At 39.0% G+C, this 238,367-nt stretch overlaps 2 protein-coding genes, 1 long non-coding RNA gene and 1 pseudogene across 3 annotated transcripts; 2 read left to right on the forward strand and 2 right to left on the reverse strand.

The window, feature by feature from the left end:
* The first annotated feature begins 48,978 nt into the window (after positions 1-48,978).
* LOC131835660 (myocyte-specific enhancer factor 2A-like) lies at positions 48,979-192,498 on the forward strand. The gene is given in 9 exon segments (XM_059180093.1): positions 48,979-49,149; positions 84,280-84,483; positions 163,487-163,606; positions 163,609-163,620; positions 166,023-166,242; positions 166,934-166,993; positions 190,278-190,404; positions 191,407-191,560; positions 191,563-192,498. Coding segments are annotated over 9 exon segments (1,161 nt in total). The 5' UTR covers positions 48,979-49,095; the 3' UTR covers positions 191,773-192,498.
* Positions 123,436-151,229, forward strand: LOC131835411 (uncharacterized; annotated as a pseudogene).
* Positions 182,717-187,862, reverse strand: LOC131835662 (uncharacterized). The gene is made up of 4 exons (XR_009355305.1): positions 186,962-187,862; positions 186,201-186,378; positions 185,324-185,498; positions 182,717-182,819 (listed from the first exon to the last, which is right to left on the reverse strand). It is a non-coding gene; the product is annotated as an uncharacterized LOC131835662 (long non-coding RNA).
* Positions 192,499-211,993: 19,495 nt separating the features above from the next.
* LOC131835454 (lysM and putative peptidoglycan-binding domain-containing protein 4-like) lies at positions 211,994-238,150 on the reverse strand. The gene is made up of 3 exons (XM_059179747.1): positions 238,013-238,150; positions 218,760-219,020; positions 211,994-214,669 (listed from the first exon to the last, which is right to left on the reverse strand). Exons 1-3 carry the CDS (start codon positions 238,148-238,150, stop codon positions 214,058-214,060), a joined length of 1,011 nt encoding a protein of 336 aa, XP_059035730.1. The 3' UTR covers positions 211,994-214,057.
* Between the last annotated feature and the right edge of the window lie 217 nt (positions 238,151-238,367).

Consider the following 238,367-nt stretch of genomic DNA (forward strand, 5'->3'; position numbering starts at 1 on the left):
TTTCTAAGTCCCCCAGAGAGTCATTCTGCCAGCCACCCAAACCTGCAGTTTAGGTATTTTTTTTTAAATCTAGTTTTATTTTTTATTTTTTTAATGGAAAGTAATGTCCTTTTTTGGTTAGTTTTCCCTACAGTTTTATATGAATAGCCCATTTTAGAAAACAAACAAACAAAACCCTCCAGAGACTCAGTGAATCTAAACAACCTTCCCAGCTAATTATGATACTAATTACTACCAAAGATAGAACTGGAACTGAACGTCAAGGTTGTGGGTGCCAAGTCCCATTATTTTCCCATTTGCTTCATGGTCTGTAGAAAGACGTCAGCTTTGGGCCAGCTGATGTTCACGGATAGTGCTCAATAGGCTTCACCGGGCAAATAGTGGTGCTGAGAGAATCCTGGCATATGGACACTGTGGGGACATTGGGATGGGCTTTAGGGGCTGCCTGGGTTTTTCTAGGAGATATGATGAGAGCAAGCCTTGAGTGAGTCCAAAGTATCAGCCACCTTGGATGTGGCTGTTCCCCTCTCTCCCTCCCCTGAATCTGCAGTATGTAAGGAAATGCAGGGATGCTCAGGGGGACTGCACTATGCCTTATAGCTTAATGGCCTAGTGGCACTCATAGCTAAACTTTGCCACAAGGAAACACTCATTTCAATAACTCACTGCAAAGAAATGTGTCTAAGGAAAGTTGAGCCCGAAACCCATTTTCAAAAGGAACCTGAGAAAGGAACAAAATGAAAAGCAAACAATCTTTCCAGTATTTTCAAGACTCTGATATTTGGCACAAGTAGTAAAAGAAAAAAGAAAAAAAAAATTAGATTGAAGTACTTGGGACACATAACGAAAGCGAGTGAGCCAGGATGAAATTCCAGCTGCTTTTATTAAAAGATTTTGTAGAAATCCACAGGGACACTCTTGAGACCATTTTACTTTTAGTTCTCCTCAAATGGCCTCTCCTCTCACTCATTTTGTGAGTTGTGGAAATGATTTTCCCCTCATGGACCCAGTGCACAAGGGATGCCACCCTCAAGGGACAGAGCAAGGGATGTATAGTTCCTTTTGTGAATGACACAGCAGAGCATGTGAGAATTCCCCCTTGATAAATGCTCTCTGATGAAGACAACCAGGCATATTGAGACACATAGGTTTTCTAAGACCCTAAAATAATGAGAACATTGTTTTTTGTTTTGTGTACGTATGCATGTAATTTCTGCCTGATTTTTCTCCTCCTTCTAAAACTGTAATTCCCTTATGTCTTCTGTAATGCGGGGTTTTCCTTTGGGTGATCTGTGACTGTTGGAGTTATCCCTAATGGGAAAGGAAGAGGGTTGGGTTGTGGAATCCCGTAGCCGTAGCCCATCATGGAAATGGTCTCTTTAGTTACTTCACTAAATTACTTAGTAATTTACATTGATAAGGGTAAGAGTGACATATGTTTTAGTTTTTCTCACTTACAATTGATTTATATCTGTGGACTTGATGTAATTTATAATAAAACATTTCTTAATTTCTAAAGTATTCCAGGAGATGATATATTACATGGTCTTCTCTCAGGAACAGTGGTTTTGTGGCTCCTTCTGAAAGGTTCTGGGAAGCTGTTTCCTTGGCCATTTCCCCTTCTTCAGGTTCTGGGCTCCCATCGTGAAGGGCCCTGGAAGAGCAGAATCAGGCTATCCAAGAGGTTGCTGTGATGGATGGGAATGTACAGGACACCTGAAGCCAGAAGGGTCAGAAAACAAAGGTCCAGTATTGCAGGATGCACCAATGTTAACAGTTCCACTGCTAACTAGTTAAAGATCAGCCTTGTGAAAAATGACTTACCATTTCCAAGCCATAATGGGAGTATAAGTCTGCAAAGACGAAGGAGACCATGCTCTGAGTAATCCTTGATGGAGCTGGTTTGAGAAATACAACCATTTGTCTCTCTTTTGTCTGGCTCTTGTTATACAAAATAGCTGTGTAATCATCTTAAGCCAGAATGGACGGATGGGGCCAAGGGACTGAAACTTCTGAGTTTTATATTTCTGTCAACCACAGCTGCCCATCAATAAGAGAGAAGCAAATGTTCCAACCAGCACTTTCTCATGACAATACTGGGCATTCAAGCATAACTTGAAGAAAAGCAAAAAACAAAAGCAAAAAAACCAAATCTGCCATTTCATGAGCACTTGTGCACTGAATTTGGCTGAGTAGTTTGCCTTGATCCTAAAGATCAGGAAGCTAGTCTTTGCCAGGAGCATGTTGTTACCCTGAATGGGTTAACCCTGGTGCCCAGCTCATTTCCAACCGTTTGATTATTTACCCTTCAAATCCTTAGTGGTTGCAACATCTGGCATCTATCCTGCCTTCCACTGAATTTGCCATGTTGCTAATCCAATCAGTGACTAACAGTCTACACCATAGAAGAGTCTTGGGGAAGAAAGTGTGGTCTGTTGGAGAAAACCCTGGAAAAGGAGTCTGGTGACATAATTTTCTAGCTCTCGCTGTAACCTTGAAAGTATCACCTTGCTTCCAGGTGACCTCCTTTTATCACCTGTAAATAGGACTCAACTTGCTCAGAAAAGTGCTGTGATCCCAAACATCACGGGGTCCTTGTCTATACGCTGCTTGTATATATCCTCCTCACTCACTTGACTGGACTCCTGGACTCTTGGACTCTCCTCCCTGCTGCTTTTTATTCAAAAATTAACAATATGTACATTTTAAAACTTATTTATTTATTTTGGGGAGGGAGGTTGGTGGAGAGGGAGAGACAGAATTCCGAAGAAGACTCTGTGCTGAGTGCGGGGCCCAGCGTGGGGCTCCATCTCATGACCCTGAGATCATGACCTGAGCTGAAACCAGGAGGCAGTCTGTCAACTGACTGTTCCCCGCTCCCCCGGCATCTGAACAATATTTTGAGATGCAGCACCCATGCCAGTGTTAATATGGAGCAGGTCCTGTTCTCCTAGGTCCTATAAAGGAAATGATGTCAGTCTCCTCTGAGATCATTAGTGGGTTATTTCTACTATTTCATAGCTCTATCACTGTTATCACATTCTCTGGTTTACTATTACTTTCAGAAGCATGTTGGAGTCCTGGCGGGCTGGACCTGCTGCAGCTCCATTTACCTGGAGTCTACACCCCCAGTGCAATCAGGATAGTAGTTCCCCGTTCCTTCATTTCCTCTTGGACAGTGTCCGCACCTCTCCAACCCTGCGGCCACTGGTTGTTTTGTTCAGGCCCTCCTCTTCCTCTTGCACTGCTGGTGCACCTTTCTTCCAAGCGATTTCCCCAGACCTTCTGCCAACAGTTGCCTCCACTACATCTGTAGTGATCCTGCTTAAAGATCTTTCTTAAATGCGTCTCTCAAGGACCCTTGATCACCTTTATTGGGGTTGGTGTCACAGGTCTGTGACCGTGCAGGGGCACAGAGCCCCCTGATGGGTTTAATGCTCTGTGGTCACAATCTTGAACTTCTTACAAATCTTTATTTTCTTCTACTATTTATTTATTTATTTATACTGATTTATTCGAGAGAGAGAGAGAGAGAGCAAGTGCATACATGTGTACATGAGTTAGGGGTGGGGGAAAAAGGGAGAAAGCGGTGGGTAAGAGAGAGGAACTAGCAGGCTCTCTGCTGGGCGAGGAGCCCTGGGTGGGACTCCATCTCATGATCCTGAAATCATGACCTGAGCCAAAATCAAGAGTCAGACACTTAACTGACTGAGCCACCCAGGACCCCCTTTAATAATTATTTAAGCGAGAGGCCCTGAAATTTTATTTTGCACTGGGCTCCACAAACTACATCAGTAGGTTATGTCTTTGGTGCAGAATCCAAGTCCATAGAGTCTTCAAGTTTCATGTGCCTGCCTCTCCCAGGAAATACCTTGGCTACAGTTCTCTGACCTCAACTCTTGTGCTTTTCTACTTGTTTCCAAGCATCCTCTACCAACTATGCTGTTTGATCTATCTGGTGTCATTTATGCAACAATAGTTCATCTCATGCCTAATGCATACCAGAGACTGTCCTAGGGCACCAGGAATGCACAGCTGAGAGCAGAAACCTGGTCTCAAGAAAGAGGTTAACTAAACATGGTAAAACCACCACCATGTGGGACGTGCAAAAAAAAGAGAACTGAAAGTCTTATAAGCCAGTTACACACACACACACACACACACACACACGGCTTCTATTTGATTTTACTGACACTGGATCTGTATTTAACATATTATCATGAAGTGGTACCTAACTTTTGAAATTTTTGTCCATATTTATATAAGAGTTTTCTCAATATTTGCTTTTCAAAAATTCACATTATACATGTTTCCCTTCTTCGTTTTCTTGCTCAATAATTCCATGTGTAAATCTTCCCTAAATCAATAATTCAAAGTTTGGATTATTTTAGGAATCCCCTTTTAATCAGTCCTTTTGTTTCCATCATTAAAATAGCTAGCTTAAAGTTCATTTTAATTCTGCTACATTGGAAAGGGACATTGAGTAGTAGCTCTTTTCCAACTTGAGCTATTTGCTTATTAAAATCAGACACGTGATTCCACACTTGTATTTATTCCTTCAATTAGGCAACCTAGCATAGTATTTGGAAATTTTGTTTTAAATGCTGGCTTTCCCTTACAATTTTGTTCTTGAAGCATCTGTTTAAGGAGGAAGCATGTAAGTCATAAAAGAATTCCATAAATAATATTCAGATGAAAACTGCCAGCTCAGCCTAATTTTAGAGCCACATTACAAATATTCTGCTTAATGATTTTCACTTGCATCTTGGCCTCCTGTAACTTTCCTCTTTTTGAGGGAATCTGAGTTTTCCGAATGCTCCCCTTCCTCCCTCCAAGGGGCTCTAAGTCACTGCTGACTCGGCGATTCCCTATGTACGTTCGCCAAGAGCCACCAGCACAGTGGCGCAAACTTGGCCTTTCTTGCTCAGCTTGGATGGGGGGCAGTGCAAACTGGGCCTGACTTTTTCCACCAGGTGTGCAAAGGGTGGGAATTTTAATATGCATTTTAGGAATTGAAAGTTCTTATCTTGTTTTTAGGCTGAGGTACCTTGGGTAGAACCTAATTTTGATTGGGAGCCTGGTGATAGAGAAGGAAACAGAATAAATCAGAGCGCAGCATCTCTATGGGCTTGGAAACAAAACAAATGCAGGGAAACCAGAGACGTTCTGGGATCTGTTCCTCCTCTGGCTCTCTCCCCTTGTCTGTCTCTGTAGGGTGAACACCTTTACACCTGCTCCAACCTCTATGCCATATGTACACACTCACGTCCGTGGATTCTTCATTTCTCCACTGAAACTTCACTTCTCAAAGTGATGGCTTGAAGTGAAGTCTGGGGCGCTCCCGGAAGGTCTTGGACCACACACTGCCCTCTCTCCAAGCCCCCAGCACCTTCCCTCATATCCTATCACCAACTGGGACCGCTGATTCATTTGCAAGAATACTGGCTTTTGTCTGTTTCCTTAGTGGGTCCCATGCTCTTTGAAGGCAGAGCATAGAAGAAAACATAGAAAGATGGGTATGCAAGGACTTGTGAGGGTATGCAAGGACTATGTGAGATTCATAGAACTTCTGTAATCGTGGAAATGTTCTAAATCTGTGCTCTCTGTTATGGTGGACACAAACTGTTGAGTATTTGAAATGTGGCCAGAGGAATAGAGTTTTTAATTCTATTTAATTTTAATTCCTTTGAATGTAAGTTTCAATAGCCTCATGTGGCTTTTGTGCTGGACAGTGTGGCCTGGGAACTCAGTTAGAGGGGTATGGATGGAACACCACCGTCACGGAGTGGAGGTGGGGAGGTGAGTGCTTGGGTGTGGAAGCAAAGGAAAGTCAAAGCCATCAAAGGGGATATTTTTGCATTTTTCATACTCAAGATATACACTGATCGACACGCATCCACACAACGTTGGTGTCTTCCAGCCGAACTAGTCTGAATGCAGGAGGAGGATGGTTGTCGCCTGTCAAATGGGCTCTGCTGTCTTCTCTGACACAAGGTGATGCCTATTGCAGCTGAACAGGGAAAGCTCAGCCTCAGCTCTGTTTCCCCCTTGCACAGGGTCCCGCTCACCTCTGGCTCAAGGAGACTGTCCTCAGTCCAAGTATGCTGTTGTGGTCCCCTGAGTCACCAGGAAGTGGCAGATCCTCACCGGGTGAGTTCCCTACACAGGGAGGAGATCCTAATGTGCTATAACCTGAAAGAGTGTGTGTTTATCTTGCAGCATAAAAAGATCTGTGTTGGCCATACAGTACTTGCTAATCCTGGCCCCTCTCTGAGCCTAACTCAGTAGGTGGTAAGTCAAGAAGAATATTCACCCTCTACTTTCCTGCAACCCCTTGGCTGCGCAAGCCCGGGCTGGAGGCTGGGCTTTGCTTTCCCGAGGGGTCTTTTTCCCAGGGCACATTGTTCTGCGTCTGTCAAAGAGCCCAGTACCTCGGATCATATAGGAGGCTGCAACCCGGTTGGCTCAGTTCTCTGTTTAGAAGAGCTGAATCTGAAAGTTTTGGCTGGGAATATTCCCACTTGGAAAAACTGTATTATCAGGAGAGCCTCAGCACGCTCTTGTAAGAGCCCACTTCAGCCAGCACCTGCAGACCCAGAAGGAAAAGGGGGGCGTGCACCTTCAGATGAGTTGCCTGGCTCCGGGCTGCTTGAGTGAGAAGCAGCTTTCTGACCTTACTGAACCCCACACAAATATCTCAACAGCCTTTTAGTTACCTGTGGACCTGTTTCTCCTCTGCTGACTCCATCAGGGGGGCTTAGGTGGTTGGGACGCCACAGCTGAATTGTCTCCAGGAAATCTGCCTTCTCTATGGCTGGTCGAAGTTATTTAAAGGACATTTCATTGACTTAGAGGAAACAGAAAATTCCAGGAGATGAAGTAGATATTATTGTTGTTTTAATAATATGGTAGAATAAAGTAATTGCTACATGCCGTTTTTATTCCACCGAATTTCTGTGCCCTTTCAAATTTCTCCAGGGCTCACAAGAGGGCTGATAAACCCATATGTCTATGGGAATTCGATGTATAAGAAGAATTTGTGCATTTGTGCCTTAGGAGGAAAAATCCTGAATTGATATAAATATTTTGGGGACAATTCGTTATCCATCTGACAAAAAATACCCCACGCCATATGAAAACATAATCTAGCTCATTTTCAAATACAATCTTTAAAAAAAAAAAAATAAGCAAACAGCAGTAGCAATCCTAGAAGGAGGAAAAAAAATGATTTTTCTTGAAACAGTTTCGAGTAGGAAAAGCTTTCCTAAGAAAAAAATAAAAATGAAATTGTATAGAGAAAAAGATAAAAAGATTTTACCACCACGAAAACTCAAAAACATTTATATGATGAAAAAAACCTCATTGATGAGAGATAAACTGATGGCTGAGATATTTTTATCAGCACCAAAAATGACAAACAAAGATTCACATTCGGAGTAAAGAATTCCTATAGATCAACGAGAAAAAGACAAACAGCTGCATGAGAAAAGGAGCAAATACCATGGGCAAGCTGAGAAAATAAGAATGGCCAAGAAACCTGCAAAAAATATATATATATTCACCTCTGCTATCAATCGCACAAATGCAACTTAAGTGATACTGCTTGTTATACCAGCAAAATATTTTAAAACAAGGTACAGGGCTGGTGAGGATGTGGAGAATGGGCAGTCTCCTGTGGCCTATGGAAATCTGATTTGGCCCATTGACTGGGACAGAATAACACTCTATTCAGATTCTAAATGTACTTGACCTTGGATCTGGCAATTTGCTTCTAATAATTAATCCTATAGGAATACCTGCCCATGTAGGAATAGATACAAGTATCTGTTCTTTATTGATGTGAAAATTTCAAACCAGGAAAAACTCTATGTACCAGGAAAGACCAGCTTTATGCTGTTCTGTGCTGCTGCTTTAATTTCATGTAGGTTATCCTCTCTTTTTAAAAAAATTATTTTATTTACTTATTTGACAGAGAGAGAGAGAGAGCCAGAGAGCACAAGCTGGGGTTGGGTGGGGCAGAGAAGCAGCAGAGGGAGCCAGAGAAGCGGGCTCCCCACAGAGCAGGGAGTCCTTTGCAGGGCTCGATCCCAGGGTCCTGGGATCATGACTTGAGCTGAAGGCAGATGCTTCACTGACTGAGCCACCCAGTAACCCCATAGTTCCCCCCTTTTCTATTGTGAGATGGCGAGGCTAATAGCATCTGACCACAGAGCAAACTTAAGTCTACCTGATCACGATCCCACTGGGTTCTCAGCACTCTCCTCTCCTGCACTTGAAATGAAGCATATCATAATTCTGCAGCGTTGTGTGTTTCTTTTAGCTGGTACCTTTGTCTACATTTTATTTCTATGAACGTACCTTGACGCATACTGCCCCCTCCTTTTCCACAGATGCCCCTCCTTCTGAACAGTCCTGCTAGCTCAATACTGTATATTTGCATCGACTAAAGTTTTTGGCGCTCTTACGTGCAGAACACATGGAGAGACCCAGGGAATGGACTGAGGGTAACGACAAGGAGCAAGGTTCTTGGATCCAGTTGGTGTCCTGCTTCTGCCAGGCTTGTTTCTCTTCCCATGACCTTCCCTTCCTCTGGGCTTGCAGGAAAATCAAGCCAGGGGTGATATAAGGGCAGGACTGAAAAAAAGCAAAGGGAGAAATGACATTTTATAGTTAAGGTCATTTTTGGTTTTGGATCACAGGAATCAGTGCTGGAAAGGGCCTTATGGATTACCTAGTCCCACTCCCACAAGTGACCCTCTCAATGGCATATCCCTAAAGTTGAGACTCAAGTGAAATCAACAGAAGTCCCTTCCAGAAAGTTCAAATGAGGTGTATGCGGCATCTCTGGAATCAAGAATAAAATAAACTTCCTAACCGAAGTTTGAAATGAAGGCAGGGCTTTGTGCTTCTTTGCGTTGTTTATTATGTAAAGTAACAAAATTAATTTATGCAAAATAATACTGTTACTTTAATTTTATAAGCTGATTTATAATTATTCAAGCATTTTGGTATAAATCCCCATTTAATATTCATGACAACTTTGTGAAGTCTGAATTATTATTCTGATTTTGCAGTTTAATTATTATAGGTTCACTGAGGTTAACTGGCTTTCACATTAACCCAGAGCTGCTAAATGGTGGAACAGGCATTCAGATACGAATCCCGTCACTCCCAGGATAGCACCCACCACAGCCCAAGCGGTAAAGACACTTCTAATACCAAAAATGCCTCACCTAATGCTTCCAGCAGAATTAAATCAATGATTTCCTTTCCCTCTCTGGTGAGTCTCATTTCGGGGTCCACCAGCCCTCATTATTGGTGTGATCCCAGTAATTAAAGAGGCCAGAGAGGATCATGACACAGCACATTTCCTTCAACAGTCACAGCTTTGAACGTCACAAATGACAACAGAAGCCAGGAATGAAGTCATACTAGATTTTTTTTTTTAAGTAAAAGCTCCTCTTTCTGGCATTTTTATTTATAGTATAATTAAATTTGAAGCAGGTTTGACAGTTCAGCCAAAGTTATAGAATCTATTATGCATTTGAAAAGAGAAAATGTAAATAAAACAAAAATTATTTTATGTTTAATTACAGGCAATTGACAAGATTTCGGGAGAAGTATTGAAGGCTCTTTACTCAGCATCCAACTCCTTTTTAATCCTCTTGGTATATTCCTATAATCTAACTCCCCATACTGGAATGATTCAATTTCACACATATTTTGCCCCTGCTGTATCCAGGATAGTGCCAACCGTTCATGTCAGAGACAGAAAGAAACACACTTTCTTTGCTGGGATTTTAGAAGCTGTTCCATGCGAAGTGAGATTCCTGCAGAATCGGAAACTTAAGGGTGATATGCGGTGGTTTATAGGTTTAAGTGATCAAGGAGGCCGTCCAGTTGCACTGTTTTACATTGTAGTAGATGAATGAACACTCCAAGGGGTTATCTAAGACAGTCTGTGTCTTCCTGGCAATTTCCTTGAGAAATAATGATACCCAGTGGCAGAAAGAAGTCTAAAATACATTTGTGCTGGTCCAAATCACGTCCTCACTGCCTCTAGTTCCAAGTTTCAGTTTATTTTGCATTTCTGACATGTCATGATACCAGGGAAAAGTTCATTATTCTGCTTCTTTCCTTCTCCATGAATTCCAACACATGACTTCTCTTCGTAAGACTGCCAATGAGGAAAGTTTTCTTCCCGGATCATATTTTGTATACTTATTTTTAAGATGGCACTTTTTCTATTTAATTCCTCTTGCAAATAGTTACCTCTTAGGAGGGCAGGCTTGGCAGTTGTTCCTCTCAATGATCAACTGATCATTGACTGACACATTTTCCCCTCTTCTAGACCACATGCCATGTGGTATCATTGTTGACGATTTTCTGTTCTCTGTCCTTGACCTTGCTGTGTCCACACACACAAGGGCCTGTTGGAATATCTGCTGAATCTTCCTTTGTCTGAATCTGCAAAGTAGATGAACTGTGCTGTGTCCCAGTGTCACATTCATTCTCAATAATAGCAGCAGCAAATGCCATTAGGGTCTGACTGTGCTCCGGATAAACATGGGACATTTATCATCTCGTTAAAGAAGCTCACAACCTATGAGATAGGGCTATCATTGTTCCATCCACAGTGGAGGAAACTAGGCTGAAAGTACTTAAGGACATTTCTCCAGGTCCCAGGTTGAGTGGGAGAAGCTGGAACAAGCCCATTTCACTCACCGTGGTATTTTTGCCTCCGACATGAAGTCGTGGGATCCCAGGAGGAGTGAGAGATGCCTTGGAATCTAACTTTTCTTCCATGTTTCAATTGCTTCTCCAACATTCCCACCAGGTGGCCATTTTACCTGTGAATATCTGTTTTATTTATGCTGGTTCACCTTCACCTGTTGGAAGGGCCATCCTTATGTCAAAGCCAAGCCTGCCGCCTTTGGAAATGCTAGTTCTGCCCTCGTGGATCATGGAGGATCATCTAACTTTTCTTCCTGGGCATGGACTTCAAAACCTCTGAGACTTATTTTTTTTTTAACCCTAATTGATCTCCAGTTAGTGAATCTAGTCTGTGTATATCTGAATGTCAAAGGCCTTTACAAAGCTGCACTTCTGCATTGGACCCCCTCAGTTTGCTTGTGTGCCTCATAATCAAGCATTAACACCACTTCCCTAGCGGTTGGTTGTGAACTCTTCCAAAAGCTAAGCATGCCTCCCTCATTAGAGCACGTAACTCCCTTTAGTTCAAAGACAAGTTGAGCTAAGGGAGGTCAGGCATTGGTTTTCTGGAAAAGGAGAAGAACATGTAGTTTCTTGTCAGGTGAGTGTTGTCTGCATTTCCAGGTTCCCTTTCTGTCTCCTCTGGTGTATCAGCTGCCCCCACCCACTGCCCCACCCCACAAGACCTCTCCTGCTCTCTAGTATCATCCAGTTTCTCCTCTGACTCTGACTGGTCCCTAACTACTGATGTATGTCCAACTCCCCCCGTGTGTTTCTGGGGTTACTTAAACATAGGCAAACCATAAGAAACTCTTAACTCTAGGAAACAAACTGAGGGTTCCTGGAAGGGAGGTGAGTAGGAGGATGGAGTAACTGGGTAATGGACATTAAGGAGGGAACTTGATGTAATCAGCACTGGATGTTTATACAACTGATGAGTCACCAAATTCTACCCCTGAAACTAGTAATACACTATATGTTAAGTTGAATTTAAAAAAAAAAAATTTTTTTAAATTGCCATTCTTTCCATTTTGGTGTTTGTTTTCATGATAATGCCAGTGGTTGAGAATTTTCCAGAAATATCCAGGGAGTATTTTCCTTCCTTCCTCCTTTTTCTGTTCCCTCCCCTCTCCTTTCCTTCCACCTCTCTCCTCCCTTTCCTTCCTTCCTCCCTTCTTCCCTCTTATTCTTCCTTCATTCCTTCCTTGCTACCCCACCCCTGCTTTATTTATCTCAAAACATACATGTCAACTTCTTCAACCACCTCAAATTATATTTCCTTCATGGTAGTGGAGATAGGGAGCAATTTTCCAGAAATATCCAGGGAGTATTTTCCTTCCTTCCTCCTTTTTCTGTTCCCTCCCCTCTCCTTTCCTTCCACCTCTCTCCTCCCTTTCCTTCCTTCCTCCCTTCTTCCCTCTTATTCTTCCTTCATTCCTTCCTTGCTACCCCACCCCTGCTTTATTTATCTCAAAACATACATGTCAACTTCTTCAACCACCTCAAATTATATTTCCTTCATGGTAGTGGAGATAGGGAACACATTGATAGAAAAATGTCTCCACGTACTTGTGCTATATAACACTCCATGTCATTTTCTTATTTCTACTCACTGTTTTTCACTTGAAGGAAGTCTGGAAGTCTCTTAATACTGTTCAGTGCAATGTGCTCATATTCTTCTACAGAAAAAAATGTCTAAGATTTGATACTACTTCAAACAATCAAAACTTTACTGAACACTAAGCTAATGGATTTGGTTGGGAATGTCATATAAAAATTGCCAATATTTAAAAATCTTTGATGTGAGTACTTCACTACAAAAATTAAAAATTTCCTTTTGGATGGTCTTGGCATGATTGGGCAAATGTTGTGAAAAGGTTTTAGATCAAGTGAATCAGAGCCATGGAAAGTCAAAGGGAAAAGGAGGTTCTGGTAAGGTCCCTTTTCGAGGAAAAGGATACATAGTGTATAAGTGGTGTCTCTTTAGGGTTCTACCTTTATTGGATAATGAAGGTACTAGTCCAAAATAAAGAACTTACTGAAACAAAATAGCCTTTAACAATAAGAAAAACAGGGGCCTCTAGGTGGTTGAGTTGGTTGGGCAACTGCCTTTGGCTCAGATGATCCTGGAGTCCTGGGATCAAGCCCTATGTTGGGGTCCCTGCTCAATGGAGAGTCTGCTTCTCCCTCTGCCTGTCACCTAGATCATGCTTTCACATACTCTCTCAAATAAATAAGTAAAATCTTTAAAAAACAGAATAAGAAAAACAAAAGAGGGGGGAAAAGCCCTGTTATTTACTATAGCAACAGAATATGGAAATTTTGACTTCTAAATAATGACAATACTTATGCTTCCTTTCCCTGGAAGAGAGAAAAGTGTCTCTCCACATGGAATTTCTTGCTATTGTGAATCGGGGGGAAATTCAATACTATTAATTACAATAACAAATAAGAAGTCAATACCTGTGCAATATTGTTATAAGAAGAAAACATAAATTAATACCAAAAACCTTGGCAGATGAAGATACTGAAAAAAAGTCATGAAATGAGGAACTTTGCAACAAAACACTCTATTGTGAGTTAAATATCATTAAAAGAGCCACTGCACATATGAAGGGGTATGAGGCACAGAATAGAAAAGATGAAAAACGGAAGCTATGAAACAGGAGTTGATAGAACTCAGAAAAGAAACAAAAGAAAAATATAACATCCATCTCAGATTTAAAGAGTAAATTAAAAGGTGTTCAAGGAAAAGCAGATATAATGGGAAGGACAACAGTGAGAGATGAATATAAACTGTAAATGTAGAAAAGGCAAAAACATTAGAGAAACTTCTTATTCTGGCTTTGATGGAGGGAGAGTTAAAAGACTTGTGCTTCCACCATAAGCTGTTATAGAACTAGATGAAATATATAAAGCAAATGGTTCAGATACTGAACAAGCAGCAATGCAGGACTTGACTCTTTGAAAGAATGAAATCACTCAAGGAAACACCACATTGACTCTGGATTTCTGCCTGGGGCATGTTCCAAACTACCACACAGGGAATTGGAACTGAAACAGAGTTAGAAGTTTTTTCTGGGTAGAATTAACCAAGATCAGAGTTGAGGGCAGCTACGAGGCTGGAATGTAAAGAGTGTGGTACCAGAGCAGAGATATTCTCAGAGAAGGGATTTCATAAATCTTCATGAGGACTCCTTCAAGTTTTGTCCAAATACTGAGCTGCACATGCTATTTCTTGAATCCTGGTGGAGAAAAGCTGAGCCAAGATTTTAGAGATCACACCACAGTATTGAGAGATGTTAAGTTTCTGAATAGCTGGACATCTCAGCCAGGTCATTAGCTGAGATGTCACCACCACAAAACCTGCCTTTGAGTATGGTTACACGTTGCCTAGGAAATCGGTTTCTCTGGATCCTACCAAGAAGGCCTAAAAAGAAACCATGACTGGATCAAGCTTATCTTTGAAGAAAACTGCCTCTCTGCCAGAATTAAACTCAACATTCTTTTAGAAGATGTCAAATCCAGAATCTCAATGTCTTCACATACACAATGTCCAGTATACAAAGAAAAATTACTAGACATGAGAAGAAACAAGAAAATGTGACCCAAAACCAAAAGAAAAGTCAGGTGAGTGGAAATAGGCTCAAATACAAGACATAGGTTGGCATTAGTAGGCAAAGGCTTTAGGACAATTACAATATGCTTGAAATTTAAGGGAAAATACAATGAATGAACATATGGGGAGTAATGTCAGAAAAAATGAATCCATAAAAAAGAACCAAACAGAAATATAACTGATATATACAATATCCATTTTTAGATGGAATCAACACAGATTGGCTACTATAGATCAAAAACCAATTAATTTGAATAAAGAACAGCAAAAACCATACAAAGTATAGTAAAGAGAGAAACAAATGCTGAAAATATATCAGAGGATATACTGGTGACCTGGAGGAAGAGAAGGTAAATTGGGGCAGAAATAATATTTGAAGAGATAGGAGCATATTTTCCCACCAAACTTGATTTAAAAAAGAATATCCACCTACAAATCCAAGAAAATCAACAAACACCAAGAAGGACAGACTCCAAGAAACAATTTGTAGCTAAAATATAGTCAAGTTGCCTTAACTACAAATAAAGAGAAATTTTTAAAAGCAGTCTGGGAGTGGGGAGTAAGGGGGTATGGAAGAGATTAATATATGGGAAAGTCAATAAAAATTCTAAAGACTTCATTTAAAACATAATGGAGTCTCTAAAGTAATGATTCCTTAATGTTGTGGGAGTGAGTGGGAATGGTCAACCTATAATAAAAAAATATGAAGGAAAGATATTTTGAGACATAAAAACTGAGACTTTATCACCAGTAGGCTTGCGCTATAAAGAATGCTGAAGGAAGTTCCAAATAATGTCAAGTATAAGTTCATATCTACATGAAAAATGAAGAGTGTGAGAAATTGTTAATATGTGGGTAAAGATGTTAAAAAACTCTTTTTGTTAATTTATTTAAGAGGCATTTTGCTATTTCAAGTGAAAATGATTATCGAGTATTATGGTGTTTATAACCTATGTAAAGAAAAATTATGGAACAAAAATAGCACAAAAGACAGAAGGTGGTAAATGAAAGTATGTTAGGAGAGTCTCATATTATATATGAAGGGATGTAACATTAATCCTGTGTGGAATAAGATAAGTTAATGATACAGCTGTAATCCCCTGAGTAACTGCAAAAAAAGGAAGCAAATAAACAAATTAAAAAAAAAAAAAAAGAAACCCACATTGATATAGGTAGAAACCAGTAGAAGAAGTGAAATGGAATTGTACATAAACATTCAATTTTAAAGATTCAAAATGCAAAGAATTTAAGGGACAGAGCTGAAGGGAAGAACAGACAAATCCATAATTTTGAATGGCCATTTTAACAATCTTTTCCCTATAATGGATCTAGAGATTCAATATGCTCCTAATCAAAATTTCAGCAAGCTTTTCTGTAGAAATTGACAAACTGATTAAAATATTTATATGGAGAGGTGCTTGGGTGGCTCAGTTGGCTAAGCATCTGACTCGATTTTAGTTCCGGTCATGATCTTAGGGTCGTGAGATCTAGCCCCATGTGGGGCTCTGCACTCAGTGGGGACCCCACTTCAGATTCTCTCCCTCTTTCTTTGCCCCCTCCCCCCTCTCATTCTCTCCCTCAAATAAATTAACCTTTAAAAAATGAAAAAAAAAATTATGTTAATATACAAGAAACAATAATAGTCCAAATAACCCCCCAAAAGAAGAATGTTCAGGACTTACAATACTGATTTTCAAGACTTACCTAAAACTATATTAATCGAAGCAGGTTAGTATTGGCATTAAGATAGACAAATAGATCAGTGGAACAGATTCCACAGTTCAGAGATAGAACCACACTGATATGAGCAAAATATTTTTGGCAACAATGATAATGTGGCTGATGAAGATCAGCAAAGTAAAACCTTTGAACATGTGTTGCTATAACAACTAGATATTTATATAAAAAAGAAATCAACCTCAACTCATTTCTTATAGCATTGGTATATGTTAATTTGGGATGGGTCAGACACTGAAAGGTAAAACTTAGGACTACAAAGTTTCTAGATGAAAACACAGGACAATATCTTTACCACTTCAATGTGAGCAAAACTTTCTTAAGACACCCTTAGGCACTCACAATAATTTATTTTAATTGGTAAATTGGACTTTATCAACCTTAGAACATTTTTCTTTATCAAAAGGCATTACTAAGAACATGAATTGGCCAGGAGAAATTATTCACCACTGCACATTTGACAAAGGATTTGTATCTGGAATAGATAAATAACACTTACAACTCAATAATAAAGACAAATAACCCAATTAAAAATGGCCAAAAGGCTTAAGAAGAAGACAAAGACTGAAAGGCATGTGAAAATGGGCTTAATATCTTTAGGAATCAGGGAGATACAAACTAACCACAAGATACTCTTAATTCAACCCCTGGAATGATTAAAGACTTAAACTCAAACTATTGATAAGATTTCACAGAACTGTAACTTTCATGAAGTTCTGTTGAGAATAGAAAACACTACTACTTTAAAAAAGTTTTGATAGTAATGGGGGAATGGTGAACCCAGTGATGGATATTAAGGAGGGCATGGATTGCATGGAGCACTGGGCGTAATATGCAAACAATGAATCATGGAACACTACATCAAAAACTAATAATATCTTGGGGTGCCTGGGTGGCTCAGTGGGTTAAGCGGCTGCCTTTGGCTCAGGTCATGATCTCAGGGTCCTGGGCTCGAGTCCTGCATCGGGCTCTCTGCTCAGCAGGGAGCCTGCTTCCCTCTATCTCTCTCTCTGCCTGCCTCTCCGTCTACTTGTGATCTCTCTCTGTCAAATAAATAAATAAAATCTTAAAAAAAAAAACACTAACGGTATCTCTATGGTGATTAACATAACACAATAAATTTTTTTTAATTAAAAAATAAAGCTAAAAACGAAGGGGAAAAAAAGTTTTGGTAGTTCAAACTTAAACATGCCCTTACCTAATGACTCCACTATTAGGTATTTTTTTTTTTTAAGATTTTATGTATTTATTTGATAGACAGAGATCTCAAGTGGGCAGAGAGGCAGGCAGAGACAGAGAGAGGGGGAAGCAGGCTTCCTGCTGAGCAGACAGACTGATGCAAGGCTCGATCCCAGGACCCAAGCTGAAGGCAGAGGCTTTAACCCGCTGAACCACCCAGGTGCCCCTCCACTACTAGGTATTTACCTAGGAGAAATAAAATGTGCATATTCCCAAAAAGACTTAGAATAATTATAGAAGCTTTATTTTCCTCCCATTTCTTGCTCTCCTCTTTGCTTTATGACTTTTTCCCCTTGTTCACCCAAAAACTAAAGGGATAGGTCTCAGGAATCCCAAATTTATGCAGACATTTTGTAATTGACGGCCAATATTTGGGAAAACCTGGGCTTATTCTCCTGTTGTCCATGTTGCATATAAGTGTGGAGATGACAGCTATGATTCATCAACCTTGCATCAGAAGAACTAAATTCAGAAGTTATTTGCCTTTTTTGGATTTCTGCCTTTTTGGATTTCTGCCTTTCCTACATGTTTGGTTTTGAAGAATTGTTTTGTTATTGTTGTTGTTTGCTTGTTTATTTTGTTTTGTTTTGTTTGCCTTCTTGTGAATAAAGTGATTTGTTTAAATATGAGTGTATGCTGGTGCGTATGTATGTTATATACACATGCATGTCTCCATATTTTTTGGTTATTTTCCCACCACATTTGTAAAAAGTTTTAAACTTTTATTTTTTTTTTAATTTTTGATACAAAGATTTATTTATTTTAGAGAGAGGGTGCACAGGTTGGGGGAGGGTTAGAGGGAGAGGGAGAGAGTGATTCTCAAACAGATGCCCCACTGAGTGAGGAACCCAACACAGGGCTTCATCTCAAGACCCTGATACCATGACCTGTGCTGAAATCAAGAGTCCGTCTCCTGGCCAACTGATCCTCTCACAGTGGTTTTTTCTAGAAACTGGAGGCTATCATTCTGCCTTCTTACTTTAATTTCAATCACATATCAAATTTTAATGTGTGTATGGATTTGTTTTAATACTGTCTATTTTTTCCATATTTAATTCATTGATGGCACATACTTTAATCATCATATTTTGTAGTGTCAATTAAGATTGGGCTATCAGATTCCTACACATTGTATTTCTTCTGTAAAATTATATTAGTGATATTTGGCCTTTGTTTTTTCATATCAATTTAAGTATCAGTTTGTCAAGCCTCACAAAAATTTTGTTGTTATTTGATCAGTTTATATATCAATTTGTATATTCTATATCAATTGCATACTGATCTTACCCACTATAATTGTTCTAATATTTTGCCAGTAGATTGTCTAATAATTTGGTATTAGATTTATAGATAATATTTATTATTTATATATGCATGATTTTCCAAATATAAGATTTATACACATAAGAGATTTATATATAAAAATATACATATAATCAAAACAAGATATATATATAAAAGAGTATATATATATAATCAAAAACCTCTAAATAAGGAGAGTAAATCTCAATCTTTTAACTTTTTTCAAATTTTTCAAATTCTTCAAATTTCAAATTTTTCAAATTTATTTCTTTGTCTTATTGTACTTTTATGGCTGGTAACAATATCTGTTTGTGTTTGTATTCATTATGGATTCGGAGGTGAGACTTTTAGATATTCTAACTTCTTCTTGGACCATATCCCAAATGTGAAAACATGCGCGCACAGACACACACAAATACAAACTCAAAAGCCATAATAGGCCTAAAGAAATAATTTGGAATTACCAAACACCTGAAAACATGGGGTTGTCTAATTTTGTTTTTCATGTTATTAAAGAAAATTCTGAAGTCTGATCCTTCTGTTTGATGATATCTGTAGTTTTGTTTTTTGTTTTTGTTTTTGTTTTGTTTTCTTGATAGAAACATGTAATCAGGCTGCTTTTGAGATTTTCTCTTTGTCTTTGGTTTGAGAGCTCTTACAACAAAGTTCCTAGGTTTGGTTGTCTTTTTGAATTCATCCCCCTTTGTTTTATGAAGTTTCTTGAATCTATGACTTGATGTCTTATGTCTATTTTAGAATTTTCTTAGCTGTTATCTATTTAAATCCTACCTCATTATCCTCCGTTTTCTTGGCTTCTCTAATTACATGTACATTAGAATTTTTTACTATGTCCCATACATTTTTTAATACTATATTTTAAATATCCCACTTTCACGTTCTCTGTGCTTCAATCTAATTTATCTACTGATTTGTTTTCCAATTCACTAGTTTTCTGTTCTGCTGTTAAACTCACCTTCTGAGCTCTTAATTTCAAGAAATCATTTTCTCAGTTCTGAAATTTCTTTTGGATTCTTTTTAATAGATTTCAGTTGCCTGATAAAATTCTGCATCTGTTTCTTCATTTTCTTAATATATTCATTATAGTTTCTTTTTTCTTTTCTTCTTCTTTTTTTTTAATCACCTTGTCTGATGAGTATAATCACCCCATCATTTGTAAGTCTGTTTTTATTGTCTGTTTTTGTCAGTTGTTCCTGTCATGCTTAGTAATTTTTGATTGAATGCTAGGAATTGCTTATGAACTATTTTGTAGGCCTTGGACGATGTAAACTTCTTACAGAATTTAAGCTTTCTGTTGGTCAGTTAGGACATTGGACAATTATCATGATCCAATTATGGTCTATTATGATCCAGGCCTAGTCCATTTTTGGTTTGACCTTAATTCTGGATGATGCCCTGAGATTTTATTTTCACTCTAAGACTTGCCAGAAGTTGGTAAGCTAGTCTTAGAATGATAGTCTAGTAATTCTCCCCAGAATTACAAAGTCTGGTCATATTTGTATGATTGTGGTCTCTGAGGCTACGATTCTTAGTCATTTTACAGCGTCTCATAACTTCATGGACCACAAACCTAATATGAAAAGAAAAAAAAAAAATCAGGAAGCCCATAACGACCATGAAGAAATGACTTTAAATTCTGAATACTTGGAATTTATGGACTAACAATGTAATAATTTTGATGTTGAGGAAACAACCCGTGACTACTCCTTATGTCCAGATTCACTAATTTTATGTTGCCTCGGCTAGTGGGTCTAGGGAAAATGTAAATTACATATATTAGTGTAACAGTAATTTAAAATAAATGAACTATGTATCAAAAAGCTTTTTCTTTTAAAAAAAGATTTTATTTGTGTATTTGACAGACAGAGGTCACAATTAGGCAGAGAGGCAGGCAGAGGTGGGGGGGGGAAAGCAGGCTCCCTGCTGAGCAGAGAGCCCGATGCCGGGCTGGATCCCAGGATCGAGATCTTGACCCGAGCCAAAGGCAGAGGCTTAACCCACTGAGCCACCCAGGCACACGTCAAAAAGCTTTAAGAGAAGATAGATGTTCAGTTTAATGGTTTTCCTCTGGCAAGATTTAGAATGCTCTCACTTGACACATATTTGCACATTTCTAAAGTTAGTGGTTCACTTCTTGGCCCTCACAGAGAGCTTTTGGTGAAGATCCACTTCAGAGTTTCTCCGTGGCATATAATCTGGATGTGACCCTCCACCAGCTGACTATTCAGAGGGATATAAAGCACATTTGTGTTTGCCTTTTCTGTTTGTTTGTCTCTTATGTGTTTTAATGGTTTTGCCACAGGCGTGATTGAGAAAATCTTTTTCAGCCACAAAATTGCTGTTGTGTTTCCCCTATATATGAATAATTTGACTTCAGGCATGCATGCAGCCTGGTTATGGTTAATTTCAGACTCTGACTATGGAGAAACCTCTGCCCCAGTGTGGCACAGAGTCTCTTCTCATGAATTCTCAGACACTTGTTTCACAGAAGGCAAAACTTCCAAGGTTTAGAACAAACCCCCAGCCAGATGGCCACAGAATAATGGGGAAGTTTAGATGATAGAGACCAACATGTATTCCAGGGAACAGCTATGGCTGGGCTAGTGTGTTAAGGTGGTGAGATACCTAGAAAATGAAATACATCAGATCCCTGATTTCAACCAGCTGCTCACCATCTCCAGATGGACAGAAAGAGTTCAATTTCCCCCTTGTCTTCTGTGACAAACAATACCTTATTATAAATTAACGTTTATTCAGAAATGTGCATAACAGCTGCAGGTTGCCTGTAATAGAATAAGCATACTAAAAAAAAAAAAAAAAAAAAAAAAAGATAAGCATCCAAAAAATAAAAGTGCCTAATGTGAAGTGCTCAAAAAAGATGAAATTCTCAGGCTCCATAAAGTAGACACAATTCACTTTGGCTGTGTCTTGTGAGCTGCTTGCTTGTTTTGTCTCTGTGCCTTTTCAAAATATGATGCTAAATCCTTGTGTCTGTAGAGGGATTTTTGTTCTTGCTGTTAGCTTATGATCTTACTCTCAAAGAAATTTTATTCAATCTGTTTTGGAGGGCATAGTTTGCAACAAGCCATAAGGAGAAACTCACAGAGTTTTGTTTTGTTCTGTTATCTGTTTTTTTGTTTTTTGTTTTTTTAATGAATGATCACGTTTTGTTCGTTTCCAAACTCCTTCACTATCTGTATTTGAAAAATCAGTCTCGTGAACAAACGAGTTAGAGCAAATTTTCTTGTTCTCAGAAAAACAACTTACCTATTATGCTATGAATCAAGTTTCAGTTTTCGATTTTAAACCCTTCTGGAATGAGGCTGTATTGGGAAGAAACTGAAAGCTTAATTTCTATTTCAAATTTGCATGTACTGTGTAGAGAATAGAGTTATCCTTTTGAAATCACTTGCCTCTTGGAACTGTCTGGAATAAATGGACATGATTTAGAGAGCCCAAGGCACTTGATGACTTTCAGATGCCCTGCTTGACTTTCCAAGGCAATTGCACTGGCTAAAGAGAACTCATGGATTCTCTTTTCCATGGGTTCTCAATCCAAGGTAATTGTCTGCTTCCTTTTAGCTCTTTATTTAAATTCCAGAGAAGCTACAGATGAGAAACTCAATGCATGTAATGGCTCCGAAAGAGGTCACCCTGCCCATTTTGTTTTTAAAATAAATAGATGTAGGGGCGCCTGGGTGGCTCAGTGGGTTAAAGCCTCTGCTTTCAGCTCAGGTCATGATCCTAGGGTCCTGGGATCGAGCCCCGCGTCGGGCTCTCTGTTTGGCAGGGAGCCTGCTTCCTCCTCTCTCTCTGCCTGCCTCTCTGCCTACTTGTGATCTCTCTCTGTCAAATAAATAAAATCTTTAAAATAAATAGATGTCCTCTCTCCACCTTAATGTGAGACTGACACATCCCTGGTTTAAGGAGACAATTCCTTTAGGGCTAAGATTTTTAACTTATCTTGCTGGTTCGCCTACCTACCCATGGAGGATCTGATGCATTTTCTTCTCTCTCCCCACAGATACACATATATCCAAAATTTAGCATACAGTTTGCAGGGGTTAAAAATCTTCTTGAAGTTATTTTGATGCACACCAAGTGCAGAATCCCTGCTTCAGAGGCATTTGAAGTAGAAGTTCAAAGCCCAGGCTTTGCAGTTAGACAACTTGACTCTGAAACTCAGTTCTGTCACTTAATAACTGTGGGAATTTAGACAAAATACTTAAAATCATAGCACATCACTTTTCTCATTGATAAAATGAATATTATAGCACATACCTAATGGATTAGTTATGGAGGATATCAAAATGCTATATAAACCATGAGAAATGAAAATAGAAAAATCACAACTCCTAATCTTGTTCTATAACTCACAAACAGATAAAATATCTCAAACGGTGATGTGCAACAAAACTATTAAAATTTAAGTCGTTCAAATACCAGCTCCTTTGGAGCAGTGTGTTCTGAGATTAGACCGTAAGAAAGTACTTTCCCAGGACTCAGTATGGACCCATGTGTTCCAAAGATAAGACCACCGACTGTGCCAGAAATTGGTTTAGTTTACAGGTTCTGATCAGTCCCTGCCCAGGTTTCTTTAATAACTGTCCTAAAGCCCGTCTATAACTTTCTTTTCCTAATTTCTCTTCCTAATTTTTTGTGATTCATGGATTTTCCTAGTAGTCTTTGTGTGTTTGCTTCAATAACTCTGAAGGACCCCCAGAATAGCAATATTGTCTTTTCTACTTCCCTTTTGAAGCATTTTTCTTCCAAAGCTCAGTTTTATTATTTATTTCTTTATTTATTCACTTAGTTTTTAAGTTAAATTCAATTAGCCAACACAGAGTATTTTTTAAAAGATTTCATTTATTTATTTGACAGAGAACAAGAGAGCACAAGCAGGGGGGATGGCAGAGGAGGAGGGAGAAGCAGGTTCTCCCCTGAGCAGGGAGCCTGATGTGGGTCTTGATCCTAGGACCCTGGGATCATGACCTGAGCAGAAGGCACACACTTAACTGGCTGAGCCACCCAGGAGACCCCAAAGCTTGGTTTTAATTTGGGGACAAGTGTTCCTCCAAAGGGTGTTGAATTTGTTTACTCTGCTCACTTACAGGGCCACTTCCAGGTAAGAAAGAGAGAGTAGGACTGAGTGGCTTGTCAACAGCCCTTTCCCATGAATTATTGATATATTTTGCCTGTGTCTCTTGAGACGTTGGTCTTTTTATTTCTAGGAACTTCTTGTACATTAGAAAGATTAACCCATTATCTATGACATGAGTTGCAAATATGTGTTCCCCAGTTGGTCATTTATCTTTTGTGTCCCCTTACAGATTTTTCTTTTTTTTAGTTTTGTGATTCAGAAGAACTTGTTATCATGTCGACAAATGCGCCAATCTTTTAATTGTTTCTGCAGTTTGAGTTGGATTTATAAAGGTCTTTCCTACCAAAGATAAAGTTTGTTGGGAAAGAACAGGCAATCAAAAATGGCAAGGAATTTTTTTCAAAAAAGAAGAGCAAACTGTAGAGACCATCTCCTGTCAGAGAGGAAAGTAATTTTAAAGGTGTGCTCATGGCATAGGAAGTCATAGGTGGAATGGGAAAAGCTAGAATACAATAAGAAACTAAAAGCAAGACCTCGTAAGAATTTACTATGTAATACAGGTAGCATCTCACAAGAGTGGGCGAAGTGTGGGCTCTTTACAGCCTGGGATCGAAACAACGCAGTCACTATCTGGGAAAAAGAAAAAAATGAAACTTTACTCTGGATAAATTTTAAAATGGACCCAAGATTTAAGTATGAAAAATGAAATCCATAACAACTCGAGGAGAAAAGAAAGGAGAAATCTTTAATAAGTTTGATTTTTCTGTACCTGGCACTCGCTGAATATTTGTCCGCTGCTTCCCTTCCTGGCATGATTGTGTTTGTATAAAATGTCACATAAATATGTAGACACATGAATCATTGCCTGGTGCTAGGAAGTGGGCTGGGGAATGGGATCAACTACCTCAAATGGACATAGGGGACTGTTGGGGGCCAATGGAAATGTCCTCGACTCTGTGGTGGTGATGTTACCATGACAGAATGTACAATTTAAAGTGAATGAATGCTAAAATTATGCAAATTATACTTAAAGGAAGCCCTTATGATCTGGCTTAGTGATCTCCATCCCTGAGCAGAATAAAGTCCATCTGTCAAAATGTCAATTCTTCCCCCAAGAATAGGACTAGGTAAGAACGGAGGTGATGCTGATGAATAAAGGGGACAGGACTACGAGAAAGGGAAGATTTTCTTCTGAAGGTGTAATTTCTTTCCACCTGTTATCTTGCTTCCAGCAGGTTCCGACAACCTTTATTGAAAACGGTGTCCTAACTTGCTTCCACAGATGGTGACCAGCACGGCCTGCCTCATTGCTGAACAATAGCCAACATCCTTTATTGACCTCGGCCCAGTTGTTGCTTCTCTTGTTTAATTGGCTTTACATGGAAACGCTTCAGCTGAAAGCAAGTCTTTTTTTTTTTTTTTTAAACGGAATTGTTCCAGAAAACAATTAATTGCAAATACGCAGCTTTTATATTTGCTGCTGCAGTTCCTGTCTGAGGCAACATTTATTTATGTTCCTGTCTGAGGAAGATAACACACCAGCTGAAGGAACAAGCAAGTACGGACCCTGGGGAATAGCATTGTTGTGGGTCGGACTCTCCTCCTGGCATTTGCATCCTGCAGCTGGGGCCACCTTTGCAAAATGGTAGCCAACAACAGGACCCGGCGACTAGGGTGCTTTTTCTTTTTTCAAAATGTAACTTATTAGCTCATTCCTAATCTGGCTAGAACTCTAACAACTGTGGGAATGTTCCCGTGAAATCCTACATGCAAAGGGATATTATTTGAATTCCATGGGGGTTTTCATGCCCATCTCAACCCCAGCTCTGTGGGAAAGAAAAAAAAAAAAAAGTAGAAGAAAAAGAAAAGTATGCTATTTATTCTGTTTATGTCCCTCAGGAGCCTACTAATGTCTCATTTACCCTAATATGTTTCTAAATCTATGTTTTAGTATGCTCTACTCTAGTTCGGTTGCTTTTATTTAAACTTGTGAGGACATTGTGGAGGATTGGCCAGAAGGACAAGCTCTTGGCAGGGTGGGAGCGAGGCACCCAGGATAACCCCTGTGTGGGGGGTGCAGGCAGCTTCAAGATGTCCCCTACATGGTAGCCTGGTCTGTTGCTGTCTCACTCTCCATGGCTTGTGTGTGAGCTGGTAGCTTGAGAATTAAGAATGAGTGAAAGTGTTTTTTTGTTTCCATAACTTGTCTCTCAAGCATGCCAAATGAAGAGCTTCATAGTTACTTCTACTTAAAACTGAATAACTCATCTGTCTCTTTAGCCATGGTCCCCTGTCCTGGTCATCTAATTTAAAATTTCCTCTTTGGTATGGGTGAAGCCCTCTGTTACCATTTGATGAAAACAAGCCGTGTAGCTTGTGCTGAGAACTTCTTCCTACTTTTAAAAAAGAGTTTGTTTATTTGACAGACAGCACAAGGAGGGGGTAGTGGCAGGCAGAGGGAGAGGTGGAAACAGTGTCCTCACTGAGCAAGTAGCCCAATGTGGGGCTCGATCCCAGGACTCTGGAATCATGACCTGATCCAGATACCCCAGGAATCCTTCCAATTTTCTTACCAAATTTCTTTGTTTACCAGTGTTGTCAAGTGGGGGAATAAGACACACTGATTATTCTTGTTTCCTTAAGCAGTATAATCCCATTTCAACAAATGAATTGCCTCCCTCTCCCCAGCCTCTTATCTCCTTTCCTTCCTTAGAAACATAGGAATAAAAAAAAAAAATCACAACCAATGAAAAGACAAATTACAAGAGCAATATATAAGATCCCAAAAGAGGAAACCTCACTGATGCTTATATTGTTAAAGTTGAACTGAAAATTTGGCTTTGAGCTTCCCAGTGGTCAAAGCAAAAAAACAAACAAACAAAACAGAACAAAACTTCAGTTGTATGCATCCCTTTGACCACAAAGAGAACATGTACCAGTTTCATAGAAAAATAAAATATTCCTGGCATTTGTTCTGAAAGCTACCATCTCTTGCTCTACATGGTATAGGAGCCAAGTATCATGAAGTGTGTGAAGCAATGGCTTTATAATAAAGATGATACTGGCTTTAATAACCCCACTTTTGTGGCATTCTCAGGGAACACTGAAGCATAATACAAGTGTCTGATTTAGTAAAAGGGGTCCTGAGAGCCTGGGCAGTTTTCTGCAAACTAACGTAGATTTCTGATTCTCTCTCTTACTTAACCTACAAATGAAGCATGAGCTATACTGAGGAATGGATACTCTGATTTTCAAGCCATCCAGTGTAAGTATCAGTTATCTTGGCAAGGTTTTTGATCTGAGGTGGGCAGCAGATAGCTCAAAGCTATGTCCTCTGTCAAATAGCATCATGGCATAGGTTCTTTTCTCCTCAAACTCCTACCGGTTTCCAAGGAATCAAAGTCATAAGACTGAAATCAGAGAAAGTGCTAGAGAATTCTTGAATGGTAAGGACTGAGCACATTGAAGAGTTGGCTTCATCTTAAAAAAAAATGGGGAGGTGATGAAACCTCTGGATATCTTCAGTGAATGCTGATTGCCTCTTTTTGACAAATGAAGTAGTCCAGCTCTGCAGTGCTGTCCATAAATCCCGTTGGGGGCTATTGCTTTTTGCCATTTCAGCCTCTGGGTGAACCATCTACATTCATTAAATTTGCCAGGATGTTCTCATTTCATAAAGATCAGATATCATGACTTCAGTGTATCTAGAAAACCCAGGTTAATATGTGCTTTTATTGTCTTCTGTAATGAAAGTCCAAGATGGGCCCATCCAGCCTTTTTGCTGAGAGTGGATCTTCTAGCTTTCCATCAACAACAAATGTTGACAAATGCTGAAGGAGTTTACTTGTAGAATTATCATGAAGAATTAGTTTTCAGGAAGCTAAGAAGTTTCTAAATATGGTCATAAATTAAGACTCATGTTCCTTTGTCTTACTATGAACTTTACTCCACAAATGAAAACTGCTCTCCAATTTCTTGGTACATCGTAGAGGTCCTCTTATCCCCAGCTTCTGAGCATGGAGTCAATGGTGGTTGAGACAGATTAATGAGGGTCAAAAGTGAAGACTCTTACTCAATGTGAGGTAGCAGAGCAGGGGAGTAAAGATGAAGTGAGAAGTCCTAGAGGCAAAAGGGTATAGAGTTAAAAGTACTTACTTTGTACTGTCAAATAATTTCAGACTTACAGAAAAATTACAAGAATAGTACTATGAACTCATGATTAACCTTTACATTCCTCAGTTGTTAATTGAAACATATTTGCTTTTTCATTTTTTGTTAATATGTATTTGTGTCTCCTTCCTCCCCACTACTCCCCTCTCCTACTTTTCCCTCCCCTCCTCTCACCTCCCTCTCGTCCTTCCCTCCTTCCTTCCTTTCTTTTTCCTCCTCCCTCACCCTCCTCCTCTTCCTTCTTCTTATTTTGTGAAGACTTAATTTTTTTCAGAACATTTTTATGTTCACAGTAAATTTGAGGGAAAGGTACAGAAATTTCCACTTAACTTCTCTCATTTCTCACAAGGGTGGTACATTTATTTCAACTGGTGAGCCTACATGACCCATCATATGTCCCCAAAGTCCATAGTTTACATTACGGTTCACTCTTGGTGTTGGACATTATATGGGTTTGGATAAATGCATGTGCTCATTATTGTGGTATCAAACAGTGTCCTTTGACTGCTGTAGAAATCCTCTGTGCTCTGCTTACTCATTACTCCCAAACTTCACTGATCTTTTCATAGTTTCCATAGTTAACTTTTTCCAGAATGTCATGTAGTTGGTATTATACAATATAGAGACTTATCAGATTGACTTCTTTCTTTTTAATAGTGCAGTTAAGATTCCTCCATATCTTTTTATGACTTGATGGCTTATTTCTTTTTAGCACCAAACAATACTCCATTGTCTGGATGTACCACAGTTCATTCACTTATCTGCAGAAGAAGATCTTGGTTGCTTCCAAGTTTTGGCAATTATGATAATGCTGCTATAAACATCTCTGTGCAAGTTTTTGCGTGGACATAAGTTTTCAGCTCCTTTGGGTAAATACCAGAGTGAGATTCCTGGATAGTATGATAAGAATATATTTAATTCTGTGAGAAACCACCAAAATGTCTTCCAAAGCAGCTGTTCCATTTTGCATTCCCACCAGCAATGAATAAGAGTTCTTGCTGTTTTACACCCCCAGCAGCACTTGGTATTGTCAGTGTGCCAGATTTTGGCCATTATACTGATATCTCATATTGTTTTTATTTGCTTTTCCCTAATGAAATGTGACGTCAAGATCTTTTCAGATGCTTATTTGTCCTCTGCATCTTCTTTGGTGAGATATTTGTTAAGATCTTTGGTCTATATTTTAATCAGGTTGTTTATTTTCTTATTGAGTTTTAAGTGTTCTTTAGATACCGGTTGAGTCCTGATTTAGGACCGAGGATGTGATCTATTCTGGAGAATGTTCCATGTGCACTAGAGAAGAATGTGCATTCTGTTGCTTTGCAATGAAATGTTCTGAATATATCTGTGATGTCCATCTGGTCCAGTGTGTCGTTTGAGGCCTTTATTTCCTTGCTGATCTTTTGCTTGGATGATCTGTCCATTTCAGTGAGGGGAGTGTTAAAGTCCCCTACTATTATTGTATTATTGTTGATGTGTTTCTTTGATTTTGTTATTAATTGGTTTATATAGTTGGCTGCTCCCACGTTGGGGGCATAGATATTTAAAATTGTTAAATCTTCTTGTTGGACAGACCCTTTGAGTATGATATAGTGTCCTTCCTCATCTCTTATTATAATCTTTGGCTTAAAATCTAATTGATCTGATATAAGGATTGCCACTCCTGCTTTCTTCTGATGTCCATTAGCATGGTACATTCTTTTCCACCCCCTCACTTTAAATCTGGAGGTGTCTTCAGGCTTAAAATGAGTTTCTTGGAGGCAACATATAGATGGGTTTTGTTTTTTTATTCATTCTGATACCCTGTGTCTTTTGACAGGGGCATTTAGCCCATTAACATTCAGGGTAACTATTGAGAGATATGAATTTAGGGCCATTGTATTATTGCCTGTAAGGTGACTGTTACTGTATATGGTCTCTGTTCCTTTCTGATCTACCACTTGTAGGCTCTCTCTTTGCTTAGAGGACCCCTTTCAAGATTTCCTGTAGAGCTGGTTTGGCGTTTGCAAATTCTTTCAGTTTTTGTTTGTCCTGGAAGCTTTCAATCTCTCCTTCTATTTTCAATGATAGCCTAGCTGGATATAGTATTCTTGGCTGCATGTTTTTCTCATTTAGTGCTCTGAAAATATCATGCCAGCTCTTTCTGGCCTGCCAGGTCTCTGTGGATAAGTCAGCTGCCAATCTAATATTTTTACCATTGTATGTTACAGACTTCTTTTCCCGGGCTGCTTTCAGGATTTTCTCTTTGTTACTGAGACTTGTAAATTTTACTATTAGGTGACGGGGTGTGGGCCTATTCTTATTGATTTTGAGGGGCGTTCTCTGAACCTCCTGAATTTTGATGCTCGTTCCCTTTGCCATATTGGGGAAATTCTCCCCAATAATTCTCTCCAGTATACCTTCTGCTCCCCTCTCTCTTTCTTCTTCTTCTGGAATCCCAATTATTCTAATGTTGTTTCATCTTATGGTGTCACTTATCTCTCGAATTCTCCCCTCGTGGTCCAGTAGCTGTTTGTCCCTCTTTTGCTCAGCTTCTTTATTCTCTGTCATTTGGTCTTCTATATCACTAATTCTTTCTTCTGCCTCATTTATCCTAGCAGTGAGAGCCTCCATTTTTGATTGCACCTCATTAATAGCTTTTTTGATTTCACCTTGGTTAGATTTTAGTTCTTTTATTTCTCCAGAAAGGGCTTTTATATCTCTCGAGAGGGTTTCTCTAATATCTTCCATGCCTTTTTCGAGCCTGGCTAGAACCTTGAGAATTGTCATTCTGAACTCTAGATCTGACATATTACCAATGTCTGTATTGATTAGGTCCCTAGCCTTCGTACTGCCTCTTGTTCTTTTTTTTGTGTTGAATTTTCCGTCGTGTCATTTTGTCCAGATAAAAGTATATGAAGGAGCAAGTAAAATACTAAAAGGGTGGCAACAACCCCAGGAAAATATGCTTTATCCAAATTAGAAGAGATCCCAAATCGTGAGGGGGGAGAAAAGGGATAAAAAGAGGTTCAAAAAGGAAGAAAGAAAAAAAAAGAGAAAAGAAAAAAAAAAGAAAAGAATTTAAAAAAAAGAAAACAAATAAGAAAAATATAAAAAAGAAAAAATATATATATTGGATAAACTAGTTAAAAAACGTCAAAAAAGAAAAAGGTAAAAGTTAAAAAATAAATTTACCAGAAGGCGAGAAAAAAAACAAAAAATGAAAAAGAAACAAATTAAATTAACTGCAAGATTAAAAAAATCACAGGAAAAAAGCCGAGTTCCGTGCTTTGCTTTCTCCTCCTCTGGAATTCTGCTGCTCTCCTTGGTATTGAAACCGCACTCCTTGGTTGGTGAACTTGGTCTCCACAGGATTTCTTGTTGATCTTCTGGGGGAGGGGCCTGTTGTAGTGATTCTCAAGTGTCTTTGCCCCAGGTGGAATTGCACCGCCCTTACCAGGAGCCAGGGTGAGTAATCCGCTCAGGGTTGCTTTCCGGAGCTTTTGTTCCCTGAGTGCTTTCCATAAAGTTCCGGAGGACGGGAATACAAATGGCGGCCTCCTGGTCTCCGGCCCGGAGGAGCCGAGAGCCCAGGGCCCACTCCTCAGTGCGCCCTCAGAGAGCAGCGCCCAGTTACTCCCGTCTGCCTGACCTCCGGCCACGCTCTGAGATCACCGAGCCTGCGACCGGTTCAAGGTCACCCCGAGCTGTGAGCTTACTGTCGGCTCTGTCTCTGTAGCCGGCTTTCCTGTTCCAATACCCGCAAGCTCTGCGACACTCAGACACTCCCTATCCTTCTGTGACCCAGCGGGACTTGAGGCCACGCTGAGCCAGCGTGGGCTTCGCCCCGGTTTAGCCCCTGGAGTGATATCCCTCAGGGGAACAGACTTTTAAAAGTCCTGGTTTTGTGTGCCCGTTGCTCCGCCGCTTGCCGAGAGCCAGCCCCTCCCCCCGGGGTCTATCTTCCCGTCGCTTTGGATTCACTTCTCCGCCAGTCCTACCTTTCAGAAAGTGGTTGTTTTTCTGTTTCCAGAATTGCTGTTCTTCTCTTCGATCTGCCGATGGATTTTCAGGTGTTTGCAATCTTTAGATAAGCTATCTAGCTGATCTCCGGCTAGCTGAAGTAGTCTCAGCCTGCTACTTCTCTTCCATCTTGAATCCTCCCCCCCTGTTACTGTATTGTTAATGTGTGGAGAGGACAGTACATAATACATAATACTGTTTCAAGTAGCGTTTGAGTTTAAACTTCATCTTAATTTCCTTCCCTTGAGTTGGAAAACATTTACCATAAATACTGTGAGAAAGAAAAACATCAGAGAGGTACATTATAGAGTGATCACACTTGATTTGAAAGGATTTGTAAAAATAGATGTAGGATTTTCTAAAACCCTTTGCAGTGCTCCGTTGTTTCCCTAGAAGATTGAAAGAAATTTTGTGTAGAAGAAAATAGTATCTTAATTGTCTGTTGAAGTCAAGTTTGTGAACCGTAACATTTTTTTTTCTTAATAATTATGTCTTTAATAACTCTTTGGATGTTCTTCCACTTTCCTCACTATCATTTCAGTGATGATTTATGTTTACGTAGTATTCACAAAGATACAATCAGTCTTTGTCAAGCAGAGATGATATTCTTCAGATGATACTGTCGATTTCATTTTTAGAAGTGTTTTATAGATATTCATTAGAATTGTGTAATGTTAGAGCTGAAATACATTTATAGAACACTTTATATGTGCTTGGCACTCTAGTAAGGATTGTATGGATATCACTGCATTTATTCTTATGAATACAATTAATAATACATATGTTATTATCGTTGGTTTATTTAGTTTGGAATAGAGAAGTCAAAAGACATTTCCAGGGTCACACAATTAATAGCAACACCAGAATAAAACTATTGATGTCTTCTCATCATATTTAACATAAAGTCCATATATCTCCTACTGGCTTTTCCACTATCATCTTTTCTCATTTTCCTCAAATGCCTTCCTTGTGCCCTAGCTCAGGCACTCTAACTCTTTAGGGTTTTGTGTTTTTTTTTTTAATTCCATAATCTTTTATTTGATACTGTGTGTCCTCTATCCCAGTAAATATATGAACAAACCTGAAATCAAACAAACCAATAAAACAAACACTTAACTGCTCCCTCGTCTACTGTTTGTAAATGATGTACATTTGACCCTTGAACATCACAGGTTTGAAATGTGTGGGTCCACTTAATACATAGATTTATTTTTCTTTTTAAAATAAAGATTGCAGTTCTGTAAATCTATTTTCTTTTCCTTATGTTTTCTTTAATGACCTTTTCTCTAGCTTACTTAATTGTAAGAATTATAAAATATGTGTTAACATTATATTATTGGTTAAGGCTTTAGGTAAGCAGTAGGCTATTTAGTAAAGTTTTGAGGAAACAAAAGTTCTTTAGGTATTTTTGACTGCATGATGAAGGGAGGGATAGGCTTTCTTAAGCCCTATGTTGTTCAGGGGTCAACTTATCTTGAACTTAATCATGTAGGTGTTCTAAGTTCAGGGCAAAAGTTTGAGAAGTGGGATATTTACAGGGTTTTAACATCTTTTCCCATAGATAGCTTGGTATTTGCAAGAGGGAAATAGATGTATACAGCAGAGAAATTAGGTGACATTTTGGTCAGATGATCAAAATAAACATCGGTAAAAAGGGGTAGGTGGATATCAGATGCCTCTAGGTATGTGATACCCTGAGAAGGACACAAGATCACTGATACAGTATTTTGGCTGGGAATTATGGGAGAACATCAGACAAACCCAAATTGAGAAATATTTATAGAAAAATGGCTCGTATTTTTCAAAATGTCGTGTCATGATAGGCAAAGGCCCAGAAACGCTTCCAGATTAAAGGAGACTGAGGAGACTGACAGCTGCATGTGATCTGTGATCTGCATAGATCCTGTAATGAAGAGGGGGACAAGCCCTAAAGAACATTATTAGAACAATGATAAAAGTAGACTATGGCTTGCCCTTGGAAGTATTGTGTCAGTGAGGTGTATCCTAAAGTTGACTCACTGTACTTTGGTTATATAAGAAATATTCTTGTTCTTAGGAAATTCTGTAAGTATGGAGGGTTACAGGGCATGATATATGCAACTTATCCCCAAGTGGTTCAGAACAATAATGTTTAGATGTTTATATATGGATTATAGCACACATGCACTCTCACACCATGAGGAATGAAGGAGAGAGTGAATGCTGTTCTTATACCTTTCAGTAAGTTTGGACTTATTTTTAAATAAGTTGAAAAAATTAGAAGTTAAAAAACATTTTTCTAAATGGTTATAAACATTAATATATGTGCTGAAGACTTTTAAAATATTTTCTTCTGTGGCATATGCAGATTTTAAATTTTGGAAGAATGATACTGTCGGTTAAGGAAGATCTGTGTCCCATTGTGTGAGCAAAGCAGGAGGAGGAGGCAGCAGCTACAGTGCCCTTGACATGGCCCATTAAGGATGAGAGGGAGAAGGAAGGAGGGAAGGAACCAGGCTATGGAATTGGTGGCAGAGTTTCTTTATGCTCTTAGGATTGGTGGTCTTTGTCTTCTCCATTCTCCCCCATCCTGCTTTTTGCCAGTAGTGAAACAAAGGGTTTTCATGGCCAGGCTTTTGACCTGGGGCAGCCCTGGACTCAGAGTCCACTGGTCAAGTCTGGTATTAGGCACCTGACACTAGCTGCTCTGGGAAAAGTGATGCAGGGCTTTTAGATTCTTGATCCTCTTATTCAGGCAGCAGAATCTAACCAGGAGAGCACTCTTCTGGGGATACCTAGACCTGCATTGAGTCTTGGCTCTGCTGTTTAGCCACTGTGACCTTGGGGAAAAGATACTTATGGCCTTCGTTTCTATTTTCTCAGATTTAAAAGAGAATAATAGTCATATCTCATAAAAAAAGTTGTGAGAATGTAAGAAGATAAATGTGTGTAAGGTGCAATACAAGGTTTCTAAGATAAATTGGTGATTTCTAAGATAAACTGGAAATTACAGGATTCTGTTGTTTTTCAAGCACCTTGATTGAAGTTTGCTAAAGAAAAATGTATAGATTAAAATGGGTCCTGGAACAGTATTCACTCAGCAGTTCCCCTTCTTGTTGTTGATGAATATTTAAAGAAAAGGGAAGAAATCAGAGTATCTACTAAGCTTAAGGAAAAGAATTTAAACTATGTAGAAACTACGTATATAATATATGTATTATATACTCTTATGTTTTAGTTTGCTTTATTATATGGTATAACCGTAGATACCAATTTGACATTTAATTATTGAAAATTAATTATAAGACAATATTTTACGTTGGATTTTTTCTCCTGATTTCTAGTGTATGTACAAAAAAAGGTATTAATATGTTTCAAAGAAAGTAAATATGTGAAATAGCATGAATGCAGTAAATACTCATTTTTTTATGATCATAAATACTTATATCATGCTTGGAAATACATTTGTTAGTAGTAATAATGATTCACTCCTCCGCAAATATTTACAATTGTGTAGCTTTTTGTTCTAGCCCCATGTGGTACATATAATATGTATAATTTCAATTTTCCTCTTATAAAAAGTTAGTTTTAGAAATTGTGAGATACTGAAGGTTATGCAGCTTAAACAGTGAAATGTTTGTGGCTAGGATCCACCTTTCTTACTCAAATAGTAATGGATCTTCTCAGTCAGATAGTGCTTTGAAATTCTAAGCAAGTTGTGAAGAAGGAGTAATTGGAAATGGCGCAAAATGCTAAAGCAGAAGGAAGATTTCAGCAATGTTTAAAGTTCATGATTTTTGGTCTTCAGGATTTGTCTTTCTTCTTTAATTTAAAGGCAGCCATTGTGGTGTTGTTTATAGGAACTTTCTTCCTTTTCTACTACTTCAAAGTAGAATGCATTTTTTCAAGGGAAGCTGAAAGATTTCTTTTTGGAAAATATTTAAAAAATTATTTTTCTTTAGAGGTGCCTGGGTGGCTCAGTTGGTTAAATATCTGCCTTCAATTCAGGGCTTGATCCCAGAGTCCCTGGATCAAGCCCCACATCGGGCTCCCTGCTCAGTGGGGAGTCTCTCCCTCTCTCTGTCCAGACTCAGATTTACCCTGCTCGTGCTCATACTCTCTTGCTCTCTTTCTTTCAAATAAGTCGATAAAATCTTAAAATTCTTTTTATTCTTTACTGTTGACCACATTGTTTAAAAAACCTCATGTCTAGATGATAGTTCTGGAATATTCATTTGCAACAGTAATATATATTGTGTTCCTTGGGACTTTGGTGCTGATTTCATTTTATGTTATCCCTAGATGAGCACATTGTTTCCCACAACATTAATAATTATATGCTCAAGATTCCCAAAGGCATATTTTTAGCTCTAATCTCTGAGTCTTGTGTCTAGGTTCCTGTTTGACATTTTCAATTGTATGATCCTTGACCATCTCAGGTTTAATATGTCCCAAATTGAATTAAGTACCCTCCTCCTCCTCCTCCTTCTCTTCCTCCTTCTTCTTCTCCTTCTTTCCTTCCTTCCTTCCTTCCTTCTTCCTTCTAACAATTTATTTATTTGAGAGAGAACGTGCCTGCCAACACAAGCTGGGGTAGTAACAGAGGGAGAGAATCTTCAAGTGGACTCCCTGCTGAGCACGGAGCTCAACAGAGGCTCAATCCTAGGACCCTGAGATCCAGACCTGAGCTGAAATCAAGAGCCAGTGCTTAACTAACTGAACCACCCAGGTGTCCTCTAAGTTCCCTTCTTTTAAAACAGTAATGAATCATTAAAGATTTTCTCTTGTTAAGTACTTGTTTATTTGTTTAAAAAGCTCAGTTGTTGATTGTACACAGTTACTTCTATTACAAAGGTACTTTTTACTAAAAAGTTAGTACTTTTTACTAAAAGCTTTTGAAAAAAATTAATAATTGATATACCAGGATCATCAGAATGAGATGTTCTGATGAACTCAGAGATTGATGTTTATTTAATAAGAGCAAACCTTAGAAAGTAAAGTTCAACTTGTGTTTAAAGTTCATGCTCTTAAAATATTTAGTTACTTAAGTAACAGAGTTCTTTAAAACAGTAAACAAAATTGATTTGAAAAGACTGAAATTCTGTGATCAGTATTAGTATGATTTTGAGTGTTAGATGATCTTATTTCTCTTTCCTTTTTTTTTTTTTATAAATTAAGTGAACTGTACCCCCCATCGTGGAGATTGAACTCATAACCTGAGATCTAGAGTCACAAGCTCTACTGACTGAACCACAGGTGCCCTGGTATTTCTTAAATTAAGACAGCAGAACCCATATTGGAAGTCTTTCTAAAAATGTAGTTTCTGATTTTATGAAAATGACCCACTAAAAAGAATTTCAGTTAACTGAGAGTTCAGTTTAAACTGATTTTTGACTTTAATGTTGCCTGAACACAGATATAGGCCTTGGAGTTATGAGATTCCTTCCCCTCTCCCCGAAGGATAAGATATATTACTTTGTGGGGAAAATGCCATCTGTGTTTGCTAAAGATAACTATTAGTCTCAAAGGTTAGTTTTAAATGTTTCCATTTCTTACAATTCCTTTAGTTTTATCATATAGAAGAATTAGCACTCCGTTGACCTAATATGTTAGTGGTTATCTTAATTTAATAAAATCATAATCCTGCAATTGTTTTAAAGGTGTGTACATACTTTTGTTTAGCATTTATATTTTTTGAAAGTGTGGTAGAATGTATATAACACAGTGTTTATCATTTTAATCATTTTTAAATGTATAGTATGGTGGTATTAAACAAACTTCTGTCGCTGTGCAATAATCACCACCATCTCCAGAACTTTTTCATCATCCTATTTTAAAACTGTTGCCTCATTAAGCAATAATTTTCCATTTGTCCCTCTCTGTCATCCCTGGGAACTATTTTACTTTCTCTATGAATTTTGACTACTTTTTGTACCTTATATAAATGGAATTATCTAATATGTGTCTTTTTTGAACTCTTTCTCTTATCATATATTTTTAAGGTTTATTCATGTTATAACAAGTGTTAGGATTCTTTTTTTTTATAACAGTTTCATCAGTGAAGGTATCTTTTTTTTTTTTTTTTTTAAGGTTTTATTTGTTGATTGATGGGGCACCTGGGTGGCTCAGTGGGTTAAGCCTCTGCTTTCGGTGCGGGTCATGATCCCAGGGTACTGGGATCGAGCCCCACATCGGGCTCTCTGCTGGACAGGAAGCTTGCTTCCTCCTCTCTGCCTGCCTCTCTGCCTACTTGTGATCTTTCTGTGTCAAATAAATACATAAAATCTTAAAAAAAAAAGATTTTATTTGTTGATTGAGAAGAGCACATGTGTGCATGCACTCATGAGTGGTGCAGGGGGCAGAGGGAGGGGGAAGCAGGCTGTCCACTGAGCAGGAGGCCTGACAGGACACTGAGATCACACCCTGAGCTGAAGGGAGATGCTTAACTGGCAGAGTTACTCAGGTACCCTAAGTGATAGGATTTTCTGTAAAGCTGAAAAATACTCCATTGTATGTAGATAACACGTTTTGTTTTTCTGTTCATCTGCCAATGACATTGGGATTTTTCTACCTTTTAAGTGTGGATAACGCTCCTATGAACATAGATGTACAAAAATATTATTCAAGTCCCTGCTTACGGTTCTCTTGTATATAGACCTAGAAGTGGAATTTTTGGATCAAATGATTATTTGCTGTTTAATCTTTTGAGTAACCAGCATACTGTTTTTCACAGCAACAGTACCATTTTACATTCCCCGAAGCAATGCACAAGGTTTCACATTTACCCCCATTCACAATATGACTTTTCTTTTGTTTTTTTTCACTGGTTTTAATTAATGATAGTTGTCCAAATTGTGTGAAGTGGTATGTCATTGTGGTTTTGATTTGCATTTGCCTAATGATTAGTGATGTTGAGTATCATTTCACTTGCTTATTGACCATTTGTATATCATCTTTGGAGAAATGTCTATTCAAGTCTTCTGCCTATTTTTGGTTTTGAGTTTTAGGGGTTCTTTTCTCTGGATATTAATCTCAGATAATATGATATAGAATTATTTTCTTCTATTTGGTGGGTTGCTCATTTACTCTGTTGATAGTGTCCATGGACACTTTTTGGCATTTGGCCATGTATTCCTGGATTTGTCTGTGCTCTTTATTATGTTCCATTGATCTGTGTGTCTGTCTTTATGCCAATGCCATATTGTATTGATTACTATAGTTTTATAGAAAATTTCAACATTTGTGTCCTCCAAATTTGTTCTTTTTCAAAATTGTTTTGGCTATTTGGAGACCTTTGAGATTCAATATTAATTTAGGGTGGCTTTTCAAAATTTGGATCTTGATAGGGATTGCATTGAATTTGTGGTTCACTTTGGGTAATATTGGTATGGTAACAACAATAAGTCTTACAGTCTGTGAACATAGGGTGTCTTTTTATTTATTCTGTATTCTTTACTTTCTTTTATCAGTGTTGAGTTTACAGTGTGCAAGTTTTTCACATTGACTAAGTTAATTCCTGAGCATTTAAAAAATTTGATGCTATTGTAGAGGCGCCTAAGGTGGCTCAAGTCAGTTAAGCCAAATTTTGGCTTTGGCTCTTGCATCTTGATTTTGGTTCAGATTATTATCCTGAGATTGAGCCCCACATTGGGCTCTGTGCTGTGCGGGGAGCATGCTTGAGGTTTCTCTTCCCTTCCCTCTGTTCCTCCCCACTCTTGCACGCACACATGCTCTCTAAAATATTAAAAAAAAAAAGTTTTGATGCTATGGCAAATGGAATTATTTTTTTCTTTCAAACTGTTTATTGTTAGTGTAGAAATGCAACTGATTTTATTGTGTTCATTTGTATCCTACTATTTTGATGAATTTATTAGTTCAACAGGTTTTTGTGGAATCTTTTTAGTGGATTCTATGTATAAGATCACATCATCTGCAAACAGAGGTACTTACACTTTTTCCTTTCCAGTTTGGATACCTTTTATTCATTTTTCTTGCTTAATTGCTTTGACTAGAACTTCCACTGTTGAATTTATGGGGCGAAATCAGTCATTCTAGTCTTATTCCTGATCTTAGAGGAAAAGCTTTTAGTCTTTCACCACTTGAACATGCTGTGAGCTGTGGGGTTTTCCTATATGATTTTTATTTGGTTGAGTTAGTGTCCTTATATTTCTGGTTGATTTTTTTTTTATCATAGAAGAATATTGTACTTTGTCACATGCTGCTTTTGCATCAGTTTAGAGGGTCATGTGGTTTTTTCCCTTATTCTCTTAATGTGGTTTATCACATTGATTAATTTTATTAGTGTGTTGAATCATCCTTACATTCCAGGAATAAGCCCCACTTTGTCATGGTATATAGTCCTTTCAACATGCAAAACACACAACTGCAAAATCACACCATCTCAATTATTATTCATTTTATAATATGTCTATTAAATAACTGTATGAGTCTTTTCTTCAAGGTAGTTTTGACTCTTCTTTATATTTGCAAATGGATTTTAAAATAATCTTGTTATTTTCTGCACGTAATAAAAGTAAATCTGGTATTTTGATTAGGATTGCATTGAATCTCTAGATTAATTTGGGGGAGAATGACATCTTTATGAAATTGAAAATTCTCAGAATCTGCAAAGATGGATTTTTCTTGTAGTATATTTTAAGTTTCAGGATCGAGACATTTTTTCTTTTCTGTGTTTTGTTTTGGATAACTGAGATAATAGCATCTTTTATTTAATTTTTTGCCAGTGGGAGTGCTTGCTTCAGTATAGAAGAAAATTTTGACTTTGAAGGAAAGAAAGGAGGAATTGCTGTAGCCAAGACCTAAAGAGGAAAGAAGGCATGTATAGTGGGACAGATGCCGATGGATTGATAGATATGGTGGCAGGAACTTGAGGAGATTCTCTTCTGATTACTGTTTTTTTCCATAAGTAGAATAGGTAGCAAAGTCATCAACTGAAAATGAGGATGAGTGATGAGTGTTAGAATAGGGCATCAAATAATCAAGCACATCACTGGGAAATGGAAAATTACTAAACTTAAGGAAAGATTAATTAGCCTGGTTAGTACGGTTGTTTATGCTCAGCCTATTCAGCTACATGGAAGTAAGCAGGTAGTCAAGAGCGGGTTCTTTCCCAGGAAATGACTGGAGGGAGGAGAGAAGAGGGAGAGCAAGAGCCGAGGGAGTGAGGGTGCATGAAAATTTAATTAGATAAAGAGACATAAACTGGCTGAGGAACAGTGAAAAGGTGGTAGGTATAATTAAATTATAGCACCTAATGGGATCTAAAGAGTGTTAAAATTATGTTACTAGAGCATTTGAGCCAGAAATATGGGAAGTAGTAGTTAAAGAGTTATACTTATGAGTTTAGTTTGATATAATTTGCTTTCAGATTTTTGTTGGTTATTTGTATTAATCTTCATGTGGTAAATGCAGCATATGTTATAAAAAACAGGTTCATATTTTTTAATCTAAAACCTTTGGGGACAGATACTTGTTTTATTTTCAGCCCCTCTATTATTTTTTCCAGGAACTTGCCAGTTTTATTATTTTCTCCAAAGAACTAACTTTTAGTTTTGTTGATCTCTGTTGTATATTTTTTATTTCATTATGGTATGCTCTTTTATTTCTTCATCTGTAGTGTCTTGGGTTTAATTCGTTCTTTTTATAACACTTTCAGATGGTTGCTTAGAACATTGGCTTTTGGCCTTTCCTCCATATATGTGTTCTAAAGCTATAAATTTCCCTCTTAAGCATGGTGTTACCTGCATCCCATAACTTTTGATGTTATGTGAATTTAATAGTGTTCAATTCTTTTCTGATTGTGGCTGTGATTTCTTCTTTGACCCATGAGTTGATTAGAAGTTTGTTGCTTAATTTCACTCTATAAGCATTTCTAATCATATTGTTGTTACTTCATAGCTTAATTCATTGGAGGTCAGAGAAACATGTCTGTCCTTTGGAATTTGTTAGCAGTTTATGATCCAGCATGTGGTCACTTTTGGCAAATGTTTTTATTCACTTACAAGGAATGTGTCTTCTGCTCTTGGTAGGTATACTGTTCTGTATGTCAGGCTGGTAATTGTAAAATTCAAATCTTTTTGTTTCTTCTAATCTATTCCTTGTTTTGGTGTGCTTGTTCCATTAGTTTCTGAGAAAGCTTTGTTAAAATCAACTTGCTAGATTTGTCGTCTTACTTACTAGTTCCCTTGGTACTGACTGAAGTTTATTTGGAGAAAGTATGTTTTGGGGATGCCTTGGTGGCTCAGTCGTTAAGTGTCTGACTCTTGATTTTTGCTCAGGTCATGATCTCAGGGTGGTGAGATTGAGCCCGACATCAGTCTCTGTGCTCAGCAGGGTCTGGTTGAGATTCCTTCTGCCTCTGCCTTCTCCCAACCTTGCTTTCTCTCTCAAATAAATTTTGAAAACAAAAGTGTTTTTCCATCTGCACAGTTCAGTACAATATTTTAACAAACTGATATGTGGGCAAAGTCACAAATTAAATTTCAAATCAATTTGTAGAACATTAGAATCACATGTAGACATTTTTGAGTCATGTTCTGTCAACAGAGGGAATGTGCATCTCTGTTGCTACTGGCAAAAAGAAAGAGGTTTCCATATTATAAGCCTTTGAGCTGTTATCTGCTGTATGTGTTTGTCTTGCATAAATTTCTAATTGCTGTTGTATTTGTCACTTAATTTTGCTTAGTTTTGTAGAAAGCACAAAAAGTGTTTAACACCGAAAGTGTTAAATCATGGAAAAGGAAATAAAGCCAGTGAGAAAGCTATTGCATCTGAAGGCATGTAGTATTTTACATCCTAACCATGATAATTTTCTATTATAAATGGACATTTTCTGTATTTCAGTTAAGTATTAAAAGAGAAACGATTGGGGATTATGAGTTTATATGTAATATAATTTTTCCTATTTAAAAAATTGGAAAATAAGGTCCTAGTTAGGATTTTGTACAGGATATCTGATTTTAAGGAACAGATTCCTGACTTTAAGTGTTATTAGGTATATTCAGATTTAGAATTGCTAGGTCTTTCCAGTGAATTGAGCTTTTAATGTGTCCTGGGATTGAGTCCTACATCGGGCTACCTGCTTTGTGGGAAGCATGCTTCTCTCTCTCCCACTCCCACTGTTTATGTTCCTCTCTCACGGTGTCTCTCTCTCTCTCTGTCAAATAAATAAATAAAATCTTCAAAAAAATAAAAAAATGTACTGTGATAAAGTATAGCTACAGATCTTTTTTTTTGATTTGGGTTCTACACAGTGTGTTCTCCATGCTTTTACTTCCCTTCTATCTCATAATTAAGATGTACTTTTGTAGTCATCAGATCTTTTTTTAATACAATTCAGGTATTAATTCATTTTCCCCTTCCATTAGCTTGTTAGCTTTCTGTACTTTTACTGCTCTTACATGCATCTTTAACTCAAGTCCAAAAAGTAAAAAAGTACTTTTTTTATTTCCCATTAAATGAAAGGGTTTTAGAACACCTTAACTTTATTTACTCCTGTACTGTACTGTTGGTGTGTATTATTAATATTTTAAATTCTACAGTGTATTATTATCTTCTTTAGTCTATATTTACTTAGAGTTACATATTTACGCTCTTCCTTATTCTTATTGTTTGTTTATGTACGTACTTTTTGGTGCAATATCCAAACTGTGTCTGGTATCCTTTTTTCTTTCTTTCTTTCTTTCTTTTTATTTAAATTTTTTATTTTTTTTATAAACATAGAATATATTTTTATCCCCAGGGGTACAGGTCTGTGAATCGCCAGGTTTACACACTTCACAGGACTCATCAAAGCACATACCCTCCCCAATGTCTATAACCTCACCTTCCTTCTCCCACCCCCCCTCTCCCTAGCAACCCTAAGTTTGTTTTGTGAGATTAAGAGTCACTTATGGTTTGTCTCCCTCCCAGTCCCATCTTGTTTCATTTATTCTTCTCCTACCCCCTTAACACCCATGTTGCATCTCCACTTCCTCATATCAGGGAGACTGTATTATAGTTGTCTTTCTCCACTTGACTTATTTTGCTAAGCATGATACCCTCTAGTTCCATCCACGTCGTTGCAAGTGGCAAGATTTCATTTCTTTTGATGGCTGCATAGTATTCCATTGTGTATATATACCACATCTTCTTTATCCATTCATCTATTGATGGACATTTAGGTTCTTTCCATAGTTTGGCTATTATAGACATTGCTGCTATAAACATTTGGGTGCACGTGCCCCTTTGGATCACTAGGTTTGTATCTTTAGGGTAAATACCCAGTAGTGCTATTGCTGGGTCATAGGGTAGTTCTATTTTCAACATTTTGAAGAACCTCCATGTTGTTTTCCAGAGTGGTTGAACCAGCTTGCATTCCCACCAACATTGTAGGAGGGTTTCCCCTTTCTCCGCATCCTCTCCAGCATCTGTCATTTCCTGACTTGTTAATATTAGCCATTCTGACTGGTGTGAGGTGATATCTCATTGTGGTTTTGATTTGTATTTCCCTGATGCCGAGTGATATGGAGCACTTTTTCATGTGTCTGTTGGCCATCTGGATGTCTTCTTTGCAGAAATGTTCCATGCTCCTGGATTAGAAGAATAAATATTGTGAAAATGTCTATTCTACCTAAAGCAATCTACACATTTAATGCAATTCCTATCAAAGTACCATCCATCTTTTTCAAAGAGATGGAACAAATAATCCTATAATTTACATGGAACAAGAAAAGACCTCCAATACACAAAGGAATATTGAAAAAGAAAGCTAGAGTTGGTGGCATCACAATTCCGGACTTCAAACTCTATTACAAAGCTGTCATCATCAAGACAGCATGGTACTGGCACAAAAACACACACATAGATCAATGGAATAGAATAGAAAGCCCAGAAATAGACCCTCAAGTCTATGGTCAACTAATCTTTGGCAGAGCAGGAAAGAATGTCCAATGGAAAAAAGACAGCCTCTTCAATAAATGGTGTTGGGAAACTTGGACAGCCACATGCATAAAAATGAAATTGGACCATTTCCTTAAACCACAGATGAAAATAGACTCCAAATAGGTGAAGGACCTCAATGTGAGAAAGGAATCCATCAAAATCCTTGAGGAGAACACAGGCAGCAACCTCTTCGACCTCAGCTGCAGCAACATCTTCCATTGCCAAAGGCAAGGGAAGCAAGGGCATAAATGAACTATTGGGATTTTATCAAGATCCAAAGCTTTTATACAGCAAAGGAAACAGTTAACAAAACCAAAAGACAACTGACAGAATGGGAGAAGATATTTGCAAATGACACATCAGATAAAGGGCTAGTGTCCAAAATCTATAAAGAACTTAGCAAACTCAACACCCTAAGAGCAAATAATCCAATCAAGAAATGGGCAGAAGACATGAACAGACATTGCTGCAAAGAAAACATCCTTTTTTCTTTCTACTTGAAGAAGTCCCTTCATTGTTTTTGGTGTTAAATTCTTTGTTTCTATTTGATTACAGATGTCTGTGTTTTGCCTCCCCCCCACCCTTCAGGAGTATTACTTGCCCGATAGACTATTCTAGTTTGGCATTTCTCCTACTCTTGACACTTTGCGAATATCATTCCATGTCTTCTGACTTCCATTACTACTGTGAAAAAGTCCACTGTAAATCTCCTTTTTTGACTACTTTTAAGATCTCTCTGTCTGTGGCTGTGTCTCTTTGTGTGTGTCTCTCTCTTTCCCTCCATCCACCCTTTTTACTTTGAAAGGTTTTTTGTTGTGGTTTTCTTTGTATTTGTTTTGCTTGGGAGTTTGTAGATCTTGGTTCTGTGGCATGATGTCACTGGTAAGTTTTTAAAAGTTTTCAACTATATGTCTTAAACAATTTTCTCTTTTCTTTCAAGGACAGCAGTTACATGCATTTTGGATCCATGTGTCATAAGTTTTTCACACTCTTTTCTGTATTTCCCAATTTATGTCTTCTTGGGCATGAGTATAAGTATTTTCCTCTTTCTTAGCTTGTGGATCATTGATCGTTCAGCTGTATTCTAACCTATTATGATTTATTTTTTTATTTTCTGTTTCCAGAATTGAATTTTCAGTTGTTTTCCATACTTTTAGCATTATCTGCTAATAGTCGTTATTAATTCTTTGAACACATTAACATATTTTAAAGTTCTTTTCTGATAACACCATTACTTGGATCTACTATAGGTCTGATTTCTTGCCATTTTAAAATCTTAGTTTTCAAGTCAGGTCTTGACTGGTTATTTTTTATTTTTAGACATTTTGTATAAGAATGATAAGATCATTTAAATTTCTAGATGATGTTAAGTTTTGCTGGTAAGATATACTTTTGCTAAAATCTTTACAGAAGTTTTTATTGGCCTGCAGCTAGGCTAATGACACTAGGTAGCCCAGATTCCTTAACCTAATCAGGGATTGAGATGATATGAAGCTATACTTTCCTCCTTGTTGGTCTGGTCCATTTCTAGTTTACGTTTATACCTAGGGTATAGTCTTTTGGATTCCCTCCCTACTCCCGGTGTGTTTACTGGGGCTGGGCTATTCCTTGGCAGACCTTGCATCTATTTTTGTGTCCTACTGAAGATCTGTTGAAAGCTCTGTTTAGCTTCTCAGCCTCTCAGCCAGCGTTTTTGGGTCTAAAAATAAACACACACACACACACACACACACACACACACACACACACACACTCTTATTTATTTGAGAAAAAGTGAGAGAGAGAGCACGAGTGGATGGGGGGTACATGGAGAGGAAGAGGGAGAAGCAGACTCCCTGCTGAGCAGGGAACCTGACATGGGGCACAGGCAATATTTTAAGAATCTACTAATGACTAGGGGGAGAATGAATCTGAAGTGCGATCTCATCTATTTCTTCCAGATTTCAGCCCTTCAATTCTGTCTTGGAAGTTCTCCAGTGGTTTTGAATAGACTACTTTTCTTGTTGTTTTCTCATTATTAGAAGGTTGGTTTGGGGCTCCTGGGTGACTTAGTTAAGCATCTGACTTACTTTTGGCTCAGGTTGTGATCTCATTGTTTGTGGGATTGAGCGCTCGGTCAGGCTTCGCGCTCAGTTCGGAGTCTCCTTGAAGATTTTCTACCTCTGTCCCCTCACCCCCACACCATTTGTGCTTGCTTATGTTCTCTCACCCTCCCTCTGAAATAAATAAATCTTAAGAGAGAAAGTTGAAGTAACCTATTCAACTATTGTCAAAAGCAAAATGCTTAGATATGGTCTAATAGAATTCAGAATTTTTCAGATTCTAAAAGAGAGTAGAGTACATACACCTTAGAGGCATTAGAGGCATTAGAATTGAAATGCACGAATATTTATCTTGTCTACTACAGTTCAAATTTTTATAATGGGAATTGAATGCAGTGTGATCTGTTAAGGAACATGATTTGAATAAACTGACTTTTATTGGTTTATATTGCAGTCTCATGAGGAAGCAAAAACATTTTACAGCACAGTTGTTTGTTTGGTTCCCACCAGTTGACTAGCCATCCTTCAGTTTTTCTAATGTTTCCTGTTTCCATGCACATGGTATTCTCTCTGCTTAGAATGTATACCTTCATACTCAGGTTTGAGGCACATTCCAAAGGAAGCCTTACCTAACTTGTGAATTTAGGTCAAATAAACTAACATCCTAATTTTAATTTCTGGACTCATTTATATGGTAGTTTGATTAATGTCTGTTTTCCCCTCTAAACTATGAACTCAGTGAGATCAGAAACCATGCCTTTTTTCTTTTTAAATATTTTACTCTATGTGCCTACTTCAGTTTTTGGAAGTACAATACTTTTGCAAGTTGGTGATCAGTTAATAGGTTATCAATTGTTAATAGATGTTCAGTTAATGTTTGTATGAATGAAGAAATGAAAGAATACAAGGGAAGATACGTAAGACATGCCATGCTTATAGTTATGATGGTAGTGTTAAGAAATGAAAAATTCACTGCTTTTGAGCAAAAGCCAGATTTAATCAAACATGGATTTGCACAGTACTTTTAAAGTTTTATGGCTGTATATGCACAATATTAGAAATAATTGAATAAAATTACCCTGAGAATTTATTATTGTATTTTAGTATTTGTCTTTTATTCCCTTGTAAATATTTTATTATGTAAGTTTTGAAAACACTAGGTCTTTGACACAACTGTCATTCGGAACATGACAGATTATATCATTGCCAGTCATTGAATTACAGAGATAAATGGAATAAAAAAAAAATCCTGTTCTTGAAGGATTCACGGTCTCAGGAATACGGACTTAGAATTTATTATACAAATAGCCACAGAGTATAAGGTGCTATGGTTTACTCTATCCGGGGGAACTGAATCTTGATAAATTAGGAGGATTTTATTAAATGGCTAAAAGGAACAGTCTTTCATTTAATAAGTGGACATTATTATGAAATCATATGGTGCCTTTATGGATTGACAGTAATTTGGGTGGTAGCTAGGGCAGTTTGTAAGAATCATTTGTAAGGGCAGATTGGGGCTACCCAGATTATTATTAGTTCATCCTTTGACATGGAGGACATCAGAAACTTTCCAAGGATATTTCCAAGGATATTTTCCAAGAAGAGAAATTCTGGAGCCAGAGTCCCTGAGTTCATATTCCAAGCCCTGCCCTTTACTGTGTGTGTTACCTTGGACATATTATTTAGGATCTCTCTGCCTCAGTATCCTTATTTATAAAATGGTGATGATAATTATAACCAAAAAGATTGCTGTTTGGATTGAATGAGTTAAGATATATCAGGTACATGGAAAAATACTTGGCACATAGAAAAATCCCAATAAGTATTGGCTCTTGTTGCTTTTACTATATGCATTGAGAAAAACTGAAAGCTTATAATTGTATTCTTTCAGCCAGAGCTAGAAGCACAAAAAGATTCAAGGGAATTTTTAGGGGTGAAGTTAACAAAGCTTCTACTTAACTACCAATATGTAATCAGGAATTTCAACTAATATGTGCCTATGTGCAGCGTAGAGGTAAGTTTGAAATTTGTATAATAGTTCCATGATTTACAAACTTACAGAACTTAAATATTCTAATTTGTGTTTTCTTTTAGATCTTATAGAAAATTTCAGCTGTAGCCCTTGCACCAGAAGCTGAAATAATAGAAGCTGTGTACACTGCATTAGGGTATTGAAGAAAATACATTTTGAATTAAATATTTGGAATATAAGGAAGGAAAGGTGATTGAAAATGGGGTGGAAGAAAATTCAAATCACACGCATAGTGGACGAAAGGAACCGACAGGTAAATGAAAATTTTAACTTATTTATTCTTGATGTAAATATTTTTTTTAAAAGAGGAGCATAGGATAGAATGGTTGAGTTTTTCTTAAATTTAATTCCAAGTCTATTTTTATTTTCAAACTAAATAAAAAATTTAAACACTTTTAGCTTGTCATCATGTGCTTTAAAGAAACTTTTTCTTATTACAAAAATCATAGATGTTGGTTCTAGAAAATATAGGGGAAAAGAAGAGATCACTGTAGTCCCACCATTACTGTCCATTGTGTAGATTTATTGTAATATACTTAGTCTTTTGTTCATTTGATTATGTTTGTTTTTAATAGGTTAATTATTATTATAAATTATCACCTCTATTTTCATAATTAGGGAATACCTAAGTTAACTATGATTATCAGTGAATGTACTTTAGTCACTTAAATTTTCTGGTTAACCAACAAATAAAGAGAATTTTTTTATAACTCATATTATCACAAATATTCCCAGAACAGTTACTATATTGATCTCAGTTTTAATTGATAAAATATATTGAACTTAATTTTTAGCACCAGTGTCAATAAACCCTTATAAGTTCAAGATAATTATAATACTGATATATGAAGACCAGAAATTGTAAGAGTTTAGAGCAGGGATTGGCAAACTGTGGTTCATGGGCACGCTGGCTCTTTTGACAAACAAATCATTGTTAGAAAACTGCCATGTGCATTTGTTTACATATTGTCTGTGCCTGATTTCACATTGTAACAGCATAATTGTGTAGTTGCCCATAGGCCTAAAATCTTTACTCCTGGCCTTCTAAGAAGAAGTTTGCCATGCTCTTGGTTTACAGGAAAGAAGGAAAAATAGTTTCATAGAATATTGTAAATAATCTAGTAGTCACAGCATATGCAGGAGGGGTAGATTCTACTCTGGAAAGTATGTCTCTCAGGAGAAGTTTCCAGAAAAGCTGGTTTCTGGAAGCTTACCAGGAACAGAACAGCACTAAAGATAAAATCTGCAGAGTCTGAGTGGTCATTCATCTGGTAATATGGATATAATTGGAGACAAAACTCAGCTGAATAGCTGATAGAGAAGTTAGTGGAAGTGATTAGAGTTGTCACTGGACCTAAATGAAGAGAACTCCTGTTTCATCTCGTGAAAATTCTTCTGATAAAATGTAAGGCTCACACAGTATGATTCTTTATGAAGGTTGATAAAACAGGGGAGAGTGATAAAATAACTATTCCATCATGATTCTAAGCAAGCTTGCAAGTAAATGTCCCTTCATAAATCTGAGGATTGTGTCACATAGAGGGAACATGGGGGACCTGCTTCATGAACACATGCAATATTAATGTAAAATAGGGTTTATTCGGGGAATAACATAAAAGCAGAGAACTGGCAGAGGATGTAACATTCCCTGAACTCTCATTATCCCATAGAGAGTCATGTTTAAATTCAGCATAGATACACTGGGTCTACCAGTGGAAAAGACGTCCCATCTTCAGAGAGAAAAAGGAGCTAGGCATATGTAAGTGACTGTGTAATGGAGCTTTTAAGCTAAGGAAATGATATTATTAAAAGATGAAGCTTGCCACTATACTCAGCAACTAGAATTAGCCTGAATTAATAATTAATATGTTGAGTTTACCTAAGTCATTTTCTTACTAAGCTGCCGGATGAGGCAAGGGTAAGGGTGTCTGAATTTCTTCTCAGGAGATTTTGGCAAAGAATGCAGAAACCATACTGTGGAAGTAGTTAGACAATTTGGTTTTCAGGTTTGATTAGGCACAGACGTAATTTGTCATTTTTAACTTGTGGATTTTAAGTTAAAAGTTTCATTATTCTTGCATTAAAATGGGGGGAAAAGGTTTCTGTGCTGAAGAGAATATGTGTCACTTATTCATCCAAATTTGAATATTTACCATATCAGAGAGAGACTGTTAAGCACTGGAGACTCATTAAAAACATATAAAAACATATAGCCTAACATATAACATATAACATTAAAAACATTAAAAACATATAAAAACATATAGCCTAGAAGAAATTTAACTATGTGGCAGATAGATGCTAAGCTTAGGTGCTGGGAGGGTTTATGGAAGGAACTACCAACCTCTGGGGTTGTTTAGCGAGCAGTACTGATGGAGGTAATAGCGAATAGAGTTTTTAATGATGGATTTTTGGAGCTACTAAGATAAAATCACACTTCAAGTCATTAGAACAGTGAGTTAAAACTTGTGGGGTTGACACTACCATGCATTTAAGAGCTGCTTCACCTCACTTCACTTCTACTTGGAAGCTTTCACTTGACTTCCATTTGGGAGCTTCTGGTGAAACCTTGTGTTGGTCCTTCTTGGCATAATGTGTTTCTATTTAAAAAGTAAATTTTGTATTAAAGTATAACATAAAAGAAAAGCACACAAATCCTAAGTGTGGCTAAGAGAGTTATTGCAAAAAGTACATGGCCATGTAACCAGCATATCCCAGTGCACCACCCCAGAAACTCTCTGTCTTGTCTCCCAGGCATTATTTCCCTGCCCCAAGGAAGGAAAGTCATTAACTGAACTTTCTAACACATAGGTAAATTACCCCTGGTTTTGAATTTATGTGAACAGCATGTGTTCGTTTGGGCAACATTATGTTTGTGAAATTAATGTTAGTGTTGCATGTGGGTATATATGTAGATGTATTTTATAAATCTACATATTCATATATGTTTTCATTGATGTATGATATCCCATTGAGTGGATAGAACACAATGTGTACACTTATTTTTTCTACTGTAAATAGAATTTTGGGTTGTTTTCTACTTTGAGACTATTATAAAGAGTGCTATTTTGAATACTCCCATGTGTGTCTTTGGTACCTATGAATGCTTGGGTGTATACCGAGGGGTACAGTTGCTAAGTCAGAGAATATGCCTGTGATAGCTTTAATAACAATAGTTTTCTAAAGTGGTTGTACTGATTTATAATTTTTGCTCTGCTAACAGGGTGTGAAATTTCCAGCTGCTCAGCTGCTCTAAATATTCACCATTACTAGTTTTTATCCCTTTCATTTTAGCTGTTCTGGTGGGTGAGCAAAAGTAACATTTTAATTTTAAGTTTCTGTGATGTTTGATGAAGTTGATCACCTTTTCATATCTTTCTTGGCCCTTTAGATACCTTCTTTTATGTCCTACCTGTTAAGTCGTACCTGACTACCTTTTCTTAGGCAGTCTCCTTGACTGCTTTTTTCTTAGTAATTATTAGTATACATTCTGTATATAATATATTCTGAGTGTTTTGTTTATTATGTGCATTTCAAATAACTTCCCTCATATCATGGCTTGCCTTTTCACTTTTTCAATCCTTTTTTTTTTTTTTTAATGTTGTCCAGTTTCTCTTCTTTTTTTTCCTTTATGGCTAATGCTCTGTATTGTGTTGGAGAAATACTTTCCTATCATAAGTCCATAAAGATTGTTTTTATGCTTTCTTCTGCTTTTTACCTTTCATGTTTTAGATCTCTTATCCATTTTGAATTTAGTTTTGTGTATGGTTTGAGGTGTTGGGGTTAAGATTTGTTTTCCTGATAAATATTAAGTTCACCCAGTACAGTTTGTTTTAAGAACCATCCTTCCTCCATTGCATGACAGGGGTTACCTTTGCTGTGAATCAAGGAATCATACACATGTGGGGCTGTTTCTGAACTCTGTTTTGTTCCATTTGTGTATTTTATATCCTGGCTCAATTCTGTACTATTTTAATTACTGTAGTTTAATACTTGGTAGTAGAAATTCTCTACCATGGTATTCTGCATGACTGAGTGGTTGTTCTTGTCATTTTTCTTTCCAAGTGAAACCAAGTGTCAATATTCACTTAGGAGATGGGCGCCTGGGTGGCTCAGTGGGTTAAAGCCTCTGCCTTCAGTCCAGGTCATGATCTCAGGGTCCTGGGATCGAGCCCCACATCTCCATCCCCTTTTTTCTTTAATGTAGTATCCTATGTTGGTTGATTTTCAAATGTTAAAGCATTTGAATGCTTTAAAAATGTATTTCTTGAAATACACCTTTATATATATCAATTGATTTGATTGTTCTTACCCCATTTTTTATTTTTGTGAGTATGTGTGTGTGTGTGTGTGTTAGTTTAGTTGAAATTATTTTTTCTTGTAATGTCATTCTTAGGTTATGACAAGTTATGCTGGCCTTATAAAATGAGTTGGGAAGTGTTGTTTCTTGTTCTCTGGAGAAGTTTGTGTAATAGTAATATATTTCTTCTTTGAATACTTGGAAAAGTTTACCAGTAAATCTGTTTGTACTTGGAGTTTACTGTGTGAGAGTTTTTTAAAGTAAATATTTAATTTCTGTAAGAGATAGAATGATTCCTACTCTTCTACTTTTTCTGCCAGTTGGGTAAGTTGGGTTTTTCAAGAAATTCTCTATTTTATTAAATTGTTAATATTATTGATATTCAATGGTCATATGCTCTAATTTTCTTCATATTGCTCATATTCTCTTTTATATTTTGTCTTCCATTCCTTATATTGTTACTTCATGTCTTTTTTTTCCTTGATCCCTGAGATTATGTCAGTTTTATTAACCTTTCTTTTCTTCTTTTTTTATTGTGTTATGTTAGTCACCATAATTATTAACCCTTTCTAAGAATGAACATTTTAGCTCACGGGTTCTGAGCTGTGTCTGCCAGAGAGATGCCTGGGGAGTGAGACAGGGTTTAATGAAATAAAAGGTGAGCCCAAAAAAGGACCTGCCCTCTCCCCACAGGTCCGCTTCTGGAAATGAACCACATGGACCACTGCAGTCACCCCTAGAACAGAGTTAATCCCTTCCAAATATTCTTGGACATGCTGGCTCCACAGAAAATTCATGAATTCATGAGACTCTGCCAGCTCCAGCTGATTCTTCTGACTTGCTAGAGCTAGAATCCATTGTCTTAATTAATACCTTTGGGGAGACCCTTTCACTCCTGGGAAGCTGCCTGCCCAGAGTAGCTGAGGGGACCTCAAAGGAGGCAGATCCCTGAGACCTTGGAGGACAGTGCCAGGCTTCTCTGAAGCAGAAGGAAGATTTAAATCAGGAGAATGAACCTCACTTACAGGTGGGAGTCCTGAGAGAATGGACAAGGTCTGGCCCTGCTTTGACCCGTAGGTTTCCTGTCAGGTCACGTGGGCCTTCAGTGGCTGGACACCTGGCTACAATCAGTCTTTCCACCTCCCCCCATGCCTGTAGAAGTGAGATCACTTTTTATTTCAAGGCAAAGTTAGAGCAACTGTGTTCTAGAATCTGGCTGGCCTCCCCATTCCCCAATGCAACTGCTGTGCTCTGGTTGTCAGGCAACTGTTTACCTTAGAAGTAGAGCACCCCCCAAGGTTCTGAGCCTTCAGTTGAGACCCAGAGAACACTGGCCTTTGGAGGCAGAGCTGGGGAGCTCTCCACAGCCCTGGATGGCCTCCTGCCTACCATAGATCCACTTTCCACTTGGTCCTAGACCACCTGTGCGGTCCTCTGCTGGTGATTTCTGAAAGCTGGAGATATGTTTCAGGTCTCCGTGGATTTCCCTGGGAGATCCTGGTATAAACTGTGATACTGGTTTTGCCAGTGAAGAAACAACACATTTTAGAGAAGTGTGAAGGTGTCAGGCAAAAGGTGTTTTGCCCACGCTGAAGTCTCTGGAAAAGGCAGTAAGAATATGGAACCGCTGACACAAGCTGATGATGCCCGAGGTCTGCCCGGGGAGGAGGCCAGTCTTCCCAACTTAAAATCCTCCTGCTTATCAGCAATAAATACAAACCACTGTAGGCTGTCTCTTCAGAATACTCTTAACTTTCTGAAAAAGTTACTGAAGGGCCAGCCTTCTAAACTGTCTCAAGAGACTGGTGACAGACCCATCTTCAAAGCCTCAGAAGAGAATGAAGACCTTGGGGAGAAAACCCTGGGTGATGTGAATAAAAACCCTCCTGATCTCCAGAGTCCAGAACGGCTCGCCCAAGAAACTGCGACATGGAAGCAGAGACTCCAAGAAATCGAGCAGGAGAAAGAAAGGCTTGAACAGTCAAACGCAGGATTCCAACAGGCCCTGAACGAGAAAGTCAGCCAGTTAGTACCCGTGAGTGAAAACCTGCTGAAGACCTTCCCCGGGCCCACACACCTTGGAGATCATTTGGGTCATGTCAACTGTGAGGTCGAGGAAAAGAGGGAAACAGAAAATGACGATGGCCCCATCCACATGTCAGAGGGTGATCTGAAGGGTGTCACTGATGATGCTGATTCCAAGGTTTCCCTTCAAAGTGCTGAAGCAGAAAAGCAGGAACTAGCCAGACAATTGCAGGAAGGAAAGCAAATGAATGAGGAGCTTATGGGACAAATAACAGATCTTCAAGCCAAGGAGGCCTCTTTGCAGCGTGAAAATTCACAGCTTGAAGAGGAGATTCAGCAGCTGAAACAGAAGCTTCAAACTCTGCCTAAATTATATCAAGAATGCATCAGCCCCGTTGAGAGAAAATGGTCTGAGGCAGAAGAGCAGTGTGCAGACATTAAGTGGAATCTTTCCTGCACACGTAGAAACATCAAGGCCATGTCTCAGACTCGAGACTTCTACAAGGAGATCGCTGAAGACACCAGGAGACAATTGGAGGAAAATGCCATACACTATCAAAAGGGGATCCTCTTCCATGCAAAGAGAGCTCAGGAAAGCTGGATGGCAGCTGTGCTGACCGAGAGAAGCCTCAAGGAGCTAAAGAAAGAAAGTGATTACAACAGGCAAATGTTGGCCAAAGCAGAGTCCAACTTCCAGCTTTTCCCAAGTGGCCCTTTTACTCCTGCTCCTCCACCAGCTGCCCACAGAGGCCCCGTAGTGTGAGAGAACCCCTGGATCATCAGCACCCCCAAGAAGGAGAAGAGCCAGGACTTGAGGGCCCAGGCAGCTGGGCCACACCACCAGAGACCCCTGTGGATTTGACTGAGCTCACCGCAGGCCGGTCCTGAACTCCCACAACCACAGCATAACATCTGCATGTGTTTTCTGTCTTTAAAGTTATTTTGAATTATCTCTTGTTAGTTTAGGTATTATTTAGATAGATAGTTAGATAGTTATTTAATTGATAGTACAATTGCTTTTATTCAAGTAGATTTAGCATTATAGTTTTCAGATAGTATTTTTCCATTAAAGTGTCATTTCCTATAATTCTTACAGATGTATTATTTTCACCCTCTAGAACTAGAAAATATTAAGTTTAAGATTTAAGTTAAAGATTTCCAGTTACTTTAACAATTATCAAAATTTGGCATGGACACAAACATTTAAAATAATCAACATTTTTTTTAAGAACATTTTTCTATGGCATGAACATTTTTGTGTGTTGTTTTCTTACTCATAAGCTTGTATTAGACATCTCCACAAGTCAATTAATATGTATCTGAATAAATTTTGATTTGAAAAACTGGAGAAAAGAAAACCCTAAAACAATTTCCTATTCCAACTTCATAAAATTTTGATTATCTTAGCAGAGTTTAAAGTTACAATTTTTTCACCCTTTGTTAACTTTTTAAAACTTTTTTCCTTTTGTTTACGATATTGTTTGCTAAATGTTTAGACATATCTCAATTTTATGTAGCGAAAATAAAAGTTTTTCAGAGATGGCAAGCAAACAGACCTTCCCCATGGGAGGCACTTTTAGTCAGTTTGGCGGTAACAGAGAGTAATAGAACAGTAAAGAAAGCTGCCAATTTTTAAAACAATTTTAAAGAGAGAAAGAAATGATGTTCACACAATTTGTATAATATGCAAAATATACCTAGCTCGTATATACACAAAAGGAGAATTGCCCAATCTATCAGATAGATGCTTGCTCTCTGTTCCTTGGAGCTGTGGAAGCAGAAAGCAAGGCTAAAAGCAGAGGGAGACTCCCAGATGCTAACAACAGGGGGAGCTGTTCGCACTCTTGGGCCTGCCTGGAGGGAGGAGGGGGAAAGTGGTGCCATCAGGGCCCAGGGCAGGCCGATTTAGTTCCAGGCCACCACAATAATGCAAATGTCAACATAAAGCACATAATTCATTCATTAATATTTTTTCTGGAAATCATTTTTTTCACGTTTCCCAGTGCATATAAAAGGTGTTTTATCCCACGACACTGCAGTCTTGTGAGTGTGCAATAGCATTTACTCTAAACAAATAAAAATTAAGCCTTGTTTAAAAAATATGTCTTGTTAAGATTATATTTATTTATTTGAGAGAGAGAGTGAGAGTGAGAGAGAGCATGAGAGGGAAGAACAGAGGGAGAGGCAGACTGCTCGTGGATCGGGGAGCCCCATGTGGGACTCGATCCCAGGACTCTGGGATCATAACCCGAGCTGAAGGCCATTGTTTTGCCAACAGAGTCCCCCAGGCACCCAAATTAAAAAATATTTTCTTGCTGAAAACTGCTAACCGTCATCTGTGCATTTAGCAAGCTGTAATCTTTTAGCTGGGAGGAAGGTCTCGTTTCAGTATTGATGCACGTTGATCAGGGTGGTGGTTGATACAAAACTGTGGCAATTTCTTCAAAGACGACGACTACCAAGCTTGCCGCATCAGCCTACCCTTCCTGTCACGAAGACTTCTGGTAGCGGGCAGGGCTGTGGAGGGACGTGAACAAATTGGAGCGCAGATGGGTGGGAATGTGAAACAGTGCAGCTGCTGTGGAACATGGTGTGAAGTTTCCTCCAAAAATTAAAAAATACTCTATGATCCAGTAATCCCACTTCTGTATTGCGGAAAACTGAAATCACGATCTGAACGGGGTTTCTGCATTTCTAGGTTCATAGGGCACTATTGACAGGAGTCCATGGATGGATGGATGGGCTGAGGGAATGTGGTGTGAATGAGTAAAGAAAATGTAATATTATTCTTTAAAAAGAAGGAAATTCTGTCACACGTTACAATATGAATGAAACTTAAGGATATTGCGTTACGCAAAATAAGCCAGTCACATACACACACACACTGACACACACACCAGATTTTCTGAGTCCCCTTATATGAGATCTCTAAAGGGGTTGAAAATAATATAAAATAGGGGCACCTGGGTGGCTCAGTAGGTTAAAGCCTCTGCCTTTGGCTCAGGTCATGATCCCAGGGTCCTGGAATCGAACCCCGCACTGGGCTCTCTGCACCGCAGGGAGCCTGCTTCCTCCTCTCTGCCTACGTGTGATCTCTGTCTATCAAATAAATGAATAAAATCTTAAAATAATAATAAAAATAAAATTAAAAAATAAAGTAGTCAAATTCCTACAAACAGAAAGTGGAACCATGGCTCCCAGTGCTGAGGGGTGGAAGGAAAGGGGTTGTTCTTCCCTGAGCATAGAGTTTCAGATTTGTAAGATTAAAATTTCTAGCAATCTCTTGCACATTTATGTGAATTTAGTTAGTAATACAAAACAGCAAACTCGCGTGAGAACAAATGTGTCCTTCCTATTCCCCCAGAATCAAATCAGAAGTTAGGGAGTTAGCCAATGAGAAGGAAGCTGGTGTCTTATTTTCATATTAGTCTATGATGTTTGGGTGCCCTGATTATATACCTCTGGAGAATATCCTAGATATAACCTCAAGATAGAGATTATTCTAAAGGTGCCTGGGTGGCTCAGTGCCTGAGGCATCCAGTTCTTGCTTTGGGTTCAGGTCATGATCTCAAGGTCCGGGATTGAGCCCTGCATCTGAGCTAGTCCCTTGCATTCCTCCTCCCCCACGTGCGCGCTCTCTCTCTCTCTCTCTTAAATAAATAAATAAATAAATAAAATCTTTTAAAAAGATAAAGATGATTCTACCTAGAAAACATTTCCAGGTAGGTCTTCCTATCTCAAATGTAGCTGATGATTAAACCCAGTCATATCACTCCCTTCTTTTTTTTTTTTTAAACAGAGAAAGCAACAAGCAGGAGGAACAAAGGAACAACAGGCAGAGAAAGAGGAAGAAACAGCCTTCCTACTGAGCAAGGAGTCCTATGTGGGGCTCCATCCCAGGACCCTGGGATCATGACTTGAGCCTAAGACAGACACTTAACTGATTGAACTACCCAGGAGCCCCGTCCTCCTGGAATCTCAAAACACTTCCCCATTTTGTAATCAAAACAGTTTTACCAGCAAAACAGGTTGTACCAGGCCATGCTGTAATTTCATTACAAAATGAAATTAATATTTGAGCAAACATGCACCACTTATTATGTTTATAGACTTATTTTTGGTTATTGCCTGTTTAATTTTCCCCTTAATCTGGATTGATTTTAAAAGCTGTTTGCATATACAAACCTCTTTTCTTTCACACTGCATTATACTCAGGGCAGAGGTATCCAGTGAAATTTGGTAAGTTCAAACATAAAGCAGAAATTTTCTTCATAATTAGGTTGAGGTTTTTTTTTTATCAAGACTTGAGGAGATGCTTAGAATTTTAGGCTCTTAAGACTTGATACAGGGAATGTTAATACTATGTCAGGAGCACTTTGTTTCATTTTGCATTCTAATTTGTTGGCATTCACTGATTAAGCACATAATTAACAAGCTAGTATAGCAGGAGAAGGCATTAGGGAGTGGTTTTTCTTGGGTCAATCAGGTCTTCAGTTATCATCAGCAATTGTATTAAGTGTTATCTATTTGCTTTGTAAAATGTAGTTGAGATATTTGAAAAGAGGAGTTTGAATCAGTCATTTCATTTAACCCTTCTTGTTAATATGGAAAATTGGAAGTTGTAGTAACTTGTTTTACATTATAAACTGTGATATATGACATTCAACTATTATTGGAATGATAGTGTCTACACTGTTTTTATTTGTTTCAGATTACTTCTTTACAAGATGTATCCATGTGATTTTGTGATATTGTCTTGTGTAATTTCTGCTCTGGTAATTATCATACAGAAACTTAAAACTTATTTTAAGAATAAGTTTGAGAAGTTGTCAGTGTTTATCATTTTTTTTAAAGATTTTATTTATTTATTTGACAGACAGAGATAACAGGTAGGCAGAGAGGCAAGCAGAGAGAGAGGAGGAAGCAGGCTCCCCGCTGAGCAGAGAGCCCGACGCAGGGCTCGATCCCAGGACCCCGGGATCATGACCTGAGCCGAAGGCAGAGGCTTTAACCCACTGAGCCACCCAGGCGCCTCAGTGTTTATCATTTTTGTTCACAGCAAGCACTCACCTGTTGTCATGGTATCTCATGACATGAGTGGCTCGGTTGGTTTGCCATCTGCCTTTGGTTCAGGGCTCAGGTCATGTTCTCAGAGTCCTGGGATTGAGCTCCAGCAGAGTTGGGCTCCCTGCTCAGCAAGGAGTCTGCTTCATCCTCTCCTTCCTCTCCCCCTGCTCGTACTCGCTCTCTCTCTCACAAATAAATACATAAAACCTTAAAAAAAAAGTGAGCTGAACTGTGGTTGTGCATAACTGTTAAAAGCATGCCCGGGTTAGACAACTTGACTGACTTTGCTATGTGACCTTGGTAGGTACCTTCTTAGTCTTTCAGTTTCCTTTTGAGGATAATAATGAGATTATTGTTGGCTTGCCTTTGTTGCTGTTCCTAACTGCATATAAAGCAGTTAGGATATTGGTTAGCATATGATAAATACTGCTGTTGCAGTTGCTGTTATTGTCATCATCTCATTAAGTCTTTCTCAAATCTTAATCCCATATGATAGTACTTACTTCCTTGCTTTCTCTCTCTCTCTCACTCTCTTTTTTTTTTATTAAGGACTTCATATAACTGCTGTATATTACATATTCCTCATTCATTGTGTGATGTAGGCTTCCCCAACTAGAATGCAAGCTCCGTGAGACCAGTCGTAGAGATGTAGAGATTTTTCACTAGAACCTAGAAAGTTGTCTGGAGTATATTTGATACTCAGTAAATATTTTCTGAATGGACTATATTGAATTCTATTCCAAATAGTAACTAGATATTGGGGATATAAAAATGCATGAAGGTCTTTCTCTAAAAAAAACATAAAGTATAGACTAGAAGAGGCTCATACTTAAACAAAACTCAGTATGATTTTACTCCCTCCCAACTCCCAGTAGTGATTGTGATGGTAAGAGTATTCCTGAGGTTGCTGTCACAGAAGGTGCCATTAAACTGGGGAAGATTGTTTAAGAGATGGGGGCACACTGTTTTCTAGCAGAGGTGAAAATTTGAGCGGAATTACAGAGCTTGAAGTCCAGGTTAACAACAATGTAGGCTGATTAGAAATGGAGGGACTGGGTGACTCAGTTGGGTGTCTGACTGGATTTGGCTCAGGTCATGATCTCAGGGTTCTGCAGTTGGCCCAGGTTTGGTTCCATGCTTGCTATGGAGCCTGCTTAGGAGTCTCTGTCTCCCTTTCCCTTTGCTAAACCCCTTCTCCCCAACCTGCTTGCTTATATGAATGCAAGCCGCTCCCTCGCAAAAAAAAAAAAAAAAAACGGTAGAGGGTATAGCTAGGAGGTTGGTGGGGATCACGGAATCAGATTTGGGAGTAATAGCAATTGGAGATGCAGGTTGTCTAGCCCTTGCCTGGACAGAAGCAATGAGATTTGGAGATTTAATATATGAAATTTAATGATAACTGGATGTAGCACTAACATTTTAGTTCAGGTTTTATTTTGAAGGTAAGAGTATGTTTCATTATAGAATAGTATAAAAGAATTTGATTTTTTAAAATATTTCCTTTTAGAAATTGAGAACTATGTACAAAACACAAATTTCAGATAACAATTCATTATTTATTTATTTATTTTTAAAGATTTTGTTTATTTGTCAGAGAAAGAGAGAGAGAGAGAGAGAGACCACAAGAGTGTGCACATAAGCTGGGGAAGTAGCACGCATAGGGAAATGTAGGCTGGCTCCCTGCTGAGCAAGGAGCTGGATATGGGACTCAATCCTAGGATCCTAGAATCATGATCTGAGCCCAAGGCAGATGCTTAAACCGACTGAGCCAATCAGGTGCTGCTCAGATTTGTGTTTAATTGGTTATTTAATATGGGCCAAATTGCTAAACTTTAATTTGAGAACCCATAAAAAAAGAGCTCCACTTTGAATTACTTGGTTTTAGAAATTGGTGATGAAACTTTTTAAGGAGCTTTTTTTCATTTCAGTGTAATTAGATTAAAAGCTAAAATTGGCTTTTTAATGCAAGCTCTTTATAACCTTGCCAAAAAAAGCTTATTTGTGTGTGTATATGTCTTAAAAGTTCAGGCTTTTAATATTTAATTTATTAATACAAAAAGAATATTTGGCAATTTGTATTTTGTCCCCTCTAGAGAAGGGTATGATTTGAAATGGAAATAAAATTATAGTATCACAGTAATTAATATTGCTGAATCAGATTCTAAAGACTGGTATTTCTTTCCATGGAGAAATTACCATTTTTATTTGATGTAGCAGATTTACTTGGGAGTTGGTAGAGTCATCCAGTCATGCATTTCGAAATTATTGGATGAACAACATCATAATTGGTCCTGGCCAATCTGGGTGAGCAAGGTGGGGACTGAGGGAAGGGGCTTTTACCATCTTTCCTTTATACCTAAATGCCTTACTGTTATTCAAAGCAAACTGGATTATTCTTTATGTACTGATCCTTGCTTAGTATTCACCAATGTTCCTTTTTTAAATATGAATTATCGACGTCAGTTTTATGCTCACTTTGACAATCTTATGTTCATTATTTTCATTTCATTATTACCTTTAAAAGACAGTGAAAGCTACAAGCATACATGTATTTGAATACAAACATATTTTACGGCAACGCAGATCACTGACCCTCTGACAATTTTCTTTTATAAATGAGAACATAATACAGTGAATACTTCCAATTATTTTAGCAAAGCGCACATTCAGTAGTCTGTGTGTACACGGTAAATAGAAAGCATATCATGGGATCTAGAGTGTAGGAAAATGGGACCTAGGAAACCCAATTTGTGAATCTAGGGAGTTACAGAATATTACTGAACACAGCCTCAGAGTGACCACCTCAGTTTCTGCTCCTCCCTTCTCACTAGTTTATCAACCCCTGGAGTTTTCAGTGTTCAGCTCCCAGGACAAGAGCTATTTATTAGCAGCAACCTATTGCCCAGACAAAGGTTAGATTCTTCATCTCCCTATACAGAGATCCTGTAAAGAGCTACAAGGGAAAAAACAGCTGCAGAAGACCATTTCACATCTGTCAGGTTCTCACCCCTCTAGAGTCTTGGCAACTCAAGTCCTTTTTCCTGCAGGAACTTTCCAGTGTCTTTTGTTGTATTTTATCTTGTTTTTCTGGTTGATGTCAGTGGGTTATTTAGTCTTCCATCAGTTACTTCATCTTACCTAGAAGCAGGTTTGTCAATTTCTTTCAACATTTTATTAATATAATACATGCTATTTTATATATTTTGAGACTACATACCATTAGGCTCATACATATATAGAATTATTTTACCTTCTTGATGAATATATATTGATCTTCTCTGTTTTCAGTGAGACTTCCAATTTTAAGTCTACTTCATCTTACTTTAACATAGCTATACCTTTCTTACAGCTAGTGTTTTCTCAGTAGGTCTAGCTCTCTACATTTACTTTCAACCTTACTATGTACTTAATGCTTTAAGTATATGTTTTATAAATAGTATATGGCTGGATTTTTCTTTTTAATGTAATCTGATAGTATCTCTTGACTTGCCAGTTTACTTGGATTTTATTCTTTATTTTGTTTGTATATTTGCACTATTTTATAACATCTTATTGATTTCAATTTGTTTAAGGGCCTCAGGCATTAAAAAATGACATAATCATATCACTCCTTGTGTCCTTAAAGGGGATATCAGAGGGGGAAGCACACCATGAGAGACTGTGAACTCTGAGAAACAAACTGAGGGTTTTGGAGGGCAGGAGGGTGGGGGGATGGGGGATGGGGATGGGTGGTGGGTATTAAGGAGGGCATGTACTGCACAGAGCATGGGGTGTGGTGCATAAACAATGAATTTTGGAACACTGAAAAGAAATAAAATAAAATGGGGGGGGGAAGAACTCTTCAGATTCAGCTTTACACAGAGTCCCCTACAGAAAAGAGCACTGGAAAAAGATACTCTATCTAGATGGAAATCTACCAATGGCGGGGGTTGGTTTGTATTTTGTTTTGTTTTGTTTTTGGATTTGTTTGTTTGTTTTGTTTTGTTTTAAGATTTATTTAGAGAGAAGGCTTGAGTCGGGGAAGGGGCAGAGGGAGAGAATCTTTCAAGCAGACTCCTCTCTGAGTGAGGAGCCCAATGCAGGGCTCGATCCCACAACCCTTGAGATCAGGACCTGAACCAAAACCATGAGTCAGATGCTCAACCAGCTGAGCCACCCAGGTGCCCCAACCTTGGAGGTTTTGATTAAGAATGGTTAGGTAGCCAAGGACAGAGGTTAGTCAGTCCCTACCCATGTTTTTCAGACTCTTATACAAACCATTGCTTCTGTGATGCTCTGATATTAATCCCTCTTATGAGGTGGCAGGTATTAGGTGTCCCAGAAATGAAGATGAGAGGCATAAGCTGAACTGAAACTGCTCTTTTTATTTTATATTATATTATTTTATTTTGTTTCATTTTATTTTTTAAGTAGACTTCCGTGTCCCGTAGGGATCCCAATGTGGGACTTGAATTCATGACCTGAGCTCAAGACATCCCTCACATTCAGAGTTAGATGCTTAACCAACTGAGTCACACAGGCACCCCAAAACTGCTTTTTATCTTTTTTAAATTTTTAATTTTTTAAAAGATCTTATTTATTTGCCAGAGAGAAAGAGAGAGCAAGCGAGTGAGCACACACAAGCAAGGGGAACAGCAGGCCATGGGTGAAGTAAGCTCTCCACTGAGCAAGGACCCAGATGCAAGACTCTATCCAGGACCTGGGCTGACAGCAGATGCTAAACCAACTGAGCCACCCAGGTGCCCCACCACTGGTTTAATTCTAACGGAGGTAGATCCTGTGTCAACATCTTGTCAGAAATCTCAATTTGCTATTTTTTGATTTTGTTAAAATTAATAGTCCTATTCTATTCTGTGATCTAAATTTCCAGTATTTTAGTCATAGTTCTCAATTGAAAGGATTCATTGGTTATCAGTTATTCTTTACTGTGGTTCTTGCTTCCTTTTGTTGTTGTAATCTGTTTCGTGCTTTATGGATTAATTTAGAGAATTCTTTAGCACCACTGAGTGCCATGTGGCATTTTAGAAGCTGACTGAATATGCAGCATTGAACAAAACTGAAAAAAATCCCAGTCTTTCCCAATTTATATTTTACTTAGATGACTAGGTTTTTTTCAGCTAGTAGTTTTGTTTTGTTTTTCTTCCAAGAAGAGTTTGTGGGTGCTATATTTCCTTAGTATTTTTTTTAAAAGATTTTATTTATTTATTAATTTGTCAGAGTCACAGGTAGGCAGAGAGGCAGGCAGAGAGAGAGAGGGGGAAGCAGGCTCCCCGCCAAGCAGAGAGCCTGACATGGGGCTTGATTCCAGGACCCTGAGACCATGACCCAAGCCGAAGGCAGAGGCTTTAACCCACTGGGCCACCCAGGTGACCCTCCTTAGTATTTTTATGTTTGAAAATGTTTGTTACTTTGTACTTGCACTATGGCTTGGCTAGGTGTAACGGTCTAGGACCCCATTCCTTTTCCCTAGAGCATTGCAAAGGTTAGTTCAAGGCGTTCTGGCTTTCAGTTTTGCCAGCATCAGACTGAGTATATTTTTCTTTTCACAAACATGTGACATTCAGTAACTTATGCAGAATATGACATGAGTTTGATTACATAATGTGTGTGTGTGTGTGTGAAGTTTGTGACCTTTCAGTATTGTTTTGTTTTTTTAATTTTTAATTTTTTTCATTTGGTATGGCTATACTTTTCTTTCTTTCTTTCTTTCTTTTTATTTTAATTCCAGTGCAGTTAACATGTTGTATTAGTTTCAGGTGTACAGTAGAGTGATTCAGAGTCCCATATATTACTCAGAATGCATCAAGGTAAGTGTACTCTTAATCCCCTTCACCTATTTCACGCATCCCCCACTCCAACTCCCCTCTGGTAATCTACTGTTCTCTAAGTTGAGAATCTGTTTTTTTGGTTTCTCTTTTTTTCTTTATTCATTTGTTTTGTTTCTTAATATTCCACACATGAGTGAAAGCATATGGTATTTGTCTTTGCCTGACTGGCTTATTTTGTTTAGCAGTATACTCTCTAGATCCATCCACGTTGGAGCAAATGGCAAGATTCCATTCTTTTTTATGGTTGAATAATATTCTAATTATATACAATACATCTCCTTTATTCTGCAATCTGTAGACACTTGGAGTGCTTCCATATCTTGTAACGAATGCTGCAGTAAATATAAGGGTACATATATCCCTTTGAATTAGTGTTTTTGTATTCTTTGGGTAAATACCCGGTATTGTGATTACTGGATTGTAGGGTAGTTCTATTTTTAGTTTTTTGAGGACTCTCCATCGTGTTCCACAGTGGCTGCACCAGTTTGCATTCCCACTAAGAGTGCACAAGGGTTCTTTTTTTTCCATATCTTCTCCAATGCTTGTTGTTTCTTGCATTTTTTATTGTAGCCATTCTGATAGGTGTGACATGATTATCTTATTGTTGTTTTGATTCATATTCCTTTGATGATGAGTGTTTTCATGTGTCTGTCAGCCGTCTGAAAGTGTTTTATGTAGAAATGTCTGTTCATATCGTCTTCCTATTTTTTATTTGGGTTATTTGTTTTTTTTGGGTATTGAGTTGTATAAGTTCTTTATATACTTTAGATAATTCCCCTCGATTGGGTATGTCATTTGCAAATATCTTTTCCCATTCCCTAGCTTGTTTTTTAGTTTTGTTACTTGTTTCCTTTGCTGTTTTCAATGTAGTCACAAGAGTTTGCATTTTGCTTTTATTTCTCTTGCCTCAGAAGACATGTCTCGAAGAATATTGCTATGACCAGTGTCAGCAAAGGCTACATGCAAAAGAATGAAACTAGACCACTTTCTTAGACTATACACAAGAATAAACTCAAATGGATTATGGATCTAAAATGTGAGATGTGAAACCAAAAAAAATCCCAGAGAAGAACACAGCCAGAAATTTCTCTGATGTTTTATTTTTAAACAAATATTTTTTCTTTCCAGTTGTGTGCTTTTTAAATATACTTTCTTTTGACTATACCTGATGTCTTTATTCATACTAATTTTTTTTGTTTGTTTTGATCCTTTGAATTTCCTTATTGTGGCTTTAATCTCTGTTACGATTTCTTTTCTTCCTGGTTCTTCTCTGTGTGATACTAGCTCACTTTTTAGGTCATTATATTATGTTTTTGGTAATGGCATTAGGTACAAGTTAACAAGGGATGATTTTTTTCCCAGCCTAAAGATTTTATTTATTTATTTGAGAGAAAAAGAGCAAGAGCCAGAGGGATGGGAGAAAGACAAGCCAACTCCCTACTGAGGTATTCTCTAGCCTAATTTTATGTTATGTTATCTGCTTCACATGAAATACATGAGCTGAAATGTAGCTGGATTGCAACATTACTAATTAACAGTATACCAATTAGGAGACTGACTAATACACACTTTTAGATGGAAAACTGATGTCTAGAAGGAAATCTCTATATGCCATCCAAAAAATTCTTATCTGCAAACTCTGAAGTAGAGGCAAAATGTAGAGACTCTGAAGGCTTATTTTCTTCCTTTGTATCTTATTATTTTGTTACAATCTAGTATCTTGAGCAGAATGCTTTTTACCTTAAACTGTAATCATTATCTTTTCATTCTCTCTGTTGTTGTCCCACCCACCTGAATTCCATTTCCTTAGAAACGAAAACAAATATTTCAGCAGATGTTGAGGTTTTTTTTTGTTTTTTGTTTTGTTTTGTTTTCTTGTCTTTTTTTAACGTAACTTGTAATTTGTGTTTCATACTGAGAATTAAAATATCATCTATAGGCCAGTATTCAAAAGTACTTCATAAAAAGTATTTTGGATGTGTGGCCAAAATAGGCCAAAATAGCCTGCCATAAGCAGGCTGCATTGCTTTGGCTCATTAAATTTTCTCGTCATGTGAAAGTTTAATTAAAAAAAAAAAAACTTTTAACCCTATTATCAGTCAGTCCACAAAAATGTGGCTTATTTTTCTGGTCATATAATATGTGGCACTTTATACTTGGTGTACTGTGAAATATAAAGAAAATACAAGGCCTTAAGAACTTAAGGAGATTGATCTCTATAAAGTTAGGAGAATAAAGTAATCAAGTGCTAAGAGGTATAGATGTTAAATGCATCTGATGTTACCAAAAGGAAGAACACATACATCTTGCCTAAATTTACTGAAAACTATTAAAACATGTTACATTTTAATTTTATCATGCTACATAGGAAATTTATTGAAAAATAAGGAATATCTTTCATTTGTACAGTGAAATGCATTTTAATTGTTGCTTCTCTTTTACATGTATAGATTATATTTGTAATATAATAGTATAGTCAATTTTATACCTGTGGGAAAAACTTTGTAGTAGAAACAATTACTTTTAATTATATTAAAGATCCTCAGCTTCTTCAATAACTACTGTAATGATTGATTATAAATGTAGGTCAGTAATGAGACAAAGTTCATAGAAGGAAAAGCATATCGTAGTTGTTGGTGAGGAGAGAAAATACCACAGTTAACATTGTTTCCAGTTCTAAAGACTATTTAAAGATACATTTATGGACTTTTTTTTTTAACCCATTTTTTTTTAAAGATTTTATTTATTTATTTGACAGAAAGAGAGATCACAAGTAGATGGAGAGGCAGGCAGAGAGAGAGGAGGAGGAAGCAGGCTCCCCGCTGAGCAGAGAGCTCAATGCAGGGCTCGATCCCAGGACCTTGAGATGATGACCTGAGCGGAAGGCAGAGGCTCAACCCACTGGGCCACCCAGGCACCCCCCCTTTTTTTTAACCCATTTTTTTTTTTTTTTTTTTTTTTTTTTTTTTTTTTTAAGATTTTATTTATTTGACAGAGAGAAATCACAAGTAGATGGAGAGGCAGGCAGAGAGAGCGAGGGAAGCGGGCTCCCCGCTGAGCAGAGAGCCCGATGCGGGACTCGATCCCAGGACCCTGAGATCATGACCTGAGCCGAAGGCAGCGGCTCAACCCACTGAGCCACCCAGGCGCCCCTTTTTAACCCATTTTTAAAAACAGACTTTATTTTTAGAACAGTTTTAGATTCACAGCAATATCAAGGAGAAAGTTTCCATATACTTTGTCCTCCCACAGATGCACAGTTCCCTGACTACCATATCCCACATCAGAGTATGGTACATTTTTTTAAACTGTTAAAGCTACATTGAACAACATCATCGCCCAAGGTCCATGGTTTACTTCGGGGTTCATCCTCAGTGTTGTACAGTCTCTGTGGTTTTGACAGTTGTATAATGACATGTAGTCATCATTATAATATCATGCAGAATAGTTTCACTGCCCTAAAAATCCTCCCTCCTGCTAACCCCTGAAAACCACTTACCTCTTTATTGACCATAGTTTTGCCTTTTTCTGAATTTCCCAGGATTTTTGCGAATTAAATTTTCCCATATTAAATCGTATAGTATGTAGCCTTTTCAAATCGTTTTCTTCCATTAGTAATAATACATTTAAGGTTCCTACATGTCACTTCATGGCGTGATCGTTTATGGCTTCTTAGAGTTGAATAATATTCCATTGTCTGGATGTACCACAGTTTGTTTATCCACTCACCTACTGAAGGTACATACATATTTATTGAGTTCTGTTAATATTATGTTGAGTGTTTTTACATCTATGTTCATAAGAAATATTGGCCTGTAGTTTTATTTTCTTGTTCGTCTATATGGTTTTGGTATTTAGGGTAGTCTTAGTCCCTTATAGGTACCATTGGATAAGTTATATCCTCATAGGATAAGTTAGGAAGTATTCCCTCCACTTCTGTCTTCTAGAAGAGGTTGTAAAATATTGATATAATTCCTTAAATGTTTGGTATAATTCACCAGTGAATCCATCTGGGGCTGATGCTTTCAGTTTTCAAAGGTTGTTTACTATTGATTAATAGATGATCTGAATAGGCTTGTATTGATTTCTCCTTGTTTGAGATTTGGCATATTGTGGCTTCCAAGGTACTGGCCTATTTTATCTAGTTCATCAAATTTGTAGAGTTGTTCATATTCCTCTGTTATCTTTTTAATGTCAGTGGGATTTGTAGTTGAGTTGTAATGTCAGTTTTTCATTTCTAGTATTAGTAATGTCTGTCTTTGTTCTTAGTTAGCCTGGCTAGAGGTTTATGAATCACCCCCTGCCCCAGAGAATCAGTATTTGGTCTTAACATTTTCCCCTTTTGATTCCCTATTTTCAACTTAAGTGTTTGCTGTTCTAATTCTTATTGTTTCTTCTCCTTCCTTTGGATTTAATTTTAATCCAATTTCTTAAGCTTAGATTTTTTATTTTAGATCTTTCTTCTTTCTTAGTTTATGCATCTAATACTATTTTCCCTCTAAGCATTGCTTTCACTCTCAGTACCTGAGTACTTTGATTTAGTTCAAAATAGTTTTTCATTTCTCTTGAGATTTCTTCTCTGACCTCTATGTTATTTAGAAGTATGCTGCTGGGTGTTATATTCAACTAATGATGTACTGATAGCTGGCTCATTGAATTTAAATGAAAAATAAATTAAAAAATAAAAGCACACACAAAAATAAAAGTATGTTGTTTAAGTATTTTGATATGTTCAAGCCAATTTTCTGTTACTGATTTATTTAATTTCATTGTCATCTGAAAACCTATACTTTCTTATTGAATATTTCATGTGAGCTTGACAGTAATGTATATTCTTCTGTTATTTGGTGAATTTGATATCAGTTATATTAAATTGCTTGATGATGCTGTTGAGTTCAGTTATGCCCTTACTGATTTTTCTGCCTGTTGGAACCAATATTCAACATTTCTGATAGAAATGTAGTAAATAAAATGCAGTCTAATTTAATAGCTTTCACTAAATTTACTCAAGATGTCTGTTTTCTTCTTTTTGGTAACATCAAATCCCTTTAATATCTATTTGTTCTATGTTGAAGTCTCCTCCTATAATAGTAAATTTCTCTGTATTTCCTTTAAGTTTTAACACTTTGTCTCATATATTATGATGCTTTGTTATTAGGTTCATATGCTTTAAGGACTATTATGTCTTCACAAGGATTGACTCCTTTATCAATTTTTTTTAAAGATTTTATTTATTTATTTGACAGAGAGAGATCACAGTAGGAGAGAGGAAGGGAAGAGATCACAGAGAGAGGAAGGGAAGCAGGCCCCCTGCTGAGCATAGAGCCCGATGTGGGACTCGATCCCAGGACCCTGAGATCATGACCTGAGCCGAAGGCAGCGGCTTAACCACCTGAGCCACCCAGGCGCCCTCCTTTATCAATTTTTAATGCCCTTCTTCATTTGTGATAATTCTCCTTGCTCTGAAGATTGCTCTGCTGGAAATTAATGTAGCTATGTTAGTTTTGATTGGTGTTATAGCAAAGTATATCTTTCTCTACTTTTAATCTTTTATGTGTCCTTTAAGTGGTTTTTTTTTTTTTTTTTTGTAGACAGAATATAATTGAGTATTGGTTTTGATATATGGACAATCTGGATTTTAATTGGTGTATTTAGACCATAGACTTTTACAGTGATTGGTGATACAGTTAGATTAATAACTGCCATATTTGCGTTCTAATGGTTGCTCTAATTCTTTGTTCCTCTTTTTGTTTATGGTCTTTTTCTGCTTTCTGTGGGTTTAATTGAGTATATGATTCCATTTTCTCTCCTTCCTTAGCAGATCAGTTATACTTCACTTTTTATTTTTATTTTTTTAGTGTTTGCCCTAGAGTTTGCAGTATAAATCTACATTCAGATAAACACTTCACAGTTTTAGATTTACAGGTAGTACAATAACCGTATAATAAGTATTCCCAATTCCTCCCTTCTATCCATTCCATGTCATTACTGTAATTCATTCCATTAGTATTTTGTTGCTATTATTATTTGAATAGACTGTTATCTGTTATGTCAATTAAGAAAAAAAGAAAAGCTTTTATCTTCCCTTATTACTTTTTTGATATTCTTTATCTACATGAGTTTTTGTTCTGTAGGAGTTTCCTTCTTTTTGAATAATTTCTTTTGACATTTCTTGCAAGGCAGATCTATAGACCATGAAGTCCCGCAATTTTGTTTGTCTGAGAGGGTCTTTGTTTCTTTTAAAGTGTAATTTCTCAAGATACAGAATTTTGGATTGGTGGATTTTCCCCCCTTAATACTGTATATATCACTCCACTGTCTTATTTCTTATATTGTTTCTGAGGAGAAATTGCTTATAATTCTTATATTTGTACTTCTGTAGGTAAGGTGTTTCCTCCACTCTCCCAGCTTCTTTCAAGATTTTTTATTTTCTATACTTTATATCGACTATACTTAGATGTAGTTTTTTGTTTTTTGCAGGGGGCGGGGCAGGGTTGTTGCATTTCTTCCTTGATCTGTGGTTTGCTGTCTGACATTAATTTGGGGAAAATTCTCAGATGTTATTGCTTCAAATGTTTCTTACTTTCATTTTCTTCCCCTTCTGGTATTCATGTTATGCTTATGTTATACTTTTTTAGTTGTCCCACAGTTCTTGGATATTTCATTCTATTTTTTTCAGTCTTTGATCTTTTTGATTTTCAATTTTGGAACTTTCTGTTGACATATACCTTAGCTTAGAGGTCCTTATCAGTTTGCAGCCTGCTAATGATCCCATCAAAGACTTTCTTCATTTCTCTTAGAGTATTTTTTATCATGAGCATTAAATTAAAAAAAAAAAAAAGTTTTTTAGAAGTTCTGTCTTTTTAGTTATGTTACTCACATATATTGTCTGCTTTTCCTCCATTAGACTCCCTTAGCATGTTAATTAGCATGTATTGCTGGTCTGATCAACATTTTTGCTAAATATGAGTAGTTTTGATGCTTCCCTTTTCTCTTCAAACTGTGTTTTTTTGCCATGAATTTTGCCTTGTAAATTTTTTTGAACCAGGCATGATGTCCTGGGAAAAGGAACTTCAATAAAAAGACCTTTAGTAATGTGGTGGTATGGTATGGGGAGAGGGGAAGTGTTCTGTAGTCTTCTGATTAGTTCTCAGTCTTTTAGTGAACCTGTGCCTGTGGCCTGTAAACTTTATACCTGTTTCTCAATCCCTGCCCCCCATCTTTAGGTGGGACAGAATGGATAGAGGGGTTTAAAGGTGAATATTTCCCTTTGCTCATGTTAAAGGCTTGAGGGAGCTGGAGCTGGATATTTCCTTTTCCCTAGGTTACTTGGGCTCTGCTGTCATAGAATAGTTTGTCTTGAAGGCAGGCCTTGTAAAGAACAGAATGTTCTGGTGTATTTCAAAATGACCACTTTTCCCATATTCCCTGCTTAGAAGCACAGAGGGATTTTTCACTGATCTTTACTGTGAGAACGTGAGAGGCATAAAACTCACAAAAGTGTATACATGCACCCCAAAGCTAAAACCCTCCCCCCACACCCCAGGAGTTTTTAACTTTCAATTTCATTGCTAATAATCATTCTGAGACTTCAGGAATTCCTCAATTACAGTTTAGGTTTTTTTACCTTGGTATTTCTTTTTGTGATAGTTTCTGCTGTGGCTCTGGTAATTTATGATTTTCTCTATCTGCCCATCTGTGTCCAATTTGGAGAGCAGAAATTACTCCGCGACCTCAGTACTGCGGGATCTAAAAGAGTTGTTGATGTTCAGATTGCTCAGTTTGTTTACACAAATAACATGGAGGGTAAATAACATGCTGGGTCAACCAGGAAATCAAAGAGGAAATGAAAATACATGGAAATAAATGAAAATGAAAGCACAATGGTCCAAAATCTTTAGGATTCAGCGAAAGCTGTTCTGAGAGGGAAGTTTGTAGCAGTGCAGGACTACCTGAAGAAACAAGAAAAATGCCAAATAAACAACCTAACCTTACCTCTACAAGAGGTAGGGGGGAAATAAAAGAACAAAGACAGTAGAAGGAAGGAAATAATCTAGCACAGAGAGAAATAAAATAGAGACTTCAAAAAACAACAACAACAACAACAACCAAGAAAGATTAATGAAACTAAGAGCTGGCTCTTTGAAGAGAGCAACAAAATTGATAACCCTTTAGCCAGACTCATGAAGAAAAAAGAATAATCAAATAAATGAAATCATAAATGAAGGAAGAGAAATAACAACTGACACCTCAAAAATGTAAAAGATTATAAGAGAATATTATGAAAAATGGTATGCCAACAAAATTGGCCAACCCATAAGAAATAGTTAAATTTCTAGAAACATACAACCTACCCTAACTGGAACAGGAAGAAATTAAAAAAAAAAAAAAAAAAATCTGAACAGAATGATTATTAGCAATGAAATTAAATCAGTAATCAGAAACTCCCGACAAATAAAAACACAGGATCAGATGGCTTCACAGGTGAATTCTACAAAAGATTTAAAGAGTTAATACTTATTATTTTCAGAGTATTTTTTAAGACTAGAAGAGGAGAGAAGGCTTCCAAATTCATGCTATGAAGTCGACATTACCCTGATAACCAAAACCAAATAAAGGCACTACAAAGAAAGAAAAATAACAGGCCAGTATCTCTGAATGAACATCGATGCCAAAATTCCTCAACAAGAAGATATTAGCAAACTGAATCCAACAATACATTTTAAAAAATCATTTACCATGATGAAGTGAGATTTATTTCAGGGATTCAAGAGGGTTTTGTATGGGTCATTATTCACAAATCAATTACTGTGACATACCACATTAATAAGAGAAATGTGGAAACCATCTGATTATCTCAATAGATGCAGAAAAAGCATTCGGCAAAGTACAACATCCATTCATGATACAAACTCTCAACAGACTAGGTCTAGAGGGATCATACCTCAACATAATAAAAGCAGTATATGAAAAACTCATACCTAACCTCTTACTCAATGGTGAAAACCAGAGTTTTTCCTCTAAGACCAGGAATAAGACAGGAATGTCCATTCTCATTACTTTTATTCAAAAAGACATCTAAATTGGTAAGGAAGAGGTAAAGCTGTCACTCTTTGCAGATGGCATGGTGTACTGTATGTAAAAAACCCTAAAGACTCCACTAAAGAAACTCCAAGAACTGATAAATTCAGTCAGTCCTAGGATACAAGATTAATATACAGAAACCTGTTATATTTGTATACACAATAATGAAGCAGTAGAAAGATAAAGAAAACAGTCACACTTAAAACTACACCAAAAATAATAAAATATTTAGGAATAAATTCAACCAAGGAAGGGAAAGATTTCTACTTTGAAAACCATAAAACACTGATGAAAGAAATTTAAAAGTTACCCAAACACATGTAAAGATACTTCTTGTTTATGGATTGGAAGAACAAAAATTTTTCAAATGTCCATACTACCAAAAGTAATCTAGAGATTTAATGCAATCCTTTTCAAAATACCAACATTTTTCACAGACCAGAACAAATAATCTTGTAATTTGTATGGAGCCACAAAATTCTCCAAATAGCCAAAGCAGTCTTGAGAAAAAACAGCAAAGCTGGAGATATCCCAGTTTCAGATTTCAAGATATACTGCAAAGCTGTAGTAATAAAAAACTGTGCTATTGGCACTAAAATAGACGTATAGATAATGGAACAGAATAGAGAGTCCAGAAAGAAACCCATGCTTATATGGTCAATCTGCAATAAGAGAGGCAAGAATCGACGATGGGGAGAAGACAGTCTCTTCAACAGATGGTGCTGGGAAAACTGGACAGCTACATGCAAAAGAATAAAGCTGGGCCACTGTCTGAAAACATACACAAAATTTAAATGGATTAAAGATCTAAATGTGAGACTCAAAACCATAAAATTCCTAAAAGAAAACACAGGCACTAATTTCTTTGAAATCAATTGTAGAAACAGTTTTCTAGATGTCTCCTAAGGGAAGGGAAACAAAAGTAAAAATAAACGATTGGGACTGTATCAGAATAAAAAGCTTTTGCATAGCAAAGGAAACTATGAACAAAACAAGGCAACCCACTGAATGGGACTTCTCCCATTTATTTACAAATAAATATTTAAATAAATATTCATATACTTACAAATGAATATATTTGTAAATGATATATCCAACAGGGGGTTCATATCCAAAATATATAAAGAACTTAGATCAATACTATAAAAAAAAACAAACAATCTGATTAGAACATGAGGCAAAGGACCTGAATAGACATTTTTCCAAAGAAGACCTCCAGATGGCCAGCAGACACATGAACAACATCGCTAATTATCAGGATAATGCAAATCAAAACCACAATGAGAGATCACCTTAATAATCTGTCAGAATGGCTAGAATCAAAGAGACAAGAAATAACAAGTGTTAGTGAGGATGTGAAGAAAAAGGAACCCTTGTGCACTATTGGTGGGAATGTAGATTGGTGCAGCCACTATGGAAAATAGTGTGGAAACTTCTCAAAAAATTAAAAATGAACTACTTTATGATCCAGGAATCACACTGCTGGGTAATTTACCCAAGGAAAACAAAACCACTAATTCACACAAAAAATTTATATATCCCTATGTTTATTGCAGCATTATTTATAGTAGCCAAGATAAGGAAGCAAATCAAGTGTCCACTGACTGAAGAGTGGATGAAGAAGGTAAAGATAAAGAAGATATTGAGATTAATATAAAGAAGATATTTAAAAATTATATATAGTATATATATACACACATACATACATGCAGTGGAATATTATTCAGCCATAAAAAAGAATGTAGATGGAGCTAAAGGGAAAAATGCTAAGTGAAATAAGGTAGACAGAAACATAAATATTATATGATTTCGCTCATATGTCGAATTTGAAAAACAAAACAAATGAATAAGAGACAAAATAGACAAATACAGAGAACAAACTGGTGGATGCCAGGAGGCAGGTGAGGTGGGTGGGAAATAGATGAAAGGGATTGAGAGTATACTTATACTGATGAACACAGAGTAATATTTAGGATTGTTGAATTAAAAAAAAAAAAATTCAACAGTAAAGATAGACCGAAATACATAGCATGTAAGAATCTTTGCAGGCACTTGGAATCTTAAATATAGATAGTCTTTGAGATATGGTGTGCCACCCTTGTTAAATTCAGAGAATTATATGAGTCCCAGATTTGATAACAAAATCCAGAAAACTATTTAGGGTAAAACAGATTTCTCTCAATATATAAAGGTAATGAGGTTTTTTTTAGGTTAGGCTTTTAGTCCTATTTTTTTTTTCTTTATAGTGATGGTAGTACAGGAGTAAAATGATGATTTAAAATTTGTGTTTATTTTGGCTACATATCACAGAAATAGTGATACTTTAAGGATTATTAAAATTTGACAATAGTTAGAATAAAATATCTAATGTGTTTGATGTAATTTATAAACCCATTTCATGATGTATTCAAAATACTGAAGGGGAAGAATCTACAGCCAAGAATTCTCTATCCATCAAGACTATCATTCAAGGGCACCTGGGTGGCTCAGGGGGTTAAGCCTCTGCCTTCGTCTCAGGTCATGATCTCAGGGTCCTGAGATTGAGTCCCGCATCGGGCTCTCTGCTCAGCAGAGAGCCTGCTTCCTCCTCTCTTGCTCTGTCTGCCTCTCTGCCTCCTTGTGATCTCTGTCTGTCAAATAAATAAATAAAATTTTAAAAGAAAAAGATTATCATTCAAAATACCATTTTACCTTTAAGTGGGAAGAGTTTCCCAGACAAAAGTGAAGATTCATGACCCCCCTAAACCAGCCCTGCAAGAAATATTAAAAGGTACTCTTAAGTGCAAAAGAGAGACCAAAAGTGAGAGAGGACAGGAAAGGATGGGGGGAATTCTTAGTAATCAAGGTAATGAGGACTGCATAAATCCTGATTCACTCAACATAATTTCCAAAAATAATCCACACAGAAAAGCATGAAGAACAAATACAATTGTATGAAACCTACAACCTTGGCGCAACTAGAAAGCAAATGATGTCCAAATTTGTTTTAGCTTTAGGGAAATATTACCAACTTACAGTGTGTTATTTTTTCTTTAACTTCTGCAGGTCTTTCACATGAGCAAGCATACTTAAGGAAAAACAGTGTGGAAGGGAGAAGAGACTTTGTGACTATCTAAAGTTGATTTGAAATCATTACTAAAAAAGGGAAGTCTATCCTAATAAGTACAAAAATTCTGAAAAATACTACTTGTAGGTCAAACAGACCAGCGGTAAAGGACTTAAAATTTATGTGATATTTAAGGAAGTGGTCTTGGGAGGGTAACTGTTTGGGGGAGAAGAGGGCTTTTATAAAGGAAGACAGAGGTAATCATTTGGAAAATGTTTTTTTTTTTTTTTTAAAGATTTTTTTTTATTTATTTATTTGACAGACAGAGATCACAAGTAGGCAGAGAGGCAGGCAGAGAGAGAGAGAGGGAAGCAGGCCCCCTGCAGAGCAGAGAGCCCAATGTGGGGCTCGATCCCAGATCCCTGGGATCATGACCCGAGCCGAAGGCAGTGGCTTAAGCCACTGAGCCACCCAGGCGCCCCTGGAAAATGTTTTTTGAATGGAAAAGAAGGGAAGAGATACAGTAATCCTTCAAGATAAATTAAAAAAAAAGTACAAAAAAGATATTGAATGATATCAGAACTCCTCTCCCTCCTGCTGATCCCTTAAAAAAAAGCTTCCATTAAAGAGACCATACTGAATGATCCATCCTCCCACTGCCAGTTCTTTCCACTGCAATTCATTGAGGCCAGTAATTTTCACGTATACAAACTACTATAAAGAAGAAAACGAAAAGATGATTTATAGCTGTTCAGGTGATGAAGTTGTTGTCCACAAACAATGGAAAAGTGGAAAAAAACCTGTAAAATGATAACTCCAAGCTGAAACCATTCTCCATAAATAAGTGTTTAGAAATGTGACAGATGAAAAAAATCATTATTCAGAATTTGGAAATACTAAGAATAGAGTTGGATTTTTTCCAAAGGTATAGATAAAACAAAGTGATTAAACTGCAGAAAGAAAAATAAAAAGATAACATTATATCAAAACAAAGATTAAATTACACAGTGACCATAGAAGACTAGATTCAAGTGAAATCTTAAAAAGATTACTGAAGGAGGGGCGCCTGGGTGGCTCAGTGGGTTAAAGCCTCTGCCTTCGGCTCGGGTCATGATCCCAGCGTCCTGGGATCAAGCCCCACATCGAGCTCTCTGCTCAGCAGGGAGCCTGCTTCCTCCTCTCTCTCTGCCTGCCTCTCTGCTTACTTGTGGTCTCTGTCAAATAAATAAATAAAATCTTTAAAAAAAAAAAAGATTACTGAAGGAAAGCAGGAGATAACTAAGTGAATGGAAATGAGATAAGATTGTTCAGGGGGTTAGGGAGAAGGTGTTTGAAAAGGGAGGTATATTAGAGAGGTCCAGTTTACATATAATTCCTTGGAGCATCTCACTGTGCCTGCAAGTTCAGAGAATATTGGGAACATGTCAGATGGACACAGAAGATAGCATAGTGGATCTCTCATTGGTAAAATCAAAAACAATTTAAACATCAAAAGAAAAAAGGTAATGATTATAATGCATTGAATAAGGTAGCCTATAAGTTGATATGGACATGAATGAGTAAATGCATACATGGAGGAAAAGCAACCTGTCTTATAAAATGCAATTAGTAGTAAATGTAGATATAATGTATTATGAAATTAGAAAATCCCTATTTGACAACCACCATAGTAATTTTTAGGCAAGAATCGTGAATGGATTAATGGATCAGTTAAAGTTTGATAAGTAGGATATTTACATAGAAATTTTAAGAAAACACTTACTAATTACAAGGGGGGAAATTGTGACTTTATAAGGGAAAAATCTTGACAGACTCTATCTTAACCAAGTTAACATTACCAGTTGGGACAGATAGATGTCATGTGGATTTTCATGGGAGAGATTGTGGACAGAACATCACTTCTAAGTTGTTCCTGCCAAAAACGTAGTCTAAAGGTAATCAGAAAGAAACATTAGACAAAGTCAAATTGAGAGATATGACAATATAAATATAGCCTGTATTCTGCACAAGTACGAAGGTCCTGAAAGACAAAGACTGAGGAAATATTTCAGATTAAAGAGGTTGCAGTTTTCAGAAAGCAACAGCTAATTCTGGATTGGATCCTGCACTAGCAGGGGGGAAAAGGAAATTAGGAATAATTGAGAAATTTGAATAAGGTTTGTAGATTATAGTGCTATATCCTTGTTTTCTGATTTTGATAATTGTGTTTTTCTTTGTTTTTAAGAAAATATTTAGGGGCAAAGGGACCGTATAACCTCTACTTTAGTTTGTCCAAAGGATTCAGGAAAAAAAGTGTGTGTGTGTGTGTGTGTGTGTGTGTGTGTGTGTGTGTTTTATTTAGGGAAGGCAGTCATGGTAAAATGTTAACAGTTGGGGAGTTTGGTTGAAGAGAAATGAAAAATGTGGAATATAAAGTTAATTTTATGTTACTAATTTCATATAAGCTGCTAGCAGTAAACCAGTGTTTTAGACTAAATGCTATAGATAAAATGAAAAAATACTTTATTTATGAAAGTTGAAAGTGAAATATTAATATTTCTAGTTTTCAATGTTATGTCTTTGGGGTCATCCTTGAAATATAAGTGTGTTCTTGTACACATTTTTCTAATTACTGGGAAAGCTCTTTTAGACCTGTAGTAAGTTGGAGTAATAGAGAGGACATTGTTATAAATCGAGTCCCTTCCTCTACTAACTCCTTCCTTCACCTTGAACTCCTTCTTATTGTTAACTTAGAAGAAATATTTTTGAATAAGTATTTTTGGAAAGGATAATAGGGACTGGCATACTCTTTTTACTGATAGTGAACTATAGTTTGTTGTTGTTGTTATTTTACTGATAGTGAACTATAGTTTTTTCTTTTGTTTTAAGATTTTCTTTATTTGAGAGAAAGAGAGAGAACACGAGCAGGGGGAGGGGCAAAGGGAGAAGCAGACTCCTGGCTGAGCAGGGAGCCTGATGTGGGGCTCGATCCCAGGATCCTGGGATCAAGACCTAAGCCAAAGGCAGATTGAGACACACAGGCACCCCTATAGTTTTTATTTTAACAAATTTTCTCTAATCATGCTTAATGGATATTGTGAAGCCGCATTATTTGTCTCAATTTTCATGCTTTTTCATAGCTCACTTAATTTGCAAGCCTTAATTTAGAGTAAGAATTGTTCTTGGAATAAATACTTTGTTGATTGTCATTTTCTTTCTCTTCTTCAGTATTAGAAGTATGGGAAAACATTTCTGACTAAACCTTTGCTAAACTCAGAATTTTAGTACAGCAGGTACATCTAGGTGCATCTCAAAACATAACTGATTTCAAGTTCAGTGCTTAAATAAGGGTATTCTTATATTCATTATATTCATAAAGTGGTATGATACAAGGCCAGGATTCTAAGAAACAGTGTCACAATCATTAATGAAAGCTTAAAACTTTCTAATGACAAATATTATGTAAACAAAGTTGGTATATAAGTGGGAAATTTTGGAAAGTATTTGTAAAACATAGTTAATATAGCTAAGGAGCTTTTACTTAGATAAGTAAAAAAAAAAAAAAAAAAATCACAAAGTATGAAATGGCCAAAAGATGGGCAATATAGAGAAAGCAAATCCCAAATGACAACAAATATAAGAAAAATATATCTAACAATTACTAGTTAGGAAATGCATATTAAAGAAATGAGATTTTTATTTTACATCTATCATACTAACAAAACAGTTGTAACATTTATATGAAAAAATTATGAAAGAGTCCATTAGTATACCATTTGACATAGAGGCATATCCACAAGGTGTGGTTGAATGACTAAAATAAAATAAAGAGTATTGATAGAGTCCCTGTTTTATCAAATGCTGACAAAATCCCTTATTATGTATACATGTATATATGAATATGGTTATATGATCTTGCATAAAAATGTGGAATGAAAAATACTAAGTGAAAAACACTGGTTAAGGGGTTTATTTTGGTTCAGGGGAAAGTAGGGAGGCAAGTATAAAACACTATTTCCATATATATATGCACTTATATAAAATATATATTTGTGTATTTATATTGTAAGGCTTTTTTTTAAAGATTAATTAATAATAGATTTATTTTCACAAGGTGAGAAAAGGAACCATTAGGCACATGTAGTGTTAAGAGTGTTCCACAAGGAGGGAAAATAGAAAAGTTCCCAGGGAGGAAAGTAGCTGGTGGTTAAGGAAGACACACACACATGCACAAAAGCACACACACAGACACATGAATGAGGCTTACTATGTAAAGGAGAGTGATGGGAAATAACTTCAGAGAGATAGTTTGAAGCCAGATAATTTATTTTGTTTACTTAATGAGTTTGGATATTACTTCCAGTGCAGAAAAAAAGCTCTAAACTTCTACTTAAATAATTTGATGTATGTTTTAAAAATATCACTTGGTTATCCAAAGGATACGGGCATAGTCATTTGAAGGGCACATGCATGTCAGTGAGGGAAGAAAAGACCTGAGAATAGACTGTAACAAAGGGGTGAGGTAAGTGGACTGCAGGACTGGATGCAGGTTAAAAAATTTCTGGAGAGAGGATACAAAGCAGGAGAGCTAGATAGGAGGCAAAGTGGAATACATGAAATTGAGATTTTGGAGGTGATGTTGATGAAGTTCTAGAACCTAGATGAGGTTCGGTGGGCTGAGGTCTGGAGCCGATGACCAAGAAAGAATTCTTGAGACATCATTGGTGCAGAATGGTGGTTTATTAAAGCACGGGGACAGGACCTGTGGGCAGGAAGAGCTGCTGCCCCGGGTTGTGGGGATGGCAGGGTATATATACCCTGCGGTTGGGGGAAGGTGAGGGGGAGGAAGGTTTCAATGGAGTTTTCATATGCTAAGGAGGGCCTATAAGGTGCCAGGATGTCCCAGGCCTACCTGAGGCCTTGCCCTGGTGACTTGATCAATGTTGTCTTTAGACCAGCCATTAACATTAAGATAGTTGGGAGACTTTTTGGTGGGGTGTCACAATCCTGCTCTCAATCGTCTTTGTTAGTGAGATTTAGGACATTTGTAAGCCAAGGGAGACTCCTGTCTAGCAGGATTGTGCTCTGCAAGTTAACCATTTGCTTATTGTTCATGGCAGTCAGGGCTGCCTGAGGGATGCTACACATATACTGAGCGGGAGCAGATGGAGAGGGGGGTGCAAGGCGCCAGGTTTTGCTTTGTCTTCAGCCAGCCTCATGCTCCCTCATCAATGTGATTATTGGTGGTGGCAGAGTTAAAGGTGTGACAGTAGGAGTGGGTGTTTAACATAGGGTGGATGTGGATCATTTGGAGGTTGGGGATGTTTTTGCAACGATTTTTTTTTTTTTTTAAACTGGGATACTGAAGTCACCAGTTATAAGAGTAGGGCTGGAAAGGGAAGTACCAGGTGAAAGATATCAGTATATGAGGGGGTCACATGGTGCCCTTCACGAGGACAGTTATTGAGTGGTTTAAGTTTCATGGTGTGAGCTTCAAAATACCTGGGGCTTTTGAAGGGGAAGGAAGGAAAAATAACTTGTAAGATAGAATACGGAGCAAAAAGGACTTACTTATCTTTCCCGCTCTTGAGCATAATAGATGTAATATTTAAAATAGACCAACAAATATTAGTCTCTGTTTGAGAGGACTTCAGGTGACAGGTTTCAGTTGGAAACTGGGAGAATATTCAAAGAAAAATTTGAGGACACTGGGGAATTTGTTGACCCTAGACTGTGAATTTTACACTGGATGATAAGGGCCCAGTGGTCAACTGTGTCCTCTTGTTTTCTGCGTTCTGCAGCAGACTGGCAGCCAGGGATAAAGGAAAACTTCCTCAGGAGAGTGCTTTCTGAGGAATTAGAAGTTAAACGTGGAACACTAGTCTTGTGGCAGATGGGGGAGTAAGAGGCTCATGTGGAACGTGAGGCTACGAACCTTTTTCAGCTGTGGAATCTGACTCAGGATTAAAAGAGGCCTCATCTTTAGGTAGCCTGTATTCAAGTACTGCTAATGCTTTTACTAAAAATATACCTTTTTTTTCTTTGATCGTCTAGGTTACTTTTACAAAGAGAAAGTTTGGATTAATGAAGAAAGCCTATGAACTTAGTGTGCTCTGTGATTGTGAAATAGCACTCATCATTTTCAACAGCTCTAACAAACTGTTTCAGTATGCCAGCACTGACATGGACAAAGTTCTTCTCAAGTATACAGAGTATAATGAACCTCATGAAAGCAGAACCAACTCGGATATTGTTGAGGTAACACATATATCTAGTAATGCCTGAGTTGCAGACATGATTATTTCTTCCCTTTAGTAACTTTTAACTGTCAGATTGCTTCACATCCACATTTCAAATCCATTGTATATATATATAAAATACATAAAAATATTTAAAAACATATATTTTATTATATAAATATAAATATAAATATAAATATATATATATATAATTTATTTTTTTCTCCAACTCATTTCCTGGGGTGATCTGATTATTGTATAATAATGTATATATATTTTTTATCCAAATCATTTGTTACAAGGATCTGATTATTGCTCTGTCATGACCCACTTAGGCTATAAACATATCCTGTTTACTGAGACAAAATTAGGCTATTGTACTGTGTAGAGCAGTATAATACAGCATGTTATCTATGATTATTTTGTATGCATTTTAAATTAATATTATAAGAAACTATATCACTTGGGATAGTATGAAGTTACAGTGTTAATATGCCTTAATCATTTCGTTGCATCAGTGACTACCCACAATTTTAAACACTAATGAAATGGAAGAAAATGACAAAAATAATACTTCTATTTTGTGAATATTATTTTAGTTGTGGGGTGGGGAGAGATTCTTCACTTTTTTTTTTTCCCTCCTTATCTGTTGTCCTTCAGTATTTCTAATAATTCTGCCAACCTAATTAAAGTGAAAATAAAAGGAATTTTTTGGAATTATTTCCATCTTACTCAGAAATAGGTTTTAAAGCAAAACCTTCAAAAAGGAGAATCTGTATGCCTTCCCCTATAATTCTTTTCTGCTGTAAAATATTTTTATAAAAGATAATTTTCCATTTATATTTCTAATGACATTTTAAATTAGCTTAATACTTTTGTCTTTTTTGTTTACATTTAGAGATTCTGTTTCATTTTTATTCAAAAAAGGAAATTTTTTCCCCCACTACTTCAAAAGTTACATACTTTGGCTTAGTTTTTATATTAGAAGACTATTTCAGTAAATTAGGGATTTCCTTGTGAAAATACTAAAACCATGTGAAACGATGCGGAATTAACCACAAAGGAAGAAATTAAATCCTAATGTAGATTTTATTTGAGTAATTAAAATTAAGATAAAGATTCTTTAACTATTGTAGTGTACAGGAAGCTAATTTACCTGCCTCCACTGATGAAATGCATTTTAAATTTCCTCTATACCCTATTACTCTACTGCAACTGAAAGACCCACGGATCGGTCTTTCACAACCATTCATTTTTGGACAGTAATTGATTTAGTTTGTTACTGCGGGGGAAAAAAAATCTGCTACTTATAGTTAAAAAAAACCTCTGTTACTTTTTAGCAGTTAATCAGTTGTTTGCAGTGAGAAGTAAAAGCATCTTCTATTACAGCTACAACTCATCTCTGTTGCTTGTTCCCCACAGTTTTATTTAAATGGCTCTTTGCTATGAACATCCCCTGAAATGTGTATGAAGTGTTCGATTTTGCTTTTGTGGTTCACTTCAGTTAAACAACATGGTTATGTAGCCAAACCCCTTAATGCAGTTGTGATTGTATCAATTTTAAGTTACTTTATATTAGCATTTATGGTATATCTTAATCACTTATGTGCGGTATAAAAATTAGACCCTTTCCCTATTAAACCATAATTCACTTTGAATTATGATTTTGTAAATTATGAGATCATTATTCAGGTAATCTTTTATCAGAGACTTCATAACTGGATTCCCTTGAAATGGAGAATGTCCCTGGTGCGTTTAATTTAAAATGACATCTTATTTTAAAAATCTTTGTATCTTATCAAACGCTCCACTGCCTAAGTCAAAGAAATAGAGTTGACTTTAATAATGCCAACAAATAGATAATTCAAGCTAGTTTCATTGTAGAAGGCAACCACCTCCTTAACCCTAACTACTCTGCTCTTTCATTGCAGCAGTTGTTGTTCTTGGCCCCCGGAAGTTGAGGGTACTTCGCACAGCCTAAAGTTTACTTCCTTAGAGAATATGAAGAATATAGTCTGATTTAATCCTCACAGAATTTTCAAACTACCTCAGTCTTCATCTCTGTTGTGGTCAGCAATCAAAGTGTAAGAGAGTAAATCCCAAACATGTTTTAGCAGTCTCCTATATTACAGTTTACTTTAGTGTGAAGGGAAACTTCGCAGGTCAATTATCAATTGGGAGTTGAATGTTTTCTTTTTAAGTGAATTTCTTAGATACAAGTGAACATGAATATTATGTGGAGTTCTGAATTATATAAATACAGTGGGTAGAAGACATATTGGCTTATAAGGGATAAATTTGTTGGTAGGATAAATTATAAGGCTGAATTTACTTTGTATGTGAAGCTGACTGAATTAACCTTCATTATAAAAGGATGGTGGTTATCCTAGATACTCTTTCTTCCACATATAAATGTAATGGAACTGCAGCTGAAGGAGCAGGAGGCTGGCTGAGGACAAAGCAAAGGCTGGCACCTTGCACCCCCCCCTTCACCCGCTCCCCTCCATATGTGTAACATTCCTCAGGCACCCCTGACTGCCATAAAACGATAAATAGTTAACTTGCAGAGATCACAGTCTCTGGTGGTCTTTTAAGGTGGGGGTAATATTCAATTGGCATTTCACAGCCTCACTAGTGGTGTGCATGTGTCTGAGTTCCTTTTATCAGTGGTGGTGATGGCTTATACTAAGGGAGCTATGAAGATTATTGTGAACCAAACTAAAATTATAGGATAAGAGTAATGACAGATACATATAGAACTTCCTATGGGCCAGGCATTTCCAAGTGCTTTACAAATATCTCATTTAAAGATACTTTTAGAATACCATTGTAAGTACTTTTTTCATATAGTGTTTCATATAGTTTCCTTTCAAACAGTTGTAGTCATTGGAAGCACATTTTTGTCCATTTAACAGAAATATTCGAGGGGTTCCTGTGTGCCATGGAGTCTGCAGAGTGATGTTATTTAATGATTTCTGACTCAGGCGCCAAGACTATTCTTTCTACGCATAGTTTTGTAAACCAGTGATGATGAAGTTCTAGAACCTAGGTGAGGTTTGGTGGGCTGAGGTCCGGAGCCGATGACCAAGAAAGAATTCTTGAGACATCTTTGGTGCAAAATGGTGGTTTATTAAAGCACGGGGACAGGACCCATGGGCAGGAAGAGCTGCTGCTCCGGGTTGTGAGGGATGGCAGGTTATGTACCCTGCTGTTGGGGGAAGGTGAGGGGAAGGGAGGGGTCAGTGGAGTTTTCATATGCTAAAGAGGGCCTACAAGGTGCCAGGATGTTCCAGGCCTGCCTGAGGCCTTGCCCTTGCTGCTGGATCAATGTTGTCTTTAGACCAGCCATTAACATTAAGATCTTTGGGAGACTTTTTGGTGGGGTGTCACAATCCTGCTCTCAATCGTCTTTGTTAGTGAGATTTAGGACATTTGTAAGCCAAGGGAGACTCCTGTCTAGCAGGATTGTGAGCTCTGCAAGTTAACTATTTGCTTATTGTTCATGGCAGTCAGGGCTGCCTGAGGGATGCTACACTTATGGAGGGGAAAGGGTGAAGAGGGGAGGGGGTGCAAGGTGCCAGCTCTTGCTTTGTCCTCAGCCAGCCTCCTGCTCCCTCATCAGTGAGATACACTTGTACCAACTGAAGATTTTTTATCTGTGAACGTCTAACAAATTGGTGTAATGTTCTGGGTGGCTGAAAAGCCATCTCCTGTGACTGAGTCCATCAGCTACAGTAAATGGAAGCATAAGTGACTCACTTTAGAGTGTTTCCTAATGCAATATGGTTGTCAGTGAGACTAACTGAAAACTTTGAGAATAACCTTCATAAGGCCTCTAACATGAATTCATTTATTTCCTATTGCATGTAAGTTGATGAAGTTCCAGAACCTAAGTCAGGTTCGGTGGGGTGAGGTTCGGAGCTGACGACTAAGGAAAGAATTCTTAAGACATCTTTGGTGCATAATGGTGGTTTATTAAAGCACGGGGACAGGACCCGTGGGCAGGAAGAGCTGCTGCCCCGGGTTGTGAGGAGTGGCTGGTTATATACACAGGAGTTGGGTAGGTGAGGACAAAGGGGTGTTCAGAAGGGCTATTGGGGCAAAGAATACTATCAGGATATTGAAGGCTTAGTTGCTATCAAGTAAAGACAATTGGGAGTCTCCTGGTGGAATGTTACATTCCTGCTATCAAGCATCCCTGTTAATGAGGTTTAGGTTTAGAAAAAATTTAACTTTATTTACTTTTCCTTCTACCTCTGCCTCCTTTGGTTTTTTATGGAGGGGAGGGTGACCTTAGGGATTGAGGAACTGAGTTCTGTGTCTTTGGAAATTGGGCAATTGATAAGGTAACTTCTTTGTTGTAAATCTCAAGGACATTTGCAAACCAAGGGAGACTCCTGCCTTGCAGGACTGTGATCTCTGCAAGTTAACTATTTATCATTTTGGGCAGTCAGGGGTGCCTGAGGAATGCTACACATATGGAGGGGAGCGGGTGAAGAGGGGGTGCAAGGCGCCAGCTTTTGCTTTGTCCTCAGCCAGCCTCCTGCTCCCTCATCAAGTTACTCTTTAAGATCAGTAGGATTTTACTTTCTCCCATATTGCTAAAAAGCGATACCTGCAAGGATGTACATGTATTAGGCCTATGGAATTAGATCTAGTATGTTTTTTGGGAACACAGTGAAAAAAATATATTAAAAGTAGTTGGTATTGAAATATTATGATGATAAACAGATATAAAGAAAGATATGGTTCTCACATTTTATCTATCTTTTGATTTTAACCTCAAATTTAAGAAACCCATATACAGAATGGTGTTCTATCTTTGCTGTCCCTTGTTTCACATTACTTATATTTTGAAACTAGTTTCTTAAAATTTTAACAATTATAATTGATAAAAAATAATTTCTCTATGGCTTTTAAAAAAAATCAACAGCATTTACATATTTTAAATTGCATTTAGATATTTTAAAGTCTGTAGTGTCTTGTAGGATGTAAATACCCCCTACATTCAGAAAGCTTAAATAAATGAAAATGGAAACTTACACATTAGTCAATTAGATAGTGTCATTAAGATAAACTTTATAAGAGACTTCATAACTGGATTTCTTTATAATGGAGAGTATTGCTGCTGTGTTAATGGGATCTTATTTGAAAATGCGTATACACTGCTTTTTAGGAGCTTATTCCTTTAAAAAATGAGTTTTACTATATTTACTATATTTCATTAGGAGACATTCTGTAAAGAATGTCATCAAAAATATACATTGTACCTCTCCATGTTATTAAGCATTGATAACAAAAATATGTGGCTTTTTGTTTGGTAATTTAGTTGAAATGTACAAAGGCAATGTTATAATCCCCCATCTTTCACTTTTCAATAAATTAAGATTTAAAAGCTCATGAACTGTAGTATGCAATTTGATAAGAACATTGGATTTGTTTTAGAGTATTAGAGAAACTAGCAATGAAAATCAGTTGGTTACCATTATTCATACACGTGTGTGTACATTGTGTTTACACTAAACAAAAGCCTAGGACCAATAAAACAGTTCTGCATCAAAATAAAAATGATGCTAAAGCCACAAAGCGAGGATTTTAGCAGCTGCTAGTAAATGCCTGAGAATAGTTTTGTATCTACTTTTCTCTTTCTTTCGCTTTGCAGGAATATTTGAAATATGATATATTCCAGTGTATAAATATTTTAAAAATAGTTATGACTTGGTGATATTGGAGAATATTCAGCAAATAGCTTATGTGGTGATTCTTATCACTGTGCTGTTATTTAAGAATGTAAGAGACCATGGCCATTTACCTCTTTAGTTAGTATCTTGTAAACTGTTCCCAGATAGAGGTATCTTCCTCATGACAGGAATACTGTAGTACTTAAAAGAAAAATTTCTCTTGTACTATCTTATTTGATCTTCATATCCAAGGTATGCTTTTTCAGAAGTGGGGATTGAGACTCCATTTGCCCAGAGTCATGTAGCAATTTAACAGCAGAAATAGGATTAGAATCTGGCATTGACATTATAGCCTCCCTTTGCTCCCCAGTTTATTGAATCCATTGGAGCTTTGGAATATTTCGCCATAAATGGATGAAGGTTTTTTTATATAAGTCAGTGATGTATACATAACATGTAGCAAACATTAATGAGTTTTCCTCAAAAATAACAGAAAATGAGTGGGGATAATTGTAGTAAGAATAGTAGATAACTTTTATCTAGTTGCTAATTTAGCCTGGTACCTTCTGGGGCTTTTACTTATTTCATCTGATTGAACCCTCTTACTGTCCTTATTTCACAGATGAGGAATTTGAGACACAGTGATAAAATAGGATGACAATAATTCGGATTCTAAAGAAAGAGAAAATCTGCTTTTTCAGAGTCTTACTCATTCCTCCGAATTTCAGATCACAAAGGAATTTAGAAATTACCAATATCTTAAAAAAGAGGAAGATAGGGAATCAATATAAGGTGCATCTACCAATTATTAAATAAAAAGAGCTGGTAGTGAAAGTTGACCATGGCAGGGATACATTATTTGAAAATCCGTGGCTCTCAGAGTATAGTACCTTGACCACCAGGAGCAGCATCATAAGAGAACTTTTAGAGATCTGAGGCTACTGAAGCAGAAACGCTGAGGGGAGGTCTGAGCAATCTTGTATGAACTCGAATTAACTTGTCCTAAGTGGTGTGAGCCCAAAAGCTTCAAGTTAACATGCAGTCCCTGGGCAGTGGTTATCCAGCTTCTTAAACATTTTTATTCCCAAGAATATCCCTGAAATCATTTTAAGCAATGAGCAAGAACAAAGTGTAACTTGTAAGACCTTCTAAGGAAGCAATCCAAAATAGCATGCCAATTTCGGTGTGAATTACAAACTAGGGGACACGTTTCCAGTGGGTTACCTTCTAACGGGTTACTTTCAATTCACTTCTGCATGGTTATAAGTGCTTCTTTGAATGTATATAGAGGGCCTGGTGCGGATGTGTGGGCCATGGACTACAGTTCCTCAGTTGAACAAAACAGAAAGATAAAAATGATTTTTGTCTCCTGAGATCATCTAGTACTGACCTTATAGAATCAGAAGCATCATTATACTTCGGTTTTCTGACAGTATTACAATGTTCTCAGAGAATCTTTCTGAGCCAATCAGTTTTTTTTTTTTTTTTTTCTCCCCATGTTACAGATGAGGAATGGAACAGACAGGGAGTGTTTAAGAGGCTTGCCTAATGTTTTACAGCGCTGCAGTGGAGCGGCAGGGAAAGGGGAAAAATAATGAGACAACTGAAGACAAGACAAAGCTTCCCTCCACCTCCAGCCCCCTGCCCTGCTCTTTTATTCCTAACAGAGCCTGATGCAGCAGGATGGTGATTCACAGGGCGAGGCACGAAATCCTCATGGCCCTCCTCCTCTTCTCACTTGTCCTGCACCATCACCTCACGCAGCAGTCACCGTAGCTCTCGCAATTTCAGTTTGACTCTTTTTATTTTTACTATGTATTTGAATATTATTATTTATCATACAATTATTGGTTCTCACGTATGTGCTTTTTAAGGAACTGTGCATCTCTGCTTGTGATTTTTATTTTCTTGAGGTCAGATTTTTCTCCCATCGAAGATTGATGTTGCTGATATATGAACAGGAGTTCATGTGGGAAAGGGATGAGGGATCACTTTATAATACAGCTTACATTTCTCTACTGCATTTCTTGTGTTCATCGATGAATACCTATGTATCTTTTTCATGTCTCTTTGGGTCACAGATTGAGTGTTTTAGTAGTTACCATCAGTAAGTTGTTCTTTTTCCTCTGAAGTTCTTTGCTACATTAGCCACATTTTTGGCCAGTGAGAAAAAGGGTACAGAGGATTGGGGGAGTGATCAGAGCAAACTTCCTCTCGAGGTAACACCATCATCTTAGTTCTTTAAAGGACAGGGTTGGAGAGCAAAAAGGGTAGAAGAATGGTGTTCTAGCTCAAAGGGGCAGCTTATGTGGAAATTGGGAAATGAAACCTAGCACAGTTATTTTATGGAGTTAAAGTCAGCCAAGCATAGCTGTAGTAGTATAGTGTGAAGAGTGGAAATGGCCAAGACCTGGAAAGGAAACCAGATCCCAGGGAGGTGTATAAGGCCCTTGACTTTCTCCTGAAGGCTTGGGTAGCTATTGAAAGAGCTGTGTCTAGGTTTTATGGACTCCCTTCACTTCCCAAGCAGTACCTTGTGTTCAAATCACACTGTAATTTTGTTTGTTTGTTTGTTTTTGAAAGGGGTTGAAAAGGGAGGAGGAAAAGGGTAAAAATGTTGACTATAGTGCATTATTTTTACATTTTTAATTTATTGTACTGATACTTACCATACCATGTGCAAGGCATTGTGCCAGACACTGGGAATAAGTGGCCATATTTCTGTTTTCCTAAAAGCTATTTTATTATCTTTCTACAGAAGTTCTTTTGTTAGATACATTTCAGTATAGATTCAAGACACTTAGAATCTCAAGGTTTTGATGTTTCCCATCAAAGAGTAATCATTCAGCATATAAATACTATCTTACTATTAGAGTTATAAGCTTATTTAGTGCAAAAGATGCAGGGTACTTACCATGTTTAAGGATGTTCTGTGTATGCCTATAGAGTGAGAGATAGATAGAGTGTAAGTGATATTTCTCTTATAAAGTTGTAGCAAGTGCAGACATGCTTTTTTAATGGCCATTGAAACACATAGCTCTTCTTAAAATTAAGGAGACAATTTGTATAGTTTTTATATTTATTCTGATGTTATTTTTGTAGCTCAGCTTTGAGAGAAGCTCTAGAGATCTAGAGTCTAAAGAAAGGTATCTTTGTTTTTTTTAAGATTTTCTTTGTTTATTTGAGAGAGAAAGAGAGAGAATGTGTGCATAAGCAGGGGGAGCAGCAAAGGGAGAGGGAGAGAAGCAGGCTTCCCGCTGAGTAGGGAGCCTGATGCAGGGCTTGATCCCAGGACCCCAGGATCGTGACCTAAGCCAAAAGTAGACACAACCAACTGAGCTGACCAGGGACCCTGAGAGGTATCTTCTTGTCATAGATTAGTCATAATCCTACTTTTTAAATTTACAATTACACATTCAGTGCTTGACCTAATAAATGCTTCCAAATAGTAGTATGAACTTCCTTTATTTTGGAAAAGTAAGCATACCTTATAATTTTGTAGGTTTTGTTTGGTGTGTTGATTTGTGAATCAAATCAATTTTGGATATGTGCTTTGATACTTGTGTGTCCTAGGGATATTCTGTGAAGAATCTTATTGTATGTGTAGGCACACTGATATGTGATTTTATTTCTTACTCAAAGAATAGTTCCTAAAATTTTGATTTTAATTGATGGGCAGTAAAAGATCAGAAGTACGCTTTTAAGATTGTTTTTGAAATGTTAATGATTCTTGCAACTTGTTATGTAAACTACAAGTCTGAGTCTTAGAGAATAAACCAAAGCTTGAATTCATATTGGAATTTACCTCTTGTAATTTGACAGGGAGTATTGTTCTGTGCTGCTTTGTTTTTAGAGAAATTTTCATTCCATATAACTGCTTTGTTATTTTGTGGTAATTTCTGGGCTTGAGTTGTTATTTCCAAAGTCTCTTGAAAATCTCAAAAAGCTTATGTTCTGCAAAAAACCCTTAGAAATAGTAACTAGTATTTGTAAAGGAATTTTTAAAAAAACAGTTTGCTTTTTCATGCTACCAGTGGTCTTATAGGATTGTTCCATTGTATGATACAATTAAAATATTTTTAGTGCTATTTTCCATATGTGTTATAGTTGGATTAAGTTTTTAAAAATTGTTCTGTTAGTTTAAGGTATAAACAATCTATCAGTTATGTTCTGTACGACAACAGAAAGGAAGGGTTTTAGATGAAGATTTAGGCATTTTGTGAAAGGTGGTAATAATTCTCAAATTCTGTTATTTGAGACTTCACTGATTATGATCTAAAGTAAGTTTCTATATTTAGTATTTATAATTAGCATTTCTTTGCTATACTGATCTGTTATTTATTGAATATTTATGGTACCTATTTAATAGGAACAGAAAGTAGAATTAAAGTTCTAAATCCTGGGGCGCCTAGGTGGCTCAGTGGGTTAAAGCCTCTGCCTTCAGCTTGGATCATGAGCCTAGAGCCCTGGGATTGAGCCCCACATCTGGCTCTCTGCTCAGTGGGGAGCCTGCTTCCTCCTCTCTCTCTGCCTGCCTCTCTGCCTACTTGTGATCTCTCTCTATCAAATAGATAAATAAATCTTTAAAAAAAAAGTTCTAAATCTTGTGGGTATTCAGTATCAATTAAAATAATATATGCATACGCATTTTTTAAAAAAGATTTTTTATTTTTAAGTAATCTCTACATGCAACATGGGGCTCATACTCACAAGCCCAAGATCAAGAGTTGTATGCTCTACCGACTAACTCAGCCAGGCACCCCATGAAAGCACTTTGAAAACTCTTTTGTATTAGGTTGTTTCTGATTACAAGCAACAAAGACCTGACTGAAACTCACCTTTAAAATAAGGGTACTTGTTGGGGTGCCTGGGTGGCTCAATGGGTTAAAGCCTCTGCCTTTGGCTCAGGTCATGATTCCAGGGTCCTAGGATTGAGCCCCACATTGGGCTCTGTGCTCAGCAGGGAGCCTGCTTTCTCCTCTCTAGGTCTGCCTCTCTGCCTGCTCATGTCTGTCAAATAAATAAATTTATTAGCAAAGTCTTTGCTAAAGAACATCAATATTCTTCCCACTGGATTCCCAAAATCTTTTAAAATCTTTTTAGAAAATTAAAAATAAATAAAATAGGGGTACTTGTTATATCACATAACAAAAAATGCAGCAGTGTGGTAGAGATAAGGCTCTGCTCTGTTGAAGTAGGCACCAGGTTTCTGCCTTCTCTCAGGCATCAGCTTTGTCCTTATGCTGGCTGGTGCATATTGACAGTAGCAGCTCCCGATCTTACCTCTGCACATGGCATCATCTATAGCAGCATTACCCAATAGAACTTCTTGTGGTGATGGAAATGTTCTCTATTTGTGCTGTCCAGTAGTGGTAGGCATTAGTCATATGTAGCTGTTGAGCACTTGAAATAGAAATAGTGCCATTGAGAAACTGTATTTTTAACTTGTCTACCATATTGTTAAGCACCAATATAAAGCATCAGAGATCTGTTGTGTCCTAGAGTTTTCACCAAATGTTCTGAAATTAACTCTGTTATGCTGGCTTGGATAACATGCTTCCACACTCCTCCCTGCAGTACACTAACATGGTAGCGAGGAGAAAATGGAAAGTGCTGATTGGCTTATTCTTGCTAGATACTCCACCTCTGAGAGGTACTATGAAGCTACATTGATCCAGAAAGTTTCTATTTTCATAGGTGGGGATAGACCTGTAGCTCAGTGGAACAGGGCACAGAGCTCAGAAACAGACCCATACATTCATGGTCAGTGGACGTTTGACAAAAGTGCTAAGGTTAATCAATGAGAAAAGGAAAGTCTTTTCAATAAATGATGCTAGAAAAGCTGGATATACATAAAGAATAAATAAACCTTAATATTACTACACATCATACACATGTCTGTGGAGTAAAGTGTTTGTATGGGTGAATAATAAAGGTGAGGAACAGACAGACTGGGTGTAGCTGATACAGTGCCTTGAATATCAGGCTGTGGTGTTTGACATTTGTCTTACAAGCATTGGGTAGCCTTTAGAGGTGTTTAAAAGTTTAGGTAGTCAAATAATTGTTACAAGAATACTAATCTGGCAGCAGATTACCAGCATTTTAAAGAGGTTTATAGCTTTTAAAAATAGACTACAGATCTCATCTTTTAATTATGATAGTCTTTAGTAATGTTGAGATTTTATGAAGAAGAATGCTGTTCCACTTAGTTTGAATGAGGAATGGTGATTAAAATGGTGGTTTAGACTGTGTCCTAAAGATTATGGAATATTGACATGTCATGCTTTTTCTTAATTGATCTATAAAAAAATTGAAGAGAGCATCATTTGTAGAAAAGGAAATGTTTAGAATTTACCCATAATGTGAATGTGATCAAGTATAAGTATAAATAAGCTTTGTAATGTGATCTCCCTTAATGTAACAATTTACAATATTTTTATTTAAAGTCATTATTTATTATGAAAAAGTGACCAAAGTTACTGTAAAAGGGAGTTTATTATGAGAAGGTTTGGAACCCTGATCTAGTTCTGTACTTCATTTAAATGATAAGAAAGCAGGAGTCCAAACAAAGCAAAGGACTGGTCCAAGATCTTACGAGTTTGCAGTGACAAAACCAAGACTTAAATAATGTTTTCTTGAAGACCCTGGGTCTATCTCAGAAAGTCTTTGCTAAAGAACATCAATATTCTTCCCACTGGATTCCCAAAAATCAGCACACAGCTTAATATTAACCTGTAAGGTTGAACTAAAAGCAGTGTTGCTTCCTTCAGTTAATTTATACTCTTAAAACTTTATCAGGGACACCTGGGTGGCGCAGTTGGTTGGGTGTCCAACTTGATTTTAAGTCAGGTCATGGTCTCAGGGTGACAGAATCAAGCCCCATGTTAGGCCCTGCACAGTGTGGAATCTTGCTTGAGATTCTCTGCTCCCCTGCCCCATACACACACTGTCTCTCTGTCTCAAATAAATCTTTAAATTAAAAAACAAAAAACAAATATCAGACGTTACCCAAAAGTGTTAAGGACAAAAAGCATGAAGTATGTTTAAATGGAAATAAAGTTCAAGAATGAAAGAATGTGATTCTCTTCACACTGTAATACTGGAAATACTGCCTTTATTGCTGTATTGCCCCCATCTTCCACATTGACTCCCACGATATATTATTTCCAACCTTTAGAAAAGTAAACAGACTTAAAAAGAAAAACATACAAGTGCTTCTGCTGTAATGCATTCCTGAAAAATCTCATAAACTCCAAAACCTGTGCAACGTTGTGTTTTGATCAACACAAACTAAAAAATAATTAGTAATTGAAAAGAGAATTTGAAGTGCTCAGTGAGACAGCTTAGTATGTAGTTAGTGGCTACCACAGTAGGTGTTATAAATGCACAGAATTGATTACTTGAGTAGAAGTGTTGGCAACATTTAATTAGAATGGAGATAGTGGATCTTAGGACAGTGCAGATGTCTGTGTAGCAATGAGCAATGGAAGGTGGGGGGGCTTGCCATTAAAGTGAGCATGGGAAATATTACAACCTTCATCAAGGCTGGGAATAGTCCTCTGAAGCCCTCATTTTCAATTTCTTTTTTTCTTTTTTTAAAAAGCTCTGGCTCTCAGGAGGCCTTTCTCCTTTCCTGCTAAAAGTTGCCACTTTCCTGGCTCCCCTTTCCTAGGAAAAATCCCCAGTGAACCAGAGTGACTTCTTTATACTGACACCATTCCCTATTTGTCAGTTTCATGGCACCTAATTTACATTCCAAAACACATTATAGTAGAGCAGACTGTATTGTTTAATCATAGAAAGAGTTTTGCTTTTTTTTTTTTAAAGCAAATTTATCAGCTAATATTCATCTGAATAAGCGGCTGCTGTGTAAAAGAAGATTTTTCTGGGTGTGGGGGGAGTTGTATTATTACTGGTTTCTTTTAAGGTACAAAAAATAGCTGTTTTCATAGATTCTATTGGCTTTTGTTTCATATAGTTCTGTTCAGTGCTAATCTTAATATACCTGGGTATAAGACTCAATAGGTGTGAATTCCAGTGTGATTATTCGTAATAATGGTAAAGATTTCTAGTGTTTTCTGCAACCTGCATAAAGTGCTTTCACACTACCTGATATCTTTATAAATTGTTGCCCCCCAAATCCTTCACTGTCATGTGAAATTGAATGATTGAATGTTCAGCAAGGCAACGTAGTTTAGCTAGTGGCTACCACAACGTAGACACATTTGAGATTAACTTTTTCTCTTTTTATTGAGATATAATTTTCAGACCATAAAGTTCACCATTTAAAATTATAGTTTTTAATGTATTCAAAAGTTTGTGCAACTGTGCACGCTAATTCCAGAACATTTTCATCAACCGTTCACAGTCATTTCCCAGCTCCCCTTACCTCCTCATCCTGGCAAACACTAATCTTTTTTGTGTGTCTATGAATTTGCCTATTCTGGATATTTCATATAAATGTTCTGTCTTGTGTCTAGCTTCTTCCATTCAGGATAATACTTCCAAGGTTCATTTATATTGTAGTATGTATCAATATATTATTCCATGGTTAAATGATATTCCATTGTATGGATAAACCATATTTTGTTTATCTAGTCATTCATTGATGGACATTGGGTTATTTCTACTTTTTGATTGCTACAAAAATGTGGCTCTGAATTTGTGTACAAGTTTGTATGGACATGTTTTCATTTTTCTTAGGTATCTACCTAAGAGTGGCATTGGCCAGTTTGTATGATAGCTCTGTGTTGAACTTTTTGAGGAACTTGACAGTGGAATTCTATGGAAAATGTGGGACTCCTTTCCACAATTCAAGGAAAAGCAGAAACATCATCAAAAAACTTTGTGGATGTCATTAGAAAATATTTTGTTAATTTTCTCCTAAAAGATTGATTTTTTTTATTATTTCTGTAATGTTGGATCAGATTATCTGGACCAACCCTTCAGCTGAAGACAACTAAAAATACTAGATAAATTGTACAAAAACTTCCTTATAGTATCAAAGAGCTGTTAAGGAACATGCCAGACCAAAATCTAAGAAAAGGTAAGATCCTAAGACGTAAAGAAGTATTTAAAATTCTGGCTACCCTGAGTCATTTGCCCACCAGGATAAAACAGTTAAAAACTGAGCTTCAGGTTTTATTGGATCCAGAGGCAAAGAACAACTCATTACATCTAGGTTTCCAAGTCCAACAGATCGCCTCCCATATCAAACTGGGATCTCAGGAAGAGGAAAAAGTGCAACTAAGCAATGAAGATCCAAATTCTAGATGTTAGAACTATTATCCAGGACAGTAAGATAGGGAGAGGACCTCCAGGAATTCAACTATAGTGTGTGCATGTCTGTGTCTGTTTTCTTAAGAGGTCATTCTTTCTTTCTTTTTTAAGAGGTCTTTCTGATAGAAAGATCTTTGAACCTATACTTCTCTATTTAAATTTTGTTGGAGAACGGGTGTGGATGGTATTTATTTGGGAAACAGAGGAAATATTCCCAAGTTTGGAATAGTCAGCTTTTCAGAAGATGCAAAACCACCGTTCCGTTCCTAAAACAATCATCAAACCTCTTTCTTTGGGGAATGGCCAGCAAGCGTCTTCAGGAATTATACCAGTCAGAGGACAAATTCCCATGAGACGTCCATGAGCCATAAAGAATCTGATCCTGTTGGCAAACTGGAAGGCGTTTCCAGCAAAGGTGGCTTCACATACAGAAGCACCAGCACTGAGGTTCACAGCACGTGGCAAACACCAGGTCCTTCTGTTTCCCACTCTGCTCAGTGAAGCTCATTCACCCGCAATACTAACCCTTATTCTCAGATCCAAGCTGTGGGGCAAAGAAGGCACCAGGAGGGGATGTCCTGTGAACACACATTGCACCAGCAAACAGGGGAAAGAGCCTGAAAAGGCTTTGGTGTTTTGTTGTTGCTGTTGTTGTTGTTTTGTTTTGTTTTAAAGTCTTTAAGTAATGAGAAAGCTTATCAAGACAGGGAGGAATCGCTAATCCAATATGGCAAAGAAACTACTTATGCAGGTAGGTACATCAACTGGGAAGAAAGGCTTGCCCTGAGGGTATTTGTGAAGCCCAGAAAATTTTAGATTTCCTTCTGACACCTAATGGGCCAAAGGGGATAGAAATGACAGGCTCGTCAAGGTCTTTTTTTTTTTTTTTTTACAGTAATGGAAATGTTCTAAGCTCATCATGATGGTTGTATAATTCTATATATGCTGAAATTCATGGAATTGTACACTTAAAATGGATAAATTGTGTGATAGGTAAATTGTATCTCAATAAAGTGGGGGTTATTCAAATGCTGGGTTTTACACCAATACAACACAGGTTGAGTTTCAGAGAAAGTTTACTACAACATGCATACTCTCTACTCTTTTTGCTCAATTTTTCTGTAAATCTAAGATCGCTCTTAAGAAATGGTCAAATGAGAAGAAGAAAAGAACCCAGTGTCTCTGTAGGCATTTGGCCATTTCCTGCCCGCACCACCAGCAGGGCCAGAGCCTCTGTCCTCTCCCATGCAGCCCCTGTGGGCTGAATGTTAAAAGTCTTTAGGAGTCCCAGCCTGGCCTCAGCTGGCAGTTCTCTTGTTTCTCCATCAGATAAAGGGACAAAGGACAAGTTGCTCCTGAGGGAGTCCCAGCGGATGGACAAGGAGTTTGTGAGCTGTGTCTGCCAGAGAGATGCCTGGGGAGTGAGACAGGGTTTAATGAAATAAAAGGTGAGCCCAAAAAAGGACCTGCCCTCTCCCCACAGGTCTGCTTCTGGAAATGACTTTGTGGACCAGAGATCCTCCTGGGGGCCATCTTGGGGGTGATGGGCTAAAGATGGAGAACCACATGGACCACTGCAGTCACCCCTAGAACAGAGTTAATCCCTTCCAAATATTCTTGGACATGCTGGCTCCACAGAAAATTCATGAATTCATGAGTCTCTGCCAGCTCCAGCTGATTTCTTCTGACTTGCTAGAGCTAGAATCCATTGTCTTAATTAATACCTTTGGGGAGACCCTTTCACTCCTGGGAAGCTGCCTGCCCAGAGTGGCTGAGGGGACCTCAAAGGAGACAGATCCCTGAGACCTTGGAGGACAGTGCCAGGCTTCTCTGAAGCAGAAGGAAGATTTAAATCAGGAGAATGAACCTCACTTACAGGTGGGAGTCCTGAGAGAATGGACAAGGTCTGGCCCTGCTTTGACCCGTAGGTTTCCTGTCAGGTCACGTGGGCCTTCAGTGGCTGGACACCTGGCTACAATCAGTCTTTCCACCTCCCCCCATGCCTGTAGAAGTGAGATCACTTTTTATTTCAAGGCAAAGTTAGAGCAACTGTGTTCTAGAATCTGGCTGGCCTCCCCATTCCCCAATGCAACTGCTGTGCTCTGGTTGTCAGGCAACTGTTTACCTTAGAGGTAGAGCACCCCCCAAGGTTCTGAGCCTTCAGTTGAGACCCAGAGAACACTGGCCTTTGGAGGCAGAGCTGGGGAGCTCTCCACAGCCCTGGATGGCCTCCTGCCTACCATAGATCCACTTTCCACTTGGTCCTAGACCACCTGTGCGGTCCTCTGCTGGTGATTTCTGAAAGCTGGAGATATGTTTCAGGTCTCCGTGGATTTCCCTGGGAGATCCTGGTATAAACTGTGATACTGGTTTTGCCAGTGAAGAAACAACACATTTTAGAGAAGTGTGAAGGTGTCAGGCAAAAGGTGTTTCGCCCACGCTGAAGTCTGTGGAAAAGGCAGTGAGAATATGGAACCGCTGACACAAGCTGATGATGCCCGAGGTCTGCCCGGGGCGGAGGCCAGTCTTCCCAACTTAAAATGCTCGTGCTTATCAGCAATAAATATAAACCACTGTAGGCTGTCTCTTCAGAATACTCTTGACTTTCTGAAAAAGTTACTGAAGGGCCAGCCTCCTAAATCATCTTAAGAGACTGGCGACAGACCCATCTTCAAAGCCTCAGAAGAGAATGAAGACCTTGGGGAGAAAACCCTGGGTGATGTGAATAAAAACCCTCCTGATCTCCAGAGTCCAGAACGGCTCGCCCAAGAAACTGAGAGATGGAAGCAGAGACTCCAAGAAATGGAGCAGTTGAAAGAAAGGCTTGAACAGTCAAACGCAGGATTCCAACAGGCCCTGAACGAGAAAGTCAGCCAGTTAGTACCCGTGGGTGAAAACCTGCTGAAGACCTTCCACAGGCCCACACACCTTGGAGATCAGTTGGGTCATGTCAACTGTGAGGTCGAGGAAAAGAGGGAAACAGAAAATGACGATGGCCCCATCCACGGGTCAGAAGGTGATCTGAAGGATGTCACTGATGATGCTGATTCCAAGGTTTCCCTTCAAAGTGCTGAAGCGAAAAAGCAGGAACTAGCCAGACAATTGCAGGAAGGAAAGCAAATGAATGAGGAGCTTATGGGACAAATAACAGATCTTCAAGCCAAGGAGGCCTCTTGGCAGCGTGAAAATTCACAGCTTGAAGAGGAGATTCAGCAGCTGAAACAGAAGCTTCAAACTCTGCCTCAATTATATCAAGAATGCATCAGCCCCGTTGAGAGAAAATGGTCTGAGGCAGAAGAGCAGCGTGCAGACATTAAGTGGAATCTTTCCTGCACACGTAGAAACATCAAGGCCATGTCTCAGACTCGAGACTTCTACAAGGAGATCGCTGAAGACACCAGGAGACAATTGGAGGAAAATGCCATACACTATCAAAAGGGGATCCTCGTCCATGCAAAGAGAGCTCAGGAAAGCTGGATGGCAGCTGTGCTGACCGAGAGAAGCCTCAAGGAGCTAAAGAAAGAAAGTGATTACAACAGGCAAATGTTGGCCAAAGCAGAGTCCAACTTCCAGCTTTTCCCAAGTGGCCCTTTTACTCCTGCTCCTCCACCAGCTGCCCACAGAGGCCCCGTAGTGTGAGAGAACCCCTGGATCATCAGCACCCCCAGGAAGGAGAAGAGCCAGGACTTGAGGGCCCAGGCAGCTGGGCCACACCATCAGAGACCCCTGTGGATTTGACTGAGCTCACCGCAGGCCGGTCCTGAACTCCCACAACCACAGCATAACATCTGCATGTGTTTTCTGTCTTTAAAGTTATTTTGAATTATCTCTTGTTAGTTTAGGTATTATTTAGATAGATAGTTAGATAGTTATTTAATTGATAGTACAATTGCTTTTATTCAAGTAGATTTAGTATTATAGTTTTCAGATAGTATTTTTCCATTAAAGTGTCATTTCCTATAATTCTTACAGATGTATTATTTTCACCAGACCCTCTAGAACTAGAAAATATTAAGTTAAAGATTTAAGTTAAAGATCTCCAGTTACTTTAACAGTTATCAAAATTTGGTATGGATACAAACATTTAAAATAATCAACATTTTTTTAAGAACATTTTTCTATGGCATGAACATTTTTGTGTGCTGTTTTCTTACTCATAAGCTTGTATTAGACATCTGCACAAGTCAATTAATATGTATCTGAATAAATTTTTTTTTTAAAACTGGGGAAAAGAAAACCCTAAAACAACAATTTCCTATTCCAACTTCATAAAATTTTGATTATCTTACAGAGTTTAAAGTTACAATTTTTTCTCTCTGTTAACTTTTAAAACTTTTTTCCTTTTGTTTAAGATATTGTTTGCTAAATGTTTAGACAGTTCTCAATTTTATGTAGCGAAAATAAAAGTTTTTCAGAGATGGCAAGCAAACAGACCTCCCCCATGCGGTTTACAAGGCACTTTTAGTCAGTTTGGCGGTAACAGAGAGTAGTAGAACAGTAAACAAAGCTGCCAATTTTTAAAACAGTTTTAAAGAGAGAAAGAAATGATGTTCACACAATTTGTATAATATGCAAAATATACCTAGCTCGTATATACACAAAAGGAGAATTGCCCAATCTATCAGATAGATGCTTGCTCTCTGTTCCTTGGAGCTGTGGAAGCAGAAAGCAAGGCTAAAAGCAGAGGGAGACTCCCAGATGCTAACAACAGGGGGAGCTGTTCGCACTCTTGGGCCTGCCTGGAGGGAGGAGGGGGAAAGTGGTGCCATCAGGGCCCAGGGCAGGCCGATTTAGTTCCAGGCCACCACAATAATGCAAATGTCAACATAAAGCACATAATTCATTCATTAATATTTTTTCTGGAAATCATTTTTTTCACGTTTCCCAGTGCATATAAAAGGTGTTTTATCCCACGACACTGCAGTCTTGTGAGTGTGCAATAGCATTTACTCTAAACAAATAAAAATTAAGCCTTGTTTAAAAAATATGTTTTGTTAAGATTTTATTTATTTATTTGAGAGAGAGAGTGAGAGTGAGAGAAAGCATGAGAGGGGAGAAGAACAGAGGGAGAGGCGGACTGCTCATGGATCGGGGAGCCCCATGTGGGACTCGATCCCAGGACTCTGGGATCATGACCCGAGCTGAAGGCCGTTGCTTTGCCAACGGAGTCCCCCAGGCACCCAAACTAAAAAATATTTTCTTACTGAAAATTGCTAACCGTCATGTGAGCTTTTAGCAAGCTGTAATCTTTTTGCTGGGAGGAGGGTTTCGTTTCAGTATTGATGCACGTTGATCAGGGTGGTGGTTGATACAAAACTGTGGCAATTTCTTCAACGACGACGACTACCAAGGTTGCCGCATCAGCCTACCCTTCCTGTCACGAAGACTTCTGGTAGCGGGCAGGGCTGTGGAGGGACGTGAACAAATTGGAGCGCAGATGGGTGGGAATGTGAAACAGTGCAGCTGCTGTGGAACATGGTGTGAAGTTTCCTCCAAAAATTAAAAAATACTCTATGATCCGGTAATCCCACTTCTGTATTGCAGAAAACTGAAATCAGGATCTGAACGGGGTTTCTGCATTTCTAGGTTCATAGGGCACTATTCCCAGGAGCCCATGGATGGATGGATGGGCTGAGAGAATGTGGTGTGAATGAGTAAAGAAAATGTAACATTATTCTTTAAAAAGAAGGAAATTCTGTCACACGTTACAATATGAATGAAACTTAAGGATATTGCGTTACGCAAAATAAGCCAGTCACATACACACACACACACACACACACACACAAGATTTTCTCAGTCCCCTTATATGAGATGTCTAAAGGGGTTGAAAATAATATAAAATAGGGGCACCTGGGTGGCTCAGTAGGTTAAAGCCTCTGCCTTTGGCTCAGGTCATGATCCCAGGGTCCTGGGATCGAGCCCTGCACTGGGCTTTCTGCTCCGCGGGGAGCCTGCTTCCTCCTCTCTGCCTACTTGTGATCTCTGTCTGTCAAATAAATGAATAAAATCTTAAAATAATAATAAAAATAAAAAAATAAAGCAGTCAAATTCCTACAAACAGAAAGTGGAACCATGGCTCCCAGGGCTGAGGGGTGGAAGGAATGGGGTTGTCCTTCTTATTTCAAAGAGCAAAGCACTAAGATGAGCAAGATTTCCCCAAAGGAGAGAGATGGAAGAAAGTCCCTTATCAGTAAGTAAGATTTCATAAAGTAAATGCATCATTTATGCAGGAGTCAGTGGAAAATAGCCTTAAAATATACACAGGCACACATACCAGTATCTGATGTATGACACAGTGGAACTAGAAGTCACTGGGGAAAGATAGGTTATTTAATAGATGGTGCTAGGGCAACTAATTTTTCCATATGAAGATATAAAATTGGGCTGCTGTTTTATACCATACATAATTAAGATTTTAGTCAGATTTCTAGCACATAGTATATATTAACTCATTTTAAACTTAGAGCTACAATGTAATATGAGGATTATTTTTTTTCAAATTACCCTTACTAAAAGAAATTGATAAAATAAAATAATCCTTACCTTACATATGATGAACTAAGACACAGAGAGGTCAAAGAACTTGTCCAGGATGAAATTTGCTCAGGTTGAAATTTGCACATACTGAAATTTACCAAGGGATAAGAGCTGTGATTCAAAGCTCAAATGGACTGATTTTAAAATCCCTATTCTTAAATACTACTCAAAATGTGTTTTCTCAATTCCAGAGGAAAATCTAACTTGATACCTAGTAGGGGAATATATATATATATATAGAGAGAGAGAGAGAGAGAGAGAGAGAGAGAGATCGATCCTGAGGTAGTAAGGAATTTCTAAAGAAGAATCAAAAAGTACAGATCACCAAAGAAAAGGCAGCGAATTCAACAGCAATAAACTTCAGTCCATCACAGATACTTTAAGGGGATAAAAATAAGCCGTATACCCTGGGGAGATGATGTATGTACCATTTATAATCAACAAAGGATTGGTATTTTGAATTTTTAAAAAAACCTTTATGAGATAACAATGAAACAATGAAATTCCATTTCAATGGACAAAAGACATAAAAATCATTTCTTGTATAAGGATTTCATAAAAGAACCAAAAATTGTCAAAATACTCAAACTCCATATACTTCAACCCATGAGTAGATCAGATTTGAACCCATACCCACCAGCTTGGCAAAAATAAAAAACATCTATCATATCAAGTGTTGACAAGGATGTAGAGTGAAAGAAACTGACCAGAGTACATCTTTGACCAACTATTTTAGAAGCAAGTTGCACTGTCCAAAAAGAGAGTGAATACACATACCTGTCTACACAGCAATTTTCCTCCTAAGCCACATACAAAAATGTTCTCGGCATCATTTTCTTGTGATATTCAATACTTTACAACACACACACACACACACACACACACACACACACACACGTTTTTCAATAATGGAGCAGATGTATAAATTTAGATGTATTCATGTAATTAAATATAATCTGAGGTGGAAATAAATAAAATCAGATAAAGTTCTGATATATCAATATGGGTCTCAAACATTCAGATTTAGTGGAAGAGAAAATATAAAAGAACACATCTGGCAGGATTCCTGTTACTATAGATCAAAAACAGACAAAACTAAGTAATGCATTGCTTAGGTATATAAATGTGTGTACATATGCGGTGAAATTATAAAGGAACTATAAAGGGAATGATGAACACCAAGATAAAACAGTGGTCATGCCTGTGGGGAAGGCAGAAAATTGGTCTTGGAAAGACAAGGACTCCCAGAACTAGAGAGGTCTTGGATTGGTCTTTTTTAACCCCCGTGATGAGCTCCACCATGATCATCTTATCACTATTCTCCATATCTGTGGTATAACTGTGCCATATCTGTGATTATATCACAGATATTTTAAAAATATATAATATACATTTAAAGTGCAGGCTTGATATTTAAGAGAGCTTATGAAAAAAAAGCATAGAAAAAGGAACAAGTGTGGAAGGAGGCAGAGAAGACTGCTGAGAGCTTCTCATCACCTTCATGTGTACTTGGGGTGAGGAAAGAGCATCCACATTTGGTTTCTTAACTTTGACATCATTTGGGCTTTTCTTTTCTTTTTAATTTCTTTCTTTCTTTCTTTCTTTTTAACAATCAAACACTAGTTCTGAATTTAAAAGTAAGGACAATAATAATGCTTCGATGGAAATCTTTGCCTATGGTCAGCTTAAGCTCCTAAGATTTTCAAGATAGAGTGAATAAAATAAAACTGATGTTCAGAGATACAATCAAGGGAATACTACCCAGCAGTGAAAAGGAATGGGTGGACTCTCACCACTCTTGTTCAACATAGTATTAGAAGTCCTAGCACCAGCAATCAGACAACAAAGAGAAATAAAAGGTATCCAAATTGGCAATGAAGAAGTCAAACTCTCTCTCTCTTTGCAGATGACATGATTCTTTATATGGAAAACCCAAAAGACTCCACCCCCATACTACTAGAACTCATACAGCAATTCAGCAACGTGGCAGGATACAAAGTCAATGTACAGAAATCTGTACATTGGCTTTCTTATACACTAACAATGAAAATACAGAAAGGGAAATTAGAGAATCTGTTTCATCTACTATGGCACCAAAAACCATAAGATACATGGGAATAAACCCAACCAAAGAGGTAAAGAAACTGTACTCGAGGAACTACAGAACACTCATGAAAGACATTGAAGAAGACACAAAAAGATGGAAGACCATTCCATGCTCTTGGATCAGAAGAATAAACATTGTTAAAATGTCTATACTGCCTAGAGAAATCTATATTTTTAATGCCATTCTGATCAAAATACCACCGGTATTTTTCAAAGAGCTGGAACAAATAATCCTAAAATTTATATGGAAACAGAAGAGACCCCGAATCACTAAGGAAATGTTGAGAAACAAAAATAAAACTGGGGGCATCACGTTACCTGATTTCAAGCTTTACTACAAAGCTGTGATCACCAAGACAGCATGGTACTGGCATAAAAACAGACACATAGACCAGTGGAACAGAGGAGAGAGCCCAGATATGGACCCTCAACTCTACGGTCAAATGATCTTCCACAAAACAGGAAAAAATATACAGTGGAAAAAAGACAGTCTCTTCAATAAATGGTGCTGGGAAAACTGGACAGCTATATGTAGAAGAATGAAACTGGACCATTCTCTTACACCATACACAAAGATAAACTCAAAATGGATAAAAGACCTCAACATGAGACAGGGATCCATCAGAATCCTAGAGGAGAACATAGGCAGTAACCTCTTTGATATCAACCACAGCAACTTTTTTCAAGATATGTCTCCAAAGGCAAAGGAAACAAAAGCAAAAATAAATTTTGGGGACTTCATCAGGATCAAAAGCTTCTGCACAGCAAAGGAGACAGTTAACAAACAAAGAGGCAACCCATGGAATGGGAGAAGATATATGCAAATGACAGTACAGACAAAAGGTTGATATCCAGGATCTATAAAGAACTCCTTAAACTCAACACACACAAAACAGACAATCATATTAAAAAATGGGCAAAAGATATGAACAGACACTTCTCCAATGAAGACATACAAATGGCTATCAGACACATGAAAAAATGTTCATCATCACTAACCATCAGGGAGATTCAAATTAAAACCACATTGAGATACCACCTTACACCAGTTAAAATGGCCAAAATTAGCAAGACAGGAAACAATAGGTGTTGGAGGGGATGTGGAGAAAGGGGAACCCTCTTACACTGTTGGTGGGAATGCAAGTTGGTGCAGCCACTTTGGAGAACAGTGTGGAGATTCCTCAAGAAATTAAAAATAGAACTTTCCTATGACCCTGCCATTGCACTATTGGGTATTTACCTCAAAGATACAGATGTAGTGAAAAGAAGGGCCATCTGTACCCCAATGTTTATAGCAGCAATGGCCACAGTTGCCAAACTGTGGAAAGAGCAAAGATGCCCTTCAAAGGACGAATGGATAAGGAAGATGTGGTCCATATACACTATGGAGTATTATGCCTCCATCAGAAAGGATGAATACCCAACTTTTGTAGCAACATGGACAGGATTGGAAGAGATTATGCTGAGTGAAATAAGTCAAGCAGAGAGAGTCAATTATCATATAGCTTCACTTATTTGTGGAGCATAACAAATAGCATGGAGGACAAGGGGAGATGGAGAGGAGAAGGGAGTAGAGGGAAATTGGAAGGGGAGGTGAACCATAAGAGACTATGGACTTTGAAAAACAATCTGAGGGTTTTGAAGGGGCGGGGGGTAGGAGGTTGGGGAAACCAGGTGGCGGGTATTAGAGAGGGCATGGATTGCATGGAGCACTGGGTGCAGTGCAAAAACAATGAATACTGTTATGCTGAAAAGAAATCAAAAATCAAAAAAAAAAAAAAGGAATGGGTGGGTTTTGGTACATGCTGTATGTCATGGACATAATGCTGAGTAAAAGAAATCAGTCTCAAAAGGATTACAAGCTTCATGACTGCAGTTTGATGACATCCTGAAAAAGACAAAATTAGAGTAAACTCCAGTGAGGGACATCAGAACAGTGGTTGCCAGGGGGAAAGATTAAGAAAAGGAGGTAGATTCTCAGGGAGATGTAACTGCTCTGTCTGCTCACCATGGTGGTGGTTTCCCAAAACATGCGCTAAAATCCATACCTTCATTTGTCCCTCCAACACCCATTACACCAAAGTTAATTTTACTATATAAGTAGAAGAAAGAGAGAGAAGGAAAGACAGAGAGACATAGAGTGAAGGAAGAATAGGGAGAGAGGGAGGGAGGAAGGAAAGAAAAAAGGAGGAAAGGGAAGGAGGAAGGAAGGGAGGAAAGGAAGGAAGGTAGGAAGAAAGAATACATCCTTAAATTTGATGCAGTCTGGGCACCTGGGTGGCTCAGTTCATTGAACATCTGCCTTCGGCTAAGTACATGATCTTGGAGTCCTGGGATAGAGCCCCACGTTGGGCACCCTGCTCAGTGGAGAGTCTGCTTCTCCCTTCCTCTCTCCAGCTCCCTCTGCCCCTCCCCCACTCCCATTCATGTACTCTCTCTCTCTCAAACAAATAAATAAAATCTTTAAAAATAAAAAAAAAAAATGTGATGCGCTCTACGCTGGATTTCAATACTGAAACAGAAAATAAACAGTGAAAATACTGATGAAGTCCAAATAAAGTTTGTAGTTTCACTAATTATTTGCATTGAGTTTAACTTGTTAGCTTTGACAAATGTGCTAGGTCAATATAAGATGAAACTAGGTAAAGTGTATATAAAACTTTCTGTGTTAATTTCATAACTTTTTCTGTAAATCTAAAATTATTCCCCTAAAATTTATCTAAAAAAAATCCAAGCAAAATTGGTATAATTTTTATTTTAAAAATGTAGGGAGAAACCTATATGTGGATTTGTTTGTATAATCCATATATACCACTAGAAGAAAATACAAGACACATAGACCAATGCAACAGAGTAGAGAGCCCAGATATAGACCCTCAACTCTATGGTCAAATAATCTTCGACAAAGCAGTGGAGAAAAGATAGTCTCCTCAATAAATGGTCCTGGGAAAATTGGACAGCTATGCGTAGAAGAATGAAACTCAACCATTCTCTTACCACCATACACAAAGACAAACTTGAAATGGGTGAAAGACCTCAACATGAGACAGGAATCCAGCATAATCCTAGAGGAGAACATAGGCAGTAGCCTCTTTAACAGCAGTATCTCTCAAGACTTGTCTCCAGGGCCTCTGGGTGGATCAGTGGGTTAAGGTCTCTGTTTTCGACTCAGGTCATGATCCCAGGGTACTGGGATCTAGTCCTGCATTGGGTCTCTGCTCAGCAGGGAGCCTGCTTCCTCCTCTTGCTCTCTTCCTACTTTTGATCTCTGTCTGTCAAATAAATAAATAAATAAATAATCTTCAAAAAAAAAAAAAAAAAAGAAAAAAAAGAAAAAAGACATGTCTCCAAAGGCAAAGGAAACAAAAGTGAAAATGTACTTTTGGGACTTCATCAAGATCAAAAGCTTCTGCACAGCACAGGAAATGGTCAACAAAACAAAGAGGCAACCCATACAATGGGAGAAGAATATTTGCAAGTGACACTACAGACAAAGGGCTCATATCCAAGATCCATAAAGAACTTCTCAAACTCAACATGCAAAAAACAGATAAGCATGTACAAAAAATGGGCAAAAGACATCAACAGACACTTCTCTATTGAAAACATACAAATGGCTAGCAGACATATGAAAAAAATGTTCATCATCATTAGCCATCAGGGAAATTTAAATCAAAATGACATTGAGATACCATTTTACACCAGTTAGAATGGCAAAGATTAACAAGACAGGAAACAGCACATGTTGGGAGGATGTGGAGAAAGGGAAACCCTCTTACACTGTTGGTGCAAATGCAAGTTGGTACAGCCACTTTGGAAAACAGTGTGGAGATTTCTCAAAAGATTAAAAATGGAGGTACCCTATCACCTGGCAAATGCACTACTGGGTAGTTACCCCAAAGATACAGATGTAGTCAAAATAAGGGCCATATGTACCCCAATGTTCATAGCAGCAATGTCCACAATAACCAAACTGTGGAAAGAGCTGACCTACCCTTCAACAGATGAATGGATAAAGAAGATGTGGCTCATACACACAACGGAATATTACTCAGCCATCAGAAAGGATGAATAACCAACTTTTACATCAACATAGATGGGACTGGAGGAGATTATGCTGAGCGAAAGAAGTCAGGCAGAGAGTCAATTATCATATGGTTTCACTTACTTGTGGAACATAAGGAATAACATGGAAGACATTAGGAGAAGGAAAGGAAATGTGAATTAGAGGAAATCAGAGGGCGATATGAACCATGAGATCCGGTGGACTCCGAGAAACAAAACTGAAGGTTTTAGAGGGGAGGGGGTGGAGGATGGGTGAGCCTGGAGTTGGGTATTAAGGAGGGCATGTACTGCATGGAGCACTGGGTGTTGTACATGAACAATGAATTTTGGAACACGGCATCAAAAACTAATGATGTGTTGTACGGTCACTAACAACATAACACAATTAGAAAAAAAAAAAGAAAATATAAGAAACTTAATACCAGTTGCTTACATAGAGGGATTCTGGGTCCTTAGAAGTCAGGAGTGTGAGATATTTTTTAATTGCATACTTCAAAATTTTTTTCAGTTTTGAATCATGTGAAAATACTATTTTAAAAATTAAGGTATTTTTTTTTTTTAAATCCTAGCTATTGAAACAGTTGGCCAAAAGCAATGTATCTTTTACCCTTTGATACACACAGCCAGATTGCTTGGGGAGAAAGAAGTCTCATGAATTGATTTAAAAAAAAAAAATAGCCCCAAGTTTGTGTCCACTAAGTTTCCTTAGTTCACAGTAGCAGTTGTGCAATTCATTATTAATCTTCAGTTGCTTCGATGGTTCTAGCAGCTTCTAATCTGTGGTATCGGTAGCCTATCCAGCCCAGGACAGCCCTCTCAGGGCACTCAGGATGCAGGAATGGAATTCACCTCGGATGGTCTCAGTGAGTTATGACTTGAGGACCCCACTGAGGCTCTGTGAGTAGAGGCTCAAAATCGTCTGCCTATTTGGATGGTGTTTGTCATTGACTAGCAACACCCACAGAGGAAAAAAAAAAAAAAAATCATGAATCTGAGCCTCCTTCTGTAGAAACAACGGACTCTTCTTGCAGAAGCTCCAAACAGCAGGGAGGAACCCAGTACATAGATCCGGTCTTAGAATCAGCAAGTGTGTTCTTCAGGCTCTGGGAGCCAGGAAGCTTTATCCCCACTTGGCAAATCATTTGGTATCTTTTCTGTGTCTGTTGATACCAATTTGTATTTCACATTCACCTTAGAAAAAGGAGAGGGAATAAAAAATACTGGCATAAAAAATAATATCTTCTACAGTGGTTTTATTATTCATTTTTTAAATCTTCACTTTTAACAGAGGTATCCATAAGTTTCAAGTACCAGAGAGTGACTAAGGAGCCTTGAAATACCTTTTTCTTATCTCTGAAAGTGGAATATAAATGAGACATTTCTTGCAGCTTATAAACCTGCCCAGACTTTGGTACTTTGGCTGGGAATTAATTGCACACCCGCTGGGGGTTTCATCAAAGGAACCAGGGAATCATTCCTTCATTTCTAATAATATGTGTTTTTCTTTAAGTGTCTCACTCCAAGGGCGACTGTCCCTGGCTGTGCTGGTCCTGCATTGGCAAAACTGGGAGAAAAAGCCTTGGCAAACACTAGGCTATGAATAGCGCCCCCTAGAGTTGGGGGAAGGCAGCCAGGCTACCTGTGTACATTGCCTGAGAACAATGAAAGGATTATTAAAAACAAAGGAACAAACAAACACGCAAACCCGCCATAGATGTCTGGTTTTGTAATCTGTGGATGACATTAAGGAACCCGACATCCTAATACAGAAAGCTATTCCAAAGGCCAAAGCTGTTGGAGCAAGTGCCTCAGAACTCTTGCTTCATTGATCAGATGGAATGGTGAGGCACAGCATGAGTCAGGGTAAGTATATTCTTCGTACCCTGGACTTCTTTCAAAGATTACATATATTTCAAAAGCATTTCCTCACTCCGCTTTCAGAATGCCTTTGTAGAAGCTTTAGAAAACAACTATTTCTCCTGTTAATTCAACATTACTGGATAAAAGAGAATTGACTAGTCTGCCACAAAAGTTTTCCAGTGATTGTGATTAAACAGACTTTGCTCAGATCATCTGGGATTCAAAAAACCCCCCACAGAAGAGGAATAGATGTGACCGAGAGTGAATATGGAAGGTGGGCTACAACCTGCTCATGGGACCAGCACTCCTTGGGCTGCGCTTGGAGGAGAATATAAAGGAGCTCTTGAAAGGATGTATAGCATTCAAAGGGATACAGAGAGAAAGAGGCCATTTTGACAGAGGCTAGAAGATCATTGTAGAGGAATCCCAGAAGAGAAGTTAACTCATAATTGGCTAACGGAGAACCAGGCTATGTGTAATGATATGAATTTAACCTGCAGCTGAAAAGGGTCTTCAAGGGTGGATAAAAAGACTCTGTGTTTGTTTGTTTGTTTGTTTGTTTGTTTTGTCACAAGCCACAGAGACAGGTTCTGGCCAATGCAGGCTGCAAAGGAATTAGTAAGAGATTGTAAGGCAGACAGGGAGGCTGCTAGACCAGATTTGGAAGATGAGCGTGGGGAATTGGACATGAGGAACAGAGTCGTGGTCATGTGGCAGAAGCATGGCCCTCTGACAGGTGGCTACACCACCACCAGCACCACTGACCTGGTCACTCCATGCTATTGGGGTCACATTCTCCCTGTTTTTGTGTCAGTTGCTCAAGAATCACTTTCTCAGATGGAAGTATCCTGTTAGCTAAGCCCGGACTATATGCCCATGTTCTAGCCACCAGGGGACAGCCAAAGAAATGGGGGGGGGGGATCCTTATTAGGTCATCTTTAGGGAAAAATGGGTTCTGCCTCCCACCAAGACTCTAAGTCTAGAAACCCCCTGAATAGGAGAGATGGTTTCTGGATAGGGCAGACCAACAATTCAGCAAGCAAACCAATGTCCATGAAGTCCTTAATCACTTTGTAGCAGAATGGGAGACTTGGACATAGAGGATGGGGAGAGAATAGAAGGCAAAGAGATGGAGAGAATGGATATGAGGAACCTAGATCAGAGGAGGGAACTGGAAAGACAACCCATAGAAGTATCACTTGCTATTTAAAAGAGACACGAACAATGAATCATGGAACACTACATCAAAAATTAATGATGTACTGCATGATGACTAACATAACATAATTAAAAAATAAATAAAAAAGTAAAAAAGACATAAAATCAAATCATAAACAAAGGATGTCTTAGCTTAGACTCCTGCTGGTCTCCAAAGCAGAGTTCAGAATAGGACTTGTGTGTTTTTAGTTCAGTTGAAGAAGCTATCAGAGAAGTAGAGTGAGAACCAGGGAGGAATAAAAGAAAGAGGGAGAGGGGGAAAGGGAGTAGTCCTGATGGGTCTACACAGTGGGGCAATGGGCTCAATCTCTTACACTTTTTGGGTTGCTCTCTGGAATGCACCTTAGAATTGTTCACCTAAATGATGGAAGACAGTGGTGATCATCCACCTGCTCTAGTCTCCTGTTGGCCCATATTGCTCTCTGGGCATTGATTCCCTTACATTTGTGAATTCCGGGCAGCTTCCTGCAGGAAGCACATACTACAGAGAGCAAGACATACGAAGTGAAGCTGAGGATGTGGCCACGAGGCAGATCTGGTTATTATAGCAATGTTTTGAGTATAAGGGAAGTAGGGGATGTGAAGCTAAGCATAAGAACTGTCCAAATACAATTGGAGACATGCAGTTTCCTACTATCAAAATGTGTTTATTGAAACCATGATTTTGAGTGCCTACAAGCTCTGTATATCAGGATAGGGTTAAGCATGGGACAATGAACAGTGTTCTGTTAATAGTATAGATCTTATGCTTCTTTACAGAAAGTTTGTGTCCTTCATCTCACGGTGCCATAGGGGACACAAAGAGGAAAGATGTTGCCTAAGGAGATAATTAGAAAAGCTGGGGATGCTGGGATGAGAATATTTTATTCTTCATGAACGTGACAAAGAGAAGTTACCCAGAGAAGCAGCAGTGACTACCAGGTTGGGCTGGTCCTTTGTTGGCTGCTTTTGTTCATCAGAACCCATTCAATCATAATCATGGTCAGAGAGGTGAGTAGGGGTTCATAGTTTCTAGAACTTTCCAACATGGCCTTGTGGTCATCATGAACACCAGACACATTTTTTTTTAATCTAAGATAATACCTTTCTAACCTCACATAATCTAACAATGGGGAGAAATAAAGCCAATATCTATGTATTCCATCCTCCAAGGAAGGATATAAGGAATCCATTTCAAGAGCCTACCATGGAGGCTAAAGCCCTATTTATGAGCAAACCTAAGCCACAATCAGATTCATAAATGGTTCTTGTGGTGCACATGTCCAGTCCACTTAGGAAGGACATTAAAGAGGGAGGTAGTTAACAAGTCCTTAAAGGAGACTATGTAGAAAGGATCAGGGCTGTGGGTAGACACCCAAGAGAAGTGAGTCCTAGAACCCAGCAAGGAAGGGTCTCAAAAGCCAGGCAAGTGTTAGATGCTTCTGGTTCCTGGGATATATTAAACTCTGTGTTTCCAAAGGAGTCCGTCCCTCTGTCCATCCAGTGCCAGTGCCATCAGGTGCATGAAGCCCCTCCCCCTACCAGTGAGGCCTTAACACTGTCCTTTGTTCATAGACACTTACATGACAAAGATGACACACGGCAGATGGCTCCACATCTCCAAGAAACCAGCCAGCATCTGACAAGCAACATGCTTTTGAAAAAGATATTTCCTTCTTTTTTCCCCAAATTTCTCATCACCCTTTCTCTCTAAGACATGGGTAAGAGTCTTTCCAGAGTGGGCTATATAGGATAATTGAAATGATCTGTACCAGGGAGCTCCCAAAACTGACCTTTTCCCATGATTGACTGTGTTTTTTTGGAGGAAGACTGGGTATCTCCAATTTCTCCATGCCCAGAAAATTCTTCCCCATGCGTCTCTGCAAGCTGACAGATCTTGCCAAATAGATCCCCAGACAAATCTTGAAAACTGTATGTATCTAGAAAGGATACACAGTAAAGAGCCACCCATAGGACTGATGGTGTACAAACAGTACTTAGTCCTGTGAATATACTTAACTTCATATAAGCCTTACTTTTGAAAGGAGACTGGAAAGGAACTGTGGTTAGGACTTAAATGGAAATGCAGGGATGCCTCTAGGCAAGGATTAAGTGGCAGAAATGATGTGTACAGCTGCAGCTGGACCTTATAGGTTCATGCACCTGTAGGCTGTGTTACCACAAAGTGCACGGGGATGGAAAAGGTGAAGGGAAGGAAGGAAAAAGGAAATATCTGAAAGACACTGAACTGGACAAGTTTACCTTTTTCTCTGCTTTTGCCCAAATGAACAAAGCTCACGAAGAATAACTTTTTCCTCCCCATACAAAATGCAATTATTCCTTCAAATCATTCAGATCTTGGAAATTGAACAGCACACTCTTCAGTGACACTTTTCCTCCAAGAGCCCTGTAGTGGATGGTAAATGCACTGCCTGGCAGCAGGCATTATTCATCAGGCCTGGAAAGAGCCTAATCATCCATTCTATTGTTAATGGCCTATAAATAGTCGCTTTTGACAAGAACATTTAACACCAAGAAGGAGCGTTTTTGGAGGGAGCAGGGCACATAACTTGACATCACAGGGGTGAGACACTGTTTGGATCTTACTACAGTGACTGGAAGCTGGTGCTGGGAAGGCAGCCTCTCGGTCAAGGCAGCTCATGGCAGATCAGGTAAATGATATCATTGAAGAACTGGGAGAGAGTTCCCCCAACCACATAGTAGAAAACTAGATGTCTGTAGTATTGCCTCATGGGGGAGTAGGTGCAAAGACCGCATGTGGCCCTGGATAGAGACACTCTGGGCTTCATCTCACAATCTCTCCCAGCACCCCTCCCTCTCTTGGGTCTTTGCAGCTCTTCAAGAGCAACTGTCTTTCCTTTTTGAGATTCGCCTTAAGGGCCAGCACTCCGCTGTGTTCAGGAGAATGCAGAGGAAAGAGCTGGCTTTGCTCTAGAGCCATTGCTCTTTCTGGGTTTCAGTTTCCACTTTCCGTCATGGTAACAAATAATACCTACCTCCCAAGGTGGTCGTGATACTTGAATGGGAAAAGCAGATAAAATTACTGCTGTGGTACCTAAAACACATTTGGGTCTTAGTAACTGTTAATATTCTTGCCCTTTTCCTTCATCTGTAAGCCGAAAATTACAAACCTGTCATGGAGGCATGCCGTGAAGGTCAGTGGACATGATATTTGAGAGAGCAACACTGGGTTTTGTCTTGATGGAGTTAGTTATTTCTTTTATAAGTCTAGACATTTGGTAAAAATAAAGTTCCCTATATTTATTTCTCTTGAAAAGGAAAAAGCCCATCACTGGAAATTTGAAATAAAGTCCTGGTGAAAAACAGAAGCAGCCAGCATTCCCCAAACATCACCCCTTCGTAGACAGGTTTAATGGAGTCATTCATACTTCCTGGGAGTGTGGCTGCTGCCTGCAAGTTACAGGTCATCAGCTCCTAACAATCTCTCCTCTTCATTTCCTGGAGGTTCTCAGATTGTTCCACATGTACGCAACTCATTCTTCAATGTTCTTCTGCCCCACCCCTATCCATGTTGCTGAAGTCCCTTCCTCAGAACCTAAGGTCTTTCTTAAGAAAACTGACTTTCATGCTGCAAGTTCCATCCCCTCAGGCCTCCCAAAGTCACCAACCTAAATAAAATTTCTTTTTTTGGTTTTGGCCAAACCAGAGACAAGATGTTTCCAAGAAGAAGGGAGAGGGGTGCCTGAGTGGCCGTCGGTTAAGTGTCCAACTCTTGGCTTTTGCTCAGGTCGTGATCTCACAGTCTTGGAGATCGAGGTCCATGTGGGGTTCCACTCTCAGTGCAGAGTCTGCTTGGGATTGCCTTTCCTCCCTCTGCCCCTCCTGCTAGTGCACTCTCACTCTCTCTCAAATAAATAAATCTTAAAAGAAGGAGGGAAGGAGAAGGGAAGGGAATGGGAAGGGAAGGAAAGGAAAGGAGGAAAGGGGGAGAGAGGGAGGACGGGAGGGAGGAATATTTCCTCCCTAATTCCTTTTCACATTTTGTTTCCTGGACACAGAGCGGGGCTGCTTATGTTCCAAGCCTCACAGAGTCCCTGGGAATAGTGTTTCACCTTAGTCTCCAGTCTGTTTTGCTTCCCTCTAAAGGGCGCAACCTCAGCCAATGAGATCTTCCTGAAAACAGAGAGCCTACAGGGCTCTCCACTCCCAGTCCTGCCTCACTCCACTCTCTAGTCTTTGTCTTCAAGCCCATTTGAAGACAGCTGCTTGCAGGACCTCCTCCTTCCACACTATGCAAACAAAGCCATGCAAATAGTGCCTGCAGATTAACAATGCCACCAGCCCACAAGTGTCTGAATGTTATTTCCACAAAACCATGACGCATACACACACCCTCGACAGAAACCCATGAGATGAAAACTGATTCCCATTCACATGGAAGATTCCTTCTCTGTTGCTCATTTTCACTTTCTTTAATCTTAAAATGTAATTCAAGTGAACGCTCTCCTTCCTTGCAATGAAGTCTGGGAGATTTTAAATAAAACAAAATTAATCCTATATGTAACTTAGTTTCAAGCAACAGCTACTCAGACCTCCTTATTGACTGTTGGCTTCCACGGATGCCATTTACTTAAATGCCTTAAAGCTATTCCATTCAGTGACTCCACTGTAGAGAGCTGTCTTAACATGTGTAATGGGGGACAGTCCATATCTGCAGTGTAGACAGTAAATCTGCTCCTTCAATTTTTTTTTTTTTTCAGCTAAACCAAGCAAAAGCAGGTTTGGCACCAACTTGACTCAAAAGACTTCTATATCATGGACCTAGCAACTGAAGTTAATTGGAGCTGACTGGCCCCCTATGGAGATGAAACCAAGGGAAAGTCAGAAAGCAGAAATTACAAGCTTTATATCCATTTGCTTAATCACCACTCCTCATTCTTTGGTGCATGAAGGTAATAGATAGACAAAGCATTGTATTCATGCCTCTATTTATATTCATGGCTTTATTTCCGCTCTTCACCTGGGTTACATTTTGGTTAACCATTTCTTCTTTTCTTGGAGTACCTACACAGTGAGAAGGCCTTGTTCCTGCCATCTCCTTTCAAGGTTGCTTCAGATCATTTAAATGACAAATGCTCCAAGATAGGAAGCTAGGGGATGTGTTCTGCGCATTTGTTTTCCTCCAAACAATTTACATTTTCTCTTTACAACACCTTCAGTTTTGGTCATGGGAGGATAAATGTTTCATTTTTTTAAAGGAGAGCCTTCATCAGCCTTTCAAAGGGAAAAACTGCCTCTGGTAAACTTTTACAATAAAAATAATAGAATAACAGAAATCTGAGATGAGGAAAATAAATGTGCTTATTTGGCCCTCTCTCTGAGGCAAAAATACTACTTAATCCCTTCTGACTGTGAACTGTTGGGGCCTGTGTCCTTGGCCTCCCTGAGCAATTTTCTCAGTTAGTGAACTAATGCAGAAAATCCCATTTTTTTATTGTGGTAAAATATACGTCACAGAAAGTCTACCAGTTTAAGCAGTCTCACATGTAGAGGTTGGTGACATCAAGTACCTTCCTGTTGTCTGCAACCCTTATCACCACCACCTGCTTCTAGAATATTCTCATCTTCCTCCACGTCCTCCACATCATACACCTGGCTCCTCATTCTCCTTCTCCTCCAGCCCCTGGCAACCGCCGATCTATGCATTAATTCCAGGACTACTCTGCCTGCCTCCTGCAAGTAGAGTCATATAGTCTTTGCCTTTTTGTGCCTTTGTGTCTGGCTTATTTCAAGGTAGAAGGAGACAGTTGACTTTTTTTTTTTTTTTTTTTAATGATTCAACCCTGGGTTTAGAACCTCACCTTTGCCCCATCATCCCACTGTATTTTCAGAGAAATTCCTCTAAATGCGTTTCTTTCCCAGCCCCACGTGATGGTACAAATGATGCTGGGTGGTATGGTTGTCAAGACCGGTGTGTCCGTAGCACGATATAGGACAAAGAGCTAATACTCAGTAGATATTATTTCTTTTTCCAGCTACTAAGACTAAGGAATTCGAAATAAATCCGGATACCTAAACTTCAACAAGCTAAAACACCACTCCTGGGCCTGTCAGGTAGATGCTGAAACTGACCCTCTCTAACGTGAGAATGAATATGAATATCATCCTCAATGGTTTATTGTAGTAATAAAATGAGATTAAAAATGAGATCTTTATCTACAAAATCCCACAACGGTTGGTCCAGTCTCAGTCAGAGGGATTCTGGAATGGCCTCAGATGATCTGCAACCTATATGACAAAGGCGATACAGTTGTCGGCATCCCCAAGACAGAGAGAAGAAAAGATGATGTGGTTTTTGTAGCTTAAAAGGAGAGGGGCATCGACTCATAAAAAGCCTTGGATTTCCTGCCATAAAAATACCATTGATCTGAAACATATGTTTGATAGAATCTTTTTATTTTATCGTTAGAATAAAATCTAAAGGTCATCTACACCAATATTATTATTTCACATACCTGGTAAGGGATCTTGCTCCTATGACTCTAACCTTTGTCTCACCCATGGATGGCTATTTGTTTCACTATAACCCTGAAAGATGAGCCTCATTCTTGCCTTTCAATCAATATGATGAAACGTTGGCTAGTGCTAGCCAAATATACTGTCATTATTGAGTTCAATCTTATGCCATTTCTCAGAGGGCTTGATCTCTAAGAAACTGGACTGAGTTGGACAGTCAGCAGAGCCTAACTCCTAACCCGTGGAGTCAAAAGATTCTGGACCTGCTCCCAATGACAGGGGAAAGGCAAGATAGCTGAGCTTTTGGCTTGTGTACTTGTGGAAACTTATACACAACAAAGTTAGCATTGACTTCATTGAAGCAAAATATTATTTTCACATACATTTAAAAGTTTAAAATGAGTTGGTCCACAAAAATCACAGAATATATCCACAAATATACATACGTATCTAACTGAGAATGGAAGACAGAACTGGGAATTCAGCATTGTGATAGGCTCCATAACAGGCCCCCCAGTTTTTAGGTCCTGATCTCTTCTGATGGTTGTTGGTTTGGAGAAAGAGTTTCACATGTGATTGCATCAAGAATATTGAGATGGGGAGATTATTCTGGGTTATTTGGCTGTATCCTAAATGCATTGCACATGTCCTTACAAGAAAGAGGGGAAGAGAGATCTGACATGCACAGAGAAGGTGGAAATGTAAAAAGGAACCAAAAGGTTTGGAGATGCTGGCCTTCAGGATTGGAATGATGCAGCCATGAAACAATCCTGGCAGGCACCAGTAACCAGTAAAGGGAAGAGGCAAGATACGTATTCTCTCCTTGAGCTTCTGGTGGAAGTGCAGTCCCCTGATAATACCCTGATTTAGGCCTAGTGATACTGATTTGAGACTTCCAGAGTTGAGAAGTCAGCAAGAATCGGTTTCCTTTGATGAAGCCACCAAGTTCATGACAATCATTCTAGCAGCAATAGGAAACAAATACAAGCAGTATCATAAGGGCAGTGCCATCTCTTCTCCTATGGATCTTACCATTGAGGAGAGAAGATAGAAAATTGATCAAATAAAACTGAAGGCAACATAGGATGGGGGGCATGATAGGGAAGAGCAGGGTGTTATGAGAACAAAATGGCAGAGGGGCCCTGGCTGTCATTGAAGATCAGGAAAGGCCAAGCTGAGAGTGTTTAAAAGGAGATATAAGGATCTAGAATGAGTGGCAGTTATATGGAAAGGTGCAGCTCACATATGGAAGTGGGTTCTACCCCGTGCAAGAGCCAAGAGGTCATGGAGATAGTTCTACATTCAAGCCCTGAAACAATCCAGTAGGTCAGAGTATGGAGGACATCGAACAGTAGGAGATGAGGCAGATAGGCAGGTAAAAAACATACTACACAGGGATTTACAACCATGGTGAGAAGAGAGATTATTTAAAAAACAGTGGGAGGTTCTCAAGTCAGGGGATGGTGTAATAGATTTCATTTTGAATGGGTAAGTTTGGTGTCACAATGAAGAATATATAAAATCAGACCAAATCAAGGGCCATTGAGGGGGACTGGGTTGTGGTCCAAGCAAGAGATGACTGTAACTTGCACCAAGGCCAAGGACAATGGCAAGGAGGCTAAACAGGAGGGTTGAACACTTGCAAGAGAGAGTATTAACCTGGTAGGTAGAACAGAACTGTTCAGTTGACTAGACATGATGTATGTGAGAAAGCAAAGCATGAAGATGGGTCCATCTGCTAAGACATGGAGCATGACATTTTAGGAGGTGATTATGAGCTTGGTTTCAGATGTGTTGAGTTTGACATGCTGGTGGAAAATATAAATGGAAATATTGATTTGGCAACTGGGAATACAGATGGGAAACTCAGAGTGCTGGTCTGGCCTGGAGAGGCATACATGGGATTTCCTTTCTAGAAAGAGGGGAAACAGGAGATGGGTTCAAGAGGGAGGAGGAGAGGAAGGTTCAGTAATCATCACAGCAAGTGTAAGTCCCTGAAAAGCATCAGCACAGTGAAGGGCTCTAACCACTGGATAACCATCTGTTACTCAAAACTTCCCCCCCACCCAACTTTTACTCTTCAATTGCTTGATTTGAAAGTTCACTTCCTTTTCACATGACCACACTTCTGCAGACTCTTTTTTGAACCATCAAAGAATATAGTTACATCCCACTTGGATAACACCTGTTATTAAAGCAAGAGCTAAACGTTTCTAGGTTCGAGTACAGGGGAGAAGAAGTAGGGTGAAGGGGAAGAAGGGAAGCAGAATGAGATTACACAGGAAGGTGATAATGCAATTATATCATATTAGAAAAATACTGTAATTCATGGCAATTAACCTTGACACCCATATTTTTGTAATATAGCACTTCTAAATAGAAAATTGGATTATTTAATATGCCTCCAGGATATTTCAGGTTACAAGAACAACAATGTCACCTCCACAATATAGAATATTGACCCAAAGATTAATTTGGATCAAGTGTTATATAGACAAGGCTAAATATAAATGAGGCTAAATTTTCCACTTCTTTTCTTTCTTTAAATCCTTATTGGTCAGAAGGAAGAGTATTTTCCTTAAATAATATGCTTCTATAGTGCTTCACAAATCAATTTTTCATTCATGTTCTCATTCAGTGATGAGAAGATGGGCATTGTAAAAAAATAAGATGGACAGGAATGATAACTGTCTTCATTGTTTATAATATTAAAATTAAATATGCTAGATGTTGTACATTGGTGCAATAATATATCCCATGCCCACCAATGGGGCTAATATTTGCTGTGTGCCTATCATGTGTTAAATGTTTTGTTTGACCTTCTGATTGTAGCAGTAAACAAGATAGACAGGGATCCTAGACTCAAAAGGTTTACCTTCTAAACAGAGAGCTTTGAGGGCAGAGAGAAGAGGAGAGAGAAGTGAGTAGATGCTTGTTCATTTGCATTGAAAAGTAAAGGGAGATGTGTTCTGTTGGACCAAGGAAATGGTTGGAGAAATCGGAGAAAACTGGTTAGCCAAGGCAACATGTGCTTTGAAGTTTGACTGCTAAAAAGGAATTCACCAACTAATGCGAGAGGAAGGCATGGAAACCAGGATGCAGAATGAAACAACAATGCAGAGATGAGAAAGTACCTAACTTGTCTTCAGAGAATGGGGAATCAGCTGACACAGCTAAGCCACTGGAGACTGAGACCAGGTTCTCAATAATATTGAGTGCCTTGTAGATGGATTTAGAAGACTCCAAGTATTTCTAACCAACCAGAAAATAATTTTTAAAAAATCTGTTAATAGCAATAGATAACAGAACATTCAGCATTTCATGAATTATATTCAATTTCGATAACAAGCAATTAAAATAAGTAAAATGGGGTTGTACTGTGGAATAAGATTTATTCTTTAAAAAGTTCTGGCTCATAATCAATTATACCAAGGGATGAAGTAGATTCTCCATTCCCAGAGTTCTAAGACCTGGAGATAGGCTGGTGTTGTCTACACCTATAAGGTCAGCCTGGATGACCATATTAGTCTCTCAAGGACTCAGGATTTTTATGATTGTGAGACCTTGCAACACATTAAAATGAAAAGCTAAAAATAGATTGCTGCAGTAAAATTGAAACAATAAAAGGATTTAATTTCATAATCATGTCCACAATCATAGCTCTTTTAAAAACTGTGGCTTTTGAAGAACTTTGGAAAGAGAAGAAATAAGTCCTCTTTTATGGTTCCCCAACTAATTGGTTCATCAGCCATCCAACAACACAGCCTCAAGTTTCTATAATATACTTGCTAAACTTTAATTAATATAAGCCCTTTACCATTATTCTCATAATGAAAGATAAAACCATTGTTTTATCTTTGTATTTCCAATTTCCATGTCAGACCTTAGCAATTCAAATTCTAAAATTAGTTGTTGTTGTTCCTGGGAAAGTATAAAATCATAGAGCAAACCCTTAGCTTTTAGGATAGCAGCCTGCAGAAATTACTAGGCATTTAAGAAAAGAAAGAAAGAAAAAAAAACAAACAAACAAATAAACAAACTCTCCTGAGAAGGAAAGCTGGGGTCCAGAGAGCACCTGCTTTTACCCAGTGATGTCATCCTTCATGAATCTGTCTTACAGAAGGAAAGAGATGTGGCAACTCATTGGTGATAAGTACATGAGGAACTCATCTTCAGAACCGGAAAGCCTGGAGAATCCGCTGTAGACAGTGAAGGGAAAAGCAAAGAGAAATATAGGGGTAGAGCTGGCCTGCTAGCAGCCAGCAGGTCCCCTGGGACCTGGGTGGGCACCCATGGTCCCTTAGTGGTAGAGATGAAGAGCAACAGTGGAATAGCAATTTGCCCATACTGTTGCCAGATATATCAAACAACAGAAAATTAATTACTATTTGTCACTTTCTGTAAGAGCAAATATCCTATTTCTTTCCAAGTAGAATATTTATTTGGCAGTCATTTTACAGCTACAGATAGCAATAATCTTTCTTCAAAATGATGAATTTCAAAGGCCAAGACTCATATGATAAAATCCCACTATATAATTTAATGATCTGGAAGAAGTTCGACCGTCATTGAATTTATAGACTCTTTGTGTATTAAGAAGCAGACATGAGCTCAGACTTTGCCAGTGATGAATGGGTACAGGGGCATGAAGCGTAACTATTCACTTAAGGCCAGAGTCTACTCAACTCATTCCATCTTTGGGTCAAGATGTTCACAGTTGATCGCAAATCTCTCATCACTTATTAAAAAAGTAAACACTGTAAGGTGGCAAAGTCCATAGCTGAAAAGAAAGAAAGTTTCATGGCTTCTAGCCTTTAGCCACCAGACCTCTCAGGGGATGACATCAGCCCAGGCATGAACTGGTTTTTAATGTGATGTAGGTCACACTCCAAGCAGAGTATAGAGAGGTCCAAGGGCACAGGTTATGGGACAGCTTTCACTGCCAAAGCTCAGTTTGGGGCTGATGCTAGGACCAGTGTGACTCGGGCTTCAAGAAAGAACAGTACTGGGACATAACCAACAGCACCTGAGGTTTGTTTGACATCCGGAGATACTGTGCTTAGTGTTTAGAAAGCAATAATTCTACCTTTTTGTTGTTGTTGTTGTTCCATGATATTTGTTTGCTTATTTGTTTCATTCTGAAAACAGATCTAGGCACAAGGTGAAAACAAAGAAATGTAACACTGCATCAAGACAAGCAGCTTATAAAAGGAAAAAAAAAAAAAAAATGAAACAAAACTCAATGAATCCGTAAACTGACTGGATCTACACAGAGTCAAGTTGCAAAGCACTTTGACTTTGCCTGCATACAGTGGCCAGCTGGGACCTCATAGTGGTCTAGTCCTGGGGAAAACAATGACTTTAAATCTCTACAAGGAAAGTGATCAGCATAAAAATGAAATGATCAAAGACCGAAAACCAAATGGTGCACCACTTCCAAAAAATGATATTTAAAATTGCATTTGCCATCTTACTTTTGTACCTGAACAAAAGAACCCACCAGGAGGGCTAAAAAGGTAAGGAAAGCTTGGAACAAAACAGAAGGAAAAACACAGCGAAGAGAAGGGAATATAAAATAATGCATAAATGGCTCAGCAAGTGTGTGTCAGTAAATTAATCTTTGTATCACAAATCAAAATTTGGGGGACCATGGAGTGATGTCATTTACACAGGGCTGGGGTCGGGATTCAAATGCAGGTGTGTCTGAGGGGCGTCTTGATCCTTTCTCAGTGCGTCCCAAGGCCTCCCCCATCACGGGTTATTCCCGCTGAAGATGGGGATCCATGGGGAGAGAAGGTCTACCAAATGCAATCTCCAATTCTCACCTGTGAAAGTCCAGCTCATGCTGCATTTCCCCCCAGGTTCTTCTTTTTGGTGTTTCCGGAACTGTCTCTAAACTCCTCCCAGAAGCCCTTGCTGTTCAGTGATGTGTCTTCAGAGCACAGTTCAAGAGGTAAGTTACGATGAGGTGAGTTAAGTACGGAAGGAATTTGCCAGCATTTAAAACACCCCAAAGGGGGCTCCTCGGTGGTTCAGTGGGTTAAATCCTCTGCCTTAGGCTCAGGTCATGATCCCAGAGTCCTGGGATTGGGCTCTCTGCTCAGCAGGGAGCCTGCTTCCTCTTTTCTCTCTGCCTGCGTCTCTGCCTACTTGTGATTTCCCTCTGTCAAATAAATAGATAAAATATTTAAAAATAAAATAAAATAAATAAAACACCCCAAAGAGGCTATAATTTAAAACGTGTTTTCTTGCTTCCAAAAGAGAAAAAAGCAGCTCCACCTTTTCCAAGTTTGATAAGAACTTGCCATTTGCGACAACATAGATGCATCTAGAGAGTATAAAGCCAAGTGAAGTCAGTCAGTCAGAGACAGACAAATTCCATATGATTTCACTCATAAGTGGAATTTAAGAAACAGAACAAATGAGCAAAGTGAAAATGAGAGAGAAGCAAACCAAGAAACATTCTTCACTATAGAGAACAAGCTGGTGGTTACCAGAAGGGAGGGGAATGGGGGATGGGGGAAACAGGTGATGGCGATGAAGGATGGCACTTAGGACCAGCATTCCGGGTGTTGTATGGGTATGTTGAGTCACTATACTATTCACCCCAAACTAATATTACACTGCATATTAACTAACTATAACTTAAATAAAAACTTTAAAAAATAAAAGAAACTTGAAGGAAGACAGAATCCTTGTTTTTATAATCCTTGGAGTTTTTTTTTTTTTAATAAAATAATCTATTTTTAGAAAAAAATCTTAGAAAAACCATTTAAAAATATATATAGATATATTTTTAAAGATATTATTTATTTATTTGACAGAGAGATGACAAGTAGACAGAGAGGCAGGCAGAGACAGAGGGGGAAGCAGGCTCCCCGCTGAGCAGAAAGCCTGATGTGGGGCTCCATCCCAGGATCCTGAGATCATGACCTGAGCCAAAGGTAGAGGCTTTAACCCACTGAGCCACCCAGGTGCCCTAGAAAAAGCTTTTTAAAAAAGTGTTAGCCACACTTACTCAAACTGGAAGAAATACACCGACACATCGGTAGATTTTTTTCCCCCTCTGGGTGGGAAAAAAATGAATTTTTTTTTCAAATTTATTTAATATTTCATTTTCTAAAATAAACTTTTATTACTTTTACATGGAAAAATAAAAACAAACTTCAGTTTAAAAAGCAATAGGAAATAAGTTTCTGATAAGAAAGAAGTTTTGTTTTGTTTTGTTTTTTTCTGACAAGCTTCATCCTCAAAAGTACTCATTGGGGATTTTGTGATGGACCTTCCATGTGATATGACTTTTAATATCATCTCTGATATAGATTGAGTTACCGTAGTCAATAAATTTCAGTTAGGAAGGAATTCTCCTCAAGGCTTCTTGGCAGGAATTTTGCATACTTTTCACCTTTCCCTGGAGTCACGGACAGGACTCTTCCCTGTCTGTTCCTATCTACCACTTTCTCATTTTTGACAGAGATGACTCACAGACAAAAATCCAGCTGCTTCTCACCCAAGCTCTTGCAAACCATCTAAGACAGCTCTTTCTCTTTCACAGAAACATGTCTGAAGGAAGTCCAGAAGAATTCAAATTAAGGAGCAGGGAGGGAATTATCCAGGTAGAAATTAAAGAGCTCTGATGGAAATCATGTTCAAATTCTTCTGAATTTTGGAATACTTTTAGATTTATAGAAAAATTACAGAGGGGACAGAGAATTCTCCCACAGCTTACATCCAGTTTCCCATGTTTTTAGCCTCTTACATCAGTGTGGTATATTGTCATAATAAATGAATCAATGTTGATTCATTCTTATTAACTAAAGTCCATACTTGATTCAGATTTCCTCAGTTTTTACTTAATGTTCTTTTCCATTCCAGGATCTCATCCAGGGTCCATATTATGTTAGTCATCATATCTCTTTAGGTTCAGCTTGGCTGTGACAGTCTTTCAATTACATTTCAATTCTTTGAAAACTGGAAGAGATGAAGGGATGTTGTAGTCGTTCTAACTCCTTACACATGCATCAATAGCTAAATACTCCCAGGAAGGGATTGGGAACTCTAAGATGTATATAAGCTACCAATAGTCATTCAAAGTGTTAAGTGTTGAGCAAAATAGAAAATAAAGGAAATTTGCCAGCTTATTTACAGAAGAATGAGTGTCCTATATTTCACGCAGCTGGCTGATCAATTTTAGTGGGGGGTTGGAGGGGAGCCCATTTGGTTCACATCCAGTTCTTTTTAACAAGTAGAATTCAGACAGGGTCCACCCCACAGGGAAAAAACAGAAATCGGCCAAATGATCAATGTGGTAAAATAAATAAATAAATAAACTGCACACAGTTTCATCTGGAACACAGCGCCTAGCACAGTGCCTTGCTCACATGTTGAGTGAATGTTTATAAATGAATGAATGAAGTGTTGGAAGTACTGGGAATAGGGTTTCCCTAGAGTAGAACTTAATTTCAGAGGGTAAGACAATTCATGTGCAACATGAAATCTACCATCAATGTTAGACCATAAACTGAATTCTGTGAGCACTGTGACTGTGACTCTTTTATTCAAGTTTATGATTTTAAAAAGACACAAGTAAGTGAAACCATATGATAATGGACACTCTCTATTTGACTTATTTCACTCAGCATAATCTCTTCCAGTCCCATCCATGTTGATACAAAAGTTGGGTATTCATCCTTTCTGATGGAAGCATAAAACTGCATTGTATATACGGGCCATATCTTCTTTATCCATTTGTCTGTTGAAGGGCATCTTGGTTCTTTCCACAGTTTGGTGACTGTGGCCATTGCTGCTATGAACATTGGGGTGCATGTAGCCTTTCTTTTCACTACATCTGTGTCTTTGGGGTAAATACCCAGTAGAGCAATTGCAGGGTCTATTCTTAATTTCTTAAGGAATCTTCACACTGTTCTCCAAAGTGGCTGCACCAACTTGCATTCCTACCAACAGTGTAAGAGGGTTCCCCTTTCTCTACATCCTCTCCAACACTTGCTGTTTACTGTCTTGTTGATTTTGGCCATTCTATAAGGGCCTACTTAGCCAGAGCAATTCCATCTCAGTAAAACAGCCATTTTGTTGTTTGTGCAGTAAACTTAAACTGACCTTGCCCCCCCCAACCCCCCTCAGAGGAACTTATTTAGAAGCAAGCCTGGGAAACCAGTAAAATATGGTCAAACAGTCCCTGATAACAGAGCCCCAATACAAGGATGGGTCAGGTCAGATGGAGATAACAGAGCCCAGAATGCAAGGACGAGTCAGGTCAGGTGGAGACATCCAATCAGTAAAGCACACATACTATCTCCCTAACCACCAAAGAATGTAAACCCCGACTTTTGGGCTCCGATTCTGACCAGAGTGATAGGCTAGTTCAAACAGCTACTATAGGGCAAATTGTAATTCAATTGGCCACCTGCATGTGACCTAACATGACTATGCAGCTTTCATTGGCCAGGCTCAACCACATGGCTTTTGCTCTATAAAAGCTAGTCTGTGAGGCTGGGGGTCGTCACTTTCTCCGTAAGAGACGGCCCCGGGCCACTCAGTTTGATTCTCCATGCTGGCTCGAAATAAAGCTTTGCTTGACCTTCACTTTGTATCAGTCTCGCTCCTTTGATCACGGACCCCATCAATTCTACCTGGTGCAAGGTGGTATCTCAATGCGGTTTTGATTTGACTCTCCCTGATCGCTAATGCTGATGAACATTGTTTCATGAGTCTGTTAGCCATTTGTATGTCGGGTAAGCCTAATGATGGGTATTATGGAGGGCATGTATTGCATGGAGCACTGGGTGTGGTGCATAAACAATAAATTTTGGAACACACACAAAAAAATTAAATTAGATTCACACAAACATACACACACACATATGCGATAGAGTACAAAGGGCATATCAAGAATTGCTTCTATTAGTTAATTGTGGGGCCTTTATGGCAGTTACCTAAGCTCTTTGAGAGCTAGCTTTTTCATTGGTATAATGCAGATGGTCATAGTTCCTACATAAATCTGCTGAGAGAATTAAATAAGACAGTATCTGATATAAGATCTAAGAGTAGCTGGCCTAACAGAAACTCAGCAAATGGTGATACATTATCATCTTCATTGTCATCTTCATCAACATCATCATCAAAGATGAGAAACATGCTCATTTTTGCTGCTACCCAAGGGTATTGCATGCGAGATAGTGATTCCTTTTCTAATTACCTGCTCCTCCCACCAGTTCTCTCCAGCATGATATTTTCTGAAGTGAGGACATTATATCCTATGATCCATCTGGCAAATCTCTAACCATCTTTCCTAACCATGCATCTTGAGAAACGTTTCCCTGAAAACCTTTCTCATGCTCCTCCCTGGTGCCTCGCTAGTACCAATTTGTATCTTGATGTAGCTCTCATCTCAGATATGGAAATCTTGGTTCCTATCCCAGCCACTTGGCTGGGAGTTCCTGAAGAAGGGGTTGGAAATGTGTTCATTCCAGTCTGCCCAGCACCCTGCATACTGTGTAGTATATTAGTTTTCTAGGGCCGCTCTAACAAAGGAGCACAAACTTGATGACTTGAAACAAGTTACCATGTCACAGTTTTAGAAGCTAGAAGTCTAACATCGTGGTGTCATATGGGCCATGCTTCCTCTGAAGGCTCTAGAAAAGTCTTCCCAAGATTCTACAGGGTTTCTGATGTTGACGGTGCTCCTTGGCATTCACTGGCTTGTGGCTGCGTCACTCTGATTTTTGTGTCCATCTTCATGAGGCACTCTTCGCTCTGAGTGTCCGTGTCTGTCTCTCTTTTCCTTTTCTTATAAGGTCACCAGTCAGGTTGGATTAGCTGCTAACCCCATTTCACTATGACCTACACCTTAATGGCATCTACAAAGACTCTATTTCCAAATAAGGTCACATTCACAGATACCAGGGGTTAGGACTTCCACTTATTTATTTAGGGGACACACTTCAACCTGAAAAACTAACACGCAGTAGGTGCTCTCTGAGGTCCTGAAGAGGGCCTGGATGGATCAATGATTAAAAAAAAAATCCTACTCTCCTGATAACCAGGTGCAGACATAGAGGTGGTAGCTCATTCTTCTGTAACCACAACTATGCTTTACAATCCTGTGGTTTCTTGGCACCCACAGAATTCTGCCTTTTTAAATCCATGATTAAATAATCCCATGCTAAATCTCACAGTAATTCCCTTCCAGGGCTTCGTAATTGTATCCAATTATGAAAAACCCAAGTCAGAGCCTCAAAGGCATAATTTTAAAACCACTTCTTTTTTTTTCCTTCTGACTTAGCTGCCACAGCAGCGAGCATACTAATTGCATGAATCTCCTATCACCTGTATAATGTTAATGACTTGGAGGCAAACAGTCCTTTGCAACCACATCCGATTTACAGGGCCAAAGAAACTGACAATGTTTTAGACAGAGCTTGCTGCTAGTTTTTTCTCAATCCTTGTCTTTTTTTTTTTTTTAGATTTTTATTTATTTATTTGACACAGAGAGAGAGACACACACAGTGAGAGAGGAAAACAAGTGGAGGAGTGAGAGAAGGAAAAGCAGACTCCCCTGCTGAGCAGAGAGCCCGATTTGGGGCTCGATCCCAGGACCCCAGATCATGACTTGACCATGAGCCAAGGCAGATGCTTAATAGCTGAGCCACCCAGGTACCAAATCCTTGCCTTTTTAACATATGTAATCAGCAACTTCATTTTATTGCCTTGCTTTCATATTAGAACAAAGGACAGGAAGTACCACAGAATATACAAAACTCTAAGCCTGCTGGTATCCTGGGTGCTGACCTGCATATTTCCGTTTTCCTTGTCTTACTTCCAAACCATAGAGAAGTGTCAGTAGTTTCCAAAGTACTGAGCTCCCATTTAGCTGTTTTACCTTCTTTGCTGGCATTGGTCTTTTTTCAACCCTTATTGACCTGCCTCTCCACAAAAAAAAAAAAAAAAAAAAAAAAAAGTAACTAACTTTTCTTTGAAGCAGTAAATGAAGAACACAGGGGGCCTACTCACTAACACTCCTGGTTCTTCATCCTACTTAGCTGTCCTGTGATGCTAAATTAGCTTATCTGCTTCTGCCTGGGGAGACATGAATAAAAAAGGGAAAAGACACTGTCCTGGGGATTAAAGAAATGATAAAGCCACAGGCAATGTCATGCACATTTACTCATACTTACGAAAATAGCAATGGGACATCCTTGGAAGAGTTTGTCACCCTTCTCCTACTGAGGTTGAGAAAGTGTGGGAGAAGTAATAACCAGAATTTGGAAAATGAAAACATACTTCCAATGGACTCCTTCTCCAGAGTGTTAAATGCTAATATCTCTTGGGAGGTTCTTGGTTGTGGTTCTACCCAACCTGGTAAAGGGAAGCTGGTCCTTTGCCCAAAATATCAACAAAAAGCCTAGCTTTTTCACTTAGCTGATCTTAAAAATCAATAAGGTAATTTATTCCTCTGCCTTGTCTTTGGCTCTTCACTCTGGAAAGTTCGTTCTTTTCCCTTACTTTCCCTGACCATAGGTGGGAGAGACTCAGCACTCCCAGGGGCTAAACTTCTTTCTCAGTCAGTTTCTCAGTCAAGGGATTTGGGTATTCAAAGTTTGTCCTCAGTATCAAATAATCCAATATTTGCGTCACCGTGGTGTAACTTACAATATAGTAGAGTTTTTACCCTATTGACTCCAAACAATTCCATGTGCCGATAGCCTCACCCATGAGATAGACAGATAGGTGGGTAGGTAGACAGATAATATTCACTCTATTTCTTACCACCACCAGTTCTTGCTCTTTCTTAATGCCAGATACCCTGAACTTACAAGACTTGATAGAGGCACACATTTAGTATCATTAATCGGAGACATTTTGTGCAGATACAAGGTTAAGTGTATGCCACATCCTGATTGGATTTTTACTCTTGACACCTTAACCCATTGATTTGTTCCTTGTTAAAAGAATGAGTTTTAATTGACCATTTTCCAGTCTGTGTTTTATCATCCTACCATTTAAGGTGAAGAAAACCTCCTTCTCTCTACCTAGAAGTCTCTGAAATACATCTATTCCATTTTATTCTTGCTTGTAAACTGCCTGCCCCTCTTCCTTTTACCTTTCCTGTAATACTTGCCAAAAGCAGCCAACAGTACCTATCACACTGTACAGCTTCCACCCTTTTCCACTAGACATCTACAACTTCATTAATTGCATGATTTCCCCCCAAGTTATCAAACATGATGGTTTCAGCAAAACTTTCGCCATTGCATTACACAACTAGCCATCTTTCGAGCCTTCAATAAAGTTTTTTTGCCAACAAATAGCCACCCAAATTATAGATTTTTGTTATGGCAATGTTCTATATCTAAGGGCTAATTATTGTTTCAGTCAAGATTGAGAAATCAGGCCCTAATCCTTAAAACTTAGCCTTGGAAATAACACATTTCCATTTCAGTGGTCAAAGAAAGCTGCATAGCCACACCTAAATTCAAAAGGACTGGAAAAATAAAACATTATTAACCAGGTGCCCAAGAAAAGCATAAGAAATCAGAAATATTTGATGAACAGTACTAATACTGTAAAAGCACTTAAGAAACTTAACAGTAATTCCCTGTCATCATCTAAAATTTAGTCTACTCTGTTAGTTGTCTTAATCACTGTAGCTTCATTATAATTCTTTTTTTAAGGATTTATTTATTTATTTGAGAGAGGGAGATTTTAAAGAAAGAGAGAAAGGATTAATGTGGGGTGAAGGTGGTGGCAGTCAGCATGGGCTTGATCTTAAGGCTCTTGAGATCATGACCTGAGCTGAAACCAAGAGTCAGACACTTAACTCACTAAGCCACCCAGATAACCCTCTAATAATTCTTGAAAGCCAGTAGATTCAGGCTTCACATTTTGTTCTTATTCTTTGCTATTCTTGGCATTTTTATTTTCATATAACTCTTAGAATCAGCTCATCAATTTCCACATGAAAAAACAACCTATTAAAAAAAACAACAACAACAACCTGCTAGGATATCTATAGAGATTGCCCTGAATCTTTACTTCAGGTTATGGAGAAATAACATCTTTAAAATGCTGAGCCACTAACTTCATGAGTATAGTGTATTTCTTCATTTATTAAATTTTCTTTATTGTAATGATGTTATGTATTTTGTATACAGATATGCTTATAACCCAATAGATCTGTTTTGCATTTATTTGATATTTTGAATATCCTTATAAATTGTACTGCACATTGAAAAGGCACACTTTATCATTTATTGTTAATGACTTTAAAATTGAATTGACCTTCGATGTCAAATCTGAATCTAGCAACCTTGAAAAATTCACTTAGTGATTCAAATTACTCAACTTTTGGTTCTTTTAGATCTTCTGCAAATTCCAGCCATATCATCAGTGAATGACGGTTCCAGTTTTTCTTAACTTTATAATTTTGGTTTAATTTTCTACTCTAATGGAGTTGACTAGGTCCTCTAGTCCAGTGGTACCTAGAGGTGTGAATAAGGGATATCCTACTCCCTTCGTAATCACAGGAAGAAAGCTCTCAATGTTTCACCCTTCGACACAACAGTAATTCTTGCTTCTTGTAGGTAACTTCTAATAGGTTAAGGAAATTCTCTTTGTTTATGTACTTCATAGATTTTCATTATGAATTATATGTTGAATCTTATCAATTGCTTTCTGTATCTAGTTATGGTCACATGATTTCCCCTCTCTTTTTTGTTGATGTGGTTCACTACATTGATTTCAAATGTCAAACCAACTTTGCATTCTTCAAATTAACTAAACTTGGTTTTTATGTATTTTTAATATATTGCTGGGTTTGTTAATATCTTTAGTATTTGTAGGTACTGGTTTGTGAGAGTAACTCAGCTATATTACTATTATTATTATTATTATTATTATTATTACTGTGTTCTTGGTACCATGCTTAGAATGGCCTTCTTAAATTATAAGGGAGTTTCCTTCTTTTCTTATTTTCTGGAAGGTTTGTGTAATATTGGTGTCTATTCTAAGGTAAATTTTTGGTAGAATATTCCAGTGAAGCCATCTGGTCTTGTAATTTTCTTTGTAGGAAGATTTGAAATTATTGATTCAACATCTTCAACAGATAACAGACTATGCAGATGTTCTCTTTAGAAGTTTATCTATCTAATCAAGATGTTCAAGTATTTTGGAATATAATTCATTATATTCTCTAATGTAGTTTATATTTTCCTCTGTCAAATATTTTAAGGTCTATAGCATCAATAATAGTGATGTTCTGTGTTATATTCCTGATGTTGGTTATTTGTGCCTTGTCTCTCTATTCTGATTATTATTGGTAGGAGTTATTGATAACACTAGCTTTTTCAAAGCACCACTGTTTGGCTTTGTAGACCTGCTTTTTTGTATCATTGTTCTCTTTTATTATACTTATAATTTCATCTTTCTGCTGTTTACTGGCTTTGATTTGCAAATATTTTTCTACATTCTTGAGTTAGATATATGGATAGTTGATTTTCAGGTTGTTGTGGTTTGTTTTGTTTTGTTTTGTTTTGTTTTTTTTGTTTTTTTTTTTTGATTTTAATAAATGTACTATTTAAACCAATATATCAACAAATTTTACCATATCGACATATAATCAACATAAAAAGTTATTAATAAGGTATTTTACATTTTTTGTACTAACTTCCTAATCTAGGGTGCATTTAATGTTGACAGCACATCCTTAATTTGGGCTAGCCATTTTTTTTTTATAATTTTTTTATTTTATATAAACATATATTTTTATCCCCAGGGGTACAGGTCTGTGAATCACCAGGTTTACACACTTCACAGCACTCACCAAATCACATGCCCTCCCCAATGTCCATAATCCCAACCCCTTCTCCCAAACCCCCTCCCCTCGGCAACCCTCAGTTTGTTTTGTGAGATTAAGAGTCACTTATGGTTTCTCTCCCTCCCAATCCCATCTTGTTTCATTTATTCTTCTTCTACCCACTTAAGCCTCCATGTTGCATCACCACTTCCTCATATCAGGGAGACCATATGATAGTTGTCTTTCTCTGCTTGACTTATTTCGCTAAGCATGATACGCTCTAGTTCCATCCATGTTGTTGCAAATGGCAAGATTTCATTTCTTTTGATGGCTGCATAGTATTCCATTGTGTATATATACCACATCTTCTTGATCCATTCATCTGTTGATGGGCATCTAGGTTCTTTCCATAGTTTGGCTTGTTTTGTTTTTTAATATGTGGCATTAAGGCTACAAATTTTCCTTTATGTGAAGCTCTATCAGCACCCCATCATTCTTTTTCTATCATTTTGTTCAAAATCTTTCTTCACTCCACTGTGATTTCAGTTTTGACCCATGGTTATTTTAAGCATATGTGTTCATTTACAAAACATGGTATTTTCTTTTAATTACTGATTTGTACCATATTTCTAGTGTGATAAGGTAATATACTCTTAAAGGATTCAATTCCTTGTTGTTGAGACTTGCTTTTATGGCTCAACATTGTTTGTGGATATATATTCTCTCTGCTCTTGAAAAGACTATGTATTTTGTAATTATAGCTTGCAGTATATTATGTACATAAATTAGATTTTGTATGATAATCACATTGTTCATATATCCTTTACAGTAATGGGCTTTTTGGGCTTTTTGTTTGTTTGTTTGCTTGTTTTGCTAATTATTGAGAGAACTGTGTGGAAGTCTCCCCAAACGATTATGAATTGCTATGTTTATCTTTTAAGTTGTGCTTAATAAATATGCTTAATATATTTTGAAGCTCTCTTGTTACAAGTATCCAAGTTTAGAATGTGTAGATCTTTCTAGTAAATTGAACCTGTTATTATTACAAAATATCACTCTTGATCTTCAAAAATATTTGTTCCCTAAAATCTATATTATCTGATGTTAGCATTGTTGCATCGGCTTGCTTTTGATTAGAATTTCCTCAAAATATTTTTCCATCTCTTTCCTGAATTCCAAATGTAATGTTTTCCTTTTTTTTAATTTAAATTTGATTAATTAACATATGGTGTACTATTTCTTATAAGCAGCAATGATTGTGTTTTAATGTAGCCTGAGTTTTTTTCTTTTTAGCTGAAGTATTTAATCTAATCTTCACTTAAGGAAAGTTTATATGTATGATTTTCTATGTATCATCTTGTTCTTATTGCAATTTGTCTTATCTATTCTATGTTTCTTTTTCCTTTCTCCTCTGGATTAAGTGATTTTTTTTTTTTTTTTAATCCCATTACCCCCTCTAACATCTGCTACTTTCACATGATGCCTAGGTGGCTCAGTGGGTTAAAGCCTCTGCCTTCAGCTTGGATCATGAGCCTAGAGTCCTGGGACTGAGCCCCACATCGGGCTCTCTGCTCATTGGGGAGCCGGCTTCCTCCTCTCTCTCTGCCTGCCTCTCTGCCTACTTGTGATCTCTCTCTATAAAATAAATAAATAAATATTTTTTAAAAAAGTTATAAATCTTGTGGGTATTAAGTATCAATTAAAATAATATATGCATAAGCATTTCTTTAAAAAGATCTTTTATTTTTAAGTAATCTCTACATGCAGCATGGGGCTCATACTCACAAGCCCAAGATCAAGAGTTGTATGCTCTACCGACTAACTCAGCCAGGCACCCCATGAAAGCATTTTGAAAACTCTTTTGTATTAGGTTGTTTCTGATTATAAGCAACAAAGAACTGACTGAAACTCACCTTTAAAATAAGGGTACTTGTTGGGGCACCTGGGTGGCTCAGTGGGTTAAAGCCTCTGCCTTTGGCTCAGGTCATGATTCCAGGGTCCTAGGATTGAGCCCCTCATCGGGCTCTGTGCTCAGCAGGGAGCCTGCTTTCTCCTCTCTCTGCCTGCCTCTCTGCCTGCTAATGTCTGTCAAATAAATAAATTTATTAGCAAAGTCTTTGCTAAAGAACATCAATATTCTTCCCACTGGATTCCCAAAATCTTTTAAAATCTTTTTAGAAAATTAAAAAATAAATAAAATAGGGGTACTTGTTACATCACATAACAAAAAATGCAGCAGTGTGGTAGAGATTAGGCTCTGCTCTGTTGAAGTAGGCTCCAGGTTTCTGCCTACTCTCAGGCATCAGCTTCTCTCAGGCATCCTTATGCTGGCTGGTGCATATTGACAGTAGCAGCTCCCAATCTTACCTCTGCACATGGCATCATCTATAGCAGCATTACCCAATAGAACTTCTTGTGGTGATGGAAATGTTCTCTATTTCTACTGTCCAGTAGTGGTAGGCATTAGTCATATGTAGCTGTTGAGCACTTGAAATAGAAATAGTGCAACTGAGAAACTGTATTTTTAACTTTAATTGAGTAACCACATGTGGCTAGTGGCTACCATATTGTTAAGCACCAATATAAAGCATCAGAGTTTTATTGTGTCCTATAGTTTTCACCAAATGTTCTGAAATTAACTCTATTATGCTGGCTTGGATAACATGCTTCCACACTCCTCCCTGCAGTACACTAATCATGGTAGCGAGGAGAAAATGGAAAGTGCTGATTGGCTTATTCTTGCTAGATACTCCACCTCTGAGAGGTACTACGAAGCTACATTGATCCAGAAAGTTTCTATTTGCATAGGTGGGGATAGACCTGTGGCTCAGTGGAACAGGGCACAGAGCTCAGAAACAGACCCATACATTCATGGTCAGTGGATGTTTGACAAAAGTGCTGAGGTTAATCAATGAGAAAAGGAAAGTCTTTTCAATAAGTGGTGCTAGAAAAGCTGGATATACATAAAAGAAAATAAACCTTAATATTACTACACATCATACACATGCCTGTGGAGTAAAGAGTTTGTATGGGTGAATAATAAAGGTGAGGAACAGACAGACTGGGTGTAGTTGATACAGGGCCTTGAATATCAGTCTGTGGTGTTTGACATTTGTCTTACAGGCATTGGGCAGCCTTTAGAGGTGTTTAAAAGTTTAGGTAGTCAAATAATTGTTACAAGAATACTAATCTGGCAGCAGATTACCAGCATTTTAAAGGAGGTTTATAGCTTTTTTTTTTTTAATATAATTTTTTATTTTTTATAAACATGTATTTTTATCCCCAGTGGTACAGGTCTGTGAATCACCAGGTTTACACACTTCACAGCACTCACCAAAGCACATACCCTCCCCAATGTCCATAATACCACCCCCTTCTCCCAAACCCCCTCCCCCCAGCAACCCTCAGTTTGTTTTGTGAGATTAAGAGTCACTTATGGTTTGTCTCCCTCCCAATCCCATCTTCCTTCATTTATTCTTCTCGTACCCACTTAAGACCCCATGTTGCAACACCACTTCCTCATATCAGGGAGATCATATGATAGTTGTCTTTCTCCGCCTGACTTATTTCGCTAAGCATGATACGCTCTAGTTCCATCCATGTTGTCGCAAATGGCAAGATTTCATTTCTTTTGATGGCTGCATAGTATTCCATTGTGTATATATACCACATCTTCTTGATCCATTCATCTGTTGATGGACATCTAGGTTCTTTCCATAGTTTGGCTATTGTGGACATTGCTGCTATAAACATTCGAGTACACGTGCCCCTTTGGATCACTATGTTTGTATCTTTAGGGTAAATACCCAATAGTGCAATTGCTGGGTCATAGGGCAGTTCTATTTTCAACATTTTGAGGAACCTCCATGCTGTTTTCCAGAGAGGTTGCACCAGCTTGCATTCCCACCAACAGTGTAGGAGGGTTCCCCTTTCTCCGCATCCTCGCCAGCATCTGTCATTTCCTGACTTGTTGATTTTAGCCATTCTGACTGGTGTGAGGTGATATCGCATTGTGGTTTTGATTTGTATTTCCCTGATGCCGAGTGATATGGAGCACTTTTTCATGTGTCTGTTGGCCATCTGGATGTCTTCTTTGCAGAAATGTCTGTTCATGCCCTCTGCCCATTTCTTGATTGGGTTATTTGTTCTTTGGGTGTTGAGTTTGCTAAGCTTTTTATAGATTCTGGACACTAGTCCTTTATCTGATATGTCGTTTGCAAATATCTTCCCCATTCTGTCAGTTGTCTTTTGATTTTGTTCACTGTTTCCTTTGCTGTGCAAAAGCTTTTGATCTTGATGAGATCCCAATAGTTCATTTTTGCCCTTGCTTCCCTTGCCTTTGGCGTTGTTCCTAGGAAGATGTTGCTGCAGCTGAGGTCGAAGAGGTTGCTGCCTGTGTTCTCCTCAAGGATTTTGATGGATTCCTTTCGCACATTGAGGTCCTTCATCCATTTTGAGTCTATTTTCGTGTGTGGTGTAAGGAAATGGTCCAATTTCATTTTTCTGCATGTGGCTGTCCAATTTTCCCAGCACCATTTATTGAAGAGGCTGTCTTTTTTCCATTGGACATTCTTTCCTGCTTTGTCGAAGATTAGTTGACCATAGAGTTGAGAGTCTATTTCTGGGCTCTCTATTCTGTTCCATTGATCTATGGGTCTGTTTTTGTGCCAGTACCATGCTGTCTTGATGATGACAGCTTTGTAATAGAGCTTGAAGTCCGGGATTGTGATGCCACCAACGTTGGCTTTCTTTTTCAATATCCCTTTAGCTATTCGAGGTCTTTTCTGGTTCCATATAAATTTTAGAATTATTTGTTCCATTTCTTTGAAAAAGATGGATGGTACTTTGATAGGAATTGCATTAAATGTGTAGATTGCTTTAGGTAGCATAGACATTTTCACAATATTTATTTTTCCAATCCAGGAGCATGGAACATTTTTCCATTTCTTTGTGTCTTCCTCAATTTCTTTCATGAGTACTTTATAGTTTTCTGAGTATAGATTCTGTGTCTCTTTGGTTAGGTTTATTCCTAGGTATCTTATGGTTTTGGGTGCAATTGTAAATGGGATTGACTCCTTAATTTCCCTTTCTTCTGTCTTGCTGTTGGTGTAGAGAAATGCAACTGATTTCTGTGCATTCATTTTATATCCTGACACTTTACTGAATTCCTGTATAAGTTCTAGCAGTTTTGGAGTGGAGTCTTTTGGGTTTTCCACATATAGTATCATATCATCAGCGAAGAGTGATAATTTGACTTCTTCTTTGCCGATTTGGATGCCTTTAATTTCCTTTTGTTGTCTGATTGCTGAGGCTAGGACCTCTAGTACTATGTTGAATAGCAGTGGTGATAATGGACATCCCTGCCGTGTTCCTGACCTTAGCGGAAAAGCTTTCAGTTTTTCTCCATTGAGAATGATATTTGCGGTGGGTTTTTCATAGATGGCTTTGATGATATTGAGGTATGTGCCCTCTATCCCTACACTTTGAAGAGTTTTGATCAGGAAGGGATGTTGTACTTTGTCAAATGCTTTTTCAGCATCTATTGAGAGTATCATATGGTTCTTGTTCTTACTTTTATTGATGTGTTGTATCACATTGACTGATTTGCGGATGTTGAACCAACCTTGCAGCCCTGGAATAAATCCCACTTGGTCGTGGTGAATAATCTTTTTAATGTACTGTTGAATCCTATTGGCTAGTATTTTGTTGAGTATTTTCGCATCTGTGTTCATCAAGGATATCGGTCTATAGCTCTCTTTTTTGGTGGGATCCTTGTCTGGTTTTGGGATCAAGGTGATGCTGGCCTCATAAAATGAGTTTGGAAGTTTTCCTTCCATTTCTATTTTTTGGAACAGTTTTAGGAGAATAGGAATTAGTTCTTCTTTAAATGTTTGGTAGAATTCCCCCGGGAAGCCGTCTGGCCCTGGGCTTTTGTTTGTTTGGAGATTTTTAATGACTGTTTCAATCTCCTTACTGGTTATGGGTCTGTTCAGGCTTTCTATTTCTTCCTGGTTCAGTTGTGGTAGTTTATATGTTTCTAGGAATGCATCCATTTCTTCCAGATTGTCAAATTTATTGCCGTAGAGTTGCTCATAGTATGTTCTTATAATACTTTGTATTTCTTTGGTGTTAGTTGTGATCTCTCCTCTTTCATTCATGATTTTATTTATTTGGGCCCTTTCTCTTTTCATTTTGATAAGTCGGGCCAGGGGTTTATCAATTTTATTAATTCTTTCAAAGAACCAGCTCCTACTTTCGTTGATTTGTTCGATTGTTTTTTTGGTTTCTATTTCATTGATTTCTGCTCTGATCTTTATGATTTCTCTTCTCCTGCTAGGCTTAGGATTTCTTTCTTATTCTTTCTCCAGCTCCTTTAGGTGTAGGGTTAGATTGTGTACCTGAGACCTTTCTTGTTTCTTGAGAAAGGCTTGTACCGCTATATATTTTCCTCTCAGGACTGCCTTTGTTGTGTCCCACAGATTTTGAACCGTTGTATTTTCATTATCATTTGTTTCCATGATTTTTTTCAATTCTTCTTTAATTTCCCGGTTGACCCATTCATTCTTTAGAAGGATGCTGTTTAGTCTCCATGTATTTTGGTTCTTTTCAAACTTCTTTTTGTGGTTGAGTTCTAGCTTTAGAGCATTGTGGTCTGAAAATATGCAGGGAATGATCCCAATCTTTTGATACCGGTTGAGTCCTGATTTAGGACCGAGGATGTGATCTATTCTGGAGAATGTTCCATGTGCACTAGAGAAGAATGTGTATTCTGTTGCTTTGGGATGAAATGTTCTGAATATATCTGTGATGTCCATCTGGTCCAGTGTGTCATTTAAGGCCTTTATTTCCTTGCTGATCTTTTGCTTGGATGATCTGTCCATTTCAGTGAGGGGAGTGTTAAAGTCCCCTACTATTATTGTATGATTGTTGATGTGTTTCTTTGATTTTGTTATTAATTGGTTTATATAGTTGGCTGCTCCCACGTTGGGGGCATAGATATTTAAAATTGTTAAATCTTCTTGTTGGACAGACCCTTTGAGTATGATATAGTGTCCTTCCTCATCTCTTATTATAGTCTTTGGCTTAAAATCTAATTGATCTGATATAAGGATTGCCACTCCTGCTTTCTTCTGATGTCCATTAGCATGGTAAATTCTTTTCCACCCCCTCACTTTAAATCTGGAGGTGTCTTCGGGCTTAAAATGAGTTTCTTGGAGGCAACATATAGATGGATTTTGTTTTTTTATCCATCACTTATCTCTCGAATTCTCCCCTCGTGGTCCAGTAGCTGTTTGTCCCTCTTTTGCTCAGCTTCTTTATTCTCTGTCATTTGGTCTTCTATATCACTAATTCTTTCTTCTGCCTCATTTATCCTAGCAGTGAGAGCCTCCATTTTTGATTGCACCTCATTAATAGCTTTTTTGATTTCAACTTGGTTAGATTTTAGTTCTTTTATTTCTCCAGAAAGGGCTTTTATATCTCTCGAGAGCGTTTCTCTAATATCTTCCATGCCTTTTTCGAGCCCGGCTAGAACCTTGAGAATTGTCATTCTGAACTCTAGATCTGACATATCACCAATGTCTGTATTGATTAGGTCCCTAGCCTTCGGTACTGCCTCTTGTTCTTTTTTTTGAGTTGAATTTTTCCGTCTTGTCATTTTGTCCTGAGAAGAGTATATGAAGGGGCAAGTAAAATACTAAAAGGGTGGCAACAACCCCAGGAAAATATGCTTTAACCAAATTAGAAGAGATCCCAAATCGTGAGGGGGGAGAAAGGGGATAAAAAGAGGTTCAAAAAGGAAGAAAGAAAAGAAAAAAAAAAAAAAAAAAAAAGAAAAAAAAAAAAGAAAAGAATTTAAAAGAAAAGAAAACACCTTTCAGAAAGTGGTTGTTTTTCTGTTTCCAGAATTGCTGTTCTTCTTCTCTTCGATCTCCGATGGATTTTCAGGTGTTTGCAATCTTTAGATAAGCTATCTAGCTGATCTCCGGCTAGCTGAAGTAGTCTCGGCCTGCTACTTCTCCGCCATCTTGACCTGTGAGAGCATTTCTTACACACTAGATGTTCTACAGGATGAATATGATGACGGTGATGACAGAGAAACAGCTCATACAGTTAGATTTTCAATAAGATACACATGTACACAACGGGTAGGTTTGTTAACTGTATGGCGTGATGATTATTTTCTGTTCATTAAGTGGAGGTGGATCATTACACAGTTTTCATCCTCGTGATCCTTATGTTGTATAGGCTGCTACGAACTCTTCTCCCCCTGTCTCTGGGCCAGAAGTCCTTTCAGGAAGAGAGGAAGGGGATGCGGGCTATGGGCGGGCGCGGCGGCGACCCGGGGCACCGGCGCAAGCTCCTCTGAGAGGCAGCCCTGGCTGAGCCGCGGAGCCGCTGGCGGCCCTGACGGAGCGCGGAGGCTGCCGAGGTTTATAACTTTTAAAAATAGACTACAGATCTTATCTTTTAATTATGATAGTCCTTAGTAATGTTGAGATTTTATGAAGAAGAATGCTGTTCCACTTAGTTTGAATGAGGAATGGTGATTAAAATGGTGGTCTAGACTGTGTCCTAAAGATTTTGGAATATTGACATGTCATGCTTTTTCTTAATTGATCTATAAAAAAATTGAAGAGAGCATCATTTGTAGAAAAGGAAATGTTTATAATTTACCCATAATGTGAATGTGATCAAGTATAAGTATAAATAAGCTTTGTAATGTGATCTCCCTTAATGTAACAATTTACAATATTTTTATTTAAAGTCATTATTTATTATGAAAAAGTGACCAAAGTTACTGTAAAAGGGAGTTTATTATGAGAAGGTTTGGAAAACCCTGATCTAGTTCTGTACTTCATTTAAATGATAAGAAAGCAGGAGTCCAAACAAAGCAAAGGACTGGTCCAAGATCTTACGAGTTTGCAGTGACAAAACCAAGACTTAAATAATGTTTTCTTGAAGACCCTGGGTCTATCTCAGAAAGTCTTTGCTAAAGAACATCAATATTCTTCCCACTGGATTCCCAAAAATCAGCACACAGCTTAATATTAACCTGTAAGGTTGAACTAAAAGCAGTGTTGCTTCCTTCAGTTAATTTATACTCTTAAAACTTTATCAGGGACACCTGGGTGGCGCAGTTGGTTGGGTGTCCAACTTGATTTTAAGTCAGGTCATGGTCTCAGGGTGACAGAATCAAGCCCCATGTTAGGCCCTGCACAGTGTGGAATCTTGCTTGAGATTCTCTGCTCCCCTGCCCCATACACACACTGTCTCTCTGTCTCAAATAAATCTTTAAATTAAAAAACAAAAAACAAATATCAGACGTTACCCAAAAGTGTTAAGGACAAAAAGCATGAAGTATGTTTAAATGGAAATAAAGTTCAAGAATGAAAGAATGTGATTCTCTTCACACTGTAATACTGGAAATACTGCCTTTATTGCTGTATTGCCCCCATCTTCCACATTGACTCCCACGATATATTATTTCCAACCTTTAGAAAAGTAAACAGACTTAAAAAGAAAAACATACAAGTGCTTCTGCTGTAATGCATTCCTGAAAAATCTCATAAACTCCAAAACCTGTGCAACGTTGTGTTTTGATCAACACAAACTAAAAAATAATTAGTAATTGAAAAGAGAATTTGAACTGCTCAGTGAGACAGCTTAGTATGTAGTTAGTGGCTACCACAGTAGGTGTTATAAATGCACAGAATTGATTACTTGAGTAGAAGTGTTGGCAACATTTAATTAGAATGGAGATAGTGGATCTTAGGACAGTGCAGATGGCTGTGTAGCAATGAGCAATGGAAGGTGAGGGGGGGTTGCCATTAAAGTGAGCATGGGAAATATTACAACCTTCATCAAGGCTGGGAATAGTTCTCTGAAGCCTCGTTTTCAATTTCTTTTTTTCTTTTTTTAAAAAGCTCTGGCTCTCAGGAGGCCTTTCTCCTTTCCTGCTAAAGGTTGCCACTTTCCTGGCTCCCCTTTCCTAGGAAAAATCCCCAGTGAACCAGAGTGACTTCTTTGTACTGACACCATTCCCTATTTGTCAGTTTCATGGCACCTAATTTGCATTCCAAAACACATTATAGTAGAGCAGACTGTATTGTTTAATCATAGAAAGAGTTTTGCTTTTTTTTTTTAAAGCAAATTTATCAGCTAATATTCATCTGAATAAGCGGCTGCTGTGTAAAAGAAGATTATTCTGGGTGTGGGGGGAGTTGTATTATTACTGGTTTCTTTTAAGGTACAAAAAATAGCTGTTTTCATAGATTCTATTGGCTTTTGTTTCATATAGTTCTGTTCAGTGCTAATCTTAATATACCTGGGTATAAGACTCAATAGGTGTGAATTCCAGTGTGATTATTCGTAATAATGGTAAAAATTTCTAGTGTTTTCTGCAACCTGCATAAAGTGCTTTCACACTACCTGATATCTTTATAAATCATTGCCCCCCAAATCCTTCACTGTCATGTGAAATTGAATGATTGAATGTTCAGCAAGGCAACGTAGTTTAGCTAGTGGCTACCACAATGTAGATATATTTGAGATTAACTTTTTCTTTTTATTGAGATATAATTTTCAGACCATAAAGTTCACTATTTAAAATTATAGTGTTTTTTTTTTAAAGATTTATTTATTTATTTGACAGAGAGAGATCACAAGTAGGCAGAGAGGCAGGCAGAGAGAGAGAGGAGGAAGCAGGCTTCCTGCTGAGCAGAGAGCCCGATGTGGGACTCGATCCCAGGACCCTGAGATCATGACCTGAGCCGAAGGCAGTGGCTTAACCCACTGAGCCACCCAGGCGCCCTAAAATTATAGTTTTTAATGTATTCAAAAGTTTGTGCAACTGTGCACGCTAATTCCAGAACATTTTCATCAAGCGTTCACAGTCATTTCCCAGCTCCCCTTACCTCCTCATCCTGGCAAACACTAACCTTTTTTGTGTGTCTATGAATTTGCCTATTCTGGATATTTCATATAAATGTTCTGTCTTGTGTCTAGCTTCTTCCATTTAGCAGAATACTTCCAAGGTTCATTTATATTTTAGTATGTATCAATATATCATTCCATGGTTAAATGATATTCCATTGTATGGATAAACCATATTTTGTTTATCCATCATTCATTGTTGGACATTGGGTTATTTCTACTTTTTGATTGCTACAAAAATGTGGCTCTGAATTTGTGTACAAGTTTTTGTACGGACATGTTTTCATTTTTCTTAGGTATCTACCTAAGAGTGGCATTGGTCAGTTTGTATGATAGCTCTGTGTTGAACTTTTTGAGGAACTTGACAGTGGAATTCTGTGGAAAATGTGGGACTCCTTTCCACATTTCAAGGAAAGGCAGAAACATCATCAAAAAACTTTGTGGATGTCATTAGAAAATATTTGGTTAATTTTTTCCTAAAACATTGATTTTTATTTATTTTTTTATTTCTGTAATGTTGGATCAGGTTATCTGGACCAACCCTTCAGCTGAAGACAACTAAAAATACTGGATAAATTGTACAAAAACTTCCTTGTAGTATCAAAGAGCTGTTAAGGAACATGCCAGACCAAAATCTAAGAAAAGGTAAGATCCTAAGAGGTAAAGAAGTATTTAAAATTCTGGCTACCCTGAGTCATTTGCCCACCAGGATAAAATAGTTGAAAACTGAGCTTCAGATTTTGTTGGATCCAGAGGCAAAGAACAACTCATTACATCTAGGTTTCCAAGTCTAATAGATCGCCTCCCATATCAAACTGGGACCTCAGGAAGAACAAAAAGTCCACAGTCTTTTCTCACTTGAAAAAATTGCAAGGGGGAGATCTGTTGTCCTGAACAGATGGGGGAAAGAGGAGAATAAGAAAAGTAAGAAAGAGAACCTGTCTCTGAGGGCTGTAAAACAAGTACCAGCATTGTGTGGAACCACTCATTGTCCAAAATCATTTAACACAGGAAGCCCGGGAAAACTTTTGCCTCAGGTATCTGGAAGAAGCAAATTGATATACTTTTTGAAGAAAGGCACTTTATTCAAAGCATCAAAAATCTCTTTCAAAACCATAGAGCATACCTCATACAAAGATGACTGACCATAAAAGAAAATAAGACACCGTAAGCAAAATGCAGAAGAAATAGCAGAAACTAACATTTAAATACTTCAGATACTCATTATTATACATAGATTATAAACAGTTTCACTCTGTTTTAATAAACAAGCTTGAAAATATCTGCAAGAAACAGGAAAATCGAAACAAAGTAGTATAGCAAAATTGAATGAAATACTTAGAGCAATGAAAATTCACAAGAATTTGTGAACTGAAACAGGTTATCTGGAGGCTCACCACAAAGAGATGAAAAGGTAGAAAATATAAGATGTTGAGGAAAAGGAAAATTGGTTGGAAATTCTAGCCTGAATTTTTGTTGGCTTTCTAGAAGGAGGGGAAGAGAGGATGAATATGAATGGGGGCAGATGCGATATTTGAAGAGATAATGACAATTTTCCAGGATTGGTTTAAGGAATTCAACAAATCCCTTGCAGAATAAAAGAAAAAAGAATATATATATATATATATGGAGTGAAACTACAGAAAACAAAGATAAAGAGAAAAACATACAGAGCAGATTATCTTCAAAGGAGTAGTGACTCTAAATAGCCGCAAATGAAAATCTCTAGTCAATGAAATGATATGCTGAATGTGTTGAGAAGACGGAACTTGTAATCCAATTTAGAATTCTATACTCAGAGAAAATGTCTTAAAGAATGAAAGAAAGGACGCCTGACTTACACGCCCAGGAAACCCCATTACTTCCTTTCTTCTGGCTGGCAGCAGGGAGGCCACACTATAGCTGGAGGTACTGTAAAAGACGTGAACTAGCAGGAATTCATCAGCTCTCTGGAAGTCTTCGCTGAAAAAGTCTGGGGAGCTGAAAGTCCCTGCATGGGTAAACACTATAGCAGAAAGAGCTTGCTTGCTCCCTGTGATGAGAACTGTTTTGTTTGTTTGTTTGTTTGTTTGTTTTTTAAAGATTTTATTTATTTGTCAGAGAGCACAAGCAGAGGAAACAACAGGCAGAGGGAAAAGCAGACTCCCCACTGAGCAAGGACTCTATCCCAGGACCCTCCGATCATGACCCAGGCGGAAGGCAGAAACTTAACCGACCGAACCACCCAGAAGTCCCTGATGAGAACTGGTTCTACACATGGGCTGCTTCCACAGCACGGTACCTGTTTCTCCAGGGTGGTGCTGGGGTCAGCTCCATAACCAATATCTATGGGGGACACCAGAGAAATGGGTTCATGCCCAGCCACTTCAGCAGAGGTTCTAGGAGCATGGCCCACAAGTCCTCCAAAGCTTAGGAGCTGAAAACTATGAAGAAGGACCAAGAGGGAACCTGCACACTGACACATCAGGGACAGAGAAATCTGGAAAGAATCACCAGACAGGTATCAGCTGCCACCGGAAGTATTAGAACAAATGCGGGGCTAATAAATTGGCTCATTCATTTAAAAAAAAAAAAAAGCAAAAAAACTGTGTATCAGTTTTGCAACTAAACCACGTCAGGCTTTTGAAGAAGGGGTCCAAAACCCAAGTCAGACTGTCTTGGTAAGAAAGCAGTCTTCATGGGAAGATCAAATGATCTTCAGAAGCTTCCAGTAGACAGTGACCCGTGTCTCTGTTTCATCAGTGAACATTAGAACCTAGTAGGTACTCTCAGTAAGTTTTGTTGGAAAAAAAGAAGGCAAATTAAATTATTCATACAATTAAAACACACACACACACACTAAGAAGGGATGGTGAAAACCAATAGCCAAGGCTTTTGAAGATACACTTTCCTGACTTCATGGTGCACTGAGAACCAAGTTTATTAAAATATTTATGTGTGAAGATTTGCAACAGAATTACATTTTCCCCTGTTGATAGGCTGATGCCCAATATCTGGTTTCTGTGAGTTAAGGGCCCCCTCAAACTTTTGGTTTTGCTCAGGGTTAAGGGAAGAAGTATCATTGCCATTTATTGGGATCTTTACACTCAAACCTAGGAGTATCATAGAACTTTTAAAATTCAAAGAAGCCATATTTTGAACACGACACACTTCTTACTGAGGAAGATAGGAATAAGATTATGGAGGAACTGGAGAAGGAGCCAGAAGGCATTGCCTATAGCTATATGCAAAAGGAATGTGCTGTCTTCCCAAGGTTGAAGTGTTTCCTGATCCCAAGCCTCTCTGTGTTCTCCCTTTCATTTATTGGCTGATTAATGCAGTCTGTTGAACCAGCTGAACTAGTACAGTGTGGTGGAAAAAGCACTGAATTGGACATCAGAAGATTTAGATTCTAGTCCTAGTTCTGCTACTTAAGAGCTGTGTGATGTGGTAGGGTTGAAGGCGGAGTACTTGGGTCTCTCCTAAGCTTCATATTCTCCTTTGTAAAGATAGGAGGTTAAACTAGGTTGCAATGGTACCATTTAATTTGTTTTTCATCAGCTATCTTAGTATACTTTTTTTGTGTATGTAAAATCTCAGGATCCTGTTGTGCCTCAAATATTTTGACTCAGTGGACAAATTTTCAGAAAAATAAAACTTAACAAAATGGAATCATGAAACTATAGACAACCTGAATAGTCTTAATTGTGAAGTTTACCACAGAAGATCTCCAAGTCCAGATGGCTTCATAAGCAAGGACTAACAGATTTTTTAAGGAAGAAATAATGCCAGTATTTCTAAACTCTTTCAGAGAACAGAAAAAGAAGAAACACTCTTTTCTCCATTCTATGCGCTAGCCCAACTTTGATAGCAAAACCAGCAAGGAGAGTTCGAAGAAGAAAAATCAGAAGTTAGCCCCACTGAACATAAATGCAGAACTCCTAAACAAAATATTAGTCCACTCCTTTGAGTTCACATCTTTTTTAGTGGAGACACTTAACTTGTTTTCACTTTGATCCATTTTCTGTACTCCTTGGGCATGCATATAGACTCTGTCAGCCTCCCTTTGGGAGTAGCCATGTGACTAATTGGCCAATGGAATTTGAGTAGAAGTGACACATGCTGGTTCCAGGGCTGATCTGTCAAATACCTCCCACATGATCTTCATACTGTCTCTTCCCTGTTTGCCTGCCAGGTGCAGAGAATCCAGATGGGCACTCTTGAGGTCTTATGCATGGAAACACAAGATAAATGAATCTGGGCTCTGAATAATCTCATGCAAGCCTCTGAGATAAGAAACATCCTCATATGGCTTTTTATGAATAGGAAACTTCATTGTGTTAAACCACTGAGAGTGTTTTGTTCATTAAAGCATCTCATGTTACTTATGCTAAAACAGAAATTAAATCCAGCAGTATATAAAAGGGACAGTGTATCATGACTACATTGGATTGCTCACAGGAATGTAGGGTTGATTTAACAGAGTTATCCCATCATTGTGGAATGGAACTCTCAATAGGTATATATCTCTGCCACCAAAAAACCAACCAACCAAATAAATAAATAAATAAATAAATAATAATCTTTATAGAGTCAAGGAAATGCCAGTCAAAAGAATTCAACAACTGATTCTGAAATAAAGGGAAAATGAGGGGGGAAAGAAGACATCCTGAAGAATAACAGTGTGAGAGGGTTTGCTCTCCAATATATTGTGACTAATTTTAAAGCTGTAGTAATGGAGATACTATGACAATGCACAAATACTGATTTCCAAACATAGCAGTGAAGTAATAGCTTAGAAACTGAACCATGTGTGCATAAATGGGGGTATCTATAATCATAGGGGAAAGAAAAAAATTATTTAATAGTGCTGGGACAATTAGATACATAGGAAACTATGAAGGGAGTCTACCTCATATCTTACATAAAATCTATCTCCAGGAAGATTATAGACTTAAATGCAGAAGGCAAAATTGAAAGCTTTTAGAAGATATAGGAGATTATTTTCGTGATTTTGAGGTAGGGAAGGATTTATTGAAGACATAAAAACTATAAAGGAAAAATTGGTAAATTTGACTTTGTTAAAATTAAGAACCTGTTTTTATCTGAAGGCAGTTTTTTTTTTTTTAACCACAGAATGGAAAAATATTTTTATAATGCATAAAATTAGTAAAGGACTTATGTTGATTTCAAATTTTAAAAATGACAATAAATAAGAAAAAGATAAACAACCCAATTGAAAATTTGGAAAGTACTTGACCAGACACTTAGAAAAAAAATTCAGAGAGCCAATAGGTATGAAAGTGCTTCATTTCCTTAGTAATCAGGGAAATGCAAAACAACTTCTCATTTCAGGTAGAAATGTACTTCGATACAATTATAGTTGACCCTTGAACAGCTCCACAGTTGGGAAAACAGCACCCTGTGCAGTTGAAAATCCATGTTTGACTTTTGACTCCCCCTAAACTTGGCTGCTTACCAGAAGCCTTACCAGTAACATAGTCAGTTAACACACATTTTTCAAGTTATATGTGTTACATACTGTATCCTGACAGTAAAGCCAGCTGGAGAAGAGAAGATGTTATTAAGAAAACTTGAAGGAAAAAAAAAAAAAAAAAGAAAACTTGAAGGAAGAAAAAATACATTTACTGTATTATACTGTATTTATTGGGAAAGATATCTGGGTAGGTCTGCACAGTTTAAACCTGTGTTGTTCAAAGATAAAAAGTACTTTAAAAAATGTTTTGACATTATCTAGTATAAGACAGATAAGAGCCACATATTTTATGAACTTAGCAGTTCCATTCCCAAGAATATACTCTAGAGAAGTGTGCGTAGATATGGGGTAGGTTATGTTTACAAAAATGTTCATAGCACCATTTTCATTTCAATAATGGCCAAAAAACTGAAACAATTCCAATATCTGCAGTAGAATGAATAAAGTTTTTCCCCTATACAATGAGATACAATATTCAGTGAAAATGAACAAACTAGATCTGTATGCAACCCTAAGGATGAATCTAATAAACATAATGTATGATAAAAGAGGCGAGACAGAATAATGCATTGCATATACTTCATTCACATAATATTTAAAAGTAAGCCGAAGGATATAGTTACAGGTACGCATACATGTGGTAAACCAGAAAGCTTCGTCATCACAGAGGTTGGGTGGTCTTTCCTGGAGAGGGCAGAGAGGAGAGGTGTGTGATTGAGGGAGATATATAGGTTCCAGTTCTAGTCTGTGTTTTGATTTGGTTTGATTACTAGTAGTCATTTTATAATTGTTGAATTTAATAAATTTTGATGGCCTTTCTTTGTGAATTTTTCAGTTTTAAAAAATTAAATGTTTTTATGAATTTTCAGAGTGTTTAGGAAGAATATGAAGTGTCTTTAATTAGCAACAGTTATTAAATATGAGGAAAAGGAGAACTTTGCCTATTTAAAATAACCCTATTTGGTTTGAGTTCCTTGAAACTTAAGACACGTTATTCCTTTATTTTACAAGTAGTCATATCTTGTGCTAGATCTGATTATCCATTCATCCAGTATTTACAGAGCATTTACTGCTCAGGTGCTTGACATAAATGAGATTCAGGATGGGTGGTGATATTATAGATTGATTAATTAGCTCCTTGTGCATTTAAAAAATAATGCATATATACCTATTGAGTACTTTTAGTTCCATAGTTTTGCTTCTGAGTACTGTGATTCTATTAGCTTGTAATGGAATTTGGCAGTGGCAGAATTGAGCATACATTAAAGAACATTTCAGTTCTTTGTAGGCAGTTGTTAAAAACACAGTCTTGTCAGGTGTGGGCTCTGGTAAACACTCAGACAGTATAGACTCCTGAGTCTAAAACTTTGTAGCATAACTCAAAATTTCAGAAAATGCCAGCCCCCTGTGATTTTTTTTTTTTAAGATTTTATTTATTTACTTGTCAGAAAGCGAGCAAGCGAGTGAGCACAGGCAGACAGAGTGGCAGGCAGAGGGAGAAGCAGGCTCCCTACTGAGCAAGGAGCGTTGATGTGGGACTCGATCCCAGAACGCTGGGATGATGACCTGAGCCGAAGGCAGCCGTTTAACTGACTGAGCCACCCAGGCATCCCTCACCCTGCCTGTCGGGATTTTTATCAGTTCTTATTTCAGAATTCCTGGAGTTTAAATATTTAAACTTATTTACAGTGAAAAATATCATGAGTACTAGATTTCTTTATTAAAAAACAAAATATTATGGTAACATGATTGTATGTATATGTATTTATATAATATCTCTATATACACACATGCATATATGTAATTTCCATGGAGAATAAGCGTATCTAAAATTTTAAATACATTGTTTTTTGGGGATAAGAGCATGTAAGCTAAAAAAAAAAAAGGCTGTTTAAAATTGACCACCTTTTGTATACAACCCATTTTGAAATATGTTTGCTTTTTAAAGTTTATTGTATAAAAGAAAACTTGGATATACTTAGGGAAAAAAGTAAACAGCATTGTTTTTGCCTTGAGTTTCTTTTCCCTGTCTCCTTTCCACCATTTCCTTATCCTTTCCATCTCCACTGTCACTAGCAGATTTAATAATATAGGCTAGAAAATGAAGTATAGGACCTGCCAAGCTGTGCTATATACCCAGAATTCTGTATATGCTTCCTTGAACTTGAGAGATAGGGTCAGTGATGCTTTGTAAGTAGAACAATACAGCACTTTAAGGATCTTTGTTGGTATTTGTACCATTATTTGAATCAATTATCTTTGGCTAGAAACAGTAAGTACTGCTCAGGCATCTTACTTCCAGGTTTGGGATCCTTTCTGAGCTCAGAGTAGTGGGGGCACTAGCCAGACTTGTTTTGGGAATTATAGGACTTAGATAAGAGACCACTAATATATGACCTAAAGGATTATGATAGTTTTTTTCATCAAGGTTCTTTGATTCTAAGAACTAGAAATCCATTTAAAGTAACTCAAGCTAAAGAAGAATTTATCATTTTTTTAAAAAAGATTGTATTTATTTGAAAGAGAGAGCACAAGCAGGGAAGAGGGGCCGAAGGAGAGGGAGAAGAAGGCTCCCTGTTGAGCAGAGAGCCTGCTTCAGGGCTCGATCCTAGGACCTCGAGACCATGACCTGAGTCAAAGGCAGATGTTTAATTGACTGCGCCACCCAGATACCCCTAAAGGAGAATTTATTGAGAGAATACAGTCACGTGGCACCCAAGGCAGGAAGGAATACCAGGTGTTCTAAAGGCTTGACACCAGGAGCTCCATCTCAGGGTCTGCATGGTGTGTCATCTCTGCCACCAACCCTGATTTGCTGGATGACTCTGGCAAAGGCTTTATGTAAAAATAATTGATGTTCTGGGTACTTTTCCAGTTAACCATTTTTATAATCAGAGTATAATTTCCAAATTTAAAAAAAGCTTTATTTATCTTACTGTCTTTTGTCTCAGTGGGAGAAAAGGGTTGGTGAGCTGTGGGACCTCTATCTTAGTACTAATAAGATTTTTTTAAAAACTGGATTGGTTCTCTATAGATGGTATGAATTTTTCTACTCTAGAAAAGTATGAATTTTGTTTTTCAGGTTACCAAGTTTGTATTCCAACCTGCTGGGCTCAAAATAAGATCCAGAATCAAAACCTTTGTTTGGTAAAGACTATACACACACAGTGTAAGAGATGTCCTCTTGCACTACCAGTTCTATTCTTTACTATCCAAAAGCCCACTGGGGCATCTCCCAGCAGCTTTCAGAATATAAAAGTTAAATACATGTATGAATTTAAGAAATTATACCTATGAAATTATATTTTTTCTCATAGTTCAAAAGTAGCCAAATATAACAATTTCTGTGGATCCATCGGGTACAAACTAATATTTTTAGTTTATTATGTATTTTTACAAATTCATAACTTTGTGTTTTAGAAGACTTCTAAAGTAACTTGTCATAGCATCCTGATCTCGTTCTTTGCCTTTTTTTTTATCTTGTAAGTATTAATAAATAAATATTTTATGCTTATCTACCGCCTTGTTTGTCTAGATTCAGAAAAATGTAAAGCAGTCTAGACTTCAGTCTTTGACTTGAAAGTTCACGTATTAGTTGAGGGTACATTAGATAGGTAAATACAAGGTAGTATAAATAAATGAATGTTCTATTGAATAAGTGCTCTTGGAATTTTATTGTAGGGAAGTAGTAGGGGAAAAGTTTCATGGAAGATGGGGTTCAAACAAGGCCACAGGCCATAGTGAGCTATAAAACAATCCTACAGAAAAGAGGGCAGGGTTTTAAACAAGTGAGCCGGTAAGTAGGAGCTAGGCTGTTGGTGACTTGCAGTTAGGCTAAGGAATTTTGGTTCTGTATTCTGTATCTGTTATTTCCAAAGAGGGATGTAAAATATGTAAAACAGTCTCTTGCGGTTTAGGAAGAAAATATTAGAAATTCTATTTTACTCTAAAATGTGCTTATTAATATTAAAAAGATTAATTTATGCCTATAAATTGCAAAATGTATGCATATTTTGGGGGCTGTGCATAAAATATGTGTCTGGATGGGGTAGCTAATCTAAGTCTTAGAGACTGCTGCTTTAGATTCTAGAGAAGCATCAAAGATTTAAAACAGGTGTGATCAATACAAAGTGGTATTGAGGAGACCCGAATCTCTAACAAGTTATGGGACAGATTAGAAAAGAGAGTAGAAAAAGTACAAGGGTATATTCTAAGCATCTAGATATAAAGCAGCACAGGCCTGTGTTGAATATGGTGGCAGTGGAAATAACTATAATCTATAAAACTTGGTGTTCCCTGTGAATTGTGGGGGAGAAAACAAAGCATGCACAGCAAGATTGCTTTCTGTGTTGACTAGAGAAGGGTAAGTCTGAAGAGGGGATCTGTTTAATGAGAGGTAGTGAGTTCCATTGAAATAGAGTAGCCAGATATCCAAATGAAAATGTGCAACAGGCAGTTGAGACTATAGGTCTTCCAAATGTTAGGTTAGGTGTGAAAGAAAGCATAATCATTACTCTTACAACTATAGAATGAACAGGCATCAAAGATTTTATTTAACGAATGAGTACACCAGTAAGATGTTACAGCCAGTTCAAAGAACTCAAAATACCATGTAATAGTGGTTAAAGAATGCTGAAGTGAGTTTACAAATGCAAGAAAATGGGTCAGTATCCACAAGGTGATAATCAGTGACATCCCACAGGAAACAATTTCTATGAACAGGAGTTATTTGCAGTTATTATTCATTTTCTGCAAGTTAATTAACATCCATCCCTACAGAGTTGTAATATAGCTTTGTCAAAGAACAAAGGTAGATAAACCTGAATGAAAGTTCTAGCCAGGATATAATTTTCATTGTTTTTTCCTTAAATTGATGGAAATGTTTTAAATTTCAGAGCCTTCCTATTGGTAGGGTCTTTAATCAATAGAAGTTTTTAAGTTCCTCTTCATTTAGTTAAAACTCATTTAATTAATACAAAAAAAAAAAAAAAAAAACCCACCTCTTTTAAGTTTAATTTGGGCATTTCCAGCTCAGAAACTGTGGATGTGATATAGGGATCCCTTGTCCCTTGGAAGTTTTGTTTTTTGTTTTTTGTTTTTTTGTTTTAAGATTTTTATTTGTTTATTTGAGAGAGCACAAGCAGGGGAAGCCTCAGGTAGAGCAAGAGGGGGAGAAGCAGGCTCTCTGCTGAACAAGGAGCCCAATGCAGGGCTTGACCCAGGACACTGGGATCATGACTTGAGCCGAAGGCAGACGCTTAACCAACTGAGCCACCCAGGTGCCCCTCCCTTGGAAATTCGTTTAGGTAAAACACCACCCAGTCTTCTAGCAGCTCAAATTTCACCTTAGAACTCACTTGCTTCAGATAGAGAGGAACCCTGCCTCAGGAGATATAAAGGGGGTGGGTTTGTGGTTTTAGACTGTTGTACTCTTAATACTGTGATAGGAATAGCATTTAATTTATGAATTACCACAAGAATTAAGGATCACTCTTTTATTTCTTGAAGAAGAATACTGAAAGGTTACAATCCTTCTCTGATCATCTCTCCTTAATTTTTGATACTATAATAAATTAACACAAATCACTAATCAGGTAACCAAATATTTTCAAAAAATTTAGCAGCACATTAGTTTTTTCTTTTAAAAAACTAAGTATGCTTAGTACATACTAAATCCTAACAAGAATTACTGGGAAGCTCCCTTGAGTTTACATTTACTGTGAATCATAAGTCAAGGGTAGTTTTATACTACTGTTAAACAGTACTCTTCAAAAGTAAAATCATGACTCTCAAATCTAAAATGAACATGAATCGAAGACTTTAACTTGTGGGCACCTGAGTGCTCAGTCCGTTAAGCATCCAGTTCTTGGTTTGGGTTCACGTCGAGATCGTGGGGGTCCTGCGATCACCCTGCATTGGCCTCCGCATTCAGTGCAGAGACCACTTGAGAATTCTGTCCCTCTACTCCTCTTCCCCACTCACACACACTCTTTAAAAAAAAAAAAAAAGATTTTAACTCATTAATGACTGAGGAAACTGGAAAAAATGACAAGTGGTTAATAGATAAATCCTAAGATTAGACAAATACATAAGCCCATCAAGAAGGCAAAATAAATTTTCTTCATAGGTGCAAAAAAGTAAAAGACCTGACCTCTTCCACAGTAGTGACAGAAGTCAATTGAACCACCATCAGACAGAATTTATTTGCATGTCTACAAACATTAATTTCCATTATTACCAGTTTTAACAAATTAACTTCTATCTCTACGGAGTTGTTAAATAGCTCAAAGGCACAAACCCCATAGAATCGGATGACATGGAAGGATGTGCCCTAAACAATACATAGTTTTCCATAAAGACACTTAGGAGGGTTTTTTTTTTTTTTGATCTATTTAAAAAGCTTTCAGAATCTGTCCTTAGATAACTAATACTTAAGGTAAATATTAGCTAAGGATGTTGATTATTTAAAATCTGCATTTTATAATGTATGTTCAAGTATGCAGAAAGTACCTGACCGAATTGGCCCAAAATATAAGAAGAAGTGCCATTAAAATCATAATGTTGTTTACATCTATTGTGAGGAGTAGAAATGTTTGTTTTTTAAAGGTGTTTAGCTAATCCTCCAAAAATAAAATTTCTTTTATAGAAACGCACTGATGAAAATTATATGGGTATTCATTTTAGGATTTCATTTAAGTAATCTTTGTAGTTGGAATCATTAGACATGTTTAGAACACTGGTACAAAAGAACACCTAACAGGTTGTATCAAGTTAGCTTAAATTAATAACTTAATTATTTAAGAAAAGCAACTTCAGTCAACTTACATGATACATACCCGTGAAACTTGAAATTATTTTGGCACAACTGAACTTTCCCTGTGAGTTTGCCATAATGTCACTGAAAACTGTCAGTTGATGTACAATAGCAAAGTACTTTTTACGAAGTACTATTTACTTCAGAATGGACCATAATAATTATCTGTAATAGCCATAGACTGTGCACTGTGCTAGTACTCTTAAGGAATACACAACAACAGATTCCTCAAAATGGTAGCATTTCAGACTGTTTTCTTCGTTGACCAAGTGTTTTTATTGTGGCTGACCTGAAGCACGTGAAAAAATTGAAGCTAGCCTGTTTCTTATATGCCTCACCTAGGCTTGTTAATAGATGACAGCATTCCATGTGTTAGTACCTGTGACACAGGAGAGATTTTTACTATTAAGCTATGTGGTAATGATAAAGAAGACAGAAAAAGTCTTTTTATGGTAGTTGGGTCCTCACAACAACTCTTCGTGTTCTGGTGATAAGAAGACGCAAGTTGGGTATCCAGTAGAGGTACACGAGCTTGTTATCTCCAGAGCTGATAGAGCCTCTTGAATTCCCTCACAATGACAGGAACCCCATCTGAAGTGAAGGCTTGCAGAGCTGGAGATACCAGAACACTATTCTTTATGAGTGCAAGTAGGGTTAACCCTGTTGTTGTAGAATAAAACTTCTGTGTAATTACTTTAAAAGGCCTTATTCTTTTTCTTCAGTAATTTGAAAGGGCTTCAAAGAGGCACATAGTTGGTGGTCGCTATTAGTGAAAGCATGACTGAATTTCCTAGTCTTAAGATGTGTGAATATGATGGGAAAATATCTGGAGATTTCAGGCTAGAATAAGTCAACAAGTTCATGATGAAATCTGTGTAGGCACTTACTATATTTGTTTTGTTTCTAGGGCTGTGTAGGTTATAAGAGTTCATTGTGTTCCAATATTCTGAGTGTTAACATCTTCATTGCTGATAGCAACTTGCAGAGCTTTGGCAAGCAGAACTTGCTACAGTGAGCGGGGGAGAATACATGTCTCCATCCCTTAGTTCTAAATAACAGGACCTTTTATGGCTAAGTACACATAAAAGTTCATGTGATTAGTTATATCCATAGAACGTAGAGCCATGGGGCCAGTGTTGGGGAAGTACAGGTAGTGTTTGCTCTATGCTTATGTTTAGTGATTGTGTTATGGTGGGGGTTTCAGAGACTATACGTGGGATTCCTAGTGCATGCTAAGTAATTGGAGAAGTTAACGTTATCAGCACTTAGGATTTTTTATGATTCTGTAAGCATGAAAAAAATCAAATTGACTAAAGTGATTTTAAAATAATTTGACTTCAGAGAAACTAAGAAAAAAATTTCCTATCTTAACCTGTTGTGTGTTTACATTCTTTCAGTGCTTATGAAATAAGCATTCATAATTGTAAATTATATTTTAAAGGATATCAAGATTACTATGAATTAATTAAGTGCATCTTAAATCTAATTTAAATAATCATTAAAGAATAAATTAGCAAACATAGTACTAATTTATTGATCAAACTTTGTTTCCCAATTAAATAAACTTCATTAGTTTACTTGGAAAATTTTAACTTCCCAAAACTTCACAGTGGTTGATTAGAAAATCAGCCAGTCTCAAAGCTATTTAAAATGTTGAACTCTGTAATTCTACTTTTAAAAAACACCCATTGGGGTTTTTAAAAATTTAGACATTCTGGAAATAAATTAGTATTCCACAGATTGTCAAGCCCTTGGTTCTAAAGCTACTCTTTTAAATATTGGACAAGTCATTTCATGGTGATTTTAGTGAAAAAAATTAAAAATCAGAAAACAAATTGTTCATTATATTTTTACCTCAAAATAAGAAGGAAAAGTGAACATATTGTCTAGGAGATACTTTCATAACACAAAGTTTTCCAGAAAGTCAGTTCAGCAGATTAGGTCAACCCTGAAGGAGCTCTGTAGGAAGAGGTAGCCAAGGGTGTAAAAGATACATGCTGTTTAACATATTATTACAAACTTTAAAAGTAAGTAGAAGGGGGAAAATTTCATTAGTGGGGTGTTTTTTTTGTTGTTTTATAGAACTTCAAAATAAATTTGTTGCAATCTTACACCAATAGATGTTCAGTGTCACTAATAAAGTCACTAATAATATGTATATTCTACATAGAAAAGAGTCATAGCTGTCATATGTAAATAAGTATTTGAGTTTTTTGCCTCTAAGTTTTGTAGGAAAATGATAGTATTTAAGAACAAATTAGGAATGAGGTTACTGAGATAGGATGCTAATTCTTTCTGGTGGCTAGGATAAACTCAAGTGGAAAGCAGTTTCAGTAGATGAAGTTGCTGAAATGTTCATTTTGTAAAGGTACTATGATAGCTTCTCAGAGCATCATTTTGATACATTTCTGTGTCAGTTTGCACGCTCATTGGCCCTATCAGATGTGTTGATCAGGCTGTAATCAGATTCAGATTGTAAATGTCAGAGCCGTGAGTAATTTAGTATTCTCTAGGAAGTTTGGGAAGAAAGAATCCAAACAAATTAACATTCCTTTTTTTCTTAATGTGCACTGGGAGCATTAATTTTGCTTATACCTAAGGTTTACCTTATTTGGAGGATTAGAGTACATTTGTCATCATTTAAAAATCATTTCAGTGGCTCTTGTAATAATTCATTCAGTCTGTGCTCTCTTAATAAATTTTACAAAACTCATGGCAAGTTAGTATCATTTGTGTGTGAATTTTCCAATTGTATTTCAGACTTTAAGAAAGAAAGGCCTGAATGGTTGTGAGAGTCCTGATGCTGACGATTACTTTGAGCACAGTCCACTCTCGGAGGACAGATTCAGCAAACTAAATGAAGATAGTGATTTTATTTTCCCAAACGAGGCTCTGTAAGTACTTTTACTTTACCTCTACTTTTTATTTGTTGATCCTTTTTGTTAACTTCATTATATAGGCTCTGAACAAGAAGGAACACAGAGGGTGCGACAGCCCAGACCCTGATACTTCCTATGTGCTAACTCCACATACAGAAGAAAAATATAAAAAAATTAATGAGGAATTTGATAATATGATGCGGAATCATAAAATCACAGTGAGTACTAAAGTATGGTTTGTGCTTTTATCTTGTGCATGAAGATATTGGCTACGTATCCTGTTTATTTTCGCAGAGGGTGATGATACCAATAAGTAGAAGGGGAAGAAATTTCGTTAGGGTTTTTTTGTTGTTGTTTGTTTTACAGAACTTCAAAATAAATTTGTTGGAGTCTTATAATAATACATGTTCAGTGTCTTAAACAAGGAAGTGAAGAGAAGGCATCCTAATCTAAGTTCTACTTACTGTCTCCTATACATTTGGACAGGGCACATAAATCCCTCTCAGATGCCAATTTTTTCATCAGTAAAGTGAATGAGCTGGCTTACGTAATTTTTAAGGTCCCTTCTAGCTCTTAAATTTCCATGATCGTAAATATAAAGGGTTCATATAAGATTTCCCTTTCCCTCTCATGACTTAAAAAATATTGCATGTACATTAATAGATCTTGAGACTATAAAATATAAAGTGATTAGATTTATTACAAAATTTGATGTTTCAGGATTATTTTTAATTATTTTGTATAGTTGCTGTAATAGTAGTAGCTTACTCTTTGGTTCTTTGTAAATGTCCGAAAACTATTTGGCAAAATACCTCCAAACTTTTCTTTTCTTTTATTGTAGGTATTGAGGAAGAGAGCCTTGGCTTGATACTAATTTAAGGAAGCAATGTTTTTAAACTGGTTGCAAATCAAATACTTGGTTTAAAATTTTCCTATGCTCATTCATCTATCCATCATGAAAACCAGTAGTTTTTTGAGTTATCCTTCTTTGATAGTTCTTCAAAGAGTTCTTATGGGGAGCTCATTGGCAAGAGCTGCTTAAAACAGCTATTTTGGATCTGATTTTCTAAAGCTGCATCTGTAGTGCAGGCTTCAGGGAACAAATTGGTTCTGATTCTGATATTTATCTTATTGTCAGAGTTAATTCTCTTAAAAACTATGCCTTGAAGTATACATCATGGATTATCTCTTCAAAGGAGTCCTTTACTATAAGAAGCTCATGAAAAATAGATTTAAGGAAGTATTTTTGTGCTAATACAGTTATTATTCTTTAAAAACATAAAATAAAATAAAATCCCTTCTGACCTCACATGGATGCTGGTGACTTTGTAGTAAATGTTAAACTGCAAAATATTGTGTAACTAAAATTGTTTTACCTTTGAAAAAAAATTTTTGTCATGTAGCCATTGTTTTATGTCAGTTAATGAATGATAATTTTCTTTCTGAAATAATCTATTGAATAAGAACATAAACTATATTCTTCCAACTTTGAATTAGCAGTGTTAGCACTCTTTGCAATCATTTTTAAAATATGGGGAGAAGAAAGCTTTCTTCTTTCTCTATAATGGAGATTTTATAAAGAGAACTGTTATTTTCATGGTTAACAAGTATATTGTATATGGTCTATGAAGGAAATACAAGAAGAAATGACAAATACTATTTTAAGGGGGTGTGGAATACTTAGGAGGGAAGTAAGATAGCATTTATAATTATAACTTAATCTTCATACAATTTAAACATAGGTTTTCAGCGGTAAATTTTATTGTTTAGATGGTTTCTTTGCATTTCATCACACTCAGATTGCATTGTGTTGTATATATGACTTGATTTTTTTTTTAAGTTTTGCCCATTAAGAATGTCAGTCAGTTAAACCAGGGCTGATTTATAATGTCCCACATTTGGTGTATTAAATTTATAATTTGTGTACATATTTTCTCCTTTTGTTAAATTTGTAATCTCTCAATAGAAATGTAATGTTACTAAACTGGTTTGGATTATTAAAGTGCTAATTTTATGCTTACTTGGTAACGATATATTTTGTAATGTCTAAATCTGACAACACTACTTTAATATAAGGTTCTGACATCTAATTTTCATTTCTAGGACAGTTTGAAATATATATATATATATATATATATATATATATATATATACACACACACACACACTTTATAGTAGTGTATATGTATTCATATATAAAACGGAAATTGAAAAGTTTATGTCAGACATACTCATGTTCAAATGTAATTCTGAAGAAGGCAACTTAAATCTACCAGTTGATTAGTAAGAAACTATCCCTGTCCTCAACTTTTAATAACTGTGGAGTTACCTTATCCAAATTAAAATTCGTAAGTTATTTATTTAATATCGATGAAAATGAAACTAACAGTTTTCTCTTCCTTGTTCTTTATTTACAGCCTGGTTTGCCACCTCAAAACTTCTCAATGTCTGTCACAGTCCCTGTGACCAGCCCTAACGCTTTGTCCTACACTAACCCAGGGAGTTCACTTGTGTCGCCATCTTTGGCCGCCAGCTCAACATTAGCAGATTCAAGCATGCTGTCTCCACCTCAAGCCACGCTGCACAGAAATGTATCCCCTGGAGTCCCTCAGAGACCACCGAGTACCGGCAGTACAGGTGTGTAGTGGTCTCTCTTCTGCTGGTTCTTTAAGAAAAAGAATTGCTGACATAAGCAGTTTCTTATTTCGCTACCTTTAATTTTCTATGATGTGCGAGAGTCACTGCCACATAATTGATTCCATTTTAAGGAATATTTTTGAGGATTTACTGCAGCGCTGTGGCATCCTCTTGGGTACAGTGGACCCATATACAGAATCTGCCATCTATAACTTTCCTTTTCAGGGGAAACCATACTTTGACAGGCAGAAAATTTAATTAGGGTATCATGAGCAAAGACTTAAAGTTTGAGTGTGAGTCACTCATATCAAAAATAAGAGAGTAGATGTACTTGACTGGAGTTAGAGTTCATGAATTCAGCAAAAATCAGCATTTATGACTTTATTCTTTGTAATACAGTGTTTCCTCTTCTTTAAGTCCAAAATTTAATAGTACTGTTAGCACTGACCCCATTCTTAGGAATTTGTACTTTTTGATATTGATACAGGAAAGCATTTGTATCCAGAGCTTGATAGGTGAGCTTTTATATGTATATTTAACTATATCATATTACACAGTTATGCCAGATTCAGTCTAGGGCTAGTTTTTATTTTTGCTTTTTAGGAAAGGAGTGCAGTTTACTTCATTCAGATAAGGAAAATCAATTCATGTTCATTCTCTGCCCTCTCTGTTCTCTCTCTAAAATTTTTAGGTGGGATGTTGAGCACTTCAGACCTCACAGTGCCAAATGCAGCCGGAAGCAGTCCAGTGGGTGCATGAATTACTCCTGTTTGTCTTTCTAGGCATCTGCCCTATATGAGATAAAGGGAATATTGTCCCTCAAATGAGGCCTTATACCAGATAAGGGAAAAATGGGTATATGACTAGAGCAGACATGTCCCTTCATAGACTTAATTTTCTTCTGAGGGGTGTTTTTACTAATACCTAACTTTTTTTTTAATTTTTTATTTTTTATAAACATATATTTTTATCCCCAGGGGTACAGGTCTGTGAATCACCAGGTTTACACACTTCACAGCACTCACCAAAGCACATACCCTCCCCAATGTCCATAATCCCACCCTCTTCTCCCAAACCCCCTCCCCCCAGCAACCCTCAGTTTGTTTTGTGAGATTAAGAGTCACTTATGGTTTGTCTCCCTCCCAATCCCATCTTGTTTCATTTATTCTTCTCCTACCCACTTAAGCCCCCATGTTGCATCACCACTTCTTCATATCAGGGAGATCATATGATAGTTGTCTTTCTCTGCTTGACTTATTTCGCTAAGCATGATACGCTCTAGTTCCATCCATGTTGTCGCAAATGGCAAGATTTCATTTCTTTTGATGACTGCATAGTATTCCATTGTGTATATATACCACATCTTCTTGATCCATTCATCTGTTGATGGACAACTAATCTTTGACAAAGCAGGAAAGAATGTCCAATGGAAAAAAGACAGCCTCTTCAATAAATGGTGTTGGGAAAATTGGACAGCCAAATGCAGAAAAATGAAATTGGACCATTTCCTTACACCACACACAAAAATAGACTCAAAATGGATGAAGGACCTCAATGTGCGAAAGGAATCCATCAAAATCCTTGAGGAGAACACAGGCAGCAACCTCTTCGACCTCAACTGCAGCAACATCTTCCTAGGAACAACGCCAAAGGCAAGGGAAGCAAGGGAAAAAATGAACTATTGGGATTTCATCAAGATCAAAAGCTTTTGCACAGCAAAGGAAACAGTTAACAAAATCAAAAGACAACTGAAAGAATGGGAGAAGATATTTGCAAACGACATATCAGATAAAGGACTAGTGTCCAGAATCTATAAAGAACTTAGCAAACTCAACACCCAAAGAACAAATAATCCAATCAAGAAATGGGCAGAGGACATGAACAGACATTTCTGCAAAGAAGACATCCAGATGGCCAACAGACACATGAAAAAGTGCTCCATATCACTCGGCATCAGGGAAATACAAATCAAAACCACAATGAGATATCACCTCACACCAGTCAGAATGGCTAAAATCAACAAGTCAGGAAATGACAGATGCTGGCGAGGATGCGGAGAAAGGGGAACCCTCCTACACTGTTGGTGGGAATGCAAGCTGGTGCAGCCACTCTGGAAAACAGCATGGAGGTTCCTCAAAATGTTGAAAATAGAACTGCCCTATGACCCAGCAATTGCACTATTGGGTATTTACCCTAAAGATACAAACGTAGTGATCCAAAGGGGCACATGCACCCGAATGTTTATAGCAGCAATGTCCACAATAGCCAAACTATGGAAAGAACCTAGATGTCCATCAACAGATGAATGGATCAAGAATACCTAACATTTTTAAATTACATCCCTGCTTTGTTCTTTATACCTTGGCCTTGAGTGCTTCCTCAAGTGCTTTCAGATACTGTTCTTTGCTAAAGATGCAATTGCCTTCATACAGTTTTTACATCAAGCTAGTTTCTTAAGAAGATTTCTGTATCATCTATTCTTGCCAAAAGTTAGATCATTAGCAGACTGATACATTTTATAATAGCATGAAATGTTTTTGGAGAGGTTGCAATAACAAAGAAATGGTGGGCCTGCTTCTAGAGCTACAAAGATTATTAAGAAGTTTGTCTTCAAAGCCTTGTTTTGGTGGCTACGTGTAGAACATCCACATTTTGTCACAGTTGTAGCCAAATTGGGTTAGTTTTGTTTTGTTTTATACTTTAGGATCCCAAAGATGACTAGCAAGTTTAAAAACATGTTTAAATATGTCTGCCCAACCTCCGAGTGCCGGCAAAGATACAATATGAACTGAACATTACAGAAACATGGCATATATGTCAAAGAGTTGTAAGAATAACTGTATTCCTTTGGATTATCATCACATTAAGTGGTCTTGGTCTCTTAATCTGTGATAAACATAGTTGTCATCATTGTATCATCATTGTATCTGGGAAAAAAAAAAATTTCCTCCCTGATTTAGATATCGTGTGTTCCTGGAGACTTCTGAACACAGACACTTCTAAGAAAAATTTACACTTGTATGTATTCAGCCCATTCATTTTATTAAAATGTAAGGAGCTTCTGCCTCAAGAGATTTGCAGAGATAATTGAATAACTTAATTTAAGGTGATGAGAAAGAAACATATTGCTGAGACAAGTTATAAAACATAGTGATAGGTTAAATGCCTAATTCTGCCACATATTAATTGTGCTTTGGATGGAATATTATATAAGACCAATGTAGGATCTTTTTTAACATAATTGTGGAAAATTCATAACAGTATTAATAGTTATACATTAGGCTGCTTTACTTATATGTGTATTTCCAAATATTTATAGTTTATTTAAACTTCATTTGAGTTATTTGCATGCCCATATACATACTCTTTTTGTGTTAAACCTTCCCATATGCTTGTACTCCCCCAGTACTGCCCATCTTACTTTGCCTTCTACTTCCTAGCTTAGTTAAGGCTAGACTCAAGAATTTCTATTTCATTTAATGTTAATTGTAAGTACCTCTTGGTTTATTTCCGAAATTAGTTCCCCCCTCCCCCGTGAAGTTTAACTCTTCGAAGATTTCTAATGTGTTTTCCCCTTGACTTTCCTTCTTTTTTTTTCTTCATCCTTCTGGCATATTGTAAACACGGTTCTAACTCCTGTCAAACAAGTGTTTCAATTCCCATTTTTTTTCTTGTACTTTTTACACTTCCTAAAAGCTTTTATCAATATTTTTTCTTATCTGCCATGCAACTGTAAATCTAAACTCTGTCTCTGCTGCTTGGTTTTTCTGTGCTCCCTTTGGTAATTTGAAACTCAGACTTTGTCATCATCAAAATACATTTTCTTTTGTTGTTGTTGTTGTTGTTTTCATTCATTTTTCTTTTTTTATAAGCCTCCTCTCCCTGTCGTGACCTTTATGTTTAGAGGGCTACATAATCCTACTCCTGGGATCATGGCACATCGTCATTACTTCATACAAAGCATCTCAGTCTGCTGTGTATTAATCCCTTTTATACCTCTGTTCCATTCCCATGCCCTTCGTCCCCCCATCTTAGGTAACTAATGTGTTTAGTGTTAATAGTGTTAATAATCATGATTAGGAAACATGTATTTCTATTAAAACTTAAAATTCAAGTAAGTATTAAAATATTGTAAGTGCTTAGTGAGAAACTTAAAGATTTTATTTATTTGAGAGAGAGAGAGCGTGTGCATGAATGGGGGGCTGGGAGAGAGAGAGGAGACAGAAGGAGAGAAACAAGGAGCCTCCTTGCTGACCTGCTGACTGGGGAGCTGGACATGGGGCTCAGTCCCAGAACCGCATCACAACCTGACCCACAGGCAGACATTTAACCAACTAAGCCCCCCAGGCACCCCTTTAGTGAGTTATTTAAAAGTCTGTTTACATTATTACGTATAAACAGAGATAAATCCTGCTTCTTAGGGTACACGTCAGCATCTCATAATGCATCAAGATTGTATGTCCTGATTCTTCATTAACTCATACTTGGACATGCCAATTTTACCTGGACTGCGTGTAACTTTACTTACTCCACTTGTGTGGCTTGTATTCTAAATGGCATGTGCATATATATATATATATTTATATATAACTGCTTTTTAACAGAATTAGATCTAACTGAGTAGACTTTTTATGTCAACTAAGATACCAACTGGAAGCATGTATTTATGTGAAATACTTAGAGCATACATGGGTTTAAAGTGTTTTTACTATAAATTGTCCCTAAAATAAATGATCTGCCATGGGTATTTTTAAAATGTTATTTTTGTGAGGAAGAGCCAGATAATATGTTTTAGCTCATTTTCAACAATGATGCCATTTTGGTTTAGTAGTTTGGAAAAAGTAGTTTAAACTCATTATTATACCAGATATACTCTTTATGAATGAAAAGATTAAACAGTTAAGATTCCCAGAGAAGTTTAGAGGGAAAAATATTTAAAAGTAAAGAATGATTTCTAATCTATTTTTCCAGATATGTTTCTTGGAACTGTATGAGAAGAAGGATTTATCAATGTTTGGTAAACCTTGTGTTAAATAAAACTAAGCAGTTTTCTTCACTGTAGGACTTACTGGAGCCTTTAAAATGCTAATTTGTTTGTGAGTCATTAAACTTAGTATGTAACATATGGTTACACAAAGTGATTTCATAATAGAAACCTTCACTTTTTTCCTCATGAAAAAGCATCTTTCATAATTAGTATCATAAAACATTTTGGGATACTGTTATGCTGAAATAAATTAAAAAAAAAAAGATAAAAAAAAACATTTTGGGAAATCTTCTTTCTGGTCTTAAGATGATATATAGAAAAGAGTTTTTGGATAATGAAACCTTCCATAAATGAAATTAAAATTGAGGTTTAAAAAAAGACAAGACAATTAAGCTTGTGCTGTGATAATAGTAGACCTGATTATTGGGACCAACCCTTCCGCTGAAGACACCTACAAATGCTAGGCAAAATATTTTTTAAATCTGCTTGAAAGCACTTGAGAACCTACAAAATAATGAAGAATTCCTGGCTCAAGATCCAGGGAATGTTGGAGACAGATCCTCAAAGAGGGTGAGCCTGGCATTAATGACTGCTTTTCCGCAGGTGGTAGTTGCCACTTCCACAGTGGAGCAGGATGCCTCCGAGACCTAGGGGGACAGAGAAGTCAAAGTTCAGGGCCCTTAAAAATTGGGAGGGTCCAGTGTGCTCCTGTCACTTTGTCCCTAAAATAAATGATCTGCCATGGGTATTTTAACACTTTGTGTTAAGCCCCCAGAAGGCAAGACCATAGAAGTAGAGTGAATCAGAGATTAACAGGCCCTTCTAGTAGCTACATCTAACATCTGCGCCATCTGCTTTCTGTACACTAGAGTGTTGTTATCTACATTTAAAGTACAGAGTAAACATTCTTTACACTGTGTTCCTTTTTTCTCTTTTTTAAGATTTTGCTTGTTTATTTGTCACAGCATGAGGGGGGAGGAAAGACAGGGCAGAGGGAGAAGCAGACTACTTGCTGAGCAGGGAGCCCAGTGTGGGACAAAGCCCCGGGACCCTGTGATCATGACCTGAGCTGAAGGCAGATGCTTAACTTGACTGGCCACCCAGGTGCCCCATATGTTCCTCTATATTTAAAAAAAAAAAAGTTATTTGTGTACATAAAACTGAAAATTGACCACATGCTGGGCCACAAAAAAGTATCAACAAATTTCAGAGAATTTAATCACATAGAGGTAAGCTCTCTGGTGACAGAGTATTTCAGCCAGCAACCATTTTTTATGTATAAAAAATTTTTTAGACATAATCTGTATAATAACCTTAATTTTTCAGTCCAGGTTTAAAGACTTGCCATGAACCACTTCCATATAGTTTCAATTAACCTTTAAACTGGAACATTTTTACTGATACTGTAATTTTCAAATGTAAAATGTTTTTATAGATGAGCCTCTGTTCTCCTTGTTCTTATTTTAATTTTTGTTGAGTCTCCTGCTTTCCAAAATACAGGATGTTTCAGGCCCATGTAATAAGGCAAGCAGAAGCATCTTTGAGGTTTTTAAGCATGAGACAAACTTAGAATAGGGAAAGACATGTTAAATAGGAAATCAGAGGAAGCATAACCGTAAAAGAAGGATTGATTTGGTTGTGTAAAATTAAGAATCTTTATTGATCAAAATCACCATGAAGAGAACAAAAAGGCAAGACAGTGAAAAAATGTAGATTGTATACATACAGTACACAGAGGTCTTTTTTATCAAGAATACATACAAGTCGTGAAAAAAATCTGATTTTTGAAAATGTGCACAAGAACATTTTACAAAAGAAGTTACCAGGTGTCCAGTAAACCTGTGACAAGATACTCAGTCTCAGTAACCAAGGCAATGCAAAATTAAAATCACAGAAAGCATCATACACCAGCCAGAATGGCCAAAGCAGAATAGGCTGATAATACCAGGTGTTGATAACTCTCATTGTGAGAGTTCCAAACTCTCATTCCCTGAGGATGACAGTGCAAATTGATGCAGCTGTTTTGACATTGTCTCCTAAAGTAGTAGATATATGGGTTCTACAACCCACCATTTTTATTCATCCTTATATACTGTAGAGAAATGCATATGTGTACCATGAGCATCAGGAAATAAAGGAATGTGCATGGCATTGCCTGTTACAGGCAACATCTAGAAATAATCCAAATTTCTGTCAACAGTAGAACAAATAAATAAGTGATAGTATGCCTATGTGAAGGAGTTCTATACTGGAATGAAAAGGAAGAAACTATAGCAGTAATTAGCATGGTGGCTGAATTTCATCAGACTATGATGTATGAAAGACAATGGATGCAAATACAAAATGATTCTATTCTATCTAAATAAAGCTGGAAAAATAGCCTAGCAATATTATGTGCTAAGATTGCGTGTAGATAGATGATAAAACTGTAAAGAAAAACAAGTCACTGTAATAGTCATAATACTGGTTATTTTGGGTAGGTGGGACAAGAGGAATGTTCGGGGGGCCCAATTATAGAGCCTTTTCAGGGTTTTGGCAGTATTCTTTTTCCTGATGTAATGGATACGTGGAGATTTTAAATTTATGCTAAAGCCTTGATTGTTAAGTTTTTATTTTATGTACCATTTTGTATTATGTGGTACGTTAATATGAGTTTTAAAATAGATACATTTGATTTTTAAAATGAATTCTAAACCAAAGTGTGGAGGTACTTTTAAAATGCTAAGAGAGGGGCGCCTGGGTGGCTCAGTGGGTTAAAGCCTCTGCCTTCAGCTCAAGTCATGATCCCAGGGTCCTGGGAGCCCTGCATCTGGCTTTCTGCTCAGTGGGAGACCTGCCTCCCCCTTTCTCTCTGCCTGCCTCTCTGCCTACTTGTGATCTCTGTTTGTCAAATAAATAAAATATTAAAAATCAATCAATCAATCAAATGATAAGAGAATGTAGTGTATATTGTATAGGTGTTATACTGTCCTGAAATCTAGAGAGAAAACATTACACATTCATACTCTCTGAAAGACTTAACAGTCTTTGGGCAAAGACTCCGTTCATTGGGCACTATTGTCTGCATGTGGCAGCGGGATGTACAGTCCCATCTTGAGATCAGGAAGCAAGACTGTGTCAAGGGGACAGACCAGCAAAAGCCTAGGATGGCAGAGCAGAAAGCTGGAAAGCTCTGGCTCCCCCACAGTGAGCTGCAAAAGCCACTGAGCTTGCAACCACTTTTCTCCAGTTGTCTTAAGGGAGATAAAAAGATTTTCTCATTCTGTAGAGAAGTAAAATAAAATACAAGCAAGAGGAAGGGGAATATTTAATAAGTAGGTGGGTTTTTTAATGTACCTAAATGTACAATTCAAAAAAGAAACCCAACTAGTATTTGAAAAATGGAAAGGATGTATCAGGAGATTTAAATAAAAATGACAAAAGAAAACCACAAACTCACTAATTGCCAACTGTTACCACTTTGTGTTGTGATCTGGAGAACCAGTGCAGGTGTGAGGAAACTGATGATGGCATTGTAAGTTAGTAATGAGCTTTCTGAAAAGATTTTGTGAAGATGTCCCAGTAGTCATAAAAATGTTCATGCCTCTGAGCCCACAAATCCCATTCCTGGGAATCTCTCCTAAAGAAATGAACTAGAACTTGCAAAGATTCACTGCAACTTTATTTATAGTATGAATAATAGGAAGAAACCAATGTATTCAACAGTATGAAAGTTATGTAAATGAAAATTTTCATCTGAACTTCTTTTTAGTTGTAATTTAAAACTATGCAAAAAAATATGCATGTGGAAAATAAAAAGGAGGGGAAATCCAAACTGATTATCATAGTTATGTTGGGATGGTGGATATAGGAATTTTCTCTCTCTCTCCTTTTCTAGTTTCTAAACTTTCTATATTGATATGGTTGGTACCTCCACAGTCATAACATTTTATTATAGTAAATTAAAGCATTCATTTGTTTTTCCTTGAAACATAATTTGTTTTCAGTCTTTTATTGTTCAAGTAAAACCTGCCAGTTTTGTACATGCTGTAAATTGTATACATTTTCCAGAGTGGCATTCTGACTTGGCATACGAGGTACATTTCTCTACTGAAAGTTGACCTACTCTGACCTAGGTGAAGTCCAAGTTCTTTTGGAGGCTTTTTCTTCACAAACCCCACTGGGTGCTGACAGAAGAGATTGGGAACATCCTGAAGATGTCTCCCCTATGATGTACGGCTGAGAAAAGGGAAGAGCAGCCCCTGTAATAGGGACAAAATGTGCTGCCTGGACCCTTCTCCCCTTTCTGTCCTATGGACCAGAAGTGTTCATCTGTGAGGGGATGAACGACAGAAAGTGTCACCCTCCAGGCCCTTTGGCGACCTCCCATTGTATCTTGACAAATGGAAAAGGAAAAACATTTGAAGCCAGGGCGGAGGCGCAGGAACAATGTGAATGCCAAGAGCATGGCAGATGCCCAAGAGGCCCCAGCCCGGGGCGCAGCACCAAGAGGGGAAGGCTGCAGACTGAGAATGGATCACACACTGGAGAAAAACCGACTTCCGGCAAACCAGCCTCACTTCCTGCTGCAGGGATTCGGGGCCCATGGTGGCGGCACCGAGGGTGATGACTGCACCCATGAGCTCCAACTCAGCCCAATTCCTAACTAAATGAACTCCAACCAAGCGCTAAAGACCTATTGGTCTGTAGGTCAGTGAAGTTAACCCAAACTGCAAAACAAAGAGCAGAACAAATCTTCCAAGAGCTATGGACTTCTATCAGGTGGTTTAACATATTTGTCATTGGAATTCCAGAAAGAGGGGAGAGAGAACAGAGCAGAAGAAATATTTGAAGAAACGATAACACCAAGTAGGACAAATACACACTCATTTCAGATTGCTAAAAGCAAAGGACAACAAGGAGAAAATCTTAAAGGCAGCCAGAGGAAAGAGAAGGAAAAAGAAAATATATACCATACTTCTCTTCAGAACCTATGCAAGCTATAAAACCGTGGAGTAACCTGCGGTGCTGGAATTCAAAACAAGAAACCCTCAACCTGGAATTCTGTATCCAGCAAAGTTGTCTTTCAGAAATGAAAGAGAAATAAAAACTTTCTCAAACAAAAAAATCTGGGGAATTTATTGCTGGGAGATCTGTTCTGCAAAAAATGCTGAAGGAAGTCCTTCTGCAAAGGGACTGTGATGCCAGCGAAAACTTGGATCTACACAGAGAAATATAGAACAATGGAAATGAAATAAATGAAGATAAAATAAAACACAATTTATTTTCCCCTACATTTTATAAACCTTTTATTTTAGATTACAAAGATAGTACAGAAAGTTCTCCTAATGCTTCGTACCAGTTTCTCCGATTATTAACATCTTGCATTAGTATAGTACAATAGTACTGTAGTACTGCATAGTACTAAAAGGTCAGTATTGATACATTATTATTCACAGAACTTTTGTACTTTATTCAGATTTCTTTAGTTTTTAAACCACATAGCTTGTGTTCTGGGACCCCATCCAAGACACCACATTACACTTAGTAGGCTGTTTCCCACTTAGTAGGCTGTTTCCTCAGACTCCTCTTGGCTGTGATAGTTTCTAAGTCTTTCCTTGCTTTAATGACCTTGACAGTTTTGAGAAGTACTCGTAAGGTATCTTGTAGAATGTCCTTCCATTGGGACTTTTTTCCCCACGTTTTACTCATGATTAGACTGGGGTTATGGGTTTCAGGGAGGAAGGCCACAACTCAAGTGTGCCATTTTGATCACCTCATACAAAGGGTACATAGTATCATTATGAGTAATTACTGTTGTTGTCAACCTTGGTCACCTTGCTGATGCAGTGTTGCATGGGTTTCTGTGCTGCAAAGTTACACTTCTTCCTTTGCGTACTGTCCTCTTTGGAAAGAAGTCCTATGCAAGGTCCATACTTAAGGAGTGGGGAATTGGGCTCTACCTCCTTGAGGGCAGAATATCTACATAAATTATTTGGAGTTCTTCTGAACAGGTGATTTATCTGTTTGCTTTTATTATTTAATGATTTACATTAATACAGATTTATGGATATTTATACTACTAAATTCTGCTAACATATAGTTCTACCAATACTGTTTCATTCTGTTGCTCATATTCCAGCTTTAGCTGTCGAGGACTTTTCACTTGGTTCCAGTTCCTCTGAAAATACACCCTCATCCTTGTGGGGTTATTTTTGGCAGGGAGGGGATAATAAAGGTTACTTTAAAATTTTTCAGTTACGACGAAATGTTCCAGGCTCATCTTGTATATTCCCTGCCCCAGTCCCAGAATCAGTCATTTCTCTAAGGAACCTGGTTCCTTATTATTGGAGACTGGTATTAGAAACCGGAATCCAGGCATCTCTCTCTTTTTCATTGTTCTAAAAGATCACTACTTTCTAAAGCAAAAATAGCGGGAATGAATTTGGTGCTTATAATACATGTAGAAATAAAGTGTAGGACAACAAAAGACAGGAAGCAAAGTTGTAAACACACTGTTCGAAGCCCTTACTCTACACCTAATATGATATCTACTTGACGGTAAACTCTAGTTAACTAAAGATGTATGTTATAAAACCTAGTGCAACTACAGAAAACAATTTATGAAAGAGGTATAAAAAGTCAATAGAGGAGATAAAATGGAATTATTAAAAAATGCTCGAATAGCCCAAGATATGGGAGAAAACAGGAAAATACAACAGAGACAATGAGGCAAATAAATACAGCTAACAACATTGTAGATTGTAATCCAACCATACAAGTAATCACACTGAATGTGGTCATAAACATCAGTTAAAAGACAAAATGTCAGATTGTTTAAGAAAAGGAAGGTCATGGCGATTCATAGACCTGTACCCCTGGGGATAAAAATACATCATATGTTTATTTATTTATTTATTTATTTATTTTTAAAGATTTTATTTATTTATTTGACAGACAGAGATCACAAGTAGGCCAAGAGGCAGGCAGAGAGAGAGGAGGAAGCAGGCTCCCTGCTGAGCAGAGAAGCCAATGCGGGGCTCGATCCCAGGTCGCTGAGATCATGACCTGAGCCGAAGACAGAGGCTTTAACCCACTGAGCCACCCAGGCACCCCCATTATATGTTTATTTTAAAAATTAATTAATTAAAAAAAAGGAAGGTCATACTATACACAGTCTATAGAAACCCTACTTTAAATATAAAGGCATAGGTTAGCAGATAGAGAAAACATACTATGCAAATGTTAACCACAAGACGGCTAGTGTAGCAATATTAATTTCAGACAATATGGGCTTCACAAGAAGGAATATTATCAAGAATAAAGAAGGACTTCACACAGCCCATTTTCCAAGAAATAAGTATCTTTAATGTATACACACGTAACAGCCTGCCTTCAAAATTTGTAAGCCAAAAACTGATGGAACTAAAAGGTGAAATAGAAAAACCCACAACTGTAGCTGGAAACTTAAACATTCTTCTCTCTGTAATCGGCAGAACAAGCAGGCAGAAAAATCTGTACGGATCTGGACGACCTGAGCAATACTCAGCCAGCCTCACCAGTACTCTAACAGACTTTTATGGGACACTTCACAACAGCAGAGCATAACATTTTTCTTAAGGGCCCTTGGAACATTCACCAAACTAGACCATTACCTGTGCCATAAAGTAAATCTCAACAAATATCAAGGAATTAAAATCATCTAGATTATATTCTCTGATCATAATGAAATCATAACAGAAAGGAAAAATCCTTATATATTGAGAAATTAACACACTTAAATAATCTCTGGGTCAAAGAGGAAATCTTAGGAGAAATTATAAAATATGTATGTGTGTATGTGTGTGTGTATGTATGTATATGAGAGAGGGAAACTTACAGCATTTGATGTTTATATTAGAAAAGAGAAGGTACTAAATCAGTAAACTTTTGTTAAAACTCATAAACTCAAGAAAGAAGAGCAAAAACTTAACCCAAAGCAATCAAAAGAAAAAATTCAGAAATAAATGAAATTTAAAACGAAAGCAATAGAGAAAAGCAATCAAGCAAAGCCTAGTTTTTTGATTGCTAAACTTCTGGCCAAGCTGACCAAATTAAAAGAGAAGGCACAAGTTATCAATATCAAGAATGAAAGAGGTACTGGCAGAAAGGTGGGTGCCAGTGGACAAAACAGAGAGCCCAGAAAATAGACCTACACAAATATATTCTGTTGTATTTTGACAAAGGCAGTAAAGCAGTTCAGCCGAGAAAGGATAGCTGGTCCAACTGACTCTCCTGGAACAGTTCACCATCCATATGCAAAAATAAAACCTCAAAATACAAATCATACCTTATGCAAAAATTAACTAAAAACGCATCATAGACTCAAGCATAAAATACAAAACTCTGAAACTTTTAGAAGAAAATTTTGGAAGAAACAATACACCAAAAACATGATCCATAAAGAAAATTCTGATATATTGATGCTATCAAAATAGTTTCACTATCAAAAAGTTTTACTCTGTAAAAGGTCCTACCCAGAGAATAAAAAGACAGCCTACAGATGAGGAGAAACTGTTTGCAAATCACATACTCGTAAAGGACCTGCTTCTATGATGATACAACTGTACATCTATTAGGATGGCTAAGATTTAAAAAATAAAATCAGTGGTACTGTGATAGCATTGTATGGGGACAGATGGAAAAGGTACACTTGTGAGCACAGCATACTGTATGGAGTTGGGGAACTGCTATGTTGTACACCTGAAAAAATGTAACATCATGTGTCAGCTTTACTCAGGTGCCTGGTTGGCTCAGTCGGTTAAGTGTCCAGCTCTTGATTTCAGCTCAGGTTTTGATATCAGAGTTCAAGACCCGCTGATATCAGAGTTCAAGGCGAGTTCAAGGCCCGATGAGGGCTACTTAAAAACAAAACAAAAACCCAGCATTCTAAAATGCCAAGTTCTGACAAGGATGCAGAGCAACAAGAACTCTCGTATATTCATGCTTAGAGCAAAGTCACACACCACTTGGGAAAAGAGATCAACAACGTCTTACAAAGTTAAATATATACTTGTCATACAACCCAACAGTCCTCTCCTAGAGAATTTACGCAAGTGAACGGAGAACTGTGCTTATAGAAATCTGTATTTTTCACAGTTGCCAAAAACTGAGAACAACCTAGATGTCCTTCCAACGGAAGAATGGATGGATATACACACTGTGGTACATCCAAAGAGTACTGCTCAGCAAAAAAAGGGACGAGCCACTTGTTCACAGCAGTATAGATGATCTTAAATGAGTTTTGCTAAGTGAAAGAAGCTGGATCCAAAAGACTACATAGCATTTGATTCTATTTATATTTCATTCTGCAAAATGCAAAACAGATCAGTAGTTGCCAGGGATGGAGAGAGGAGTTGACTGCAAAGGGTATGTGAGGTGAATTTTTGAGGCGATGGAACTCTTCAGTGATCCTGTGCTGGTGGGTGTACATATGAGTCTATGCCTCTGTTAAAACTCAAAAAACTGTACAAAGAGTGGTTTTACTATATGCAGTTAAAAATCAACCAGGATTCCAGGGGAACTGCAGATGGAATACAGACTGTGACACATGAATATGGCTGTAGTACAAGTCTGTGACAGGATGATCTGGAAGGGGATGGGGAAGGAGCTCTCAGTAACTTTGGAAATGGTTTTAACTCTAGATAGAGAAAACAAAAAAATGAGGAAGTCGTTGTGCTCAAGATGGTACATTTGTTAGACAACACTCAAACAGTGAATACATTTTAGATAAAGCCAGGCTTTTCATTGTTCGGGGGGGAAAAACTTACAAATAAGCAAGGTGGTTGGGGTTGGGGAAGGAAGGCTACAGTGAACACTGTGTTTCTGGGCTATTGTTGGAAGTTTCAGTATGAACTTACTTTCTTAACATAGATAGAGAAATATCAATGTATATACACGTGAATAGTGTACCTCATATATTTCCTAGCTCTACCGACAGACCCTTCAGGTAATGGCACCTGATAACTGAACACACCTAGTACTCAGATCTTCGTTTCTAAACATTCTCCAATAAGAGGAATCAGGATTCCTTGGAGAAATGATTGATTATAGAGTGGGGGCAATGAAAATACAGGATGAGTCGGAGGTGCCAGAGGATAAGGAAGTGCAGGTGAAATGCTTACAGGAACCAGCCTCTCTGAAGAGCTCCAGTGGCCCAAACTAGAACAATTTAAGCAACAAAATAAGTAACAATAGTATTGGATTAGTACCCAAGGAATACAAAATACCAAGTCTGTTATTGATAAAAATGATGAAAGAAAGAGCTCTTCCTTAGAGAAGAGTTCTAATTATTACATGTAGAAAGAATGAGAGAAATAGCAAATCATCACTGTCATTACCACAGTACAGAGATCATGGCCAGACAGGGTCAATGCATGCTAAAATGAGTGAGCGAAAGTTTAAGGAAAAACAGGGTGTTTGCATAGCCTCAAAATGTCTCTCCCCAAATAACTGACAAAGGGAACAATAGTAATTTTGTAGTAGGGAGTCCTCGAAGACGTGACTTTCACCAGCAATCGAGTTTAACATCACCAATAATGGAATGACATACCTTCTGGTATGTGCTAAGAGGGTCACATCACCTCTTTGGTACTCTTCCAAAAATCCATGCTCTCTATCCAAGAAAATTTAAGACCCAAATTACGGGACGTTCCATGAGATATCCACCCAGTACTCTGCAGTTTTTAAGGTCATGCAAAATGAGGAAAGATGGAGGGAGCGGTCATAGACCAGAGGAGACAAAGGGTATGTGACCGGTAAGGGCATGTGGGATGCAGCATCCAGTCCTGAAGTAGAAAAAGGACATCGGTGAAAGATGGGTGAAATCCAGGTGAAGTCCTGTAGCCTCAGTTATTGCTGGTTCCTCTGTCAGTTTGACAGTTGTCTCGTGCTTCTTTGAGAGGCAGACCCGGGTGGGGTGGTGCTGGGGTGTGTGCTGTGATGGTGCGCTCTCTTCACAGCCGCTCTCTACGGGTAAAATTATTGCAGGATACCGAGTTAAAGATACACACAGGTGTAACAGGTAACCCCGAAAAGAAAAACATGTGGGCATTCAGGGTAGTCATTTGGCTCACCTTTTAGGAACAGGATGTCAAACACCTGCCCCTATCTTTCAGAGAGGCTACAGAAAGTTTCATTTAAGGCTCAGTCAACTGCAGAAGGTAAGGGCAGACCTGCATGGAGGCCTTCAGCTGCTGGTCAGAACTATCTCTGTCTGGGCTTTCTTTCAGAGATCATGAAGCAGCTCTTAGAAGACTCAGAATTTGCCATATAAACTATTTTACACCCTTGGCCTGGCAGGTGCAAGTGGAAACCACACAGCACTTACCTGCGGTATTTGCATGCGGGTCCTGTGGTTGGAGGCCTGTGAAGATCTGTGTAACTCCGCCGCTGAAGGGCCTCTCACCCATATTTGAGACAGCAGCTGTAGGCTGGGCGCTTGTTTTTCAGAGTTGGCAACCAGCCTGCCTGTGTTACCGTTTGTTTGCAGGTTGGCTGGCTTTTGGATCCGGGTCTCCTCCATCACTGATGCTTACAAAGACTTCCATAGATTGACAGAGAAACTTGACTCCTTCAAGTAAAATAAGAAAGCACTAGCTAGCAGATTATTTCTAACCTGTTAGTATTTTCTGAATGCTTAGAAGAGCAAATATGTGTCCTTCATCTCTTTTCTGGACGTGATTTATCAGTTCAGTTCTCTTCCAGTCTCATTAGCTTCATACATGTTACTGTTTTTCCGCAGCGAAATTATACACACGAAAGCTGTATTTGCATCCAAATCCGTGTTATCCAAGACTGTTATGAACTACTGTTGGAGTTCTTCTTGTTTTGTAACACTATGCTAGCTGCGGTGGGAAATTAGAAAACAAAATAATTCCTGCTGACCGAAAAGCATACATCTAGGAGATAAATAATGGACGTGTGTGACCAGGTGGGCTAGGGATGCGAGGACGAAGTACTCTCAGGGTTTCAAGTATAAACCGGTGTCATGATGAGGAACTCTGTTTAAACACAGTGGCGGTAGCCCGGCGGTATGTGGGTGAGGCCAACACAGGAGTGGACGAAGCCAGGGAGCAGGGGCAGCTTTAAAGCCTGGCCTGCAAGAATCCGAAGAATCTTTCTTCTGAAAGCAGCTACTAGTGGAGATACGATAAATAATTTATATTTGTATTCACTGCTTATATTTAATCATCTCTTTAGAGTTCCAAGCAACTGCTAGTGTCCGAATAACGTGTTTTTCTAAAGAAATATTTTATTTTTGAGTATCAACAGTCTTAGTAACTCTCGTATTCCTCTCATGTGCTGAGTGCAGTCGGAGGAAGAAGAATTGGAGTTGGTGACTCCAATTGGTGAGTGTGCGTTTCTGCTTGAAGGGAGTTGCAAAAGATCTGGAAAGTACGAATTCTCTTAAGTGTTTATCTAACCAGTGTTCCCTTTGTTACACAGTTTTTCTTGCTGTTATTAAACACTATCCAAGCACTTTTAATAACGGAACCAATCTAGTACTACTGAGTCCATCCCGTTTTTCTGCTTATAGTTGTATATCTTGACCCATTTTGTTTGTTGGAGGGAACATTGGAACAGAGCCTTTAAAAACAATAGCTGTCAATGATCACAAGACACTTGCTAAAGATTTTTTTTTAAGGAAAGATATAAAATACCTTATATAATTCCCCAAATTATTAACATATTTTTAGAAAATGACTTCACCCTCAAAGTTCCTCAGATTGTAACACATGGTCTTGTGTTATTTCTCTTTCTTTCAAAAAGATTACATCATTTTTGGTGAGGTCACTTTTTTCAGAGTTGGAATTATTTCATACTGCATGAGATGATCTGAACCATAAGGGGGGTTCCCTGTTTGCTAAAAGGAATGTCTGTAATTTAATATACACAAATTTACCTTTTTCTATCAGGACATACTCTGTTGTTAAAAGTTTTTCTGAAATAAATGATTTCTTTTTTCTAAAATAAATGATTTCTATTGGCTTCTCTTCTAGAAAATAAATTTGACTAAAAATAACTTTTATCTCTTCTTTGGGAACTAAAACCCAAAATTCATAGAAATCATATTAAATTCTGTCAGTTGCTAATTAGTGACCTTAAGGGAGAAAAACTTGAAAATGTTTAGTTTGTAGCATGGACAAGGGTTCAGATTGCATGAGAGCATGGGGGGAAGGCATCTGTTGGTTTTATTTATATTTTATTATTACATATATACGCATGCTGGTGTGTTTTGCACAGTTTGTGTCTTTTTAGATAAGGTTGTCTGTGTTCTGTCCTTAAACTAAGAGATCATTCTTTAACTTCGTGATCACTCACAGTTTGAGATGTGGTTTTGTATTCAGTAAACTAAAATATACTAGTGTGCCATCAACTGTGGTGTTGGATTATATCATGTGCAGATTTAGACTTTCTTCTGGGGAAATACTTTATTTAGTGATATGGTAATAATTAGAAAATGGAAGTTTATAATTAAAGATAAAATGATTTGTCTTCGACTGTTTACCCTTAAGAAGTTAGTTGTCACAAGTGTTTCCTTTCAATTCTGTAGCAGTATGTTGCCCTCTAGTGGTCCCACAAGTCTCTTACTCAGAAAAATCAATGCCTTGGAGATTCGGAGCTTTGATGCATCCTGCCGATATATTGGCATTCACTGTTACACACACACACACACATACACACCACCTCTTCTTGAGGTCATGCCCGGAGATTGCCATGGAGTTGAAGCCCTGGCATGGATAGAGTTAGGCCAAACTGGGTCATGCTGTATTCTTTCGCCTACTGTCTGACTCTGAGTTTCCAGATTAAGTCCAAAGTATATCTCTACCTCAAAAACTCATTAAAATTATTAACTTGATGCTGAGATGAACATGTGTTCCCACTTACCATACACTGACTTCCACCCACTTAAAGTTCACTCCCCAGTTACAGAATCTCAAAGATAAATTTCTAAATCTTTGAAAACCACAAGGTGAAGAAAGACTCTCATGGTGAGAGCCAGGCTGCTGAGATGCCTTGAGAAGCCTTGCTGTTCTAAACAACCTCGCTTTGTGGTAGCTCCAGGGGTCTTACCTGTGGATCTGAAGTGACATAGAAATGTGGGCCAGAGGGTTTCTCAGGAGAGTCATTTAAGGATACTGTCTTACATCTGGGTGGTACTCCAGTCACCAGAGCACTTCCCACCTCTTGGCTCATTAGAGCTTCCCAGTAGTGCCCAAGGCCGGCAGCACAAAGATCACTGTCTTCCCTACTGTGCAAACAGAGAGGTTCAGAAAAGTGAAATGATTCCCCCCTCCCCAAGCTTAGGAAGTCGGGAATTGGGGAGAAAAACGTAGGTGATGTCTCTATATTAAAAGCCCTGGGCTAGTTGTGCTTTGGCTTTCTTGGGTGCTGAACCCATGGATCATGGAGTCTGTTCTCTTTATCTGATCCTGCTTTTGGAGCATTCCCGGAAGCCCCTGTCATGAGAAAGTGCTGTCACCCCCGAAACGTAGAGTGGCCATGTCAGGCTGACTTGATTATTCAGTAGTTGGGTTTTTTCACTCCCGGTACAGATAGGATACGGTGTAGATGGAGTCGGTCAGCGAGCATTTAGTGTTGCCCCATTCGCCGTCTCATGAGAAGTGCGCTAGTTACAAGCTCTCCACGCAAAGCCTCTCCTTTCAGAAGTGTCCGGAGGGACACAGGGATGTGTATTGGAACCTGCTGCCAAGAAATAGGTCACTGGGGGGGGGGGGGGGGGGTAACAGTAGGGGAGGCTGAGCTTGTATGGGCATGGGGCACCGGGGGGTGTGGGGGGCACGGGGCTGGGGGGTGTGGGTGTAGCAACTGTAGGAGCGCAGGGCAGGAAAACTGGAAGCAAACTGTACTATAGGAAGCCAGGACCTCACAGCACGCTAACATGGGAATGCTGCCGGTGCAAGTGGTTTCGATCCCTAAACTTACTTACACTCTCAGGATACAAAAGACTTTTGGCTCTCCTCAGCTCAAAAACCTAGATGTTTGATTTGGGGCAGCCTGGCGGTATTTTAGTGCCAGCAAGTCCTCATTTATGGTAACACATCAAAGCATTCTCACCCAGAGTGCAGGTTTCTGTTTTAAGGATATATCCTTGCCACCGATAAACACTATGAAAGACAAGGGAAAATGAATAATTAATGTAAAACTATGTCCCTTGAAATTAAATATTTAGTTCACATTAGTATTTCTAAGGTTTGTTTTCACATCATCACTGCTTTAAGACATAATGACGTTCACATCGTAAAACTGTGAAAAATGTCACTTTTAAATTGAATGTTATTTTTAAAATACTAAGGCTGAATATAAATACTCAAATAATGACCCTTTTTTCTACTCTCTCCCAGAATACCCAAAGGATAAGCAGTTCTCACACCACTCAGCCTCTAGCTACCCCAGTCGTGTCTGTGACCACCCTGAGCTTGCCTCTGCAGGGACTCGTGTACTCAGCCATGCCGACCGCCTACAACACTGGTAAGCCTGCTCTCTTGCCTTCTGTGGCTCGTACTTCTTTGTTTGGTGATCACCATGTGCTTTTGTGATTTTCTTTTTTTTACAAGTATATTGATTGAAATCAATCATCTCCAGTTCTTTAGAGTCACATTTGGGCATATTAAAAGACAAAGGTTAGCTTTGAAAAACGTACAAAAAAATACATTGTGGAATGATTTCCCAGTGTCCGCTTTTACTTACCCTGACGAAGAAACAGAGAACTGTTCCCAGAATCTGTGACCAGACAGGACGAGAGCGCCGCTTGGCATTTTCTCTGGTGCGTCTCGCTGCAGTCCTCCAGGCTGGCAGGTGTTGACCTGCTGGGGGAGCACGGCCTCCGCCTGGACTCGGGACTCCGGAAGGGGACACGTGCGTGGCTGCGCCGGGCAGCTGGTGTATTCCTCCGTGTACCTACCTTTTTTAGTTTCTGTCCCTTGTGCCTCAGGAGCAAAACCAGGACATTTCTTGTTTCTCCTCAGAGCCAGTCAGTCATTCCTCCCTTCTGAGAGGAGCTTCTCACTCATTTATGTTTACTTAGACGTTTCATCTTAAAACACCTATTGCGGGGGTATGTAAGGCAAAGTCAGCACTGCTGAGTGACCGGAGAGGTGCCGTGGGCCACGCAGGCTGTCCACAGAGGCCCGGCACGTGGCAGGTTTCTTCCAGATCAGCTGTTCTGGGGAGAGGCAGAAGGTTGGCGGGTGTGGTTTCGCCTTCTTACCCACTGAGCCAAACACCTGATGCTTCAAAGGAAGAAGGAAAGAAGGAAATAGTTAAGCGATACCTTGTCAGCTTTCAGACTGCGGTGCAGGGTATTCATCCTTTCAGGATTCTTATAAGCAGACTGTAATAAAAACCATCTAATTTTAGACTTCAGAGTAAATGCTTTAGCACGGTGCTTTCACACTGCTGTCTAACACTCCCTGCGGCCATTGATACATTTGCTTGTCACTTTAATGCTGTGTAGTTCATTTAAAACAGAATTTGAAAAGGTTTTGTTGAGAAAAGAAAGCCTCTTAGGAGAATGTCCACTACCTTTTCTAACAATCAATATGAAAAAAATGCCCAAACCTATTAAGTGCAAATTTAGAGTGAAGCGAGAGATAACACGTTCATAGAAATTCTGTGTCCTGGCGGTGATCGCCAGCTGTAGGCGCACCCATATGCCAGGGGCAGAGCTTTTGTCCCAGGTTCGTGCCAGCTCGGGATACAGGCCGGAGCTGAGGTCAAAGCAGCTGAGGTTAGTAGTTTGTGCTCTGAGACCTGAGAACGTGAGGAAAGAGGGGGGAAAGCACGACCTGAAAGGTTCAGAGGCGCTCCAGCGGGGAAGGTGGCACTTGAACTGGTTCGGAGCGAGAGCAGTTTCTTGAGCTTTCATGACAGGTTTTCCAGAATACGTCCCTGTGCCACTGTGCGTGCTTAAGAAATGCTGTTGGATTAACAAGAAGTTGTTTTTTAAAAATCCAGAAGGAATTACCAAAACATAAAAACAGAGTCTGATTCTCTCAAAACCATCAATCACTTGGCCTCAGTCTCATTCCTTCTTTTAACTGTGACTCAGTCTCTGTGCTCATTTTCAGAGCATGTGTGCAGCTTAATCTTAAAAAACATTATTTTTACTCTGTCTTGTTGCCCTTTTTAAACACCTCCACCTTCATCTTTCTGTAGTTTGGCAGCTGCCTCTCTGTGTAGTCAGACTCGTGCCAAATGATCAGGAAAGGGATGAAGATGGGAGCAACATTTCCAAAAGTGCAAGTTTTTATGTGGAAGAGCCCCGGTGCGTCGTCCCGTCATAAGGTCCCTCCGCAGCCCTGCTCGTGTGTCCATTCAGCACACGCCTGCTGAACACTCGCTGGGTGGCAGCTGTGGGGTTGGGCACGCGGGAGTGTACGGTTCACAGCGGAACTTGGGACAGACCGCTGTGAGAATCAGGTACCACAGTCGTGTTAGGAGCTATGGAGAAGCCTCGCTAGAGGGGCACCCGTGACTCAGCGGGGCGGGGCAGGGAGATTGTTCCAGGGAGAAGGGAGCACGGCGGGATCGGGATGGCGCAGGGTGTGAAGGGTGGAAACTGTAGAGGTACGTCACAATTTCTAGGCCATGTTGAAGATTTTGGATGTTGAGAGCACAGGGAAGCCAGAAAGTCATAGGCAGAGAGGTATCGTGAGCCCATTTGTTACTTTAAGATCACTTTGGCTGGTGTTCCTGGGGCAAGGCTGCGTGCTAGGAGACCGTCCGGAGGCTCGCATGGTGGCCCAGGTAGTGGATCCTGATGCCTTAGAGGAGAGTGGTGGCAGGAAAGCTGGTGAAACAGGCAGGTTTGAGAGACAACACAGAGAACTGACGGGCCTTGGTGGTTGGCGCTGGAAGTTGGAGAGAAGTATCAAGAACACCCACAGGTTTCTGGCACGACCGAGGTGAATATCGGTGCCGTTTATTAAGATAAGGAGCAGGTTTGGAGGAGACGAGTCCAGTCGGGTGTCAGATTTGAGGGGTTTGGAGAGACATCCAAATGAACATACCAAGGAGGTAGCTGGGTGGACCTAGAGGTCGAGAGCTGGGGGCTGCAGGGGGCACCGGTGTGCATGCGGGACCCCTGCGCACCTCGGCGGGGAGTGGCTGAGGCGGTCAGAGAGCGTGGCGGGAGCAGAGTGTGGAGGCCGGCAGGATCCCAAGCAGCAGCTACATTCTTTCCTCTGAGTCCCTTTTTTTATGAATGTTAGTGCACTAGGAAGATGGGCTTCCTTAAATACCTCCCTTGAGACGGGAAAAAACAGTTAAAAGTAGAAGGGTTTTTGCCACCTCTCTTTGAAAGTAAATGGAAAAAACAAGTGTTAATGAAGAACTGAAATAGCTCGATGTATGAACGATACCTAATGTCCTGGGTCTTGGCCAGAGTGATTATGACTGAGCCTTTCTGAGGAAATGAGCCACATTCTCTGTTACACTCTTGTCACACGTAAGTTTTTTCATGAACTTGAAGCTGTGTTGTGCGCAGTCAGCGATCTCTGACAGCCCCCGGCCGCGAGCGACCACTGCTCACCCGCTCTGTGCCGGCGTCCTTCACTTGGCCGCCGAGCTGGCCCCACACGAGGAGGGCTGCTGTGTCCTTCCTGCTCCCCTCTTCTCGGGAAGAGAAGAGCTGCTGCTCTAGGCTCCGTCCGGTCTGTCACTGCTTTTCCCAGGGGGTAGCGATGCGCACGTGTCAGGCGACCGCTGCGTGCACATGTCCCTTAGCAATGGCCCTGCCATTATTTCTATTTACAAGTCTGGAGAAAGGATCTCAACCTTTTGTGAGACAGGAGACTGTAAACAGGTAGCACAGAGTTGAGGCTGACTTTATCGAGATAATCCCAGACAAGCAAATGCAGCTAGGACCTGCCGAAAGAAAAACTGTTGTCGGTTTAGACGTGTGTGTTTTACGTTAGGAAGTACCTGGCTTCTCGCAGCTGGGGTAACCCGCTTGTGCTTGGGCCTTCTCTCTCTCACACGAGTGATACTTCTCTCCTTGTTGTAGATTACTCACTGACTAGCGCGGACCTGTCGGCCCTGCAGGGCTTCAACTTCCCGGGCATGCTGTCTCTGGGACAGGTGTCGGCCTGGCAGCAGCACCATTTAGGACAAGCTGCCCTCAGCTCTCTGGTGTGAGTAACTGGAAATTGTCTCCGAATCTCTCCTCCCGGCCCTTGCACTTTATTTTTCTATCAGTTACAGTCTTTGGTGCTGTTGACTGTCACGTGACGGTCCTAGGACGACTTCTTCTTTATGTGGTACAAGTGTTTGGAGAAAATATTTCCTTTACGTGCTTCTGGATAATAGCTTGGGTCCTGCTCAAACTAGGCGTTCCCTGAAGAGATTCGGGAGGCAAGGCTTCTCTTCTCTGGAGATGGTGACCTAGGGGTACTGAGGCACAGGCGGCCCCCACATTGTCCCTGCTACTAGGGCTTTTGGATACCCCTGGGCCCCACCGTAAGCTTTTCTCACGCCTGTCCCTTCACCCTGCCCAGAACGAATGTTCTCTGCGTTGAACTCTTCTCGGTGAGGGACGGTGTGGGCAGTGGGCTGGGATCATCCACATGAAACCCAGTAGCTAGCTGGCTCCACACACAAGATGCCCACCCCCTACTGTTCCTCCCGTCCTGTCCGTGGAGAAAGCCAAGGTGGTTTTCCTTGCATTTCTTCACCTGTTGGCCCTTGGGGGTCTGTTCATCCTAAATGAACACACCATGAGCTGAAAGGGTCGCTCAGCTCAGGGGAGAAGCCTGTACGCACGCTCCGCTACTCTGAGTCGGCCTGTCTGAGGCGGTGCCCTCCCCTGAAAGACAGGGTCAGGTGACGGCCTTGCAGGTACTGTGCGAGCAGTGAGCGGTGCCTCTCCCAGGGCTGGAGCAGAGGGGAAGCCAAAGGCTTCCTCTCCCGTTCTGGTCCACGCACAGCAGCGGACTCACAGTTTCGGCTCCTTCATCTACAGAAGGACCAAGGGCTTGGGCAAGAGAACTAGCCACCCCGATTTTGTTTTCCTCCCATGGAGAGGTCATTAAAACCAGTCTGGGCATTTGGACAGGCTCTGTTGGGTGAAGGCTGCAGTATCACTCCAGTCACACAGATGTACTCACCAACCCTCTAACATCTTGTCTTTCCTTCAGTGCTGGAGGGCAGTTATCTCAGGGTTCGAATTTATCCATTAATACCAACCAAAACACCAACATTAAGTCAGAACCAATTTCACCTCCCCGGGATCGAATGAACCCATCAGGCTTCCAGCAGCAGCAGCCACCGCCGCAGCGGCCGCCGCCACGGCTGGGCCGCCCCAGCCCCCCCAGCCCTGGCAGGAAATGGGGTGCTCCCCTGTGGACAGTCTGAGCAGCTCGAGCAGCTCCTATGATGGGAGTGACCGGGAGGATCCACGGGGCGACTTCCATTTTCCAATCGTGCTTGGCCGACCCCCCACCACGGAGGACAGAGAAAGCCCTTCCGTCAAGCGAATGAGGATGGATGCATGGGTGACCTAAGGCTCCTGGGCTGGTATTCGTACTTCGTGATCCCGCAGCGAACTGCCCTACATATCTACATCAGTAAATAAGGACATGAGTTAACTATATTTATATGTACATACATACATATATATCCCTTTATATATATATATATGTATGTGGGTGTGAGTGTGTGTGTGTATGTGGGTGTGTGTTACATACAGAATCGGGCACTTACCTGCCTTGTAGATCTACAGATGTACGTCCCGTGGCAAACAAAGCACCCTGTAGGCAGATTCTAGTCTGGCACTTCCTTGGACTACTTGTTTCATAAGATAACCAGTTTTTGCAGAGAAACGTGTACCCATATATAATTCTCCCACACTAGCTTGCAGAAACCTAGAGGGCCCCTACTTGTTTTATTTAACTGTGCAATGACTGTAGTTACTTAAGAAAAATGCTTTGTAGAACAGAGCAGTAGAAAAGCAGGAACCAAGAAAGCAATACTGTACATAAAATGTCATTTATATTAATTACCCAGCCTGGCATGGGTCTCTGTTGCAGAGGGGTGCATGGGAAGGGCTGTTGATATTTTAAAACAAAACAAAAAAGCCCCACACATAACTGTTTTGCACGTGCAAAAAATGTATTAAGTCAAACAAGTGATCTTTAGCTAATAAAAAAGAGAGAGAGTAGAAAACACGCATGAGATATTCAGAAAATACTAGCCTAGAAATATAGAGCATTAACAAAATAAATTAATATATTAAGCTATAATTGGACTATGTCAGAAGTTTCTTTTTACATTCATATCTTTAAAAAACTGATTTTAGCTCATGTATATTTTATATGAAAGAAAACACCCTTATGAATTGATGACTATATATAAAATTATATTCACTACTTTTGAACACATTCTGCTATGAATTATTTATATAAGCCAAAGCTGTATGTTGTAACTTTTTTTTTTAAGAGAATAGCTTTATCTTGTTTTAACTTTTTAGATTTAAGAGGGGAAAAAAAAAACAAAAATATCTTGCAAGCAGAACCTTGGGGAAAAAAGCCATGAACACTTATTATTCTATATGTAAATTAAAAGTTGAGCCAAACTCTTTTGTGTATATAGCATCTTAAATATATTATCACCTTTGATGTAAGTACCTATGTATTGTATGTATTGTATGTGTACCATACAATACATATACAAATATATATTTGTATATATATATATACAAAAGTATATTTTTGTGGATTGCCACCAATTTGGGGGGAAAAAGTGAGATCCTTATTAAGTAGAGTATTCACTGTTTAATATTTACTATTTTGTTAAATATACTGTACTTTGGATTTTAATTATTAGCGCAGTCTTTTCAGAAGATTATATAAAGGGGTTTCTCCTCTCACTCGTGGTGAATGTGTGATGTTATGTTGTAATCTTTGGGCTGTATGGGTTGAATACCATAATATATTTTATATGTGTACATAAATAGCAAAGTGTCAAAAAAAAACTTGTGTTAAGTTCATCTTGCATAAATATAAAATGTGTTGTAACAGATTTAAGGCATTATTTAAAACTTGCCTTTTGTGAGGAAAAAAATATAGTAGAAAAAGCTGACTTAATTTAATATTAGAGAACATGGCAAAATAGTAGACCAGCACAAAGGTTTTATAAGTGGTAAATGATTAGGGAAAAATACTTGTGGGGAAAGGGATCTTTCTTCCTGGCCCCTCTAAAATAGAATGATGCAGCTGGTTACAAAATACTACCATTCTGAGCTCTCTGTGCATCGAAATGGCACTTCGGTGTGGGGAGAAATTCTCTCACGGGCACACCGCTGGCTGGCACGGCGCGCCGTCCTCCTGAAACCCGGGCCGGTCCGGCCTCTGAGCGCGGCCTCCCTCCTACCGAGACAGCGGGGCTGCGAGGGCAGGTTCGTCCGTTTCCTGGGCTTGTGCCACAAACAAAATTCAAAGTCCTGTATATCTTTCATCGTAGATTTTTAAATACTCCCTTTCCTCAAAATAAGTGTTTAAAACTGCTGCTATTTTGTATTTTAAACTTAATGTTGAGCAGCTACCTACAATTTTTTACTTAGGTTTTGCTTTTCCCCCTAAATTGCCTTGCTTCTGACATTTTCCTCATATGCTATTTGTGACAAATCATCAGCCAGACTTCCTGACTGACACATAGGTATTAGGTACAGGGGAAACCTGTGGTGTTCACAGCTACAAAATGGAATTCGGTTTTAGTAACAGTTCAGGTAGTAAATTTTGAGAGGCCAAAAAAAGGGAGGGTGACGTGCTGTCTCCTCTCAGCAGGATGGCCCTTGGGCTCTTGTTCAGAAAGGATTAGTTTCTCTTTCAAACGTACTTACTTTACTGAACTGCATACCGGCATGTTTCTTCGTAAGGTTACACCTGATTGAGACAAGACAGTCTCCCGACACTGAATTTCCAAGATAATCCTTACCACTTTGTAAACCATTTATAGCTTTGAAAGTGTTAAGTGATTCTTCCGTTACTCTTCATGCACGTTCATGAACTTCTGCTGTACATTGGAATAGGAGTTACCACATTCGCATTTACTGTCTATTTTCTTGTGTGCCTTATGAGATGGCTTTTCTGACTGTATCTCAATAGTCTTTCTTTCTATGCAGGTTTATAATCAGTACAACTACTGTTTTCTAAAATACTATTACACGAGGCTCGGAGTTTGTATTTCAATTACACTGACCAAGTAACAATGTATTCCGTTTTCAGAAAGTGAATATTTGACTGTTAACCCTTTTCCTGTCTGCCCAGTGTGACCTGGAGCGTGTGGACTTGACAGACACCCTCACCCAGACTCCATATACAAACACCACATACACATGCACATCTCCTGGTGGAAACCAACTCAGAGTGGGGAAGACACGAATGGTGTTTCTTTAGAACTGACTTTTCTTACCGTTTTAGACTCGTGTGTTTTGTATGACACCATCACCAGAAAATTTTATCCTTCAGATGAAGTATTTTATTACTAAAAGACAAAAAAAAAAAAAAAAAAAAAAAAAGGCTTAGAGGATGCCGCACTGGCTCAAGTACGGTTTCCAACAGCTGTCCTTCCCTCAGTGCACAAACCGTCCTGCTTTGAGTGAGAGTCACCATTGTATGTCTGCAGATGGTCCATCTTTTGAGCCCTAATTATGTCCACTGTGTTAAAGACTAAATCGGGTTTGTTCGAAAAGAACAATATATGTTTTACCATTTCCTTTAACTGTAAGGACAACTAATAAAGCATTAACCTATTTTCTGTATTAACCATCATGCGCACAAGAAATACATAGTAAATAAGGAACCGGAAAACTCCTGGCATTGGATCATAAGAAGCTAGATGATTAGAATGTGAAAAAGACTTTACAAATGTAAAACTTTTATTTCTCTGTAGAAACTTTCTTCACTTTGCTGTGCAAGAAGACACTGCTTTGCTATATTTAAAATGGCTTTTTTAAAAAGAGATTTATGTATTTGGTAAATGTTTGTAGTCAACAGTTCACACAAGAAGCTGTACACGGATTGATCATGTAAAACCGTTTGGCGGCACAAGCTGGACTTTGTTGCCATCCTTGAGATGAACCTTTTAAGAAAAATAAGTTAATCTCAATTTCTCCCTGAATGTGTTGTTCTTTCTTCATTATACAATACATATTATAGTGAACTTTTTATCAAATGGTTAAGAAAATGCTAGAGGTTGTTGTAAACTATTTGTATCCTGCACTCACTAGAGTAAAGACGGACTGGCTTTTCCTGTGTACTCCAGACTCTGTCATGTTTGCCGCCAGTCGTCCCCTGGCCCCGCCCCCAGATGCGTCTCCTGTCCCTTCCCCTCACAGGCCTCTTCCTGCCCGAGATCCCCTTTACCTACTTTGAGGCTTGGTCAAGGAAGCTGCGGAGGCAGCTCACCAGCCTCGCCCACAGCTGCTCCTGAGGCTTCCCTTCCTGGGCTGCCCGGGTCCCTGCAGGAGGCAGGGGGCGATCCAGGGCCCAGCTCGGCCAGGCTCTGCAGCCGGCATGGATGGGGCCGGCCTCGCAGGCGCTGCCGCACTGCCCGCAGGATATACCGGCGGGGTGAGAGGGCGAGTTACTGCTAAACAGGCTCTGAGGATAGCGACTCGGTCTACCCAAAATGCACACCCAATACTGAGCGAGCGGCAGCAGAGACAGATTTACTGAACGAGTTCATTTCAAAAATGACAGGTGTGAAAACTTAAACTTGGCAGTGGCAAGCGCTATCTTCCTTGGATTTGCCTTTTAAGCCAGCTCGTAACGGAGCACATTCTTGCTGTCAATTAGATTAAAAGCTAAATTTTTGTGCTGGTTTTACTCGCTGGCTCCAGTGAGGCTCCTATTAGCAGGTTTTGAAAGCTGCTTGAGTCCCGTGGCTAAAAATAGTCTGATCACAGCTGCAGCTGCTTAAAATCAATTCATCGTGATTTCCAGGCTCGCTCCCACGGGCGCCCTCCGCTAGCCTGGAGCCTGCTTTTAAGCTGATGCTGCCTGGCACCTGCCTCAAAGAGTTTTCGTTTGGAACTCTCCGCCAGCCCGGTGACCCCGGCCTGCTCTCATGTGCCCCGCCAGTCGCTCGGCAGGGGTCAAAGCACCACCTAGGAATGGGACCGAGGAAACCGGTTGTGTTTTCCTGTCCTCCACAGAAAGGGGGTTCCGGAGAGGTGCCTGGAACATTAAGGAGAGGGGCTCCTCAGGGGCCCGTGGACTCGCGCCATCACACCGCAGACAACGCTGAGCCCAGAGTGGGAGAGATGAGCCCTGGGCCCCAGCTGTCACAGGGTGTGAGGTGAGGACATGCTCTTCTCAGCCAGCCCCCAGCCAATGACTGCACACAGCTGGGCTACGCCCCTTCCCTCCTGCAAGGAATCATCTGCACTCCCAACTCCCATCTGCTTCTGCTTCCAGACGACCCAGACTGACACGAGCTCACCCAGCTTTAGAGAATGCTTAGACTTCAGTCACTTCCTGACATCATCTGCCTGCTCACTCTCTACCAAAGCAGCTGAAGGCAGCTGGGGAAGAAAATCAAAATCACAGTTGTACTAATTGGTTTCACTGTAAACTACCCCCCCACCCGCCCCACTCCCCCTTTTAAGCTTTTTTTAAACTTTACTTTGAACTTACTTCTAACTTACAGAAAAGCTGCAGAAATCATCATTTCCATATATCCTGCACCCACCTTCCCGACAGTTAACATTGACATAACTGTCGTCCCACTATCAGAACCAGGAAGCTGACGCTCTTCCAGGACTACTAAGCCCGCCTTCCGGTGCAGGTCAGCATCAGCACGGCCACCTGTAACTAGCTCCTCCAGTGTGCATGCCCCCAGCACAGCCACCGGGGAGCCCTGCCTTCCGTTACTGGCCAGCACCACCATGCCCACTTGCAGCTAGAATGAGTCCCTCTGGCCAAGGGCCTGCATGCCCTCCACCTCCTTTTCTGCAGCCTGACACCTGTCCCCGACCTCCACTGCAATATGCACACCCAGGGGTAGAAGGTCAGGTTCTAGGGCAGCACACAGACACTCGGGTCCTCTGCCAATGCCAGGGAGCCCCCAGTTGGCCCTCGCCCTTGCTACCTGCCCTGACCCCATCACGACAACTTTATCAGCAAGTGACCTCTGCCACTACCAAGGGGCCTATAGCTGGCCCCTCACAGTCGAATGTGAACACCACTGGCCCTAGCCACTAATGCTGCCTGCTCTGGTCCCTAGCTACTAACTGGTTCTAGAGGCTGAGAAGCCCAATAGCCCTTACAGGTGCTGCAGACACCTGCAGTGATCACCAAGAACACTGTTACCAACAGTGTGGACCCCAGTGGCTTGAGCCAAAGAGCCATCATGCCCCAACTGAACCTACTGCTACTGAACACTCCTGCACCTGTTGCCCCACACCACTAGACCTGGTAACGAGGCGATCCGCGCTCCCCCATATGCAAGTGAAAGTCTTCTCTAACCAAAAGCAATCCATAAAGTCTGGAAGACGTGAGGGAAACATGTCTCTACCAAAGGGGAGTCCAGTAACGGGACCCAAAGAAACAGAGATGCAGGTATTGCCCATCACAGGATTCAAAATAATTGTAGTACAAATGCTCAGAGCTACAAGAGAACACATAAGTGATTCAGCAGTATGAGGGAAACCATACAAGAACAAAAGGAGCAGCTAGACAAAGAGAAAAGAACCGAATTTGGGGGCTGAAGAATACAATGAACTGAAGAATTCAATAGTTTCAACAGCGTAGTTGAACAGAAGAGAGAGGCAGTGAGCAAGAAGGCAGATCAGTTGAATTTAAACAATTAGAAAAAATAATGAAAAGGCACAATCAAAAGAAACAATGTACATATTACTAAAGTCCCAGAAGAGAGGGAGAAAGGAATGAAAAGCTTATTTAAAGAAATAATGACTGGGAATTTCTCAGACATGGGAAGAGAACTAGATATCCAAGTTCATGAAGTTTGGTCACCATAAACCTTCAACCCAAAATGTTCTCCAAGATATATAATAATGAAATGGTCTAAAAATCAAAGACAGAATTTTAAAAGCTAGAAGAGAAAAAAAATTCTCACACAAGGAAACCCCCATAAGGCTCTTAGAGGATTTCTCATCCGATAACTTACAGGCAAAGAGAGAGTGGGATGATAAATTCAAAGTGCTGAGAGAAAAACTGCCAACCAAAATACTTTACCCAGCAAAGCTGTCCATCAGAAATGAAAGTGAAATAATAAAATCTTTCCCTAAAAAACAAAACCTGCTAAACTCTTGCCAGTAAACTACATTATAAGAAATGCTAAATAACAATAAACATACAATAATAATAATACACATATAAAAATAAATAATAAAATCTTCCCCTAATAAAAGCTGCTAAACTTTTGCCACTAAACTACACAAGAAATGCTGAAAGTGGGGGGTGCCTAGATGGCTTAGTCGATTAAGTGTTTGATTTGATCTCAGCTTGGGCCTTGATCTCAGTGTTGTGAGTTCAAGCCCTATGTTGAGCTCCTTTCCAAGTTAAAATAAATAGTATTTATTTTATATTGGATCATAAAATAGTAATGAGCCCACTTTAAATAGAATTTTTTTAAAAATTAAAAAAATGCTAAAAGGATTTCCTCAAGCTGAAACAAAAGGACACTAATTAGTAACTTGAAAACATAGAAATATATGACACACTGGTGTAGAGTCAGACTTAGAATACCTTAACACTGTTAATATGGCATTGTGCTAGGTAAAGATTCACCTAAAGATTAAAAGCCAAAGGTATGAAACCTAGGTATAGCTTTGACAGTTTGTTAATGGATACACCATTAACAATGTAAATAGTGTCATCAAAAATATAAAATGGGGGAGAAAAGGATAGATTTTTTTAAATATGCAATCAAATTATTATTAGCATAAAATACACTGATATCTATAAGATTTGTTATGCAAACCTCATGGGAACTCCAAAACAAAAATCTACAACAGATACACATAAGATAAGAAGGGAATCAAAGTATACTGATACCAAAAATCTCTTATTTACACAGGGAGGCAACAAGAGGAAAAGGAAAATGGAACTATATACAGCCAGAAGATAATAAAGTGGCATTCATAAGTCCTTACCTGCCAATAATTACTGTAAATGTTAAGGGACCAAATTCTCCAATCAAAAGGCAGACTTACTGCCAGGATTAAAAAAAATAATACCCTATTATATGCTACCAGGGACTCACCTCAGCTCTAAGGACACACATAAAATCAAAGGAATAGCAAAAGCTACCCCATGCAAACAGAAGCCAAAAGAACATGGGTAGTTATACTAATACCAGACAAAACTGACATTAAGCCAAAAACAGTTAAAGTGACAAAGATGGTCACTGCATAGTGAGTGATAAGGGGGTCAATTCATCAAGATACAAAAATCATCAACTATATGCACCCAACTTTAGAGCACCTGAATTACATTAAGCAAATTCTAACAGATTTGAAGGAAAAAACAGATAACACAATAATAGAAAGGAAATTCAGTACCCTACCTATCAACACAAGATCATCTAGATAGAAAACCTGTGAGAAAGCACTGCACTTGAACTATACTTTAGACCAAATGGACCTAACACGTATAAACAGGCCAACTAACAGCAGCAGAATACACATTCTTCTCAAGTGCATACAGAACATTTTCCAGAATACATCACATGTAGGTCATTAAAAAAAAAAAAAAAAAAAAAAAAAGTCTTAGCAAATTTTAAAAGATTGAAAAAAACCCAAGTATCTTTTTTGACTATAGTGGTATGGAACCAGAAATTAATAAATAACAGGAGGAAAGCTAGAAATACAACAAATATATGGAGACTACAAAACATGCTCCTGAATATAGGCCAAAGAAGAAATCAAAAGAAAAATCAAGAAGTATCTTGAAACAAATAGGAATGGAAGCACAACATATCAAAAGCTATGGGACACTGCAAGAGTAGTTCTAAGAGGGAAGTTTATAAAAACAAAAAATCTACAACAGATACACATAAGATGAGAAGGGAATCAAAGGGTACTGCTACAGGAAAAATTCGCAAATACCTACATCAAAACACAAGAAAACATCAACCACCTCAATTTACAGGTCAAGGCACTAGAGAAAGAACTAAGCCCAAATTTAGTAAAAGGAAGAAAATTTAAAAATAGATGAAATAGAGACAAGAAAAATAATTAAAAAGATCAATGAAACTAAGAACTGTTTAAAAAAATGTGAAGAATTTGAAAATCTGAGCAGACAAGTATCACGTAAGGAGATTGAATCAGTAATCAAAACATCCCAACACACACACACACACACACACACACACACACTTCCTACCTCCCAACACAGAAACGTATAGGACCAGATACTTTCACTAATGAATTCTACCAAATATTTATTATAATTTTTTTATAAACATATGATATATTATTAGCCCCAGGGGTACAGGCCTGTGAATTGCCAGGTTTACACACTTCACAGCACTCACCATAGCACATACCCTCCCCAATGTCCATAACCCCACCATCCTCTCCCTCCTTCCCTCCCCTGCAGCAACCCTTAGTTTGTTTTGTGACATTAAGAGTCTCTTATGGTTTGTCTCCCTCCTGATCCCATCTTATTTCATTTATTCTTTTCCTACCTCCCAAACCCCTTCACGTTGCATCACCACTTCCTCATATCAGGGAGATCATGTGATAGTTGTCTTTCTCCAATTGACTTATTTCACTAAGCATAATACTCTCTAGTTCCATCCACATTGTCACAAATTCTACCAAATATTTAAAGAAGAGTCAGTGACGGTCTTTCTCAAACTATCCAAAAACTAAAGAGAAGGAACTCCCAAACTTATTTTACATGGCCAGCATTACCTGATACCAAAGCCAGATAAGGAGCCTATAAGACAAGAAAATTACAAACAAATATACTTGATTAATATAGATGCAAAAATCCTCATCAAAATATTAGCAAACCAAATTAATTAGCACACAGCACATTAAAGAACCACTCACCATCCAGTGGGATCTGTCCCTGGAATGCAAGGCAGTTCCACACACACAAATCAATGGGTGACTGTGAGACACAGTAACAGAAAGAGAAAAAAAAAAATCATCTGACATATCAACAGGTGGAAAAAAGGCATTTTATAAATACAACAACCTTTCATGATAAAAATGCTCAACTAATTAAGTATAGGAGAAAGACACCTCAACACAACAAAGGCCACATATGACAAACCCATAGCCAACATCGTAATGGTGAAAGCTGGAAGCTTTTCCTCTAAGGTCAGGAACAACACAATGATACCTACTGTCACCACTCATAGCCAATCAGTTAAAAAAAGTAAAAGGCAGGGCACCTGGGTGGCTCAGTGGGTTAAGCCGCTGCCTTCGGCTCAGGTCATGATCTCAAGGTCCTGGGATTGAGCTCCGCATCGGGCTCTCTGCTCAGCAGGGTGCCTGCTTACTCCTCTCTCTCTCTCTGCCTACTTGAAATCTCTCTCTGTCAAATAAATAAATAAAATCTTTAAAAAAAAAAAGTAAAAGGCATCCAAATAAGAAAAGAAGGGAAACTGCCTTTGCTTATGAATGATATGATCTTATATACACAAAATTCTAAAGACACAACCAAAAAACTGCCAGAACGGACAAATTCAGTAAAGTTGCAGGATACAAAATAAACATACAGAAAACAGTTTTTAGCATTAACAACAAAATATCTGAAAAAGAAACAAAATAATCCTATTTATATTAGCATTTAAAACAATACTTAGGAATAAATCTAACCAGAAAGGTAAAAGTTTTATATGGTGAAAACTATGACTTTGATGCAAGAAACTGAAGAAGACACAAGGAAATGTAACAGTAACCTGTGTTCATGGATGGGAAGGACATTGTTAAAATGTCCATACGACCCAAAGCCATTTATAGATCCAGTGTAAACTGTAAAAAAACATCCCCATGACATTTTCAAAGAAATAGAAAAAACAGTCCTGAAGTCTATATGGATCCACAAAAGACCTTGAACAGCCAAACCAATTCTGAGAAAGAACAAACCTGCAGGCATCACATTTCCTGATTTCAACCTATTCTCCAAGCCATCATCGTCAAAATAACAGGCACATAGGTCAACAGAACAGAATTGAGAGCCCAGAGGAAGGAAAAAACAAAACAAAAACCTCCTGCATATAGAGTCAACAACTATTGACAAGGGAGCCAGGAATACTGGGGAAAGGACAGAAAGAAGATCTGTGGGGGAAACTGGATGACCACATGCGGAAGAATGACGGTGTGTCTCTATCTTACACGTTCACAAAAATTGACTCAAAATGGATCAGACTTAATTAAACATAAGACCTGATACCATAAAACTTCTACAAATAAACACAGGGAAAAAGCTCCTTAAAATTGGTCTTGGCAACGAGTTTTTGGATTTGACACTAAAAGCACAAACATCAAAAGCCACAATGAACAAGTGGGACAACATCAAACTAAAAAGCAAAAGAAACAACAAAATGAAATGGGAATGGGAATGGGAGAAGAAATGGGAATACGAATGGGAGAAGATATTCTCAAACCACATAGCTGATAAGGGGTTAATAACCAAAATACATAAAAACACATACAGTTCAATAGTATAAAAACAAACCATCTGATTTAAAAATGGGCAGAGGATCTAAGTAGACATTTTCCTAAAGAAGACATAAGGATGACAAACGGGTACATGAAAAGATGCTCAACATCACTACTCATCAGGAAAACGTAAATCAAAACCAAAATAAGGTATCATCTCACCTTCAGCAAAAAGAGGGAACAAGGGTAAGGGTGTGGAGAAAAGAGAACCCTTATGCTCTGTTGGTGGGAGCATAAGTTGTTTCAGTCATTATGGAAAATGGCATGGACGTTCCTCGAAAAATTAAAAATGAAACTACCATATGACCAGGCAATCCCATTTCTAAGTATATATCAAAAGAAAATGAAGACAGGATATCGAAAGATAGCTCCCCCGCCTCCGACTTCAGGTATCACCTAAGGAAATGCCATCTTCTCTAGAAAACCTTTCTTGTTTTATCCACCATGAATCTTCTTATCTATTACCTTCTCATGGGGCCCAGCACATTTTACCACATCAGCGCCCTTAATATAAATGTTACCTTTCCCCCCAGATTAGAAGCACCTTGAGGGCAGGGCCAATGCCTTGCTTTCACATAGCCTCTTGGCATATAATAGGTGCTCTGAAAGTTTGTGAATGAATGAATGAATGGTAACACATGTTCCTTACTCGGGGTGGCCATTGGGATTCAAAATAACAGTATTTCCTAAACTTCTGGGAAGGTCTCCCTGTGAGTAGAGCCCCTCCCCAGAGCACTGCTGTAGTTGTCCCTTGGGACTCCTGCAGAAAGGAGGGAGGGATGGAAGAGGGCCCAGGCCCAGGTAGGTTCTGCACATCACCGCCATGCCAATCCTTCCCAGGGGTATGGGGCCTGACCACGCAGGGGGCAGGGAGAGTGGCCCATCTCTCCTCAGAAGCTGTCGTACCCAGGTGGCTCCTGGAGAACAGACAAAAATGGATCCTGTACCTTCCCCCTCTCACCACTCCCTATGCCCTTACTGGCCCTCCTCTCTGAAAATAAGCTTCGAGGAACCTTGTCCCAAGGTGTTAAGTATTTCAGGGAAATGGCTAAGTTTCGGGGAAGTTTCCTTTACTGACACAAATGAGGTTTATTTCTCAGAGTCAAGGAGCCTGGCTCACTGGCACCACCCAGGAAATAGGCAGGTAAATTCTGATTCCACAGTTCTCCCTCAGGTGAAGGCAGGGATCTAACGTCTTAACAGGTGTGGCCAGTAGCACATTGGGGACCAGAAGATATTTTCTCAGTTCTTCTCTTGCTTCTCTTCTCTCAATTCTGCCTCCTCCTAAAACCCTGTTTTGGGAGGGAAAGAGCAGCAAAGTCCCAAGCAAAGGGGTTCAAGACCCCAGGTTCCCAAGCCAGTTAGCCTGGGTGGGACTCCCACATCCCCATTTGCAAGTTACATGATCTTAGCTTCATTTTTCCGTTAACAAAACAGGAAGAGTAAGTGCCAACCTCCCGAGGACACCGTAAGGAAGTGAGTTGGTGATAAAGCTCTTAGAGCATCATCTAGCATCTCGGGAGTGTCATGGTTTAAATGAGGATTATTTTTATTCTGCACTGCATCCCAGTCTTTTCCCAAAGAGAAATCTTCACATCTGTTTGGGTCCTTCCTATAGCCAAGCTCAGGTTCCTGCCTTGCCAACCCAAGTGGCTACTGTCTCAGTTCAGGAACTTGAGTTCTTCTTCCACTTCTCCCCTCCACACTCCAGCCACAGCAGCTTAGGCCTTACATGGAGCTGTGACCATCCCCCAGCTGATATCTTCCAGACAAACCTTCCTCAACTCTCAGCACCACCCCAGCCAGCACCCAGCTGGTGCAGGGCTCCAAGTACACTGCTTCAATAAACGGATACATTAGTCTACTAGGAGGTCATTCCATCGTCTTCTCTGCCACTCCCTCTAGGCACCAGGTATGGGGGAGTGGGGAACCTGCCAAAGCACAGGGACAGATACCCTGATCTCCTGCTAGGGAAAGCAAACACTTTAAAACCCCATCTCATATACAAATGGTTGTAAATTTTTAAGACACACATTTCCGCTAAGAACTCCTGGCTTATGTCAGGAAAAGGCTTTCAAGGAATGGTAGAAGACAGGCCAGGAGAGGGAAGCTTCTTTGCTCATTTAAAAAGCAACATGAGGGGCACCTGGGTGGCTCAGTCAGTTAAGCTGCTCACTTTGGCTCAGGGTGTTGGGATCAAGCCCAGTGTCAGGCTCTGTGTTCAGTGGGGACCCTGCTTCTCCCTCTGCCCCTCTCCCTGCTTGTGCACATGCACTCTCTCAGGTAAATAAAAATCTTTCAAAAATAAATAAATAATAACAAAAAATAAAAATAAAAAGCAACATGAAAGCTATGGTCATAGCTGGGGAAAAACCCACAGGGAACAGGCAGCATTGCCCCCTGCATTGTACCTACAAGTGGGTAGCAAACCCTTTTAGGAAAAGCTTCCTGGAGCAACTGGGTGGCTCAGTCCATTGAGCATCTATCCCTTGATTTCAGCTCAGGTCATGATCTCAGAGTACTGGGATCCAGCCCTGCGTCAGGCTCCGTGCCCAGCAGGGAGTCTGCTTGAGGATTCTCTCTCTCTCCCTGCTTCCCTCTGCCCATCCTCAAGATGACAACATATATCAATCCTGACTTTACTCCTTCCCATCCCCAAGAACAATAACAATTATTCATGGACAAGACACCACTGAAAGAATCCTAGAATATGGAGGTGAGGTTGAAGCACCACAGATACCAAGACAGATCTCATTAGAAAGGTAGAGAATTAGCTACACATCGACTGCATTGCCCCTCACTCAGGCTGGCACAGCAGCACAACAATAGAAGGAAAAGAGAGCCCAGGGTGGACATCCAGCTCCCCCAGCATTGTGGGCCCCTCCCTGAGAGCATCCATGCTTGCCCCATGGTGACTATGCGGGAGTTTGCAGGGCTTGACCACCTGTAAAGTCTAGAACCTGTAAAGAAAACTTTTCAAATGTGTATACACCAATGTCAGTAATCAAGAATTACAAAGTATCAGATACAGGTGACACTGCCAAAGGAAACTAATAAAGCTCCAATAACTGACCCTAATGAATGAAAATCTATTTACTGTCAAAGAATTCAGAATGATCCCCTAAATTCCTCTTTAAAAAGTTTAGTGAACTATAAGAATACACAGACAACTAAACCAAATTAAGAAAACAATGCATGAACAGAACAAGTTCAACAAAGAAAAAGAAACCATTTAAAAAAAGAGATAGATCCTAAAGTTGAACAAAATACAATGACTGAAGAATTTAATAGAGAGATTCAAAACAGACTTGACAAGGCCAAAGAATCAATGATCTAGAAGAGAGGATATTTGAAATTATCCAGAGAAAAGAAAAGAAAATGAGGAAGAGTGAAGAAAGCATACAAGACTTAAGGAACACAAATGGAGAAGAGAAAGGGAGAAGAGAAAGAGAAAAGGACAGAAAGTATATTTCAAACAATAATGGCTGCTAACTTCCCAAACCTGGAAAGAGAGATGGGCATCCATTTTCACAAGGCCAAAAGGACTGTAAATTGGTTGAACCTGAATAAGGCTACACTGCGATACATCGTAATTAAAATGTCAAAAGTCAAAGACAAAGAACTTTAAAAGCAGCAACAAAAAAGAGAGAAGTTACACACAAGGTAATTCCCATAAGACTACCATCAGATTTCTCAACAGGAACATTTCAGGCCAGGGATGATATATTCATAATATTCAAAGAGAAAGAAAACTGTCAGCCAAGAGTTCTATACCCAGCAAGTTGTCCTCCAGAGATGAAGGAGAGCTATACTTTCCAAAACAAACAAAAGCAGAGGGATTTCATCACCACTAAACTTGCCTTCCAAGAAATGTTAAAGGGAGTTCTTTAGTGGAATTAAAAGGATGCTGATTAAGGTCATAAAAACATAAGAAAGTAACATAAAACTATCTGGTAACAGTAAATACGTAGTCAAAATTAGATTCTATAAAACAGTAATTGTGATGCATAATTCATTTACAGCTCTAATTTAAAAGATAAAAAATAGGGCACCTGGGTGACTCAGATGGTGAAGAATCTGCCTTAGGCTCAGGTCATGATTCCAGGGTCCTGGGATCAAGTCCCGCATCAGGATCCTGGGATCGAGTCCCGCATCAGGCTCCTTGCTCCTTGGGGAACCTGCCTCTCCCTCTGCCTCTGCTTCACTCTCTCCCTCTGTCTCTCATGACTAAATAAATAAAATCTTAAAATAAATAAATAAATCAATAATAAAAATAGTAGTAAAAACAACCATAATTACAATATTATTGTTTCACAATATAAAAAATATGTAAACTTTAGCATCAATAAACTAAAATAAGGGAGAGCAGAAGTAAAAGCATAGTTTAGGAATGCTATAGAAATTGTTATCAGTTTAAAATAAGCTGTCATAATTCTGATACTTTATGTTAGCCTCATGGTAACCACAAAGAGAAAATCTGTAGTTATCACAACAAAAAATAAAACAGAAAAAAATGATAAAGAATTCAAAGCATACTGATACCTTAAGACACCAAAATACAAAACAAGACAGTAGGAGAAGAAACAAGGAGCAATGGATCTACAAAACAGTCAGAAAACAATGAAATGGCAACAGTAAGTCCTTACCTATCAATAGTTACTTTAAACATAAATGGATTAAATTTTTCAGTCAAAAGACATAAAATAGATGAACAGATTGAAAAAAAAAAAAAAAGAAAAACCACAAGACCCAATGATATGTTGACTACCAGAAACTCACTTTAGCCTCAAAGATACACAGACTGTGAGTGAAGAGATGGATAATGATATTTCAAGCAAACAGTAACCAAACAAAAACAATCAAACAGGGGTAGCTGTACTTAGACCAAGCAGAACAGATTTTAAAGTAAAAATGGTAAGAGACACAGGTCATTACACACAGATAAAGGGGTCAATCCATCAAAAAGATATAAAATGTAAGTATTTATGCATTCAACATTGGAGCACCTAAATAAAACAGAGGATAAAGGAAAAACAAACAGCAATACAGTAATTATTGGAGACTTTAATACCTCACTTTCAACAATGGATATATCATTCAGAAAATTAATTAAAAAAAAAAAAGTGGATTTGAACAGTATAGACCAAAAGGACCTAACAGATATACAGAGAGCATTATTATCCTACAGCAGAATATACATTATTATCAAGTGCCTATGAAACATTTTCTAGGACAGACCATACATTAGGCCACAAAACGAGTCAAAGAAAATTCAAGGTTAAAATCATATCATGTGTCTTCTCTGAACACAATGATATGAAACTGGAAATCAGTAACAGGAAGAAAACAGGAAAATTCATGGAGAAATGGAAATTAAACACCACTCTATCTTTTTATTTTATTTTATTTATTTATTTGACAGAGAGAGAGATCACAAGTAGGCAGAGAGGCAGGCAGAGAGAGAGGGGGAAGCAGGCTCCCTGCTGAGCAGAGAGCCCAATGCAGGGCTCGATTTCAGGACCCTGAGACCATGACCTGAGCCAAAGGCAAAGGCTTAACCAACTGAGCCACCAGGCACCCCTAAACACCACTCTCTTAAACAACAGATCGATCAAAGAGGAAATTAAAGAGGGAAATAAAAAACTCTCCCGTGACAAACTAAAATGGAAACACAACATACCAAAACTTATGTAATATGTGCAGAAAGCAGTTAATAGAAGAAAAGTCATAGCAATAAGCACCTACATTAAGAAACAAGAAAGATCTTAAATAAGCAATCTAACATTTTAAGAAACTAGAAAAAGAAGAACGAAGTAAACCCAACATTAGCAGAAAGAAGGAAACATTAGATTACAGCAGATAAATCAAATAGAGAATAGGAAAACAATAGAAAAGATTAATAAAACTAACAGCTGGTTCTTTGAAAAGATAAACAAAACTGATAAACCTTTAGCTCGACTAAGCAAGGAAAAAAAGAGAGAAGACCCAAGTCAACAAAATTATAAAAGAAAAAGGAGACATCACAACTGATACCACAAATACACAAAGGATCATAAGAGACTACTGTGAACAACTATTCACCTACAAACTGGACAATCTAGAATAAATAGAAAATTTTTAAAAAATATATAATCTACCAAGACTGAATCAGGAAGAAACAGAAAATCAGAATGGATCCATACTAGTAAAAAGATTGAATACCAGTAATCAAAAATCTGCCCAAAAAAGAAAAACCCAGGACCAGATGGTTTCACAGTGGCTTTTACCAAACATTTAAAGAAGAATTAATGCCAATACTTTTCCCAAACTTAAAAAAAAAGGAAACATTTCCAAACTTATTTTATGAGTCCTGACCAAAGGTAGAAAAGTATCAGGCACTACCTGATACCAAAGCTAGGAAAGAATACTATAAGCCAATTCTCAAATTCTCAATAAAATACCAGCAAACCAAATTCAGCAGCACATTACAGAGATCATTCACCATGACCAAGTGGGATTTATTTCAGGGTCAGAAGGTGGTTTAACATATGCAATCAATGTGATGCACCTTATTAACAAAATGAAGGACAAAAATCATATGATCCTCTCAATAGATAGAGAAAAAACATTTGACAAAATTCAAAATCTATTCATGATAAAAACTCTTAACAAATTAGGTGTAGAAGGAATGTGCTCAACATTACAATGGCTATATATGACAAGGCCACAGCTAAGATTATGCTTGATGATGAAAGGGTGAAATCTTTTTCTCTAAGATCAGTAACAAAAACAAGCTCACTCTCACTGCTCTTATTCAACATAGTCCTGGAAGCCCTAGCCAGAGTGATCAGGCAAGACAAAAAAATAAATAAATAAAAAGCAGGAAATTGGAAAAAAAATGTAAGTAAAATTGTCTCTATTTGTAGATGACATGATTTTATGTATACAAAATCCTAAACACTCCATTAAAAAAAACCAAAAAACAAAAACTAGATCTTAGCAATGAATTTGGTAAAGTTCCAGGATACAAAATTAACATACAACAATCAGTAGCATGTCTATACACTAACAATGAATGACCTGAAAAGAAATAAAATGATTCCATTTGCAGTAACATCAGAAACAAATATTTAAGAATAAATTTAACCAAGGAGGTGAATACTGGACACTACAAAAAGACACTGATGAAAAAAGATAAAAATAAATGGAAAGGTATCCTGTGTTCATGGGCTGGAAAACTGAATATTGTTTACCGTTCCATATTACTTAAAACCGTCTATAGATTCAATGCTATCCCTATCAAGATTTCAATGGCAAATTTTACAGAAGTAGAAAAAAATCCTAAAATTTATATGGAAGCACAAAAGACTGAATAGCCAAAGGAATCCTGAGAAAGAAGTACAAAGCAGGGGCATAACACGTCCCGATTTCAAGCTATATTATAAAGCTATAATAATCAAAACCATGTGGTAATGGCATTAAAACAGATACAGACCAGCAGAACAGAAGTGAGAACCCAGAAATACATCGATCGGTGCCTATACAGTCATACTGAGAAGGGAGCCAAGAAAACTCAATGGAGAAGAGTCTCCTCAATAAATGGTGCCAAGAAAATGGGTTTTCATGTGTAAAAAAATGAAAGACCTCTATCTTTTTCCACTCCCCAAAATTAACTCAAAATGGATTAACAACTTGAATGTAAGCTCCTTCATGGTAAACTTCTTGACACTTGTCTTGGCAATGATTTTCTGGATAGAACACCAAAAGCATAAGCAACAGAAGCAAAAATAAACAAGCGAGACTAAATCAAACTAAAAACCTTCTTCATAGCAAAAGAAACAATCAACGAAATGAAGACAACCTACAGAATGGGAAAAAATATTTGCAAACCATATATCCAATAAAGAGTTAACAGCCCAAATACATCAGGAACTCACACAACTGAGCAGTGAAAAGAAAGAAATGTAACAATTTAAAAAAATGGCAAAGCACCTGAATAGATATTTTCCCAAAGAAGTTATACAAAGGGCCAACAGGTACATGGGAAGGTGCTCCACATCACGGATCATTAGGAAAATGCAAATCAAAACCACAGTGAGATATACCCTCATGTCTGTTAGAATAGCTATCATCAAAAAGACAAGAGATCATAAATGCTGGTAGGGGTGTAGAGGAAAAAGAACCTTTACCATTCTTCTTCAACCCCAGGAAGACTTCATTATTAACAGAGGCAGTTTAAAGAACTACCTTCCTGAGGAAGGACTGTGGCATGGCCTTGACTGGGCAGTCCTGCTCAGGGTGACCCTGGACTTCGGCTTGGTCTCTGCAGCCTTGTCACTCCAGGGTAAAACGGGAGCATCATTTTCCTGATGACGTAGATTCCCCAGGTGTCCACAGTATTGGGCACTATAGTTCAATGAAAAGACTGAACATTTCCTATCAAATCTAATTACTTCTTTAAAGATTTTATTTGACAGAGATCACAAGTAGGCAGAGAGGCAGGCAGAGAGAGAGGAGGAAGCAGGCTCCCTGCTGAGCAGAGAGCCTGAGGCAGGGCTCAATCCCAGAACCCTGGGATCATGACCTGAGCCAAAGGCAGAGGCTTTAACCCACTGAGCCACCCAGGCGCCCCTCTAATTACTTCTTTAAAACATTAACTCCCCACAATGGAATACTATGCAGCCATCAAAAGAAATGAAATCTTGCCATTTGCAACAACATGGATGGAACTAAAGCGTATCATGCTTAGCGAAATAAGTCAAGCAGAGAAAGACAACTATCATATGATCTCCCTGATATGAGGAAGTGGTGATGCAACATGGAGGCTTAAGTGGGTAGAAGAAGAAGAAATGAAACAAGATGGGATTGGGAGGGAGACAAACCATAAGTGACTCTTAATCTCACAAAACAAACTGAGGGTTGCCGGGGGGAGGGGGTTTGGGAGAAGGGGTTGGGATTATGGACATTGGGGAGGGCATGTGATTTGGTGAGTGCTGTGAAGTGTGTAAACCTGGTGATTCACAGACCTGTACCCCTGGGGATAAAAATATATGTTTATAAAAAATAAAAAAATTAAAAAAAAAAAAAAACATTAACTCCCAAGACACTATAAATGTAGTAAAATGTGTAGAAAACAAGCTTCATGGTATCTCTTGTGTATACTAAACAAAACCACTTTAAAGCACATTGTACAGACCAATCAGTGAGACCCTGCTGGTTTACCACTTCTGTTCTTCACCTGTTCGACCTTGAGCAGCACAAGCCCTGGGGGGACACCCCTGGACAGGGGCACCTCCATGTTCTCCAACATTGTCACACATCTTTTAATTCTGAATTACCACCCCCATTGAAAAAAAAAAAAAAAAGAATCCTCAATTTTTCTTCACAGAAGAAATTATTTTATTCCATTTTTTTAAAGTAAGAGATACATATATTTATTCTTTGCCCGGCAAAAGCCATTTCCCCGTGGGTCTCTAGGCTCTGCCTGGTGAAGTTAATGATACATTAGAGAAACCTGCAGCCTCCAGGGGCACAGTGAGCGCACACTTCTGGCTGGAAAACATTCACATGATCAAAGCAGTTCCTGTAGCAAAGATCCACAAGTTCATTTTATCCTGACGACCATTTTGGTTTTGAAGAAAGGATTTCCTTCTGAAGATACTTTAAGTTTACCAACCAACTGAACCCAGGGCAAATCGTTCCCCACACAGCTGAGAGGAGAAAAATGAGAAGCCCATTTCAAGCACTCTTGCCACCACACTCCCTTCCTCTTACTTGAAGAAATCTTCCCAGTTCATCTCTAGGCCTGATGTGTCCAGGGACATAAACCACCTCCAAGCTCAGCATTTGTGCGGTCTTCCTCCCTGAAGGCAGGCTCCTCTGAACCATGTAAGCCCATTTCCACCCTTCCATGGGACCAAGATGGGCTCCAGCCAAACAGGCCTTCACCCTCACCTCATGTACCCCTGCTCCACCTGCAAGGCCTGAGGCTGACCCAGGCCTCCCTTGAGCCTCCAGCATGTTACAGCAGACACCTGCTGTGTAGATGGGAAAACCTCCGGCTGATGGGAGCTTGTGGTTTGGTCTTTTAACATTATGAGCTACATTATATAAAGTGTATTTAGACAAAGAAAAACACTGAGCCTGATTCTGGGGCAACGGCTCTAGACTTCCCAAGATTAGAGTCAGGGAAGCAGCAGGAAGCACGCCCATTCTCCCTGTATCTCCCTTCCAAGTACCTCCAGGGGCTGCTGCTCTCTGGAATGCCAGACTGGCGACTGGCATTGACTGTCTGGCCTTAGATGTGCCACATGTTGAGACCCTGGCGATAGGCACTCCTCTTTCTCTCTACACCTACTCAGCTCCAGGCACTGGGCAGCAAGAACTCTTCCCAAAAATGCTAACTTGGGAAATCTGATTAGCCACTGCAGTGGGGATGCTCTTCAGAAGAAACTGAGCAAAAGCTCCAAATGATCTAGCCAGGAAGTGCTGGCCATACCATGCAGCAGCTTAAAGCAGGCCTGTGTACCCTTAAGTAGTTCTAGAAGTATAAGGTACACACCTGCCATTTATTCAGTATTAGAGCAATTCAGATTCAGGCCTTTTTTGATCCTAGAAGTGACGTTGCCTCAAAAAGGCTAACTGGTGGGACAAATATGAAATAGAGCTAATTATAATTCGGTCATACTCCAAAACAGGGTGATATTCACCACTGCTGGACAGCACCTTTGTCAGGGAGACAAAGAGCACCACGTGTCACGGCAGAAGACACTGCAAACAGCAAAGTGACCAAAGCTGACGTCAGAGGCTCCCACAGTGAAGGTCCAATGCTGCTCCTCAACTTCCAAACACTTCCAACTTGGGGGCCCATGCAGTGCCAGTCCACTATATACCTTCAAGAAATAGCATGTGTCACATGCAAATGTCCCTTACTGTACCTCTGGATGTAGGGGGATAGCAGGGGAGCGCATGTTTTGGCTCCCACAGCCTTGGATTAGGTCAGCCTATTCCCCAGGGTCAAATGTTCCTGGAGAATACAAGGGCGGCTTCTGAGACATGTCCGTAGGTCATAGAAAAGGAAAGGCAGCACCCTAGGATATGACTGATGTCAGGTGATCCACATTAAGAGGCCAAATGCTCACACTGGCCTGATTCTTTAGAAACAAGAGCTAGTTCCCTGCCTGGGTGGTTTGACTGAACTGGCTGTCTGCAGAGGGGACAGTTGGCACTGGAACTGCTAATCTGGGGGCTTGCCCTGGAACTGCACTCACGCTCATCGAGCCATTGGGGACAGCAGTTGTGTTCAAGCTACTGGGGATCTTGCCAGTAGCTTGTATTTTAAAATAGACCAAGTAAAACACTGGTAAAACAATCCCAATTAGAAGCATGATAAAAACGGCATTCCACCACTGAATTCCACAGTCGGCACCCTTCGTGGGGGTCTTTGGAGAAGTCGGGAGCAGCGGCTGATTGGAGGTCTCTGCCGAGTAACTTTCATTTAAAAAGATTTCTGACTGCACCGCGCGCTCAATATTCTCGTCAATGCCCTTAAAGAAATCTGTCAGTGGGCTGGAGAGGGCACCAGCGCCTACAGCTGCTCTATCTGGGTCTCGCTGCTCCTCGAAGGTCACTCTGGTCTCTGAGGATGGGCTCAGGAGGGGTCTGAGTTCTCTGTGGGTCTCTGTAAAGATCCCATGATTTTTCACTGGAATTTTAATAGATTTCAAAGCATATAAGTCTTGTTCTCTGATCAAGTTGTTGACTTTCTTGATATCTGCGACCTAGGAAAGCCACGAAGACAAACAGCACAAAACATGTAAACTCCTTAGAATGAATATCCAAAAAGTAGCTCTTTCTGGAAGAAGATCCAAGCCCACCCCGCTTACGAATCTGATGAATATTGGAAAACCGCACCTAGGCACAAAATTAGTTTAGGCTGAATAAAACTGTTTTTGACTTTAACTCAGCCTGAATGTATAGCTTAATCATCACGTTTCCATACAGATGTACAAGTTTGAAAAACATAAGATCAGTTTTGGAAGAGTCTCTTGCTAATTCAAAGTGTGACCGCAACAAAATATTTTTAGGTGAAACCCAACCACGGCCTGCTCTTTTTTTCTACTTCTTCTAACTTTTGAGGCAACAGTGCCCCCATCTGGCTGACTTCCCTCCCACATCAGAACCCAATTCAGTAACTGATTATATTAGGGATCCCCAAACACAAAGCCTCAGCCAGCTCCACACTCAGAACGTATTTTAACTGTTATAATACTTAAAGAGGTATGTCCTCAGGATTCTACCATGTTTCCTTGCCCAGAAGTGCTGTATGGCATATAAATTTATTTTCTAAATAAAATGACCTAGGGGTAATATACTTTGGAAGGTTTCACACACTTGTGATAATTAGAAACATATAGAAAATCATGAATCAAGCTGGAAAGTATGGACTGAAATCTGTTGCAATTTTAGGACTGGAAGAGAAAGGAACAGCACTATGAGTTTTACAAAGTTCGGGACAAACTCCTTCCACAGTCGAATCTTAAGGGAGGGGTGGTGCAGACCGTTAAGTCAAAGAGAAACCCTCCCTCAAGCTAATGTTTGAACTTAACTTGAAAGCATTAGAGGTGGACCTTAAGATTTGACTCATAAGCCCACTAACTAGAGTGTAAATACAGCCACAGACCTTTAGATAACACCTAATTCAAATCAGTCATCTCTATTATTTCACTTATTGAGCAACTGTTTTTATTATCTAATTGAATTGAGGTAGCAGATATTTTTAACAGATCACACCTGGAAACTAGACCTGCTTGAGGCCTGTTTGTCTTTGCCCTTAGTGAATTAACACCAAATTTATATTTACTTTAAATTGGAAAATTGATTGCTTTTTGGAAGCATTATATGTAACATCTTCAAAGATGTATTAGACATCAGTATTCCAAGAAGCCCACTGCATCCACTCAGTGTGGGGTTGGATTCATTGTCAGCCCATGTTCCATAAGCCACACTGTATGCCTACAGAAAAATCTCAGTACAACTGAGAGACCACAGTAAGTCCCTAGAGACCAGCCTCTTTATTTCTTCTGGGGAATACAGCATCCTATACAATGTGTTTAACCATTTGAACCTTGTTAGATAAATGACAAGAAACTAAAGAGTAAAAGGTTTCTAAAATATATTGGTTAGATAGCCTTAGGGGAGGCCACAGAAAGTTATAACAGTGTCATTAACGAAATGAAATAAATCGTTTCAATCTAGGAGAAAATGCAGCAATTCTATAAATACTTTCCTACTTACTTTGCCATGTTAATCACTCTGAATGCTAAAAATATAAAGAGAGAAACAGGGTTATACAGATACACAGCGTACAAAGGCTCGATCATGCACTTCTAAGAGAGGACATAAAACTTGACCAAATAAGCTATAAACAACAAGAAAGGGTCAGAAAAAGTGAAGCAGCTAAAAAAGCAAGCCTACCAAACAAATCTTGGATAAATTCTGCTGGCATCTTTGGCCCTAGTAGGTCTTAAACAAAATGTGCTTTGGGGGCGGGGGGGAAAGGTGGGGGAGGCGGAGGGGGACATCTGGGTGGCTCAGTTACCTGAGCATCTGACTTTTTTTTTTTTTTAAGATTTTATTTATTTGAGAGAAAGACAGAAAGCACAAGCCAGGGGGAAGGGTAGAGGGAGAGGAAGAAGCAGATCCCCACTGGGGCTCGATCCCAGGACCCTGGGATCATGACCTGGGCCAAAGGCAGCAGCTTAACAGACTGAGCCACCCAGGCATCCCCCATACCTGCAAGATTCTTTTATTTATTTATGTATTTGTTTGTTTGTTTATTTGACAGAGAGATAGAGAGCACAAGTAAGCAGAGCAGCAGGCAGAGGGAGAGAGAGAAGCAGGCTCTCTGCTGAGCAGGAAGCCCGATGTGGGGCTCGATCCCAGGACCCTGGAACCATGGCCTGAGCTGAAGGCAGCTGCTTAACCAACTGAGCCATGCAAGCGCCCCTGCAAGATTCTTAATCCATCTGGGACCTCGAGGTATCAACTGAGCTTACGACCTATGTAGGGGAGCTGGGAATGGAAGATTGAACAGTGGCAGAGAAGAAGGCCAGAGGCACAGAGAAAGGAGGGTCCTGAGCAAAAGGAGTATTTCAAGATTGCCGGCTAGAGGCTCCTGGGTGGCTTAGTTGGTAGAGTGTCTGGCTCTTGGTTTCAGCTCAGGTCATGTCAGGCTTTTAGGATCAGGTCTCATGTTAGGCTCCACACTTAACGGGGAATCTGCTTGAGCTTCTCTCCCTCTGCCCCTCCCCCCACTCATTCTCTCTTTCTAAAATAAATAAATCTTTAAAAAAAATTAAAAAAAAACAAAAACAAACTCCATGCTTCCCCCTTCAGCTCCTCCTCCCGACACACCCCCAGAAATGCAATGGTGTTACCAGGAAACGAAAGCACAGCACGGCCACCATGGAAAGCTTTGATTTCTTCCCCTTTTAAGGCTGCTTCCCTCTCCTTGGGACTTGTGCTAAGAAGTTGGACTGTAAAATTTCGTATCATTTAAGAAAGAAGGGGTATTAGGGAGCTGAAGGGGCAGCCACATGGCAAACATGAAAGGCTGCTCCAAGACATCTTTATAAGCTCCATTCCCATCGGGGTCCTTCTCACAGCCACCTCCCTGCAGAGCTAACTGAGGCTTCAAGACCCGGCCTGCGTATGCCCTGCCCTTCAACACGGGGCTTTATTTTATCCTGCGATTGCTAGGGAGAGCTACAGACGGCAACCAGCGGACAGCGATAGATAGCATTGCCTCTTCTCATTGTCATCTTCGGTTTCATTTAGGTTCGGCTGCCTTAAGCCCTGAAAAAGCTTTACTTAAAGGACTGGGCTCTGCCTTTCCAGGTTTATCAAAATAAAGCAGAAGTCGGGCTGGCTAGTTTTAAGGGCACAAAGGAAAACACGGTTTGGGGACGGGAGGTTTTGAATTGCAGGAGGCAAATATAGCAGGCTCCTGCATAAGACTTTAAACATCCAAATATTTAAAATAACTGCCCCCACGGCCCCCATCTGAATTCTCCTGCCTTTGTTATAAACAGAAAGCGAGCTGCTCAGCAGCAGGTCTTCCTAAATTCCAAGGATTAAACCGCACAGATTGCCTTTGCGATTCAACAGCACATTCTAGAATGAAGAGTGTTTTTGTACCAATGCCTTTCCTTTGGGGAATTTGTAGAACAGCTCTCAGTTTTTGAGACTTTAATTTGGAAATGATAATAGTTAATTTACTGAGTGCTTTAGTGTGCGAGGTAGGGACATTTCAAGGACTTTATATATAAGATCATTAAACTCTGACAAAACCGTGTAAGATACATAGGATGAAGAAATTGAGAGTCCGATAATTTGCTAAAAATCAAAGAACTAGTGAGTAACGGCGATGCAGAATATAAGAAAGAAAGGGTATTAGAGATTCAAGGGGCTGGTGTATCTTCCACATTCCAAGTCATGCCTTCTCCATCAGACCTCACATCTGATGCATGTGAAATAAATATCGCCATATTTCTCCAAGTTTAGGATGGTATTGATGGTAAGATGCTCCTTTGTGTAGCTCAAAGGGGAAAAATGTCTGTGGCTTAAACTGACAATTAATTCCAAGACATGTTCGGACTTCAGAGATATAAAAACATAGGAGGAAAAGTACCTTTTCATATTCATGAAGAATGATCCTTTAAAAGCCAGTCAGTCTGAAGTGCAAGGAAGAGAATCGTTAAATGGTGGCCCAACTTGGGGGTAACCTGCGGGGAGCCCAAGCATATCCTGGGTCCCATCTGGGTTTCCCCAGAGCTCAGGATAAATTCAGGCGGTAATTCAGGATCGTACCTGCAGGTGGCAGTGCAGGCCAGAGAGCTGGCCTTTGATCTTCACCAGCAGGGTTTCAGAGGAACCCCCTGGCCAGAGGTGAGAAACAGGTTCCCAGACCTTCAATTTTTGTTCACTCTTGTGTCCTGTTCCAAACCTCGGGGTCTTTTGCGTTTCCTTTTGCTCCTGTCTGGTATCTTCTTTCTCTACATTACTCTTTTTCTGCCCACATTTCCGAAGTCCAAAACCAGGTAGACTCGCGTGAGAACAAATGTGTCCTTCCTATTCCCCCAGAATCAAATCAGAAGTTTGGGAGTAGGCCAATGAGGAGGAAGCTGGTGTCTTGTTTTCCTATTAGTCTATGATGTTTGGGTGCCCTGATTATATACCTCTGGAGAATATCCTAGATATAACCTCAAGATAGAGATTATTCAAGGGTGCCTGGGTGGCTCAGTGCCTGAGGAATCCAGTTCTTGCTTTGGGTTCAGGTCATGATCTCAGGGTCGGGGATCCAGCCCTATATCTGAGCTTGTCCCTCTTCCTCCTCCTCCCCCATGTGCGCGCAGACAGGCTCTCTCTCTCTCTCTCTCTCTCTCAAATAAATAAATAAAATCTTTTTAAAAAGAAAAAGAGGATTCTACCTAGAGAACATTTCTCAGGTAGGTCTTCCTATCTCAAATGTAGCTGGTCATTAAGCCCAGTCATATCACTCTCTTCCTGGAATCTCTTTTTTTTTTTTTTTTTTTTTAAACAGAGAGAGCAACAAGCATGAGGAACAAAGGAACATCAGGCAGAGAAACAGGAAAAAACAGCCTTCCCACTGAGCAAGGAGTCTATGTGGGGCTCCATCCCAGGACCCTAGGATCATGACTTGAGCCTAAGATAGAAGCTTAACTGACTTAACCACCCAGGAGCCCCGTCCTCCTGGAATCGCGAAGCACTTCCCCTGGTTCTAGACAACTTCTTCGGCCTCCTTGCATACCACCTACCCCAGGCTCCAGGTAACTGAGAACACCTGTGAACACATCCTGTGTCCATTCCTAGCTCCAGGCCTCTCCTCCATATGTTCTTCCCCTAAGTCTCTGCCCATAAAAAAATCCTCATTCTTCAAAAGTAAGTTTGAGTTCCTTAATGAAGTCTTTGCTCACTTAAAACTCATTGACCTCCACAAGAGCTTTTTTTTTTTTCTTCAAGATTTTATTTATTTAACAGAGAGAGAGAGAAAAAACACAAACAGAGGGAGAAGCAGGCTTCCTGCTGAACAGGGATTTGGATGTGCGGCTCAATCCCAGGACCCCAGGATCATAACATGAGCTAAAAGCAGAGGCTTAACCAACTAAGCCATCCAAGGGCCCCCACTCACAGCTCTTAATAGCTCTCTGTAAATCATTGGTATGCCAGCCACCTCATTAGTTATCAAAGTGACAATCTGCCTTTCTCTGTCTGATTTATATCCATATCCCAACATCCCACACAAGGATCAGGTTATAGTGGAAACTCAATTGATATTTACGGAATGAACAAAAAATTAAATGTCCCTTTTCTAACATATACCGGAACCGACAGGGTAACTGTTTTTAACAATTGTGAAATTGTTTTTAACTTTTGCACTTTTAAAGCTCCTGATGTCCAGACCCCCCACCCAAAGCAGTGAAATATCAGAACTTCTCAACTGAAGCTTGGGTTCACCCCAGGAATCGGTGTTTTGCAAAGCTTCCCAGGTGATCTCAAGGTACAACCAAGGTTGAGAATCTGACAATTGCCTCGACGGCAATAGTTCTCAGTGTAGTCCTAGGTCCAGCATTAGAATATCGCTGTCATCTTATTTGAAATGAAAATTCCTAGGACCCACCCCAAAGTAGAATCAGAAATGGCAGGGCTGCGGGGATGGGGGAAGTGGACAAAAATCTGTGTTTTAACAAGACCTTCCATGATACACAGTCAAGTTTGAGAAGCACTGCCTTAGAAGTTTACTTTAAATAAGTCTATACAGACTCTGTAATGAAGCCCTCCCATCTTCTTCTGATTCCAGTCTGGCCCCTATTTCTTCATACAGCTGTGCGTACACACAAGCACAAGCCCCTTTTAGTGGAAGATTTTTTTTTCCCCCAACCTAGTTTGGTCTTACAGTCAACATCAACTTATAGTAAAATAGCTTAAGAAGATACTTTATGTGGGTTTTTTTTTTTTTTTCAATCTTCAAAACAACCAAGGAAGTATTCTCCTGGCTATTTTTTGAATCATGGAAAAGAAATGGACAAAACCCAACATACATGGACTTTGTCCCCCATGTTATGTCTGATGTGAAGTGTCCCATTGTCTTACAATAAATCGAAGACATCCATCCCACAAAAGATGAGAGAAAGGCTGCAGAAAAAAATGATGAGTGCCCGGGGGCACAGCAGAGATCTGACCCCAGATCTGTCCTACCATTTGGGCATTCTCGGGATTTTCAAGACCCCCATTTTGTTATTTTTGCCCATAAACCCATAGTTTTCGTAAAGAAAATCTGCTGCTCTCAGGAATTCCTGGCTATCTCTTGAAGGGAAGTGTTCATTTTGAGAGCATTAAGTACTCAATGCTGTTTCCTACTCATTCGCAGTGGTATACACTCAGAGCTTTCTTTTTCTTTAAGACCTGGGGAAAAGGGATGGTTTCAACACCTCTAAGAGTAGAGGGGCTGTTTTCTTCTAAAATGTCTGCTTCTCTGAAACTCATATGCTTTGCTCCAAATCTATGGTCTGAATTCTGGGGTTTTTTTATTAACATGGCTCCTTTTTGAATCATGATTCTTATAAAAGTTGTACAGGCTCTAAGCTAGGTTCTGTGAGGGATCAGCAGGGAGAAAGATAGACAGACCCCACTTGCTCCCGAGATTCAAAAGCCTGGTGGCAGGTGTCGTCTTAGCAAACCCTCCAACATCTGTCCACTATCCACCTGCAGGACTTCTCTCTCTTTTCTTTCTTTTTTTTCTTTTTTAAAGATTTTATTTCTTTATTTGGCAGTAACAGACAGCGAGAGAAGATCACAAGCAGGGGGAGTGGGGGAGGGAGACATAGGCTTCCCGCTGAGTAGGGAGCCCAGAGCAGGGCTAGATCACAGGATCCTGGGATCATGATGGGCTCCTGACCCGAGCCAAAGGCAGATGCTTAAGGACTGAGCCACCCACGCGCCCCTACAACCATAACTTCTAAGAGGACCTGATGGTCCTGCTATGCGAGACATACTTGATGTCCCCACAGGATACCCAGGGCAGACATTGTTTCAAAAAATAAGGCTCTTACAAAAAATGAAAATTAAAATAAGGCTCTAACAAAAACAAAACAAAAGTCTGACAGTCAAGAGCAGCCAAATAGGAGACTCTAATCTACCCCTCCCCAGCTCTCCATTTCCCACACCTGCATTTCAAAACCAAAACCAAACAATGCATATGATGCAAAAGGCTCTGCCTCACATGAAAACAGGCAGCCTTGGCACCACTGAAAACACCCTATTTCTCAAACCAGCCCATTAAATCTCTCCAGGCTATCCAAGCTCCGCCCCAAGACCCCTGACTGACATCTGTTCCTTTGGTTTTCATTCTCCAGCAAGCTTGTTCTGATATTTTGTAAGCCACAGAGTCAGGACAAAGTCAGAGGACACTGATGCATATGTACACTTGGTGGAAAGAGATTGAAAAGAAGGAAGTTGAAACACTGACACGATACAATACGGAAGGAAGCTCTGGGTCATGGCTCTAGTGCTCTCTGCAGTAGGTCTCTGCTGTGGGTCCTGCTGAGGGCTTCCCTAAACCACAGCCTGCTCTGCTTTGCCTTCAGCCAGCCCTTCGGAGGCTGGGGGCCCTGCATCACTGGGGTGACACTCATGTCCCACAGGAAGATTTCAGCTCTGGGTCCTCTTGTGGCCTTTCAGAACTGCCTTTCACTAATTTTCTGTTTCTTTTTAAAGCATAACTTTAGTTTGGGGCATCTGGGTGGCTCAGTTGTTAAGAGTCTGCTTTTATCTCAGGTCATGATCCCAGAGTCCTGGGATGGAGCCCCACATCAGGTTCCCTGCTCAGCAGGAAGCCTGCTTCTCCCTCTCCCACTCCCCCTGCTTGTGTTCCCTCTCTTGCTGTGTCTCTCTCTGTGAAATAAATAAAATCTTTAAAAAAAATTTTTTTTAAAAACCCATACTTTGGTTTTTTATTGGGCAAAAACAAATATGACTTGATAGTAAATCAATCCTACCCTATAATTATAAAGTGATGCTCTTTACCACATTGTAAGATTTCAATTCTCAGCCAGCCTATTTCTGATGTCTTCATGGGAACTCATGTGATATAATAATAAAATGGCTGTATCCCCACCAGGTTATTCAAATCCCCACTTAAATCCTACACAAGGGGTGCCTGGGTGGCTCGGTGGGTTACAGCCTCTGGCTTTGGCTCAGATCATGATCGGAGGGTCCTGGGATCGAGCCCTGCATCGGGCTGTTTACTTGGTGGGAAGCATGCTTCCCCCTTTCTCTCTCTGCCTACTTGTGAACTCTATCAAATAAATAAATATAAAAAATCTTTAAAAAAAATCCTACACAAGTGGCCCCAACTTTTCTCTTTTCAAAATAAAGACTTTAAGACACAAGATGGTTTAAGAAAAAATGGAAACTCCATAGCCTTAAACCAAACAATCTGAGGGTTTTGAAGGGGCGGAGGGGGGGTGGGGAGAACCAGGTGGTGGGTGTTAGAGAGGGCACGGATTGAATGGAGCACTGGGTGTGGTGCAAAAAACAAAGAATACTGTTAAGCTGGAAAGAAATAAAAAATTAAAAAAAAAAAAACCTGGCTTTTTCTGTACAACTAATAAGCAGTGTTTTCCTGATTAAAACGTCTTTCATTCAAAGAAATATTTCATACCTGACGTTCTTACACCCTATCCAACTGCTATGGGATAAACTGTGTTCCTCCAAAATTTATGTTGACGTCCAAACCGCAGGTTAACTCAGAAGGTGAATGTATTTGAAGATAGGGCCTTTTACAGAGTGATTAAGCTACACTGAGGCAATTAGGGTGAGCCTAATCCAATCTGACCGATGTCCCAATAAGAAAAGGAAATTCAGGCACACAAAGAGACACCAGGGACATACACTCACAGAGAAGGGTGGTGGCCATTTGTAAGCCAAAGAGCAAAACCCTAGAAGAAGCCAAACCTCCCTGTACCTTCATCTTGGAGTCCAGCCTCCTGAACTGTGAGAAGATAAATCTCTGCTGCTTAGCCCCCCAGCCTGTGGAACTGTGTCGTGGCTGTCCTCGTACTCATACAACAACCCGTTCAAAGAGACCAACTGAATTATTAGTAAAGAAAACAACGTGTGAATTACCATCTGCTTTCCTTGGCATTTTAAATATTTTTCACATGTCATGAGTGTATGAATTTTGAAATTCCCAGCGGGAAAACATACTTGAAAAGCCTAATGGCAGATCAGTTGTACTGCGTCTGCTGTGTTGGGGCAGGCAGTAAGGACTGTCTTCCAAGTCCCCCGACTTACTATATTAAAAGGCCAGATGTTAGCTGCTTGCATGAGGGTGTCCCTCATTAAAGGATCTGTGTTGTTTTTCTTTCAGCAAAGGCTTTATTTGTTTAAAAGACATTAAGCACGACTTCCAAATTCAAGGGACCATTTACTGATGAGATTCCTAATTGTCCCAGGTCCACTGCCTCCACCTCAGACTCTAAGACAGGGAGTGTTGTACATGTGACTTATGAATGAAGGAATCCCAAAAGCAAATTTCTGAGCAAATCAGAAAATCAGGACAAGAACAAGAAGGAAGCCATATTAGGTAAACTTCAGGTAAAGTTTACAGATAATTGACTCAGATTTATCCCACGATGGGGATCTCTGGATCACTGGAATATAGTTTGCAGCTCAGCCCTGTCCTGACCAAAGGCAACAGGCATGGAGATTTCAAACTCCCAAATCCATCAGTCACTGGCTTAGAAGAGAGGAAATTCCCAGACTCGGCCAGACCAATCCTTCGGTGGTCAGTGGGGAAGCTTCAGGAGCTGGTTATTGGGAGCAAAATCATCTCAAAGTCCTGGGACCCTAATAATAAAAGAGACCGAAGGAGATCTGGTGGGAGTACCAGCATTATCCATCACAGTAAACACCGAATTACTCTGTTTCGTCAACTCACCTGTAAGATTCTGGGTCATATTCTGGAAGGTCACCATAGACTTCTGGAGTCTGTATTAACAGCTTTAAGAACTTCAGCATTACCCAGATTTTTATTGGGCCAGGATATTCCTCTCATTTCTACCATGCCCCTCCCCCTGCCCAATTCCAGACATTCCTTCCTCAGGAAAACCAGCTGGAATGAGCTACCTCCGCTATAGGGTCTCTGTATGCTCTCTCCCTCTGGGTCCTGCCACCTTCTTCACCCAGCCCATCCCCCTTCTGAAGGTGTCTCTCTCTCTCTCTCTCGTCACATCCTTCCTTCCTACTTTCTGATGTTCTACATTTTTCCAGACTCTTGGTTGCATTTCTTTCACCACTGAACTGACACCCTTACTACAATCTGGTTGACAAACAAGAACAGTGTCTTGTCTGGGGCCCCTTTTCCCCAGTGTCTCGGAAGAATGCATGCTTTCCCCTGCCACCTCAGGCTGGGTTGAATTAGGACTTACATGAATGTCCCTGTCACAATCTCCAGTAAGAACATTTGGGTTTTGCAGTCCGAAGAGTCCCTTGATTTCTCAGCCTTTACACTGACTAATTGAGAATTAAGTCTAATAGGGTACAGCAGAAGTAGGCAGAAGAAAAACACGAGTCCTAGGCTGATACCATTTACCTGTGCCTTGTAGGGCCAGCTCAGACCTCATCTTTACATACTGCTTGCACGTGGTGAAGCTTTGCTAAATGGAATAGATCTACAGGTCCTAATGAGTGACTCAGGCCTGGGCTCCCCTGGCTTTCCATAACCAAGAGTTCAGTACTTATCAAGGCCCCATATCAATCCAAAAGCTCTTTCTGTCAAAGAGAATAAATTCCTGCTAAGCAGGAACTTGATGAAAACCTCAGTGGTCTGAGACTTTCCTGCTGGGGTTTGTCATTGTCTCCTACAATATCTTGATCTACCTCCAAAACTTTAAGGGCCATTGATGGGATCTGTTTGGACCGTAACCTGGACCATCTAGGGAAAATTGTTCTGGATCCTTTTCCAATGGTGACATTGTTTTAATTTTCTAGGGGTCTTGTAAGAAATTACCACAAACTTGGCGACTTCAAACAGCAGGAATTTACTCTGTTTTGGAGGCCAAAAATTAAACATCAAAGAGTTGGCAGGGTTGGTTTCTGCTGGAAGCACTGAGGAGAATCTGCCCCCTGAGTCTCTCCTAGATCCTGGTGCCTGTGGCAATCTTTGGCATTCCTTGCCTTGCAGACGAATTACTCCAAACTCTGTCCCTGTATTCGCATTGGCTTCCCCCTGTGTCTCCTTGTATCTTTCCCTTTTCTTACAAGGGTATTTATTCACTGGACTTAGGGTACATGTTTTTATAAGGATGAGTTAAATCTGGGGTGATTTTCATCTCAAGATCCTTGACTTAATTATATCTGTAAAGACTCTTTTTTCAAATAAGATAACAGTTACAGGTCCTGGGGTTTAGGACATGGACATATATTTCAACCCACTAGAGGAGTATTTCTGAATACTCAGTTGTTAGCTTCAAATATCCATCCAAAGACAGCATATGTTCTTTTTTTTTTAAGATTTTATTTATTTATTTGACAGACAGAAATCCCAAGTGAGCAGAGAGGCAGGCAGAGAGAAAGGAGGAAGCAGGCTTCCCACTGATCAGAGAGCCCGATGCAGGGCTCGATCCCAGGACCCGGGGATCTGACCTGAGAAGGCAGAGGCTCTAAACCACTGAGCCACCCAGGTGCCCAGCACATATTCTTAACAATACACAGTATGAGGTAGAGTAAACAAAGGAAAGTCTTCTTTTATTTTGGGGAAAACAAATACCCCAGCATCTCTCAGACTATGAGGTAATAGGGTTTTCACAGAACTCATGTCTCCTTCCATGAACAGACATAAGCTTGACTAAGGCCAAAGACCTTTCTTGTCTTCATTCTAGCAGCTCATGTCACCAGGATGTTTGGCCTGTTAAATATGTTACAAGTGACTAAGACAGTCGTGCCTCTGTAGACTAAGTTGTGACATGGAGCCAAACAGCTGGAGTAATTCTGCGGTGAGATGGTTGTGGCCATCCCAGTGCATCAACAGGAGAGCTTTCATCGCCTTGCTCCTCCAAAGAGATCACATCCAAATAATAAATGTGATTGGAGTTACCACCTGCTAAGCCTCAATAATGCACTTTCTTTTCTTTTTCTCAAGATTATTATTTATTTATTTATTTGACACAGAGAGAGGGATCACAAGTAGGCAGAGAGGCAGAGAGAGAGAGAGAGAGAGGGAGAAACTGGTTCCCCGTGGAACAGAAAGCCTGATGTGGGGCTTGATCCCAGGACACTGAGACCATGACCTGAGCCAAAGGCAGAGGCTTAACCCATTGAGCCACCCAGGTGCCCCAATAATCCACTTTCATTCTCCAAGACCAATCCAAGATCAATTGACCTGGCCACATCTGAGAGTTAAGTAAAAATAAAAAAGATACCACCCCTGTCATACCAAGTGCCCGCCCTAACGCCCATCTCCCAATGTGATAAGCAGCTGATAGATGATTGAACACGACATCTGAAACTAATGGTGTGCTATATGTTGGCTAATAGAATTTAAATTAAACAATTAAAAGAAACCCCACCATCCTCATATTTTCCCAGAATTTTTTTTGGTGGGGGGTAACATTAACTTTAAATATTTCTCCATAGAAATTGTAATACCTCCGCATTATTAGTTTGATCACTAGAGGGAGGTCCATAGGTTTCAACTTGGCTCTTCTTACTTTAATAGCCCTTGTATCAAATCTGAAAGGCATGTTCGTACAGGATAGATGGTATATGCAACAACTACATGCTCCCCAACCAGAAAATTGATTAAAAAAAAAAAAAGACTCGTGATCTGCTGGAACTATGAGAAGCATTTGTGAATCAAAACTCCATTTGTTCCTTGACCCTTGTAAGACTATTGTGACTAGTGCAAAGTAACGGTACACTGAGATCCCAAGAATTAATGGTACCTATAGCCAGTGTCCAGTGACCCTTGGAAGATGTGAGTAGCTCATTCTCCTTACAGAAAAATAACCCTGCTACATAGTTGATGGGAAGTTAAATCAAAGATTCAATATGTGTATTTCTGACCTTTTTTTTTTTTTTTTTCCCCAAAACACCAAAGGTACGCATTCAAGAATCAGGCAGTGACATAAGACATTATGGTCCAAATTAGGCCACTATTCTCTCCAAACCAGAAGTAATTTTTCAATTAAAAGAGCCATGGGAAGGGGATTTCCACTTTGGAGACTCTTCCCAATATTTTTCAATATGGACTCACCTCAATATTTCTTTCTGTTCCTCTTACTAAATACAATTAAAAATCCTGGGCAGGGGCACCTGAGTGGCTCAGTGGGTTAAAGCCTCTGCCTTCAGCTCAGGTCATGATCCCAGGGTCCTGGGATAAAGCCCCGCATCGGGCTCTCTGCTCAGCGGGGAACCTGCTTCCTCCTCTCTCTCTCTGCCTGCCTCTCTGCCTACTTGTGGTCTCTGTCCGTCAAATAAATAAATAAAATCTTTAAAAAAAAATCCTGGATGTCTTCTCTATTTAAAGGAGAAACAGAAAAGTCGACAAATACAATTGTAGACCTCAATACTCCTGTCAACACTTAATGATACGACTAAACAGAAAACCAGCTAGTATAGGGAATACAAGGTACCCTCAACCAATGGGATTTAACTGACATTTATAGAATTGTCCCCCCCACCACAACCAATGGCAGAATACTCATATTTGAGACACGTATCAAGACAGACCACATCCTGGGCCCTAAAAAATAACTCAACAAGTTTGGAACTGCAATGATACAGAGTGTGTTGTCTGACCACAACAGAATTAAACCCGAAATCACTAATGGAAAGATAACAGGAAAATCTTCAATACTTAGAAACTAAAAACACACTTCAAAATAATACATGAATCAAAGAGGATGTCTCAAGGGGAAAAACAAACAAACATTAACCTGCATGAAATTATGGAAACCCATCTTTCCTTCTTTTAAGCTGTCTGGGGTATGAGAAGGAGCTGTCTCATCCTAACTTTCTGGAAGATTCCATGCCCAATAAGCTTCTAATGGTAGAGACACCATGGTTCCAATACTGACCCTCAGTAGGCACTTTCTTCCACATGACCACATGCGATAATTACATCAATTATTTAAATCAGAATCCTAATTCTTAAAAGAAAAGAAATCTAATTCTCTTCAGCAACACCTCAGCCAGATAGACAATCTCAGACTGCCGCTGCTGTTCTATTCGCTTAGGTTATATACTGCCTTCAAGACACTACTGGATCCCACACTGTAGACCACTGGGTAGAAGGATGCTTGGTGGCACACAGTGGAGCCCAGCTCTGCCTAAGGAGACTTGGTAACTTCCAGAACTCATGAGAACCTGGGCAACCAGGCTTTGAAACTCAGCTAGGATGAGGAGAGACCAGACGACAGGATGTATAGGCATTTCTTACACAGAACTGTCCTTCTAGGATATCTTCACCAGCAACGCTGTCACTAGAGCTCAACATCATCATTGCAGGACTCTCGATCCTGCCATAGCACCGCCCCCCGCCCCCGGCCCCAGAATAATGTTCCAACTCTCTCGATAGGACATGGCCACTCCTTAAGGAATAAAAGTTCCAGAGAAGAACATCCATCTGGCTTGCATGCCACCAAGTCAGGATTCACAACTGGATTTACTTGACTTCACCCTAAAATTAAGCTATCTGGTCTCCAAGGAATGGCCTTCAAAATCTGGGTAAGTTAGGATGCCTGTGTAGCTCAGTCAGTGGTCTTCGGCTCAGGTCATGATTCCAGTGTCCTGGGATGGAGCCTCACATTGGGCTTCCTGCTTGGTGGAGAGCCTGCTTCTCCCTCTCCCTCTGCCTGCCAGTCCGCCTACTTGTGTTCTCCCTCTGTCAAATAAATAAATAAAATCTTAAAAAAAAAAAGATTTGTGTAAATTAGAAAATTGTTGTTGATGGGTGGATTGAGGAGATGAAATTGATGGGCTAAAGAAATTGATGGATTAAAAATAATCTATTATTGGGGCACCTGGGTGGCTCAGTGGGTTAAGCCTCTGCCTTTGGCTCCAGTCATGATCTCAGGGCTCTCTGCTCAGCGGGGAGCCTGCTTCCTCCTTTCTCTCTGCCTGCCTCTCTGCCTACATGTAATCTGTCTGTCGAATAAACAGAATCTTTAAAAAAAATCTATTATTAAATTCTTTATTTGCCTCTACCTATTGATTGACAGAGGGGAAGGAACACCCAGGCCAAACTGATATATTTTATGGTGAAACTGACTGTATTACCTTACTGAAAAGACCAAGAGTAGATCTGACTTTAACTGATAATTAGTCAAGAGTTCAACAGTCCAGACTTTGGCTTTTGTCTACTTCTATCCCCGCGCCTACTCCTCAAACTCAGTCTTCTACTCCACATGGTGACAAGAAGGCTGCTGCTGCTCTTCCGTCCTGGTCCTCTCAGCTTCAAGCCATGTAACAAGGGGAAGAAGGATCTCTTTCATATGAGTTCAGCAAACCTTCACTGTTCCTCACTATGTCAGCCCGGGACACATTCCCTAAACCCTAGCTTATCACTACAATGAATATGATGTTCTGCATTGATTGGCCAGGCTGGTCTAAGGCCTAACTTTTGGAGGGGTCTAAAGCAAGATTTTACATAGAGGCTCATATAACATACGTAAAATTATTTTGAAACTATAAATCAAATTATATTTTAAGTAAAATACATTCTACGCTCTTAAAAATATACCTTCATAATAACCTGGGAGGAAGGTCTGCATTTAGAATTCTCAGACTCTGTAGATGGCCTGCTCTGGACTATAGCATCCTAGAAAAGGGTAGCCTGGGGGCACCTGGGTAGCTCAGTGGGTTAAGCCTCTGCCTTCAGCTCAGGTCATGATCCCAGGGTCCTTGGATCAAGCCCCACATTGGGCTCTTTGCTTGGCAGGGAGCCTGCTTCCCCTTCTCTCTGCCTACCTCTCTGCCTACCTGTGATCTCTCTCTGTCAAATAAATAAATAAAATCTTAAAAAAAAAAAAAAGAAGAGGGTAGCCCGAAGACCAAGTTCTCTTTCTTTTCTTGGCTCTGACCTACAGTCTAAGGGGCCACAGATGCACACATACGGTCACTCTATCATACACAAGCATAACTGGCCCACACTGCCACAAACAGCTAGCTATTACCCACCCAGGGTAGGACATACCCCCTGCCTAGTCTGCCCTCAGGACGGGGAAGAGGCCAGCATGGGACTTGGAAGCAGGTAGAGATGTTTAGGCCGGTCATTTTCGGATCCTGGGTACTTAGATCCAGAACATGGACCAGAATGGGGGGTGCAGGGTCCTGTGGGGTGTAGCGACTGGGCCCAGGGTATGTTCCCCATTGTGCAGATGACTATGAAGCAGGATCCAAGACAGGAACCCACTTGCACAGATGTCAGGGCAGTGTTGAGCAGAGAGTCAGCTACTCCTCCTTCCCTTTGGCCAGGAGTGGCATCAGTACCAGGGGAAACACAGGCCCATCGAATGCAAATCTCGGAGGGGTCCTCCAGAAAGAAATTAGAGACAGTCCTTGGACTTTGCATGCATGGATATTTGGTGGCTAGGAAATGGTGAACGCCAACAGCATCCATGACATTAAGTATATTTTAACATCGAAGAGGTGTTTCTGGTTCCCACTTTGTTGCTCTTCTGTGTCCACCGTGAGTCAGTTTGGTTTCCTCCCAATTTAAATTTCACTGCTTTCCCCCATTTTATCTTTTCCTGCCATTTCCTGCTGCCGCAGTGATTCCTGGCTGTGACCTGGACAGAGATTCCACTGGAATCTAATGGAACATTACCCCATAGAACATACACCCCATTGCCTCTCACGTGGACCATCGTAACTGCCTCCTTACGGGTCTGCTTCCCTGAATCCAGTTTTGTTCCCTCACCCTTACCCCCGACATCTACCTCTCACTGCTGCTGCATTCTATCAACAGACATTATCCGTCCTGTAGTAAGAGCCAGAATCTTTTAAAAATAGTTTTTAAAGCCTAAATATTGCACCTGCTGCAAAGACCCCCAGCCTTCAGGAAAGCATTGCCGCTCAGTGTGGTTGGCAAAGGCTATGTGGTCTGGGCCAGGTTAGCCTCCCCTCAAAACCCTCTCTCCACTTTGCCCCTTGGGCCTTTCCTCCTCTGTCATGGGGGATTTCTTTCACTTCTTCCGCTCTACCCCTCACCCCCAACTAGCTCTCTCCCTCCTTGTCTGGACTCTCTTATCTCCGTAGTTTCACAAAGAATTTTCCCTCTTTTGACTCCATTTATATTTCTCTCTTTACTTTCACTTTAATTAAATAGACACTTGTCATCCCTTAGCTTTTTTTAAAAAAATTTCTTTTCAGCGTAACAGTATTCATTGTTTTTGCACCACACCCAGTGCTCCATGCAATCCGTGCCCTCTCTAATACCCACCACCTGGTTCCCCCAACGCCCCAACCCCCACCCCTTCAAAACCCTCAGATTGTTTGGTTTAAGTCTATGGAGTTTCCATTTTTTCTTAAACTATCTTGTGTCTTAAAGACTTAATTTTGAAAAGAGAAAAGTTGGGGCCACTTGTGTAGGATTGTTTTTTTAAGATTTTTTATATTTATTATTTGATAGACAGAGTTCAAAAGTAGGCAGAGAGAGAAAGGGGGAAGCAGGCTTTCCACCAAGTAGACAGCCCGATGCAGGGCTCGATCCCAGGACCCTCTGATCATGATCTGAGCGAAAGCCAGAGGCTGTAACCCACTGAGCCACCCAGGCACCCCTTGTGTAGGATTTAAGTGGGGATTTGAATAATCTGGTGGGGATACAGCCATTTTATTATTATATCACTTGAGTTCCCATGAAGACATCAGAAATAGGCTGGCTGAGAATTGAAATCTTACAATGTGGTAAAGAGCTTCATTTTGTAATTATACGGTAGGATTGATTTACTATCAAATCATATTTGTTCTTGCCCAATAAAAAACCAAAGTATAGGTTTTTAAAAAAAATTTTTTTTAACATTTTATTTATTTGACAGAGAGAGAAACAGCAAGAGAGGGAACACAAGCAGGGGGAGTGGGGGAGGGATAAGCAGGCTTCCCACTGAGCAGGGAACCCAATGCGGGGCTCTATCCCAGGACTCTGGGATCATGACCTGAGCTGAAGGTAGACGCTTAACAAGTGAGCCACCCAGATGCCCCAAACTAAAGTAATGTTTTAAAAAGAAACAGAAAATTAGTGAAAGGCAGTTCTGAAAAGCCACAAGAGGACCCAGAGCCGAAATCTTCCTGTGGGACATGAGTGTCACCCCAGTGATGCAGGGCCCCCAGCCTCCGAAGGGCTGGCTGAAGGCAAAGCAGAACAGGCTGTGGTTTAGGGAAGCCCTCAGCAGGACCCACAGCAGAGACCTACTGCAGAGAGCACTAGAGCCATGACCCAGAGCTTCCTTCCGTATTGTATCGTGTCAGTGTTTCAACTTCCTTCTTTTCAATCTCTTTCCACCAAGTGTACATATGCATCAGTGTCCTCTGACTTTGTCCTGACTCTGTGGCTTACAAAATATCAGAACAAGCTTGCTGGAGAATGAAAACCAAAGGAACAGATGTCAGTCAGGGGTCTTGGGGCGGAGCTTGGATAGCCTGGAGAGATTTAATGGGCTGGTTTGAGAAATAGGGTGTTTTCAGTGGTGCCAAGGCTGCCTGTTTTCATGTGAGGCAGAGCCTTTTGCATCATATGCATTGTTTGGTTTTGGTTTTGAAATGCAGGTGTGGGAAATGGAGAGCTGGGGAGGGGTAGATTAGAGTCTCCTATTTGGCTGCTCTTGACTGTCAGACTTTGTTTTGTTTTTGTTAGAGCCTTATTTTAATTTTCATTTTTTGTAAGAGCCTTATTTTTTGAAACAAGGTCTGCCCTGGGTATCCTGTGGGGACATCAAGTATGTCTCGCATTGCAGGATCGTCAGGTCCTCTTAGAAGTCATGGTTGTAGGGGCGCGTGGGTGGCTCAGTCCTTAAGCATCTGCCTTTGGCTCGGGTCAAGAGCCCATCATGATCCCAGGATCCTGGATCTAGCCCCGCTCTGGGCTCCCTGCTCAGTGAAAAGCCTATGTCTCCCTCCCCCACTCCCCCTGCTTGTGATCTTCTCTTGCTGTCTCTCTCTGCCAAATAAAGAAATAAAATCTTTAAAAAAAAAAAAAAGAAAGAAAGAAAGAAAGAAAGAAAGAAAGAAAGAAAGAAAAGAGAGAGAAGTCCTGCAGGTGGATAGTGGACAGATGTTGGAGGGTTTGCTAAGACGACACCTCCCACCAGGCTTTTGAATCTCGGGAGAACAGGTGGGGGCTTCACAGCTTTGCGGGGACCATAGCTGAAGCCAGATCACATCTGACTGCATATCCAGTGGCAGCCAGACCAGCGGCGGGGCCTCACCTGGGCTCATGCAGTGTTTTGAGCTTTCCTGTCTTTTTCACGCCCCGTTCAGCCGTGTTGCTGAGTCTGGTTACCTGGTCTACTTCTGAATTTTGGGAGTTTGCCCCAAAGCCTTGCAGATAACATTCCTTTTTACTTGAGTTAGCAAAGTTCTTTCGCTGTGGCTTGTAGCAATAAATTCCAGCAAATCACCTTTCTTTCGGCACTCATCTTTCACCTTTCCCTCCTCGGTTTCCAAACCGAATTCTCTCACCTGCGCCTAGAAATCTTTCCCTTCCTGCCTTTTCGGGAATCTTCTCACGTTGGATGTCCTCCTTCCCATAACTTTCTGCAGCAAAGATCCCGCTAGCCAGCACCTCCCCGCCCCAGCCCTTTCCTCTGACTTAGTCCCAGGATGCTCTCTGTCTCGCCCTCGGCCCCTTGGACTTCATTTCTCTGTCTTGGCTACTTCCTCCTCCTTGTTTACACCCCTGTCTGGGCCTCTTCCTTTTCTCAGAAGCGTTCTTATTCATTATACAGTGGAACACGTAAGGCACCTGTTCCAAGAGGGAGGATTTTGGCCAACTGCATCTGTGCCCCAAGGATCCGCCTGAGGCTCACGGCTCTTCTCTGGATTAAAACACTCTGGGAAAGTACCAGGTCTCACCATGATGCCTCTTCACCCCTGGACCCATCTCCCTCCTGTGTGTTTCGACACGCACAGCATCCTTTCTACAAACATTGCGTGCATCACCATTCTCCCGATCCCTCCATAGCGAAGCCTGAGAAGCACCTCTGATCCTTTGCTACATCTGACCCCCACCAAGTCCCGTGTGCAACCTGTCTTACCTCTAGCCCTTCCTTTCCATTCTCCTATCGCTCCATGCATTCAGTCCATCTTCCCCTGACAGCAGGGTCATTTCTGAGATAATTACCTTTCTTCTAATGACTTTTGTTCTCACCTTTCTCATACGTTATCATGTTCTCAGCATGAATTACTTTAGGGAGTAATTCATACTTTAGGGAGATGCTGATCTCTGAGCATCCAATGTGAGCTGACCGTCCCTCTGATCTAACTGACGAGGTGTATTGGAGGGAATTTTCGGAAGATAAGGAGGTCAGCATTTTGTACCGTAAAGGACTTTGTCTTAGAGTGGAGGACTAAGATATTCTCTTTATAATTACAATGCAATTAGAACAGAACCTTTAAAAATTATTTAATCAACTTATTAATTAATTAATTAATTAATTAGATGAACGTATTAACTGAAATGTAGAGAGGTGAAGTCATTGGTCTGAGACTTATCTCAAATCTAATTCCCCACCACTCAAATCCTAAAACTCATATTCATACCTTTTTTTTCCTAATTGAGGTAAAAAATGCATGACATGGAATGTACCATGTACATAAAATAGGGCCCCCCAGGTGCACCTATTTTATTTTATTTTTCAAACACTTTAGAGATCTCATATGAGGGGACTCAGAATATCTGGTGTGTGTGTATTTGTGGGTGTGACTGGCTTATTTTGTATAATGCGATATCCTTAAGCTTCATCAATATTATAACATGTGACAGAATTTCCTTCTTTTTAAAGAATAATATTACATTTTCTTTACTCATTCATACCACATTCTCTCAGCCCATCCATCCATCCGTTGGTGGGCCTTTGGATGGCTTTTTCTCATGGGCTACTGGGAATAGTGCCCTATGAACCTAGAAATGCAGAAACCCCATTCAGATCCTGATTTCAGTTTTCCGCAATACAGAAGTGGGATTACCGGATCATAGAGTATTTTTTAATTTTTGGAGGAAACTTTGCACCATGTTCCACAGCAGCTGCACTGTTTCACTTTCCTGCCCAACTGCACTCCAATTTGTTCACGTCCCTCCACAGCCCTGCCCGCTACCAGAAGTCTTCGTGACAGGAAGGGTAGGCTGATGCGGCAACCTTGGTAGTCATCGTCTTTGAAGAAATTGCCACAGTTTTCTATCAACCACCACCCTGATCAACGTGCATCAATATTGAAATGAAACCCTCCTCCCAGCTAAAAGATTACAGCTTGCTAAATGCACAGATGATGGTTAGCAGTTTTCAGCAAGAAAATATTTTTTAATTTGGGTGCCTGGGGGGTTCCGTTGACAAAGCAACGGCCTTCAGCTCGGGTCATGATCCCAGAGTCCTGGGATTGAGTCCCGCATGGGGCTCCCCGATCCACAAGCAGTCCGCCTCTCCCTCTGTTCTTCTCCCCTCTCATGCTCTCTCTCACTCTCACTCTCTCTCTCAAATAAATAAATAAAATCTTAGCAAAACATATTTTTTAAACAAGGCTTAATTTTTATTCTTTAGAGATAATGCTATTGCACACTCACAAGACTGCAGTGTCGTGGGATAAACACCTTTTATATGCCCTGGGAAACCTGAAAAAATGATTTCCAGAAAAACTATTAATTAATGAATTATGTGCTTTATGGTGACATTTGCATTATTGTGGTGGCCTGGAACTAAATCTGCCTGCCCTGGGCCCTGATGGCAGCACTTTCCCCCTCCTCCCTCCAGGCAGGCCCAAGAGTGCGAACAGCTCCCCCTGTTGTTAGCATCTGGGAGTCTCCCTCTGCTTTTTGCCTTGCTTTCTGCTTCCACAGCTCTGAGGAACAGAGCATCTATCTGATAGATTGGGCAATTCTCCTTTTGTGTATATACAAGCTAGGTATATTTTGCATATTATACAAATTGTGTGAACATCATTTCTTTCTCTCTCTCTTTAAAATTGTTTTAAAAATTGGCAGCTTTCTTTACTGTTCTATTACTCTCTGTTACCGCCAAACTGACTAAAAGCGCCTTGTAAACCGCATGGGGGAGGTCTGTTTGCTTGCCATCTCTGAAAAACTTTTATTTTCGCTACATAAAATTTAGAAATGTCTAAACATTTAGCAAACAATATCTTAAACAAAAGGCAAAAAAGTTTTAAGAAGTTAACAAAGGGAGAAAACGTTGTACTTTAAGCTCTGCTAAGATAATTTATGAATTTAAGGTTAGTCTAAACAAAATTTTATGAAGTTGGAATAGGGAATTGTTGTTTAGGGTTTTCTTTTCCCCAGTTTTTCAAATCAAAATTTATTCAGATACATATTAATTTACTTGTGCAGATGTCTAATACAAGCTTATGTGTATGAAAACAGCACACAAAAATGTTCATGCCATAGAAAAATGTTCTTTAAAAAAAAGAAAAATGTTGATTATTTTAAATGTTTGTATCCATGCCAAATTTTGATAATTGTTAAAGTAACTGGAGATCTTTAACTTACATCTTTAACTTAATATTTTCTAGTTCTAGAGGGTCTGGTGAAAATAATACATCTGTAAGAATGACAGGAAATGACACTATAATGGAAAAATACTATCTGAAAACAATAATGCTAAATCAACTTGAATAAAAGTTATTGTAATATCAGTTAAATAACTATCTAACTAATTATCTAAATAATACCTAAACTAAAAAGAGATAAGTACAAATAACTTAGAAGACAGAAAACACATGCAGATGTTATGCTGTGGTTGTGGGAGTTCAGGACCGGCCTGGGGTGAGTTCATTCAAATCCGCAGGGGTCTCTGGTGGCGTGGCCCAGCTGCCTGGGCCTTCAAGTCCTGGCTCTTGGTGCTGATGATCCAGGGGTTCTCTGACACTTCTGGGCCTCTGTGGGCAGCTGGTGGAGGAGCAGGAGTAAAAGGGCCACTTGGGAAAAGCTTGAAGTTGGACTCCGCTTTGGCCAACATTTGCCTATTGTGATCACTTTCTTTCTTTAGCTCCTTGAGGCTTCTCTCGGTCAGCACAGCTGCCATCCAGCTTTCCTGAGCTCTCTTTGCATGGAAGAAGATCCCCTTTTGATAGTGCATGGTACAACCTCCAATTCTCTCCTGGTGTCTTCAGTGATCTCCTTGTAGAAGTCTCGAGTCTGATTCATGGCCTTGATGTTTCTACGTGTGCAGGAAA

The sequence above is a fragment of the Mustela lutreola genome, chromosome 7 (genome assembly GCF_030435805.1).
Source record: "Mustela lutreola isolate mMusLut2 chromosome 7, mMusLut2.pri, whole genome shotgun sequence".
Classification (NCBI taxonomy): Eukaryota; Metazoa; Chordata; class Mammalia; order Carnivora; family Mustelidae; genus Mustela; species Mustela lutreola.

Bases quoted from the DNA above. Each gene is read 5' to 3' on its own strand.
- LOC131835454 (XM_059179747.1), bottom strand. From the start codon at position 238,150: ATGTTGGCCAAAGCGGAGTCCAACTTCAAGCTTTTCCCAAGTGGCCCT. The intron at 219,021-238,012 runs GCCCAGGCAGCT...CTGGGGGAATAG, and splicing joins CCAAGAGCCAGGACTTGAAG to GAAGGACACATTTGTTCTCA. The intron at 214,670-218,759 runs GTACGATCCTGA...TGGCTTTCCTAG, and splicing joins GCCTGCACTGCCACCTGCAG to GTCGCAGATATCAAGAAAGT.